The 288,358-nt window shown below is 38.6% G+C and overlaps 1 protein-coding gene across 1 annotated transcript; it reads right to left on the reverse strand.

The window, feature by feature from the left end:
* Window positions 1-67,852: 67,852 nt before the first annotated feature.
* Window positions 67,853-201,349, reverse strand: ST6GALNAC3 (ST6 N-acetylgalactosaminide alpha-2,6-sialyltransferase 3). The gene is made up of 5 exons (XM_059822174.1): window positions 201,259-201,349; window positions 185,677-185,873; window positions 140,057-140,466; window positions 69,649-69,756; window positions 67,853-68,039 (listed from the first exon to the last, which is right to left on the reverse strand). Exons 1-5 carry the CDS (start codon window positions 201,347-201,349, stop codon window positions 67,853-67,855), a joined length of 993 nt encoding a protein of 330 aa, XP_059678157.1.
* Between the last annotated feature and the right edge of the window lie 87,009 nt (window positions 201,350-288,358).

The following is a 288,358-nucleotide window of genomic DNA, read 5'->3' on the forward strand; positions in this document are numbered from 1 at the left end:
GGTCATAGACAGTATTCTTGGCAGTCAAATGCTCACTGAAACAAATACAGTAGTGTAATGTAAATCCTACGGAGGTTTTTATATCTAAGCATGGGAACTTTAGAAATCATCTGGAAAACAGCCCAGCTATTTAATTTAATTTCAAATTCATATGAATTAGTAGTTCTAGCTATCGAGAGGTTTGGTTTTTAACACTATCAGAATCTACATAGTTGTAGATATGCATCTGTATACGCAATAGTTAGACTTCCAAAGAGAAGAGCATAGGCTGAACTCATAAGCATCTTAAAGTCCATCTGACTTCCTGCTTCAACCAATTTATTTTCAATATGCAAGGGATACTGAACTGTCCATGCATTTGTATCCGCCCTTAGAGCTAGGGGTGAAGACAGATGAAAACATGAACAGTTGCTTTCCTTAGGCCAGGAGAAAAAGTGGCAGAGCTGTGGTTAGGTTTTTCAACAGTCGGACTGAGGAGAGCTTTTCATCTGCAGGGAAGGGACCGGATTGTCCCCTCTTCTCGCTTTCACCTTTCTGGTAGCTACAGGCCGACAAAACAGTCACATGAAATAAAAATCTGCTTGTGGCAGCTTGAGGGGGACCTAAGACACAAATGACAAAAATCCATGTGGAGTGAGAAATTCTTCTAAGAAGTAGTGATGCAGATAGAGACAAACTTCTCAAAACTGACAATGGACTTGGAGCGACAGAGCTCTTTCTTTCACTGATTCCTAAATAAAACTGCTCAAACAGCAACTTTCCCTGAGCTGTCTGCATGAATGAAATAACTATCTTTTCATAATGCATTTTAACCCAGGTTGTCTTTCAGAGATTTCCTTCTATAGATATAAACCACCCTTTAAAACTACAGTTGATTTCTCATGAAATATGTCTCATATAGAGACAACATAGCATAATCTACACCTTAATATAATGAACAATTATAAACACACTTTCCACATTATGGTTGGCCTGAAATGAGTACTTGAGTGGAGGAGTCTCTTACTCTTCATCTCTGCCAGTGCATCTTAGCAACTGGTAGCCAAAATATTCAGTGCAAGTCACGATGAGGGCAATGGCTAGTATTTCTGCTGATGACCGAGATGTTGTTTGCCAGGATGTTTTCCCTGCATGCACTGGCTACTACTACCTGTGTGACTCCAGGAAACCCTGCTCTAGACCTTGCTGTCCCTCCCTCCTCTCCACCATAACCAGAGGTAGGGTGTTTGTGCCTGCAGTCAGTACACAGAATGCCTCCCAACGAAGCTGCAGCTACTCTTCAGCCCTGTTGCCTCCTCAGAATGAAAGCCCACACAGTCGTAAATGTTTAATTATTTTGTGACTCATTGATGGCAGTGTGTCTCCTTTGCTGCAAAAAAGAGAATATTTTAGAGAACTGATTTAGATCTGTGCCCAGTTTTAAAGAGAGTAAGAAAATGAAGTTTTTGTTTGTCTACTACCCTTCACAAAAGAGTGAGAAGAAAATGGATCTGGTGTGATATAAGCAGTTAAACTCTAGGTGAGTTCTGCATGTTACTCTGCAGGAGTGCTGAAAGCACTTAAATACATTCCCATCACGCTATGTGTATGAAGATGTTTTTCAGAAAAATACTGGTGATAGAAGTGCTTAAAATAGATTGGAGGGGGGAGGTTAATTGTATCAGGACCACTTTGATATCCTTATGCCTTTGAAATGAAGAATCTGAGTTACTAAGATTCTATGTGGCTAAGCATGAGAAAATATTTGTTAAAAATATAATCTAAAAGTGACTCCTGTTGAAGTTGCATCATTTTGTCATTTCCATTATATTCTGTGGTCTGTGAAGCCTTGGATTTGTCTCCTCAAGAGTAAAATCCTGGCCCCACCAAAATTAGCTCCTATACATCTTTTATCCCTCTTTGCTTGCTGGGGCAAGGAGCTCGCTAGCAAGTATGAAGCTCGCACTTCTAGCTCTGCAGTCTCATGAGGCATGAGCTTAAACCATGATCACTAGCGTAGAACAGAATATTGCTTGTCCTGGGCCTCTAGCCAGTGACATTTGGGAGGATGGCTGGGAGTGCCACATTTCAGGGGGGAGAAGTAAGCATTTTTTGACTGACTAGCTAGAAAAATGAGACTAAAGGTGCCAAGGAGGTTGGAAAATGATTAAAGTTTGTGGGGATTGATGGACAGAGGGGCAGTTACAGGTATATAGGAAATGAAATACATCCCACTGATATCACCTCCACATGTTGTTTTATTATTTATGTATATATGAAATTTTAACCTCTTTTTCCTGAGAGAAAGGGCTGCATTTTTGCATCGCAAATACAACTAGCGGAAAACATTCAGCAGCCAGCAAAGTAATGAGATTACACTATAGATTTTTCAAACTGCCCAGTGATTCATGAAATGCTTTTCAAAACTGGAAATATGCATTGAGGATTGGTCAAAAAAGGTAGAAACAATATTATAGAACAGTCAATACTGTCTCTCCTTTATGAAAGCAGGCTGCTTTTGAACTTCTGACAGAAGCGAACAGTGATAGATGCATTAAAAAAAATGAAATATTGCATGGAAATAGAAGTGCAAATGAAAACAGAAGGGGGAAAATAGTGAGATAAGATCTGCTGAATCTGCTGGTTTTTTCTCTTCTATTTCTTAGTTTTCCCCCTGATCTGGGAAGCATAAATAAAGGTATTGGACATTTCAGAAACAATCTGTCTAGCTCAACTGAATGGAGTCATCTGCTTTAAGACCGTATGTGAAACACTGTGCTTCATTCTAATCACTTTTTTGGGGGGGAAAGTTAAACAAGGCACATCCTGGAATACACAGCATACTCAAAATTCCACATCTAAAGTCAGAAACTTTGAAGGTTAAGAAATTAGCCTGCAGGAGGCTGCAGGTGGAGGCTAGCCAGTACCACCTGTGGAAGCCAATAGGCATGACCAGAAACTGTTCTTCATGGCCTTTTGTTTTACTGTCCACCACCAAAACAAAAGAACACATACATACATAATCTCTATAAACAGAGCACAGATTTAACATATGGACTAAAGCAACTGAGGACATAATTACTACAATTTGGTAGGAGATTGGATACATTTGAATATTCTGGGGGTACCATTGCTGTAATATAAGAGATCTCCACAGGATCCTGAATGGCTCAGCTTTCTGTGTACATATGTTCCTTTGCAGAGAAAAACTACACCAACAGGAAGCCAAAGTGTTAGATGGAACAGAATTTCTAAACTTTTAAAAAAAATTACCAAGCAAATATCAGGCATGAAGCATTAGAGCAAAAAAGGAAGCAAAGAAGGATAAGTGCTCATTATGGATTAGTTTGCAGTTCTTTATGTATTATTAGAGAGTCGATAGAAAACTCTCCTGCTATTACTAACACAAACACAAACATCACTTATGATGACAGGCTGAACAACAACTATGGCAACAAGGGGATCCATTACCATCAAACTGAAAAGACACAGTCACAGAATCAAGTTAAGTCCTTCAGTGGCCAACCTATATATATCTTATTTTGGTAATAGGTACTGTTCTTATCTACAGGTTTATAGAAACCATCTTTGCTATTCACATAGTATATCACTATATAAGCATATATGCAAATTCAGAGCAATAAATCAGTTAATGTACAGTGTGAGACTAGCTGCCAGTGACTCCTGTCATAGCTCAGCAATTTCATGCTCATGTCCCGTGTGCTTCCAAAATTATGTAGTGGCTGCCTTTGTTATGTACGAATTTCTTCCATTTACCCAGCATACTCCAGACACAGTTACCTAAATAAAATCTTGGGGATTTGAGCTTACTGCTGAGAGGTCCTGAGTACTCTCGTTTCCCAGGGAAGTCGATGGGAATTGAAGGAGGGTCTCTGTATTCAAGTGAGCTGCCTGTTAAAGACAGTGTTGGTTCTAGCCATTTGCAGATTCAGATGGGGGTAGATGTCTACCAGGAGAAAGCAGAGAGCATGGGCCCAGGGTGCAGTCATTTTAAAGGTATGGAGATAGTGACCATGTTTATGTAGTTTGTTTAGTTAATTGCAATTGAACATGGAATCTGGATCTACAAGAGAATACAGAATGGCTATAAAATTATTTCCACCCTCAACAACTCTTCTAGCCAGAATGAATAAGCATTGTAGGAATTAGCCTGAAACAGTGGGAGAGTTTCTTCACTGCAATAGATACCTAACCGAATGCTTCAAACCAGCTGCTAAAACAGATGGATTTTCTTCCTTTGTGATGTGCTGTGTCCTTGTTTAAACATTTCTGCCATATTATTGGTATTTGCCACTCTTAAACAAATACAGAAAACAACTCTTCTCTGTTTCATACAGGATAGATATCTTGGGTGTCTACTGGCATCCTCAAATCATGGATTAGAGCAAATCCATGGCTATATACACTCATTTTTCTTTCTTACACTTCAGGGCAGAGGACCAAGTTCAGCTCAGCTGCAGAGCTGGATCCAACATTTCCTGCAGCAGCTGTACTCTCCTTTCTTTGAGCTGCTATTAATACTTGTTATCACATTCCCTAGCCTTTGTCACCACCACCTGCCTAATGCTTTTGATTCAAGTGACAGAATTTTAAAAAATCCTATACTTTTCCCATTCACAGTAAATATTTTATTCAAAGTGATGATTATATATCTATTCTTTCCCATAAACTACAGTGCCAGGAACATACTGACTCGAGTTTTTCCGCAGTACTTTTACTGCCTTCTGATGATTTCCTTGGTGGGAATTGCATTTGGCCTTTGGTTTTGCTGAATTTCTCCAGAGACCAAAGCATTCTAATCAAACACTCATATTTACCTAATTGCTTCATTTTTCCTTTTTATTTATGATTTATTTCAGTTTTGAAGGGCTTATTTTGATGCCTTCTTTCTCTACAATAGTTTTTGTTTGTATGGTAAGTATCTAATTTTGTTACCTAAAGCCTCAAAATTCTGTAAGGTCTGCTCAGTCTTTCTTGTGATCAGTACTTGAAATGGGAAGCTAAGCTCTGTAGGGCATGTGCTGTTTCTGTCCTGAGTTCAAATAAATGAGGCCTTAGGCCATTTATGGTTTAGACCATAAATTCAGATGTCAAAGGAACAGGTGGTAATGTGACACAAGCTGTTCTTGCTCATTGTATGAGTTTCCTCTGCGAAGTCTCCTACTGCTTCATCTCTGTCACAATCCCAAATCACTCTCCAACAATGGTTACTCCATTGTGGCAGATTCAGTTTTTGTCCATTGATAAATGCGAGCTTCTCTGCTTCTAAGCAATATCAGTCTGGAAAATGCGGAGCTTGGAATCCGAAAGCGTGTCTATACTGGCACATTAACTCAGGCACAGAACTGCATTACTGTGACTAAAGCCTTCTGGGATAAATCTGGCTCACGTCGCCCAGCTTGGAGCCTGTGCAGAGGAGCTCAGGTCCATCTGCGCATCAGCTCCGACTCACTAGCAGTCTGCTACGTTGAAGCACTGTGGGTTATGGTTCAAGAACTTGCGAATAGTAAGAAAGAACAAAAGCTTACCGGAGAAGTGAAAACAATGGGCGTGATGCATTAGTATAAAATAATATAATAGTTGCTCAATGTTTGTTCAGTCACTGATAATACTTTTTGTACATAATTTGATATCCTGCTGGTGAGCAAGTGTGGACAGTGTTGGACATTCTTCCTAAGTGAGGAGAGAAGGAATTATCTGCCAGTCTTGTTTGTGTAGCTGGTTCTATCATTTTAATGAAAGAAACTACTGACTTTGTCAATTTCTTTAGGATCCTAAAAAAAAATTTTTCTAAGCACTATTCATCTTCAAGCATTGTCTACACACTAACTAGTCCTCACAAAATCCACGTGGCTTCACCCCTATTGACAGAAGACAGTTGTGTAGTGAAGCTGAGGAATGCTGCTCACTCTACTCCAGCTGTCACCTTATAGCTATGAACATTTCATAGCTTGGGTATTGAAGCCCACAAAGCCTAAAGCTGGGCACTGAAAATTAGAAGCCCTTTTGGAAATCTGAACCTTCTTGACTTCTCAAAACCAAGAGTTCTTATTTCTCAGCATCACTTGAGGATTTCTGCAATAGCAACATCTCCCATCTCAGCTTGTAGTTAAAAAAGTTTCAAAGAGAATTGGGTGGAAAGTGACCTTACACAAACGCTGGCTTGGAACATTACTTGACTTTCTGATTCTACAGGTTTCTAGCTACCATAAGTTACAAAAGTGACTCTGTTACTACCATAAGTTATGAAGGAGACTCACAGTCTCTCCTGAATTACCATCAGCAGTTATCAAAAGCTGATGAGACACATTGGAGACTAATGGGTCATTGGAAAAAAAAGGTCTTTTCTTCACTCTTCCCTAAAAGGCAAAGATGCACTATGCACAGGATCATTTCATGAGAAACTGGGCCAGCCTCTATTAGCATATGTGCTATGGTCCAACTCTGGTTTTCAATTTCCTTTTCTCAGCTTCTGCAGGGGCTTCGCTCAGCCCTTTTTGCTTTGCATCACCTGTCCAGCCAGCAAGGCACAAGGACCTACGAGAAGCTGTGCAGAGCTGAGCCAGAAATGTCCAGGAGCCCATGATCACTGCAATACTTTCAAATTACCCTGTACTGATTGTCCCAACACATTACACCTGCAACTAACACCTGACACAAACCTTTCTCAAATCCCCACACCCTCATCTTCAACTAGAACCAACTGCACTAATTTTCTTTCCTTTTTTACTTTTTTTTTAAACTGTCCCTTGTTCAGTCATTGAGTAGCTAGACTGGGTACTCCCTTACTCCCTGGCTACTCTTCCCTGCCATCTACTCCACCATATACTTACCCAATCCATGCAGAGCTCCATGATGTAACTGGCTAGTGATGGGTCTTCTTGGCAAGTCACTTTTCAACAGAGTGCTGGGTGATTGCTAGCACAGCTACTTATCTGTAGCTATATTATTGCAGCATGTCTTTTTGATTAATTAGCAATGTAGCCCTGTAAGTTTTAGTTTCACAGTCTGGGTATTATTAAGTAACATGCAGAAGAAAGAGTGCCCTATTTGCAGCTTTACATATTTGAAGGTGAGAGTGGAAGGGGAAGGGATTAGAGTGGGGCAGAAAGAGTATATGCAGCAAATATGGATATGGTGCAGGGTGGGAAGCACTTTGAGGGATGTGTCAGGGATAAACAAGGTCTTAGACATCATCACAGACAGTCAAAAAGTCAAAGGGGATATTAAGAAAAGTATTAAGTCTGATCTGCACAGTTTCACTCACACAAACAGAAAAGAAAGCTTTGGGGCCTAAAGGCTGCCCTGGGCTGCTGACATTTCAAGACAGCTAATTAGGATTTAGCAAAGGAGGTAGAAGACGGTACACAGAGAAAGCATGGTATGCAATGGCTGCTCTCTGACCATACTAAATATAAGGGAAATATAATTTCTAAATCTTAATAAAGTAGTCGTGTAAAGGGAAATAACATCTCTGCCTCACCCTGCTTGGAGATCAAGATCCATGAAAAGGGAGACTATGTATTCAAATCTGGGTATATTCCTAAACCCAAACCTAAATATTTCTGTGTAAGGATGTTACTTCTCAGCATGCTGTGCTGTCTTGAAAATACAGCTCTGGATCTAAGCTGGATCTTCGTCTTATCTTTCATCTTACCCAAAGCTGCTTAGTCCTTGTGTACATGTGGACTGACCTTTCACTTTTCTAGTCTATTGCTATTGAATTGTTCATAAATCTTGTAATCATTAGACAAGGTTAGCTTTCACATTTCAAAAAGGGAACATCTTTTTTTCTGCAAGCCGATGTTGGCTGGCTTTTGCATCTTTGTAACACTAGATTTGCAGATAATTCTCAGACTGCAGGGTGCTGATGGTGGCAACGCTGAAACAGACTAAAACATATAGGAATATGGGTTACATAGATCCATTTTATTTCTAAATGCAGTTATTAACAAATTGGCAAAGTTATTGGCCAATTGACTCAAAGCATAGCATTAAAATAATTCATCCTGAACAATGCGTGGTTTTATTTTATGTTTAGTACAGTAGGCTCACCTGCACGAATGTGCTGTGCTTATTTAATATCGTCTTTAAGATGAAAAATTATGCCAGTCTTGTGGTAATAGCATCTTTTGACGCTGAGAAAGCATTTCACTGGATTGAATGGCAGTTTCTCTTTACTATGATGGAAATTTTAAAATTTCCTGTAAATGTATTGCATCAGTTACACTGTTCTGAGCAAGGATACATACTAATGTCACAATACCATCTCAATTTTGACTTTCGAGGGAGACTAGTCAAGGGTGCCCACTTTCAGTGCTATTTTTGCTAATGGAAGCAAACCAATCTTTAAAAGACTAGGGAGATTGGGTGGAGACTCTAAAATAGAATGCATTAGAGCTGAGAGCTTGTATTTGCAGAACTGCCCTTAAAATGGTGTCCCATTTTGTTATATATTATTAACCCTTTGGAGACCCTAAAACAGATTCTGCAGGGAGCTACATTCCTAGACAACTTCTCAGATATGCAGTGGATTAGGATTCAGCCAAAGATTTTGGAGCTGAATTGATGCTAACTGTGGAACTGCTGTGAGTCCTTCACTACTCATTAAACTGAAAACTCACAAGACTGACGACCTTCGCAGTGGCCTGCGTGGGGTACAGTGGGGCTTCAGATGAAAAAATGCTTTACTCCAGGCTTGGATTTTCACAGGATTTTCTGAAGGAAAATTCTTTAGAAGCATTATGGACTGTTCTCCCATGCTGTGATCACTGGAGTGATATAAGGAAGAAGTGTTTCCTCCCCTTGCAGTAAAAGATATCATCATGAAGAAAAAGGGAAAATCGTTATGAATTCTCAAGACACTATACAATTTCTTTATTGCTTTTCCTCAGTGTCCTGAAAGAGTCCAACAGAAGTATGCAAACAGTATTAGAATGAATAAGTCTTTGCCTCTACAAACAGAAAGAAAATATCTTCAGTCAAACCAGGCATCAGGTGAGCAACTGTGGTACAAGTTCTTCCTCCATTTCCTGGCTTCCTGCTTCCCCCACGTTAAATGTCAGAACCCTCTTCTATGATATTTTAGACTTTTCTTGTGCTGCTTTTCTGTATTATGTTCGCATTAATAATGCTGAGAGAACATCCTCCCACACTGGTGCTCTCCAGTACACATCAACCCTTACTTGAGTCTTTCCCATCCCTAGTTTCTGTTACTGTTCTCTCATGCACCAGATGAGCTTGGAGCTTCTTGCAGATAGGTTTTGGCACAGATCCTTCCACTGCCAGCTCACTTAGAGCTGTAACCTGTAACGTCCACACCAGTCTCAATGCTGCAGATTTGGGAAGCTAAAATTAGTCCCTATGGCAACAGAGAAATCAGCAAAGTACAGGTGAAATGTTGAGAGGTACCTGATGAAACTAACTAAACAGCTGGTTCCAATTTATCACAGGCTTCTGCAATTAAGTGTAATCAGATCATCATTCCCACTATGAAAAAGATTGCAGATAACACTGCTTGGCCAAGGAAATACATTTCTTGCGTGGAGTGTGATCCTTACAGGATGCAGGAGAATCACAGAAGGTGATGGAACATTTAGTTGGCCCTGAAATCAGCAATGTCTAGCTGTCACTAGTTCTTGGCAACCCTTGCCTTTCAGTAACATGGTAAACTGAGATATCTACAGAGGGAAAACCAATCTAATATCCTTAAATGCTAATTTTCCATTCTCACACCAGAAACAATGTCGCAAATGAAGGAACTTTTTGAAAATTCATTACTCTTATTCTCCTCTTAAGTTATTTGTATTTATGGACTTGTAACAGGTTTAAATATATGGTGATATAAATTAATGTAATGTAAATACACATCAATTCAAACATTTAGGAATAAAGCCCTCTAGTTACAAGAATTGAGATTTCACTAAGTGCTTAGAAGTTAAACACAAATCAGTAAATAAAGTTTAACAAAGGTAAATTGAAAGGCAAAATGAACTCACTCTGATGAGTTAATGTAATTCCCTTATGGAACGCTAGTTTCCCTACTATAATTAATTTTAAACACTAAACCAGTATGTCTGGTTTTTGATAATTATAAAAATGCATTCATCCATGTCCTTGCAAATTATTAATATTTATCATAAGGAATATCCTGTAGACATTAAGAATCAAGGGAGACAGAGTTTTCAGCAAATTCTTACACAGCTTTATTAAAACAATAACGGACTTTTAAATACCTATGACTCCAAACCAAAGAGACATATAGGGCTAAATCCTGAAGCCTCCCTCCTAGCATCTTCCTCACAAATCACTCAGGCAAAACTTGCACTGAAACTCAAAATCAAAGATTTCAGGACTGCAAGTGTGTGATACTGCCAAGCATCCGATGTGCCCACTTCATTCGTGTTCCACTCCTGGGACCCAAGAGTATCAAGTGTTCTAAAGGGATGAAGCCATAATGATGTTATAAAAAGATTATGAAAGCCCCTGTAGTTCTCTTCCATTTCAGGGATAACTTCAGTGATAAGGAAACTGCATCATGACACTTTTGAGTTACTTCTCTGACATTTCAGCAACACTGATTATCAGTAGTTCTGTTCATGGATATTTTTAAGCCTCTCAGCACATTTGGACATAAAGCTTCACTTTTGTAGGAACTCAAAGTCATCATCAGTAGCAATAAGAAGCTTCCCTTAAGTCAGCGGGAATCAATGGGGGTTTTGCTTGCATAGAAGCTGCTGGATGAGATGCATGCAGTCTAGTTATATGTTGGCTTACTGGTTATGATAAACCTGAAAAGCAGAAACTGGAACCAAGTATGAGGCATAGCATTTTGCAGTTTCAATAACTTAGGTTCCATCTAACTTCCAAACTCCATCAAACCCAAACCCCGCATATATCACTACTTTCTGAAATGCAGTTTGACCAGAATGTGCTTTCCTTCAAAATATAACCCAGTCCAGAGGCAGGAAACAGAGCAATTTCATAGAACAGCTGATTCTAACACACACACTAATGCGTGTGTAAATATATATGTGTGTGTGTGTATACACATGTGAGTATACACATTAAAACTTCCTTGGTTGATAGGTTAGCTCTTAAACTTTAGATAATTTGTTTAAATGAGGAAGCAGAAACTCACCCACAGTAGCAGCAAGGATTACAATAGCAATGATCAATAAAACACATTGCCCCCTTCCAAAATTACAGGCAAACATCAGTTTACATGTTCATGAATTAACGGACAACAAGGGTCATCTCCACAGATTAGGAAAAGGGAGCTGAACGTTGGTGGGAATATCAGGAAATCTTTGCAGCCTTTTTGTAGCTAGTTCTTGCAACAGGCTGAAGGAGCTGGGTTTTCAGAAGATACCCTGGGTTTTTCTTTTTTCATTTTGCTGAAGCAGAGCAGCTCAGTTCTGTTTGTGATGGGGAGTGTGAAAACACAAAGGAGCAGATGAGACAGAGCTAGATAAGAAAAGACAGAAGTGTATTCCTTGTCCTATCTCTACTCAGTAACTAAAGGAGGCAGGAGCCACAGCAATGTCAGTACAGGCAGATGTGCATTACTCCCTGCGCAGAGTGATGATGCAGCAACTTGTGCTCCTACAATGCAAATTAACTTACTGCTGTTTCATGTACCAATGGAAAGACTTAAACCAGCAAGTTAGCTAACATGCTAAATATACCTATAGGCTGAGAAAAGAAACTATTAGATTTAGACTAATCCAAAAGTATCAGAAGTATACAGGACAGCCGTCATGGTGTAAGACAAATGGAACAGCTAATGATGGTTTAAGGATGAATAGTTCTTGCCGCTGAAAGTGAAGAGTTTTAACTGGTTTGCATTCTCTTGCTTTGATCTGACATTCCCAATTTTTTTGACCTTGCTGACCACCAAGAGAGGAGTGAAAAGACTTAGAGTGTGTGATTGTAGGGGGCTATTTTTTATGTCAGCATTCTTCATTATTGAGTTGGCTGTTTATGCTGCTGATGTGTAATGTTGTGAAGCAGATGAGCTGGTAAAGTATGAAGGGTATTCTATAACCTTTGCTGTACTTTCAATTACCTTACAGTAACTTAGAATTCAGAAAGGCTGCTCTGAGCAAAATCATAATACAATAAGATAAACTCCATTAGGAACTGAAGCACTAGGGCTGTTGTTGAAGGAGGGCAAAATGGTCTAATTAATAGTTATTGCATTGAACTCATGCAGCAGTTGCAGTAATGACACTGATGATATTGATGGCATTGAAGATGGAGTTTAGTTCAGAATGGAAATGAGCAGAGTATTCATCTTCAACTGCGTATTGCTGTAGCAGTGGAAGGCCTCAGAGCTTCTTTGTTTTGTTGTTCTGTTGTTCAGCTGGTTTTCTTTGATAGTGCAGGTCCAAGCAATTAATATATATATATACACAAGATGGAGCACGTTCATTTCACTGGAGCCCCATGGCTGACACTTGGCTATACTGAAGAAGAAGAATTTATTGGTTTTTATTCCTGCTGTTTGGTTTTTCAGTGCCAGCTACATATAGGTGGATAGTTATCTAAGGGGGTCTCCCAACTTCTTTATAATTTTTATAAAACATTTCTCTTCTTTGGTTTGTGAAAGCTGTTGGCAGCAGGGAATGCCAACTCCTGCATCCTGAGATAAGGTTTCATTCTCATCAGTATTTGGTTTCCGTTCAGACTCCTGTTGATATGTTTTCTTTCTTTCACTTTACTGATGTATCTGTTTGGCTTGTGTTATTGTTCAGAAATAAACACATCACAAAGTCTTCCAGTAACCAAGCTGATTTATACAGATAGATGAGGCCTTCATCAAATGTCAGAGTCAGTAAAGCTCCTACCCACTCTGATATTAATGCCCACTGTCTCGCAAACACTCTTTATTAATATGAAATGTCCAATCCCAGAACTGGAAAAAAAAAAATCACCGAATAGGACCAAAACCTAACAAGGAAATTCAGAGCTTGGAATATACCTTGGGAATTCATCACAATAACTGATGCCCATAACAGTAGCACTTAGATTCTGAATGGGTCATGCCATACGACTAAGCTCAAGAGAGCCCTGTGATCAAAAGAAGGAGTCAGAGTTGCATATACTGGATAAAATCTTTTTCCAGTACCATTGAATTTGATGGTAAAATTACTCCTGACTTCAGCAGAGAGAAAGATTTATTTCCTTGCCTCAATCCAGACTTCGCTTACCTGCCATGTAAACTTCAAGGTTGCAAGTTCAATCCCAGGTGGGACAGAGGTGCAGCCAAGCGTCCTAGGAGGTTACGCATGTAAGCAGCTCTCAAATACCCAGATGGACAAAAAGTTTACCACACAAAGAGTGTGCCAGACCTCCAGATACATTGTACAAAACAGCTATAGCACCTGTTGAGCTAGACACCTGCAGATTCTGCTAATTAAAGAATAGTCCTCTGGTGAAGATCTGGTGTAACGGCTCTGAACTACCCACTTCAGAAGAACCTGTTAAGAAAATGGTATCCCCTTTAAATACCTCCCCGGCCTCAGGAATGTCCACTTGTGACAGAGGCCAGCCTTTGGATGTGTACCTTACTTTCTGCCTCCTTCAGCAGCAGTAAAATGTTGGGTTACTCGGTGTTGAAACTTCTCCAAGTGAGTCTTATCTGTTGCCTCAGGAGCAGACTTACTACTTGCTTTCTTTATGTTTTAATTCACTTTCCCTAAAGATAACACTTCAAAGCAGCAACTAATGTTTTGTAACCTATTTATTGGTCTGTCTTAACACCTGTTCATCCATTTACAAAGAGAAACTCTGTCCGTGGAGAAGGAAGAATGTAAATATAGGAAGTATTCTAGAAGCCTGGACATATTCCCAGACTTTACCGTTGATTTGTATGTTTAGTATTATGACCAACTGTAGGTTTCAGTCATCTTAAGCTGTGAATTTGTATGATGCCTTAAACAAGTTATACAATTTGTTCTTGATGTTGCACATCATAAAAACTCCGCAATCTTTTAGTCCAGACTTGCTGATAGCACAGCTAACTACTCCCTTTCACTAGGTATACATGCCACAAAGCCTGAAAATTCACCTTTCCCAGGACCTTCCTCTGCCATTCCCTGGCTTTTATAATGAAAACTTTTTCATGCATTTGCAAAGCTTGTCCAACCATTGGCCTAGATTGAAAGCTGATATGATTGTTGCTGAGAACATAACACACCAGTAGAAGCAGAAACGCTGAAAACTTTCATTTCCTAATAGCCATGATTTCCATGGTTGTCTTGGTTTGTAACCTCCAGTCCCAAATTACTGAGTACAGGAGAACCTCTATCCCAGATTCTCAGCAAATGTCAACCCACATAGGGCCATCAACTCCAGAAGAGCTACCAAAATGAACCTTAGAGAGGATTCTGCTCTTTGCTTTCCCCAGAATAGAGAAGGCTTGTTTTTCATCAGCATTTCTGCCAGTACCTCATCTCACAGTACATAGTCTTACACTGATATGTTAGTATGTGGTCATTTGTTCGTGATTTGAATTAGGAACGGCTGGCAGGTGTTCAGTCTGGATTCCCCCACTCCTAGTGAGAAAAAGTTATCAGCTTTGTTGTTCCACTAGATTTCGAGGATTACAGCTGAAATCAGACCTGGACCCAGGGAGTTTTATTGTATCTATCTGATAAGTAACTAATGAACAGGGCTAATGTTGTTCATGTAATGTGGGCACAGTATGTCCATATGATATGGGAACAGCATTCAAACAAGGAGTCCCAAACCTAGTTTGCTGGGAATTATCATTTACTAAGGGAAAACCAAACTAGGATTCAAGAGATTTCTGTTCAGGTCTTCAGCTCAACCAAACATTTAGTATCTGAGTGGGGACGAATCATCTCACCTGCCCTATATAAATGGGAATGATATTTTGCTTTGTACAGGATTTACAGAATAATAATACCTTATACTGGCTAAGACAAAGTTTATGAAAGCCAAAGAAATATTTTATAGAGAATGTTAGACCTTTAAAGATCTATGTTCTCCCTCAAGACCTGAGCAGAAGAGGTGCTGAAATCTGGCCTCCTGCCCTGACATGCTATGACTGAAGTAACCTCCAAACTCTCCAAAGCTTTTATGTGGGACACAGCAGAAGGGAAATATTCTTGCCTTTTTAACAGAGAGCTTCATTACACTAATTTTGTTAACTAGTTACTAAATAGCTTACCCTAACCCTTCCTTTCAGGTTTACATCTGCTGTCATTTATCACCATTTCTTAGTATTTTATACAGTATTTTCTTTCTGGGTTTTTTTTTTTTTTTTTAGTGTGTATCCAATGCACCTAAGGCTATTTTGCTATACACAGCCCTGCTTCACTGTTTTTTACCTTTCTGTGAACTACAGAACATTTGTTTGCAGAATAAGCTTCATGGGCAAATTGCTGCATTCAACAATATTTTTCCCCTCTCTCCTGCTACCTCATGCAGAGTGTCCATTCTGTCTGGCCAAAGTAAACGCAGCAAAGCCAAGGCTGCCAGCTAGCAATTTGTGTTTTGTTTGGCATTGCTGGAGCAAGTGGTGGTATGGCAGGCAGTATGTGCGTTATCTACATATTAAGAGCATCCTTCAGGGTAAGAAACTGGCCATTAGAAAGCAAGGATGAGTAAGAGTGCACAAAAGTTATCCCAAAGTCAAATACTTTCTAAAACTGCATCAGCTTTAATAAGAAATGGCAGCTCCAGGCGCCACACACATCTTTTTATACTGTCAAACATAAATGCACAGGAAGGTATAGTACAGGATTAGCAAGTGGAACCACTGGACCTGCCAAGAAATTTGTGCACGTTGCCAAATAAATGCCAGTCGGGTTAGGCAGTACAGACACTGACTCTGGTCTTGGCACTTCTGAGCGGTAAACCTTTGCCCTACTAATAAATGGTAGAGCACAATGGTATTTTGGTTTACCAACATATGGTCAGGAGCAGCAATATCTCAATCCTTGAAAAGAAGACTCACTCTTCTTTTTACTTCTCCATTCTTCTCCAATATTTTCCCTCAGTTTTTAAAAAAATAATTTCATGTTCTCCTCCCTGTCAAGCTAGTAGTATGCTCCTCTGTTACCAGTCATGAGCAATATTCTGTGCACTGGAGTGCATAACCCGTTTTAATGAGCTTTGGCAGAACATCAGATTCATTCCCCCTCCCCCTGTCTAATTACAGTGTGCCATTTGTGTCATTCTGGTTCAGGATCTATCAGCAGATCTATTAGAAACACCTATTTCTAGGGATTTATAAATAACCAATAATAATGAGGGTAAAAATGATTGAAGAATGGCATGCAGCTGCAATATTTTTGGATCCTTTTTACACTGTTTACACAGTTGGTTTAAGATGTTTTTGAGGTCTTACAGACCTGTGCAAAGAGCAAAGTTTCCTGCAATTAACATATGCTGTAAATTAATTCATTTTGGTACTTGAAGGTGTTTCATAAACTCTCGTAAAACAATTCAGTAACAAAACAATTCACAAAGCGTCACCCATAGTTCAAAGCCCTCATCCTGCAAGGACAAATACACATATTTTACTTTCTGTAAGTTAGCAGACAAGTTTATATCTAAAGGATGACTGATGTGCTTAGAGTCAAGCTTGGTGAAAGTCTTCAGCAGACCTAGATGTGCAGTAACAGGCTGAAGCTACTTTTGGCCCATATATATTGATAAATTACTTTAAAACAAAGAATTTGAAAATTACTTTTAGTTTTAGTCATTTGCCAACCTTGGTTTTCTCAGGACTCAGACCCTGGCAGAAAGATAAAGTATATATATATATGAGTTTTGCACGTGAACCAGCCAGGGACATAAATTGCTACAGTGAAATGTATGCTATTCTGATGATTAAGGACAGGACTTTGCCATCATTTCCCAATTTTTCTGAACCAAACAGGAATATTGCTTGAATAAAATCTGCATACGAGCTGGTCAACATGGTGCTCAAGTTGCTTTTGAATTTTCTAAAGTTTTATGGATTGAAATACATACAGAGGCACACATATGTGTGTACAAAAAAATGCTGGTTTGATTTTCTAAGCTGTCTTACTGCTCCCCAAGCCTTAGGCCTCTGTCTCTATTATAGCACTCTGTCTTGGCCATTCATTTTAGCTATTATCTTTTTTGTATTCTCAACCCTGAAGTTGTAATTCTAGACTGTAGTAATTCTAGACTGTAATCCAGGACAAAGTCAAAACATATCCTTCTTGCCTATAGAGATAGGTCCTGAAGTTTTTTACGGTTATAAAGCCATCAGCTTACACACTAATCAGATCTTACAATATTTACTGTCTGCTTAGTAGGATTGATTTAGGGTCTCCTCAAAAGATTTGGAAAATAAAGGTATCTATCTATCTTCACAGTTGTTATCTTGCTTTAATACGGGAATGAGTCCTCTACTTTGCTCATTCCTGTAGTAGGACACATGTTCAACTTTCCTATAAATCACAGTCACAACTTCACCTAGTGACTAAGCAGTCAGCTGCAGTATCTTTTTTATTAGCCCACTTCCTTAGCAATTCTGCAATCTGAGCCCCAGTCTGGAGCTCCCATCAGGCCCCAGGAATGAAACTCAGTTGTGAAGTATGACATCTAGCTTGGCTCCTTAGAAGCAAGTCACCGGGTGATCTGCAGAGTTCATGAGTTGTAGATCTGGAAAGAACAGGTACAACAAGGCCAAGTGCCGGGTCCTGCACTTTGGCCACAACAACCCCATGCAACACTACAGGCTTGGGGAAGAGTGGCTGGAAAGCTGCCCTGCAGAAAAGGACCTGGGGATTTTGATTGACAGGCAGCTGAATATGAGCCAGCAGTGTGCCCAGGTGGCCAAGAAGGCCAACGGCATCCTGGCCTGTATCAGAAATACTGTGGCCAGCAGGAGTAGGGAGGTGATCGTGCCCCTGTACTCGGCACTGGTGAGGCCGCACCTCGAATGCTGTGTTCAGTTTGGGGCCCCTCACTCCAAGAAGGACATTGAGGTGCTGGAGTGTGTCCAGAGAAGGGCGATGAAGCTGGTGAGGGGTCTGGAGCACAAGTCTTGTGAGGAGCGGCTGAGGGAACTGGGGTTGTTTAGCCTGGAGGAGGCTGAGGGGAGACCTTATCACTCTCTACAATTACCTGCAAGGGGGTTGCAGAGAGGTGGGTGCTGGTCTCTTCTCCCAAGTGACTAGTGACAGGACAAGAGGAAATGGCCTCAAGTTGCGCCAGGGGAGGTTCAGGCTGGATATTAGGAAAAATTTCTTTACTGAGAGAGCGGTGAAGCATTGGAACAGGCTGCCCTGGGAGATGGTGGATTCACCATCACTGGAGGTGTTCAAGGAACGTGTGGACGTGGCATTGTGGGACATGGTTTAATGGGCATGGTGGTGTTGGTTGATGGTTGGACTTGATGATCTTAGAGGTCTTTTCCAACCTTAGGGATTCTGTTATTCTGTGAAAGATAGCTGTGAGGATGGACAGAAAATGTCCCTCCCCAATCAGTTCCTTCACCCAATTTCATGACCCAGCTAAATGTAAGTTAATGTTTTCACAAATAATTTTTTTTCTGCCTGGGATCTCCTTACAGTGTGCTTAACAACTTCAGGGTTGAGAATACAAAAAAGATAATAGCTAAAATGAATGGCCAAGACAGAGTGCTGTAATAGAGACAGAGGCCTAAGGCTTGGGGAGCAGTAAGACAGGAATAGGAAAAAGGGAACTCCTTAAACCCAGATGTATAGCATTCCCTGTGACCATACTGAAACAATCCACATGTTATGTGACTGTGCTCCATCATTCCTGTGTAGCAGTCTGAGCATCTGAAAGACTCCATGGAAAGTGGCTCTATATCCCTTTACTCTTCCAATGCTAAACTCAGAGCGATCTCTGCACTAGCTCCCCATGTCATTGTACATGAAATAATTTTCATTTAAAAATAACAGGAACCCATGGGCTCTACGTTTAACCTTAGATTATTCTGCATTTGTAATATACTAAGAATTAATTCTCATCTGCAGGCACCTGAGATTTCAGTCATATGTGTGACTGAACGGGTAAAACATGTAAGATCTAATTCAGATCTACAATTCCCACTACCTGTTCATGTCTGGCTTGACTGAGTGGTCTATGTGTCATTGCAATGCAAAGAAAAATAAATACAATAGTTCATTTAAACATACCTGTTATTTCCTTCTGTTATACCAAGAGTATACAATAAAGACAGTAGTTTCTCTTTTTCTTTCTACATGCAGAATTATCAATACAGCAAAGCTGATAATCTGAAGAAAGAAGTGCTTTATAGAAGGTCACAAAGGCACAGCAATTTTTATTATTGCAAGTCCACCTCACCCCTATGACTATTTAATATGCTTTTTGCTTTGCTGCTTTATTCCATTTTCCATTCTCAGCTTTGCTCTCTGAACACTGAATGTCATGGCTCATGAGCTGACTTTGTCAGCCTTTGCCCACTATCTCCCGCTATCATCTACATAGCTCTTTCTGGTTGCATTATCTGTAATGTGTTTCTCAAGAGATAGTTTAAAAGTGGGTGATGAGGTATTACAGTCTTTGCTTCCCTTACCCAACACACATGGATCTTCCCGTAAGACAACACACAGGCAGTATCTGTCCTGTGTGCCAGTCTTTCTTTGCTTTTGTAAACCAAGAATGTAATACAGTTCATAGTTTTCCCCTTGTATGCCTATTTACATTTCTACAGCTTAATAACTTACATAAATCAAAAGGTTCAAGGGGCATTTTCAAGGCTGACAAGTTCAAAATGTGGCCACTGTCCTACAAGTGAAGGCTGCAACAGCTGTAAAATCCCAATTTCCAGAAGTACTACATGCGTTAACGTTTGCAGACAATGTTATAATGGTAGACACAAATGTGGTAAGAAGTGCATAAGAAGCTCTATTATTAAATTATTCTAAATTAGAAGTAGAGCAGCTCCATTTACCTGCATCTACCCATGGCTGCATCAGTACCTGATGACATACACATCTGCATCTTCCTGTTGCACCTTTCTTGCTGCCTGTCTTTTCATGGATCCCCAGGGCAAGTAAAAAGTTTACTCTCTAAACCACTTGGTCATGAACTTCTGTATCTACAGTCCCAACAAATTCTAGTTTTTATTAGCTGGGACTGCTTTGCCCTGTTTTCACAGAATCACAGAATCATTAAGGTTGGAAAAGACCTTTAAGATCATGAAGTCCAACCATCAACTCAACACCACCATGCCCACTAAACCATGTCCCTCAGTGCCACGTCTACACGGTTTTTGAACACCTCCAGTTTCTGCAGAACTGACTGACATTGTTTCATTAAAGGGACTGCAGGTGCTAAAAAGGTAGTGTTTCAAAACAAAGCTGAGGAGGACATTCAGAATCTGTTGGTTTTGTCAAGCTTCATTTTTCAGTTTCATTACAATTATCAGTAGAAGCCACCTGCTGCTTCATGTGGGGACAGAAGTAGGACGAACAGTGGCCACATCCAATTAAAATTTTTTGTTGTATTTAAAAGTTGTTTAATTTTATACCATCTTCAGGTATTTCAACTCTCAATAATCTGAAGTAACATAACATGTATTGGATATGTCATTGCCTTGTGACTGTCAGTTAGGGTTCCTATAGGCCTGGGACCGTAAAGCTTTATGACTTTAAGCATGACATTTACCTGGCACTCAATTTTCCTATTTAGAAAGCAATAACAGTGGCTTCATGGGAATGGTGCATGGATAGACAAATTTAATGGCCGTGAGACACTCCAGTACTGTTGAGGCGTGGCCACAGAAGAATTCAGGTAAAATCTGTAATACTAATGAAGTGATCCAGTGAGGGTTACAGTAAACATATACATAAACACTTCAAGCTGGCCAAACACATCTGGATGCAAATTGATGACCAGCCTTGGTTCTCCATTTTGTTCTCTGATTTCTGTTCATTTGAGAAACAGAGTGTGAAAAATGCAAAGAGGGGTTCACAGTTTCCCTGTTTGGTAGCTGTCTGGGGACTACTTCTTCATACTGCTTTAACTTGAATCCTATTACCCATGTCAACAGAAAAGTGACAGCTAAAATGAGCTGCAGTGTGGTTTTGGAATATGTCTCTCCTGACCTTCTCTATATACAGGTAATATTTTCTAGGACTTGGTTATAGTTCCTGAATATATATAGAAGGCTATATAAGGCCTAGATATAGCTCCTTTGTATTTGCTAGGTGGCAAAAATAATTAAAAAACTGGCCTCATGGATCTGAAAATTAAATTATATAAAAGACAATTTAATGAGTCATAAAAGTAAAGATTCTAGACAAAGAATGTTCATCATGGATCTAACTTTCATTACTACATTTTTTCATACTATGAACTGATTTTAAATAATAGGGATGCTCCCTGGTAGTGCCCATTAGTCCTTTGGTGCATGCTAAAGAATGGATTCACAGAGCAGTAGATATTGAAGTTCAAGGATGCTTTCTGACACAAAAATGCAAGAAGCCCTCAGTCTCCTGAAAGGCATCAGAATACAATATAATCCTGCTGATAAAGAAAGGAAAATGCCAAGCAGCCAGTACAGCTTCCCAAATGTCTATTCAAAGAATGGAGGGCAGCGAGAATGTTCTCGAAATGGAGAGAATTATATATAAATGAGCAGAGCTGTACAAAGATAAAAGCAACTGAATGTGCACTGAGGTAATTTTCATTAAAGAAGAAACAGTGAATAAAAGAATATTTGAAGACATCAAGATAATGAGAAATTAGACCAGGTAATAAATGATCAGGATTACCTTACTAATGATTCAAAAAATGACTGAGCTGCCTGCACTGTGGGTTTGTTTTGGTTTGGTTTTTTTTAAGTTTGGTCTGTAAAAAAGAGAAATAAGAAAAGGTGTCATGGACAGTTAAGTAGCAAAGAAAACCATTATCTCCATATGGCTGGCTCAGGAGCCCAAAGCTTTTACCACTGTTCCCTAGGGCAGACTCACCTGGAGGCAGGCATGTTTACCTCAGATCTCTACCTCCACTTCAGGGAAAGTTTGCTGAACCCAAAAAGTTTCAATAAACTGTTGTTATCAATGAAATTTGACTTCACTGTATTTCTACAACAAGCGACACTAACATTTGCAAAAGGGGTCCTGAGCCTGTCTGGGGCATAAAATAAGGAGTTTGCATCAAGTCAGACCTCTCTGACAGTTTGTATTGCTTTAATTCTGGGAAGTGGAAACAGCACTGTGCATAGAGAAATATGAAGATATGGAGCTAGACAAGGCCTTAGGAGGGGTTCTCCTTGCTCTTAGACAGAATCAGGAATAGTTAGCCTATTTTCCTTTTCCCAAAATCCTTTGGGAAAAGCTTGCAAAACTTCCAGAGGTAGCCTGCCCCAATCTTTTGTCCTATCAATCAAAAGGTTTTCATAACATCAGAACAACACTATGTGTTTCAAACAGGCCCATTTCTTCCTTTTATTCGAAGTAGACACAGACAAATAAAAACCCCATATCACTGTCCTCTTCATTACAACATTTCTCACAGGTGATTATTACATTCAGCTGCCTTCTTTAGCAATCAATTCTATCAACCTTTCATTTCTAAACCTTGTATTGTTCTTGCTGGCATTCTCTCAGCTTTCTCAGAATTGTGCACATGTTTAAATGTGAGGTTGCAAATGGAGTACAGTGGTCCTGGAGAGCCCCAGCAGTAGTAAAAATCATGGCATAATTAGATCACAGTCCTGTTCCACACTTCAGAATGGCATTTGCTTTTTTCATCCAGCATTACATTTGTGCAGTGACTCCTATTCAGTTTATGGCCAGATAATTATCTGCAGTGATTTTGCATAGCTAATCACAGCATGTTGGTGTTTCCATCTAGAGATCTATCTGTATCAGATGTCAGCTTACTGATTTCAGAATATTTTTCCAATTTATCATCACTATTTTCAGTTCTAATTTTCCCCTTGCAGATCCTCCCAACCTTTTGGTGTCATCTACTTTTTTTTTTTTTTTAGCCTCTGTTTCACAATCTCAATCAATAGTGAAATGCTTATACAACTGGACATCATAGGAAAGATCCTTGTGGGATTTCACTTGTTATGTCTTCAGATTTTGATGTACCAACAGACTTAGCAAAACACCTCTCACAAAATCTTATTAAAAATGTATTTAAATTATCTTGGATATGATCACTGTCTTAGCAACAGGATGCAAGCAAAACTTGCTATGAACAGGAGGCTAGCATGCTTTATCTACAACAATGACAATTTAAAGGAAGTACAAAATACATATTTCATATATCAGCATATAATTTCATTATAAATTTGGCACTTTTATATTCTAGTCAAAGACAGAGAAATCATACAAAAAACTCTTAGACATTAGAAATAAGAGTAAAAATAATAAGAATTAAATTCTTCCAAAAATCAAAGTCATGCTTTGTTATGCTGTGAAGCACTGCAATTCTATAGAAAGGACATACTGGGAAGTCCAAAGAGACAGCCAAGCATAGCAAATTAAAGCTTACAGTGAAGGGTTGAAGCAGCCAAAACAGCAACTAGACTCTGGGTTGTAGAAATACTGTGTCACAGCCCAAGGAGGTGATCATCTTTCTCCTTGCAGCTTTGGTGAGACTGCACATACATAGATTTCTGTACATAGCTTTTGGCACTCTAATACTGGAAAGATGTCAGTGAACTAGACATAATTCAGGAAAAAAAACTGAGAGATTAGGTGTAGATTAGAGATAATGCTTTTTAAGCAGGATTAAAATAACTAAGTTAAGATTTGCTAAGGAATGACTATAGGGAATAGAATAACATCTACAAATATTTGACAAGGAAGAAGTGAAATTTTTCAGAGTTATACAATGGATCATAATAATTAGTTAGATTACTGGGAATCATAGAAAGATCAGGGCCCCGCTCTTAGATGAATCCCACAGCTGCATTCATAGTAATGATCCTGCTTTTTAGATTTCACTGAGAATTTCTCTGAACTCCATCCTTCTTTAGGAGATTTCCTATTTTCAAAATGTCTTATTTATCTGGATCTACAGTTCATACTGTTAACAAGCATCCTGTGCCAGTGGAACTAAAACCTGCTGGAATTTCTACATACTGAATTATACATTTAGCTTGTGAAATATGCCACTCATTTGAGGCAAAAGCTGCAAATGGTACTTTCACCAGAAGAGAACTATGGTCATATTCACACCACGTGAGCTCAGCTGCTTCAACTTGAAATAAAGAACATCCTACCAAATAAATGAGAAATGGAATTTTAAAGCTATGCATTATACCCCCTTCCTTCATCCAAAAGTGATCCTGCCTTGTAAGTGAGATGGATGTCAACTGGTGCATGCCAGGTATTTTGATATCCATTATGTCTTTAATTATCGCACCCTAAGAGTGTCAGGTGCTTTGTAAACAAATAAGGGGACAAGGCCTGAGGAACTGACAATATAAATAGGTTACAAATGTAAACATGATCCCTAGCAAAGCAGCTCGAGGTGCTAAGTAGAGACATTGGCCACAGCTGGTACAACACAACAGAACCCAGTTTCTGCCACAGTGATTTTCAGAAGAGAAAGAATGAACTCTACATGAGCATGCAAATATTTGGTATCACTGTCATTTTAGTCTGGGTAACAGGGTGCAGTCTGTTGGACTGCTCTCACTAAGATTAAAAGATTTGCAAGTATTCCTTGCCGTCATGATTTGGCCTTTTGTGAAGAAGCAATGACTTAAGTAACTGATGCAGGGCTTAAATGGAGGCTCAGAGAATGTATATAAAATGGTTAAACAAGAGAAAAGACCTACCCTTTTAATTAATGCACATTAATCCTTTTTTCTATGAAAGAAATCACTTCCCAGTATTTCTATTGTTTTTACCACAACATGTTGTTTCAAAAATACTGTCTGAATCTGTTTTTAAAACCTAAATCAGACTATGAAAATGTGTATGTCTAAGTACTTTGCTGAACTGCAGTCCATATATATTTATTGATTTTTTTTTTAAAATCTTGTGAATTTTTTTTAAATAACCACCTTCAATCTTAGTTCTGTAGAAGTTCACACAACTTATTGGTGGACATTTTCCTGAAAAATCTATACATAGAGAAAGATTGGGTACATGTCTCTTTCTGGACTTCAACAACCACTGTCGATACAAAACAAGTGGAAACAAAACAGAGCTAAAGAATGGAAATTGTGTGTTTTGGCAGACAGATCTGCATTATCTTATATATTGTTATTAATATTCATATTGTGCCCTGGGGCAGTCACACAATGCATCAAGAAAAATTTAAAAGGCGTAATTTATCAGCCTCTTTTAATCTGTTTAAGAGATTTCATTGAGTTATATTAAATTGGCAATGGCAAAATCCAGAGACTGCTACCCTTCTCTGATGAAGTTATCAAAATCAGATGAAAGAAAGCTGTGCTACAATTGTTAGGCAGGAAGCCTGGCCAGGTTTTCTGCAATACTTGCTGATGAAACAAAAGCTATAGCTTGCAGAAAACAGTCGAATATTTCCATGTGTTATGGCAGTAATGGCTTTCCCTGTAGACAATTGTCTCTTTCTTCCAGCTAACAGCAATGCTAGCTACCTAAAATCTGACAAATGAACTGTGTTCAAAGTTGGCTAATTGGAATCTCAGTAGTGTGGACGTGACTTTTGTTGCTTAAAGCTATGACAGTTCACCTGTTCTCAATGGTAACTTAAATAGAAAGCACAGACTTCTTTTGTCATCCATTGCTATATAGTCACAAGTACTTGCTGTCACAATTATCAATATACTCTAAAGAGAATTATTGTGAAAATAGTTTCTATGTGTTCTTGAAGAATTCGAGCTCAAACATGAAGATAAAATATTATGCTAAAACAGCTTCTATGATATAATTCTTGAAGCCTAAAAAGAAGATAAAATTGAATCCAATTTTGGAAAGTTTAGGATTTGGGATTATCAGAAGTATGCAGCAATTTCAATTTATTTTTGGTTCTTAAAATAAATACCTTTCTGTAAAAGTACAAGTTGTAAGATATGGAGAAGCCACACTTAATTACTCCATTTAATAATATACTTACTCCTAAAATATGTGATAAATGTTGTCAATAAATGATTGTTTACATTGATTTTAGGCTGGGCTGAATGCTCACTCCCCTGACTGCTTTCAGATGGGAATGTAGAATGGCAAATTAGCAGACAGCACGCTCATCTGGATTATGCCTGTTGCACATGACAAGAAATCCTCATTAACATTTGGGAAAAGCATATTCACAGTCTTTACAGCCTAATAACACTGAAAAAACACCCCAGTAAGCTTGATTCTGTTCTCACTATTACTTCAATTAAGCAGTGTACTTAGATAGTGCATAGTTTAAACAGGAAAGTAAGCAACATCTTTGAAATAAGGGCTCCATTTGAATGCCTGCAGTTTGTTATTTGCTTACATCAGACTTAAAGCAAGAAGATGTAGGAAACAGCTGGAGGAATCATACAGATGACATTTGGACTTCAGATAGTCTGATCAGTAATAAACTAATGATATGAGATCATGGGTATGTATGTTTTCAGGATATGCATCTTTCTATTGGTTAACTCCATTGAAGTCAATAGAGTTGAAGCAACCACAGTGAAAATGTGAACTGGTATTTTCTTCTTGTAGCTTCAGTGGGTTTCTTTAGTAAATCTCAGATGTCATTCTGTTAAATTCAGAGTGTTCAGAAAATGGAAAAAATACCTCCAACCTTTTTTTAGATGTAATTTTTACAATGATTTTAAGTGTTCTACAAATTAGTTATAGCAGACTTCCTGAAACTTTGGAAGAAAATATGGGATAAACACAGCAAGAGACTCTTTACTGTCTATTGAAACTGAGCTCCCACTCAGAGACCTTACAAATCTTTTCCATAAATACATTTTTATCCAATGCTGTGGCAAATTATTGCTGAACGTATTAACAATTCCAGTAACTACTTACATATGCAAGTTCTTTTTCATGTGACTCATCACTATCAATATATCTCAAAAATGAAACAGAGAATAAAAAAGATTGAGTTGATTTGTAATTCATAAGTCAGTCAGAAATAACTTTTTTAAAAACAGATTGTGAAAGAGTAGAATTTGTCATAGACTCAAACCAAAAAGCCTTCACCTCGTTCTAAAAAGCATAAGTAAAATAAAAATAAAAAAATCATATTTTAAAGGAGTATCTTGGCAAGCAATGACTAAATAAAATAACCTATTTTTACTAAGTCTTCACTATTTCAAGGCAGTAATTTCCACTCTATGTTCAGCCACCTCTGACTGTAGGACTAGTCAAAAACAAATCAATCCAGGGTTTTGACAAAAAGAGTACAGCAGTATTTCCTCCAGTTTCTCTGAGCTAGCTTGCAGTAGTATGAACTACTATTGGGTCTGAATGTGACCTAATACATGGCAAGGCAGATCTCTCTTTATCATATGCCCTTATTCTCCTTGCACATCCAGATGAAACTAAGACTAAAGACTCAATTCACTTCTAGAGTAGTCCAACTTCCCTCAGCATGTCTCAAGAAGCCAAACCACTGGTGATAAAAAGGCCATATGAGGCAAAGCACTATACCTAAGCTGTTTGTGAGTGTGTTTGAGTCGCATGCTTGAGGAGCATTGCAAAAGTGAGCTGGCAAAACTGCTGAGGATTATCATAAACCTTGTGCATCTATGCTGATTAGATTCTGAAAGGTGCTCATGTTTGCGGAAGGCTCAGCCCTGTATGTATGTATGTAATGTGTGTGTGTACATATGTAGGGATTCATTCCAGAGATGACTGGCATATAAAATACAAGTTAATATTAATTATCCACTCTTTTATAATATGCATACCCATTTACACCTGCAATGCTAGGATCTAAAATAAAGGTACGTGAAAGTACTGGGTCTGATTCTAATTTGCACTAAGGTAACTGTACCTGCTTTTGACCATGTTATGGGGCTGTAAATGGGGGGTAAATCTAAGCTAAGCAGATCTTTTTAAAGACTCCTTTTCATTGCTCAACAGGTGTCCAAGACTTCATGCAAATTAGAATCAGGCCCCACCAAAAACCAGGACAGTACATATTCAGATGACTAATAACCATGGTTTCAAATGCATGTCAACATCCATATGGAGATAAATTCACAATGTAATTAAAACAGCTCAGAAATTCAGAAAGTGAAACACTGTGCAGTTTGATTCACAGAAAGCCAGATTAAATAGTGTTATTTTTCTCATCTCATAGAAAACCTTATTTATATTTTTTTGAGAAGTGTCTACATAAGCATCTTTTTGTATAGTTCATGAAAATAACAGAGCAGTAAGGCCATTTATTAACTGGAACCTGACAGCATGTACACATATGGTCTTATTTGCATAATAATTCAGTTTAACTTCTGTGGAACTACAGACATGAGCAAGTGGCTCATGTCTTTAAAAGTTCAACAGATCAACCTGTGTCTGTTTTCCTCCTTCAGTATTGTTAAATTTGGCCCAGTGGAACCACATGTGTGTACTGGGCTGCTTAAGTATAAATGAAGGGCTGATGCTCCTTCACGTACTGGTTTATACTGTAAAATAATCTTTCCTAACTTATAGAAATTCAAGAAAGAATGACGCTAGGTGTGATATTTTCATTACATTAAAAATCTGATAAAAAAAGAAACAAACCTGTTTTAAAAAAAAAGTAAGAATAGGTACACTCAGTTAAATGCCAGCATAGCAATTTGGCAACGTAGTGGAAAAAGCAGTGCTTCTCTTTGTAGAAGTTACTATTGTGCAAGTAATTTGTGCTATTTTTGCTATTTATTCTCTAGAATTTAGATTAGAAAATTTGCATTTTTATTCTTTTACACCATCCTAAAGAAAATCAGACATATGTGTCTCCTGCAATGGAGATATACACAATATACAGGACTTCTATTTTGCTTTTTTATTTAACTAGTACTATCACAGAAACATTTTAGCTTTGGATGAAAGATCACATCTCAATGACTTTACAGAATGTCAAGAACTGTTAGGTTAATATCACAGATTTTTAGCTGCTTGCTTTTATTCTCCTATGTATAGCTCTCACTACCCCTATTTTCCTTCATTTGATCATAACACTAGCAATAAAACTTCACTTCACCTTAATAAAATAGAGTCAAAGCACCTCATTTCGTATATTTCTGTTTTATTTTAAACAGACACTGATTACAGATCTGAAAACATACCATCCTATACTGTTGTACCTTTCTTCCTCATTTTCCCACTTACATCCATTGTTGACTGTGATGGAATTATACTAGCAAAACAATATGATCCCAGCCTTGAGAAGATGTCTGTCTGCTAGGTCAAACAATTTGCCATAATGAAAATTGCAAAAAAAAAAAGTGCATTCACCAAACAGTCAAGAACACTGGCCTTTCTTCTCCATGCCTCATGATAACAGATTGGCCTTGCCAACTTCCATCACAAAAACATTTTCATCTGTAGAAGATCTTATAATTCTTGTTTTGAGTGATTGCTTTTAGATGACACATAGCAATAAATAGGAACTTTATTTTATTTGGTGACCAATGCTTCTGAAAGACTGCAAGCCAACTAGAGCAGCAGAATATTGAATACATAAAACTGCTATTAAAGAAGATTAAGGCTGTGTCATAAACTATCTAAAATGTTATTATTATTTCAAGCTCAAGCTGATATGTTGGTGCACTGTTGGAAGAAAAGAAAAAGATACAGTAGCAGGAGTGAAAGCACAGTCACAGTCAGAAAAAGTCACTGTAATAATGACTTTGAGATTACTTCAATACAAACAAGAGCAGATCCACTGTGGGTTACACCATCTACACCAATGATACCATATCAAGGTCGTTCAACTCCCAAGTCACAGGAGATTTTTTTTTTTCAGCTAACAGTCTAGAAGATGCAAGGATTGGCCTCATTTGCAATGAACACAATGTGAACAAGAGCCATAATTTGGGAACTGAAAGTTAAACTACATTTCTTCTGTCTTTTCCGTCTCCACATCTCCATTACTAATGATTTTACAGCTGGAATGTAGTTGATGGTGTTCGTGCAGAAATGAAAGCAGAAAGGTCCTGTTAAGTCCACAGATACATAGTTCAGTTGTATTAACAAGTACGACTTGTTATACAACTTTACCATTCAACTAACATAATGCCTATGTACACATGCATGCCTCTCCCACTCCGCAGCAACGTGCTAAAGCACAGCCTTTTCAGGGTTCTTTGGCTCTTAAAGCCTTAAAAATGGTGTTGGCAACCATCAGTGTCATAGAAGCATGTTCCCAGACCACCTACCATGAAGGTAGGCTCATCTCTGCCTTTCAATACTGGCTTCAGCACTAGCTGGTAGGAAAATATGCATTGTTTACCTCTTCTACAAAGTCAAGGAGAAGCCTTTTCCACAGACAGAAACCTTCATACTTTCACAGAGATTGGCCAGAATAGAGCCTACCGTACACAATTTTTCTAGCGCATTTTAAAGACCGTGATATTCCAAATCCCCATCCAAGTCTCAAACCGCAAAGACACAGCACTCTGGTCCTCACCTTAGGTAGCACTTTGCCTTCACATTTAGCTTGTGAATGGTCTTACTCTTTCAGGGAAATTTGACCTATGAACTGTACACTCAAGCCTTAAACAACAGGAACGTTTTAATTCATGTGTAAAAAAATAGTGCAAAAGCCTTGCCATACTTTTCGGATTATGCTACAAAACTAATCCCCCAACCTCATAAGCCTACCTGCCACTTCTTTAGGTGTTAGGAAAAGCCTAAAGAGCATGGACAGGTTTATGGACTGCACAGCCAGCCAGGAGGAGTTTCAGGGTTTGCAGCCTCTTCTTGATAGCACTGCTGAGTTCAGCATACATCTGACTTTGTTGAGAGTTAAAAAAACAAACCAGGTAATTCCACACAGGATTGGGAAAGTGCTATCCCTATTTTGGAACATTTATAGCCATTACCTGATGGATAACATGGGAAGTTTGCTATTCTGAAAGGACATCAACAAGAGCTAAACTTTTAACCGCTAGACAGCTTTCTGGGCTTTCATTGAAGAGGAGGCACCATTCTAGGGTGGATATTTGGAAGAAAGAAACCTCAAATTTTGACCTTTAAGTAGAGTCAGATATAGCTGCACCCAGCTTTCTTGATCAGGAATCATATTCTAAGTCTGTTTGGTTTTCTGCTTTGCTCCAGCTTTTGATTTCAATTGCATTCCGTGTCACTTGTGAGGATGTCTGACAGTGAAACATAGCAAAAGAAAAGCCAATATCCAAAGGTTGGGTTTTCCAGAATGGATTACACTTGTAAAAAATCCAAAGAAATCAATTGGGTGACTGCAGTTAATATTACACAATTAATGAACACAACAATGAAGGCCTTCTGTACCAAGTTATTTAATCTATATCAGTTTTATGCAACCTTATGCTTACAGGGAGAGAAAATGTCTCCTTTTCCTTAGCTAGCTTTGGTCATGAATGTAACTTAAAACAATCTGTTGGGCTTTATTTAGTCACTTCATCAGCGTCTGGAGTCCAAGCAAAGTGAAGGTATTGCACTCAGAGTTCCTCCCTGGTGAGGTAGCTTCTATTTTTAGAAACCTCTCCAGGCAGCCAGAATACATAGCTGAACTCCTTGTCCACTGGACTTGGTAACGACCCTTCAGGAGCATTTGTGATTTAATTAGCCTTCTCCAGAAATCTCCACTGGAAGATGTCCACTCATCCAGTTTACAGAAAATTTACATGGTAACTATAACTCTCAAAGATTTTGCAAAACACTTCTGAAACCATTGTCTCTTTAATTTAACAGCATAAGAAATGTTCAGATTTGTGCTCAAAAATAGTATTGTATGCACTTCACTGTCTTTGTTTTCTCACCACTGGCTGGGATAAAGCCCAATGGAATAACCCATGGTCTTTCTATGGCTATGGAGCTTTTTCAGCCTGTCTTGCTTAGTAACCTTGGCTTGTCCTGCAGCTAAATCAGATCCTACTGTGACACCTCTGTTCTTCATCTCTCCAGACACCGTTTCCTGGATCTTCTTTTTAGACAAGTCTCCAAATTAGTAATTTATCCAGATTTTCTGTTTGGCAAATTTCCGTTGCTCCAAACTCAGAATCCTTCCTTGCAATCTATCCCTACCAAACAACTTTGTCAGCTACCTTGTTCCCAACAGCTTTCCACCTTAATAACCTTCTCATTAAGTGTTAACTAACATCAGCTACCTGTGTTAAGGGAAAAATATGCTAAAACCTGTTTTAGCAATTCGGTTTACTCCTTCATACTGCCAAATAAAATACTGCAATTTTATACCGTCACAGTATTTTTGAAATGACATAATTCTCCAACCAGTCATAGATAGAAGTTTCTCAGTTAATGTCAATGGACATTGGGTCAAACATTGAAAGATCACTGAAAGAATCAATCAAACTGCTGAACAGATGATTTCCTCACAGTAGTGCTATTCTAGCCATGATGGTTTGTAGTGTAAGAGAGAAGATGATGATACTTGTTAACTACTGTAATGAAAAATGTAAATGGGAATTATTTCTAGCCTGTGTGAAATACAAACTATATTTATTAACTAAGTTATATGGCCTGCAGAATGACTTATGATTTATATGTGCATTGTACATCTGGTTAAAATATCTAAAATTCACAGTCTGATAATCTGCTGACTGTGAAACTCTGTTTTGGCTTGGATTGCGAATAAAGAATATGTTTCATTTTCCTTCCACCCAATGCCCCAAAGAGCTGAAAACAGGGTAAAATTAATTAAATAAATATTTTCTGCTACCTATTTGCTTATGTTAACACTAATCTCATTGTAAAATATTTTTTTTCTTCCAGTTGGTGGATTTTTTTCTCTCTGCTTTTGTATCTCATTGAGTTTCACAAGCCAGGGATCCTGGAAAGGGAAGTCTGTTCTGTAGCTGACATTTACAGTAGAAATTTGCTACCTCTACTTTGCTCAAAAAGAACAGAACATCTGAATGGCATCTTCAACACCTTGGCATATCTAGTATAACTGTAATCTAGTGCCAGACACTGAAAGAATTAATTACCCAGTACCTCAGTACTGAAAACATGATTATAACAAGCAGATAAATGTCATGTACACAGACATGATGTGGTAACAACTTTCTACTTTGATAATGATGTAAATTTGAACCACAGTCTAGAAGCAGAGATCATGAGGGTTTTTCTTTGCCTTCCTCTGTGGAAAGTCTACCTCCATACAGAAAAAAACAAGCTCTTTTTTTTTGTTTTTTTGTGACCTCTTTCTGTTTCTATCGTCAGTATATGATGTTCTACAATATGGGAAGGAATTTGGATGAGGAAAATGTTTCTCTTTCTTTAAAAGAAGTACTTAAATAACAATTTCTATTTTCTGTAAATGGAATATATTTATCACTATACCATATTATTTTTGTTATGAGGTAGAAGATATGAAATATGGCATATACTGATTCAAAATGCTGCAATTTTAGGTTAATCACTGAAAAAAATTATAGCTTGATCATGAGGTTAAGAATGAAAATGTGGTATATAAAAAAACCTTATGTGATATACATTTCAAATGCAGTTTTAATCAACACCTTATGGAGGAGTGTGAAATCTAAGTAATAAAAATTACGTACTGCCTATAAGAGTTTTAAAGTGACATGAAGTTATATGCTAAAAAGAGGCTGGATAACCTCACAAATAGGGTTATTGGGCATGGGGTATCAACTTTCCCAGGAAATTCATTGGGGCTGACAATTGTTGGTACCAGTAATTTCCAAAACATCTCCTTCATGCTTGTCAGCAACATAAACTAATGCAAGTGTTAGTATAGGTGTCTCAAAACCATTTTTAGGTGTCACTTTTAAGTGTCATTATAAAAAGACTAATTGAGACCAGATAGCACACACAAACTATATAGATCATGAGTGTCTTATGAAAGAAAGAGGATTACTAATGATTATAGACAGAGTCATAATGGTAAGGACTTTTACTCATTTTTAATAAAGCTTACATATCAGGTCCAAATGTAACATTTCAAATCAACAAGTCCCTATCACACAAATAAGAAGTAAACCCTAGCACACTTATTAACTTATCTAGAAATGTCAAGTAATGAAGCAAGGAGCATTAAATAGATCATTTTATTACCGCGACTGTAGCTAACACTAGGGGCTAGGCTTCTTTTACAACAAAGAAAAAGCCCAACAAATTTAACATGACAAAAGATAAATCAGTGCTCTCGAAAAGCTATTAAGCCACAAGTGTTAATTTCCCTTAGTTAAATCTTTGCTCCATCACCTTGTTATATATGAATCATCTCATAAAAGTGAACAAATGGTGCTTTAGAAATATTAAAGTCACAGCTTTATGTCTTCCTGAATAGGTCAGGTTTTTAAACTTTCAGTAAAGGGTACCTAAATGCAGCTATCTTTGAAAAAGCTAAAAAAAGACGACACACATAGTGCAGTGGAGAGAATCTGTGAAAAATCAAGAATACAGACATATCTCAAATAGATCTCATTGACTTTTAGAAACACTTTGAACAACAGCTGTAGCCACTGGGGTGCTGTAATGACATACCCCATTATAAAATGTAACACTAAGTAAATGTAGGAGTGGAAATTTAACAATTGGACGTTTAATGGCTGCAATTATGGCAAAAGAATAATGAACCTATTAGACAGAAGAACTGGCAATTACTCTAAGGCTTATTGCAATACAGCTGTGAAAAAAAGTAATACAGAAGCATGCTTAAAAATGGTTATTAAAGGGGGATAATGCATTCTGTTTACCTTGACAGAAGCAATTTTTCTTCTGAAATGAAATGGAGCTTTTTGGCTATCAGACATGGGAGCTCAGATGTGATGGATCCCGCTATTTAAAGGTAATGTATTTTCAGATATGCTTTTCTAGGTATAAATGATGTCTACACTAAGACTAAAACGGCTAGATTTATCAGCCAACAAACAGACAGAGGAAGATGTTTAAGAACACACATAAATGAAAAATAAATAGCATGCAAAAATTTAAGGTATGTCTAAGTAGCTACTCTTCATGAATGGCAATGTTAAATGTTAGTCGCCTGCTATCAAGGCAGATTAGGTGCCAGACCCATTAGGCAGCTTACAAAATTCCCATGGTGTTGGGATTCAGATATAATTTATTTGGCTTGCTTAATTTTCATCTGTACACATCCCAGTGAGGGTATATGCGAAGGGAAAGAAGTAAAGTGCGGTACAGATGAAACAAGGAAGACTGTAGAAGAAAGCCTCAATTGTCTTGTATGGAAGTGTAATATTTGATTAAAGCAGTATATAATTTTTAAAATTTCAGTTTCCTTTAGATAGCCAGAGTCAACAACTAAGGGTATAAAGTCCATGCAAGTGGTAGTAAATGGTACTGAATGTGTTGCTTGTCCACATAATTAGCAGTCTGACAGAAATTCAGAGGATAGCCATGTCAACCTTGCCCACGTCAATGATTTAACTGGTGACTCTACGTTAAGCACTGTAGAAAGTTAAACATTCCACACCAAGTCACGGCAGCGTTCCTAAACCATACATCTCAAGGTTGACTAATGATCAATCTGTGTTCATCAGCTTTCTACCTAATTCAGTGATTCTTAAGGGATTTTTTTAAACACACTGCAGCACTCAGCCATACATTCCCATGGAAGAGCTCGACACTTGAATAAGGATCTAAATTTAGATGGCAGTGAGTGCAACTAAAGAAAGGGCCTCAGGGCCCATATCTTATCATTTCGTGCAGACAGTTGGAAAGAAATTAAGACTTGCCCTTAACAGGCAGTGAAAATAGCATTAACTAATTGCGAAATCGAGTCTTAGAATTCTGACACAAAACACAGTGCCTTATGAATGGCTTCATAAGGCCAGGAACCAAAGTAATCAAAAAGTTGTGCACTAGCAAAATTCTCATCAAGGACTTTGCCCTAAGCTTGCTTACATCACAGAAATGAGTATGTACAAAAATAGGTTTACTCTTGGCTTAAACAGCACAAGTAGCAATCTGTATTTGGTTCAGGTTCTGGGACTGACTTTGGCTGCTTTATGCAGCTGTGGCTGCTCAAAGCAGCTGGAAAACTGCTATAAGGGGCCACAAAAATGTTCCAGTTTGCTCTAAATTATTCAATAGGTCATTTAGGCCCAAGGCCAGTACGTGAACATGGGTACGGAAAAGTGGCTTTGAGCTATGGCTATCAGTTTCCCAGTATGGGAATTAATTTTGAGAATGAAAGGGATGATGTTGAAATTTGACCTACTGACTTAAAAAGGTTTCTGTTTAAGAGCAACATGAAATGAAAATCAAGCTATTCATAATGTGTATCAAATATCCACCTTGCACTGTCGTACTTTTTTGTTACATACTTTGGCTACTCTATAGAACTAACTCATGAGTATACCCTGCATACTTTCCTCTGAAAGTGTCAGTTCCTGAAAATAAGTCCCCAGATCACTGTGAGAGCAGAAGGGCTATCAGTCCAGAAGAAACACGCTTTTGAAGCTTAGGAGTAGGGACAATATAGGCTATGGAGAAGCATGTTACAGAGACAGCAGAGAAAACCGCTAAGGAGTTCTGAGGTAAACATAACTTTGTATTACTTGTCCAGAGTCCGAACTCCAATACTTTTGAAATGCAGGCTGTTTATTTATTCTTAAAATATATAAATATATTTATATATTTACAGATGACTTGTGGGTGCTATAGTGTGAAAATACAGTATCATAATACCTCTGAAAAAGATACTCTTTTTACTTTAAGGTATACCCTGAAGATAGTGACACTTACACCATCACTCCTTAAGTGTGCCTGCCAGACAAAATGTCATGATATTATAAATTATGTCTCTTTTCCCACATACACTTACTCCTTGTTTCCCCCATCTTCCCTCTGCCCAAGACACTGCGGCAGAGGTTTTAGATGATACTTACACTAGCAGTGTATTGTATCAGCATGCAAATTATACTTACATCTATCGATGTGCAAGTGGCTGGTCTACCAGTGTCTAAATTATTAGACTTCTGTTTAGACTGCAGTGTCTCAGTGGTGTCTCTGGCTGGAAAGGTAGTGTTTTCACACGTTCAACCCAAGCACGACTAAGAATGTAGCTTTAAAAGCATAGCCTGTTTGATTAGTGTTGATGCATGCATCAGAAACTAGTAACAAAAAGAAAATCCACGAAGGTGAGTATGAAGGAAAGGGGAAAAAAACATGCCATGAAAAACTGCCATTAAAGCAGGATGTTATCCGCAGTTGTCTTCTGCTGAGAATATATTTGATCACCAAGTAATAAACATATCCTCAGGTCCTCTGCTTTGAAATGATGCTACAGGAAAGCCCATTGCTACTATAATCAAGTTTAGGCTATCATTTAGTTTATGGCAAATAGATGGTATTAGTTAACTGTCTCTGGAAGGAATGATTCATTGCAGAAGGAGGATCAGTGTTTCGAAGACCTCTCTTCAAACTTCTCAGCTCCCCAGAGATGAAGCATATTACATGAGACTAGAGAAGGATAGAGACTGTCTTTGAAGAAGCATTAACATGCACTGCCATCTTTTAAATGTTTTAATTGCTGGTATTCAGCATTTGGATGAGTAAGACAGTCTGTTTATATGAAATTTCTCTTTCTTGTTAACTTCCTTGTTCCTCAGAAATTGCTGAGAGGTGTTTGTGCTTTTTATCTACAAGCTGTACATATTCATCTGGGTGCCCCTGTGCTCAGCCTCCTTCAGAGAGAAAGCCCTTGCTCGTGTACTTTCTGAAAGGTCTTACAATATGTGTGCTTTTTGCAGCATGGTTATCTTTCAAATATTACAGAAAGTCACTATTAAAAATATAGATACTATGCAGAAGGATAAAGCCAGACTGATTAATTTTGAATCTTCTTGAATGTGGTGATATAATTGATTTCCTGAATTCTAAAAATTTCCATTCAGATAGTCAATACACTAGGGACAGACACTTAGGGTAATGATTATCCTGTAAAGCTTCCCTTTTCTTTTTTCTTTTTCTTTTTTTTTTTTTTTTTTTTTTTTTGTTTTATTTTCATGCTATAGCAGATCTTTTTAAATGAGCTGTAGGTTGTCCTGGTTCATTTAGCTCCATCTGTCTGCTTCAAATACGGTTTTATTATATGGTAGACTGTCTACAAGTGCCTTCTTTCTACAGTAACCTTTTAAATTAAATACGTTAGCAGAGTATGAGAGCTTGCTAACCAAGGATTTACTCTGTTTTCCTGAGAGGTTCCTCTCAAAGGAAAATTCTCTTTTCACAAAAAAATTGCAGAAATTTGGCTTACCATATTGGGGCATGTCAACTCTGCAGTGAAATACAGGACAGGTCTCCATATTAGTGGCAATCCAAGGATGGTAGCAGCACCATATAGACGTAGTAGCTTGGGTCTGGAAGCAGAATAGTGTTGATCAAGTGGCCCTGTGACCAAGCTAAGAATCCCTGCAGTGATACTGAGGGGATGAGATTTTTTGGATCCAAGCTGCTTTGTGTACACCTACATAGGTGTTTCTAAGTTGTAAGACAGAAACTCTACAACGTAAGATACATCTGTTAACACAGCTAAGACTGCATCCAAAAGTGTATCTGTGAAGACCACAGTGCATAGTGAAGAATATCCACAGCATTCTTGCCATTTACTACTCAGTAACATGAGTGGGAGATAATAGCTCAAACAGTGCTGACTGTGTGACAGACACTCTCAGGTCTGGTCGTTAAGAAGTTAAACATTCCCTGACACCAGACTACAGCATCAAATCCTAACCGGAATAACTTACAAATGTCTGAATTATGACTACTTGGGGGAAATAAATATGAATAATTAGCTCACATATTTTTAATGATTGTCTGTTTTTTTGCAGACAGTAAAAGGTAACTCTTTAATGCACTGTTACATTTCTCGAGAGTGCAGCTAGGCTGTATTATTTGTAAGACAAGGACTTTACTTGCTTAGCTTTTGGAAATCTTCTGTGCTTTAGAACTGGAGTGGTATCTTCATAGTTAGCACTGAGATGTTGTTGTTTAAAAGAAAAAACAAATCATGCCTCCCAAAGACTCACAAACTTGAAGTGCATCTGCAAACATCAGAAAATGTTTAGAAAGTTTGGGTAAACTCAAATTTCATGAGAATTGTTCATCTCTAATTTGCATGCATGAGTCATGTAATTGTCAGTGAGTGATGAAATAGGGAAGCAGGTGGTAATGTCTGCACACTGGGTTATGAGTGGAGCGTTCTGAGGCAGGATGTGTTTCAGTCTGTAAGAGAGTTACTGGGAAATGTGACAGACCGAGTTCTTTTGGTTACTGGACAAACAGAATAGATCTGAAAAAGCAGTTTAACAGGCCAGGAAGATAAATGCTCTGACTATGTTAGAAAGTCTGTTATAAGAAAAGAAAGATGATTTCTCGGATGACAGATGTGAAAATATTGCAGGCTCAAAATATATAAAGCACTCTGAGGGCTCCTATTATAACTAGCTCATCCAAAGATAAGAGAATAAGGAAGATCAGAGAGATACATTTGCATTGAGGAAAAAAAAAAAGTCACACCTTTTTATTCTGCCCAATGGCCTCGTTAAAAAAAAAGCCACCTTGATATAAAATTGAGATCTACTGTCTGTGTTCTTCCACTCTAGCACAAGCTGTCATATTGCATGACATTTGCATATTCCCATTGAATTTATACTGCTTGCAGATCTTTCTAAGCAGCATTATACCATAAAAAGTAATGTAATAAATATCCAGTAATACAGCATCCTTTGGACTAAAGACAAGAAAGGGAAAGAAAAACAGGTATATATTCTTCAAAAATATTGTTTTGGAAACTGTTAGACTGCATAAATATGTTCTACTTCTGGAATGTTTCTAACCTTTTTACATGCTGCTATTTTGGCTGCTGAAAGAACAGAAAAAGCCAAGACCAATGAGGTGGAAGTTCAGCTTCTCCAGTTCAGCTCAGGATCTGCTCAGAAATTAACAGCAGCATGATAACCAGACATGGACACGCATATGATGTAGTTGTAAATCCTGGGAAAGCACTGCACCGTATTTACAGTGTAAAATTCTCCACCTGTCATAAAATAAGCGATCCTGTAGGCTCGTTGATAGCCTACGTTTCAGATTACAGTGGACAGAATTAAAGTTTCTTAATTGCTGGGTTACTAATGCAGACTAATGAAATTTAGTAGAAGCATTGCTAACTGCAAAAAACATTCAGAAGTACTCTGACATTGAGATCAGCGTTTCTGACTTGTCCATTTTGAAAGATGATAGCTCTGTACTGAAAGCTAAAGGCAAATGTTTTGTCATTGGCTTGTTGCGTTACAGGCTCCATTTAGGACTAAACCATCCGTACTGTGCCAAGAGATAGAAACCATGTAAACCACTACAAACTTGAGAGTCATTGTGGGATCTCAACTGTATACGTCTCTTTCTTACTGAAATACAGTTTCCTAATAGTAAAGCCTTTGAATGGACTCTGGAAAGAAACCTGCATGGGAAAGAAGTGAAATTCTCCAGTGGTTTGCTCTGAAAGCTGCAGTCTGTCTACCTGAACACGTAGCTTGAAGAGCTGGCTGAAAGGCGAAGGCCATTTTGTTGCAACTAGTAAGCAGAACTAGCTGGAAGAAGAAAAGGCAGGAGGTACCTGTTTGGACCAAGGGTGTTAAGCAGAATGAGAATCAAAGATTAAGCAAGATCTGTCAAAGAGAATTTTCTCATTTTCAGATTTTCAGTGCTCTAAGTTTCTGAGAGAAAATATCCCTAGGATTAAGAAATGCTTTGCCAAGCATGTTTTTGTCATTATTGCCTCAGTACCAACCCATGAACATACTGAAGTTGCCAGGCTCTCTGGTTCTGTCATGTCTTCCAGTGCATTAGCAGATCAGTGCAAAGCAAATTAATTAAGTCCTGTTCTTTGCTTTGTATGTTCTTATATCTGTTAATGAACAGGTTAACAAAGCTGATTCATATCCAACAAAGAACAGCCTAACAAATTCTAGCATTTGTGAAATGTCAAGTAAATTTTTGTTCTCACAGAATCCAGAGCGTATTTCTAGGCACTGTAATTCCTCCAGGCTTGGAAAATAAGTAGGATCACAACAGCAATAGGCTTTAGGCAAACAGATAGAAAACCCACGCTGCTGTGGTGGTTATAAATCTCCAGTACCATACCTGCCAACCTGAGTAGCATTCTTCTGCCACCGTTTGTTTAATTGATGCATACATTCATCTACGAAATATAAGCCTGACCTACAAATAATCTGGATGGCATGACAATTCATACAAAACACCAAATTACTAACCATCATTGTTCAATCTTCTGCTCTGATCCTTTATTTCCGATTTCTTCATGGATAGACTTCTGTGACCAACACAAATAAGTAAATGCTATTGTAACTGTGTCTGCAGAAAGAGCAGCACTTGGCAAATAAAACATTCCTTGAGACAAGGTGGTTGTAAAATTGCATACAGAACTCTGGTTTTCTGTTCTTCACTACTGCTTAGAAATAGTTCTCTTTGGCTAAATTAATTTCATAATGACAATCAATTATGATACTTGTTGCTGGTTTATATTACATTTTGCAGATTTCCAGTTTTGTGCCACTGAGAAGTAAACTTCCTGACCTTCAATACATTAAGCTAATGTACTCCCACAGTAATGTAATCAGATGATCACAGCACTTCCCACCATCTGCGTTTAACTTTTATAGTGATCGGTGCAGAAGCCATCACGTTTCAGTTGTGTTGTTCACTGTAATAACAATTTCCTTGCTATGTAATTTTTAGTTCATTATTATAGTGCAGTCACAATTTCCACAAAAAAAGCTGGTGGCTATGAGAAAATTTAACTTGCTGAATACAAAAGGAAAGTCAGCTTTTATGAAAAATGTAAATTTGACACATGAGAGAGGTGGTTTCTTTTATTATACAAACAAATACAGTATGGTCTGTTTGTTCTGCTTTGGGTGCGCAAGGCTTTCTTCAGGTGAGGGCTTTTTTCCTCTTAACAATTATAATAGCTATTGTAATAATGTATACAACTTTTTGTTGAAAACCTTGCCTTATCCATATTCTTAGACCACCATAGCAACAACGATTTTTTTGCTATATGTGTATACAAAGCTGAAACCCTAGGGATCTCAAAATTATTTGTATTTTTTCTGTATGTTGTAGTGTTTATGCACCTTTAAACCATAAACAGTTCCTGCATGGAGACATGGGTGTACAACACTGAAATTGCATCTCAAATATTTGGTACAGGAAATTAAGAAGCTTCCCTTGTTAGAACTAGTAGAAGGAATTAGGTTAGAATGCAATGATTTCAAGAACTGAAAACTTCCTATTTTTCCAAAACTATGCATGAGGTCACATAGGAGAGGAAATCCTAAAGAGGGCTCGGTGCATGTCAGCAGCTTGTTCAGTATTGTAGTAGAATCAAGTACTAACTCCAAGAGTCTTTAGGCATCTAGGCTTGATTTGGAGGCATGTGCTGCCTCCAGTAACGGAGGTGACAGAGCAATACAAACAGGAAATGCATAATAAATCTGCATACTTTGTAAAACTCATAAGCTTATCTTACAAGCTGGTTACATGATATATTCTCTTTGAAAATGTTATAGATAAACTTGTGCCAGCCACAGTCCATCAATTTTATGAAATTATATTTAATGAATGCAGCAGATTCCCATAGCATAGGAATAACTACAGAACCATCATGAATAATGAACGTAATGAAAGAAATATACCTCCAAGCACAGAACAAACTACTGACTGAATCATCAGATTAAAAAAAAGGGGTGACTTAAATAGTTATTTGCAAATATCATTCTGTAAACAAATTTGAATATAAAAGCCACACAGAGTTTGTTATTCTTCAAATCTGTATAAAGGATTTGTCATCTCTGAAATGACAATCCATTCAAAGTACAAAGGCAAATGTGCTGAAGGTGCCAGTTTGATTTACCAGAAATACCAGGAATTAGGGCAGAATACAGCTGAGCATAAATTCCTACCAAAAGTTATCCTCAAGTGAGTGATCACCAGGGAGTAAAATGCTTGTGCCTCCCCTTCATAGAGATATCGAGGAACAACAGTGCACTCATCACTAATCAGTACCATTGCCACTGTACTCCAGAAAATTGTATTTACAGAGGTTTATTGCTTCCTTTATTTTACTGTCCCCGAATATAAGACAGACTTGGATCAAAAACGGTCCTCACCTTTCCCCAAGCAGAAATAAAAATACACAAAAAATCCCCAAATCACTTGCCTCCCCATTCAGACAACAGTTTGAAAACAAAAAGAAATAGATTTTCCTTTGTTTTCCAGTGTACTGCACACCACATTCAGGCTAGTATCACGTATTGAAAGATTAGATAGCTGATAGCATGATCACCTGACAGAGTTGGCTCAAAGATAACTTTAAAGTCTGTACTTGCTGCCCAGCTCAGGTTGTCCCCCTTTAGCTGTGTTCAATCTGAGCCTAAGAAAGAGAGGGTCTGAGATTGAACCTGCCAGTGTTAAGCCTTCTTGGCAAAATGTAGATTTGTCTATCATCTTGCTGCATTTAACATCTTTCTGCCTGCATGGCTCATCATTAAAGGGGAAAGTGAACTCACCGCAAGGAGGAGGGAGAAACAAACATCCCAAATGGGATGACAGCTTTCAAAATATTTTACAGATAGGGAAGAGGCAGCTCCCACAGCAAAGACTGGGTGAGAATAACTCTTAAGCTCCACTCTGAAAGTTAGCTGTATAGCCCCACCTTTAGTGTCTGTGTAAATAACCACCAGGGCAGGACAGGTGAAAGGAATCTGGGTTTCTCTCCTCCATCTTCTGTACTAAACACTAAGATGTGCTTCACTGGGAATCTGGGGTAGGGAAGTTCCTCCCTGCTGTGTTATAGCACCATAAATAGCAATTTTTGTTATGTAAAGAATGGTAAACAAACCAGTAAAGACTTATCCTAAAAATGCTGGAACTAACTGTACTGCTATTTTTAAAGACAGTTAGTAAAAACTTGGCAAAAGCAGAAAAGGCACACTTATGGTCCTGTGTCTGGTATGAAGTTTAGATATCCAGAATCCAGACTTTTACAGAGGGTAGTTACATCTCGGTTAATGAGTCTCTTGCCTCAACTGATGCACGTATGCTCCTTAGTGCCAAACATACGCATACTTTGGATAGCGTAGCGTTACCTCCACTACAGACAGAAATGTTTTCAGGTGGTTATAGACATAGTAAAGAAAAAGAAACTGACTTTATTTATTTGGAAGCTACTGTCTCCTGAGCACAAGAAGTAGCAAGGAGAAGGTATGAACTTATGAGTGACACCAAGATAGAACGGAAAAATTGGCAGAGAAGTTGAAGGAATTTAAAGATCAAAGTTGGAAGCAAAGTACTACTAAATGAGTGATGCAGCTGTTAATTTGAATACAGAAATGTTGTTTACATTTTTAGGGTGACTAAGATATGTTTTAAGGGATCTCGGAATCAATCAGAGACTTATTCATGCAAAGCAGTGGTATGCATGGGGCCTAGTATCAGTAACTCTGCTTCTCACTGGCTTTTTTTTTAATGTTTCAGAAGCCAATTTAAAAAACCACAATTGTAAGCAATCTGGTTATGTCATTGCATTTCCCAGACAGTAAGTCTGTAAAATGATGCTTGGACTTTGTATAATCGGGCCCACAGATGTCTCCCAGAGGAACTATAATGTACGTAGAAAAGGTACATGAGTTTTTGTTTGGGTTCGTTTGGAATGAAAAGGCACAGCCCTACTGCAAAGCATATTTGTGAAGCTGGGGAAAAAAAAAGTGGTTGTTGCCATCTGGCTCTTCCAAAATGATCCTTACAGAGATCTGTCTCTGTCTATTTATACCGTATCCATTGTCATCATATCTGACCGTCCTGTGAGATGGCACTCTGGGCAAGAAACATGTAGGATGATAGTCTGCAAATTACAGCGATGATTCTCAGTGAAAATCAGCATAGCAAGATTAATGAATGAAGTTCTTAGTTTACATCAAATAAGAATCTGCCCTTATGAATGAATTGCCCATTGTTAAAAGATTTTAGAAATACACTTGTCATGGCTGTTCTTAGTGTGCTCATCCTGCCTCAGAGACTGGGTGTAAGATAAAATGGCTTTTTGTTTTCCTCTCCCAATGAGCATTTCTATGTACGTACAAATGTAGTCTCATTCACCCTAGTATTCATGGACCCTCTCTAAGTGTATTCACACACAAATACATATTATGTTAGAAAAGCTTATACATCCACCTATGACATTCTCTGTAAGTAAGTCTCTAGTACATTAATTTTTCTTCAGCATTTTGCTGTCAGTAACTCCTCTAGAGAAGCCTGGAAGCTGATTCTTTCCCTACCTTTCAGCCACCTCTTAGAAGGGCTTCTTCTACTTTCCACTCTTTAGGGATCACTTTTATATCTTTTCTTCTAATCACATCGAGCTTCTTTGCTGGAGGTTAATTTTTCTTTCACATTTTTTTCTTCAAGAAAAATATCATTTTTCCAACAACAACCTTTTGGTCCTTTCTCTTTAAGTCACACAACTATCATTCTGCAGCTCTCTCTAAAAAACCTTCTATTTTATATATCTACTCATAGATCAAAATAGCAGAGAACGTCATTCCGACTGTAGTTTTTTTAGAGTGTTTCTAATTACTATATAATTAGAAAAGGCTTTGCAGTATACTTCTCTTCTGTCCTAGCTGGATATTACTTGTATTTAGATTTTGACATAACAAGAGCTTGAAACTAATTTTCATGAATATTTGTTGTAAAAAGAGGACACATTTGAAATGGTAATATTTAGATTCTATTAAGGTGCAATCGACCAGCTTGCAGACAGCAGAACAGAGGCTCAGGAAGAAATTACCTAGGATCCCTGTAGGACTCAACATTCAGGGCCAGATCCTCCGTTTGGCTTCAATGGAGCAATGCTGATGTACTCCCACACACAATCTGGCCTTGTTCTCTGCAGTGCTATTGCACCCAATACTTTTTTGTAACAGGTTTGCCATTGTCTGATTCAAAGATTTTTTTAATATTCAAGCAACTTTATTAAAAAAACCTTCTGTGTTTAAAAGGTCTAAAATGCAACAATGAACTCTGTGTCAGCCTCTTGACTTGATAATTTTTGATTCAGTCTCCATGTGCAAACTTAAAAGACCTTCAATACCCATTTCCTTTCTGATGCATCTCCCACAGATGTACAATACCCCCTGGAAACTCTCCCAGAGATGAATGTGTTGAAATTTCACTGTGTAGGGGTAAAATATTATATTACATAATATCGAATTTCAGTCTCATATTAGAGATATTCATCTGGAGATATTACAGCTCCCAAAATGTAATATTCCAACTTCTGTACTCAAGCGTCAAGTATTTAACTGCCAAATAAATGTTCTGTCAGCTGGACCCATTGGGAACTCCAGTGATATCTGGAGCTCATCAGACAATTCTTAGAATTTTTTTTTTGCGGGAATTTCTTGTGGAAGTATCTCAAGCTAGACTGTGCCTATGTAAAAGCAGCAGTCCAAAAGTAAAACAGTGCTTGCATCCCACATGCCTAGATAAAACATCTTCATGGGTTTATTGTCCAACGTTCTGCAGTAACAGATATGAATGGCAGGCAAACCCCAGAAATTAATAAGAACCTTTCATGCATGTGTCTACAGGGAGTCTTCATTAATGTTAAAGTTGAACCTCTAAAGAGATGGCTAGACGTTTTGCATGGCACTCCTCCTGGCCCTTTACTTACAGTATTTTATTAGCATCGATACTGAGATATTACTTACGTAATAAGAGTTTATGACAGCACAAGTGCTTGTATGAGAGGACTTCACTTCATTAGAACATATTTTCTGACATCGTGTATTCTTCATTAACTTTTAAACATCTTACTAATTAGATTTCACTTTGTGCAATGGACACTAAATAGGATGGCTTTTATCCTGGCTCCTACTCAGTGAAAAATTATGGGATTGTGGGTAGCAAATGTTAATTGAATATACAGCGGTAGCTGAGTTCTGCTGCTGCCCTTCTCTTCCTGCTGCCCTTTTCGAGACTGAAGGCTGCCATTATTGTTTCATTCCTTTGACCTCTTATAAGGGCAGCACAGAAAGGTCAGGCTGCTCTTTTCTTTCCTCTCCTCCAGATCAGCCGTCAGTCCAGAGCTCTCCAAATCTCTTCCCATAGTTTTCTATTACACCACATCTCCCTGCACACCTTACTTCTATTCTTACCTCTGGTTTATTGTTCTAGTACTAATACATCAAAAATTGGGCCCCTCCAGCTCTCCACACACCTAGATAACCTCTTAAAAAACAAATTACTAACATTTGCCATATGATCAGATAGGAGCAAGAAAGACACCTAAAGCAAAACGTGATAAAACCCTCCAACAGTTTCACCAAAATCCTCTTGCTGCCTACTCTCAGCCCATCTATCTCTGTGATCAAAGGGGAAACAAGCAATCTGCCTTGCAACTGGTCCTGAAAGTTAACAAAGATGTCCATAGGAATGGTGAGTCACTGCCTCCTCCTTCCCACTTATTTTTGTTTAACCCTAATGTCCTAATCTAATCAAAGCTTATGTGATCACAGACACACTGCTCATTTGCACGCCTGTCTGCCTCCGCCTCGTAACTTTGGATTTCACTGTATAATTTAAAACTAATTTCACAGAAAAACAGAAGTCTCAAATACAGGCATGAGTTTCATGAAGCTCAGTAGCCAGCTAATAGGAGAGAGCTCCTACTAGTACTTTGAATGAAGGAAAGGCAGGAATGGTTTAAATTGTCTCTCTTTTGCTCAGTTTGCCCAGAGGCTGGGAGGAAGTAGCGAACAGGTGAGTCAGTACACATGTTAACTGCACCAGAAGTCTACACATAACTTTAAAATAGCCAGAGTATGTTTTCTCTTGACCACAAGACAGGGCAGAAGTTGGTAGAGAATATGGGAAGGAGATCTGAAGCCACCTTAACTTCAGAAGTTACTGCAGTAGAAAGTGCATCTGGGGACACAAGAAAGGGATGGGGCTATTGTGGAAAAAGACAGAGGACGTAGACATATTACAGAGTATGAAGATTTTTATGGGACATGGGGGAATCTGGAGGTAAATCAATGGAGAAATGCAGACTATTAAGGACAAATCCATTGCTAACCAGACTTCATTACTCCCAGAACTAGTAATAGGGCCATGGCCTATGTCCCTTCACTGGCAATAAGTACAGCAACCATATCAGACAGAGCTTCTTCTAAGAATTCACTCAGATTATTTAGTTTTCTAGATCAACGTCAACAGCTTCAAATGAATCTGGAAGACAATGGCATGACTGGACTTATGGCGTAACAAGAACCTTCAGCTTTTATTGATATCAGTGAAATGAGATCAATAAATGCAGTCACATAACCTTCAAAAGCTCAGGCAATTCTAGTTAATTCATTATGAGTGTATCAGCACTTGCTCTGTTCAGGTGTCAACATCTTTAGGTTGAGATAACATGCAGAATTTACTGGCAAAATTTTTACTGTGTTATCTTTCCAAACAGCCTGACTACAGTATTTGTGCTGTTCCCTGAAAGCACAGGGCTTCCAGAGGACCCTTGCCCAGGCCTAGTAAAGGCATTTGTAAAACTGACCATAGAAATCTCTGCATATGGAATCAGGCTGATCCTGGACAGCAATGGCAATGTCCTTATTAATTCAAACATTGTCTTATTAAAAGATTTTAGTACTCTCATTAACATTAATAGCATGAGAGCAATATCTTGTTAAGAGGAAATACAGTAGCGGAAGGAAGAATGCTCCAGAGAGGAAGATTTCATGAGGCTTAAAGATCCTTGGCACAGGATACAGATGAGAGTGACTTCTGTGTCTCAGAAAAGTTACCTTGCTTTGCCCACAGAAGAAACAGTGGGTTTCTTCTGAGTTCAACAGTGGGTTTCTGACTCTGAGTTCAATTAAATATTGCCCCCAGGCTTGATTTCCATAGCTGATGAGTTCAATGTTAACTATTCCTTATACATTACAAGTTATGAATGTACTGATTTTGTATAACTTGGATGTGGGTACCACTGCTTTGTAAAATCCAAAGCAAACATGTTGTATGGATTTCTCAAGTATCTGAATACAATTTGCAAACCTGTTCAATAGAAACAGATAAATCTGGAATAAAATTCAGGAAAAGATATAGACTGCTCAACTTGTTCATCTCCCAGTTCACATGCATTTTCAGGCAAAATATTATTGCATTAATTTACGCAAGTAAATTTGGATCACCAAAGTAAGAAGACAAGCTTAATCTATCCTGAAACATCTTTTTGTTTACAGAAGTTTTAAACCTTTAGTATTGGGAAAAATTATATTCAGCAATTTATATTGGGGCCTGATGCCATCTATTCTAGTGCCTGTTGTGCCCATACTGGTAATGGTGTTCTGAAACATGACTCTAGGCATACTCAAAGGTGTGGCATGGGAGGAATTAAACTGCTTCTTTCACGTCTTCATAGCTAATACCTTTTATCTAGTTATTATGTAGACTGATCAGAGGAAGAGAGTTTAAATACTTGGTAACTTGTCATACTGGGGCCTTCGACTGTTTGAAAGAGTAGATTGCTTTCAGACAGTTGCTGCTGTTCAATTATGCATTTTTGGTTTGTGATGCATATAATCAGTCACTGTATTCACAAATTCAAGGTTTCCCAGTGGGAAAAACTTTAAAGATAGGACTTCTATTGCTTTCATGCCTTATCAAAATGGAGGCAAGCAACACACGTTTTCAGCAACAAATACCTTGGGAAATATACTAAGGGCTCAATCCTGTCATTCTCAGAAATTTTAGCATTTACTGCTACCGGTAGAATGGTTAAGGCAGTATGCTAAGCCCAGATCTATTCTGCATTCCAGACAGAAAACTGTTTTGAGGGAAAAAACAGGGAGGCTATCAAATTCCAGACCAAAAGGGTAATGCACATGTCAAAAAATTTACTGAAAAGAATGAATGTTAGTTTCTTTGGTTTACACATTATCAACATTATCAACCATTTTTGTGACCAAAACAGGAACCTGTAACTAGTGCTAAAAACTCTCTTCCCAAGCACTAAAAGAACCTCTTCCCAATTAGGAGGAACTGACAATTTTGCAGCTGTCCTTTGCTGCATCTGCATATCCAAGCCTGTGACATAGCCCATCAGCACCAACTGCAGACACACAAAATGGTTGCGTACCTTCTCTGGGAAACAACTGACCTTGGTGCCTGCACACAGCTTCTTTTGCCCCTGACAAATCTTTTGCATTTTATATGAAGTAAAAAGGAGATCAAGTGCAGGAAACCCACCTAGATTTGCCCCATGCATTCCATCAGGAGCTTAGATTCTTTTGATATATTAAAAACTGAAATACATTAAGTCACTGACAGACTGAAACATAATTCTTGATATGGAGATGTACAGTGATATAACATCACTGAGGCCCAGACAGTTTTGAAATGCAAGTGCAAATCATAGGCCTCTTAGCTGGCTAGATGCAGTCAAAACAGTATCTAAGATTTCAAGCCTTACAAAACTTAAGCGAGAGGAACACCAAAATACAGATCCAAGCTTTGTCTAGTACACCCACCCCTATTAATACTGTATGGGAATATTCCCACAGGATGAGGAGAATGTCAAAGACAGACCAGCTTTGCTTATGCATCATTGCCTGGAAGAGAAGGATATCAACACAGTTTTTATATTTCAAATCGTTGTTTTGCTTAACATCAAAGTTATTTCCAGAGCCCCCCTGTGGGAATCAAGACATCATTACTCTGGGTGCTGAACAGACAGGTGGTGTATAGCCTGATTCTGGCCTGAAGATTTTTCCCTTCCCAGACAAGATATATGTAGCCAACGTTGACAACAACATTTCGTGCATTTCTTTTTGATTAGAAATGTGTTCAGAAAACAGTCCATTAAAACTGAATGAAAGGTCAAGTCTCCATTTGGGTAATTACGTTGTTTTCAAGAGTGATCAGAGAGAACTATGGCAACATATTGTGGATTAGTATCTGCCACCATATGGTACTTCAAAATGACAAATAGAAACAATTCATATATTTTGTTAAAGAGGCAAATTGTAAGCAATTTTAAAAACTGTTTTATAAAATCAACCCTTGGTATTAAATACAGGAAACCTGTAGGATATTTTGTTGGGTACATTGCTGTTCAGGGATAGAAATATCTGAAACCAGCGAGTCCTGGACGATTCTTTTTTTACTTCTGATTGTTTTAGACTTTTTCGTTTGTACTGTCATCTAAGAAACCTGTAAGGTATCTCTAGCCCTAAGGAAACATTTGAGTTGCTTAAATACATGCTTAAAAGGCAAAGCAAAGACACCCAAGTACAAAGGTTGAGTACTTAGTTCTATTAAGAACAACAGAAAAAAAAAAATCCTAGAAATTTAAATGGCACAGAATTTTCATATCAGTACTGCTGACAGAAAAAAACCCCAAATTGTTCCTCTTCCCCACTGCTTCTCCTTGCTGAAAATCACGAGATGGGCTTAAAAATTAAGAATACAAAAAGAAAAAAGGAGATTTTTTTTTTTACCTCTTTCTTGCTTTCAAACCACTGAAATGTACATGGATCAGTTCTGAGGTTTTTCTGCAAGATGAACTGCATTTTTTTTTCTTTTCAAAGAGCGTTCTCATATGAAGCAGGTTGTTAGGAAAAATCACAAAATCTTGTGAAAAATGACATCTTCAAGAGCTCAGAGTGGTGTGCAATGGTGGGCCTTGGCAGGTCTGGACAGCACCCACCTGGAAACTTTGCTCAATATCTTGCAGCAGCAGGAGCTCAGAGATGGTAGTGCTTTGGCACACAAGTTTGAAGAATGCATTTTACAAGGGTGCCGTTTTCCCGGCACCACCCTTCCCAGCTGTGCCCAGGCCAGGAAAGCTCTCCCAGGGGAACAGCGTGGGCCTTTGCCTGCAGCCACTCCACATGGAGCTCAGGGGTGGAAATGGCTGAGTAGAACTCTCCAGAGCAATCCCTGCTGCCCGGGGGCTGTAAACACACCCACAGCAGGTCCTGGGCACCACCTGGCCCATGTCGGCTGCCAGAGCTGGGTCAGAGCTGCCGCTGCCCTCGACCACCGCAGCCTCCATCTTGTCTGCCCTCCGCTGAGGGACCTGTTGCCTCTTTTGGAACCACTTCCTCCGATGAGAGGCCAGTGACGGACAACCAACCCTTTGCCCTTCTTGGAGAGGGACACTCCTCTTCTCCAATGAAAGCCCACCTCTCTGTCAGGCGGGGAATGTCCCACCCCAAAGCTGGCTGGCCTGCCTGAGCTGAGGTGGCTGCCTCACGCCTCAGCCTTTTGGCGGGAATGCATCTCCCTGCTTCGAGCGTCACCTCTAAGACTGGGATGAAGAGACTGAGACAGACAGAAACTTCCCCCAAACAAAACAAAACCAGAGCTGTTTCTATCAAAAACCTGTGGAAACAATCCATGCGACCAATCACATGGAAATCGTGCAGTCTGTCTCCTTCCTTATCATTCCAATTACATTCTCCTAATCTACAAAATTGAAAGGTAATGAGCAGTATTTTCTTAAACCACATTAAACAACACTGTCAAAATGCAAATTTATTCATTAAGTATAAATGAGTGTGTTAAATATTCATGAATTGTTGCTTGCAATATATAATTAATCCCATGGTCTGTGTGTCCAAAAGCATTTAGAAGATAAAGGGTTGAGAAAATGGTGCTGTAGAATGGTAACATTTAAAGCATGTTTTTAAAAGCAAAGGTCACCAGCCCTTTGGATCCTAAACTATTACCAGTGCTTATAATTCACTGTAATACCTCTTCAGCATGTACACATGCTTTCATGATTCAAGGTTTGTATCCTCAACCCTTGCTGTCTAATAATCTATTCAAGGAAAGAAATACTTCAGAGCGGAAGGTGCTATTAAATTATCCCATTCACTACCGATGCACTCAAATTAATACGGTACTTTCCACATTTTAAAATTCCCAAGGATTGCAAATCTGCCCTTGAAAAATTATGCAGTTTGACTCCCTGGCCCTTCTTTTTCTGAAAAAAGTGCATTCTGACAGTTACTTGAACTGTCACTAAGGCTGGTTGCCATTTCAAGTGTCATGAAAGATAAAACAATGGTTTCAGCACCAGAATAGGACTGGCCTCTTGTTTTCTGTGCTTTATAGCCAGTTGCAGATACGAAACACAAACCCCAAGTCCTGTACTAAGCTTTAAGTAGGTGCTCCCATTGATGCCAATGAGAAGTATGGCACATAAAGCGCTGGGATGTTACACGTAAATGTCCTTAGCTTAAACGTTCACTCTACTTTCTGCCTTTCTTAAGTTCCTGCTGCTTCCTTTCATGTAATTGGAAGCGCTTTCAGAAACTCTTTGTCAGTCTGCTTCATACTTTTTTGGGAAGAATCTTTGAGGTACTGATGAAAAGAATTGATTTTTTCAAGATAGCATGAAGAAATAACAAAAAATAAAATCATTATAGAGTTCATAGTAATTCTCTCCACAATCACTTGATGATCTCAAGTTGCTTACTGTATACAGCTTTCAGCTAGTTGTGCAAGTATAAACTCTGCAGTCTCCCTGTCCTTCCACAACACTTTCAGGGAAAAAAGTACACGGCAGTGACTTGATCTATGATGTTTTAGTGTATGAGATTTTGACCATGTCATTTTGTGTGTGTATGAATTAATAACACAATACCAAAAGTGATTCACAATTCCAAGTAAGTCAACCTGTTGTTCACAGCACAGCCCATAGAAACTAGGTATTGGGGCTGTGAGGCTGTGCTCTGTCACCATTTGTTACATGAAAAAAATTTATGTCATTTGTGTAGAGACATGTTTTGTTCATTCAGAGCCAGCAAGAGTATCTCTGCATGGCATGGGCCATGTGGACATATCCTGCAAAGTTAGGTGCTGGAAGATTTTCAGTTTCTATACAGTATCTTCAGGGGACATATTTGCATAGCTCTCTTCCTATTTCTGCAGAACTAATACAGAGGACAAGGAAGCAATCAGACTATTTGCTAGGTGACATCACCATACATCAAGTGTCTTTCATCAATCAAGTCACTAAGATGATGAAGCAATGCAACTTGTAGTGCGTTAGAACAGTGAACTGAACTTCTTTTCCAAAGTGCTGACAAAAAAAGAAAATGTGAGACCAAATGGATTTGATTAGCCTTACTTCAAGGCCTGAGCAGTAGTTCTTGATGAACTATAGGCACTATAAGAATAGTTTGAAGGCAAAGTTGGTCACAGAAAGCAAGATAATGTTTCATCGCATCTATTAAACAGGTAAGTCATCAAACCCCACGGCCAGGCAGCTGCAATCCAAACACTGTTGACACTCAGTTTACAAGACATTTGTGATAAGTGCTTTTGTTGTAATTAAAGAGCTGTGCAAGTCTACCCAGATGTGTTGTAACCAGTGCCTTATCTCCTCTGCCCAGATGAGGACAGACCTCACCTGTTAAAGACAATTAATTTAGATAGCTCTCCTCTGGACAGGAGAAGAGTTAAATCAGAAATTCTCTGGTAGAATGTTTTGCTTTTTCCAGTGAAGAATGATGGTCAGTTGTCATTTAAATCTCCCATAGAAAGATGTAGATTTTGATCAATCTTCTGACAAAACAAACCAGTTCTTAATCTGTTCCATTTTTTGACAGTTCCTCTGATCACTTTACATACTGTCTCAGAACCTAGACTCTGTAGTTCCCAAATTCTGCCGATCCAGAGGAGAGATGGGAGCTGCTAGCTCAGGGATTGGGCTGTCCATGGAGCTCTGGTTTCTCTGCGCAACAATAAAAAGAAGGGCCCAAGCAGATGCTTTAGAACAGCCTATGTTTTCATTTGAAAACAGATGGCTTTCCCCCATCTCCCACTCACCCCCACGCAAATTTCAGAATCCTCCAGAGGCAGAAGTGTTTTTTAATAAAGGACAGTTAGGGATCATATGTAGCCAAACCAATCTGGGGAAAAGGCTGGAGATGATACAAAGATGATTGGAAAGACTGTTTTGCAAAGGAAAAGTAGGTAACAGTACAGTGTTCCTGCACATCCTGGACTCAAGGTATGTCTTTAAGATTGAACAGACATCCAGTGTCAGAGAGCGAGGATCGTCAATGATTACACATTAAGCATCAGTGAGTCTGCTTCATAGGGGGTTGTCTCACAGATCTTAAACAAGTTCAGGGAACCTGAATGTTGCTGAAGGAAAAGAATGCCTGCCTATTCCTCTAGGATATTACCCTTGACTGGCAAATGAAGGAAGACAGGAAAAAAAGATTCTGAACATGGAGCATCTGTCTTTTGATGCAGGTGAAAGGATGGCACAGTTTGGGTGGTCTCCTGTTCAGTAGAAAGGCAAACAGCCTGCTGGGAAGAGGTGAAAATGAGTGATAAAAGGGGAATTGATGAAAAAAAAAACCAAACTGAACCAAACAAATCAACAAATGAGTCCTCATTCAGCATGAAATCAAGATGGCAAAACCAAAATTAATCAAGGATGTAAAAGTGATAGATTTTCTATAAACAAATACTAAAGAGTCTGGGTAGAAAGGGAAAGGAATCAGAATTAGCTATTTATAAATTCAGTGTAGCTGGTATTACTGATGCTAGATTGGAAGAACTGCATAACTGAAACATTAAAATAAATGGTTATAACCTATTTTGGAGAGATCAAGTATAGAGAAGAGGAAGAAGAGTGGAACTCTACAGTAAAAAAAGTCATAGTCTGTTTTCAGGACACTCGCAGCTCAGAAGCAAATGATCTTGAATGCAATGGGTCAATACTCTAACAGATAAAACACTAGATGGGCTAGTAGCTGGATGACTGGATGCCTTTGCACCTTCTGCAATGTGTAGGAGCAAAAAAGCTGCACTATCATCTGAGATTTCAGTCTGCCTGACATATGCTTAAAGTTTCATGATGCTGGTACTCAAACCTCTGCAGAATTTTTGAACATTATATACGAACATTTCTTAAACCAAAAAGGGAAACTCTCCAAAAATGAGAATTTTATGTGAGATCTCATCTCACAAATAATGAAAAGAGATCTGAGGACTTGATAAGAGAACTAAGTATTAATGGCTATGATGGTAGCTTATTTGCCTTTTATGGGCATAAAGACAATGAAGTCCAAACAGTAATATGGATGGTACAGTCACAGAATCACAGAATCATTAAGGTTGGAAAAGACCTGTAAGATCATCAAGTCCAACCATCAACCAACACCACCATGCCCATTAAACCATGTCCCACAATGCCACGTCCACACGTTCCTTGAACGCCTCTAGTGAGGGTGACTCCACCACCTCCCTGAGCAGCCTGTTCCAGTGTCTCACCACTCTCTCAGTGAAGAAATTTTTCCTAATATCCAGCCTAAACCTCCTCTGGTGCAACTTGAGGCCATTTCCTCTTGTCCTGTCACTAGTCACTTGGGAGAAGAGGCCAACACCCACCTCTCTGCAACCCCCTTTCAGGTAATTGTAGAGAGTGATAAGGTCTCCCCTCAGCCTCCTCTTCTCCAGGCTGAACAACCCCAGTTCCCTCAGCCGCTCCTCACAAGACTTGTGCTCCAGACCCCTCACCAGCTTCGTTGCCCTTCTCTGGACACGCTCCAGCACCTCAATGTCCTTCTTGTAGTGAGGGGCCCAAAACCGAACACAGCATTTGAGGTGCGGCCTCACCAGCACCGAGTACAGGGGCATGATCATGTCCCTACTCCTGCTGGCCACAGTATTTCTGATACAAGCCAGGATGCCATTGGCCTTCTTGGCCACCTGGGCACACTGCTGGCTCATATTCAGCCAGGTCCTTTTCTGCAGGGCAGCTTTCCAGCCACTCGTCCCCAAGCCTGTAGTGTTGCATGGGGTTGTTGTGACCAAATTGCAGGACCCGGCACTTGGCCTTGTTGAACCTCATACAGTTGGCCTGGGCCCATCGATCCAGCCTGTCCAGATCCCTCTGCAGAGCCTTCTGACCCTCGAGCAGACCAACACTCCCACCTAACTTGGTGTCGTCTGCAAACTTGCTGAGGGAGCACTCAATCCCCTCGTCCAGATCATCAATAAAGATATTAAACAAGACCGGTCCCAAAACTGAGCAGCCCTGGGGGGCTCTGCTTGTGACCGGCCGCCAACTGGATTTGACTCCATTCACCACAACTCTCTGGGCTCGGCTGTCCAGCCAGTTTTTTACCCAGCGAAGAGTGCACCTGTCTAAGCCACGAGCCGCCAGCTTCTCCAGGAGAATACTGTGGGAGACAGTGTTGAAGGCTTTACTAAAGTTCAGGTAGACAACATTGACAGCCTTTCCCTCACCCACTAGGTGGGTCACCTGGTCATAGAAGGAGATCAGGTTGGTCAAGCAGGACCTGCCTTACATGAACCCATGCTGGCTGGGCCTGATCCCTTAGTTGTCCTTCACATGCTCTGTGAGCGCCCTCAAGATGAACGTCTCCATAATTTTCCCCAGCACCGAGGTCAGGCTGACAGGCCTGTAGTTCCCTGGATCCTCCTTCCAGCCCTTCTTGTAGATGGGCGTCACGTCAGTCTTTTTACCAAACTGAAAATTATTGTAAAGGAGAATCAGCTAGGAGAGAGAACTGATCAATAATTGGAAAATACAAATATTTTATTTAATAGCTGCAAAATTAGGAAAGAAAGCTGTATGTGTTTAAAAAATATCTAGCTCAAAGGGTTAATGAAAGCCTCTACATAACTGTAAATTAATGAAATGAAGACAGAAAGTTGATAACACTGAATATAGAGCAGAAGTAAGGAATTTCATAAATAATTCCTCCAATAAGTGTAGCCAAGTTGTAAGGAGAAATTTATGGCCAGAGAATTAAGGACAAATGTATTTTTCAAATACATTAGGAATCCTGACAATGGTACCAGTTCTTTATCAGATTGAAATGGAAGATTTGTTAAGAGTAATGAAGACAAGAAAGGAGTGTTCAATAAGTATTTGTGTTCAGTATTTAAGGAAAAGACAGACAACTGGTGATGCTCTATGAGGATGACAACTACCAGGCAACAAAAAACCCCAAAGAAAAACATTGAACAGAAGCTACTGAAGCGAGAAATATTTGCATAGGAAACTTCAGATAACTTGTATCCAAGAGTTTTTAAAGAGCTGACAGAGGAATCTCTATTGTTATTACTGCTTTTTGCTAAGTCTTCGAACAATTGGGAAAGTTCCAGAAAGCTGGAAGAAAACTTATGTTGTGTTAATATTTTAAGAAGGATAAACTTAATGACCTAGATAATTACAGTCCTGTCAGTCTGAAATTGATCTGGAGCAAAGTAATGGAATGGCTGACAGGGGACTCAATTACTAACTAATTAAAGAGGAGAAATATGGTAAATGCCAATCTAAGTGCAATACGGAAAACAGATACTGTCAAACACATTTGCTGGCTTTTTTTCCAATTGTGACTACGAGCAAAACACAACACTGTTGATATACTTTGATTCTATATGACATTTGATGTAGTATTCATGACATTTGAGTTAAGAAACCATGATAATACAAAATTGACATGTCACATATTAAATGAATCAAAAAGTGGTTAACTGACATTTCAAAATGTGAATTTAAATGGGGAACAATCACAGAATAGGTATTCTGCTGGGATAGCTTCCTGGGCATACCCTAGTTAACATTTTTATCAACAATTTGGAAGAAACCCCAAAGGTTTGCAGAAGACTCAGTCATTAAGGGCGAAGTCAGTAATAAAAAGAAAAGATCACTGAGACCAGTTGACAAGGATTACTGGGTGATCTGGTGCAAACTAGTAAAATAAGATCCAAATGTAAAGCCACAGGAACAAAAACTTCAGGGGGATAGTCTGGCTATTCTAGAAGGGTTTGAAAAGGTCTAAGGGGGATAATTCAAGAATTAAACTTTTTTTTTACTTGAGTATCTGGTTCTATGACAAATAATGAAATAAATTCGCATTCACATCTCATGCCACTACTATTAAGTATGAATGTACTTCAACAGTAATATACAAACCCAACTGTCCTGCATGGAAAAAGGATTAAATGAATCCATATTACATCATGCTATTAATATGCATTCACAGCTCATGCTGTAATGGTTCTGATGGGAACATTATGGTACATTCAGAGAGTATGTCTGAAAAATAACACACAAATTCTTAACAAGCCCCTTGGCAGCATATCAAATTTGAAGAACCCTCAGAGCTGAGCATGTGAATGGCATTTCTTCCATTTATTCAGTTTTAGTCTTACCACAGAAATTCTTTTTTTCCTCCCCCTCATTACAGTGGCTGACAAAATAGCTCAGTTTGTAAAGGAAACAAATTTCTGTGCCATGAGTACCTGAGTACTGGAATCTGGTTCAAAATTAGATGGTGACAGTTGCTGTATTATATATGCCAGTGCTGACAGACACACCTGGAATCTCCAGTCCTTTCACAAACCCGGTTAGTCTATATGTGTTTAATTCAGCACATACAGACCAAGTTAAAATTTACACATTGAAGCCTGTTGCTTTTTAATCATGTTCTTAGCTGGGCAACAGAACAGGAAAATCAGAGGCTGGTTAGAGACTAGAAGAGTTCTAGTACCTTTCCTCTTAGCACCATGGGGTCCACTGCATGATGGAAGGGAAGTTATGTAGGTCCTCCTCATACTCTTGTCAACATTGTAGCTGCAAGTAGATGTTCGCACCTTTTCATGAGATACGATCTCTCCCACAGCCCCTCAGTCTTACACAACTCTCTCAAGCATGGGCTGAATGTCTGCTCCTAGGAGTTTCAGTGACTTGACTTCTGAGAGTGCTATGCTCTGAGAGAGTGCTTGAAGGATGTACCCTTTATGGATAGGATCCAGTGTACCTTTCCTACAAATCTCCACTTCTGTGTGCATGTGTGCACGCAACATGTGTTTTAACACACAGAAATAAACACGAGTTCTTCTAAGTGTAGGTTTTATGGCTGAGTTTACCCAACATTACTGGGTATGTTTAGGATAGATGCCTTAAAATGTCTTTTAAGTCAATTAAGAAATAATTTAGGCATAGTTCATGTTTGTGTGCAGCAGATTATGATACTTTCTAGAACACAGATCTTTGTTTCTTTGTGTTCAGTGAACTGTCACATATAATTATAATGGCATATACATAAACAAGAATAAAAGTGTTTAGCACAAAATCATGTATAAATTATGTATACATTTATTCATATTTTAAAATAACCCAGGCACAATTTTGCAAGTACATAGAAGCACATTCTCCAAATGGGAGCAAAATCTAAGTAGCGTATAGCAAGAAAACACATGGCAGAACATCTAAAATAAGTATAAATAGTATGAAAGTTTTCTAAGTCTACAGTGATATCTACTATGAACACACTTGTCAGCATTACAAAAAGGTAACCAAAGAATACGTGTAATAAATAGTGTAACATGAACTTTCTAAATAAGTTTATGTTAGCAGCATATAGTAGCAACCATCTAAGAACAGAGGAATACTTGTACACTGTATATACATGCACATATGCACACATATACAGATACAACTGGAAGGCCACAAGAACAAAAATACCCTGCGAAAACGATGAAGGGAATTTTTATGTGTGATGCAGTACATAAAAACAATGCATGCATAAGCAAGAATCCAGAATGTCCATGATAAAATCACATCGACAAGTGGAACCACAATTAATTGTTCATCAAACTAAGCACTTTCCATGCTGTACCCATGCTGGATTACTCTGTTCTATACCACATTTCTGACTTATGGAGCACATGTGGATGCTAATCTTAGTAGGAGCTGGGAGCCCTTGATTCTCACGATGTGACAGGAGGAATCAGATCTCAGATTTGAAAGAAAAATACCTATGCAAAAAAACCCAAACAAACCATGCAAAGCCGGGGGCAGGGACACACACACACACACGACACCAAAGGGCTTCTATTTAGCCAAAAGATGGGCTAACAGGAATTTCAGTTTCCTGTGGGGCAGTCCAGTATAGTGGCCTCACTTCAAAAGCTTTAGTTTTCATGATGGAGTGGTCCTGAGGATGTGAACTAGATTCCTTTTGGATAAAACTAAAAGATGTGTTCCAATTACTGGTGGCATTCAGCCCATGGCACCAAACTAGAGACTCTGCATGGTGTGGAGACCAGGTCCTTAGCACCAACAGTTTCAGGCTACAGATCTGATCCAGCTGAGCTAATTCCTCACTAATGTAGACATAGGCTTTGGAAATATACAGAATAAACATGAATCAACAAGTACTATAACCTATATTTACCATGTAAGAGATAAGTCTTATTTGCTCTTACTTGCCACTATCTGGAAAAAAAGGACTTTCCCTATAGACACTCTTTGTGATTGCAGATGTGCGTGCATGCGTCTGTGTATGAGGAGGGGGTAGGATGAACAACCAAAAGAGCAGTAAGCACATTTTTTTTCTCCAGTCATCCCCAGAAATACTATTTTCAGCAGCAACAATATGAAAAAACTACAAACATCTTAGCCAATCTTCCTACATGTGCAATTCCCATTAAAAAGATACCATAAATGTAATTTGTGATTGCTGCCCTGTCAACATCTTGACACTATCCATGTCAATAAAGTAATTCCTGATGTTACACTCAGATGTGAGATTTCCTTATAACAGAACACAGAATTGTGACTGTGAGCACTAGAGTAGGTTCACAAAAGCAAGTTTAACTATTTTGGATAATCCAGTGAAAAATGTCAAATTTAGTAAATATTTCCTGACCGGTTTCAACAATTTATTTGCTGCCAGTTGCTAATTGCACTTACGGAGCTCCAGCAAAGTGCTCTGGGCAACACATGATATGACAGAAAGAAAAAGCACTACTTCGGCTGCTTAAACTAAGTTTACACACAACTTACATTATTTATTATAGTGCGAGAATAAAAAGTGTAACATGCTATCATGCATAATACATGGTAAGAACATGCATTAGTTCAAGTTTACAGTCTCTTTATGGCCCGTAAATCAGAACAGCAGTGGCAGATGCTGACAGCTGCATATCTTGAAGAATTCCCAGAAAGAGCAGCAAGCAATGCAAAAAAGACGTGAAAACAGCTGTTTAAGAGACCCATAAAATGGTGACTCACTGTGAGTTAACCTTACAAACAATAACAAAACCCAGTGATAACATTCCCACCGCATTCAATGAAACTGAGTTCAGCACCTGAGGTGAGACTGTGACACAAGCAAGATCGTGCAACTGACTTGAGGGAGTGTCTCTGCTCTGACACCCATCACTCCTCACCCCCAAGTTAGCATCACTACTCCCCTGGCCTCACAGAAGGGGAGGACGGGGCAGACTTTGTGCAGCTCACAGGCTGCATAAGTCAGCTGGAGAATGCACTTCATCCAATGGGGCTGGAAAGGACCCAAAGCTGTGGCTGGGTGGGGAGCCCACGAAAGGTGGGGGAGCAGGCCCAGGGATGCCACACAGATTATTATGGCTTCCACAGAAGCCCTGTCTTTCAATGGGGAGAGACTGTCTCTTTCTCCTTCAGACCCTTTCTGTAGGGTTTGCCTTGGGGACTCCAATCCAGAACAGACACATGAGACTTCTGTAGATTATGCAATACAAGGTTTACAAAAAGCTTGCTTTTCTCTGTATCATTAGCTATACATCACAGCAAAATCCAGAAAAATATATATGAATCTGGTGGTTGGCTATTTACCATATCATTTTTCACTCCCCCATGATTAAGTCATATTCTTCTGCATCCTCTCAGGAAAGAAGGAACAGAATGAGACATGTCTGCTGAAAATGAAACACTTTCTCCTCAAAAGAACTACGCCTAGTCAGGAAAACCAGACCTTTTTTAGTAAATACATGACTCCCTGTTGTACACAGTATATCACAATGCCCACAGGCTGCTCCTGTGTGATCCTTTGGCAGTAACACAGAGTTTCACTCTTGTGGGTACCCTAAGGTTCATCATAAACAAACCCCAGACTTGCTCGAGCTAAACTAAAGACATACGCTATTTCCGAGATACATGCAGAAAAAAAATGTCAGCAAAATACAAGCATCAGTATGTAAAGTGCTTCTGATTTTCTACTTACTAAGGGCACCATCCAGTTATAGTTCATGAGTGATTACTTATTTAGTTCTTACTTACCTGGACATGTCCTCTGGTTAAGCATCTGTGCTCTGCTGCCAGCAATCTTTGTGTGGGGTTCTACTTTTGCCCAGCCCACAAGCAGGTGAATAAAGACCATCTGCATCAGCCCTCCAAGTGTTGGATGGGCTCCTCTTTATTAGCTATGCAATGCATTATGGGCACATGGCACAGACAAAACACTGCTTACCTTAGTATCCAGGAGTGCAAAGATTTTACTGGGATGGGTGCTGTGTTCATGAACTTGCCAAAGTGATTTCCATTAGTTTTGAATTGAGTCCTCAGAGATTCCTAAATCAGTAAGTCTTCAGATAATTTGTGTCAGGCTGACTTCTTCATCCCTGGTGTTGTTTACATAGAAATCTTTAACAACACAGAATTTGCCTCTACTTTTTTCTGTAAAGGACATATTTTCCCATTGCTGGTAATTTCTACTGGAGAGAGTAGGACAATAGTTCTACACAGGAGCTAAAGGCATTTGAAGAAACAGAACACTTTCAAAAAGTATTTCCAGGAGAGATCAATGGGTACTCCTCTCCTAAAGCACTTTAGGGGCATTTTTTAAGAAGTTGGAACACCATCTGCTCCTAAGTAGAACTCTTCATCAGTCCTTCCCACTTACTGATGTAACTGATAGGAGCAGGCTGCAGATGGAGCCTCCCAGCCCAGATGGAAAGGGAATTTGGCTGGATACATAGACTACTTTTTTCTTTCAGTGGAGAGGCCTTGGTATAAGCAGAGGCATGTGATCTGGACATCTAGTGGGTATGAGAAGGTTGAAATCATGTCTGCTGTGTCTGTTTGGAAAAACAAAAACCATTTTTTTTATGTTATTCAGTTAGTTACCTGTGAATTAGTAATTAGCCAGTCAAAAAGATTTTTTTTCCTGGGAAAATTTTTGCTCCTATTTAAAACTTATTTTTCCCTGAAAAAAATTTGAATCAGAAGGTAATGCAACATAAAACATAAAGTGTATTAAAAGGTAAATGTTCATTAAAACCAAGGCTACAGCAAGCCAAACAATAAATGCCTTTTTTTTTCTTCAGAAAGTGTATTTTAGTAAACTAAATAAATTATAAAACAAAATATTTGGTGACTAATGGCAAAAAAAAAAAGCGCCAAATCATTTGTGAGTATTCCTCTATTAGCAGCCATGTGAAGATCTATTTTGAAAACCTCAGGTAAACTCCCTGCTTGTTTTATACACATGAGTAGTTGATTAAAATAGGACTGCTTGAATGAATAAGCAATTAGGATCTGATTACATTCAGGTAAACTGTAGTAGGCTTTATTTTAAAGAATTAATAAATGATTCTCAGCTGATGTCTTAACTGCTCTCAGAAGGTGAATCATCAAGGTCTCTCACCACACAGCCAAGTACTGAGATTCTTTCTTCAGTACCACAGTGCTGATTTTTAACAGATTTCGATGAAGTAATTTCTTTGTAGAATCATCTTTAACACAGTGGTCACAGTTCCTTACTCATATAATAAAAATCATGCAAATATGTGTTTAGTTTACACTCAAGACAGGCTCATTTAAATAAGGGAACTGATGTTCATTTACTGTAGTGTGAGTGAAGCCTGCTGCAATGTTTCTAAAAGTGGATCTGCTCTTACTGCAAATCCAAGCAGAGAGCAACACTTTTACTTTGCTCTGTGACAACTGCACTCTAATGATGTTCTCAATTTTGCTGTACATTTAGCTGTTCCTAGACCTGTATTTTTCTTAGCTAGCCTTTGCGTGAGATACTGTTTCATACAGCATGCAAGCACTCTACAAAAAGCTTCAGTATGAAGCACGTGTTTTACAACAGATTTATGGCGATTTGGCAAGTCTTAATTATCTTAAAAACTTTCTCAGGCTTAAAAACTGCCTTGCATGTGAACACAACTCAGGCACAATCCTTATGCTGTGCTCACTGGGGAGAAAGACTATGCTTCATGAGGATGCTTCTCATGTAAGTCTGTCCAGCCCTTCCATGCACACTTCCATGTGCAGCACTTTCATAGTAACTTTCTATTAACCCAAAGATCTTCTAAATACAAGTTCAATTTGACTGATGTTCTCCTTTTCAGCTCTTCTTCCCACAAGGGAATTATAGGTATTCCCAGGCTGCCCTGTACAATATGTGTGGAACATTCTCCTTAGTTCTGCATGTCCTGCATTCTTAAAATCCTGCATTACAGTATTTTTATCACCGTTCTATCTATCCAGCCAACCATCTGAACTGAAAAGATGCGTATGTGTATGGCGATAAATCTAGCTCACTGTCTTTTGCTACTACAACTCTTCATCCATCCATGACCCTTCCCCCTCTTGATTTCATCCCATGCTATATTAGCTTACAATTGATTTTAAACTCCAGGGACAAGAAGCAGCCACTTTATTTTTATATTATAGCATTGCCTATAGCCTTCAGACACTTCGGGCACCTCTTCTGCAAGGCATTATACAAATACATTGCAAATGAGAATACCCGTCTGAAGAGCTTACAAGAAAGTCAGTCAAGACAGGGAGTAGGAAAATATTATTGTTCTCCTTTTCTAAACAGGAAGGTGAGACAACAAGTCACGCAGAAGTCTGGGACAGAGCCTGTGTTTGAAAATAGGTGTTTATCCAGGATCATAAGCATGGCCCCAGTCTTTGTCTGACAACCAGCACGAACACTTACAGCACTAAAGTAAGCAGTGAAAGCTGAGCTATATTAAAAATAAAATCAGAAAGCTGCATTTACAGTAGAAAATAGAAGGGGCAAGAGAGATGATACCCTGGCATCACCTACCAACAGGAACAAGAAACCAATGATCAGGAGGAGAAACACTGGTAAAGAGATTTCCTCCCCATCCTAAGAGTTGCAGCTGCTGTTGAGAGAATATATATGCCATGAATATATAAAATATAGATTTATATGTACAAATATACAATAGGAAAGAGTCAGTATACAAATACTTACTTACATGTAAAAATAGCTGTTTACTTTCCCCTTTTCATGATTTACAAAAGCATACAAAGTTTCCTGTTGGTTAATGTTTAAGCAGTGTGAGTAAACCCTGTGTGTCATGTTCCACACGTAATTCTTTCAAGTGTTCACAGTATTGGCTATTACAGTGTTGAATCTGACATTCCAGATGTTAAAATATTTGTAGGACACAGTCTAAAATTAAAGCATTAATTTAAATACAGCTTAAATAAAATTCACATGTGTAGTTGAATTATGGTCATATTACAAGTTAGTCTGCTGAAGTTGAAAACTTTCCATGAGAGTAAGCTTGGAAACACATATTTCAACTAGAGATGAGTATATTTTAAAATTCTTGAACTGCCTCTTGATGTGCAGATAATACTGCGAGGTGGTGAGTTCCTTCAACTCCATCTGAAGCAATGCAAGCTGAGAGAACTCAGTATTACAAATTATCCTCAGTAGGAAAGTGGATGCACAGAACAATTCGCCATCAGATCCAGACACTCTGTCACTTTCTTCAAATACCCAACAGACAAGAATAAATGACAGGTACCATTGTTACTGTGTTAAGAATAAATGCTCTGTAGCATTCTTCATCAGGAAAGTGCTTTATGGACTTAAATTAGCCCTCACAACTCCCTTGTGAGGTAGATAGATACTATCCCTGTTTTTAAAGATGGAGAAACTGGAGATTTAAAATAAATTATGATGGCTGCATGGGAAATACTGTCAAAATACAGGTATTTGGATGTTGGAGCAACTCAAAGGCACAACTGGAGTAAATGGAGATGTTCATGAGACAACTTTACACTAACCAGCTTGGGTACTGACAGCAGGCTTGGTACAACAGCCAAAGGTTCAGCATGGGCTGCAAAACACAGTCTTTGCTAAGTGCCATGCTGCTGGACCTAAACTGTTGGGCAACAGCCTCAAAAAGTACAAAACACATCATCCGAGATGGTGCAGCCTGACCAGGCTGGAAGGAAGCTGCATTTCAGAAGAATTAATCAGAAACCTTAAGTAAATAATACCTTCTCATGTGAGAGTTGTGTGCAGTTCAAGAACCGTGTTTAGCTCATCCCTAATTTTACCATATATGCAAGTGCTCACATATATCAATGTGTTCAGGTGTTTTTTAAAATTTACTCACTCATAGACCTTGGAGGTCTATATTTTTTGTCATATTTCTTTTGTGGAAAATTTCTACAAATACCACAAATGGAACTAGTGCTGCAGTACTGCAAATGAGCTACAAACATTAATTTTAATTAACTAAGGTGATGGACAAGTTTTAAAGGACCACCATACTCTCTGTGTGCACCTGTATGTACAGGAAATCTCACCTGTCTTTAACTGCTAACTGCCTTGAAGTAAAATCCAGTTAAAGTATAAAGTGCATTGTGTGGAGTAAAACCATAAGAAATAATGAACAATGTGCCTGCCTTCCACAGATCGATTAATTTTGCTTAACAGCTGAACCATCACCCTCTTTCTTTGTCTTCTAGTTTTTAGTTTGGTTTACCTAGGCTGAGAAAGGCCTGCCAGATGTAAGCAAAATTATTGTAAACTGAGAAATTTTTGTAATATGCTGTTAAAGGAGAGTTAAGAAAACCAGTATCAAGACACTGTCCAGTTGGGGTGTGTAAATACTATTGTGTGCTTCTTGGCCCATTTAGCAAATACTTTCTTTTCCGTGATAAACCTATGGCCTCCATATGGAGCATTTTCATGTAGAAAATATTCCTCACACTCATCTCGTCCTGGCTCGTAATAGTGGTAGGGAACTTTATGAAAGCCTTCTGACCTAGGGAAAAAAAAGATACACTTCAGTATTATTTCCAAGAAAAACATTAATATATACTGCACCTGAATTCACTAAAATCCTTTCCATGTGTCAGGACCTGAGTTCCTTTGCTAAATTGTGTAAGGGCTTTCATTACAGCAAGATTTTCCTGTAGAAAATGAAACTATGTGTATCTCAAAATACACTGATCTTATCAGTCAGTAAGAAGCTGATGGGCTGGTTCTTACCGGTACTGCACATTTTGTTTAACCTGGGAGAACTCAGTCCACAAGGCTCCATCCCTAAGCAAAGTCTTCTCATTGTATAGTCCCAACTCTTGAAACTGGTTCTTGAACTGGCTGAATAAGGCAGCTTTAAGAATAATATACATTGTAAGTAGGTAATGCAGTCAGAATTGCAGCTTCAAGGAAACCCATCCTTCTCTGCTGCCAACAGGCTGAAGTGCTATCATGCTGTTAACTGGTTTTACATCAGGGCTATGCAATGCCAGCTTGGCTGAACTCTGTGAGGACAGCTTTAGTCCTGTCACCCCTCATCTCAGGGCGCCTGCGTCTACTGTGTTTTCATAAACAAAGAGCAACATATGTTCGTTCCATCTGGATGACTCACTCACTCAGTGAGATCTGCAAGTTCTAAAAAGTCAGTCTCTAATGTTAAGATACCCTAATTAAACAGCTGTGACTCAAATTCTTTTTTTTTTTTTTTTTTTTTTTTTTTTTTAGTCTGCAAGGAATGAGTCCCACACTGGAGTAACATAGAATGTGGAGTGAGGGTCTGCACAAAGACTTTACTCTAGGAGCTGAGGACCCACTGGACCAGTTACATGCAAGACTTGAACCAGCCTGGGTACAGCAGAATAGATTTGTACTAGTATCATACATTGTTTATGACATTTCCTGCTTTTCTGAATGAGGAATAGTTTAATTTTATATTTTGCTACCACATACTGTAGATTAAAGCATTTAACTTGGACTTGTAAAAACTGTGTTTACAGTTACACTTCTGACAATAGGATTAATCCGTTGTCACTGTAAGACCGCAAACAGTAGTTGGTCGGAATTTATGTCAGTTTACTGTGATAAAGCTCGCAGGACTTGTTTTATTATCTAATTAGAAACCCCCCTACTACTCAAAACAAGCCATATATAACCTAGAAAGTCCAAGCAGGTTGCTCAATGGTGGTGAAATGTAATTTCAGGTAACTATCCTGGGCTAATCAGGTTCTTTCACTTTCAGGTGTATTTGGTATTCAGAGAACTAATACATTAGTATTTCCTCTTTAGATTTGTTTCAGCAGTGGAAGTTAGTACATTTTGTCAGAAGAGTATGAACATACTTTGTTTCCAGCTAATTCAGAAACTGCAAAAGATCTTTGATTAAAAATAGTTCCTTAGGACATCTGATGTTAGATTTTGTAAATGTTTTTATTTTATCAACAGCAAATGCCTTATCAGGACTAAATATGCTGACAATAGTGTCATATCAATGCAAAACACTGGGAAATGACTACCTGATCTATTTTTTGGATTTATGATATTAAAATCAGTTGTGAAATTTTGACAAGACATCAGAATTGTAGATGCATGAAAATAATTTCCTGTGATCTTACTTGCAGTAGGTGTCATTTATCATCCCATAGACGTGAATTCCATAGCAGGCATCCATAGCCAAAATTAAGGTAAACCAACCCGTACTGAGATATGAACCTGACTGGACTCTGTAAAAATACAACATACACAAAACAAATTGCAATGAGAAATTATCAACAGTTTATCAAAGAAGTATAATCTATTACCTGGGACAAAAGGCATTAAGCAACTTGACAATCTGTCAAAACCATACAATTATTTTGAATTATTTATAGATATGTTCTTATTCTTGCCAGCTTGGGGCCTCAAGCTATTGTCCACAGAAAAAATACCATGTTAAATATCTGAAGTCAAACAGTGCATCTCCCATAAGGCAGAAAATAATTTATTTTTACATCTGAAAGATAGCAATTAGTAGAGTGTGTAAAATGAGATAAAGTTCACTAAAAAGCAAACTACTGGCAGAGTTTGTGCTGTGTGCATGTGAGTATGCACCATCCTCTTCCACAAACAAAATCTTAATCTGCAGTGGGCTATCCTCAGCTTGAAAATTCACATAGTAATGAAACTTTTAAGGACATTTGGGTAGAATACCATCTTCTACAAGGCTTTGAAAAACAAAATTCTGTGCATATCCCTTTACGTAAGTTTGTGTTATCATTCTTTAAGATAAAACAGCAGAGAAAGAAATACAAGAGGACAGTGCCCAGATTGATAACCTTTGCTCAAATAACTAGTTGCATTAAATCAGTCCAAAAGTGTTACCGGCTTGAGCGAGAACAAATGACATGTAAGGATTTGGCTCACACATTGGCTATGTGAGCAAACGTGTGCATTGTTAATTGCATACCAAATCCTGTTCACTGTACTCATGCAAGTGTTACCAATGGGGGACTGGGATTCAACAGAGCTACCCGTGTGATCTGGGCAAGCAAGACTTACTGCTTTAAAACCTCGTAATAAGAACACACTTAGCCCTCATTGCTTACAAACTGCTTGAAGTCCAGCTTTGTGCATGTATTGCTTTCAGTTTGACTGAAATAAATGAAAATAATTACCTTAAAATTATAAATAACTTGTCAAATTTCCAAAGAAAGCTATCACAAAAGTCATAAATCCATCTTAATAGAGCTCCGACTTTGGCTCAGTTTGAGACAGTTGTGTGTGAGTGAGAGGGGGGACAACTTAGCTTTATGCCACATCTTTTAGCTCTTAGCTTTTGGGTACAGCAGGGAGCAGTCTGTTCTCCATCATAAGTTAAAGTAGCCTAAGATTTGCACACAATTAAGTTTTGCTGCAAAAGAACTCCCAAATATGACTATGTGCGAATCAGTTATCCCCATCAACAAAATCTTCTGAAAACATTTTCATCCTGGGGTAGGAATAAAGCTTTCATGTGGGAAAAAGAAAAATCATATAGCAACTTATACAGCCTATAAAACCCAAGTTTCCTGCGAGGCAGAAAAACCAACCTCAGGTGTTTCTTCCTGGTTCAGAGCAAGAACATACTACAGTCTCCTGCCTCCTGGGTAAATCTGCCAATCAGTGGCTTTTGGCTCAGATTCTTTGTTACTTCCTTGCTCTTTCTTGTTGAAGTTTGACTAAATACTAATTAAGATGATGGGTGAAAAAGTAGTTGTACAACCTTTATAATGACATTTACCTGACACATACAGGACTAAGATTCAAATTTCTTCTCTGATGACTACTTTATTATGGATAGTAGAAATGCTCCAAGAGCTTTACATTCATAAAGAAACTCCAGTTCACTCCAGTTTAAACAAATCTTACTTTTTTTAGTGAAAAACAATTACCTCAATTTCCAGAGAGTTTTATTGTACTCAAGAACACTCAAAGTAGTTTGGGCTACATCGTCTATTTCTTGCCCATGTCTATCATCCTTCATGGGTTAGCTGGTGTGAACTTCTATCCCTACCTTTCCTGAAATGTCCTTTTCCTTGGGGAAACTCCTAAGTATCTGTTTAGCTGCTTTTGTAAGGGACCATTCTGGAAACGATAAATAAAGGGTTAACTTAGCACTGAAGAATGACAAGTGGGAACAAAAAGCAGGGTGTCAAATAACCATATTTAGTTAGGTGGACACCAACTATAATTGTGCTTCTTTACTTGACACCTTTATAGCCACAAAACTGTACATCTGTTTATCTGTCCTGTTAGGATCTTCAGTTCTTCAAACAGAATGTTCTCTATTGTCTAGCAAAGAGAATTCCCAATCCGATTCATGTTATTTCAGAGTAACATTCTTTCATGATAATAAGCTGCATTGCTTCTAACTTGCTTTCTGCTCTTGCACCAGAAGAACACTAGCCTTGAACTTTTAAAGCCATTTGGAATCATAATAAGCATTTATAAGAACACTATGAAGATCAGGACTCTTCTGATAATGGAGGTTTATATTGGAGTACTATATTGACAGTAGCATCTGAAATTTGCTATAGTCAGGAGGAAAAAGGAATTTTAAAGAAGAATTAATCAATATTTCATGTCTTGTTTTAACACCATTGGACCTTAGTCCTCTCATCCATATACTACACTGGCAGAATAAATAAAAACAGTAGAGTGAATTCCCAGATACCTTCCCTAAGAGATGAAGTACATGACAGAATACAGACTAAATACTTTAAAACAAAGCACTTGCATTCCTCCCATTTTTTCCTCTGAAGATACATAGAGATACGAGGAAATATAGTTAAGCAGTGGGGATTCTGGATGATTTGGTAACACCTTAGAATGCAATCTGATACCGTAAACATACTTTCAACATTCTAATGAAAGCAATATTAGAAATGTGAAAACAATTTTAGCTGTCCCCAAAAAGTCATAAATCTCTGAGTACCTTTTAAAATATCATCCCATAAAACTGTAGGGCAAAGCAATGTCTCAGCCCTTGCTATTCTGCTAACACTGTGCACTCAATTTCTTTACCTACAGGAGAGTTTTACGTGTTTTTTGGCCACGGCTTTTTGAGAGTTAGAAAGAGTTCCTCTTGTTACTGTAATTGCATTCAAATTCCAAATTTTACACACTGAAAAGAAAAGAATCCTCCATTTATGTGTAGCACAAGGCTATGTTACTGCACAAATCCGAGGGAAGGAGGACATTAATCACAAAATGGGGAAAACAGGAGTTTGTTCAACATCATACGTAGAACTACTATAGGCAAATCTATTGTTACATATGTGTGTGCAGCAAATCCAAAATTGTTCCCTATGGCTCACAGTGACTTTTTCTTATATTCTAAAATTAATGGGGCATCAGATCTAGGCAGGAAATTGTCTCAACGGCTCAGGAGAAAATAATGCACTATTTTTCAAAAAATGCATTTAAAAAGAAGATGGTTTTGCTTTCAAGACATGATTTACAGCTGGATGCAGAAGTAAAAAGGCAATGCTCACAAAAAGGTACTTTGTCTGTTTGTCTTGAAAATGAAAGCTTATTTTGCATACTTCCTACATTATTAGGATTCTTAAAGAAATGTTAGTTATTGGAATGTAATTCATTCTGCTAAATACCATCCAGCATTTTAGAAAAGTACATAGGCATATGCTTAACATTAAACACATGAAAAGACCAATGGAATGAACTTAATTAAGATGCTTGAAACAAAGTATATGCTTGCCTATCTTGCTCTTGGTGAAGGTTTAAGTGCTTAAAATGTCATTATTTCATCTCAGAAAATAAAAGTAAGCTCCAAGATAATAATTATTTGCAAGTTTCAAGTACCAAAACATAGAATTTGCATTTTTAGTAATGCTTTCCATAAACTCCAGTAGAAAGAACTGACTATAGTTTCTCACAGCACCTTAAAAAGGAGACTTGCCTTCTATATTTAGAAGGAAATGGTAAAAAACATGTTTAGGATTGCTAGAATTGTAATGTGTGATACTTAAAGCTTTAATTAAAAATTAATTTAAAATAAAAGCAATTAGAGAGGGTTCTTTAGCCTTAGCTTTCCAATATTCTACAAAAAGCATAAGAAATTGATGTAAAGAAGATGGAATAGAGAGTGCCCCATAAAAATGTTGGTGACTGAAATTCATCTTCTTTGACATCTATAACCATGCTTTGATGTAGGCTAAATGAAGGAAATACTAGTTTCTTCTCTCATCAGGGGAAAATGGAGCAACATCAAATATTTTCTTAATGATCAAGGGCAGGTGAGTTCAAATCAAGTAAAAGTTTTGTTGTCACTTGAGTTCTGATTTTACCATAGAATTCCAGGAAGTTCTTTTCTTTGTTCAATTGTTCCAGGATTTTTTATGTGCACAATCAATTCTAGCTCTATGGTTCAATGGACTGTAATTTCCAGTGGAGACCTTAGCGGTAAAAAAATAAAAATGAAAAAAAGAGTTTGTTAAGGTGGAGATGATCTGTAGACAAGCAATTTCATGTCAATCTGATTGCAGAAAAGAATTTAGAAGCCTATTTTTTAATTCTTTACTGGAGGAAATTAGAGAGCATAAAAGGTCAATTAAGAGTGTTAATTAAGATGAAAAACGAAGAAATTTAGGACTTCAGGAAGCTATTAAGTAACAGAGAGCTTGCCAAAAGCATTAACTAGACACTTTTCGTTTTTTGCCTAATTTCAAAATATCGCAGTAAAACAAAATTCAACAATGACAGATTGAAATGACAAGATTCTTCAGGCCAATTAATTGATAAAAAAATTTATCTTTTCATAAAAATTTATCTTTTCATAAAGGCTGTTTGTAGACTCTAATCCTCAGATGACCCTTCTACCAAACTACTGAATCAGCAGCAGCTTTATTTGCAGCAGTTTGTCAGGCCCCTTGATTAATAAATAAGTATAAATAAGGGTATTGGTCTAAACAAACTAAGAGACCTGTAATCCACAGAGTGGAGGCTTCACAATGTGAGAAGTCCTTCCAATATGCTAAAAGATTTGTAAAAATGATTAAAAAAAAAAAGAAATATTTTCAAGAACTGTGTCAAGATTACCTTACACTGTGTTCAGGTAGACATGTCTCTAGTACTTATTTGTATCCACAGTGCATCAAGATACCGTTACTCTTCTGGGAGGGGGTCAGTATATTCCGGTTTTGCCTGGCTCTCTGCCACTCGCCCTCTGTCAGCCTTGTCTGTGACTGACCCTCGGGAATGAGGGTAGAAGGTACATGTCCCCCTCTGCACTCCTTTGTTAAAGACAACCAGCTCTTTTTCTCCCTGGGTTACTGTAGGTTTTTGCATTGCTGAATAATGGTATGTTTCCTTACAACTAAAAATATGGAAAATTTATCTATCAGCACAAACTGGTGATCCATTACTTAATTCCATACTAAACAAATTAATGCTATCATTGTACTTATGTTGACTGAGATTTCTCTTTTTTTCTGAGGAAGCATCTCTCAATATAGCTGCTGAACAACTCTTCTTTGCCAAATTAAATGCCCACGTTCTCCAAGTCACAGGTTTGGTCTATGCCTTCCTCTTCATATCAAAAGTAGACTTGTAAATGACAGATTGGAATGAGCTGGCAGAAAAATGCCCCCACCTCTGAGAAAACACCAAGGCTCATTTTCGTAGCACCTCTCCTTTGAGGAGCAGATACACTTAAGCCAAAAAGCTGTTTCCTTCAGAGGCAAAAAGGAAATACATTTGGTACAGGAGAAGGGTAAGGCTCTAAATGCTGAAGAGTATTAGCACCAGCCTAGATTTAATTCTGTTTCCTGTAAGACTCAGTGCATTGTTGCTAATAATTTCATTATATACTTTCTGCAGAAAAAATAGCACAAGAAAAGCAATGAAGACACAAGCACAGAGAATTGATTTCACCTGGTAAAAATTGTTGCTATTTCTGCATTATAAAGACACCAGTTAGGCAGTTGTTTATCATAATGATTCATTCTTTTGTACATGTGTGTGCATGCATGTGCTTGCTTTGCATTCCATAATGATGCAGGATGTGTGATAATAAACACCCATGCCCCTCTAGCAGTGAGCAGACTGTGTCACACATTCAAAGGCCCACATGGTGCTTCAGGTCATTCTGAAAAGTGAAACATTTCTATATGGACAGATGTTTTATTATCCATCATGTATGGTTTTACACAAAGCTTAAACAAGTGAAATGTGTTAAGAACAGCACAGATCACATTCCAGATTCAGATAGTGGCTGTGCCCACCAAGATATAACTAGGAATGGAGAAGTGATGCACTCCTGCCAGCCCAAACTCTTGGTAGATCATCCTTACTGTGAATCCTGAAAATAAACTGCAGTCAGGTGGCATACTGTCCAATTAATCTCCAGAAATATAAGTTTTCTATCTATATTAATACTGCATCAATGGAACACAGAGGACAAGAGTCCATTTCAGTTGAATTTGCTACAAACCTGCAGTAAAGGCTACTCCTAGGTCACAAACTAGCGCATGAGAATCTCCTCTCACAATCTGATTTAAAAAGAGATGTAACAATTAATAAATCCTATGTCAAAATGGCCTTTGAAAAAAGACAGGAAGGACACTTCTGAATGATCACCAAAGGAACAGAGAAATGATGGCTTTCTATTTAACTGCATCTAATTTTAAAAAAGCAAACAAAACAACTATTTGACTTTCTATTTACAATTTTTGGCAAGAAATGCAAAAATTATATTAGAAATAAGGAAGAATCTGTTACTGCAATTACTGAAATCCATGTGGTATCTGCTTGGGTATGTCATTTATGCATACAGTTCCAATCTTTGTGTTATGTACATATTTTTTTACTTCTTTCCTCTCTTTCTCTGCTCTATTCAATATATGCATGGAAACTTGAAACAAAGGGGGGGGGGGGGGGGAAAAGGCAGCTTAAAGAAATTGCCTTCTGCTGCCCAGGCTTCTGTAGTTTCCTTTTTTCTCATTCCTTGACCTGACTTTGATGCACCTCAGCTCAGTCGTGAACTCAAGCAACAAGAGAAGGAAATTATTTCATCCGGGCAGAGAGGGCTCCTTTAGCTGCCGGGCAGCTGAGCTCAGAGAAAAGGAGAATTCCTGTTTATCAAGAGTAATCATAGAGGTCCATCTTGCTTCAAAGCACACAGAAAAGAAACAAGACTAAAGAATTATAATTGTAAACCCTGACTTCCAGCCGATATATATATGTGTGTGTGTGTGTGTGTGTGTGTATTATTTTGAGGTGATTCTCATGCAGGAAAAGCTGTGCTAATCTTTTCAAGTTGAATGGCATCCCCATAGAGAACAAGAGTTGCTAGCTAAAGTTCTTAGAGCTGTTGGACTTCTGCAGCTTGCACTGACTCTTCAGATACAAATTGTGCTCTTGGTGCAAACTGTTTACAGAACAGTAAATCCCAATCCCAATCTTTTTTTCTTCCCCACTCTCTTCTCCAATCCTCCTGTTTCCAGAAATACATATTCTCTTGATTTCTCTTGAATCAAGAATTCTTTATTTCCCTTTCTTAAGTACAAATTGTGGTCTGAGGCGCAGCCCATGGTATTGCATGCACTAGTTGTTAGTAGATGCCTTTTGTAAGTGCCCTGGTTGCAGCTGCCACCTGGGATCTGAATTCAAGCAGTTTATGCATGATTACCAATAATCTTGACCCACTGGAGGTGTATTGTGCAGAAAGAGAAGTGTATGGCTCCACACATCTCCATTTGCACTTGGATTTCATTGATGAGCAATTGGATGTTTAAATCAGAAGAGGATCCACAGAAGTATGGACCATTACAACCATGCAATTATGTTTGGAACAAAGGGAAACTGAATTCACATAAGCAGATTTGAGGGCTAAGCTGTTGGCATCTTTACACAGCCATTTTTCTCTTCAAAAATCACCTGAGTAAAATTCACTCCACCCTTAGGAAGACTGAGCTTATCAGGAAATGCAACTCTTCTGGTCTATGCCAGCATAACACTTGCTCCACAGTACAATTACTTATGCTTGCAGTGGTTGAAACAAATGGGAGGTAATGCCAAATCTGCTTTCCCTGGACAGTACTCAAGCCTGCAAGTTAGTTGTGGCACCATGGTGTACTCCTATCCCACCGTTCTCCAGTTTCCATTGGCCTATGCTAGGTCGAAGACTTACTGCAACCCTTGATGGCTGTGACAAAGGGGGTGACAGCTGAAACCTTGACACAAGTTTCACGACTTGTGCCACGGGCCTCTATAGGGCAGCTTTATGTGCTCTTCACCAGTAGCTGCATCCAGTTTGCTGCTCACTGGTTCATTTTCCCACAGAATTAAAGGGAGTAGAGAAGGATTTAGATTTTCATCCCTGGTAACCAAAAATGAATCAAAACTCAAAAGTGTGCCAAGTGGAAATAAAAAAAGACAACAGTGACTTTTTCCTGTGTCTACATTTAAATCAATACGTGCTGTCTTGGATCTGCACATTTTTCTCCAGGAAGGATGTAAACTAAACAGAGCTGCAGTTAATCCAGGATCCCCGAAGAGAATTAATTAAGCAGGCTTTCCCATCCTTTTCTTTTGGTATTAAAGGACACTTACTACTCCTAGCTGCATATTTTAGTGAAATCTATTGTAGGTGAATACAGAAGAAATTTCTTGATTAGCTCTCACCTTGTCAAGACAAGATACTTGGAGCTCATTTAACTTCGGCTGAAAGCAGCTTACATTTTTCATAAAAACATTTTCTATTAGGTGGGGGTTTTATGTTTAAAGCAAAAAATATGAGACAACTTTCTAAAGGTGCACATTGTATGTCTGTGACGTTGGGATGTGAGCAGAGGCTTTTATAAAGGCATTTTGTTTTACTGCTATGGTTAAAATGAAAGAACAGCTAGCACGAGTCTGTACCCTAACTCTGTTCATTTGAGTGGGGAGAACACTGGACCAGATACTCAGCTGACAGAAACCACACTGATGTACATCAGCTGATAACCTTTTACTTTTTCTACAATCTGCAGTCATTGTGTTAATTCAATCACTACCTCTTTGATGTTAATGTGGAAGGGAAGGCAGTGTTACATTTTTCTCCATACATTTCACATTTATCTGAGAACTTTGCTTTTCACCAGGATGGATGCTCATCCAAAGAAAGCTTATGGAGGGCCAGCCATAATATTAATGGGAAGCTCCATTTCTGAAAGGAAAATATTCACTGAAAAAAGAGAACTCAAACCCCACAGATAAGGCCTTCATCGGTGCATATTCCCCTATCAACAACTTGTTTCTCCCCAGCTGTGGTATTCATAAGAGTGTTTCCAGGTATTCTAAAATTAATTCCTAATTTGTTGCTAAATTACTCACTGATTATTTACGTTATAGTAGCACTGCAAATCCTCGCTGTGTAAGGCATTATACATCCACATGTGACAGTCCTTGACCCAAAGAGCGTAACTATCACGTAATCAAGAGAAACAGACTCTTTGGAAACTGTTAGGGATATCCTTAACCCTAGTTCTCACAGGGAACTGATGCATACTGAGATTTCCTCCCTTACATTTAAGGCATGTGTATAAGTAGTAAATTAACATGCATGCAAAATTCTCTCCACCAAGTATATGTCGTGGTTTAAACCCAGCCTGACTCATCACCACACAGCTGCTCACTCACTCCCCTTCCTCAGCTGGACAGGAGAGAGAAAATATGAGGAAAAGGCTCATAGGTCGAGATAAGGACATAGGGAGATCACTCACTAACTACCATCATGGGCAAAATAGACTTGACCCCAGGCTGGAGCAGGGGAAGAGTGTGAGGAGGAAGGAGCGGCAGAAACAACGTGTGATGAACTGACCGCAACCCCCATTCCCCATCCCCCTGCGCCGCTCGGGGGGGAGAGGTAGAAAATCGGGAGTGAAGTTGAGCCCGGGAAGAAGGGAGGGGTGGGGGGAAGGTGTTGTTTTTTTATGATTTGGTTTTACTTCTCATTATCCTACTCTGATTTTGATTGGTAATAAATTAAACTAATTTCCCCAAGTCAAGTCTATTTTGCCCATGATGGTAGTTAGTGAGTGATCTCCCTATGTCCTTATCTCGACCTATGAGCCTTTTCCTCATATTTTCTCTCTCCTGTCCAGCTGAGGAAGGGGAGTGAGTGAGCAGCTGTGTGGTGATGAGTCAGGCTGGGTTTAAACCACGACAGTATAGCAGGTAGAATGGACTAAAATAAATACAAGACCTTCTAGTACTGTTCCATAGATACTTCCTACAATACTGCATTGTGTTATAAAGCCACATTCTCTGAAATTGAATCCAGAGCCACAGTGCTCTTCTCTGCACTGCCTACTTGCACAAACCAAAAGTTCCTTTTAGATTATGGAACATCAATATTTTTAGCAAAAATGAAATCTTAAATCCAGACAAATTATTCTAATGTGGAAAAAAGGAGGTAAAAATAGAACTTTTGTGGGTCTGAATTTTAATTCAAATGCAAAAGGCCATAATGTAACCCATCAGTCAAGCTTTGAAGATGAACTGCTAATTAACACAGATGTTGCCTTCCCTTTTACTACTGTAACTTTCTCCAGATTAACTTTTCCTTAAAGTAAAAAAGGAACAAAATATTTATCTTTCCTTTTCTTTATTTGACATACAATTTAATGAAACACACACACATATATAGGTATCATATTACTGTTTAGTACCAATATTATGGTCTTGCTTACTCTCTATATTCCATGCAAATGTCTCTAGTCTTTCACTGCTTTCTTAATGAACTCACTTCTGTCTGACTATCCAGAAAGAAGCAAATAACCCTAGCCTCTGAGCTATTGAAACTTCCCCTACCTTCTCCATTGCTCTGTTTACATAGTAGCTGGCTTTCTGATGGGCACTTCTCCCTGATACACATTGTGGACAGAAGAGGTTGAAGTCTAATTAAAGCCCTACTTGAAATATAGGGGCCCAAATCCTCAGGACATGCAAGATTAGCTTTTGCTTTCTCCTGTTCAGCAAGAGCCACTACATTTATGCAGCAGGGTCTTCTGGAGATGCCTACAGCCACTGACACAAATATTTACACTGAAGGCAGCCCCTTGATTGCAGACAGACATATTCAGCAGAATAGACAAAAAATGGTGTGGTTTTTTTGTCTCAGATAGCAGCCTTTAGAAAAAAGCGTGATACAGCAAACAATTTAGAAAAGCAGAAGACTGCCACAGAGAATCTCACAGGAAGACGAACTATGGATCAGAGCAGATTCCCTTCTGGCCCACTCAATGCACAGTACTTTCAACACTGGACAACTTCAGAGTATTTTCTTCCCATATTCATTGAATAGACTGCAGGAGGGTAATCGTACAAATGGAAGCTGGGAGAAAAATCTCCATACTTATTAGAATGGCAATGAAATGCTCTAAAAGAGAAAGTTTATGGCTTCCCTGCTGTCAACTGAAGTATCAAATTCGTTCATTTTCTGAGTCGTTCATAATCCAGCTTTTTGAGAATAGTAAACTCAAGAATTATCGGACTAATCATCTAGACAGCTCACTGTCAGTGTAAGCTAATGCCTAGTTATCAAGCATGGTGAAGAATTCACTTAGCTTCAGGGATTTGATATTTCCAGTGAACCAAAGTTATTAGAACACATTCACAAAGCAGGACAATGGTCCTTTGCTTTAGGAATAAATGCTCTGATTTCTCCTCCATATATTATATTGCTCTTAGCAACACCATCTTTTCAGTTATTCCCAGTATCAGCTAGTTAAGACTTGGATATGTTGCCGGTGAAGCTCTGCAGGCAAGCAGCTCTTTAGAAGGCCACACACCTGACAGCATATATCAGAGGAGACTGTTGCTGCTCCCTAGGCATCAAAGTTCAGGACTTCACAGTTAACTGAATTCTTATCTATAAGATTTGCATAACAAACATTAAAACAAGCTAATTCATTACAACTAGAAACTACAGTCCACTTGTTACAATATAGATGACTTAAGACTACATCTTTTTGGCACCAAATTGTAAAATTTAAAACTGCCAAAAATCTGTTATATAGTTACATTACGGAGAACCTCAGGTAACACTAGTAGCTACATTGCTGGAAGGAATACCTGATTAAAAATTAAAAGTTGAATCACACACAATACCCGAGATAGCATCACAATTAGCTTTACAAAACAACATCATTCTTTATGAGGCTTTTTCTTTGCCTCTTCATGCTATTTGCCTGATAAGCCCTTGCCAACAAAGATATTATACTAATTACAATTAGTTATACAAAGTGTGGGACAACTGAAATGATTTTTTGATTTTTCCTCACAAAATAAACCTTATGTTGAATTCCAAATATACAGTAAGAAAAATAAAGCAGAAGCCCCAGATGGCATGTTTACTCCAGACATGTATGAATGTAAGTATATATATAGAGACACTCAAACCCTTTAAAACTTTAATCTGACAGTAGTTGTTTAGAAAAATCAGAGTAGAGTAGGTTTTATGCAATTAATTTCCTTTTCCCTTGAGCAGAGACATTTAAGGTACAAAGCCAAGAGCTGAGCTGTTTTCAAAAAAACTTAGAACTAAGAGGATCTTCCAACAATAGTTAAAAAAAATAGTGTCCAGGCCAAGAAATAAAAGTATGCATGTTTGTCATGCAATATTAATGCAGCACTGGCTATGTTTGCATTTGATATAATCTATTATCTACATGCAATCTGAAGAGATGAAAGAATATGAAGCTGTGTTAAATATCAATCTGAGGTAACTACCACTTCATACCTAGGTATGGAAATAATGAAGGAATCAGTTTGCTTCAGTTCTTTGGGAACTCATTCTAAGCATTTCTACAAGACCTACCTTTGTTCTCCATCCTGCAACATCATGAATGTTCCTCAAATCATGCTGAGAATTTGCTCATCCTGTGAATATCCCCAGTGTTCAAATGTATTTCCATGAAGGATGTGCATGGACTGAAGTCTGAGCAGAATTCACCACTTGATCCTTCATGGGGACCTTCCTCACAAGTCTGTATCTTAAATTCCTTTGAAGTTCCAAAAAAATACCTAGACTTACTGAAAAATGAATAGTTGATCCAGTTTGATGTTCTCTCAGTCCTTTTTCTATGCTCCATCTCCAGAGTTCCAACTCACTCAAGGTCTTAGCTATAAACCGTCCGTAATACAAACAATATATACAAGCAAATAGGCTTAGATGCAACAGCCACACTCACAAACCAGCAGGTTTACTCCCTGATCTCTACAGTGCCTTTTGCCACTACACTAGGCATTTCGTTCTCAGTCTTGACAAGAGAAGGCATAGCACTTAGGCAAAATAAATTTCTTCTCTTTTTTCTGGTTTGCAAGTCAGCATTATCTGATTAGGTCTACTTCCTATGGCTTGTTCAGTCTTGCTTATCAGACACACTGGAAAATATTTCCAATAATAAGCCACCAGAAATCTGCCTTCATATCTGGTGTCAGGCTACATATAACAGAAATCTTTTCATTTTAGTTTTAAAGTATTGCTTCATTCAACAAGCCGACTGCTGGCTGACACACAATCTAACCTAAAGGCTATGGATCAGCAGGTAAATGCAGAAATTCTATTAGTTTTCAGACCTGAGGTTTATGCCTTTCATTTCAAATAAAATCAAAATCCTACACATGAATAGGTAAAGCACAGAGTAAAGATCCTTTCTTAAAACCATCCATTACCTATTACACGAGTGCAAGGAAGAAAGCAGTTTCTGCATCTCGTAGATACTGAATTTCTTGTGCTCAATGACTCTGGCAAGGATGGTAAATAGCAGACATAAAAGAGATCCATTCTGAGGAAAAATTAAAACCATGACGAACATTATATTAGGCAATGTGAAATCCTGCAAAGGTACAAAGACAGGCATATTTAGATACGCTTGGTATTAACAAAACCTCTCCAAGCTTGTGTAAATTTGACTTCCTTACCTAAATCCGAATTTAATAGTCATAGGCAAACTTGTCTATGCTTTAGGGGTTTTGGAAATGAGCATCCTCACTTAGCACCAGAGGAAGGAAATAGTGCAAAAGTGCCTATTACAAAGTATCCAGAATGCTTATGAAAATATTTCTTTTTCCAAACTGAAAGAAAAAAACATCAACAGAGAGAGATTTCATTCCTTTGTTCCGTCTGTAAGTGTACATACTTTTGCTATGTAATCAGATTTCCTACTCAGCTTCATATATAAATACAAGAGATTTATGAATGATTGACACCTGACTTCATTTTACCATTTGCTCTAAAGAGATATGCTCACTGGAAGTTCTCAGAGCACATGTGTCAGCATTTTGACACAGTATACAAACTGAATCCTCAAATTAACAGCAGCGAGCATAATTCACTTCTGGTGAGGTCAGGCAGAACTTCACTAATGGCAGTGGAACCACTTCTGCCAGAATTGAATTTCTCTGTGAGACTGCTATATTGTCCCGTATACAGGCAGAAGTACCTTTTGGAGATAAGGCCCCCTAACATGGGGCCCACCCTAAACCTGTGGAAAGAACACATCTAGATTCTAGCTTTGTGGCTCAGAGATTCCTTTATTATATACACAGCTCCTGTATAATTATGCCACACACTGTTTTCCTTCAAAATGGTGGATGATGATTGTCTTAGAGCAAGAAAATCAATTGTGATTACCTAATCACAATTATGATCACACTAATAGTGTTTTTTTGCTGCATGTCTCGTTCTGTGCATTCAGTTAAGGAAATTGTTCCATGGTTTTGCTATTTATTCAGGAAAAAATAGAGAAGAAAATCATGACTCTTTCTTCTTTGAAAAATTTGCTGTAATATTTGTCTTTGGAGTATGGCATTAAACAGTAAAGAAGCTACTCAGCTTGTTGGGCTCCCTCTTTCTCATTATACAAGCCTACTCATATCTTTCATTTGTATTTTGTGTTTATTTGTATTTAATCTGTATTTTCCTCTGGCAATAGGTTTGATAGCCTCTTGTTTCATTTTGCGCTGATGCTATCTTATAGCTTGATGATTATAAGTGAGTTGGTATTCTTTCTCAGAGCTCTTAGCTATTACAATATTCAGTCCTCACGTATGGATTTCCCGTACATTTTCTCCAAGAAAGGTAGAATTGTAGCTGTTACACAAAACTGAGAAGAAACAGAAGTCTACACAGTGTAGGATTTCACCTTACATGCTCAGTTGGATCAAGAAATGTTACATCAACTAGCTTAGAGTAAAAGCAAATGGAAATCTCAGAATGCAATGTCCAGGTCCAGCTCTCAGTTAAATTCAATAAGCCAATTAAATCACAGCTTACAAAGGAATAAAAAAATAGCCATGATCATTCTGTTTTAGCTCACAGAAGATGGTAACAGAAATGCTGGTTTATCCTGTCCTTCTGACAGATATATGCCAGCACTTCTCTGGACTCTGCATAAGAACTTTCAACAAAGAAACAGTGCTCTGTACTCTCCAGTCAAAGGCTGACCTAAATGGTGTTTCAGAATTGACATTCTGTTGGGATATACTAAAATCGGGGTTCCAGAAAGCTAATATAAAATATAGCGTCTGAGTTGGCACCATTGCTTGTGTAGTACCTTCATCCCAACAAGTTCTTGGTAGACTACATACACACCGACAAATGCAGTCACTTGTGGCGGAATGTGGAAGGTGTTTAACAGCATGGCAATGCTGTTTAATTTAGGACGAGGATGAAGAACCATGTATCAAGTAAACTCCTCAACAGCATGGGAGATGCTTGTTCAATGCTGGCAAGAGAGGAATACTGATTTGGAACAGTTTCCTAATGCATTCTTGAATTACCTTGGAAATCGCTTATCTGAGTATTGACCAGTTCTGACTACGTTTAACTTGTTTGATCTGATGAGATCAGGTTATATAACTGCAAGTTTGTGATAAGAAGCCAGTGCTAGAAATAAACTGCAGATCTCAGAAAAGCAAAGCAAGAAAACCCACAACCCTAAACCATTCACATGGAAATTATTCAATATAAACAGGTAATTTCTTCTTGAACTGCTCATATAATAGTTTATATCCATCTATCATTATGAAAACTACATGGATACACAGATTATTACCATATGAAACAATGCAGACATCTTATGTCTCCTCATAGGTTTACTAGCATTGCTCAGGGCTTTGCTATTTTAGAGAAATGTCATTATCCTTTATCTTTATGCTGGGTAGTATTGTCCTCCATTGTGCAGTGTTCATTATTACACACTTTGTTATGCACTACCTTTGCAGATGTATATAATATGCACAGACTAAGCCAACCAATTTACTGATACCATAGACATACATTGCACTTAGATCTATCACAGGTATTCCTTATGCTTACAAGGCAAAGCAAATGAGTTATCTTTTATATACTAGAAGATCACTCTTTGTAAATGTTGAATGACTTTAGTGGTGACATTACGACTTTGTTTTCCTTCAATTTGTTCCTAAGAGGATGTAAGAAATAAAAATTTACTGGTAGGGGGAAGGAATATAAATTAAACTATTTTATGAAGATCATTCCTTAAAATGACTCAGACAATAAATTTCAGCAATTGTTCAAGAGCAAAAGCTTTTGTAAGTATCTGAGAACAACAATACAGGTGGAGGAAGAAGAGAGAACATCTTCAACTGAGATCATTCAAGTTTGCCATTGACTTGTACAAGCATAACCAGAGCGCTGCTCTTCAAATAGGGAACTGTCACTTCTCCTCTGCACCTTGAGTAATGCTTTGCTTCTGTTCTACCTTTGTATTTTTATTTGGTTTCTTTAAGTGCATGCAGAGGATTAGTTTGAAATGATGTTTGTTTTCACACACTGTGGAATGAGTTGCCCATTTCTAACTTGCAAACTACGATGTAGACTAGAGAGCCTCCATAACATTTAAACAGAGTTTACAGAGGTTGTAAGAAGCAGCTGGAGTGGAAGCAATTTTTACAGAGCAGCGTTTGAAAAAATGCTAGATATTATCTCCCTGAGTCCTCAAATACCACAGTAAATGAACACGTAAGACAAACCTCATTTCTTCCAGGAAAGGGGTTTTTAACTTACTTTCCTAGAGATTTCTGGACTTTTCCTTTACAAAGAGAGTCTAGGATGAGGGCATAACAAATACAAAATTATCTCCTCTTGAAAATTATTTTACTAGTGCATAAATTGCATGACATGCAATTTTGTATTGCATGAATGCATGAAAATTAACCACAGGAAAAATGCATTTTACAATGCAATCCAGAACTGAAATATACATTGCCAACATGGTCCTTTCTAAGCAGTTTAATACTGTAAATAAACGAGACCTCACAGCGTTATGCAAGGTATGCAAGGACAAATATTACCAACAAGCAGAAAAGCTAAGACTCAGGTGGACAAAGCTACGTCTATCCAGCTCAGTTAAATCTATGCTGAGCTTATGTACCATCCTCACTCATGCTCAGCAGCCTGTCAGACACTGCCTGAATCTAGCTGTGTGGTAGATGATGTTACAGCCTGTCAGACACTGCCTGAATCAAGCTGTGTGTTAGATGATGTTACTGCTCCAACTGTTTATCACCACCAAACAACTGGAGGTTACTGATCCCACAGTTCTGGCAGCACATGATGCAGGTCTCTAACCCGCTTCAAGCAAAATAACCAGACTAGACCAACTCACGTTCATTGGAAGCACCACAGAAGATAGCTGACTTTGCACTGGGCAGTTAGGAAGTGGCTGTGTCTTAAAGCAGACCAGCCAGGAATATGTATCTTGACCCTCCGGGAATGTGCATTCATGAGCCCTGATAGATCAGCTTCCTAGAGTTTTCTATTAGTAGGAAACTGGGAAAATTAACGCATCTGAGGAGATCAAAATATCATATTTTGATTATGAACAAGTAAATAGCTTCAAAAAGACTTTGTGCCTATAAAAACAATTATTGGAACCACACCTTTTTCAAGCCTGGGTTGAAGCATGCCTAGTATCCACATACAAAGATCACTGTTGTAATGGTAATTGCTTTGCCACTCCAGCAGTCCACTCCAGGAGACTGAGTAGCAGACATAGCTATGATTAAATATAATTCAATTCATCTCTTTGTGCCTTTTACCTGGCACCACATTGTTATTTACCCAAACAGTGGTTATAAACAGCCACAATTCAAATATTATACAATGCAACAGAATATTGCCAACTTGAGACAAGACCACTAGTAAAGCACTCCTCCCTAAGCAAATAATGGTGAGAGCTTTTCAGTACTTTGCCTTAGTGCTTAACTTTGTTCAAAAATAATCATGAGGAGAGGCAGAAAAGATATTTGACAGAGTGGTTAGGTGGAGGCTTACATTACTATGGATTTTCATTCAGTAGCAGCAGGTAGAAGATGAGTTCAATGCACCTTCTAGAAAATTATCTATCCTTTTCTTTCCTCCTATTTGTTAAAAAAAAAGTTTCAATCCAAATTAATTTTTTCCAAAATGCTGTAAAAATGAAGATGTAAAATTATTTGTGTTCTTGGTGATCTTTTTTGGGTTTTGGTCTGACATTACACTGTATTGTGCTCATATCCAAATGACTTTGGGGATAGCGGGCCTCAGCTGTCCAAGTGCTAAGAATTAGCATTTGCACAAAGTTGTACTGAATTATTAAGTTGCCTTCACATTTTGGAGTGCTCCAAAATAAATAGCAATCTTTCGTGTTCTGTTCAAAGCACTTCCTGAAAGCAAAATGAGTTAAACTATTAGCACACCTGTAAATTAAGTAGGCATTCCTACTTATTAACTGAAGCACACAGAAGCTATGTAACATATCCAAACGGCTTGCTCTTGCTCCCAGTGAAAGCACCAGCAGTACTCTCATTGTCTTCAGAGTCATAGGATTAAGCCCAGAGTAAGCAGCAAATCGACAAAAGATAAATCTAATTCTCAATCAGTTGCATTAACAATACATAGTAGGCTATAGGACAACAGGAAGACAATGTGCTCCGCAAACACAAGCTGCACAAAGCAACAGCTAATACGGCATATCCCACAGGGGTATGCAAGCATTTGCAACATGATGACCTGTAAACAATTTGTCCCAGCAGTTTTTGAATGTCTCCCTTACAGGTTGGCAATGTGCCAGTAATCATGCAATTGTGATGGAAAAGCAATTGGAGGCCCATTTAAAAAGTGAAAATCTCTTGTTTCTGCCCCTGAATCTCAAGCAGACCTGATAAACCTGATGACTCCCCATTAGGAAAACGGTATTCCACAAATTATCATAAATAAGTAAGTGGGATGTATGCTTAGTTTTTGCATGCAAAGAAAAACCTTCATCCTGGCCTGGCATGGAGAACTTTTCAAAGTACAGAATTTCAAACAACAGTCAACCCCAATAGATCCTTTTTCATCATGCCTCGCTGTGCAGACTGTCCTTTCACTGAACACAAGTTTGAAATATGGGGGAGCTGATTTCCCAGAGTGCCAGCCTTCATTGGCTCAAATTCTCACAGAGGTTTGTTTTCTCAGCCAACCCCACACATTCCTGCCACTAAAGAGTGCAACTGTACTACAAAACAGACGTCAGAATGACTGCTATGCCACAGAATCCAGGCTGCTACAAACAAGAAATAGAAAAGAGCCAGATATTGTTCAACCCCATCTCCCAAAATGGTGCAGAATACCCATCAATAAATTGACCTGGTGTTCCTAGTGGTTTTGCATTTCTTGTTCTCCATCTTTTCCAAAATGTCCTTTTCAATAAAGTTTGAATAAATCTTCAAAAATCTAAATGAACTGCTCTGGAAAGGGCAAGCAATCAACTTTGAAGCCAAACGAAAATAACCATTTTTCATTACAGAATTTATATATCATTCAGAAACAGCATCTTAATTTTAACCTATATGGCATAAACAAATGTGCTTGAGCCTCACATGAAGTAAAAAAAAATCTTGCTAAAAGAAAAAAATGTACCAATAGCCTTTTTCCAAGTTCTAACAAAAGACTGGAATTATTTAGAAGAAAAACAGTGCAAGTATTGTAAATATTGCAAAAATTTTTTTTGGTATGATGCAGAAATTATTTTATAGCTTTCCTACAAGGAACTGTGAAAACCATTTTCTTTTCCTGCAAAGAGAAGTAAAAATCTTCTAAAAGTCTGGAACTATTATACTCTAAAATATGTATTAGGCACAGAGATAAACTCTCCTAAGAAAACAGTAAGAAAAAATATAGTCAAAAGTTTCTAATCATGAAACTGTACAACATTACCCTTCTGCTTTCTTCTGGAATAAAAATGAGTATCACAGTGATTAAAAGGATGAAACCCAGCAATTAATTAATTAATTTGTAAGGACAGAGGAATAAAATCCTTAAAATTCCAGATGTATTCCCATGGGTTTTGCTGAGCCATTTTACACCTTCTGAGGCATCTGCCAAGAAAAGGTCAGTTGAACTAATCCGTGCTTACACCTTGGCATCTCCATTGAAACATGTCATCTCTCCACTGTAGAGTTATTACTTGCTGCCTATGACACTAAGTCTCAGAAACATGCTAGACTTGATCCTGAATGGAGGTGTGACTGATGTTTCTTTCATAAGCCAAAGAAATCTATACACTGGGTATCTCAGGAGACTAATAGTCCAACTTCCTTTGGAATATTTTCCTCTTCTGTCTGGCTTTTGGGGCACTCCTCTTCCCAATACAGTAACTACAGAGAGGAAAAGGAACCATCAATAAAAATTAAACATAAAACAATTAACTTTGTGGGACAAAACTCAAAGGGAAGTCAAATGTATTTGCTTATGTTCATTTACCAGAAAACCAGGGCTTAAACATTCACTACTAGTTGTGCATTCATCTTCTCTAACTGTGAAACCACAGTTTCCGTGGTTGGTCTCACAGGCTTTTCCCACACAAAGCCATCTCTTCATAAACTGGGACTCCTAAAATCTCACAGTGAATGCCTGGCAACAAACAAACAAATGAAACAAGACATCACAGAACAAAAGCAGCCATAAAAAACCCCTCATGTACAAAAATTACTTGTCAGATAGCTGACAACTCCGTTCTGTCTTCCTGTAGCTTGTAATACCCAGGAAACGACCCCTTCACATTTATCACTATTTACCAATACCACTCTCTCAGGTCTCAGAGCTTGGACCAGCTACAATTGCCACCCACTCCATATTCATAGAATCCATCTCCTTCTCATGCCATCTGTTCTTTGTCCTGGACTAATCATGATATATAGGGCAATATGATTGCTACCTGCTCTGAATGCTGCTCCTAGTATCTTACCATAGATTTCAGCAGAATCACAACTGTGAGGCTATGATGTGTATCGTCTCTAAACCTCTGGTGTAAAACCACTGGGGCAGAGAGGTAAGTTTTAGGACTAGTACTACCTTCTTACGCTGTTATCACTCCTTGTTCAGTGTTGGAAGAGAGATTCTCTCTGATTTCTTACCACTGTTATCCTTCAAAGCTACATTTGGTGCAAACAAATCTAGTTGATAATGGCCTCTGTTGGATAACACACGATCATGTTTTGAAATTGGACTTCGAAAGGACTCTAAGATTTACCTCTGAAAATTAGGCTTTGATTGGTCTATCTGGGAGTAAGGCTGGTTATCAGTGATAACACGTGCATTTAGACTCTTAAAGAAACCTGACAGGTGCCAGACATAAGAAATGATCATTTTCCTCTGTGAGTCTGGCTCCATTACACACATGCTCAGAACCCATTTTTGTTAGCCAAAGCCCTGTTTAAAAAATAATTTTACAGGTTTTAAGAAGCCTGTAGTCATTTATTCACACTTTTTCCTTTTTATTTCAGTCAGATATTAATAGAACAACAAAGAAGAATGTTCCCATGGTTTAAAGAACACATTTTTCTCTGTATCTGCCTCTGCTTACAGGCAAGGGGGAAAAGGCTCTGATAATCTACAGTACAAGCAGGAAAAGCGAACAGGGAAAACTTATCTTTTAAATGCTTTCCTGTTTTACTTCAGGTGAAACAGGCAGTTAATATGCTAGAGGCTGTTTTCTCTGCAGCCTGGAACACTAAAGAGAAGCAGCATGTTAAATATCATATATAGAGCCCGCATCATAACACAGCAGCTTAGTTACTATAGGAAAATCTGTGACAACTTGAGATGGACGGACAGGAATAAAAGTTTAACCAGTTTTGAAGTAAAAACTTAAATACCAACGAGAATGTTTCTTACTATTTGCCCAATCTTAAGAACAAAAAATAATTTGAAAAACTACAGCAAGGGTAATATATGCAGCAAATCACACAAGACTTTACCCTTGCAAATAAAGTTCAGGAGCATTTTTGCTCACAGGAAAAGCATCTTAGTTTGAATTCGTATGATAGGTAAATATTCCCACTTCTCTGCTGGTTTGGAAGAGAGGTTAATAGAGGTGAAACATTCAACCAACATCTCTAACATACACATTTTTCTGTGCAAGAAATCGTTATTATTCCCGCTTCATGATTTTATCAGCCTGGATGTAAGATCTGCAAAATGGAGAAAGGTTTACAAAATGTAAAAACGACTTTTAGAGCAAAATAGAATTACATATTTATGGTTCTGGTCAGAAAGTAAACTAGGGCAGTCATTTCATTGAATAAACAAAGACCAAGTCATAACCTCTCTCTTTGCTGTGGTCAAAGTCAGGATTTGCAGATCTCATCCACTGAGATTTGGATCTTCAGACCTATCCAGGCTGGTAAGATTCAATCCAAGCAGTAGTAACATTTAAGTGGATTCTATTTCTGTTCTGCTTGAATTAACTGTCTGAAAGATTCATTACTTACATAGTTCAAGGCTCTGAGCAAATCTGAATTAACTTCAGTGGTTCATTTTCATAGGACAGAGTTAGTTTGTACACAAGTGCAATCTGAATTTTATCAGTGACTTTGGTTGGTTTGATATGCACAGGACAAAAAAACCCTAAGGTACTTAAGTACGTTAGAACCTGATTTCCTCAATTCACATTAAAACCAAGTGTATAGAGTATTGTAGTTTAAAAAATCTTTGAAGTTAATAGCACAAGTGATAAAATATGGGTCTAATCAAAATGACTCAGTATTGCACATTAAACCCTGCAGTACTCAATTACTCATTGCTGTTTCTGGTGAGAAATGTGATATTCAAGGGTATAACCTAACCTGCAGCCATAAATAACACATATATTAAAAAGAACAGGTTGATAGCAGGGCTACTAAATGCTGTTCTTTTACTGCGTGATCTTAGTTTTGAATTCATTGGTAGCAGTAGTACAGTAGTCACATGGTACAATTTTATTTAAAAGCAATCAGGTCCACAGACTCAGCAAAATCAAAAAGTGGTTGTGCCTGTCAGAAAGCAACATTAATAAGCTTGGGCTTGGTATGGGGATGATCTTCCTTTAAAAAAAGGGCTCACGTGTTTTGTTTTGAACTTGCCATTTTGATTTGTCTGGGAGTCTCCTCTTGATTTGCCTTGAAAAACCTTATGAAGGACAAAGAGAGACCTTTTTGGGATGTCTTGTCACATGAAAAGGCTTTATCTTACTGTCCACCCAGTTTGCTAAATAAGGAATCTGTCATGCTTGTATTAATTCACTCATGCCAAAGCTGAAATTCATTTCGAAGCTTGTATTTCAGCATTTTTCTTCTTGAATCTATTGAGCTTGTTGTGTACAAATACAAAGCTGTCTGTCATAGAAAGGGAAAACAACTAAAAAAAAAGAAAAAAACCCTGTGTCATATGCTTTGGGTTGGTTTTTTCCCCCCCTTTCAGTTCAAACAAGTGTCTGTTTTGTGCTGCAGAGACTGGTACAACATCTCATCCATTTCAAAAGACAGATTGCTTTATGAACTCATGGAAAACGGTTATTTTATACAGCAACTTGCAGATATGATCCTCTGACAAGCAGCGCTCATTAAAAGAGCATCAGCAGGCTCAAGCAGTAGTTTTGGTTGTTATTGAAGTAAGTCAGACCCTTGGGGATTTTAACGCCATTTGTACAACAAACAGTCTCATTCTGTCCAGCTGTAAAAAAAAAAAAAAAAAATCCAATTTAAAAATAAATCTTTTGTAATGGGCTCAAGGAAATGTACGGTATGGGAGGATTGAGAAGTTATCTATTATACAGGCATTCTGTTCACATCCAGGATGATTCTGCCTTGATAAACGAACAGTGACACTATTGGCAAACCTGGGATTTGAAGTAATGGTTCATTAATGCAACTGCACACTAAGTAATGTACTTGGGTGTCAGCATTCTGCTGGGTTTTATTCCTCATCGTAATGCTCTTTTTCCTCCTGGATATGCTTAAAAAATATCCTGGTACTCCTGTCAATATATTAGTTTGAAAAATGTCACCATGGGCCTGGAACTGTTGTGTGTATATGTAACTGTGCATTGACACATGCATTGGCTTGATGCATTCTGGTGACACGAGTTCAGTCTCCTGTAGAGATCCAAATTATGATACGATTGCGCTGAGCTTACAGACTTCTCTCATGCTGGGATGGAGATGGTGTGAGGAACTAAATTCACAAAAGAGAGCAACGTGCTCATACTGCATTGTTTGAATAGCTCTTCCAGCTGCACGCAGTGCACATCTTGCTTTTCTTTAGAGGAGTGTGGAGATTAGATGTGGCTGAGCTGGGGATGTGAGGCATCCAGTTCTTCCCCTTCACTAACACGATCCTTCTCCTTCTGATCCGAGCTTCCAACATTCCTTCCTTCCCTCTTCTTTTTTTTAATCATATTCAACAGTTCCCACATCTACCTGTCAGGGACCAAATGTCTAATACAATGGTTTGTATAGCCCATGGCTCTGTTCCAACGGGGTGAGTGCTCAAAGGCTCTGGCCAGAATGTTTTAATGTGTCATTTAGGATTTGGGATCTATTTGAAAAAGAAAGTTGGAATCGGTACTGTAGGTAAGGCAAGGTTTTAAAGTACACATAGAGTAGGGGAGGATTCAATATCAAGGGGAATGACATCCAAAAGGGACAGACTTAGTAATTCTTTCCATCTATCACCTATACATGTCAGAAAGTTGATTAAGCCATCTTTGTGCGATCAGAGGGAAAAACCACATTTTCAGCACAATTCCGTAGCATCATGTTTAACTATTTTCATATTTGTCAGCAAGAATTGCTAGTCATTGGATGGCTTATATAAATTTATTGTGTGAAGAACTCAAAGAAAAGGTGTGTGTAATTGTTTCAAACATGTTTCATTAGATTTTAATTTGTAGACTAATGTGACTGGTCCAGAATAAAGTGACCTCATGCTTCCTGCCCCAGGAAATTCTTGGAAGACAGATATTTCAACTCAGTGGGATTCACATTGCAATGTATTTTAAATTATAAGAACTGAGTCTTTTGCTTGCTGTTGTCCATCTGCATTATAGTCTTTGATTTACTCCTATACACAGAATGTATAGATTTCTTCTTATCTACATAGCCTAGGGCATCTTACACAGAAAAATCAGGAAGGAAATCTCAAAGGCAGTTATGTTGGAATTAAACAGCTGCAAGGAATCGTCAAATGCATTCTGGCCAGACCCAGCGGGAGTGTTTGAAATAGTTTGAATTCATGTGAAAACTCGCCTCACACGGACTTTTTGAAGGAAGATACATGTGTCTGGTCAGGATTTTTTGAAATTTTACAGAATTGCTCAGTTTTCCCTAGCCCTGTGAAGCCGTTACTAACAGTCAGCAGAGCTCTCTTTTGCTAGTGGTTACTGATTGTAATCCCTTTCCCCTGCCCCCACAGGTAGAGAATGTGAACAAATATCCACTGCAGTTAATGGGATCATCTTAAATCCTTCAGAGGCAACTATCCTCCTCCATTAACCCACCGGGGACTGGTTGTAACAGAGGCTAGTGTGGTTCAATTCCTAACCTATCTCAATTGCCACAATATTTCTTATGGCGCCATTTACGAATGCATCTTTGCACACAAATGAGACTGAATGCACTGAACCAACGAAGATTACCTACTGTTCAAACTTGAAAGCACATCAAGGAGCATGCCTAACTAATTCCACCACTGGGCTAAGATCATGCTGTATATTTGACAGTAAGCACAGTCTTTCCAGCTTGCCCAAGGGAACCTCCACTCTTATCATTTTGGCTTTTGATGTGCAGCACCTACAGAACAAAAGTACTTCGCAAGTTGCAAATATTAAGGGTGCACTTGAAAACTTCTTGTTCCAAGCCCAGATATCTGACACTGAACGTGCCTGTTGGCACATTCCAAGCAAGAGTAATTTTAAAAACTAAACCTAACCTACTATTATTGATCTGATTTTGTCTGCTGTGCAAGGTGCAGCCTTTCCCCCTGAGGTACCTATGCAGTTCACATGGCTGAAGGCCACTGAACTAGAGAACAAGCTGATAGATTTCCGACTTGTGTCCAACAGCACTTTAGTGGCATTAAATATTATTTAATGGCACTGACTACCTTTTAATGAATTTATCAAAAAAACCTCAACCAAAAATAACACCAACCACCTCTCCCCTAACCGGTAGCATTGTTCTATTTCTGAAGCGAGCTCGCTGCCTGGTTGCATTGGAGGGTCACATCTTGATTAAGCAGAGTGTCAAGAGTATTGATAGCATCTTTTCAGTATTCTGGGGAGCAGCCATCAATAAAACACTAACAGAGTACAACGACTTTTACTCTCCTTTTATTAATCATGAAAATATATTTACAGTTGGAGCAGAAGTGCACTGTACAGAAGCATCAGTCCTCTCTGCTCACATACACATTGCAATCCCCTTTCATTTTATAGGAATTGAAGTCTAAAATGGAAGTCAGTTCACATGAATCTTCCTGTTGCAAACAATTATTGTTACCAGAAATCCTCATGGAAAATCAAAATGAAGCTCACAGGCAAATCAAAATGACAAGTTCAAAACAAAAGCACATTAAAGCTTAAAGAAAAAAAATAGATCTGTTTCTTTTACCAACTCTGACTTAATAAAGAAGATTCTGACAAGCCCAGTCCTGTTGTATATACAGCTGCCTGAGTCTACGTTCCTGATTGTTTTATATGAAACGGTGTCAAGAAACTACCCTTTCAATAGTACTAAATGGAAACATTTCAAGTGTATTTACTTTAAAAATCAAATGCAGGTGAGCAGGACACTAGTTTAATTTCTTTTTTACGGTAAGCTGTCAGTTTGTTTGCAGATTGTTTGACTTGTTCAGAGGATGCAGAATGTGGACAGAATCTCAAACTTTCAGGAGAGAGCAGAAGGGAGAAGTTTTTTCCTGCAGATCAGCAGTATGTAGCATGGGTCAGATAGGCAAGTTTGCCTGTTCATGAAAACCATGCAAATAAAAATCTTTCCCCTCACTATACAGAGAAAATCTTTCTGAAAAGAATTCACTGCAACCACTCACTGCCTGATCTCCGAGTTACTTGTTTTACCAATCCCAAGAGGTGCAAATCATCTCCTGGGATATGTCAAACTGCTCATGTCCCGCTAGCGTATGCAGCTCCTCATGGGACATATTCAGCATCTCACGTGATTTAGCCCTTAACACACAGAGGAAAAAAAAGAAGAATAAAAAAACTAAAATAAAATACTTGCATGGTTCATGAAACTTGCATGTGCATGAAACAAGGAATCCTCCTGAACACATACTGCAGAGGGTGAACAGCTAGTGAAGTGGAGCTCCTACCTAGAAAGGGAAAAAACGTTCTATTTCCTATGTCAATCCCATGGCAAATATTTGCAACGACTAAGCAAGCATACTTAATTGGCTACTCTTTTTGTAAGCAGAAGCCACAGAAGATGTTTATCTTCAAATCCGATTTCATACCTTAGCTGTCACTGAGGAAATTAAACATTCAGCAAGTCACTCTCTCTGTCAAATATGGAGACAGTTGGCAAATGTAGGCCATAAAGGTAGAGACTAATTACTGGCTGTATGAATTGTTGCTGGTTTCCTCTGTCAATTACGCCATGGTTAATCATGGAGTGAACTCCTGAGAGTTTTGTAACATTCCTCCCTGCATTTTTCACAAATAAAAAGTAAACAAATGTAAACAGAGGTCATTCTAAGTTCTCTCTATCCACTGAAAGGAAAAAGTTCTGGGAGTTGCAGCATATCTCTCCATGAAGATAAATTTAAATGTTTTCATTTCACAAGATGATTTAAAACTAACAGATCAAGACGTGTCATGATTTATTTTATGAATTTTAGTAATATTTATGCACACATTTACTTCTGGTAAAAGATTTTCTGGTTACTATTTGTAGGCGTTTCTTGCTCTTTCGGGCTCGGAATCTTTTACATTGGGTTACATAAGACTTGTCATAAATGGTCCAGAGCAAAGAGAAAGTAAAAGAGAAGAATGGAAGGAACGCATATATTGTAGGTCAGTCTTCTTAGTCACAATTATTGAGCAAAACATTTCTCCCTATGAGGCCATTCTGGACTGGGTTTCCACCAGAAGGATCAGCTATATCACATAAAAGCTAACTTTCATAAAAAGGTAGAAATACGATTTACTGCTAAAAAAGGCAATATATCTGCCTATGTTGGGCAGCCAGCAGCATATCAGTATTCCTCTAGCACTTTAGAAAAGACAAGCATTCCAGTTTGCTCCACAGGTTTTTTTTTAGAAAATGTGTTATTACAGTTGAATACATTAAATAAACCTAGATATCAATGTTAGCCAATATCTACACAGAATTGCCCACAGGAGAGTAGATGAAAAGAATATTGTAAAAGTGTCATTAAGGTATGTGGATAGGTGAAGGAATGAAACATTCACAAATACTAATGTAGGACACTAGAAGCATATTTTGAGGTAAGTTTGCCTTGGATCGCAAGGACAGTCTAATCCAATTCCCATATGAGTTAAGGAGTGTCCTTCCATCAACTTTGACACATAGGACTAAATCCACCAGAAGCAGAGAGAGAAGGAAACTATTCACACCTGTTAGTGTTACCCATCAGTTCTTTCCTCCCTACAGATAGTTATGGTCACACTGTAACTAGCACAATGTCTATCAATACTCCTGAAAGGACTCTGCAAGAGCAAGCATTATTCTCACTTCTGCCTTACAGATCCATAAATACCTTTACAGAAGTATTTTCTTTCTTTCAACTGACACTGAGGAATAGTAAGTTAAAATAACCTGCTCTGGATGGGTTCATGAAAGGCAGGTCCTGCTTGACCAACCTGATCTCCTATGACCAGGTGACCCACCTAGTGGGTGAGGGAAAGGCTGTCAATGTTGTCTACGTCAGTAAGACTGTGTCAGTAAAGCCTTCGACACTGTCTCCCACAGTATTCTCCTGGAGAAGCTGGCGGCTCGTGGCTTAGACAGGTGCACTCTTCGCTGGGTAAAAAACTGGCTGGATGGCCGAGCCCAGAGAGTTGTGGTGAATGGAGTCAAATCCAGTTGGTGACCGGTCACAAGCGGAGTCCCCCAGGGCTCAGTTTTGGGGCCGGTCTTGTTTAATATATTTATTGATGATCTGGACGAGGGGATTGAGTGCTCCCTCAGCAAGTTTGCAGATGACACCAAGTTGTGCGGGAGTGTTGATCTGCTCGAGGGTAGGAAGGCTCTGCAGAGGGATCTGGACAGGCTGGATCGATGGGCCCAGGCCAATTGTATGAGGTTCAACAAGGCCAAGTGCCGGGTCCTGCACTTGGGTCACAACAACCCCATGCAACGCTACAGGCTTGGGGACGAGTGGCTGGAAAGCTTCCCTGCAGAAAAGGACCTGGGGGTGTTGGTTGACAGCTGGCTGAGTATGAGCCAGCAGTGTGCCCAGGTGGCCAAGAAGGCCAACGGCATCCTGGCTTGTATCAGAAATACTGTGGCCAGCAGGAGTAGGGACATGATCATGCCCCTGTACTCGGTGCTGGTGAGGCCGCACCTCAAATGCTGTGTTCGGTTTTGGGCCCCTCACTACAAGAAGGACATGGAGGTGCTGGAGCGTGTCCAGAGAAGGGCGACGAAGCTGGTGAGGGGTCTGGAGCACAAGTCTTATGAGGAGCAGCTGAGGGAACTGGGGTTGTTCAGTCTGGAGAAGAGGAGGCTGAGGGGAGACCTTATCGTTCTCTACATTTACCTGCAAGGGGGTTGCAGAGAGCTGGGTGTTGGTCTCTTCTCCCAAGTGACTAGTGACAGGACAAGAGGAAATGGCCTCAAGTTGTGCCAGGGGAGGTTTAGGCTGGATATTAGGAAAAATTTCTTTACTGAGAGAGTGGTGAAACACTGGAACAGGCTGCCCAGGGAAGTGGTGGAGTCACCCTCACTGGAGGTGTTCAAGGAATGTGCGGATGAGGCGTTGTGGGACATGGTTTAGTGGGCATGGTGGTGTTGGTTGATGGTTGGACTTGATGATCTTACAGGTCTTTTCCAACCTTAGTGATTCTGTGATTCTGTGGATCAAACGACAACTCCTGCTGACAGAACTGAAGAAAGACATCAATAATTTTGATTTCAAATACAGGAAAGCCCTATGTACTGCACTTCACTTTAAAAATTGTTAAGATTGTGCATAAGAAAAAACATATGAGCAACTGCATCTCATTACATGACCAAAATTTTCTTTATATGGGGGAGTTGGTTATGGTTTTGCACTTGGCACTGCTCAGTGACATAGCATGGGTATAAGACAGTAGTCTTCACACAGTTCTGTGTCAGAATAAGTAATTTGTGTAATTTGAATCATTTGAATTGACTAAGATAACAGCATCTCAGTCTTATACTGGGAAGAGTGGCAATGGGTGAGATAAACAAGACGTGCTGCTCCAATAAAGAATAAAAACTAGCAATTATTAAGGGGTTGTCATTTCAGTTTGCTAGACATAGAGCTGATTAAGAGCATCACATCTTTCTTTTCTGCATCATAGAAGCTGACTGGTGTAAGATCTCTGTTTTTTCTTGCCTACTGATCCAGGGATATTTTATTTCCAAACAGTTGTGGGAATAGAGGCCAGCAAATACATTTGCCTTCATCTGGAAGGTGAATGTAGTGGAATATGCTAAACATGTAAGGCTGTTACAGAAGCTGTGCCAGTTGTGCTGCGGGGAGGAAGAGGTTATAGGAAAGAGGGGACTTTCTTTGTGTAAACATATAGAAGAAAAAGGCTCAAAAAGTAACAAAATATTTGCTAAGTTTAGATACAGATTTACCATAGTACACAAAAGCCATATGTTTTGCTACCTATGTTTCAGCAGTTCAGCTCCCTATTACCTAGCTAGCAAGCTCCACTGCCCTGTGTGGGATTCAGCAAGATTATTGTTCTGGCACTTGTTTTCACTGAAGGGAATTGTGATCTGACGTGAACCTCTTTTTCATACCTACTTTCTTTATATGATTACAATTAGATCTAAACCTCCCTGCAGCTGTTTTAGAAATTCAAACCTTAGCATAGGTATTCAAAACTTAAACATAAACTTTTGCTAAAGACTGTAATTCCTGCCTACATAGAGATTGATAACCTCAATTTATAGGTACATACATTTTAAAGAACATAGTTCATTTAATTCTTCACTAGAGCTAGTGACAACTAAACAAATAATGGGTAATAGTGCATTTGGAGTGAAGAGGCTGTATTCTGGGCTGTGAGGGATATAATGAAACCCATCCACTCCTGTGAACCGCATATCTCCAGTTTGGCATGGCAGGAAGTAAGTGTCGTTCAGGCTACAACCAAATGAAGACTGGAGTATTCCTGTGCATGCTGTTATGACCGTAAAAATAATTAATTGCTTATTAACCTACAAAGGATTATCTTGAACCAATAAGATTCTGCTTTTTGGATTTGAGCAATTTGATTACATACTACTTCTGTTTACAGGGAATTGGGGACTACTGCTACTCACCCTATCAGTCATTATGAGAAAATTACTTTTTCCAATCAAACTATTATGGTTAAATGGTTTTACCTTTTCTATTTCCTGATAGCATGAATTACTGTAATATTGACATAAATAAAATAGATATGTGTCTTATTTTAACAATTGGGCAGCTTTCAGGTTTGGTCATAGGGCTGTTAAAATTAACTGCAATGTGACAATAGATGTCATGGAATCTAGAACAAGACCAAAAGCAAAATACAGTAATATCGGGTAATAAGTCTGAATTATTGTAGTGGTAAATTTCTATCACATACAATCTGAAAGTGATACCTGGCGGGTTACATTCCTGACAGGCTTATGCATAACAAATCTTTAGTCCATGGTGGAGAGAGGTACACTGGTTATTCCTAGTTCATTTCTAATTCTGAACCAGATCCATGCAATTATTTGAAAACTGTGTCTGCAATAAGCTGGTTGTTTCAGCACCTATTTCTTATACAGCAAAAAAGGGGTGAAAAAAGAAAAAAAGAAACAACATAGAAGTGACAGTTTGATGGGATTGCGAGCTTACTCAGCCATCACTGGGATGCCTGAAAGGCCAGGCACTTGGCTTTCCTTAGTACAGATTAATTAGCCAGCTGTGACTCCTAGATCTCTATTTTTAAGTAATAACTTGCATAAATCTCTGAAGACAAGAATTTACCACTGCTACATTACACACGACCATGGCTGCAAGATATTACTACTAGTGGAAATTCAAGTTTGCAGGAAACTGATGTAAGGTTTTTCCACGAAGAGTAAGAAAATTAACCCTGACACCTACATAATTCCACTTGGGCTCACCTCCATTTCTGATATAACACTACAGCAAATTGCATCCTCATACTTCTTATACAACCATGGAACTGGTAATATTAAAAAATCTGTTAAGGTGCCTGTGTCTTAGCTAGAATTAATACTTGGGAAAAGGGAAAAGCTTGGGAAATGTAGCAGTAAGCAATGGCAGGTGAATTTGTCCCAAGGCTCATGAAAACTACATTACATACATTCATACATGGATACCTGTAACGTCAATGAAGGTAAGCAGAACTATTTTGCCATTTTTCAGACTGTTTTTTGTATACTTGTGCTTATTACCATTGGGCTCACAACTCTCATGCTGAGCAGATGCACTGAAGAAGGCTTAACTACCTGCAGGTTTCAGATAAGAGTTGTTCCTTTTTCCAACTCAGGTTTGAATTCCCTCAATTCATGTAAAATTTCTGTCTGCAGTCATGGTAAAGACAAAGTGCAGGATGAAAGGAATAGCTGCCTGCAGAGTGATCCTCAATAACTGCATACCACAGGATATTGTCGCCAGCTGGCAGAGCATTCAGGATTCAGGTGTCATTCATAAATGTGATTTTTAACAAAATGGAAGTCAATAGAATTATCATAACATTACAGTGGGGAGAGGGAGAAGATATGAAACACTCCAGAACTCATCTATGCTGCAATATTAAGTGAATTACCAACATTTTGCAGTAGGTTTGTCTCAAGGAATACAAAAATAACTCAGCTTTGAAACATCCCAGTAGTTATTTAATAGGCGCAGAAGATCAACAGATAATTACAGTGTATTTTGGTAATTACAGTGGATATGATTTATGGTATATTTTAATTACCACAGAGAGCCTAGCATGAAGGATGAACACTTAAAAGTCAAGATAAATATATGAATACATCGCCTATAAAAAGAAAACCATTAAGTAACATGTACTTCACTGATATTTGCAAGAAACTGCAAAGCTACATAAGAATAGCCCTTTTCCATTTGTTATGTAAACGGCTGATGAGTTACAGGACCATCTCTCATTACTTGCCAGATTCAGTAAGTCATGTTCCCCATCATGAGCATATACCTTTAAGAAGTCCAAAGGAAAGAAAACACCTAGTGCTTCAGTTTAAATAGGTGACACCAAATGCTATTTTCTTAGCGTTACTTCAGCCTTACGCTAATGAATTCCAACACTGTTGTAGGTGAGTCTCTCCTCAATTATGCAAACTTTCGTCTTTAGTATAGAGGTCATTATGTGACACATAAAAATTGTATAGTAATGAGGTTATTCACATTCTGTTACAGTGCATAAGAATTGAAAACCAAAAGTGAAATTAACTTCCTTCCTGGTCTGTTTTGTCTTCATAGATTTAGGCTAATAACACAGTGGTATGATATGACTGGGATACGAATATTTAGAAAACAGCATCATACCAATATCACAAAGCAAATATCACAGTGGGGAGTATTGCATTAACATCCCTCTTCTGAGCTCTAGGAGATGAATTTCATATATAATACAGTGTGATGTTTACCAATTCATTACAATGACCTGGCTTGCTACTTCCTCAGAAAACTGCAAAAATTAAAATGTCACACATATTTGCATTCAGGAAGTTACTGTGTATCACTGCACACTTCTCATGCTGTCTAAACAAAAGTTCGTTTTCTGCTGTCAGTCTAATGGCTCAGTTGCTAGCCCAATCTGAACTGCCTTTGGAAGGCATCAGGGGACTCTACATACTGGTAGCTTGAGGCATGAAGATGAGGCACTTGTTCCCTAAAGAAAGAGAAAAGCTACTGTCAGGACAGCCCGTTTTCCACAGGATCTTCTTCTGGAAGTTATTGGAATAGGCTGGAAGTGTGACTACAAGCAAGGAGACATGGCAGAGGATGGCTGGCGTGGGAAGCTGGAACTAGCTTGTGCGTAGGAAAGGGGTTTGAATGGATGAGAACAGGATTTCAGATTAGGAAGTTGCCTTAGCTCAAGCTGATCCAAAGTACATTTTCAAGGACAAAAGACGGCATTTGGTCCATGCATGGATAAGGACATCCACATGTTGGTATCTTAGCTTAAAATCTCTCTGTTTCAACTCACTATTTTGTTGGATCTTTTTATACCTAAAAGAATAACTTTATAAAATATGTGTATAACATACGGTCCTAGTGTCTTTAAAACACATCTTACTCTGTAGCTACCACAGTAGCTGGATTAGGACAAAAATAGGTTTGGGGGTTTTCCCCCCTAAATGTTCATTAAAAATCTGCTGAAATCTACAAAGCCAAGCAAAGACCGTAACTCTACTTCAGAGTGACGTTCCTGCCTGGACAAGGCAAACTGCACAGCACCCTAATTTGGTGGAATACTGACAGTGATGTAGAACACTTAGTTCCCAGAAGAAAGAGAAGAGCTATGGTCAGGCCAGCTCATATCCCATGAGGTGTCTTTCTGGGAGTGATGAGGATGTGATGGAACAAAAAGACAGGGCCAGAACTTGATTTCCATTTTGTGGGAGTTTTTGACAGTCCAAAATTAAATTTCACTGCAAACTAATAAAGATAATTTCCAAAGCAGAACTCTACAAGCTGTGTCATCAGTCATTTTTTATCCTTACATTTCCATTTCAAAATGAATTTTGAATTTTCACTTACTCTTTTTCAAGTAAAACAGCAGTAATCTCTGTTATGCATTATTTTGAGTGTACTGCAAATATGATCTATAAGAATCATGCTATATTCAGAAAATGGATACGGCTCTGATTAATACTCAGTATTCCTTTGCTTTTCTGAATGAAGGCTACACCTGTGTAGCACAAAGCAGTGCAATGCAAAATATAGATATTAAACTTTAGCTAGAGGAGTGAAGTGCAAACAAGTTCCATGTCTCCTGTCCACATAGTAATAAAACAGTGCAAGAAATGTCTATCCAAGTGGCCTGACATTTCTAAAGTAATGAATACCCAACAGCTACCAGTGAAGTTGCTGTACCTCACAATTCATTTAAACTAAAGCTATTTATTAAGATGAAGATTTTCAGAAGGAAAACATGCAGTTATGGGAACAGAAATGCCAGGGGTACCTTGGGAAATCTCATCACTGTCAAACTCTGGAGTGAACATCTAACTTTTGGTACCTAAGTGTGCAAATCTTAATTATATTTTCACTGTGTTTTATACACAATGGCTGACAAATGAAAAGTAATTATTAACTTGTGGTTACACTTAGTAACTCTTTTGGGCAATGCTGAAGTCAGAACTTCTAATCCAGCATTTATTCTCTCCCCGGTTCTCCCTCTTTTCCTCTTGCAGGAGATCTGTCACCCTGCCAGTATGTGCAAAAAAACTTCATGACATAATCCTGTTACATAAAGTGTTCTTTAAAAATTAGTTCTTCCAAAACAATCTCTTTTGTGACTTTCTGGGAGTCACAAGGAGAAGAATCCTATCATGTCTTAATGCACCTTCCAGAATTTCTCACCTTTTGGGAGATAATAGATGTTCTCTGACTCTTTTGTGTGAAACACCAACATATTTATTATGAGATCCAGGGTCTGAGGTTGGAGTATTATTACAAAAGCAGTGAAGTAGCAACAAGTTCTAAATGAAATTTTCTGTGAGACAGAAGGACATTCTGTTCCATGTTTACATTCAATGATCTTTACATGCTGAATGCAATACCATTATCACATCTATTTGGATTATTTTTTTGCTATGGCACAAAAGAAATAATTCTTAATCACACAGCCAGCTTAGACTTGCAAATCATTAGGAAACCAAAGTTTCCTTCCAAGCTGAAAGGGCTGCATCATGAGAGATGCGGAGGTGAAGGAGAGCTATTGTTTAGCTGCAGGACAAATCCTGTACTCTACACACTGCAGATTGGCAGAGTGCCCAGCACGGGGCTGCTCCGCTCACACAATCAGTTCAATAAAGCTTCAACCTGAAAGAATTACTCTGGATCCAGAAAAAGAAACTTCTTGTTAAGACTGTGCCAGTTGTTTAGCATCTTGCCAATGGTGCTGAATGTGCCACTAGTGAGTACTTGAGGTCTGGAGCAACAGTGTATGAATGAGGATACAAAATTAGTTGTCTCACTTGACTGTATTCTTTACCTTTACTTGGCCCAGGCAGGTTAGAGGAGGAGTCTACCTGTTGTATTTGCAAGAAAGGATCAGTTTCCATGAAGAAATAATGTCTGAGATCAGCAAACCTGTTTTCTCAAGTGCAGGTGCAGCTGAAATTTGGAAATGAGAGAATGTGTTGTAATTGCATCCAACACCGAGGGAGGGTCTTCCAGGGAAACCTCTGCATGTGCTCCTCCTTCCAGGGTGCAAAGCAGCGGAGATTACAGCCAGTGATTCTCATTGCTTCGTCCCTGAGGATTTTTGTGCAGGAGTCTGAGAAGGGATAAGGTCTCTGTTCCACACAGAGAAGCAAACTTAGCTTCACTACGACAAAATCCTGGTATAAACATGCTCTGCTGTAAAAAGTAACTTGGATCAATGTGGCTTTCTGTACTGTCCAATACCAGCAGTACTGCATCGCACCATTTTCTCTGGGTGATCCAGCACAGGCCAGATGCTATTTCAGTACTACTAGAGGTAGAACTAAAGCTAATGGGCCATACTGGTATTGTGGAGAGAGGTGAAACAGTAGGAACAGGGACGTCCCATAATGAGTGGCTTCAGAGCTTCTGGACCTAAATGATCCTTTCCCTGAATCCATGGGACTGGAAGGTGCAAAACTCATCTATTCAGAAATTAAGGTACCTTCCTCATCACAGAACCAAGTTATATATTATGTATTTAGTGACTTCTCAGCTGCCTTCCATCAAAGATACTTCCATTCCCTGTACCTAGTGCTAAAGCTTCAGTCTTATGTTTTCCTTAATGTCTTTAATTACAGTTTTTGGATGAATGGGCTTAGTAGCTCCCAAGCCTAAAAAATTCTTAGTTCAAACCATGTCCCAGACTTTCCTAATCATTCACTTTATCACTCCAATACACATAAACACATCTATGTGTATGTAATGTGAAACATTTCTTCTGCAAATGACTGTGATGACATTTCCAGTATCTTCATTACAGTTAAAGAAGCTTTAACTTATTCCACCACAGAAGAAGGGAAAGACTCTACACTCCAAACATTCACCCTCTTTTTTCAAGATCATGCTTGTGGGGCAGTTTCACTACATGGTTGTAAGAGTGCAATCTTGAAACCTCTGAGAAGAACTCTTTCCCATCAATTCTGAATTCTACCCCACTAGTGGCATTAACATGCAAAAAATCTGCTAGAACATGCAATTTTTATCACAACTGTTAATGAAATGCAACATCATAAACAATAAAGTTTAATAATTAGTAACTAAAGTGTCTACGGCAATTAAATAAGAAGGAAGTGTTCTGGAACACAGCAGGATGGATTACACTTTGAGTCATTTACATTGCAAATGGATTTTAAAGACGTTATTGATGGAAGTTTGGGGGAAATTAAGATTTTTAGAAAATAAGACATTGAGTCTATGACACTCAAATGTGTAACTTGGCTTAACATGAACTCGGTAACTGGAACTGCAGGTGTAACTAATGGGAGCAGCTAATAATATAGAGTGCACTGAAGAAACATTAAAAAAAAGCTTAAGAGAATCTAGCGCAATGACATGACTCATTAGTGTCAGGCCAAAATAGCACTTAAAATTAAAGAATACATGTTCAGTTATACAGTAAGGAAAAAATGTTAATGTATTTCATGCCTAAGTATTTGAAACTGAACACAGCTGCTTACTATATAGTCATAACTCTACCTGAAACACTGTAATCATTTAAGATTCAGAGCAAAGGTCCTATCTCAAGACAATTTGTGAATAACTTAAGTGGACAAGTGGTGGAACACTGTCTACTTATTTCAACTCACAGTTCATTCCACCTGAATTATTCAACCTACAACAGCAAAGCTGGATAATCGTCAGGAGAAGACTGGGTAAGAACAAAAATAAAGAGGAAAAGAGCCAGGCAGCTGTGACTTCCGGCCAAGATTTCTTCTCTGCAATAGGAAGGTAAAGAAAGCATTAGTGTTCACTCTTTTGCAGAAAAAGTAAGTGAAAGCTAGATGGGGAAAGAATTATCACTGGCTGATTCAATAGGAAAGTGAGTTTTCAGTTTTGCACAGGCTGCCCTGAAAGCAAGTGAATCCTTCTGGGTTTGCAAGAGGAGAGGTCACCTCCAAACCAGGCTTGTCCTCATGCACCTCATTACCCAGTCGGCATCAAGACTCACTAACTCTGTGATCCCCCTGGGAATGGGCCCTCAAGCATGCTGAAACATTGCTGGTCTTGGTACAGTGACTGTGACTGTGAGAACTGGACCTGCAAGCCTCACAGCGGCTATCCAGCTTTTGAGCTATCTATATGGATATATTTAGGAAGAGGCAATTTTGGGTTCTTCATCTGCAGGGTACAGGAATTTGAACTGTTCCCACTGACAGTAGCTATAATATGGGCAGTTGAGATTCATTTTTATAATAGTAAGAATGGAAAAATACTAGCTTTTGATTCTTTCATTTCACAGGTTTCCATGATCTTGAAGTATTTAACTTTTCAGACCAATCTAATCCTTAAAACACTGTCTGCCATCTCTAATTGTCCTTGTGTTCAGGGTTTTTTTCTGTTTTCTCATGTCTCCTCCACTGTCCCATGCTCAGCGTATCAATCTTAGTGAAATTTAAGAGACAAAATTGTAGGCTTTGGTGATATATTAGAATTTCAGTTGGTTTCTTAAAGATTCTTGGCATTATCTACTTTATCCTTGAGGGAAGAGGTGAGTCAACAGAGCAAAAGGTATTTGTCAATAGCTTCATAAATAAAATCCCTTGACACTTCTACTCTTACTCTCATCCCTCTTTGTCTGCATATTTACAAACATCCCAGCATCAAAAGATAAGATTTTGAAAAGCATTCAGGTGAGTGTTTACTTTGCTGCTAGGGCAACAGGAGGTAGAAGTGCCCCTTACTTAATGGGAGCCCTGATAAGCCTTTGCTGATAGTGAATCCCATCTCCAAGGTTTTTCTTCCCAAGAATGTAGGTGGAGTAAGCACCATAAGAAGCTCATATCTTAGCCATGGGGATGTCTGCTCTGCAGGATAGATTCTCCCTGGAATATCTGCTGCTCTCCAGTGAACGACAGAGAGGGTCATTTCTGCTACACAGCCTTGGCAGGTGACAAACCTCTCTCTCTTGCTCTTCAGTATTACAAGGAGACACTGCCAGTAGCTTTCTTCTGTTCTGAGGTACAGTGGGCAAAGTCAATAGCCACATATGCTTCTGAGAACTGCAACATGAAAGCAGTGCAAAGGTGTAAAAACAGTGAAAGGAAAAAATTGAAATGTGTTATTCAAAAGCTTGAAGTTTTTGCTTTATGCTCTTCTAATAGCTCTGAAATGAAATGACACTAGATCTTTTTAACTGCGTGCAGAAAATCTGATCTTGCAAGTGCTGGCTGCTCCCCTCTGGTGCTGAGCGCTTCTATTGCTTTAGAACTCTGGCGCTCAATGCATGTGCTTCATACCTCCGGGACCAATCTCATAATTTATATTTTTACTCTTTCAAGGTGAAAGAAAAAATGGAACTCTCAGAGTTTGTATTGTTAACGTGTGGAGTGGCCACGGAGCTGACTTCTGGAGCAAAGCTTAGCAACTGGGGGGCACATGCAAATGTCTGCACACTAAGTGGCTGAGAGCTTGTTTTTCCTTTAACTCAAACTTCAGTCAAATGACATGACATATGGAAATGGCTCCTTCAGGATTGGCTCATTAGTGCTCTTAAGACCTCTGATTCACCTACCATTTTAAATGCAAAAGCTTCCACAAGTTTTGTAAATATTAAACAAAATAATTGTGTGCGCACAAATGTACGGGCAGGTTTTCAGACAGCTTGGGAAAAAAGCACTCTGTGTTTGTTGCCACAAAAAGGCACCTTTTTTTCCTCTGTGAATGTCAACTTGTTATCGGTGGTGGTCAACTCTGACAACCAGAGACCAGTATATACTTATTCAGCCCTGTGTGGATGAGGAAAGACAGCAATGTATGAGATCTAAACCGGGAAACGTTCACATTTTACAAAGGGTCTTGGATCTTTAAAATGAGCCAAATCTAAATCCCGACTCTGAAAAACATTTACCTTTGAGATATTTGTTAACAGGTAGGCTCAGATCAGAGGTCTAGAATTTGAATTTTTTTGTTCCCTGATACCTGTGTTTCTTCCCTATGCATAACAATGCAACAAATAGGGAAGAAAGGCTTCCTTATAATTAGAGCACAAGACACAGCATGGGGAGAGAGAATATTCACACAGCTTAATTGCAACACTTTTCCCCAGGCTTTTTACAGCCATTGAAGAAAGAGAACTTCAGAAGGCAACTCAGGGCCCCTAAGTAGGCCTCTATTTTTAACCATCTCTGACGACTCTCAAAAGGACTCCAATAGCTGTGAAAAGAGGCTTTCTCTCCAATGAATACAGAAGGAGCAAGAAAGCCAAATGTAGGTTTCTGAGTAGGAGTTTAAATTTCTTCAGTTCTGTTTTTGCTTATTGCACAAGACTCTGTGCCTGACAAAAAGCAGGTGCCTCAGTTTTCTCATCTGCAAAATGGGAGACCTGGTGCCCCTTCCATCCACCAGCTCCAGAGCTGTGAGGCTAATGTTGAGGCTTGTAAAGCACTGAGGCTGTGCAGCGGGAGTACAAGAGGCAGAACAGACAGGATGTGATGCTTCACATCGCAGAACACTGGATTCCATCTCTAACAACGGATCTCTACAGATAATCTAACTAGAAGGAAGGCAGTGCTACCAGCCCTTAACTGCTACATACAGAAAGTGGAATATGAAGAGAGGTGCTGATATAAATGCTGTGCGTTGTATTGAGAGGCGGTTTTCCTGACAGTAGTGCTACCCTGGATGTAGCGTAACTATTTTAAAATGTTTTATGATTTTAAAGCATCACAAAGGTCAAAGTTTAATAACTGTGGCATATAATTCCCTCTACCTTTAGCTCTGCTTCTAGTGTTATTAACTCATCCACAGTCTAGACATAATATGCAGTGCAGCAGTTCGAGCAACACTCTGCCAAGCTGACAGGATCAGCTTCTCAAGGGATGTAAGGGTAATTCACCCTCCAACTTTATTGAATCCTCTTTGGACCAAAACCTGCTAGTTGAACAAAAGTTGCCACGATGTGTCATATGCTACAGCATATGAGAGATGTGAGATGTGGCGAACATTTGTAATTGAAAACACAGTTGAGTGCAAGAGGAAGCTAGCTGTATTTCAGAAAATGAATGGGATGGCTCCACATGTACAAATAGCAGTTTTCACTGGCGGTATCCAGCTCCTAAGAATAAAAGGTTTGCTTTTGCTTCCACTGGAAGCAGATTCAGGCTCTAAATTGATTAGGGTAGCCACTTTTCCTGGATTACTGTAAGAGCAAAACATGGCCCAAGTCAAATGTGTCACTGTGGAGGAATCCACATTCTCACAGCATCAACACAATCAGTCCCCCAAATTCAATTAAAATAACAATTTATTCAATTAACTTGGTCTTTTTTCCTGGATTTTCTCAACTGCATCCATGAGGAGACTGATCTAAAACACACCCAAGCCAATGAATGACTACCGCTGGCTTCAATAGTTTCAGATCAGCATCTGTTTAAATGAACTTGGATAGCCTTTTGCTCTAAGAATCTACCACAAACATTTAGTAATAAAATGTCCAGCATTTTAAAGTCGTTATGTAACAAAAGTGATTTTTCACATAGGTCAGAGAAACTTGTGTCTGGCCCACAAGTAGGTGAGCGTTAAAATGAATTTTTGCGTTTTCAAACTTAAAACTCTGTTCCTACAAAAACTCATCCATGAAATATGGAAATTTACTTTCTGCAAATGTTTATACCAGATGTGATTGCTTGACTGTTTGCAGAGTTAATATGAGAGTGTGAAATAAATTAATTTAAAAATTAAAATGAATATTCATAGAAGTTTTTAGTTCACATTATTCATCCAGCTTTGTTTAATACAGAGGCCAAGGAACAAATGTGCATGGAAGCAAGAACATAATACCAGTCTCCTTTGTTTTACCCCAATCTTTTACACTTTCTGGGCATAGTCTGCTACTTTCCAGTTCTGGCAGTTAGCAAACTTTCATTAGTAATAACATTTATATCAAAAAAGAAAGAAAATAACTTCATTTTGCTCATCCCAAGACACAAATGTGGAAAAAGATGTGGCATTTCTTAGCTGTAGAAACATTTTACTGGGGATAACCTCTCTTCCTGTGCTTGAGTCTATCTTCAGAATTAGTATTAATGCCGTGACACCACGCAACAGGCATATGGAAGTGTTATTTGTTTCTCATTTACCAAACAGATAAGAATATGGAAATAGTTTCAGTCCATTTGTTTGATGAGCTTCCTAAGCCAGTAATAAACAAATCAATACAATTAGTTTTGGCTCATCATCATTAGAAACCTTCACTACTGGGATACAATTTAATTATACCTCTTGTTCCACAGCAAAGGAAAGCCTTTGAAAATGGACTACTTTGCCAACTATTGAACCAGGAGGGAGGAGCGAGAGGATTCATCAGTGATGGAGAAGTTATTATCTAAGCAGGGTGTACAACATATAAAGCATATTGTGCAATACAATTTCCCTGATTGCAAGTCTAAAATATTCCTGCCATTAAGTGCTTATGAGCAACCCAATGTGAAATCCAGCTGTAAAATGACTGTGTATATGACATGCTTCATGTGAATGTTGCAATTAATACGGCATGCATCAATCACTCTTGGACCTGATTACAAACTGCACTAATCCTAATTGATTAATTAAGCTGCAAAGTTACATACAGTAATGTAGGTTAAAAAATCCTCACCATATGTGCACTAATGTCCAAAAATACATTTTCATTGCGGAGATTAATACTGTTGCTTTGCTCTTGGTGGTGCATCTAGAGTCTAACAAGAAGGGCTGCACTAAACATGGATATCCCCAAAAATAGAAATTCTTCAGTACAGGAATGCAGCTAGCTATAACAGAGGTAAGGGAAATAAACATCCACATTCAAATCCTCAGAAAAACTTCTGAGAGGAAAGAAGGTAAGGGCTAAAATCTAAATCTGACTTTCCTGAAGAACTCCTGAACCATAATTCTACTGTGGCTTGCTGCAGAACAGTCCTCACCTCGGGAGCTACAAGAGAAAATCTTGAGTTTTAGGTGCACTGAATGCACATTTAGAGTGGCAACTCTCCAACACCGTCAATCAATGCCTCAAGACTTTAATTGGTATTTGCACACCATCTCTTTGCACCACAGTTGCAGTCAATCATCTTCTCTAATCCATGTCTGACAGGCTTGAAAGCAAAGATTACTTCAGAGAGGGGGCAGCTGGGGTAGAACGGTGCCAATCTGCACAGGGAGAGGGGCCCAGATCACCTGTAGCTGGAGATGAAAGAGCTACACAGGAGAGGAAAGAAACCTCTAGCCATCTACCCATCGTGTCACCTTATCAAAGGCTAGGTTTGCCAGGCGTTTATTTGCCATGATTTCAATCCTCCAGGGAAAATATCTTTATGAAATCTAAGGTGACTTGATGATACATAAATAATGCAATTGGGATCACTCAAAAGACATTACATTCACTGCATATCCAGTGCAAAGCTCACTATTGTATTTACAACAATACATCTTTGGATGACACATCTTAGATCAACTTGTATGAACTTTTTACACAATCAATAAATGTTACCTCCAAACTAATTGCTTGGATGTTTAAAAGTGCATTTCTGCTCAGTACCCAGCACCAGGCACTGGTAATCAATGCGTTCTACTGTATAATTGTTGTCCTAATTTTCACCTTATTTTTGAACGACGCTAAAAGGAAAAAAAATCGTGTTTTTAAAATACAGGAACTGCTGCATGTGCACTTTTAAAAACTGGGGTATATTTTAGGTTTCTATATGGACACTTAAAATGCTAACTTCAGACAGCCTTTTTTAGGTATCGTGCTGTAAACAGACACATAAAAATTATAGTAGGTTGTCTTAGCTGGATTCAAGTGTCATAATAACAATATGAGCACTGTAAGCTACTGAGATGTAGTCCATCTAAGGCTCTGCTTTCAAAGAGTGTGAGACTGGTTTTCAGTTTCAGCTGGTCTCCAGTGTCATCATCAAAGGACGAATTCATCCTGGAAGGTAGGTATGAAAGGAAAAGTATGCAAAGCTTCCCCAGTAATGCCAAAGCAACACTGCCAATTCAGTATCGCAGCAGTATAGTCCCAGAGTGAGCATCTGAAGATTTCCAGAAAATAACAGGATTTTTTAAAAGCTTCTTATACAGGTCTCTACATTTTGTTTGGCAAAGTCTGTGAAAAATAATATGGTCTATTTCATGTTTGTTTATGGTTACTTTTGTCATCAGGATGTGATGCAGTAATGTATTTCATACATGTATGCATTTGCCCTTCCTATGGTTTAACACTTTAGCTTCTCTTTCATCAGGTCCCTGGATCATAATCCAAAAGTAATGGTCTAGCATCACTTAAATTGTCATCTGAGTACAAAGCTATTAAACACAGCTGAGCTGATAAAAGGAAGGAAGCTACTACTGGTGAAATGTATTGATGACTGAGCTCTGTAACAAATTTATCAGTCTCTTCTATAATGTATTATCACCAGTAACTGGTGTGGCATAGTGGAGAGGGCACCGTGTTGTTGGAGCTATTAAAAGCCCATTTTTTCTGAGGAAGTTTGCACTGCTCAGATTGAAGTGTTCCATTTCGCCGTATTCTCTTTGTAACACCTTCCTCAGCCTCACAGGACATGACATTGGCTGCAAGCCAATAAAGCAAATCGTACAAGAGGCTACAGTTAAGATGAAAGGGATGTGAGCTTGGGGGAGGAAATGCAAATTTATTAGCATAGTCATGCCTGAAGAGCACGGGGAGTTGAACCTTTGGCACAGTTCAAGGATCTCTCAACAGGCCTGTGCCTGCCTTACTCATTGCCTCTGCTGGGAGTCCAGGGGAAAAGCCAGCAGTAACCTTAAGTCAAATGACTCTACAGTGAAAAAGGAAAGTTAACCAAATACAGGCTGTCACGTTAAAAATGTAGCAAGACCATTTTCCAGGATGTCTTATCCTCTACAGTGCAGTAAACCTTCCACATAAATATAGGAAAATTTGATCCAAACATCTTTCGCTTCAATGGCAAGAACCTAGGGCTGTGACATTTCACAATTTTACTGTAAATTTTACAATATCTATCATTCTTTGAGCCTCGCTTTTTGGAATCAAGTGACTAGATGGGAGGTGCCACTTTTGCTAAAACAGAAGAAATTTTCTAGCCATCATGATTTCAGAGAACAGCTGGAAAACAAACTCTGGAAGCCCAAGAACAAGAAGACAAATTAATAGAATTCCATGCTTAACCTTCTGAAATCTCATCATCTTGGGAGGCTCAGCTCCAGCCGTGAACACCTGGGAATGATGGCATTAAGACACTTACTGACACCTCAAACAAGCTCCTGGCCCAGAATCTACACAGAGACTCAGAGGAGAAGCTGCACAGTACGTGTCAATGCAGATGTGATGACGAGCACACGTGCCATTTCCAGAGAGACACCTTCTTGCAGCATCTGGTGTTTTTCCCAACAGTACTGTTTCACTACACCAAAGAACCAAAGTTCAAAAAGCAAGAAAACCAACACAGTTTGGGAGTTGAAGGTAAGACAGCTGACTGAAGCTGTGACCTTGCATGCCAGTGAAAAAATGTAAGGCTTGTTACTACATGTCTAGAAACCCTTTCTGAAAAGAAAACACAAGTGCATTTATTTCAGTGGGCATTCATTCAAAAGAGTGCACACATTTTGTGCTTTTATCTCAACATCTGGTGATACACATGCAAAACAATATTTGATTCTGTCATCAAGTGGATAATGTTGTTGTTTTATTGTTTCTTTTAAAACAGATGATAGCTGCAAACAGTGCAAAATCAGAGTAAAAGCTTTAAATACACAAAAGCTTACCTATGCATTTTCTATGGTGCATCACTATCTGACAGCTCTTCACTGATCAGGTCATTTAGATCCACAGTTACAATGTCCATTAGGATCTTGCAGTGAATTCTACTGTCTGATTATTCTAACAGTTCTAAGAGGATAAAGCAGTATGGCCAAATTCTCTACTTCTAGAATGTAGTTATAATAATAGGCCCATAACTCCTACAGCAACCCCTTAGTAATATTCAAATGTGTAAAACACATTAGATGTGAAATCTAACAGTCGTAACTTTGAGACCCCTCAAAATTGCTCTGCTTTCCAAGATTTAGTTAAGCTTATCTGGGAAATTTATGCCAATGGGAATCATACATGTTCATCTGCAGATGCTAGTTCAAAGGACAAGTCTTATAATTTCAGAATATATTCTTCCATTTTAATTGAACCCAGGATGTTGAAAGCATGCTGTAAAACTCATTCCTTTTCCAGTGTCATTATTTCCTCCAAAACTGAGTGGTTTGAGTGGTTGATTGTTATGGAAATGAATGAAAAATGTCAAGAGATTCTGAATTTTGAGTGTTCTGCTCCTGATATCAGATCAGAATGTATTGTAATATGTAATTAATGGTGTATCTGCCCAGTGTACTCAATTACATTGTTTTTATAAACTGAAATAAGTATTTCTTGTATGTATACACCCACATAGTTGACTTACATTAGCTGTATGACCTGTAACTTTGAATATCTTTATATGCAGTTAAAAATCTCAAGCATACTGTTCCATCACCATAGTTTCTTGAATTTAGTATGATCTTAATTCAGCAAGTCACTTAAAAAGCATTTGAGATGAGATAAAACAAACAGTAAGAATTTCACCTGATCTGAAGATCCAGTAACAAGGGAAAGCTCTGGTTTTATAATCTGCTACAGAAGAGAATGTCTTTCACATAACCACTCAAAATTTTAATTTCTCTGCACAGAATGAAATTCCAAATGTTTTTTGACAGTCGTAACTCTTATGCAAACCTATTTCATTTTAGTAGCTGAACATCACTTCATACCATAATGAAAAGCAAATCTTCAAAGTTGTCTCTCCCTCTCTCTTCCCTAGCATTTAATACAAATCGATGACACAACGTGACCACTATCAGAACATCTCTCCTTGCAGATTATTTTCTTAGTTAGCTTCACACATTTAATCAATGATGCTAAGATACTAAAATCACTTTGTTGCCTTTTTTTCAATTTATCAAGACTCAAACTCCCTCCAACTTTCAGTCAGCATGTATGTTAAATAATACTGGTTGAATGTGGATAGTTATATGTGGAATAACATATATTGTATCTAAAGTTAGTGATCTACTTTAAGGAGAGGAATTTTTGAGTACATGTACCACAGATGGCGCAGTAGTTTATCTTTCAATAGGTCTCCTGTTATAAACTGTAAACTTCACTCAACAAGCTCAGTAAAACATTTTATATATATAAACTGACTCCTAATTGTGTGCTGACATTTGTAATAGTGCAACAATCCAACGGATCTTTCTATTTTATTTGGCAAATTGCTCTTTACAGTATCATTTGCTCTCTTTCTCTCTTGAGATGTATAAAGGTTTAACTGGAGCTCCAGGATACACCGCACACGGTCAGAGAATTCATCAACAGCCAGCAACCTCTTTATGACTCCTTCATTCCCTGGGTTTATGAAAAAGGCTGTTAATTCAGTAAGCAGCACCCTTACCTCTGTCTCGGTGCTGCTGGAGTGATGGCCCTGATTCCTTCTGCAATTGCACTGTTCTAAGTCTGCAATAACTCCAGTGAAATCTTCAGTAAAACTGGTCTTTCTGAGAGGAAAATGAAGCCCTTTATCTTTCAGAGAGTAAGTGTTCTTTCTTAACATAAAGTAAGTGCTTTTTCTGTATTAAAGCTATTTAAAAAGTCAGAATGCATCTTGCAAGGCCTGAGACATTTTACTTTTATGACCAAATTCCAGTTTGAATAATTACAAGAGCCAGTTAAAAATACGTTTTCAACAAAAAGGGGCAACATTTTAATGAAAACCTTTTCCTTCCATGCTGCATTTTCCACACTGTGTCAAATGCACATTTGTTCTTTCCTTTCATTCTTAAACGTCTGTATGCTGTTTAGTAGCCATTGCATTTCATCCCAGAGGTGGCTGCATTTCACAGTGGATAAAAGAGACTCTTTTATAAATAGTAAAGTTAATTATTTCATCTTATTTCTTCATTTCCACCAAGATTAGCTGTTATAAATAAATACATTTACAGTCATCAAATACTACTGCCTAATTTCCCATTAGATTCATTCTCTACACTTCTTTTCCATAAAATCAGACTCAGCTTTTTTATACAAAGAGGTACATGATTTTTAATTCCACTAGGATTATGTCTTTGGGTCAAAGCATAATTGCCTACAATAAATAGAAGTATAAAAGAGTGACTTGGAAATGGAGAGACAATATGCTGGACCTGTTTAAAAGACATCTGGTGCCCCAATTCACTGATAGCAATGCTGAAAGGCATTTGTTTTCCCCTGCTATGTGAAAATTCAATTTCCTTTGAACTAGGGGGAAATCATATTTTTATCGATTAAAGGGAATGAAAAAAAGCAGACAGATACCCAGTTTTGTGGGTATCATACAGAGCATCTCTGGCCTTGCACGCGGTGTCCTACTGCTTTAAATAAAATACTATTGGTCTTAATTTCTTTAGACAGCAGCCAGATCTAGGGAGCCAAGTGTGCACCTGTGGGAAGACCAATGGAAAAAAAATCCCGAATCTTTACATTTAGAGTTAGCCTCAGGCTCTAAATATTTTTCAGCAGAGCAGCTTGGCAAGGAAGGTATATAATGTTTTGTAAAGTAAGAAAGGGTCTCCATTTCCCACCCTGGCACCAGATGGAACTAATGAACTACAATTAAAGTAACGTTTGCTCCATTCACAGATGAACTGACAGACTAAAAACTACAGGTAATATATGCTCAGTATTTCTCTGGAAAGGAGGTGCAAACAGAGCTTTTAAAATCCTAATAGTTGTCTGCTAGGTAACCTCTGCGCCCCTCCCACCAGCTCTAAATTCTCCTGAGTTGCTGCAGCTCTGTGCCAGTCCCTAAAACACCACCAAGAAGCTCTTCTTAATGTCAGCATCCTCGCAGTGGACACTCGCTCCTGGACACATATCTGGCACTGACTGTATGTGCTTTGCACAATTGACTTTCTGATCCCTCAAGGTTATTCACATGAGGGGAGTAAATGCCTTTTCAATCAGCTGTAGAACAGCTGTGAACAGCTCAAAAAACGAAAGACAGCCTGCTAGGGCTGGATCCACTCCATTCAACTATCCTACCACTGTGGCAACACCTGAAGCTCCCAAAAGCATGGGAAGGTGATGGAGATTCAAGTATCCCAAACTACCATGGGGCAGCTGCCATCCGCTGAGCTGCTACAACCCAGCAATGGCTCTACATTGTGAGGAGGTGGGTGGTGGGGGGTCCTGGGCCCACATGCAGAGAAGGCAGCAATGTCACAAGGATTTATTGCAAGGCTTTCCTGAAGCCCCAGCCTGGCCAGTGGGCACACTCTTGTTAACAGCTTTAGCGCTGGTGAGCAGCAGGAAACATTTGGAATAGTAACATTCAGGGCTGTAATCTGCTCACGACAGATGGGAAAGTTAATTCACTCTGGACGGCAGACGCCACAAAAGGTTAGTCACAGAGACATAGGTCTGAACAGGCACTGTAAATACAGTTGAGCATCAGCTTAAGGTATTTTACTCCTTTGTGAAGAGAGTTCCTTTTCTATCATTCCCTCCAGTGGGTTCACTGCTCTGCCCTTGGTCCCACATCCCACGGGGGAACAGGTAACAATGTTAAGTGTTAGGCAGAGCCACACGACAGTCTACAGACAAGTCTGACCCAGCTACAGCTCTATAGGTCCCACAGGGTAAGATTACAAGGTCAGGAGAGACTGTGCTACAGAGAAAGCAAGCTCTGTCCACACTCATGTTGCCAAATTATCAACCTACTGGTGTACTAAAGGCTTACAATGTGAGTTCCTAAACAAATACGCACCTCTCAGTGCAGATACGTCAGTCTACCTATTACAAAGAAAAGGCATTCCCCCAAAGAGCCACAATTAGCTTTTCCCCCTTCTCTTAAAAAAGAAAATGCAAATTTAGTCAAAAATAGTCTGTGTCCAACCAATGCTCTAAGAACTGAAAAGACCAAATGTTATTGCGCCAATGGGAGGAATGAATTTCAGAAGAAAAGGCAGTCAACTAAAACTGCCAACCATACTCACATACTTAAGCCCACAGTACTGTTGGCCTCAATGTCCCAGCTGAGTTTAGTCACTACCGAACTAGAACAAAGCAATTTCAGCCATTTCTAAACTCAATTTTTGTACTGGAAGGATTCCAGATAACTTTGGACAGTAATCTCACTGCAATGAGATATGTCAAGACTTTTCTATATCCAAGTGAACTCTAATACACCTAGGATGTTTGTAGGATTTCTGTATAACAATTAAAAGCTTCCTGATATTGTTCACTATAACCACTTCCATGGAAAAATACTTAACAGTTATTATTCTTGCACTTGGAAAAGGCACTCCAGCTGTCTGGCCAAACTTCTGTGGTTTTTTTGGTACCTCTCTCACTCGCTTTTTCACGTCATTCATTTTCAGACCCAGTTTTATGTTGCCAGAAATAAGTAATTCTCAAGAACCAGGATGGCAACCAGACTGAAAGAGTATGGTATAGCAGACAAACTTTCTGCTGTACTAAGAGCATGAAAGACACCACCTCTGTCATGCCTTTACCAAAACCTCAAACTAAGTACAACAGCATGCTAAATAACTGCACATACCTATTAGAAGATATAACACATAAACAGAAGACACTTAACCACAATTTACCTCACCTTCCTTTGCTAATGAAGAGTTAAGTGCCTAGGTCAGGCACCTAGACTCTCTTTAGTCAACAGAGAAGGGGCAGAAAATTTGCTTCACCTATCTTTAGACAACTCTTTCAGGAAAATACTCTTCAGAGATGCTTACTGAAAACTGCCTGAAGGGAGGTGAGGGAACTACCTAACCAAATGCCTATCCTCCACACTGCCAAAGCGACCCACTGAAAGTCTACCTGCATTAGGGATTTTACATCTCAACCTTATGTCATTTCAATGAAGTTCTCTATATTTTATATTTAATATGTTAAGAATACAAATTCAGTCAGTTAACTATGTTTAATGCAAGCCTTTGGTTTTCACTGGGTTCGGAGCTCTTGCCTGCAGTAGCTGTCTCCTTTTACATTAGCATTCTGTGTCAAGAAGCTGCACCCTGTGACATTAAGGGTCTAAAACTTTTATGACTGTATACTGTAACACTAAAATAAAAGAATCTAAATCAATGCTACAGATCACAGAATGCATCATTGGGAGTTTCTCACCATTAAAAAAACATGTCTCATGATCTATGTTGTAAATACACACTCAATCAATTTTTAAAACATATATTGCTCTGAGTGTGTAGTGATGGTAATGGGAATGGCAAGGATGTCACTGAGATATTCCTGCCCAAATACCTCCCCTGAGTGGAAGATGTTTTATTGAACTGATATGTGAAACTATCAAGACAGTCATTACAAATACAGATACAGACAGTTTGTTAGTTACAGCCAGACTCTTTTGTAGAACTGACGACTAAAGTTAATAGCCACTAATAATGCTATAAGCCATAACAGTGTGGATCACATGATGAGATACAACTTATCTTCATATAATCTTCCACACAGAGGCTTATAAATACATTTTCCTCTGGTAGATAAGGTAATGGTCCAGCAGAATTCTAACTTTTTTCTGAAAATTTATTCAAATGATGAAAATCAGGCTATTGTATTAGCCTTAATATTACATGGGTGATTACAGGTGATTTTTTTAGGAATCAGACAAAAAAGCAGAAAAGAAAAACCAACTCATAAGCCAGTCTGAATGAAAGCAAACCATACCATTTTGAAGTCTCCTGTTCTGCTGCCACTCATAGGAATGTAAGAAATGAAAGCACCTATTAAGTACAAGGTGGGAAAGGCTGCTGATCAGACTACTTAGCATCCAAAGGGCACGAAACAAAGAAGTGAAAAGGGTCTAAACTTTCTGAGTGCATCTGCAGCCCACTTGGTACCGCTCAGTGCTAGGCTGATAGGACTTCTTAAACTGTAACGTTGTAAAGGTAATTTGGAGTTCAATTGTACTTTAAATAGAGGGCTCCCCTAGGAATTAGAAGAATCAATTACTGCATATTAGACACAGCAGACATAACTTTTGTGTGAGCCTTTAATTTGAAACCAATAGGTTTGGTCCTCAGTAGAAAAGCATGCACTTTGTAACTTGGACTTTAAACAGTATTTTCTCAGCAGTTTTTCAACTGAGATTCTCTGTATCACATTGCCTTCCTACCCACTCCTTTCCATTCATTGCTTTTGCACATCAGAGACTGAGCTACTCTTTGGAGTCTTTCACTTTTAAAGCAATGACTGCACTGTGTACATTGCTACTGCAGATTTCTTCAAAATGTTTAAAAATATTACTAAACAATAAACCTCTACATTGGTTTATTATCCCAGTCTTTTATCCTGGATACTTAAGGTCAAATCTAGATTAGACAAACTGGTGTAACCTCAGTTTCCCCAGTCCAGGGTAGTGCTTAATGTACATAGTAAAAGACCAGTTTACATTAGTTGGACCAGCAATCTTTGCTCAGGACAGAAGCCAAAGCCTGGGATAGCAGCATTACAGTGAACTGGGTCTGACGCAAACTCACAGACCTGGAAACATTTTACCAGGTTCTGGTGTGTGACATTAGTCTGTTACTTCTATGGGCACTCAAATTTTTCAAGCTATTTACACATAAACTGAGATTTTCAGAGGGTAAGAAGGATACAACTTGCCGAAGCAGATCAGGAATCTAATCCCAGTTTACAGGGACAGAAAGTCATTATTAATAGATGGCCGATTGCATGCAAGATGAACTGTTGTCTGTAGTCGCAGAAAGCAGGGAATGTTCATATCACAAAATTATCATGCCTCTCAAAGTACACTTTCTGATAGCCTGAAGAGGAATGAATGGGCAGAGACCAAGATATTAGAAACAATGTTTTCTGCTTAAAATATAGTATCTAGATATTTAAATGCATCTTCTGCTGTGATATTTGAGTACATTACTTTTTGACATAGACAGGATATACTGCAAAACCTCAATCTTCAGTATATTCCCAGCATATCCATCTTTTATTTACTACTACTAGCATTTTATAATACTAAGATAACTACTGGCATTTTGTAAGACTAAGATACCTGCAATACAAGCAATCACACAGAACTTCATGTTTAGGAAAAACAGCAGAAGAGCTTTAGACAAATGCTATTAGAAAATCTCCGCTTCTTCAACTAATGAAAGCATCCTACAGTAGCGTTCCCAATTCTGCTTCCTAGATATTTCATGGGAATTCCAGATACTTCAGCAGAAAAAAAAAAAAATTCAAGATGCCTAAATTACTCAAGAAACTGTTTAATTTTCAGATGTAATACAGGCTATTTGGACACGGAGTTGGTGTGGAAAATGTTTTTCCCTATATTTGTGCCATGCCCACTGATTATAAATGGTTACTGATGATCAAGAAATTTAAACAGGAATAAAACACTGGCAAAACTTAGCTGCCAGCTCTCAAATTTCCTAGAACTAACTGAAACATCTTCCTCACTTTGAAGAGGGAAACCAGCTCCTGATGCAGCATCCCATGGAGCAATCCTGTCTGTGAACAAAAGTGCAACACAGCGTCTGACCTCCTGACTTTGGTGGGGGGTGTGCATGTTGAAAACCATATTAAAGATCTGCTGTTCAGACCAGGCTTGGATTTACAGGGATTTGTTGGCAGTGAGGAGAGGGGAAGAAGGTGGTAATGGCTGGCTGAGAAAGCTGTAACATTGTTCAATTCACAGTGCAGGTGAAAAGAAATCTGCAGCACACAGCAAGCATGGCTTTTCCACCTTTCCTGAAATGAAAGTTTGCATCAGGTTCTGTTAATGCTATCTGGATGCCACTGCCAAGGCATCTGAGCTCACAGTTTACCATGTTGAGTAAGAAGAATAGTAGCATATTGTGGACTATTTTCATAAGGTTTTCTTCAGTTAATTTCATTCCTCCCATGCTGTAAGATCACTCATGGCAGCTCAGAAATGCCTAATGAAAAGAGAAATAGTGTATCTGATTCCAGTCGTGCTGTTCTAAGGGAATTAATCGGAGTCATCATTACCTTAAACACTTCCATTCAGAGGGGGTTTTATGATGAGCTCAAGAAAAGTAAATGCTGTTTCAAATAGGTACCTCTATATATTAAATCAAATAAATGAATGATAAAGTGCCGGTGCTTTTTGGCTGTAATCCTGTTATTGCTTACAGCCATTTCTAATGCAAATGAAGAACGATGTAGCAGAGCTATTTAGCAATTTTCTTTGATGGGCAGTGCTGACTGCTGGAAAGTGGCAGGAATGCAACTGCTCAGACGTGGAGTGCTCTAACATGTCTTGTAAGACTCCTTCCCAAATCTAATGATCACCCCATCCTCCTGCAAAGTGTGATCTTTAAACAAGGCTCAGCTGAGCAATAGAAGCCTATGTTTGCACAGAGGCCAAGACACAAGTGCTGGGTCTCGCCATACAGAATTTTAGGAAACGTGCAATTTCTAGTGAATTCACTTAGGAAGTTCCACTTCTGCCTGTTTATAAAAATGCATGCACTTGATATGGATTTGATCATTGCTTGGTCATCCAGGACTCCCTCCTAGGTAAGCATGAACTTTCACAGGCAAGAATACACTCTTGTGCTTTCTGAATGTCAGGGTAGTGCATCAGGGGCCACTTGGGAACCCTGACTGAAGGATATCTTCGTAGCTCTGCCATAGACTTGCAGGATGATACCTGTGCACAACTTGACAAATGACTCCCTGCATGAGTTTTACAATCAGGAAAATGGGGAAATTAAAGCTGATTTAACATCCTGCAGTGCTTTAAGGTCTGTGGATTATATGCATTATGAAATGCTAGATATTATGCATTATGAAATGCTAAATATTATCAGTGAAATCTAACTGGAGGAAGAATACTAGCTTCATTCTTGGGAAGGAAGATGGGCTTGGGAACTGTCCCTCTATTTAATAAAACATTGCATAAGGCCAGTAGGAGGTTGTCATCAAGTAAGAGCATACATATGAAATGTGGTAGATCATATGTCTACTGTAAATTCAAGCACAGAAAACTTCTTCAGAGACTGCAAACTATCTGGAAAATGTGAAATGGTGCATAAACATCAGCTTTACAATGGAATAGCACAGGCTCTCTTCAGGATATATATGGGAAAAGAATAAGTCACAGCTAACCTCAATTTCTTGAGCTGCTTTGATGTTTGTGTTTCATGAATGTGGGATGTGGCACTGAAGGGAAATCCCAAGCTACCAAGATGCAACACTGCTGGCTGCAGCTCTGATCCCAGCCCTTCGGACCCAATAACACAACATCAGAAGAGGCAGTGTGTTACAAAGAGGTAGTGAGGAAGAAAGACCAGACACCCACGTCTGCGCTAGCCACCCCAAAACACAGAACAGCCATCCTGCTAACAATGTCAACAAAGCAGACGTAGTCCTTCATAGAGTGTGCGGCTGGGGGCACTCAGAGAGAGACCCAACGTACCTTCCCCAGCCCTTAGCACACACTGCTACACGCTTAGGGGGAGCAAAGCTATTTATACTGCTGCATCCTAGGGAGAAGTGAGACATGGTATTCCGAAGTGAATGAAAGCATCAATAAACCCACTGCCACTAGGCTAGCAGAAGGTCTGGAAAACTGGGCAGACCTTACTGAAGAAAATAGCCAGGAAAAAAACCCTCAGAAAGTTGTTTTCCAGTCAAACTGACCAGGTTTGAAGGATGCTAACGAGCATTTTTGCAACAATATTTCACTGCTTTTTTGCTCAGACTTTTCCACCTGAGGAATAACTTCGGAAATAGAGAAGCAGGGCTTGCTGAGATCCATATGTTGTGGTGAGAAGAGATGTAACTCTGAGCTTTTTCCACAAGACTGGGCAGGGCAATCTGTCCTCAAAGGGCATATTTACAGGAAATCATCAAAGATAAATCTGTGGTTTCCACTTTCCTGATTGGGGCGGATGGTACTGTATGATTGCTATTCCAGGTCCTCAGGTTTCCTGCTGTTTTCAATACTTTGCACTTTAAACTGTCTTACAACTGACTTTGGTCTCTTTTTTTTTTTATTAGTAGTAAAAAACACTTCCATCCATTTAACTAGTTAATGCTTTCATAGCCCTTTGAAGTTGTAAAGCACTGCAAATTTAGAAACTGTTCTTAATAATCATTTGGACAAATGGATCCAGAAAATTGCATATTGATGGAAGGAGTTTATGTTCTTTGCAGTCAAATATTTCCTTGTTCGTCTCATGCAAAATTGCTTGGCCAAACAGATTTTCCCAAGGCTCTCTCAATATTGAATGTAACTTTTTTTGTTTCTGGCTCTTCTCCGAACCCATCAGGAAAGGGTAAAGCATAATGACATAGGTCTGTTGTCTCCTGTAACCCTCTGGGACTGTTTTCTCTAATGTGATTGTTTGAAAATCAGCAGTTTTCTGCCAGGAAATAAAACAAGCCATTTTCCTTCCACTGAAAAAATCTGAATGCCACAGAGCCTGCTCACTCATGCAACATTAATTTTTAAAAGAATCAATTTTGTAATCTTTCAATTATGGTTTATTATAATGATAATAATCACTGAGAAATCAGGGTTTTTTCCACTGCTAGTGCTGGTGGCTGTCATCAAACCACTTTCAGCGATGCTGAAAACACCTGGACTAATAAACCAGGCATTATTTATTTATACTTTAGTTTTACTTATTTAGAAACATATTAAACATCAATTCCCTTAGCAGTTGGTGATGTTACAAAAACTAAAAGCAAATAAATTATTTCTGTAGCACATAAAGACCTAAAAGTCACTGCCAGTCTGGCTGTCTTGTACTGTCATAATTGGAAAGTACTTACAAAAAGCCAAAACAAACCACGTGGATCTCGCTCATTGCTAACACCATGGAACACATGAAATCAGTCTCTGTGTGAACACCTCTTGCTGTCCCAGCTCCAGTTGGGCAGCCACATACCAGATCCCTTTGCTTTTCACACTGAAATCATTGTGCTGGGTGTTTGGTACACTGGAGCACAGACATGAAGCATTTGTGATATCTCATATACATACATATGTGTAACAGCTCCAAGCCTTCAACACTGCTTGCATATAGAGAGCTACATACTCATGTAACAGGATACATACATTGTTTATACGGCAGGTCATGCAGACCTTAGCATTTAACAGCATGAGCACAATGGGTTTATATTATGTTCTCATTTTACAATAAAAAGTGTACAGAAAAATCACTTGGTTTCTAATCAAAATCTGAGCTCCCTGCTGTTTTAATTCCTATAACCAACAATCATCAATAAATAATCATGCACAGCTTTTACATCCCACTGTGATATTTTGTTTTTAGTACCGGATGTACTGAGTTGGGACTCAGACTTTCAGGTGTTCTGCTCCAGGATTCAAGTGAAAGAGCAAGCACAAGGGCAAAGGCAAGGGCACAGAGGGGAGAGCTGTTCTTCATCAGATACCTTGCGGGTCTGTGAGCTGTTTTAAAAGAGATTGTGCTGAAAACAGGAGGTGTATTCGAGACAGTATGTTTCACAATAAAAGGACAAAAGGCTGAAAGAAGAAAGCTATATAGATGACATAATTGCAAACAATAAGGCAGGGAATCAAAGAGGAAAAAATGTGGAAAATATCAGTAAAGTAATGATAGAGAAGGAAAAAATTGTTTGAAGGAAAGCAAGAAACATGCCAAATGGAAACAAGTATCCCATTAAAGAGAAACATGAACAAGGAAGAGTTTGTGACCAAACTACAGTGACAACATTACAGCCTGCGATCTGAGTTAGCTAACCCCAATGGAAGAGTCTGAGATGAGCATAAGGAGAAGGCACAAAACTTGAAATGCTTCAGGAATTGCTTGGGGCCAGGCCTCAGGCCCTCAGGCCTCACAGACAACGTAAGCCTTAGTATGTACAGAGCTCTCCCAGCATCCAAACAAAGGCTCAGACAGTAACCAGGCCCTGAACACCACCTTACAACCATGTACACTGTGGCTCACAAATTCAACCCACTATTTAGCTCACTGGAACAGAAAATTAAACCCTGCCTTTGCAAGTACACAAGACCTGTTGCCTTCAAGGAGACAGTCCTGTAGGTGGATGCACCAAATAACTCAGCTGGCCTCTGGCCTCACTCTCTTCTGTAGCACTCCCACCCCGGCAGCCTGGAGACACCTTAGCTTTCCCATCGGCTATGGGCAAGAGCAGCAGGGAATGCGGTAGAAAGGTGGAAGTCCACAATCCCGTCCCCTCGACGGGAACGGCTTCTCTACCTCCTTGGCGGGGAGGCCAGGCTGCCGTGGACTTCTGGCAGTGGTGAGGCTGCCAGCTGTATCTGTGGCTCTCCTCACCTCCTTCTATCACCATCTTTACCTCCCAGTCGGGTCTAGAGCACTCCCTGGGTATATAAGGGATAGGACACTGGCCGTGGAGGAATGGCAGAAGGCCAAGTCATTCATTCATTCATTGAATAAAGAAATCAAGCCATTTGTTTCTGAAATGTAGGCAATTAGCATAAACTAATTAAATATCACACTGTTATACCAAAGGCATTTTCTATTGATGTCATTTGGTATAATACCTAGAAAAATAAATGCAATTATATTTTTAATGCCTAGTTCATAACTGCTTAATTCATATCTCTTAATTCTGTTTTGGTGTGAAATGGATTAGATTATATAATTCCCACTTCCACGAGTTTGGAATTTGAAGGTAACATTTAACCATTATGTTTAGAAAATATGCAAAGTACTGAAAACTGGGGGACAACCTTACTGCATATTTAAAAATCAGTGCAGTCTGATCTCGGTATGCAAATACTAAAATGTCTTAATTCTAATTAATGTTCTTGCCATCAGGATAATTTGGGAGCTCTATCTATGCACTCCTGAACTAAGCACTTTTAACTTTGCTCTCAATATCCCAACATACAAAACGAGAGGCTTCTCTATCCTTGTCAAAGCACTGTTTTTCTATTTGTTCATGCAGGTTCCACCTCTGGATACAATAGAAAAGGAACTTGCTCACGTGACTGACAATACTACTCAGTAGTAGACAATACTGAAGCAAAATTGCCACAGATGATAATGCATACATTTAACATTTCTCATTCACCTAAAGAAAGACAGTATTCTACTGACTGATTCATTGTCAAGCTACCTTCATTATTCTAACACATCAAACCTGAAGGACATAAAATTATTTTAAAATTTTTGTTCAATGCAGCCATGTTGCAAGATTTGACTACCTCTGATAACTTAATTTCAAAAATGTTCTTTGTGAAGACTACATGTAGCATTTGATAAAAAAGAAATGGTAACCATTCATTTTAAAATAGTCATATTTTGAAGTACATAGAGAGTGGATACAAACTTCACTGAAGCATGCAAATCCACAATTCTGTGCAAAATGTTCACTTTACAGGAAGTGCAACAGTATTGTAAAATGTAATTAGATATAATCTTCCCTGTTTTCATTAGCTATTAACATTATGTAAAGATAAACTAAAGCATAATGAGTCTTTTCATTATCACATAATTGTTATTTTAATGGTTACATTACAAGCAGTGCAATACTATACATACTTCCACCTCTCCTATTAGTGGGCAATTATTTTGAAACTTTCTGTTATAATCTGCCCACAGAGACCAATGTATTAATGCCACCAGTTTAGTATAATGATGACCATGGTTTTGAAATCAATATGATAGCCTCAGCGAAAAATTTAAAGTAATAATGAAGAAAATATTTATATTATATGCCAGTCTCAGTCCTGGTACACAGAAGAAGTTTAAGGAAAACATGTGAAGCTGCTGTTGCTACTGCTACCCTGAAACTGGTCAAAGACATATGAAATCAGTGGTTATTATTTCAAAAGCAGAGGAAAACTTTTAAGTGATCCATAATTAAAAGCTTGAAAGTGAAACTGGAATAAGCCTTCCCTGAATATATCATCTCTGAGTACCATCCTAAACCATATCCAGAAATATTGCCTGAAATACTCTATTTCCCTCTGATAAAAAATGAACTGGCCTTAGTTACTCATCCATTCACTGCCTTTCTCCTAACCAAGCAAAGCTGTGTAGCTTGGCAGGAAGCCACTGGTGCTTAGACAGGTCTAAGCAGTACATAAAACTTGAGGGTATCCTGAGGATATCCTATATAAAGTTAAATGAAGTTTCATATCCACAAGGCACTCCATGAATGGGACCCAAAATACCTCTAGGAGTAAGAAGACTCTGGGATGCCACTGCAGCTGAGTCCCTGGCAGGATCTGTACAGTGGAGCTGAAATCCAATTCTGTTGAACACTGTGCTTTCTCGGAAGAGGAGGTAAAGGCAATTTAAGACCATGAAATAAGCCTGGAGGAGTTAAGGACCACTGCTTTCTTCTACTCCAAATACGAAACATATTTCAACAGTGTCATCACTAATATAAAATCAGAGCAGCACAGACAGAGAGCACAAATAAACCCAAAAAACCACTAAGCTCCAGCAAAGACACAATTCTCCCTTGATAAAAGAAAAAGCTACACACAACAAATGCTAGTCACATTTCTTAATGGATGGCAGGAAGGTGTGGAGACAATGCTAAGATGGATGGACACAGGACAGGAAAACAAATAAAATGTGAACAAACTGAAACCAAAATTCTTCTTTTAGAGGAATACGGCTTTGCAAATACTCTTCAGATTATTTTCTTTCCCTAATATTTTGATTGACTGTAAAATGTCAAGAGACTACAGCTAATTTTACATGGAAGGAAGTGCCAGAACATGACCGTGTTTGGCTGAAAACAGGGTATAGAGCAGCAGAAATTGATTCCATTTTGCAGCTCCAACCCAAAATTAGCACCGTAAGCGATTGAAATGCCTTCATGGTAAGCATACAACATTCAAAGAGCCCTATGGGCATGAAATCCTGCACAGCAACAGCTCCTGCTTTCCCCCACTCTCCTTTACTCAGTGAAGTCAGGTTGTAAAAAGGGGATAAATACTCTTTACCTCACAAAGGCATTTTGAGGCTTCAGTGATATTTGCAGTATTTTCGGAAATGCTCTCACAGAAAATGTTTGGGATGCTCTTTGGAGACAGGAGCACTAGCATCTCTAATGAATGTACTTCAAGGAAAACTGAAAGAACATATGGAGAGCAAACTGAACACAGAGCACATATTTCTGACGTTTATCTTTGTTTTTGTTGTTAACATAAAAGCATGCTGTTTGTTTCTTAGGATTTCATCTGCTATCGCTTTCTTTCCTTTCTCTGTGTCTTATTCTACACTAGTGACATCATCTGCAGCAATTTTTAAAGTTTTGCAGCAAATCTTGTGCTTTGGAAGTTTTAATGGGTCATGTAGAGAATGTTACTAGACAGGGAGTTCATGCCTCCTTTCTGTAACCAGTATGACTACAGCAGAGAAGATATGCTTGCTGGGACAACTGACTTTTTAAAACGTAAAAACAAAGAAAAAGAAGTCTCCAAAGACCAGGATGGGATAGTAACGGCAAACTTGCAAAGAACAAATATGGGCATTTAGAAACCTTTTCCTCTATTGCAGTTGCATGTTTACTGACTACTAAGGTACTGGTTAGGGTTGCTCAGGTTCTGAGATGAGTGGTGTCTCTGGTATGCAGTCCCAATTGTACTGAATGCTACTACAAACAAGAATTGCTTACGAAATCTTGAAAATAGAATGGCTGAATCTTTGAACATCTGCATCAAAAAGTATTCCCCTTCACACCCAAACTAAGCTAGATGCTGATCAATATTCAAGACATCAGACAAACTGTTCTGAGGACACTCCTCAAGATCCATAATAAATCCCCAAAGTTGTAGCTGTTTTTCCGAACTGTCATAGCTTCCAAAACCTGCTGAAGATGTGAATGCCTGAGAAAAAATGTACATGCTGCTCTTGTGCGTGTTACTCTTTAAATGCATAGCTGCCTCACTGTTAAAAGCTCAGAGAATTAGAGTATCACAGGAACTGTATAGGATGCAGTCAGTGATTGTTTCCTAAACGCAGGTTGTAGCATATCCCAATAGCACATCAAGTTCTCCAAGAAGTGTGGTTGTGAATCCAGTGTTACCTTCAAAGACATGCGCTATAAATCCATGTGCACACATATATATCTGTACCGTTTCACTGTTCTGAAATTGCAGCTTGAATTCTTTATATGAGATACATGATAACAGACATATAAATAAAACAGTGTAGAACATCTGTTTTGTTTTTATATGGATAAAAATACACATTGAAGATGTGCATAAGCAAGTGTCCAGTTAACACTGAGTTCTAAATTAATTTAATGAGACACAAAATGTCACCATTTTCCCCCTGTTTTCCTCCCATCTATGTGTATGAGGTGTCACACAGGCTTGATTTCTTACCAATTAAATTTTCAGTGCAGTTTTTGTTTACTAATCTTTCTACATTTTAAGGTAAAATACTGCAACATCAGTTCAGGCTAAACTGCTTCTACTTTTAAACAGTTTTTCTTTTGCTGTGTTGCCTACTTGTTCAAAGCTTTGAGAAGATAATCTTTTCTAGACATCATTCAGTGAGATATTTGAAATTAGTTCTCATACACCTTTTCTTAGAAAAGTCTTTTCTAGTAAGTTTTACTAGCTAGTGGGTGGACAGATGTACAGAAACTCTTCTCTATCTGAAGCAACAAATCACTGTAGTGTTTTACTCCCTACCTCCTAAAGTTGCTATCCTCACTTGAGCAGCAACTCTATAACACAAAATCTCCCAGTGCATCTCATGCAGTTTGATTGTAGTACGTTGTCTTTTGCTAAACACTGTAAATATGGCTCAGTGCATTTTAGGGAGCTTCCATTAGAAAATCCACAGTTATCAGTAACCAACAGGTATCATACTAAAGTAATAGCAACATTGCATTTATTTTCTAATCTATTTAATATATCTTACAAAAGTATTACTGTGTGACAACTGGCGGTAAGTATAGACCTCAATGGTAATCACTCTGTTTTTAAAGACAATTATTTCAGCTGGCAGCAAGGCTGAGTTAAAAAATAGATTAATGTCTTGATTTTTAAAAAATTATTCCTGTTCCTTTAAAACTTTAAGCTCCTTTAGGAAAATCAAGGTCTATTTTAAATGCAGTGACGTGAAAAATCAAAAACGTTGAACTATGGAAGATGATCCAGTGAAGCTTCATTCCAGTTGAAGTTCTTCCAGCAAAGAACACCAACAAAAGCTTCATTCAAAATCTATGCCTTTGGTCATTTTTCTCTCCAAGACTTCTGCCTTTGCAACCATAAAATACCTTCACCACCAGCAGCAAAACTGGAACCACTGCAATCCACAGTGCTTCCAGGATTGCTAGCGTATGAATGACTGATTTACATAATCCTTTCAAAAGATGTATGTTCATGGGATGTGAGAAAAGTCGAAGCGGAATCTCATCTACAGAGTTGCAATCCCAGTGTTGCTCATGAGAGATGTCAGCAATACTCTCATGACCATAAAAGCTGCCGAATATTTAAAGGACAGGATGGAAAAGGTGTGCATGTAATTAGGACAATACCAAATACTGTATAAAGATTTAACATACAGCTTGTCAAGAGCAGAAAACAGATTCAGTGGCACTTAAAGAAGATGTGATAAATTAAAAGCAATAGATGTTGGATTAATTCAAAGAACATGTAAGAATGCACAAAGATAAAGTAGATCCTGATTATGTATTTCTTGACTTAAATCATTAGGTAAAAAGAAATAACTCCATGGCTAAATTCAGCAACCACCACAAAATCAATAGGTCTCTGAGCCCACACCAATCTATATGCAGCCACAGTTTTATCACAAAATATTAGCTAATATTGATATTTTTAAATAGTTTCACTTTACGGTGTAATTAGTGTAATGTAGTAGGAGCTGTGTTTCTTAACAAAAGTGATGGCGCTTTGTACAGCATTTACTGGCATGTTAATAAAAAACGGACTTCTTCTATTGAGTTCCATCTGCCTAATAAAGAAAAATGTTCATCTTAATTAGGAAAATCTTCATAAAGAAATATAAATGTAGTTACTAATGGGCTGCAGGGAATAAATCTAGCACACTCAGGAAGAACTGGTGTTTTACCAGGAAATGGAAGAGTGAATATAAACCCCAAAACAGTTGTTAGCTGTCCGGTGATTGACCACAAATAACAATAGATGTCAAGGTTTAAAGTGTTTTATAATGAAAAATCTATTTATTTCATTAAGGTTTTATGCTTTAGACCCTTGTTTTTTCAGGTAATAAAGCAGTCTTAGCTGACAATGAAACTATTTAAACCCTCTACGAATTAAGATGGACAAATCCATTAGCATTTTTTGAAGGAATTACTTTATAAAAAGAAAGAACAGAGTGCCAAGCAATGGTTCAAGAAAGATCCACCGTCAAGCACTTGAAAATGGTCACTATATCAAACACATATTTTGGGGTTGCTGTGATGCTCACAGGCAGTTGAGAACTTTTTGCTGACTTCATTGGTGCAGCAGCAGACGCTATATCATCATGATAAAGACTATATCAAAATGTAAACTACAATGATTTTTTGTCCTTAAAAATGTTTCAACAGGCATTATACATTTACTCTGTCAGTCTGAATCAGGTTTTCCGCCATTTTCTTCCAAGAGTTTTGTAATTTAAAGATGCTGATGTTCCCTAACTCTGTTCATTTTCCTTTCAAAATGAAATTAATTTTTACCTATCTTCCAGAATTTTTTTTTTTTAGAAAAAGCATGTTAATACAAAGCACAGGTGGGAAGTACTTCCCAAATCCCAAAATCTAACTCTCTGAGCCAGATTCAGTGCCAATGTTCACAGCTCCCCAGTGAAAAACTGCTTTCTGCAAATATTACCTAACACTAGCTAAGATTTTATATTTTCTCTGAATGGCCTTGATAGGCAAACTAATACATATAGGTAAGCATGTGCAAAACTGGAAATAGCATTACCGTAATATTTCATTCAAGCCAACAACCAGAAGTATGGCATAAAACTCTGACATTCTGGCCACTGAAGCTCTACTTCCTTAATTCACAGAGAATATCACCACACAATAGGAGTTGCAGCTACTTGAGCCTCAGAGAACGTAATTTCATTTATTCATTTCAATGACATTTTTACTAGACTACAGCTTCATGTAGATTAGTCAGACACATCAAAAACCACATATTAGCTGAGGTGAAGCTGTGATGACTGCAGTTGTCTAACAGCATCAATCCAAACTTTAGATGAATATAATTTGTTAGCTCTAAATGACAGAGATATAATATAGATCTCGTATATTGGCAAAGTAATGAATAATTAGTGAGCAGAACTGAGTAAAATAGCAGGTTGAGCACACCTCCAAATTTTGAATCTTGATGCAGAAGTCAGAGATCAGAATGATCCATCCTTCTGCCTCGAATGATAAAACAGCTTTCTCACAACCTAACACATAGCATCATCCTGCATGAACAGAGGAAACTAAGAACTGTTAGAAGCACAACAGCAATTTAGTTTCTTTGGAATTGTCCAAAACATTAACAAAAATCCTTCAGAAATAGCCATCTGACTGCAGATGTGGTCAGTGAACCTGCCTCCTGTAGAGATGGCTTGTATGGCTAATAATCTCAATAAAATTTTGTTGAGTTGAACTGAAATGTTTGGGTATGGGATGGGTGTTGTCAGAGTTAAGACAGAGTGTGTGGAAAGTCAATTGTCTACCAAGCTGGATGGGTTTCAGAACATTATCTCATGTGACTTAACTGGAATTTTAGGAGCTCAGAATACATAACTTCAGCAAAGCTCAGCAGGCTCTTTTCGGTAGTTATTTATAGGAAGTGTGACTAGAAACACCGTGTTAAGCTGTGCTTTGGGTGGTATCAGCACATGCTTTATTGGCTGTTTGCTGGGCCTCAATGTCCTCCACATGCAGTGGGACAGGAGCAGTCTGATCACACCGTCAGCCCTGAGAGGGGATGTGGACCTGTGCCATCAGAGGCACTCCTTGGACATACTGTGCTGAGCGGTTAGTCTGAGATGTTTGTAGTATAAACACAAATGGAGTCTGCAGTCTGGATAACATTGGACTGTTTCACTGATAATAGCACAGATTTATTTTACCATTGCTTTTTGAAAGTGACTTTTAACGCAGACTGTTTTCTAAATGATCCTTAAAAGACACTCCTTTCTTCCTCATCACCTTCACCTAAGGCAATAACATCCAGTAGCATTGATCTATTTGCTGCTAGTTTTCATTAATTTTACCCTCCCTAAGGGTGGTGCAGATTTGGTGCCAGCTAATTAAAACCTATTTAGGGCTGTTCAGTGCACTTTATCAGACCAGAATTAGCTCTGCTGCTTTAATGAAGACTACAGTTTTCTCTGTTATTACCAATTAAATGTTGTTATGTCATATTGCATTATATTTCTAATGCATGGCAAAGATACAGATGGCTTTAGAACCACTTACCCGGATTGAGGTACATACAAAGATGCCACATTTAGTAATTACCTAATGTTTCTTTAAATCCTTTCACTTGACTCAATACATATAATATACCAAAACATTAGTGAAATACTGGAAGAAGCTGCCAGCTTTAGGCTCCCTCTAGGGAAGTACCAAGTAAAATGCATTAATGAAAAATTGTGAACGTCTGGTAATGAATATTATTTATGTACAACAATTATTCAAAGTGGATGAGCATTCACCGCCTTGAACTCAAATGCTTCACTAATGAAGACTCTCAGAAAGAACATATGTCCCCGAGATTCATAACACCGCATGCAAGGTTAATTCTCCAGCGTGGATAGCCCGTATCAGAGGGTATTTTTTACTGTTGTAGAATTAAAAAATGCTTCATTGTGAAATAAACAAACTTGTTTGTTGCACGTTATTTAGAGGCAATTCTTGTTTCTTCCATGAACCAATAATAAGCCATTTGTCAATACCAAAGCAGGTATACCAAACCAGGTTTTGAACCTGCACTCAGTGAAGTCAGGGATGAAGCTCCCATGTCAGTGGTGCAGGACCAGAGCTTTTCTGCAGTAGAGAAGTGACTGCAGCACATAACTGTTAGCTGCTTCTCATAACATCCTTTAAAACTTGAGCACCACTAGGATGAAACTACTGAAAAGTCCCACTAAATACCTAAAAAGATGGTACATCAAAGAGTAGAAACAGAAAGCTCATTAAAGGCTTGACAGACTAGAAATCTGTTGCAATCTTAGCATGCATTAGTAGCATACACTGTACATAAGGACAGCATTTTAGGATTAAACTAAAATAGATGTGGTTACAATCCACTCAGTACATTTTAAAATATGAGTTGAACTTGGTTTCCTTCCAGAATTTTTGCTGGGAACATGTTGAAACAGACCTCTGTTCAATCTAATATTGCAAGCAAGAGTTGATGTTTCTCTGAGGAACTGAAGGAATATTTGGCTGAGGAACCTGAGTCTATCTCAGCATCATAATAGTCTGGCACGATACGTGAAACTATTTTCATCACCCACAAATCTCTTGTGCTCTGCCTTTAATGCTTCCACAAATGCCACATACCTCTAACAACCTCATGACCCTCCCTAGAAACAGCACAGGGGTCCTGCAAATTGAAGATGTTACAGAAAATGAAACAGTTTCCAAAGTGAGGTCCCCTGATTAGTAGAGAACTGCAGGATGTTTTCTTGTGATACAGAAGGTGTTGACTGGTGACACTTCGATTGTTTCCCTTGTTTCTAGCTGACAAGCACACTAAATGATGTTAAAAGCATCACTTAGTATTTGATGTGGAAAAGTAGGACTAAAAATGAAAGCTGCAGTAGAAACAAGGATGTTATCCGATTGCCACTGTGAGAAGCAGAGGGGGTTTTTTCAGTGTTAGAGGCAGGCACATGCAAACGCAATGTGATGTGGGTCATGATGCAGGCTCTTTACAATTTTCCCCTGTTTGCAATGTGAAACATTTAGTTGTTGTAATGGATTAAGGAAAAAGAAATTTGGCCACTTTGACATCAGACTGCTTAAGAACTTTGTTCATAAGCCCTGGGAGAGCAGAAGTTCAATCTGCCTTTGACATGGAAAGAAGCATTTGTATTGTGTTAACTGTGTAATAATAAAACCTTGAGGTGTGTTAGTATGTTGAAGAGGAACGGATTAGGCTGGAGATGAGGATACTTTGACATCGGATTATGAGATTTTTTGATAGGACATACTAGGGTCTGGTCTCCCAATAAAGATTTTGATAAAGTATTGTAAAGTCACTGTGACCTGACTGACTGTTAAAATGGAAGAGTCATAAAAATAAACAAATGTATGTTTAGCAACGCAATAATACACCCATGATCATATTTAGCTTGATTAATATGTAAACCAGATGACTTGGGTTATTAGAGGGCATTTTTGAAGAATGGATGTTGTGTATTTTCTCTATTAGCCTCTGTTCATAACCTTGTTCAGTTAAACTAAAGAAGCCATGATAACCTTGACACCTTTATGACATATAGGAGCTCCCTCCAACTCCAGAATCGCAGCAGCAACATGTGCACATGGTGAACAAGCTGAGGGGCAGGTTCTTCCCTACGTTTCAATAGTTTTTAAAAAAAGGAAAAATCAACTCTAACCAAGTTTTGACAGTTTAATAACAAAGTGAATCAAGGAAGTTTGAGAGAACAAGCTCTTCTACTTCAAAAGCTAAGTCAAAAGTTCAGACTAAGTTAAACTGTTTGTGAATATCTGTATTTTTAATTTGGTCAGAACAGCTACAGTCCTTCACAACTACAAATTCATGATGTGCAAATTCAAAAATTCATACTAAGGCATAGCAGTGATCTGGAAACTCCTTCCTAGTTAGCTCCAGTGAGCATGCATGACAGGTGCTCTTCCATGCCAAAACACAGATGATCAGAATTTTTGTAGCTCGGTTACAAAATCCTATAATTTGTGGACTTAATTCCACAAATCCAATTTCTGCTCTGAACATGCTAGCCAAAACAGTGGCCCTCACACTTTCATCTCCTTACAGCCCCCACTTGAGCAGCGTAAACACACATTCTCAGGCATGGAAAACAGAATTGCAGCATAATTCTGGAAAAAACCTACGTCTATTACAGTATCACTGATAATCCATTTTCACCAAGAAATAGAAATAATGCATAACCCTGAGGTTTGTGTTTGAAGAAAAGCTACAGTGAATCTCAACAGAGAAAAAAATACAATATTCAGAGTTATCCTGAGGTTGTGCATTTGGAAATGATGTTTGTGCAGAATTACCCTCTTCAAATAAAATGTCAATTTAATCAATAGTAAATTGAGCTGAAAACAACACACAGCTTTGAAAACGTTTCAGGAAGACATCCAATATTTTTGGGACTCAAGCCAACAGAAATTGCAAGAACAGAAGGTAGCGTAGGTGGGGTAAATGGGGCCTAGCTGCTGCCTCATCAAGTGCTTATAACAGTCAAAACCATATAACAATCCATTAAAAACATATCTGGGGACTCACTTAGTAGCTGACATCCGGCATGGACTTCTCTCATGTATCTTTTGTCAAACATTATAATCGTTCTTCACATTTAGGACTTACCGGTCTTTTCCTGTCTCCTTCTTAAATACTGCATCACAGTAACTCATGCGCTTTTCTGTTGTCACATAGATTTTGGCAGTTGGGTAGCTGTCAACAGTTTTCTTCAGCATGTTGTACACAATGCCATTTCCATCCTTCCTCATGTTTCGAAAAGGTCCCCAGATCACGTAAACAGTGTTGTTGGTTTCTTTGAAAAAGTACTCGGGATTCTTGAGTAGGAGAGGCACACTTGTGTGAGAAACCACTCTGATGGTTGTCCTCTTCCCAACATCTTCCTCATAGCCCTTTGTGGGAGCATTGTTCATCCTCCATATGCAGGAGGACTTGTCTATCTCGGCTCCCACCTTCTGCCCAGCCATTTGTCCTGAGTTTGAAACAATGGCACAGAGGTCACAGTCAAGTTTTAGAGGCTGGAAGAAAGAAAACAAAAATATTGGCAATTCTTTCTCTGTAAAAGATGAAGACTGAAAATTCAGTTAAAAGCAAGATGGGCACAGTCCAACAAATTGATAGCAATGCTTCTCTTTAAAAAAACCTAACAATCTCCACGTGGTAGAGCTGGTAGAAAACCCTACCACTACAGTGCTCTGAAAGCAATCCTTTTTAGTGAAATAGGTGGCAGTTCCAAACTTTTTCATTGTTCTCCACCTTGCAAAGTCAACTAGAAAAATAATCAACCCTTTTTTTTGTCCAAATGTTACTCTTTTCACTAGAAAACAATGAAAGAAAGAAGCAGCAGAAAACAATATTTAGATCAATGCCTTTTTCTCTTTTAACAAGGTGTTGTCAGCAATAGGAAAAAAGTGCAGAAAAAGTAATGCTTGAAATTTAACTATACACTGTGTTTATGTGTCTGAATGAATATCTCCCAAATTTGTGACAGAAGTCAAACATGAGATGTAACTCTAAAAAGCAATCTAGTAGCATGAAAATCCTGCAGTTGAAAAGGAGTTGTAGACAGAGGAATACATTGTTCTCTCCAGAGAACGGTTATGAACCATGAAAAATGAGAGGCAGATGGACTTGTGACATGTGAACTAGGAGGAACTTAATCCTGGGCAAACTGAAGTCAAAGACAGTATTTCCTGAGCATGTTCTAGGGTATTATTTCTCCAGTATGAATTGAAAATAGGAACAGTTACCTGTCTAACAAATGTAGGGACCTATCTGATGTTCCATTTGTCAGAGTATAAATAGTAAACATCTTTTGGTTCTTTTCTACCAACAGACTAAAAGGAAATGCCCTGTATTTAAGTTGGATTGTATGAAAAGTTTGGCTAGAAATCTAAATCAAATGAAAACTAGGTCCATCAAAAAAACCTACAGAAGATGGTCCATCTGAAGAGAGCCAAATTATAACAGCTAAAATATCTCATCTTTGGGTGACAAATATTATACAGAACTAAGGTGCATCCTGCAAGACTTCTGCAATAAATCTCACAATTGCAAAGGTTTGATTTCTCTATTGTGATTGGTTTGATTTCATTAGGAATTAAAGATGCCTGACTGCATGCAAAAGGATTGGCAATGTTTCCTTTACAGAACACCATGGGTTTTTTTTAGCTGTTGTAGTTTTAGAGAGCTGTCCTGCACAGCTCTCTGACAGCAGGGATGAAATCCCAGGAGATACAGCTGAACACAACAGCCTTTCTGTTTACCACTTTTAGTTACAGAAATCCTCTCTAAGATACATTATGAGGACATGGCTGTGTGACCTAAACAAATCCATAAGCATAACTCACATCCTAACATGAAGTGAATTGTTAAACTCCCAGTAGATTAATTTATAGCTTTCAGGGTGAACTTTCAAACTAACAAATGCTGAATATGAAACTGCTAGATAGGGAAAGCCAATTTGGTCAAGAATCTGGTCCCATTCAAATTTGTCTCAACCTTGGTGTTGTTTTTTGGTGTGTTTTGTTTTTTTTTTTTTTCTAAAGTATTCTTCCTTCGCCATTAAAATGGAGCTGCTCTGTTAAATTTGGAATTGTTTGATTTTCTGACCTTAGTTAGAAATGCATTGCACATTTTCTATTCACTGAGTGTAACTGTTCTGCTCGAATAAACTAAGTACACTCACTCCTGCAATTGTGTCCCCCGGTTTTCTAGGTCTTTTGTTGTGATTCATTTATCTTATTCCAATTTATAAAGCGCTTTCATAATACTGAATGCCTGCACTAGGTCAACATATAATCTGCTCTTCTTCAATAGAGGCAGAGGCTTAACCCCTCCCAGCCCTATCTCAGAATAAATATTTTTTACAATGCAGAGAAATTTCACATGTCCTAATATGCATATTTGCTAACAGAGATCCCAGAGAAAGTTAGGAGACTGACTGACACCCATGACAGACATTCCACTAACTCCAGAATCACCCACTGACTTCAGCATCTTTTTACATCATATCTTCCTCAACGTATGAGAAAACACACATCCATATTTATTTGTTGAACCCCCATATGGAGACAGGCTGGTAGCTTGCGGTGTTGGTTTATAAGTGTCACAGACAAAAGGGGCAGTTTCAGTAATCCACATACAACAGCTTTCTCATTTTCCTCATGTAACATGACATTCCTGTTTGTTATTACACCCTAGCTCAGGTATGGCTGTCCCATCACTTTAAGACTCAAAAGCTGCTCAAATGTAGCTCCTCTGCCAGGTGGCTCCCACAGGAGCTATTCAGGCACAGGGGTTTGGGTGCCTGAGGGGCCGGAATTGGGAAGTACCTGGGTAACTGTGGCTGCTACTTCTGCTACTGAACTAGGACACAGCTGACAGCTCCCTATGACCCTGGAGGATTTGGAGCGATGTGCTGTTGTCCACCCCCACCTCCTACTCTGGGGTCCTACATCGCTCACACCCTTTTCCCATATGCAGATTTTTGACTGCAAGTTTGCCCACGATAGCCCTAACCTATATGAGAAACTATCACTTTTCCATTTAACTTGTTGTATTGTTTGTATTAAGGATGAACAGAAGCGGAGAGACAATTCTTACACACAGAAACCAGAATACAGAGAGATGAAAACTGAAGAATTAGAGAAAATGTGCCTTCTTGGTGATCTGTTTTGCAGTTAACAGTAACTGTTCACAGGTGTCCACATCAGAAACACCAGGACAGCAGTTAAACACTAACTCATCAGCAGCCTTATCACAGAAACCAAAAATGGTTCTGGCAGGCAGTCCAGGCTGCCCTCTCATCTGTAGAGATGGTCCAGCAGCAATGGGATTGATATAGATTGGCAGGACCATACAGAAACCTATGCTGTTACTGTTTATGCTCTCTGGACCGAGAACATCAATTAAGGGGTTACCTGTACCTTTCACAAGATCTTCATTCACTTGCATTGTAGATAGAAAAAAACATAGAGGATCATTGGGCCCCTCACTACAAGAAGGACATTGAGGTGCTGGAGCGTCTCCAGAGAAGGGCGACGAAGCTGGTGAGGGGTCTGGAGCACAAGTCTTATGAGGAGCGGCTGAGGGAACTGGGGTTGTTCAGTCTGGAGAAGAGGAGGCTGAGGGGAGACCTTATCGCTCTCTACAATTACCTGAAAGGGGGTTGCAGAGAGGTGGGTGTTGGTCTCTTCTCCCAATGACTAGCGACAGGACAAGAGGAAATGGCCTCAAGTTGTGCCAGGGGAGGTTTAGGCTGGATATTAGGAAAAATTTCTTTACTGAGAGAGTGGTGAAACATTGGAACAGGCTGCCCAGGGAGGTGGTGGAGTCACCCTCACTGGAGGTATTCAAGGAGCGTGTGGATGTGGCATTGTGGGATGTGGCTTGATGGGCATGGTGCTGTGTGGTGTGGGTGGGTTGTTTTGGTGTGGGTTGTGGTGTGTTTTTGTGGTTTGTGGGTGGTTTTGGTTTGTTTTTTTTTTTTTTTTTATGGTTGGACTTGATGATCTTACAGGTCTTTTCCAACCTTAGTGATTCTGTGATTCTGTGATTCACCTATTCTTCTCTTTTCATGTATTTAGACACATGTTTCACCTCTACACACCACGGGGGCTGAGCCATTATTGCTTCTAGAAAATTATTCATTTTGTTGCTGACCAGAAGGATGTAGAAGTCCTCAACAGAGCAGCTGGGCATGATTCTGACAAATTGTCCCATCTTTTTCCTGAATGATACATTGTAACTGTTGAGGAGCACTTATATTTTAATCAGTTAAGAAAATGAAATGTCTGACCTTTCCAGTTCCTGTGCAAGCTTACAGACAATAGAAAAGATAATTAAAACTGTGAATTAAAACTTGCAAAACAGTGCCGATTCTCTAGCAAAGAGAAATAGCTATGTAATAAAGGTCACTTATCAAACAGTTCTAGTTATTAAATCTTTGCATTTAGCACTGAAGTGGCTTCACAGAATCAAAGGTCAAATCATTAAATAACAAAACCAGCCAGAATTAGAAAAGGTCACAAGCAAATCTAACTAGAAGTAGGTCACAAAACATTATTCTCTTCCACAGAGTATTTCGATATTTGGAAAATTGGCTACTTTCCAATTTGAAACAACTCCCCCACCATTTCAAATGTCTCCACCAAGAGACTGAAATTCCAGCTACAGGACTGTTTGTATGGGTTGGTTTCCCAGTGGCACAGATCCTGGATCACCAAGTTTCCCAGACATGGACCTGTAGGTCTGCTGAAGCCCCAAGCAGGGATGATCTCAGGCCAGGTTTCAACCTCTTGGTCAAAACTTCAGCACAAGTCAGCAGAGTCCAACAAAACAATGTCTTGATAGACCAGTCCCATGCCAAGCTCCCATCTGAGCAGACACTGCCAGATTCAGTCTTCAGTTGGACCAAATCTAGCTCAGGACGTATGCAGATGTAATTTACACTAATGAAAAGCTGAATTTCTCTTGTGACTTCTTAGCACTACAGGCTGGTGGTGCGCTGGAGAGCTCACTCCAACCACCAGCTCTGCTTCACTCTGTGAATCCCACAACTAATCATACAGATAGTTAGGAAATTCAGATTAAACTTTCCCAATTGTTACTTTAACAATATGATTGTAATTTTGTAAATTGGACGCAATGCCCATTCACTACATAATGAGGCAATTATTAGCAGTTCGCCACATATTAATTTGCTCCTTTAATGTTGAAACAAATGAGATCTTTTCTTATAATCATCCTATTTGAGTGAATTCTAACAAAGCCGATTGAACAAAGCTCCAGAGAGACTTTCTTTATTTCAATGCCATTTATTCTTCCACTCTTCTTGGATGTCTTTAGAGTTTTAGAGGATACAACATCTATAATGATGCCAATAGGGAATAGATTTTGCCTTTATTCTTCCTGATGTTCTTTTGAGGTCTTTGAAATGAAAGGTACAAGAGAGGCATTAACCGTCTGGCATTGTTTTTATTGCTTTTCTCTACTTCACAAGCAAAAAATGTATTTTAATTTTTCCTGTGCTTCAGTGATGATTAACCAAGCTGGTTTTATCCACACTTACTCAGTTTCTTCAGACCTCTGACTGGGAGGAAAGACTTGCCAGGCTTCTCTAAGGCAAAATTCAGCACATTTAAAGAAAAGATAGATAGTTCTTGTGTGTTCACCCAGCAAGAGCTATCAATTTAATACAGCACTCAGAAGCACTGTATATAAATCACAGTATATAACTAACATCAAGCAATAAAAATAAAAATGATAAAAAACCACAGGTCTGATTACCCTGAGTTTGTGGTTGTACTCTCTTCCCTCCTGTGGTAGGGTCATGGTTTTTTAATCTTCAGCAGTTGATTTTGGTCCTAGCCCCTGGCATCACATCCCAGCAAACGTCTCTGCCTTCATAAAATTTAATGTTAAGATTTCATAAAGATTTTAACATTTTGACATTATTTTGAAATAAGCCCTATGTCAACATGCATCCCATTTCCAAATAAATAGAATATGATCTGCCTTTTCATAAGACTGTTCCTGAGACTGAAGTGCCTGGGATATTTTATTTAGATGACTGTCACTGACACGTACATAAGTGCTAGCAGAAAGTTTTTCTTTAAATTGAATGAATTGGAAGGGAATGCATATGAGCCACATAATGGGACTAATCTTGCAGTAAAAGACTGAATAAATAACCATCACTGAAATTCTTTCTATATGCACTGACCCAGTTGTTACAGAACTGCTATTCTTTGATTTGCAGTTCATGTTACAGCTCCTTAAAAGGGCTGTATCAGCCCTTTGCTTGAATAGGTATGTGGATTGCTGATGTTAGTGGTAAAGAGATAGAAAAGAGAAGGAAGCTCAGACTTTGCGCAGAGGTTGAAACTTGCTTGCCAGAGTCTCCAGCACCACCTAAACTTTCATTTGGCAAGTTTAATTTTGAAACATTTTAACTTCCTTTCTTTTGAAAAGGAAAAAAATAACACCACAAACCCCAACCTTCCGAACATGAACCACAGTGCAAAGTGATGCAGTGTCATCTTTCTCACTTTCAAGACAGCTCCAGTTACTCCATGCCAGCTCTTACCTCCTTCAAGATATAGCAGAGCAAATGCTCACCAGAATGTTGTTGATTTTGCTGCTGCTATTGGGAAAAATATAGATAGCTTTGAAACAAGGCAAGAATCAAGTACATCTCATGATACTGAGAGCTGAAAAATAAATGCCTCAAATATATGTGAGAAAACTCTGAGTAGCAAAAAAGTATATGACCTATAAAGAAGAAAACAGAAAAATAGGTCTTTTTATGTATTTTCCTCTACTTTAATAGAAAGCAAAAATTGAAAAGTAAAAGATAATACCCCTCTTGATAATTCTATAAAATAAAATTTGAGTAAAAACAGGTCCAGCTTGATCAAAATATTTTTTCTCTTTTTTAAAAATCATATTTAAATAGTTTTCTAAAATGGAATTAATATGCTCCTTCAATTAAACATTTTTCTGTATTATGAAAAGCTTAAAGCATGGTAGTTTACATTAACAGAACAGTCCCTTTCATTTTTTTCCTTTCCTCCTGATTTCCAGCTGAAATGTCACTGAAGCTGACACCTTTTAAATAAGCCTACACTAGAATTTTCTTCTGGAATAATAAACTATTGAAAGATTCCTGATAGCTTTATTGGTAAAAAAGACTCAAAAATAGAAAGGTGGTGGAGAGTAAATAAAGAACAGGAGAAGTTGTTCTGTGTCTACATGGAGGGTTAATGAAGGAAGGAAGCTGCCAGATTCAGTGTTTCAAGTACAACAGAAAGACCAGCAGAGGCAGAGCACCGGAGGACTGATGGTCAACAGTCCTGTGGGACTTTGAGCACGGAGAGAGAGGCAGGTGAAGAAAGTTTTGCCTGAAGGCACTGCCTGAAGGGTGTGTGAGGACCTGTCCTGTGCGTGCACTCTCAGTCAGTTGAAGTCGCATTTTAATTTGCGTCTCCTCTCCCAATGTCTGATGGCAGAAGGGACGTGCTCTTATCAACATGAATGAATATGTTACAAAAAAGGGGAAGGAAATAAATGGAAGCAGGATACCAAAAGAGAAGAGAGGACAGCAAAATTCAGAGAACCGAAACAGGGTATGAAAAGGTAGAATATAGTTTAGTTTTTAAAAGAGAAACATGTAAGGCGAAAGAGGATTTGAGAAAAAGTACAAAACTGATATATAGCCAGTAAGATAAACCATGATGTTTGGGAATGAATTCTAGCAAAAAAGAAGAACCAAAACACCTAAAGATATTTGTTGAGGTATAAACTAACTGTTGCGAAGAAAACTTTATCAGACATGTCAATCAAATAACTCAGCATTAGGCAGGGAGAATAGCTTTTTTCCTTAAAACTGCAACTGCCCAAGTAGAAAACAGATAGAAACAGATATATTCACTCCAGCATATAGTACTGCAGCTTGTAGATAACCAGAAACCCTGACATCTGTAGACGCACAGATGTCTACAGTTCCAGATCCACCTAATTAACACCTCTGAATTGGGGGGGCAGGGGGAGAAAGAAAACCAGAATCTTCTTTGGCATATAAAATATCAAAATGAAAATACAAATATGTCCAAGAACATATGTGGAAATGTTCATGTCAAACACAGTTGAGGATTGAATGCCTAATTGTTATGGGAAGAAGGCAAACTCCATCATGCACACCCTATACAGCAAGTTCACAATGTAGGCACTAAAATAACATTCATTCTGAAAAAAAGCCTATGAAAAAATTAATTTTCCTGTTGCTCAAAAAGGAAAACCAAACAAACTACATTAGTTCTAGAGCACCCCTAACTTCATCCCAGTGGTTTAGCTGATGACCATAAATAACCAGAATGTTTGTGACACTCCATCTATCACTCATTTGCAAATATACAGCCTTTGAAATATCATGGCTTTGTAATAGTTCAAAAGCCATGAATTCTTCCAATGAAATGCTGCTTGCTCAATCCAGTAAGTCATTTAACATCCACGGCATTAGTCACTTGCCCTTGTTAGCATGTGATGACTCTTAAATTTTGTGCACAAAAGTTACTGGAGAAACACAATTTAAACCAGACACTGTCCATCAAACTTCATAAACAACTCCAAACACATCACAATCAGAGCACCTCTTTTGTCACTCTACGGTAAAACTGTATTTGCAATAGTATATTTGTCACCAGCAAAAAACATCATCACTTGATCCAGCAAGTTATTGGTATCATAATATTTAGGCTTACTTTATCTTCTGCAATTCTCTTGTTTATATTGCATTTTTTTTCTGTTTTTTGTATGTAGCAATAAGGAAGATGATAAAATTTGTTTCTTCTCTATACAGGCATATTTGCTCGGCAAACAATACAAAACACAAGGAGGTAAAATGTCACTTACAACTCAAGGAGACATAAAAGGGGGGAACGTACTGTTAGCACATGGACTGAATAGCGAATGAGTCGCAGTACAAAAGGACAAAAACAATTTCTCACATCCAATACCGTGTATAGCAGTAGAGCACAGGTAACATACAACACAAAAATCACCTCATTGTGGGAGAGGAATCACCTCCCTCGACCTGCTGGTCACGCTTCCTCGGCTGCATGGAAAGACGCATGACCAGCAGGTCGAGGGAGGTGATTCTCCCCCTCTACTCTGCTCTCATAAGACCCCACCTGGAGTACTGCGTTCAGCTCTGGGGCCCCCAACATAAGAAGGACATGGACCTGTTGGAGCGAGTCCAGAGGAGGGCCACAAAGATGATCAGAGGGCTGGAGCACCTCTCCTATGAAGACAGGCTGAGAGAGTTGGAGCTGTTCAGCCTGGAGAAGAGAAGGCGCTGGGGAGACCATACAGCAGCCTTCCAGTACCTGAAGGGGCCTACAAGAAAGCTGGAGAGGGACTTTTTACAAGGGCATGTAGTGATAGGACAAGGGGTAATGGCTTTAAGCCAAAAGAGGGTAGATTTAGATTAGATATGAGGAAGAAATTCTTCACCATGAGGGTTGTGAGGCACTGGAAAAGGTTGCCCAGAGAAGTTGTGGATGCCCCATCCCTGGAAGTGTTCAAGGCCAGGCTGGACGGGGCTTTGAGCAGCCTTATCTAGTGGAAGGTGTCCCTGCCAATGGCAAGGGGGTAGGAACAAGATGATCTTTAAGGTCCCTTCCAACCCAAACCATTGTATGATTCTTTGAAAATCCTTCCTTACAGAGTGGACTTTAGAACGACGTCCTTCAAAGCAACCAAGGCCAAAAGGACTCTCCAAGAAAGTCGGTTGTTCTTTGCAAATAATAGTAAGTATCTGTGCAAAAAAAATTAACAAGAATTCTTCACTATGAAGTTGCCTACTATAAGACTATTTCTAACGAATTCTTTGTCACATATGCAAAACATTGGTTACTCTGTAACTGCTGACTTTAATTTGTATTTATTATAAATACCCACAGATGGCGGTAAAGTATATCATGTATACAGCAGATTTGTTCCAAGTTTGCTTTCTCTAATAACCTTCTATTATCAGCACTCACCATTAATCATGGGCCATTATCTAGGAACTTATTTGGCTGAATCACAGATGCAGGAATGCCTGTTACGCCTCTAATTGAAACACATTTGAAAAAATTACACTCACAAATAAATTATGGGACTTCTAATATGAAGTTCACATCTTATTTCAGGTCAATTTATTTGGGATCTGATATGGGGAAATGATATCGAGCTAAGCAGCAAAAACTGTCAGAAAAACTACCTTATACTCCCTTTTTTGTTTTTCATGAAAATCCACCTACCAGGCTGGAAGTCTAATTTATTACGGTTCCATGATGTCTAGACCTATCACTTAATTTTGTCTCTCTTGGTGGTCTATCTATCAAATCATTTGTATGCACGGAAGGAAAGTGATAAGCTAAAATGCTAATTATCCATTTTTCTGAAATAAGAAAAAATAATATCCATGCCAGGAATAACAATAAGTTTTGTTAGAATAGCATTAAAACCAGTAGCATTTTTCATTTGAGAAAATAAGCCTTAAGAAGCTTTCCAAGTCCAGTGTTTTTAATTGCAGGATGCCTTATCTAAAAGAGAATACATACTTGCTTCTAGCCACATTCATTTCTTTTCCCCTCATTGGTATCTTGGGAATATTTGCTGTACCACTTTACGACCATCAGCTTTACAAATGTTTAAAATCTTCTGTAAAAATGTCATTTCAGGTTAAAACTTCACTTTCAAGGTCCTAGTCCAAAAATTCAATTGTTTTCAATATCTTTTATTTTAAGATATTTAAATCATTTCAGTTGCAGAAAGATAGAAGGTTAAATCACCATTTTTCTTATATCTGAACTTTCAAACACTATGGCACTGGGAACTAGGACAGAAATTTACACTGGATTGGAGAGTTCTGCTTAAATAATTAGGAAGATTTATTTTAAGGTCTTTTAAGTCATTAATGGAAGCTGTTGAAGCATAGCTGCATATTTTAAAACTCTGAAGCTAAAGGTCTCTTTCAAATGAAAAAATCATTGCACATATACTCTCTTCTGATTGCTTTTACATCATTGCCTCAGTGCATATGTCCACTAACTAAATTTTCATCAGTGTAGGTTTCATTGCAGGCACTAGTTTGTATCATGTGCTAACATTACCTGCAATAACTTTGTACGCACCCTCAAGGGGAACTACTGGGTTAAATTATTTGTAAATAATTCAAAGATCATTCTGGATTGGTTCTCCTTCCTTATGGAGCTTGACAGTGTAGTTTCTGCTACTACCAGATCCCACACCAGCTCAATTTCCCCCTGACTTAAAAGCCTTTGCTGAAGAAAAGCCCCTGAGCAGAGTGGCCTCTGCCAAATCGTGCTGAAGTCAACAGGGCCTCGTGCAGGTCAGTGCACCATCACTACAGAGCTCAGAACAAGGCCTGAGGAGATGCTGAATAACACACACACAAATAAGATGGTAAGTTATGAGGTGAAGCATGCTAGAAGCAACTGCAAAACAAAATCTTATTAAAAAATGAAAATAATAAACCCTATCAATCTTTTCTCTGCTATATATTCTGGCCTGACGATGATCTAGTTGCAAGATATAAACAACACTACCTCCAAAATGGGTAGTTATAATCACATAGCTCTTCTACCTGTAATTTAAATTTTTAAGAGAGAAATTAATTTTTAGTCCTTCACATATCTTAAGGAAAAAAATACCACTGTAATGTACCTATACACTGACTTTCTAGGAAAATCTATGGCACACTCATAGCCTCCATTACAGTCAAAAGCAAAACTCCCACTGACATCATTGGAGCCATGATTTCACCTATGTCTGAATTTTGGAAAGAGAAATTTGGATTCTCAGTTCATAGATGGAAAAGCTTTCTATCTGTAAACAGACTCAGGTCAGTGGCAAGAGAAACAGCAAGGAAACTTCTCATGTGACATGTCCAGCTTGGGGTGAGAATCTGTGCAGGGCTAGGCTCAACCAGACATACTCTACTCTGAAGAATAAATTTAGACATGGGACTGTAAAATTAAATAGCTCAGAAAAAAATGTTCTGTGCGATTACAAGATCATGGTGCTGCTCCTTTGCCTGGGCAGCAGCAGAGGCCTCTCAGCTACGATTCTGCTTCAACCTGTGAAAAGGATGCAGGGTATTTTCTTGACATAAGCTATCTTGTCACAAAGCCAGATGACAGTCTTCCTTCTTTGTATGTGAACATGCACAGATGTTCTGTGATATATAGACTTACCTGGTGACTATTGAAACTATTTCCCCCTCCGAGTCTATTCCTGGGATGGAGACCTAGGATGCCATCTTAACTTCCTGCTCTTGCTGGCATCAAATGGGTTAAGCCAGATTCTACATTTCAAACCTGTCTGTGAGTGCACAGGGTTTGTGTAGGTTTGTTTTGTTGGGTTTTTTTAAACCTGTTGACTTTAATGAAGCTTGTAATTCTTTATGTTTCCAAGGACTGTAATGAGAGCTGGATCTTTATTGTTTGACAACCTGAAAAGCAATCTTAAAGGTCAACACCAAAGTTCATCAGCTGCTTTGTAACTTCAGTTGATACAGCAATGACAATAGTGGTTCTGACAAAACAGGTTCTTGGGGATGGCAATAAGGAGGCAAAGTTGGTGCCCTCTGATAGCATCTGCCTGCTGACCGCTTTGGCTTGCTGGCACTATGAATATAGTAAAATACATGTCAACTGATGGCCTAGCAAGGGAAGAGATAATGGAAGACTGATAACTGCCTCCTACAGCAAACAGGTTGTGCCTCTCCTTTCTTCCTCCTTCCAGAACAATGCTGCTTGATGCTACAGGCTCTGTTGCGCCTCTAGCTCCCAACGGCTCACAACCGCACATTGTGAACTGGAGAGGCTAAGTTCTACCTCACTGCCACAAAGAAGGTCTGAGGGACTATAGTATGCAGCTAAGTAAAAAAACAATGAAAATATTCCACTGAAGTCATCAACTAATTATAAAATAATCATCCAAAAGAAATGTCCACCCAGGTTACATCTGATGTTGAGGGAAAAGCCCAGAGGACAGCACTGCACCTCGGCTTGCATAGAAATAGCATTTCTTCATTTCCATGGGCAGTATATATTGGAAAGCTTTTCTAAAGTCATGTTAGTTCTATGTTCTCTTGTCTGCTTAGTGACTTAAAAAAAAGTGCATATATATATATACACATGTATTAACAAAACTCAAAGAAGCAAGAGAGGTCTATATCAAGAGTTTAGATAATGTATTAATTTCATTGTAAGAAAATATTTACAAAGCAAATGTGAAAGCTTTGGCATCTCCTCTCTCTGAGTCATACTACTACAGAGTTATAGATGCAGTATGAAGAAAAATGTGTGTGTGTGCATGTTCAGCTACCTCATCATACACGGTCTCAGACATGCACAGGTTTTTTTGGCTAAAAAGGACCAAGGGAGATGAGCTGAGAAAGGAATACTGATGGGCTACATATGTCCCATAAAAGAAGACCCCTTTTTTTAGGGAATGCACCTTTGTAACAGAGGGAAATTAAGCTTTGGAACAGGTGCCCAGAAGATTCTGGATTTTCCATCCCTAGAGATTTCCAAAGTTTGACGAGGCACAGACCTGACCTAACCTTGATGTTAGTCCTATTTAGAGACGATCTTGGACAAGATGGACTCCAGAGCTTCTTTCCAACCTATTTTTTTCAATAACTCTATAATTCTATCACTTTAAGAGCCAAAAGGTGTTGGATGAATTTTAATGAAAAAGACGACACATATTTTTAGTAGTGAGGACTATTCATCACTGGGGAAAAAAACAAAAATAAAAACAAAAACCAAAAAAAGATTGAAAGTCAAATATTTAGTGAATTTTTTTTTTTTCTTGTCTGTTCTTGGTTCTTTCTACTGCCTGTCACACACGAAATCGCATGTAAAATACAGCAGGAGAGAGAAACATTCATAAAATGAAAATGGCATAAGATTTGATCTGCATGTCATATCACAATTCTGCACAGAACCTACACCTAATAAATCTTATTCCTGATAAAACATTACTAGGCACAGTTACAAGACTGGAATTCCAAATTGACCTAAGATCATAACCACAAGTGCACTTCAGCCACTGTAGCACAGGGTATGGGCTGGCAACACAGTGCAATTTCGTTCCTGGCATATGTGAACTAGCTCCAGGACTGCTAAACTGGCTGTTTCAAACAGTTTAGGTTCATTACTTCATAGGATATTTGCAGATACTGTAAATTTTAGTTGAGTCCTCCTCATAGGTTTTCTTTCTAAGGCCTGTTAGCAGTGAATACAAGGTGATACAGATCACGGCATGCCTGGAGAATGATGCTGTGAGTTCTTGTTACTACTTTTAGCTCCACTAACAGTGATGCCTCCACCAGTACTAGAACGTAGCTGAGATGCAGAAGTGGTAGCTCTAATGGACTCCGGGGTTAGGAGAGGGGTAAAAAGAAAGAAAAAAACCCACTGATCCAGAATGAATAAATCTTTTCCAAAACAGAAGTCAGGACTGCTGTCATGTGCTAATGACCACTGAGCAGTAAGCTGTAGTTTCACAGCCAGAGGGCTGTGGAGATTGTAAAGTCCAGGCTGGGACAGAGGGGAGAAGGAGAAGAGATATGTTGCAAGAAATAAAATGCACATTGCATTCTAGAAAAATGGGGAAAATTCTCATACAATCAGAGCTGCAATGTTCCAACTATAATACAGCAGAATTATAGTGGCTACGAAATGTAGGATGATGAAAATCAGTTCTGAAAAAGTGTATCACAAGTGAATACTGTACTTATCCCCTCCCCTTGGAATAACCCCACTGTAGCAGCAAAACCATTGCTAGTTCTGTGACAAGGTCCTTGCAAAAATCCTGCAGACCCTGTTTTTCAAAAGAGCAATAATGAAAAAATAAAGTCCTGTGGTGCTTTTCCTCTATCAGCCCTGTTTATGAATTCATAGCACAGCATGAAGGTTATTAAAATCCCATATGTGAGAACCACACACAGCACAAGGAGATATGAATTGGCATTCCACAGAGATAATGCTATCTAATGGGCAAAACAAGTAGCATAGTTTCATTCTTATTCAGAGTACATTTGGAAAGGGCAAAGCATCTGGCTGCTGCTCATGGATAGCTGACCAGACGCAAACCATTTCTTCTTCTTACCTGTTGATTAATAAGTAAATCTAAAGAGCAAGGCTGTTATCTTGCTGGGCCTTGATATTCCCAGGACACCCTTTTACCCACAAACCATTCGACGTGGGGTAGATTAAATGCTATTTGGGCGACCCAGATACAGTAACTATTAAAAACATTGCTGTTTACTCCCACATACACACATTTCAAATCAAAATGTAATTAACTGTGGAGATAACAAATACACCTCACAAATTAATTCCAGAGTCCCTCCTATCTAATAATTTAATTATTTTCCAAAATAATTCATTTATTTCCCATTTTATTTTTGAAACAAACCAGTTAATGCTGTGCTTTATTTTCCTGCCAAAAATGTTTTGATCCCAAGTAGCACAGAACAGTTTTGAACACTATCAGCAGCTGGAAAAACTTCAAGGAAAAAAAAAACTGTTTTGGAAAAAAGGTTTATGAAGAAAAACCCAAACTAACAAAGCATAGAAATGCACAAAAAGTTTCCCCAGTGTTCAAATACTCCGAAACTTTTATTAGAGAGAAAGCAACCTCCAGTCCATGATTCTAAAAACCTTGACAAGAATTGAATTTAATGCCTAAAACATACTCTACTTAAGGACAACAATCAAAGGTTTGCAAAGCTATTTCTCTGTCTTGCATGTGTGATCAATCAGCCATCACAGTGAGACCAGAGGTGTCTGATGGTAGTCATCACTAATGACAGAGATGGAAAGCACTCCAAAATAGGAGAGGCAGGATCTGCCGTGAAGCAACATGAGACAAAACCATCTTCTGGCAGGATTAAAATCCATGTACTTGCTTGGTGCTCTGCTATATTACTGAGGAAGGGTTTCTTTCTCATCCATATCTCTATGATCACACACTGCTGCTCAGTCTCCCCCACTTGAAAAATCACTGCTGAAATTCAGAACCAGGATGATGCTGTGAAGTTTGTGTTCAGATCTGAACCTTCTCTAATTTCAGGAGTGTTCAGACTCAAGATTCTCATTTATACCAAATTATACACTCTTTCAGCTGCACCTTCCAACCTTGTCACTGTGTGATAGGCCCCATCACAATATTACACCATCTGTTTCAGCTGTTGGATACTACTTAAATGCTACAACCAACTTCACTGTCAGAAGTTATAATCTATATCAATATTTTACAGAGGCAAAGGAGGGAAGACAGTGAAAAGAAATTAAGTTTCATAACTAAAATGAAAAATCCTTTCCCTCTAATGACTCCTGCCTTCCAAACTGTCTTTCTTTAAGCATGAGACAATTTGACTTGGGATTTGCTACCTGACTAGGATTAGCTACATACTTTGGAACAGGAGCCCCACAATGAGAAATACATAAAACATAACAATAATTTTCTGTAGCATGCCATTCCAAATAGAGATGGTTATCCTTCCTATCACCCTCACAACTAAAGCTACAGTCAGGTATTTAATACTGTTCCACAAACGAGCTCTTTGGCTTGTATTCAGCATGCAAACATGAGACTACTGGCTTTTTCAGGGTCTTTGTTAGCAGCCAATTCCTTCTGGGTTTTGGTGTTGGTTTTTTTTCAAAGAGTGGGGAGTAACAGTTCTCAGGCAAAAGCTAGATAACATTTTGGTTGGCACTTGAACGTCATGAGCTTTGTAGATGCCTTCATGATCTCATCAGCATTGCCTCATCATCTCACAAATGTTGATATATCTAAGGCTAAACCTGAAAAGAAATGTAGGTGATCTTTAGGTGACAAATCAAAAAATGCAAACCCTTACGATCCTCACTACTTAGCACACCTTCAGTCTTTGGCTTACAAGGTGTCTTCCTTTTTAGACTGAAACTTTTCTTTGGTAGCTGAAGTTCCACATGATGCCCAGGCTAGGATCTTCCTGTGGCACCAGTCCGAAACCTCCATCCCACTGACATCCAGGAACGAGACTGCGTTGTAAAAAAATTGAATCCAGCAGATAAATCAGAGAAGGGCTATCAGAGATCCTTTGGATCTTACTTCTGCCTTCCTGCCACCAAGTGAAATTTGACCATTTGTCCTTAGTTTTTATTTCCTATCACATTACCAGCTAACTTGCAAGATAAACTTCCCTGTGATGCTGAGACATTTCATTTTCTTCAAAATTTTTAGAATTCTTGAATGAAAAATCTTCTGATTGTTTTGAACATTTATTTTTGATTCATCAGTTTGTTTTAAATTACTTCTGATATTGCTTTCTTTGGAGGGTTGGGGTTTTTTGCGTTTTTTTTGGTAGACTAGATTATGACTGTTCTGAGCCTCTGATGTGGATACTGATTCATATTTAGAGCACTGTCTGGAGTAACAGCTGACATATACAAACACAGAAGGCCTGCTGATATTGGAGCTCACAAGCACAGTTCCATGGGCATTTCCAAGTCTTACAGAAGCATTCAAAATGCAAAGTGGATTCCTTGCCACATTGCCTGATGAATGAGACATCTAGTTTGACTTTGGTGTCAAAGGAAAACATGTTTATATCTGTAAATATGTCAACCTGAATTTCAGTCTTGCTGCATTTTTAATGTGGACACCAGAACTTCACTGTTCAACACAGAAGCTTATGTATACTTGCACCTTTAGGACAGGTTTCTTTATTTCTTTATTTCTTTATTTATTTCTACTATTCCCACCTTGTAACAGACTGCATGTTTTTCTTACCATGAAGTATTCTGTGGTTTCTCTAGTGACAGCTCATTGGCTATGATATAGGGGAACTCAGAGCCCAAATGATGGGACTTTGTATTCTTACAAAGTAGTCAGGAACACAGAGCTAAATCTTCAACTGTCTTGAAGGGAGTAGAAAACAGGGGAAACCAACTACTCCTAATCCTGGCTGCAGCTAAAGAATGGCCAAACTTCACCTGGAAATTTGAACCGCTCAACAGAAGGTTAATTTCTGAAGATTTCTGGTAGGGGAATCAATTAGTGACGGCTGTCTGGAGTGCTTGGCCTAGGAAAATACATGCAATGCATTTATTCCATAGGGATGCCAAAATTTTATTGCCTGAACATGAAGTGAAAAGGCTGGTAATAGTATGTCATTTTTTTCCAGATTCATGAAGGAATGACTTGTGGTTTTGAAAAGGCACAGCTACAGTGTAACTGCATTGTACAATGACAGTCCCTGCACTTTGGAGGAGGTGGAAGGTTAGGTCACCTTCTAGAATAGTGCAAACAACCCTTTTTAAAGTAGTAGATGAAGAAACATGTTCTTCAGGGTTGAGGACATTTTCTATATGCAGTTACCTTCAGGTTTGAGTTCAGCGCTGAGGCCACTCTGTCTCTGCACAATACTTTCGGGTGATCCCACAGCAAGTCATGTCAGTTTAAGGTTCTGATGCTGCAAAATGCTTAAGGTCAGCTGTTCTTTTTCTTATACTATTAGAAAATTTTTTGCTTTAATCACAAGCTCACAGTTTTGTTCTATGCTGAAAATAAGAGCCCACCCTTGTATCTTTTTCACTGCCACTACCATAACAAAACATGAGTAAAATAACTCCATTTTACTTTTACCTTAGCACCTAAAAAGAAGCCTTACTGCATCATCTCTATCAAATCAGAAGAAAAAAGAAACAAAAAAAAAACTAGGAGAAAACCTGACTTTTGTTCTCCTGACCTTGGGAAATAAAAATTTCACTGGAGCTTCCCTTCATCTTCCCATTTCATTTCTGCCAAGTCATGGAACAAAATAAACATCCAATGAAAAAAAAATCTTCTATCAGTCTTTTGAATACTTCTGGGACAGAAATCACTTAGAAGTGATGTGTCAGGGCACCTTGTCTGTTTCTTCCTCTCCCTTTCCCAGTCTAAGGATGGTACTGAAAAAGCAAAAGCACTTCGAAGTGCTGTTTGGGGCATAAAATCTCCTGCCATTCATCTCTCACTAGGACAAATTTTGAAAAGAAAAGCACTTAGAAGTCTCTTTTTGTCTCCATCTACATTATTCCTTTTCTCAGATGTGTTTTGAAATAAAAATAGAAATGAAATGCTATTTTCACTGTTTTGATGTTCAGATCAGGAATGTCTCCTCTAATTTCCTCCTTTTGCATTCGCTCTCTAATAAATACCATTTTGGTGTACACTTGATTTTGTTTCTCTCTCTTTTTAATCTCAACATCCCCCTCCCCCTCCCAATTCAAGTAATGGGGTTATGATTCTATAATCTTATTCTGAGCATGACCTTTGATTTCTATGGATTTCTATTCAAAAAAAGATACATCTGTTCTGCTGGCCAGATGACAGCAATATAAACATTTAGCTAATTTGATTGATGTGTTAACTTTCTGAAGTGGGGGAACCTTCACTGACAATGACAGTCATCTCCTGAGCTACAAGTCACAAATGTGTGCTCAGTGGCAGCAAAATCATCAATACAGTTTTTAATAACTAAAAAAGCAAACCTAATCCTGAGACATACACAAAGGGTTATGAAATTATCTTTTCACTCTATTCAGCAGCAATGATAGTAAATTCAGTCTAGGCATTTGACTTCAGCACAGATTTGGATCAGCTGCTGAAAGGCCAGAAAAAGCAAAAAGAATAATCCACGCCCTAGAAAACTTATCCAGCAATGGAAGAACTAGGTTAGTACAGAGAAGAGAAAAGAAAATGGAGGAGATGTGATAAATGTTTCCAAATATGTAAAACATGCTGCAAAGGGTTCTCCATGTCTGTTCTACATGAGCCGGGTGGTAGCAAGAGAGATTTGGGTTAGGCTTTAAGCAGCTTTCTAGCAAGTGATACACTGAAACAGTTATAAACAATCTTGCCAGGGCCACAAGTATGAACTAGATAACTCCTGAGGTCCTTTCTTATCCTATTTTCTGTGATTCAGTGAGTTTTAGTAGGCTCAGAAGAGTTGCAGTCAACCTTTCTTTCCACTAAATCTATTCAAACGTTACCTGAAGTATTTCTAGCAAACCCCTGCTTCTTGACAACAGTAGATATAAAGCTGTCTTTGAATAAAAGCTGTATTTCTTCTTAGTTTATGATAGCTTTAGACTTGATATCCTTTTTTTTTTCTTTCAGTAGAAAGAATAGGAGTAATTGTGGAATAAAGCACCACTCATTGTGAGTAAGGATGTCAAATTCTGTTCTATTGTAAGCTCTGTCAAATGATAAGCAATTAGACCCTGCTTTCAAGGTCGCTTAAATAAATAACACTTTGTATGAGTTACTTTTCAAAAACTGTCTAATGTACATACCACAGTCTGGAATAGTGATAAGTCTACACTGACTGTGGTGTTAAATGCATATTTCAAGTATAAGAATTTCTATCTGTGAAAAAAAATGTTGTATTTAAAGTCAGTCTAAGGGTGTGCATTTTCACATGTTTCTGATCCACTCTTCACTGCCGCTTTTCCAAAATCTTTGCCATATTGTCAGCATGGTCTTCATATCTGCCAGTGGAAAATGGATCAGACGCTACAAATTGCTCAAGGGCAATGAAGCCTTGAAGGAACCTTCTGCAGAAAGTTTCTGAACACAGAGCCTAAGCCTGCTGTGCCCTGAATTTCCTTGGTGGGATTCTCCCGTGAAGGCAAACATACGTTTGTTTACTGCAGAGGCAGCATACGTGTCCTATGGTAAAGAATGCTAGTTTGTGGCTACTACGTTCAATAATTTATTCAAGAAAAATATAGTTATGAATGCTTTAAAAACATTGCTAGGTGACTGAGCCTGCTGACCTACAAAACACAGATTAAATCTGCATTTCATGTGTTGCTGTGTTCCAAGCTCTTGCAAGCTTACATGCTAACCAAGTAACTGTAAAGTTACTTGCTAACAAAGTAACCCTTGATAAAACATGAGTGTATTGTGTGTAATCTCTGATGCTCCCTGCATCAGAGAGGTATTGTGAATCAGTGACATTCAGTTTACCACCAAAGAAAACACATCACTTATGGACACGCACATGTAGAGATTCTGCTGCAGTAGATTTCCACATCCATCACTACAGCTGAACTTGTCCAGTGAACTACAGACTGGCCTCAATATATGCAAATCAGTTTAAGTACTGAACAACTTTCTCTGACAGAGATCAGTCTGTCTACCCCATTTCCCGTATGGCAAGCAAATACTGCAGTCACACAGAGCTCACTGGAAACAGAACCACTTACATATGGCTACAGAGAGGAGGGGCTCTGCTATAATAGGAAGAAGAGGTTGTAAGGCAAAATAAATACTACAAGCTTGGGAAAGACAGACTGTAAAAGCTGATATGCTTTAAGTATTGGCACTAGCATGTGAGAGTCAGATTCCTAAGATTTTTTTGTGCTATCTTTGACTTTACACTTGTAAATATTAAATGTAATAGGACAACAAGGTCACTCTATTCAGCACAATGATGCTGAGATTTTCTCTGAGATGCAACTTTTGGACCACTATTCTATTTATTTATTTATTGCTTCAGCAGGATTACTCATATGGCCAGAAAGAGCTAGATTTATACCAATAATAATTAAAAAAACCCAAAACAAACAACTACTTTGTACAAGTCTGCTAATGCACATGATTTCGTTGCAGGGAAAAGGAACAGAGGACCTCATTCTCCTTTCACACTAACATAAACCTGAAATCCTGCGTAAGCCATTTATGCCAGTGGCGGAAATAAGAAACCTGCCTTGTGAATTGTAAACCCCTATAGAGAGATCTAAACAAAGGAAGGTAAAAAGACTGCACAAGTTTCTGCTGAAAAACTGCTGTGCTGAGGGAAGATACTGCTTCTGGTTTATAATTGTACTTTTTACTTTTTTTTTTGTTGCTGAACACAAAAAATACCAATTCTGTTCCCCAAAAGCATGATACATGAGAAATAATAATGAATACAGATATCCTTTAAATGAAGATCAACTTGTTTAAAAGACCTTTGTGTGTGTAACAATAGGTGCTATTGTTAAAGGGGTATGTAAGAGTACAGATGAAGGGTAATTAGGAGGGTAATGAAACAACCCCTGTGAAGAAGCAATAGCCAGCACGGAGTGGAAAAGTTTCAGTCTGTCTGTGGGTGCATTTTCAAATTTAGGAGTCTGAACTTTGGCAGCCATATCCACTTCTGAACTTCTAAATTGGTGAAGTGGCCATCAGGGCTCTCAAAGAAATACACATTTTTCTAGTCTTGGAGCAAATGCCTAACAAATGGCGTGTGACTCACGCTCCCTTGGACTCTAAGCCTGACAGTGTCACCTTAAGTAGCACTTCCTTCCGAACAGCATTATTCCTGGAGTGAGCTATTGCTTATGTTCACCAGACCCCAGAATACTGCAGTTTGAGACAACATTCATTTTTATGCAGTCTTGTTTGTGCTGTGTAACATTTTCTCCCTCCTATGGGGAGACTCCAGAAACAGATGCGGGGAGGAAGAAATGGGAACAGAAGTTTAACAAGGCAGAAGGCAGGCAGGGACAGCAAAGCCCATATGGAGCCAAAGTCTAAAAGACAGTTCATAATATATACCTTGTGGATCCTGGCCCAGGGGAGCAAATCTGAACTGACAGCCTGTTCAAGGATCTGGTATAACTACTTGACTGGGGTGGGTGAGAGTTAAGAAGATGGAACCAGACTTTTCTCAGTGGTGCCCAGTGACAGGACAAGATACAATGGGCATGAACAGAAATACAGGAAATTCTGTTCAAACATATAAAAAACTTTCATATTGTGAGGGTGGATGAACACTGGAACAAGTTGCCCAGAGATGCTGTGGAGATATTCAAACACAACGGGACAAAGCCTTGAGCAACCTGCTTTAGCTGACCCTGCTTTGAGGAGGGAGGTTGGACTAGACGATCTCCAGAGTTTCCAAACCCAGAGGCAAATTTCTTGATCAACCCCAACTGAGCTATGTTTATGGGAAAGATCAGTCACAAGAGATTTTTTTTTTTTTTTTTAAAAAAAAAAGGAAGGCTGTGTGTAAAAAAACCTGCTCGAAATCCTCTCACTGTTCAGCAAAGAAAAAGGTGTAAGGCTGAACATATTTTTTCTGGATCTCAAAAAAATTATTTGATACTGCTTCACCCAACAGATTGATTTCTACAGTGGGAAAGCATGGCATTGAGAAAGACAGAAAACGGAGCAGGTTATAAATCTTTCCATAAAGAAAACAAGGATGTCTATAAAAGGAACATTTCAAGGTTTTAGTGTAGAGCGTGTGTAATGCCATACGGGTACCTACTAGAACCACTTAAACTTTTTTAATAATATTTGTCGTCATTACAAAGAAAATTAATCAGGGCATCTAATGTAAGTCAAACATAAAGCTAGAAAAGGATAGTAAAAATTTTATGCTAAGGAGAAACAAATAAACTGCAACCTGCTGTGCTAGCCAGTGGGCCTTTTTTAGACATAGTGGGGTAATTTCCAGTCTAACACATAGTTTCTTCTGTCAATGATCAGCAATATGTATCTTAGATATGCAAATAGCATATAGATTATAAAAAAATTGTTCACTACATATTACAGTTTCTGCTAAATGTATTTTTTTGCTTTTTATTGTTTGCATAGAACTAGCAATAAGCTGTGTCCGTACAGAAAGTTGCAGAGGAAGATTCAGGTCCACAGGAGCTGATCTGAGTTGTCTGCTTTTAAATGCAAGACTGCAGAGAACTGAAATCATCATTGGGACAAAATATCAGTAAGCTTTATGCAATCACTAGGCAACACTGGCAAAGTACTATAGTCCCCAAACCCAAATAGTATCATTTTGTGTATATCCACAGTGCAGATAATTACACCAAAACAATGAAGAATGAGGGGTAACAGTTTATACAGTATGACTTCTATTATTTTGTTCAGTTGGGGGGGGGGTTTAATTTACAATTATGTATAGGTATCAACCATGTTCTGGGCAACTATCCCAGGAATGAATATATGCAAAGACCACACATACCCAGGTTCATTTTGACAGATTAAATCCATGTTTTACAAAGGGGTTCAGAAAGAATGGTACAGTGAACTGTGAGCTCCTGAGGTGGAATGGTAATAAAAATCATATAAACTAAATCATAAAAGCAAGGAATGAACAGTACAACACCCAGAACAAGGTAAGGATTTGGAGGTGATGATAAATTATACACTAAGCCACCTGTGCAGTATATTTTCAATTGATGTCACTTTCCGAAACAGTCAGAGAGTAGGACCACATTAGAAATACTTTAGTAAGCAGTCTGAGATATGTTATTTGCAAGAAGGAAGTTTACTGTGGTTGAAAAATACAGCAGGAAATCAACCAAAATAATCAACCAAAATAATGGGTTTCTGTGGTAGAAGCAAGCTGCTTTAAAAAAAAAAAAAAAAAAAAAAAAAAGGAAAGAGAATTGAGGGAATATCCTCATGTAGTATTATCCTTATGTAGTATAAATGTCTCTTAGCTTCACTGCCTTCACTGTACACCCATTGACTATCTCCCTTTAAAATTTTATCTATTACAAATTGGAGGTAATTCAGCCAATACAGAATTTAGCATGTGCTTAAATGCTTTGGGATCCATTCCAAAACACATGAAAAATCAATGTCTTCATCTGGTTTTGGATGAGGCCCCTGCTAAATATATCTGGTGCTAAGCATGAGCTGAAGTGTTTTGCTAAAAAAGTATCAGAGAGAAATAAAGATCTCGCAGAGCTCATTTCTGTCTGTATATAAGCACTTAAATGCTACTAGTCTATCTGAGATACCAAGTTTTAAACAATGTAAGGTGAAAGCATTTGGACACTTCAAGAACAGCTTCTTGAAGGAGCCTAAATATAGCAGCAGAAGATATTATAAGTTCTGGATAAGTACTGAGTTTTGCATGTCCTCTGTCTTGACCTGTCATCCTTATTTGTTATCATCTAATCATCTATGTTCTCCATGTTTCTGATTTTAATTCACATGAACAGGGTGTTACAGGAAAATGTGACTCTAAAAATCTTTAACTAGAAAAGTGAAAAATGTGTCACAAAATTCAGAGATGGAGCTCAAGATAACAAAAGATCTGAAAAGCTTCTGTAATTTACATGTAATCCAAGGCTGTCAGAGCCTGTACCAACCTAAGTCTTAAAAAAAGATTCCAAAGGACTTCACAACATGAGATAAAACAATCATTTTAGGCTATGCTATAACATAATGCATTGCAAAATTATTTCCGTACAGTTTCTAAAAGAGAGAGCTTTATAAGAATAGAAAGCTTTGTCAAAGTCTGGTAAAATTGATATAAAAAATGCAATAAAAGGGTCAATATAATTTCAGAGTTAGCCATCTATTTTCACTACTACTTTAGGTATTTTGTGAAAGGCTTTCACAGTCTTAGAGATTTTTTTTAATGCACCATTCCTGAATGCTAAACAATCAAAAGAAAAAGATGCAACTAAAGACAATTCCAATGGAAAACTAAAATAAATATTTAAGTACTAAGTGCAATAAAAGGTCACTTGCAGCTTATTTTCTGTCATAAAAAAAAGTTATACTATGCTTCTTTTGTTCCATTACCCTACTGAAATTCATTTCCTTAAAGGAGAAAAAAAAAAATCCTTTCATTCCTGTGCATCAATGTTTAATTATAGCACATTTGACTCTAAGTGCAAGAACTACTGGTTCTGGAAAAAAAATACAAATTGTGCTTTGAAGGTGATGTCTGCATGGCTTGATACATAATGTAGACACCTCCATTCATGATTTCTTGTCCCCATGATGACAGCTTTTTATTTCAGGTAAAATCTTAGAAAAGGGAAGGAAAATAATTGAGTTATGAGTTTGTGGAGAGAGCAAGATGAAAAAAGGCTGAGTTTTTCAGGCTTTTTAATCCTGAACCTATCACCTGGGTTTATATTTTGATAGTATTACTAATGCTGAAGATTACCTAACAACACCAGCTGTCCCTTTGGTATAATGATATATTTAGCATGAGTTAGAATAAAAGAACGTAGTTTTACAAGGAAATGAGACTGCTTTAACTCTGCAAGCTCTTAGGGACAGATTGTGAAGGTCAACATGTACTGGAGCAAAGAAGGTGCCTTTAGGAATGCACGCTGGCAAAGGTGACTCTAACTCAGACGGCCTTACATTCCAATATCCCCCCTTTCACCCCTTTGCTCTGACAGGTAGGTAAAGGGGATCTGGCCTCTGACAACAGCAATTTAGACATCCAGGCATCTCACCTCAACCAGGAAACATAGGGAACAAAGCCCTTGCTCAACCCTTGGCGATATTCGTATTCAAGCGAGGGCGTATTTCAGAATAACGGCATCCTACCTCAAGTAGACCACTTACAGTGCAATTGTAGAGGCACAGCTCAGGACAGCAGCATCACTGAAGAATTGAAACAATTTATTTGCATGCACAAGACAAAAAGTCTGGATAAACCTTCTTTACTTTCTGGACTTTTACTGTCCATCGTTCTCCTGTCCCAGTCTCTCCATTTTTCCAATTTTATGCTTATTGTTCTTCACTGATATTCTGAAAAGTTCCAAAACACACAGGCAGAAAATGCCAATTAGAAAGCTGCACTTTAGAACCAAAATATCTGGCTCCAGATAATATTTTTCCAAAAGGAGAAATTGATGAAATAAAATTATCTTCTAAAATGAGGGCCATAGCTAAAGACTGCTCACACTCAAGGGAGAAGAGTCTTAGGAACACAATTCTCATTAAAATGATGTTTCATCCACATCATCATCAACAAGCTGTGAAGAATAAATGTAGAAGCAGAACTAGAAATAATGTAACATAGTGTGTAAGAAGAGACTGCACTGAAAACATAACTAACTACTTAAAAATAATTAAACAAAGAAAACAAATTCATCATCACTGATGTACACCCTTCAAAGCTCTGACAGCCTGAAGTTTCTTGCTCTGCAGCTTGATATCCAAGGTTCATTGCAACCCCCTGTTTATCCAACTAACTGCATTTCTCAGTAGTTCTACCTAATTAACAGTTTGGCAATGAAGGAGGCAATGGGGAGCATATATATGTAAATACACCAAAAATATGCTAGGGAACATTAAATGTGTAAAATCAAGCACTGAAAATTTAGGGAAGTGTCAGAATTAAGGTTGCTGTGCAGCCCTAATTGGGCAACCTTGTGTGCACGCATTATGATACTGTCTTTAATTACCCGACCACCTACTATTTTTTCCACTGGACCCCTGCCTGCACCGACTGACATAATGAGCAGCTACTCAATGCCTTTGTTTTCTTGTTATTAGTCAATGTGTCCCCATGCCTCATTTATTGAGCACTATTCACACCCTGCTCTGAGACTTATTAATTTCTGCCTGGGCTGTCATACAGTACTTATATTCTAGTAGCTCCTCACTTCTCAAATACCATTCTAAAGAGAGACAGGAAAAGATTGCATTAGCCCTCTTCAGCAGAAGGTGTCTGAGAAACTAAGGTGAAAGTTATAAATTAAATTAAGAAGCATACACTCACTGACACACAGAACCTGGAGCAATTAGAATTCTTTGGCGATTTGCATATTCAAATAATTTTCATTGACTTGAGCTATCTCTGTGAAACATCAGTGCTTCATAAATCAGACCCAAGGGTCTCAAACTAAGTATTCAGAAAGTAAACAACACACAATTAGTAAAAACATGGCTTGATTAGATTGGAATCACACAGAGATTCTGTAACAGAGGCAAGAATAGAATCTAGCAGCTAGCATTAATGCTTAACCATGACAGCCTTGCCTTCCATTCCTGTAACGTCCTGACTCCTCAACACCTTGCCATTTCTTCAGCAAATGAAGCAGCAGTCCTGGCCACCTTCTTCATATGTTTCCAGCTGGCACCAGAAATAGTAAAATCTGGACAATGAATGAGGCTGAAGTTGTCCCACTCTGCACAGCCATGAATACATCAAAGAAGTCTGAATCAAAAGTAGACAAGTGATTTCAATCATGGCATTTCCCAGTCTCTGAACCTTGACTTTGCAACCCGACTAGTATTATGTCAGCTTCAAAGGTACACCTATGTGGCCCATGGCAGGGCCTTCCTATCCACCACACAGGTTTCAGTTAGTTGAAGTAACATAGCAATAGTGGCAGTAGCAGAATACCACCCTCTACTTCAGTAGCCACACTATTTTTCTTTTTTAATTGTAACGTCATGATTGTTATTGGCAAAATATTTTTCCAACCAGCTGTAGTGAAAATAATATATATTCCCCTGACTAACAAATATGTCATTAAGAAATAAAAAATTCATATTAAAGAAGCATCCAAAATTTTGAGGCTAACAGGCAGCCATAATGCAAAATTCATTATGTAAACTAATTAGGAGGTATTTAACAAGACTATGTTCTAAATTGCTTTTCGTGTCTTTTACCCACCTGTTCTCCTTTCGGGAATACAAATTATTCACTGGACATACAAGCCCACTGCCCCACAAGCATAGCGAAATAAAAGTCTAGAGGTCAGAACAGTGGCCTTGGACTCAGGAAGCCTGAGCTGTGATCTGGCCTGCTACTGACCTGCTTTGTGGTATCAGGTAAACGACAACCTCAAGGTCTCACCTTCCCAATGTGCAAAATGGGGTTGATACTTGGTCTCAAAAAGAACTGCATGGACTTGTTATATTACTGTTACTGAAACAAACCCTCCCGACCTCAAACCTCTCCACATGTAAAACTGTGTGAAGGTGAAGTATTTAGCATGGTCCATCTAGAGAATTATCATGTATCCTGCAAAAGCCCCATTTGCTTCCTGCACATGAAGATCAGTGGAGTTACGCCTCCAACCTTCCAGGCATCACCCTGCAGGGACTGAGGGACTGGAGAACAAACAGGCAGATCAGTTCCAGGGAAGCACATCAGGGAAAACCTGAGGCACAGGCATGCACTCCATCAGTCAAATTTAAAGTGAACTAAAATTTCTTTTTGCAAAGTCCTCTTAACTTGATGTGGATTTAGCTACCGGTCAACTCTAGACATGATGCAAGCAAATGCAAGGATCCTACAATGGAATGATGGATAAAGCATTTCTCAGGTGCTCACTTCCTGTGCACAGCAGGTGCTCAGATACTAGAACTGAAAAAATAAAATAGTAAAATCTAAAAATCTATGTAAATATATGTTCTAGAGGAAAGATTTCAACTGACTATTCAGAAGTATAAAGAGGTCATCTCACTGCTAGTAAAACATAATTAGCAGAGTGACATAGCTTTTACTTATTAATTATATTTCTTTTGTACCAACACTACAGGAACTGCAGCAAAAAAAAAATATAATCAGCAAAAATCTTTTCTGATGACAGGGGTTTTTTGCCTATTAGCTCTGCAAAACATATTAATCCTGAAAGAATGATATTTCCTTTCAGTTTTGCACAGCAGCATGTACAAATAAAAATGTTAACTGCCAGGACATAATTTTCAGTATGCTTGTCTTACTTCAGATGTGTGTTTTCTGTTTGGAGCACAGCTGTTCATATTTCCCAACATGAGCTTCAGTGCTGTAAATATCTTCTCTATTAAGGGCTACATTCCCAAAGTACTGCACAGGGGCCACATGTACGAACTGTGTCAGTGCTAATGTAAGCTGTGTGCATGCAAATCCATTCACAGCACTTAGAAAATGCAGACCACAGACCTTGACCCCACCACTTTGCCACTGAACCAGCATTGCTCTATTTAATGCTGTGACTGTGACATAAATCAGGTTTTTCAAAAAGCTTTTATTCAGCTAAAAGAACTCGTTCTGGGATAAAATTTAAATAGATCATGCTGCAGAACTGCATTAATGAAGCAAATTACTCCCAGCAACCTGGAAAACAAAATAATTTGGAAACTGAAGGTAAGATTGTCCGGGGTTTACTGCCACATTTTTTTCAACAGTAGAAGTCTGTGTTGTGTTTAGCTCCATTTCTTTACTTCTGGATTTCAGAAACAAGTCCTTTGCCTGTCAGCATAACACAGCTGGCAGCACTATTGCCTCTACACTAGAAGGTCAGAGATGCACATCTCTGACTGAGACATGGGCTTGTATCCAATGCTGACGCTGCAACAGAGCGTTTGGGGGATGTCACTGCACAGTTAGAACTGCCTGCCTTCAGATGAGACATTAAATCAAGGTCATTTCTGCCCATCAGTGGGGACCACCTGGGTGAAAGGTAACAATCCCATGGCAATTTTCACAACAGTAGGACATAAGCACAATGTTCTTAACAATATTTGCTCCTAACAAATAGCTTCTGGTATCTGAGATTCTCTGGAAGCAATTGTTAAGCAAAATAATAGAAATCCATGGGACTATCCAAACCATGTCAACTCTATTGCCCTCCTTATTTTGCAAAGCTTTCTCTGTTTAGGAGGAAGGGTAGACTACTTCTAAGCACAGTAAGAGCACCGAGTCCAAATACACAATGGTAGATTTTGTATAGATGTAGCATATACTTGTAAATTTTTAGAAACACGGATTCATGAATTTCCAGTTTCCTGAAGGCAAATTTGCAGCAATAAGTGTCAAATTAAGTTAGCATCACTCAGTCAGTCTGCTGCTTTAGGAAGAGGGAAAAATGCACGAAACATAAGAGTATGGGCAATAAAAGCTATTTCTGCACCTTTTCCTCTGAGCCCAGCAGTCAAGTTTATTCTACAGCTGGTGACAGAAGTGGTGGTTGGTGGCCATCTACCCTCTCTGCGTCCTGGCTTTGTGACGACAGGGAGAGAATCTGATGAACAGACATGGGCATTTTTTAGCTTTCATCAGATCAATCTATACTGTAAGACCAAGAGCAGAAAGAAAGAATGGTACAACTACCAACGGCTCTCAGGCTGTTGCTCTGAAAGTGGTGAAACATCGCATCTTTAATAACATGTAATGATACAGAGATAATGTAACAGGGTGGCATGAAAGCATGGTGTACTGCACTCAGGGAACTTGGGCACTTGCAGAAATCTCCCATTCTGATCAAGAATTTCACCTATTCTTCATGGACTACAATCAAGCAAGATTTCTTTTCTTTTTTCTTTTTTTTTTTTTTTTAATCAGGCACAGTCTGAACCAAAGATGAGGGGGAATCACCAGCCTATACAGAAACCTTTGGGTACAGCAAGAGATATGATGGAAAAAAAAAAAAAAGGAATCTGAATTGATTTGCAGGCAAGAAATTATAAAGCATGTTTTTCTTTCCAAGGAAGCCCTCAAAAGGAAATTGAGAGGACTTGCATTATTTCAGGTATTGATAAAATAAGGCTCTTCATTGTGTTAATTTGAGAAATCCTAGGCAGGATTTCCTCGCAAGGAAGGAAGTATGTTGCTTTATTCATTCATGTGACAGGGGAAATAAGAATGGAAGAATATCAGATAAAAGGCAAAATGGACTAAAGATATCTTTGATCGCAACTGAAAACGAGAAGCAAGACCTAATATCTACATAGCAGAGAGTGAAATAAAACTAAGCATACAAATAAAAACACTGCTTCTATAAAAACAAGAAATAAGCATATACTTAAAATCCATCATGGGAAAAAGTTCCCAACAGTGAAGTTACAATTCGATTTTGAGACTAATTTCAGTAGCAACCTATTTCATTTCTAGAACACTATAATGATTTCATCAGGAACAACTTCTCTAGGTAGTATCACACTGGAAGGTTTAAGGATGGCACCATTAAATAGCATCCATAATTGTTACAATCAACTGCATATTACACAAAAGGGTGCATTCATGGATGACTGTTAAATGTACCAATTTGCCAGATCAGCATTTTGCTGAAAGTAACACTCCGAGCCTTCAAGAACCTATTACCTATGGACCAAAGCTCATGTCAAGTCCATTTTCTGCTGCAAAATGAAACTGGGCATCCTTTCACAGCAGAATTTATATTACAGCCACAAATACTACTGATTACCATAAACAGTGTAGTTACAATGGGGCAAAACATGGGTTTTCAAAATGCCACTGAGCATAGGGCTGAGTATAACAGCTGTTGATATGTGGATGTTTCTTCACCTTGTTTCGGTCTCCTTTGCTCTTAAACTATTGCAGGAAGCTGTGACCAGTGCTTTGCAAAGGGTGACAGAATTTGGGCTGTGAACCTGACAAAACACCAGATCCATTTAACAGGAAGGGAGGGTTGCAGACCTACACACAGGTTCCACAAAGCATAAGAACCCAAGGTTTCATTCACAGTGACACCGGGAGCAAACCTAAACAAGCAATCTAGAAACACATTTGCCCTCCAAAATCCTCTAGATCATTAAATAATAGACACCACCTCTGTGTAGAAATCACTTTTTAAAGTGATTTAAAGTGACTTTAAAAATAAGTTTTTAAAGATTATCCTATCTCAAATACAAAAAAATAGTAGAAATCTAGGACATTCTTAGGTAGAAAAATACTTCATTGCATCCAGAAATAACTAATGTTTATATATAGAGATACTCATATTGGAAAGAAACAAAAATGCTACATTCATGAATCCTCTGGCAATTTAAAAATTCAAACAGATTTTAAAATATAGTATGCAATAATATCTACTTACTCACATCTAAAATAGAAATACCTGTTAGTGATATGCAGTTGCTAAAATTATGTTTATAAAGATCTTGTCAGACAAACTAGATTTTTCAAAGAAAAATGACATGCTTAGTGAGTGAAGGGCATTTTTGCATTTAGTAAAGACTGATAAAAAGACTGGTTTTCAGGAATTCACAATGCAACTTCCTAGATAATTGGACAATTAATCTGAATGTACAAGAATTACAAATGTATATACAAATCAGGTGTTTTGAATGTAAAATGAACCACTAATTTCTTAACAGCTCTGGCACATTCCCTTACGAAAGCTGTTCCTCTAATGAACAAACACATTTAAACTGCAAGAACGCTACTGCAGACTGACTGGAAAAAATGATGGCCAAAAATCCTATTTCCAAGAGTAACTCAAACCACTGTAAGATTTCTCACATGGACTGAAACAAACAAACAAAAACAACCCAAAACCAAACAACAACAAAAAAATCACTTTGCATTTTAGTTCTAAACCTTTTGTAATTGGCGTCATACAACACACATCTTTGTGATCTTTTCCTCATTAAATCTGCCTTTTCTTTCAAACAATATTCAGGAGAAAATAAATGGTATTTGCAGAAAGAGCAGAAAAGTATAAGGAAAGTAACAAGCCGGGCATCATCTTGGGAAACCATGAAGCGATTTATCTAATGAAAAAACACCCAAGATATTTTAGGAAAAAAAAATCCCAGGTAATTTGATATCTAGAAGCAGAGGTAACATGTTATGTCATCTCCTCTCTTCCATTACTGTTGAATCCCATGCCGAATTCCAGGAAACAGACAGTAAAAAGTGAGGAGGGGGTGGGCTTTTGCTATGGATGAATTAGGAAAAACAAGGAAGAGTTTTGCTTGATAACATGGTGATATGCTCAGTTTTGGGACCGGTTTAGTTTAATATCTTTATCAATTATCTGGATGAGGGGATCGAGTGCACCTTCAGTAAGTTTGCAGACAACACCAAGTTGTGTGGGAATGTTGATCTGCTTGAGGGTAGGAAGGCTTTTCAGAGGGAACTGGACAGGCTGGATCGATGGGCCCAGGCCAATTGTATGAGGTTCAACAAGGCCAAATGTTGAGTCCTACACTTGGGTCACAACAACGCTATGGAACGATATAGGCTTGGGGATGAGTGACCGGAAAGCTCCCCTGCAGAAAAGGACCTGGGGGTGCTGGTTGACAGCCGGCTGAATACGAGCCAGCAGTGTGCCCAGGTGGCCAAGAAGACCAACGGCATCCTGGCCTGTATCAGAAACAGTGTGGCCAGCAGGAGTAGGGAGGTGATCGTGCCCCTGTACTCGGTGCTGGTGAGGCCGCACCTCGAATCCTGTGTTCAGTTTGGGGCCCCTCACTACAAGAAGGACATGGAGGTGCTGGAGCATGTCCAGAGAACGGCGACGAAGCTGGTGAGGGGTCTGGAACACAAGTCTTATGAGGAGCGGTTGAGAGAGCTGGGGTTGTTCAGCCTGGAGAAGAGGAGGCTGAGGGGAGACCTTATTTGCTCTCTACAGCTACCTGAAAGGAGGTTGCAGAGAGGTGGGTGCTGGTCTCTTCTCCCAAGTGACAAGTCATAGGACAAGAGGAAATGGCCTCAAGTTGCGCCAGGAGAGATTTAGACTGGATATTGGGAAAAACTTCTTCACTGAAAGGGTTGTCAGACACTGGAACAGGCTGCCCAGGGAAGTGAGTCACCATCCCTGGAGGTATTTAAAAGAAAGACATGTGGATGTGGCGCTTAGGGACATGGTTTAGTGGTGGGCTTAGCAGGGTTAGGTTTACGGTTGGACTTGATGATCTTAAAGGTCTCTTCCAACCTAAACGATTCTATGATTCGATAGAGGTGGAACTGCAAGTGTCTGTATACACTGGAAGAAAGAAGACAATGAGAAGTGGAAATATTTAAGATCTTTAAAGAAGCAGGAAATAAAGAGATATAAACAGCTGTAATATTTTCCAGATCTCAGTCTGAGGAAAAACTGAAGTGGTGAATTATTAGTCCACCACATGATCTTCCAAGGGATGTGGGCAAAGGCCCAAGAATTGTAAATATAAAAGCAGACAGGTTAAAACCTGAGTTAATGTGGAATATGGGTCAATCACATACTTGCAGGGAGATAAGCAGCCAATTGGTTTTTTTCAGCTCTAGATTTTATTTTTATTTTTTGCATATGCAACTATTTAGCACACACTGAAACTAGCAGAAAAATATATGCATTATTCACGCTATTCGTGGTAGACATGCACTGTAGTTTCAGTGAACAGGACTGGAAGTAATACCAGAGGAAATACAGGCCTTAAAGAAAGACACTAATCTCAGAAACCTCAGAGTGTCACTGCAATTTTTTTCTAAGAATTCTGTTATGATAATAGTTAGGTTTGCAGAAAATGATTTCTGCGCTATTCAGATAAACGACCTCACAGAAGGCCATTTCTTCCCCAGGAAATGAAGAGTGGATAACATCCACCAGAATGGGAGCAAGCCATTTAAGAGCAAGTGGAAAGAGCTCCACAATGCTGGTTCCTATGTGATTATCAGCAGCCTGAACATAACAAATGTTTTAAATTTCACGACAGAATTTACCTCGCGTTGTGGCCAGCAGAGGTGGCAACTCATTTTAAACAGGAAACAATATCACCCCCATCCATTGCTTGAAAATGACTTCTCATCTACAATTATTTGTCAGTTCTGCCTTCTCAGTTTCAGTTATCACCAGCCTCCATACCTACAAAAGTCCATTTCTCCTTGATTCTTGTGCTCAGCTCCAAAATAATTTATTAGAAGTTACACATGCTTACCAAAGAGCAACAGAATTCATGCAGAAATTAATGGCAGTCTATGGAAGTTGTTATATATCATTATACAATATGTGCCAACACTGCTGTCACAGTACCTGGATTGCCTCGTCCTTTGTCAATCAAAGTAAAGCATTAGTGTAGTGCAAACATTATTTTTGTTGTTCTGACAATAAAGTTCTGGCTGTAATACAAGGGTAAAAAGTGATAATCTATCAGGGACAGTAGATCCCCAATCATTTTATGACAGTCAATCTGACTGCCCCCATTTTACTTTTTGAATATGACCAGAACTGACTTGATCCAAAAATGTTAATTGCTCTTTATAAACATGAACCCTTTGCAAACATGATGAATCTGAAGCAGTGAAGAGTGCCTCCAGGGCACTCTATTGTGGGACTCCCTGAAGGTCTGCCATTGAGAGGATTAATGGAGAACCACCATCTACTATGTACTTGAGAAAATTACATTTCTCTGGCTTCTAACTAGAGAGCCTGTTTAGCCTCAGAAACACTGAAAAGTGCCTGTACTCAGCCTTTGGGAGATACTGGCATGGCTGCAAATAAACTTTTTAGGGACTCACTCAATTGAGAAAGAAGTTCTGCTTGTAAAGGACATCAGAAAGAAACTTAAAAATGTACATGAGCTCTGACCTGAAACACAATTTTGCCATAGGTTCTTCTGGTTTGAAATCTATTCCCAGTTGCTTTTCCAAAGCCTGTCACTTGAAGACTGGCTCAATATAATGCATTCATCTTGGGGCTACATCTTGAATCCATTCAGGAACCAAACCTTGTGCAGAATGCAGCAGTAGCTGGCTTAAGAACAGCCTTTCACCTCCTAAATCTCCAAGCTATGCCTTCGAAGCTGTCCTACATGGTAGTATATTTTTGGAGAAGAGGCAATCTGATGGTCTAGTGAAAGAAATTTTGGACAGTGAAGGGCAAGCCAAGTCAGAGAAGACAGAGGCTGAAGAAAGAAATCAGCAGTTTTGGACAACATGCACTGGATATAAAAAGGAAGAGCTAGCAGGAAATAGGATAGACATTACAAATCTTTTACATGCTAGAAATAAGGTGACATGAGAAACTGTATTGTAAGCTAGAAAATGTTAATAAATCAATAAAATTAATTACATAAAAAACACCTGAGAACAAAATTGTCAGTCATTGATCAATTCCATAATATACTGTATGTCATCAAATACAGGATTATTGTTTTTACCTAAAGGCCAAAATTTATCCTTCACCTTGGTGTTTAATTTCTATTGTAGGATATTTGCCAGTGCTGATCTAAGCTTTCAGTGTACTGCCCTGGAACTGCTTTGAGGTGACGTATGTGCATGCAGTCAGGCATTTCACAGGAATCTGAAGGCACATGAAGAAAAGCTTAGAAAAATTCTTTTTCAACCTGATGTACTCCAGAAATTACATTTTCTCTTTACAAACATGAATCCTAGGCACCAATACTCAAAAAGGCAGAAGGGAGGGAGGGTGGTTAGCATCACTGAACTAAAACCAGGGAAATCAACCCAAACCAACTTGCACTTTGGCTGGTGTAATATTAATACAGGCCCTTGAGCATTCTTTGCAGCCCCTAACTGGAACAAGCAGGTTCCAACCCCTGGAGAAATACTGATCCAAGTCCTGTGGCATTTCCATCAATTTAAAATCCAAAACTCTGAGTCCTAACTAGAAGAGACTCTTAAAGACAAATTCAAGAAGCTGTACTTCGAAAAATGATGGTATTACTTGCGGAAAAGAGGACTTGACTGGTATGAACAAGGTAAAGCAGTAATGTGCATCCCTGGGGTTGGGGACAAAAATGGAGGATGAATTGTTGTTATTAAGTGGACAATCCCAAAATCACTCAAGTAATTTCTCTGCACTTGTCTTGGGAATTTCATTTAACACTATTTATTCATCTAATGGGCATGCCAACTGCTTTTCTGAGTGACAGGAAACAACAGATTACTGTAATCTCTGACTAGCTGAATATAAAAAATATATCAAACGTGGAAGAGGAAGAATAAAGATGGAGGAATGAAATACTGCAAATAACACAGAAGTTCATTTTCTCCCCACCTCTCCCCAGACTGAATTGGTTTTCATTTTAAGGTGCAGCCCCATGGACACAATTTACCATGAACTTTTCATTGTTAGTGGTAATATCACTTATTGGTTTAGAAGTAGTGAAAAAATTATTTATAATGAGTAGATAAGATTTACAGCTACTCACACAGAAAATGTAGCTCCTTGTTACAGATACTGTAACTCTATCAAGTAGAGCTCTAAGATGCACACAGTGCCAGCATAGTAATGCCAGTAAGGGGTACGAGGTTTTTGATATGCCAGTCGTACAGGTTCTCTTACAGACCAAATAACACGTATTTGGTAGTATGGATTAATGTATTCAGCCAGACAAGAGAGACTATCCCAAGAAAAGCAATTATTGTTGGTGCAATCTGCATGTGCTCTAAGACGGTCTCTGAGCTCATTTCTCTCTATACAGCAGTTACACCAGTCCACCTGCTCCAGCCCGATCTGCGAGCAGATAGCACAGATTAACAGTTCAAAAACGCATTTAAGGTTCACATTTTAATCTAACAAAAAGCCTAAGAGAAAAGGCTCACATGGTAAAAACTTTCCACCAATTCAGAGAACAATAAAAAAGACAAAACTATGTATTCAAACCACAGAGCCTTGCAGCAGAACCTGAAGCTGCCAAACGCAGGCTATGACAGATGGCCATGGGAGCAAACTTGGAAAGCAAAGGCTTTCAAGGAAGAAAGCTATGGCTTTAAAACTAGGCAATAATTGGCATGTCAGTTTTAGGAGTCTGTCTCTTGAGCAAGTTCTAGCTGCTGTGTTTATGTGCGCACCCGTGCACGTATGTGTGATTGTGTGTGGCTGGCACGTTGCTTCCCTGCAGGGGAGTATTAATAGCCTCGGGTCAGCTCAGTGCTGCACACCTCTGCCAGAATAGCTATGCTGAGCTCAAAGAGCTAAAATCGCCAATTGCCATAGCCAGCAGACACCCCTTGTGTAGGAATAATTATATGAGCAAAATTCCATTTTCACTGGCCCTTTTTACTCTCTGGTGTACTCTATACACCAGTACAAAGTGTACTGTAGTCGTCATCACTGCATCCAAAACTAGCAACACTTTGCTGCAAAGGATACCTTGAATCTCTATGAGAAGTAGACTCCAGGTATAAACTCAGAAGGGTGACACTGAACTTCTTATGATGGAGGCATCCTCATTTTTAAACAGCAGTAGTGGGAGGATATTCAGTGAGTAAATGATAGGGCACTGTTCTCCCAGCTGATGAAATGGAACAATAAGAAGACACCTTGCTTGCTGTTAATGCAAACCAGCCCATCCTTCATTTAGCAACTACTATTGACAAAAGCTGAAATCACATCATGGTAACAGAATTCAGTTCTCATCCAGAGTAAGAGCAGTAAGTTCCTCTTTCCTCTCCTTGACCACTAGCCTCATCCTCATCTGCTCATTACACTAGCGAGACCACCTTTCCTATCTTCCCCAGTGGTTTGGTCTCATTCAAGAAGCTATTACACCAAACCTCTCTGCTCTTTTCTTTACCAGTTCAAAGAATACTCCATTCACTTTGTCGGGTCCATCTGCCATTTAACAAAACTTTACTGGTAGGGGTTTGTTTATAAAGCTGGCTAACTGCAAAACTTAGGTTTGTCTCTGTTTTCTGCATGGTCTCAAGTCAATTTTCAGTGTCATGTCTCTCATTTGGAGAGGCTTTGTTCACACTTCTCACATGGAAAACACAACTGGCACCTTCTTGTACGGAGTCTGACATTATCTAATATAAACCTCCTCTTCGCTAGCAGTAAAAAAATCCCCAAGAAGGTGGGAGAAATCTCTGGAAATTGCATATAACCAAGGTGGATAGCAAATCTATGACACCAGGCATCTTTTCCGGTATAACCTGTAAGCTCCGTTCAACAGATCAATCCAGCCCATGACTGTGCATCGTAGACATTTATTTCTACCAGCCCAGATTCTTTAGGGATTGACTTTTGATGGCACAGCTCACTGGCTGATAGTAATCTCTTCTCAAGTCCCTTACTCTTTTTTTTTTTTTTTTAAAAGCAGAGCTGCCACACAGGCAGCACTACTTGACTCATCACATTCAGGCTCTGTGTGGAGCAGATTTAATTCCTTTCTATAGAATACTCAAATGTATTTATCCTGGTACTTGACTTTTCCCCATGAGACACCATCAGAGTTGTGGCAGCTTTAAAAATTTAAGCTAATTCCATATACACAGAAGGAAAAAGGCTGAGCTGGCAGGATTTACTCTACTGAGGACACATATCATCTGTGCTCCCTTCTCTCCTGTGGGTTCATAACAGCCTGAATGGTTTCAAGTGGACCTTGCAGCTTATTCTGACAGTTCTCTCTTCTCCCAGGCAAAAAAGGGGTTGGAAAGAGGAAGAGGGCAGTGGGGACTCTGGTGATAATTTGTATAGTGAGGTCTGTTTATATAGATGTGCTCCTGGAGTTGCTCATTTCACGATTAAAGTCTTTGGCAGGAATTTTATTTTCAAGTCTGTGCCTATGGCTCCCAGAGACAGGAGTGGGAGCTCTGGTATAGTTAGCAAACACAGAGGGGTGGGGGGATGGGAACAAACAACCCACCATACAAATCTCTCTCAGAAGTGTAACAAGCAATGTGATTGTCATTAAAAATGTTATGTAGCCAATCCTTCTGTAATACCTCTAAGAAAAGTTGTTCCTGAAAATGTATATAGCAGAAGCAGAAAAATATCCAGAAGAATATGTGGCATGTTTAGTTTTACTTCCATTATTATTACATGATTAGTAACGCTGAAATGATGTAACTGAGCAACTGATATTGTGTCTTAGAAGGGATATAAATGATAAATGACTATGAAACAGATGACCTTTTCTTAACAAAATATCCTATGAATTCTTAAGCTGTAACAACGAATAAGATCCCAAAGGAAAAGACAGGATGGAAGTCATGAATTTGTCAGAAATTAAATACTAAAGCAACTTTCTGTCACAGTGAGTTCAGGTTATGTAGCTTTTTAGGAGCCAGTTCTTCCCAGCAAGAGTATGAAACAATCTCTGGAGTTAGCTGAGTACACCATGCAAGTTCACAGCCTGGTACCTTCTGTTTTGACATGAAGCCCAGTGCTATTCTTCAAGTTTCTCTTCATAGTAAGTGTCATTCTGCATCCATCACTAACAGAGGCAAAACTTAAACCTTCCCAGGTTGATCACTAGATTTACTTATTTTTAGTATTTCATATAAAAATTTCAGTCCTTTTTTAATTTTTTCTTACTTCCCATTATCTGGAAAGAAACTAATATTAAAACATCTATCACATTCTTTGCTTTCTTTGTGTGTTTTTTAATTTAGTTATTCAAGTTTTATAAGAACATGGTCTCTCCTGATTGATATGGGTCCTTCCTGTGATTACTCCTAACATGTTTGACAACCATGCTTTTGCTATTGTTGAAATGATATGTGCCTTATCCTATGGTCAGATAGCACATCACATAGCCTGTATTTCTGCGTGTTGTCTTTGTTTTCCAGTGTACTTCAAGTGCTGTTGTTTTTTAATGCAATTATTTTATTCTGTTAAAAAAAAAGGACTACACAAATATGTATAAGGTCTGTAGCCTCCTCCTATTTTTATTTGTATCTGGGATATTTCATTTGTGGAAACCTCTACTCATTTCAGCTGACTTCTACCACAAAACTTCTGGCAAACAGAAAAAAAAGAAACTAGACTTAGGCTGTATGTTCACACATGTATGTGCCTGTGTGTGCCACAACTGGCAAGCAATTAACACTTATATACTAGTTTGTTCAGGTTATGGGACAAAATGGTATGTGATAATATGATCCAAATCTATTTCTTCAGTATCAACATAGTACTGATGTTTAATTTTTCAGTTACAATAGGATTTAAAAAAAAAAATCTTAACTGCTACAATGCGTGTGCCTTTTTTCTAGTGCTCATCACTACACTGTGAGATTCTTCAATGCTCATGACACAAAGGCTCTACTCTCCCTCAGAATTCATTTTAGATGAAACCATTAGATCTCACAGTTGCAGTTTAATGTAGGGATTTTAGGTCATCTCAGAACTTACCCTTTTCCAAGAACAGTTTTAATCTTTGTATAGTACTTGAATATACTTCTTATAATTATGTTTCAAGTGTTATTGCAGCTATATTTCAGATTTTACGTATGTAAGAAAATGCTATATTATTTTAATACTGACGGAAGAGTAAAAATCTATTCAATATTCACCTTTCAGGAAGCACAATCAAATATCCAAGAACACTATTAGACTTGCCTAGCATCGAGTTTCAAACTGCTAATGGGTTTTAAATTGATGTCATAATGCTGCAATTTAAATACATGATGTTCATTAATTTTGCCAGAACTCTTTGTAGAGCAGGAGTGGTACGAAAGAAGGAGAAAGGTTATATTTTCTATGCCTGCTTCTTTTTACCTGCTTGCCCATTTTTGATACACAAGAAGAATCATTACATCAGCTTGGCGTGGGGGATGGAGTTTACTCAAATGACAATAGGTTTCAATTAGGTAGCCACTGTGGAGTTGTATCAAAGAAATATTTTCTATGAAAAAATACCAGGAATAGGATAAAAGTAACACATTTTAGGCGCGACATTTCTTAAAGTTGGATTTCTTGGGACCTATCACCAAAAATCCATAGGTACAAAGTAGATGAAATAAGGGACAGAAAGGTCACCTTTTCACTGAAAGGTCAAAATTCATGTACTTGAGCAAGACAGCAATATTGCAAAACAGGCAGCCATGGTTTCTTGCAAATCTCAGGGAGTCCCGTCAGATGTGGACATTGAAAAGGTAAAAAAGCTCACATTGTGGAGGACTACTAAGGGATCCTGTTCTCTTGAGGGAGGGTGGACACTGGATACAAATTTTCTAGGTGAAGAATCATCTATTTCAGAAATATCTCAGAAGTCAAACTAAAATGTGTGTAGGCATAATAGGCCAGTATAGTACAACACTTCACATGTATTTATATTTCAAATATAGTATGTTTACTGTACATAAAGTCAGTTTTTCCAAAGCTGTTGCTATAGCTACAAGTCAAGGAAACCATAGCAACAATCCTGTATTATATACAGCCTTAATTAGGGATTAAGTTATGTCTCTCTTTGCATTTTATATTAAATACTCCCATACAATCTAGTTATAGTAATCTTAAAATTTTTTTCAGACTTTTTAATAATAAAAATTCCATAATATTATACTGTCGAGTCAAGTACACAACACCCTTGAAATATGTCTTTACTGCATTATTCTGATCATACCTAATAATATACATGTCACTGTTTTCTATTTGAGATAAACACAGATGTTCATATCACCATATTTCCTGATCATCTTTAATACAAATAATTGATCACTTCAGCCCTAACCACCAATTAACTGATTTTCCATCATCTCATAAGGTTTTCAAGTCTCCTCCCACTCGGCCTTACCCCAAAAGAAATCAGCTCCTCCTAACTTCAACTTTTTTTCCTGTGAATTAAAGTCTCGGGGTTTGGGGTTTTTCCCCCTTTTTCCTCAGAAAGTAAGTATGTGAGGGAGGGACAGGAAAGGTAGAGTTGTAGTTCATCCAGATTTTCTAGCTTCCCTGCCAGGTCACATGACTTGACTGGGTCAGTGGTAAATTACTCTAATCACTCCGTTTTGTCGACCTTGTATAGGTACTATTTAAGTACACTGAGAAGCTGGGATTAGAGAGCCCTGGCATGTTGCATGCAGCTTAGAGTGGAGCCTGAGAGGAACAGGCAAAGGAGAACAGAGAACAAATGTGCAGAAAAGGAGAAGGATGTTGGAAGTGGCTTAGGAATAAGAGGGAGTGCTATTGAACAGCAGGAGACACGTAGGACCCAGTGGGGTGACAGGCTTCAAAGGACACCCTAGAAGACTATGAACACATTCAGCAGGTGTGCATGGTTTCTCAACAAAAGAGAAAAGAGAAAGCCAAAATCATGTCTTTAAAAGCCTTCTCTCCTATCTTCCCTTCCATCACATAATTTTCTGATAATTCATTATGGTATAGTTTCCTCACCTTTTGGTCCTTGCCCATTGATGAGATGGCATGTGTCCCATTTTGCAAAAACCTTGGTCACATTTGTTTAGGGCATTAGCTGCACTCACAGCCTGGACCTTCTACTTATCTGACATACCATAGCAGCATAAAAAACTAGAAAAGAATATCTCAATTGCATGAAATGAACAGAAATTCAGAAATGAGAGACCTGTAGTTTTAATCTCTATGAACAATTGAGAATTGCTGGCTATTTTAATACAAATAGTATACAAATGCATATTTTATAAAGCAATCCGTGTCATAAAAATTGTAGTCTGAGAAAGCTATGAGTGTGAGTTTGGAACATAAGCCATGTAAAAACTTTTCACATGGGCAGCACGATAAAACTTCCCTTGCACAGGGAATAATTAAGTCAGAAGATAGTGCATTCACAATTAGCAAGGCATGTTCAGTTTCTTCATTATAATTTTAATTAGCAAATATTAATGTAATTTGCAAATACAAGGGGGAAAACAATTAAAATTACTAAGTTTAAGGAGTCCTTCATGACCTAAGCTAAATTGAGACAAATGTCTTACTAATCGATACTGGTCACCAACTTTCAGGACATTCATTTCCATTTACTATTAGAACTTCCAAGCGTGTTATCAAATTTAAGAATGAATTAAGGCTCCCACAAGCTACATCTAACCTCTGATGAAGGCACTGGTGAATAAAAATGGATTAGCATGCTCCTCTCCTCTCCAGTTATCAGTTCAGACTGATAGTGATCAAGTGACCGTGGCAGCTCTACCTCATTCAGATTCCACACCTGCTGCTGTGGCAATAACCCAGGGACATGCCGAACACACTATCCTCTCATTTTCAGTGGGTTCCTGGTCTTTCTGTATTTAAGATATGCTGGATGGAGTCTCAGCCCTGTTGAACTCAAGAGCAGCTCCCATTCATTTCACTGGGACTAGAATTCACACCCTGACTCAAACAGATTTCCTTTCGGGTGCTTGTCCTTTTTCTGCTCTGTAGATAACGTACTTTGGCCTCCAATATACTCAGTGCTGCATCTTACATGGACAACAATTAAAAGATAGACAAGTTTAAAAGAAGCTGCCTCCTAAAAACTGTAACCCTCTCTCATTCTGATTTTCATATTTAACACTCTAAAGGCAAAATAATAACTAACTTGTCCAACACACTTACAGGACTGAATATCATGAAGTGGTAAAGTATTTTCATGCTCTATAAAAGCTGTTATGTGAATTAATTTTATTCATTCATATAATAATTGCAATTTTACAAAGAAAAATAAGTGGAAGTCTGATAGCATTTCTTATGACTGACAGTGCTATAACTGATCAGAAACAACTTTTAGAAAGAGTTAATTTTTTTATGTTAGCTTCTTTTGTGAGTTTGCATCTGTTATAAATAGTACAGAGAGAGAGGAAGAGTCTGGGGAAAAAGCACCACCAAAACCCAACAATGTCATTAGATATTTTGCCAACTAAGACAGTTTAAAGCAGGAGTCCCTGTAAGATATAATTTTATCACACAGCAAGTATTTCCAGTCTGTATTGTAAAATGCTTTGGCCTGTATCTGTTTTACAAAATACTTGCTACCAAGTGTTATGTAATAGTTTCAGAAAAATCCAGTAAACCTCTAGTTCTGTAACTTTTCTACACCCACATGTGTTCATTTCACAAATCATTCCCTTTTCCTCTTCCGTACACATACAAACACAAATAAACTACTTCTTCTTTGTGTATCCCAGGCAAAATTAAACATTTTTAGGACATTACAACCACACACAAGAACATTTCCTTTTGAGTTAAAGGGACTGAAGGCTTGAAATTAATCTGAAAAATTCTCTTGCTTGTATAAATATCAGTTTTCACTGCAACCAAGCATGATTTTGAGGCCAGTTCACTGCTGTCTCCACTGCAGACATGACAGAAATTAAGAACATTCAATGGTCATTTAAATGGTAGCACACATTTAAAAGACACTTTGCTCAGAAACATTGCTTGCTTTAGTTTTTACACTGGCCAGGTTGGTAGAAAAGCAGTTATGCGGGATCAGAGAAAGAGAAGCCTACGGGTCCATTTTGCAGTGCTCTTGACACCAGGTCTTACCTCTTGTGTTTTCACATTTATATATCCATAATGAGTTCTCAGGGGCTGCCTTTGGCCATTAGAAAATGGTATCCATTTGACACTGGTTTGTCCAAAGCAATTTAGGATCAAAGGGAAAGTTACTTCATTTGTGAGACGAACGATGATCAGACAGAGGAATGCTGCAATGAAACTCACAGCAACAATGGACTTTCTCTGTAATGAAAAGACGAAAGAAAATAAATTACTAAAATTAAGAATTGGTTTTAAGAAAAAATGCCTATCTTCTATTGTAGGATGAGGAAAAACCACTTTAGAAAGCTTCATGTGCAATGGTAGTCACCTTGCTGCAGGAGCACAAGGAGACAGGTGACTGGATCATTTTGTTTCAATAAATTTGCATTTCAGAGGTTTTGAGAGTTTCTTTTAGAACTGGTTTAAATTTTATTTGTATTTGGAATTAAGATTTTTATGTAAACATCCACACCGAAGTCTCCATTGAAAATCATCAGGACTCTAGACAATATTGTGAAGATGATCACTACAAATTGTATTTATTGTGCATTAATTTTAGATCATTCCTGTGCAACAGAACTCATACTCTAACCTTAAATATTTTAGAATAAATGTGATGTCAGCACAGTGTTCTGCCTTATTCCAGGTTCACGAATTTACAAAGTGAGGCATTATTGTCTTGGACAAGGTGACCTCCATTATTAATAATGTAACAGATCTGAAACCTGTATCTAATTGACCTCTGCTTTCCACTTCTAACCTGTCCAGTTGGTTGGACTGGTTAATGTAACCATAGAACGATACCAACTTTTTCCCTGGGTAACTACCCAGTCTGCAGGAGAAAAAGCTTATAAGAAATATGATGTTCCCCTCATTTTTAGCTATTTTTTAAATACAGTAGTCAATTACTTCTAGACAAATTAGTTAAGAACAAAACATGTTAGTTGGCATATGTAAAGATTCTAGGTATGATACTCTATTGTAAAGGTTATTTTTAAATTTTCCCTGAGAGAATGGAACAATGATTATTTACATGTGTTTTTACTGTACTTTAATTACATTCTAGCTTTACCTAATTTGCCACAGTTTAATCACCCTACTGAATGTAATTCTATCCCTTTAAACAATAATATATACAGAAAATAGAGGGGGGAAAAAATTATTTGCCTAAGGGCCTACATAAGTATATAGTAACACTTAATGCTGGATGGCAGAATCTGATCACCCCAATTCCTGTCTACAAATACCACAAACTAACAGGAACCAGCAGAGTACATGTTTAAGACAGCTTTTGTACATGATGGCAATAAGATCACACATGCTGCAATGGCGATGGAGGGGTGAAAGGCGGGCTCTGATTGCAACCATGTAAGATGAATCTGTTCTTTGCCTGAAGGTTCATTTGACAGTCTGCAGAAACTAAAATTCAAAACATTGAGCAGAAGGAACAACAAGATTTACACAGCAAACATACTGGGAAAGACGTAGACAAAGTTTTACTGAACACAAGCACACAAGGCCTATGTGCCCATGCACAAGGCCTGTAGGCACTGCTGCCATGCTTTGCTTCAGTTTCTGGACACAGAAAACAGCGAGAATCACAAAGAGCACACAGCAAATTTGAAGCTATTACTGTATTCCCACACACTAGAGTTAACAAAACAGTACATTATGGGGGTCGATTGCATGGCTCTATCTGTTTTGATGTATTAGGAGGCTGTGATTTATAAAATAAAAGCAACGAAGGACTGAGGTGGAAAACTTGGGTGAATGAAGTCACTGTAAGGAGAAAGCGAAGAAGGTGATGAAGAGGTAACGTATTGTGGCAATGCGATTCTGTGAGGAATCTTAGTCAGCTAATGGCTGTGCAATGTAAAATTAAACCCGGCAAATCTTCAGAGGGCAGTGCAGCAGCCACAACCCAATCACAGCTTTCAGAATTCATGGAAGCTACTGCACTTTTCATCAGCTGCATTATAACAGATTTACATTAAATTGCAATAAACTGGCTGGGGACCACTTCTGTGTCACTTCTCTTTGTACCAGATGGAGTCAGAAATGTTTAGCTATATATCAGGGCCTTGTAAGTGTTAAGAGCAGCCAAGATGTGCAGTGCAAGTGGTAATCATAAAGCAATGAGAAGGAGCGTGGATTAGTCATATTATTCATTGCAAATCAGAATTAAAATATTGCAAATATTTAAAGGGCAAGCTAGAGTCTCATTCCACTACACAAGCATGCTTCAATCAAAATGTCTGCAGCAGGAAGCAGCAATACTCCCCCATATGATGCCACTACTTGATTTCCACATATTCTGTCTTCCTGGTTTGTTGAATACAATTTTTTACTTCCTTTATTTTGTGCAGATACATTCTGAACTTGAAAACATTGCAGTCAGCTTTGTATGCTTCTCACAGGGAGCTGTTCTAAAGAGCCTCTATCCTGAGAAGAATTCAGATTGTGTAGCTAGATTTCTTGGCCTTCATTAGGATGCCATCTGATTTTTATACTCATCTCTTTAAATACACAGTACTACAGGAGGAAAGAAAAAAGTGTGTCCTTCTTTTGTTTTCTTATGTAAGAAGATATTGTTTGAAAAAGAAAACAGCAAAGATTTTTCTGTGTGTTGCTTAGCCAGAAAGAACCTGCACTAACTAAAACAGTGCAATGAGAGAAAGGAATTTTTACAACAAAAAGGAATCAAGGCATCTGTTGTAATTGTTTTGGAAAAAAAATCCAGCTATATGTAAACACAATGTCTGCATATCAACTTGTACAAAGGAAGCTTGTGTTAAGGATTCAGTTCCCCTGTAATTTTTGTTAAAGGCATGAGATTCAACAATATGCATTCTCTGAGGGAAAGACTATTGCAAATTGGAATTTCAGTGGCTCTATAAATTTCAATGTAAAAATACTGAAAAACTACAAAGCACCTACTTATCATAATGTTAGCCTTCTTAAGCGTCAAGTAAGGCAGTCTGCTCAGTGGCCAGGAGTATTCTAAAGAGCACCTCTGAAAGTAATTTGTTCCCCTTAAGGTCCTCCCTCCTTTACCTGCTCAAGAAAAAAAAAAATACAGGCGCTATTTGTCAGTAAGTGCTTCTTGTAAAATCTCCCTTTCTGCAGATAAATGGATTTTGTTATCTTTACTCTGATAAAATTTAGCATTGGAGACTCCAGGAATTCTACATGACTTTAGGATATGACAGAGAAGTATGAAGCTATATACAGGGCCAAATACCAGACTCTAATTTGTCTCAAAATTTGTCTGCATCAACATTTTAAATACTTACACATCCTACCATTTGGGAGAGCTAAACCAACATTAATTAGCAAGTCTGCACAGAAACAAATCTTATTCCTTCTTAATCTTCAGTTCTCATGAATACAAATGGTCTCTTAACAAAAGAAATGTTTCTCTAACATGGAAACATCCCCCATATAAATCTCAATCAACCTTTATATTTTTCTAGCTAACTTAATGTAGATATTTTGATGTTGCCAACATTTAAATAAAAAATATATATTGTTATAAACATTTTTTATACATATTCAGTGAGGAGTAAACAATAAGACATATTTTAAATGGTTTCTTAGCTGGACAACTTGCACGGTATATTAGCTTTTGTAACGTTTTATTTCATTCACTATAGTACATGACCAGTCTAGATGACAGTTGCAAGAAGAAAATTACCACACTTATGAATACAGGATCCTATAGCAGAAGAGTGATGGAGTTTATTATTTGTTAATGACACTAAGTCTAAGTAGCTGCTCATTCATGGTTAAAAAAAAAAAAAAAAGGGTAAAAGTGGACACACTTCAGATCAGAGTACATGTAGTGCAATACCTGGGACCCCGCTGGGCAGAAAGCACACACTAGAACTAAACAGTTTCTTCTCAACTCTTTTTACTCAATCCCCACAATAATATAATGCCAGTTTCGGTTTCAGTTATTTCTCAGACAGCAGGCTCATTCTGTCTAGTGTGTATATCAAAATCAATAAGCAGTAGGCATGATTCACACTTCTAAGGCTTCAATTTATATTTACGTTGTTAAAGTAGAATTGAAATAAAAATAGGAGTGTCATACTACTATGCTGGTTAGGATTTCATGAAAAACTTCATGGAAATAAAACAACAACAACAGTACTTTCATGGGGGGGGGGGTGTGGGTGTGTGTGTATATATATATATTTGGCAACAATGTCCTTAACACTATTTATAACCTTCATATGATCTAGTTTTGGCTATTTACCAGTGCCAGGGTGATTCATTAGCTTCCATTTGGCAAGAACTTGACAGTCTGAACAAGTTTGAGTCATTTTTCTTTCATAATCTGTTAAGAAGTGTGAGATGACAAGAACATTTTTTATAGTTCAATAATGCCTGATAGAACAATAAGACACAAACATTTTTTGTGTTCTATGCAGTTGTCTAGGAGAGAGGAAGAAAGGAAATATTTTCAGCATAAGAAGACAATTTAATAAATTGTAAATTTTACTGAGGTATGTTCTAAGTATATTTATTCTACTTTCTAGCCCAAGAGCAACACCCTGCCACTTAGAATGTATTATATGGCAGAGACTATCAAACCACTTTACAAGCAGTAATAAAACCCCATCCTAGTGAAATTAACTGTAAAACCCATTTCACAGATGCATAATCGGAGGCTGAAAGCAACTTTCCTAAGATCACGAAGAAATCAACAGAAGCTACTCCTAAACTTTTATTCTAGAATTATGCTGTTTCTCAGGTTTATTGTTTCTATTACAACTAACTGCCTGAATTTGTTAAGTGCCAAAGTTGAATATGATATTATGGAAGACCCTAGGAAAGAACCCTTGGAACCAGTAAAGTTCCATGCCCCAAAGAGTGATTGAAAATAAACCTTTTTTCAGAAATTGATTTTTTTTTCCGTATTCGTTTTTTCTGTTATTTTCATGGATACATGATAACACTGTGCTTGGAAGGACAAATCAAAGGTAAAGACTTAGATGAGGGCTTTGAGTCTCTTAGATGACACAATATGCAGTAATATTGTATTAGTTTCACTATACCTACCTTTACGAGCATACTGAATGACTCAATCACTTTTTTAATATCTCTGCACATTATACTGCTTTTATTATAAGACTGATGCAGGGTTTCAGGTTTTTTACTCAAGTATAATACCAATTGAAAACAATAATGGCTACACTTACTGATTTGCTTCATTTTGTAGACCACTATATGTAAAAAATAGTTTTATTTAATTTTCTCTTTTATAGTCTTGAGCATCCTCTTCAAATGCTGCTTTCTGTTACAGCAGAGCATAAAATGAAATTCTTTCAGCACACTAGTTCAATATACCTTACTGATTTCACTGGTATTGGGAATAAATATGCCTTCCAGCTATATCTTCTGTCCTGAACCTCCCTCTAACAGAGCTGCTGGAGGGATACTCAGGCAGGGGTCCTAGAGGTTTTCAAAAAGGGAGCAAGACTGCATAGCAAACAACCTTTTAGAAATAGACATGTGTCAAACAACATTTCCACAAAAATTGGTAGTTGAAGATTTACTTTCTTCTCCTCCAGAAGTTAACCTGAATATATTCAAAGGCTCCACAGGAGATGGGTGTCAATGCTTCTCTCTCAGGAGAAGAGAACAGAGCAGGTAAGGGGTTAGATCACAAGTAAGATCTGGTTTGGGTTCCAAAACCAGTAACATTAAGATTAAAGCAAATTACTTTGTTTTTTTCTGGAAAAGGGCACCTTTGCTAAACTGGAATGTAAGCAGCCAGGAAGCTGAGGAGTAAGAGCAGAAATAAGTTCAGTGATGGAAAAGCAAGGCAAGATAATGCAGCATACATAAAAATAGATAGAAGAGATACAATGAAAGAAACATATGAATTTTAGCCTTCTGTATGGCCTGGAAAGTATTTCTTCTAAGAATGTACCCTGAATCAGGACTGTGTTCATAGTTTATGATGTTTGAGAAGGCATGAATAGAAGACACATTACTTCTTGCATGCCTCCTCTGTAGGAGCTCTGGCCTTTTTTATAGCTAAGGCAGCTGAAAAACTCTCAAGAACACAGCACATTGTACCTCTTATTGTTGTCAGTTGCTGAAAACTTGTTACAGAATTAAGTTTTCCCCATGATTCACAATGCAGTCCCATACGAAGGGTGGTGTATCTAGGTTCATAACAGCTCGACATAATATTTTTCACAACAAAATAAAACATATTCAAACATTACAACCCAAACCATTCTATGATTCTATGATTATGACCTCCTTTATTAAAGCCAAAAATCTGCAGAGTTCTCAGGCACCCTGGGGTAAGACCTGAGCAATGAACAAAACCAGGAATCAGCACAGTATTGTCCAAACAATTGATGTAGCAGCAGAAGTCTATATTAAGAGACTTCATTGCTTACATATAGGAGTATTATCGCTATTGACATCTAGTCTCATGTAACTTTATTACATACAGCATTCCCATCAGACATAGCACACGTATTTGGGTAATAATATGAAATTATGTAAGGAGAAGAACGTCAAAGTTTCAAGGAGTAACTGTTGAAGTATTTTGAAGGTCTCCCATATGTTATCATGCATAAGAAGTTACTACATTTGTAAAGTCCCAGTGATTCTGAGACCTTCAAATTCCAAAGTGTTGCCAGATTTCAGGAATTAATCTGCGTCACTATTCCGTTTTGCCCTAAACTCAAAGCCTGCTAAGAAGGAGTATTTTTTTGTCTGGAGATATTCTTATCCCTGAAAGTGATTTCAGGCTTTCCAGCACTTTGAGTTCTCCATTTCCTACAGTGACTTTTTCTCCCATTCCTTTCCTGCTTACTCAAAGCTGAATTTGTATTTCCTTCAGCAATCTACTTCTGGCTTAGGGTTCCCTATGCAAACAGCCTCTACTCCCAACAAGGCACAAATACATCATTGGCACAGCTCCAATCTTCACAAACCACAAAGTCACAGTACCACCAAGGCAACCTAAACTTCTGAGCAAGGTATGCCTTCAGCCAGTCTGCTACTTCATTTTATACTCTAACGGAAAGCTGTCCAGCAGCTTTAAAGATCTAGCCCATTAAAATGCCCATGGCAGAGAATCACACTTTAAATAAGGTTGTTGACTTTTCATTCTGTAAGATTTGTTAAGAATATTTAATCTAAAACTCCTGTTACTGATTCACTGTTGTCCTTCACAACTGGGGTGAACTTCATCAGTAGTTGTAGATGCATATTATATAAATACTAATGTAGTCTCTGCATGAAAAAGTAGTATTAAAAAGGAAAAAAAGCCTCTGCAGTACAGCTCTCAAATGGTGCTTTTTTTTTTTTTTGCCTTTTTTTTTTTACTCTGGATTATTGCCCAGCTCTTCGTATCAATAGCTTGGCAAGCTTTCAGACACACACACAGGCTGACGTACACTTCCCCATAATAGAACTGCTGGTACAAGAAATTGTGATCTTTCAACCTGGCAGTTGGTTGTTACTACTTATTGAAGTACCATCTGATTGTAGCTATTTTTCACCTGCTGAGAAAAGTTCAAAGAAAAAAACACCCTTATGTGAGTATTAACTCTTACCCTGCCCGATATACCTCACATAGATGACCTCTCTCTCTCTCCTCTGTAGAAATATATGAAGATCCATCATAGGCAACATCATAAGAATGAATCCTAACAATGAATCCCTAATTGAGCAGTTTTCACAAGCATTCTGAAAGACACCCTATAGCTGCCAACATTTTAATGAAAAATCCCTTTCCGAAAGTTGATTCTTTCAACCAGAAATAGACTCAAATATGCATAAACCAGAAGAAAAGCAACAACAAAAAGCCCAACAGATGCATCAAGAAAGATTCTTAGAAAACAATAAAATACCAGCAGACCTCTGGTCTGCAAATCTCTGTATGTGAAAAAAGATGCAGTTATTAAAAGCCTATTGCATTTCTTTGTTATTTTGTAAGAAATACCAGAAATACTCCATTTCTTGTTTCAAAAACTCACATGAAACGGAATGTGATGGCTTCTAAAGTGAAAGTGAGATAAACTCAATTTCTGCTCCTAGCAGTAAAATCATCAGTGTGTTTGGTACGCAACAAGAGGAATGGATGTTAAACACATACCTATATGTTTAGCAAACACCACACTTGGATGTAACCTCCGGAAATACTAACTTCTAGATAAGGAAAAAAAATAAAAGAAATCAAACAAATAAAATTAAACATATAACAGCAGCCCAGGGTCAGAAGAAATGAAAGTAAATAAGATGTTGTAACAACCCCGTATTCTCAGCATTCTCAGGGGACATATCTGTGAAGAAAATGCCTTTTGCTGGAAACCTTCACTTGCCTGCAGATCACTTCTACCTGCGAGGGAAATTTTATGCTACAGAGGAAAAACTGCATAACCATGCTACAGAGGAAAAACTGCATAACCAGAAATTCACACAAGTGAAATGTAGTTGCCTATCACCATCTGGACAAGCCCAGACTTCCTGCATTGAATTTTCCTCTGTAAAGATCCCCGACTGCCATGCTGGACTTGAAGCTAACAAAAATTGGCCCCATGCCTCAGTTTACTTCTAAAGGCCAGATAACACTGGCAGACAAAAGAGATCTTGCCCAGTCTGTCACTTGGCAGGACTCTTGCTCTGGCCCTTCACACCAGCTTCATCCCTTACTGTTCTTTGGGAGGTCAGCACTTTTGGAAAGTTGCTCTGGATGCTCTCTCTGCCACAGTGTATGCAGCACACCTGGTACTCAGAAGCATGAAAAGGAAAACAGAAGCAGGTGGTCATTATTCATTTTAGTCTTGTGCTAGGGACCCTCAGACAGCCAGTGCACCCTAATACAATGCAGATTAATGTCATGTTCCAGTGGCAGGGATGCAAACACAGTTTAGTGTGAGGAGGCACATGGGCTCTTTCAAGGTCTGGCTGAATGGTTGTCTCTGCTCTGAAATATAATAAGATACAAGTACGAAATATAAGGGTTAGAGACCTCCTCCACAGCCACCAGGCAAAGGTCCAAATTCAGAGAGCAGAAAACCAAGCTTTTTCAAACTGGTCTTCCCAAAAATAAGGAGGACCACTGTGAATTAGGAAGTAGCTATTCTTAAGCAGAGATTATGCTCTTCAGCCAGCCTGCAGGAGGTCTTTTGTTCCTTGAGTTGTGTAGTTTCTTTCTTTCTTTTTTTTTTTTTTTTTTTTTTGCTTTTGACCAAGAGACTCTCCAGCACAGCTATAGCCATGTTGTCCTGGGTTGGCAGGAGGCAAGAGCAGCCTCCATGGATGGCCTTTTACATAAATCCAGTAAACCAGGCTCTAAATTGTTATGGCAAGGCCCTTTCCCTTCATAAGGCACAGAAATCTCCCTGTTTTCTTTGGATAAACCTGCTCTAGGCTACATCATCCATACATACTTGCCACATATGTCATCAGAAAAGTAAAATGTATTATTCAATGCCTCCAAGCATTGTCTGCTTCTGGCACATGGAGTAACATTTCAATAGGCATAATCATTTATAGTCGATAAAAAGCAAGACCTAATTACAGAGAAGTCTAGGCTGAGACCAGCTATTTCATAACAGGAGTTCTAAATTTTCTGCCATATAGCTGGGAACATACTACTTTTAGTGAGGAAAACACACTTTCCTTGCTTAATTCTTGTTCTTTATTCTGTTTTCTCTATTGGAAGCTTAGAAAAAGGGGCGGGGGGGGGTGGGGGTGGGGGGGGTGGGCATGGGGGGCAGAATCAAAAAAGGATTGATAAAGAAGCTAGACACCAGCACTGCAGTGTCATCTCTGAAGAGACCTTCAAAGCCAATATTTATATGTAGATGTTAAACTACTTCTGTGGCATCCAACCTTTCAGGGCAGCAAACTTTTGAGCAAACAGAGGCACGTGAAGGATGTGGCATTTGCTGGGATGGTCACATTAGGGTTCATTTTATCTGATGAGTTCATTTTCCAGTGCAAGAGCAACATGACATCTGTAGGATATACATTAAATTCATTTCTAGGGTGGTGTTTTTAGGGGGTTGTTTTTGGATGAAGGTATGAAAAACCCAGCAAGGCACTTTTTATAGTATACATTAACAATCATATTATTATCACAGCACTACAGCATAGAGCTTTCTATCTGGGATGCAGATCAACTGTGTTAAATGCACATAGCAGCAGACCCAACAATGTTATGATCCAAATGAAAAATAGAGGGCAGGCCTCCATTTTAAATCTTATTTGTAGGAGGGGCTGCACTGAGCAATGCAGCATCTGTATTGACACAGAGGGGCAAACGGCGTGATGCGACCCCACTTTACTTGCTTCTACTGATACAATCACATGAAAATGTTGCAAACCAGCAGGAACTTAAAATTTCTTGCCCGCTGAGTACAATTGTATTCCTTCTACATGTAGGATTTTGTTCATTATTCATCCTTGGGTAACATGAGCAAGAGGGTATCAGAAGTTGCCGCAAGGAAGACTCTCCCAAAAGCAAAGAATATGCAGCATTATAGTTACAGAACATAATGACTGCTCACATACTGCTCAAGAACTTGATGACATATCCCTCAGTTGACTGGAGAACTCCTTAAATAAGGGCACTGAAACTCAATAAAAGCACTGATCAAGGCAGTGGCGTTAATTTAATTATGAGCTTTATTGATCATGTCTTCTCTTTATAAAAAAAAAAAAAGAAAGAAAAAAAAGAAGAAGAAAAAGGTCTTCACAAAGCACTGAGTTTGTGGCAACAGACTCCTTGGCTGTTTTGACAAATCCATGGTGGACAATTTTTGCCTTTTGTATTGACCTCTCACTTCTAGGAATTAGGAAAATAATTTTATGTGAACTAGTTTTCATCAGAAGAAAGCAAAATACAATTTCACATTTACAATAAAATCCATGATCTGAGACCTATTTTGTGAATACATACAGTTGAATAGTATACCTGCAGTGGAATAGCACCCAAAAGCCACAATCAGGAGCCAATCTCCATTGTACTAAAAGCTATAAATTCTTTAGATTCATTATTTCTGCAGAGCATCTCAATAGGAGCTAGAGGAAATCATAAAAATTGATAGTTTTCCAAAAGAAATTCTTCCAAGCAATAAAGTTTAATCTCTCACTGATCTGTTATCCTGATAGAATAGTACAGGGACGGTAACATATATATCCTACCCAAACACACATTCTATCATCATATCACACTCCTCTCACGCTGGGTGAGCTAACTGAATTGAACTTGACCTTCAAAGCCCTTGGAATGCAACAAAATATCTCTGTTTTCTGACATTTATGGGTGGATTTTCTGCATGGCTGCTTTTATTGCCTAGAAAATAATGGTGAAAGCTGTGTGTACAAACCTACTATAAACACTGACAAATCACATGAAAGGAAGACAGATTTATTCAGTGTAGATTACTCCAGAACTAATCTAATCAAATCCAAGATTTACATTTTTAAAGCAGATCAAAAATTCATAGAGTTAGCATTTCGATACAATAGATATATATTACAGTTTTATTTTAATCTGCAAGTGTAATTGAACTGATTTGGATTTTCTGTACTTTTATTTTTGCTTAAAAAGGCTTTATGTGTTTCATATGAAAATGCATTATTGAACTAGCACATGCACAAGGAAAATCCTATGGAAAATTCATACAGAAGATTATCAATCTCTGTCTAATAAAGCTTAGATAAAATTACATTTAGACATGAATTTATATTAAAAACTAGAAGTACTAGATGTGAAAAGGCAAATATATCCTATTTGTGGCTTTCTTAAACCTAAAAGAAGCCACTCCTAGCCACTCTACCAGAGCTGATCCAGCACATTTTGATGGAAGTGTGACAAAAATGTGGACCTAGCACAGTTTTCCATCCTTTAGTCCATGAAATATAGAGGGACTGTCAGGTGTCAGAAATTATTCCAAACCCCTGTTCCCTTCATGCACATTTTACTTATTTGCATGCAAGAAACAAACAAAAGTAGCAAAGAAAACAAAAACATTCAAATTGAGCTTAATTTTTGTATGGTTGTAAATGAAAATTACAGTGGCAACGCTGCCTCATACAGTCTGTAGACTATTCTCTAGAAGACAGGATGGGCTTACAATACAAAGGATGCACCTCTACTATGGGACAGACACAGCTGGCTCTTCTTGTTCTGCTGCCTGACCTTGGGCAAGTCACTGCTGCTCTGCTCTTCATTTTCATTGTCTGAGAAAGTACCCTAATATCCACCAGCGCATATTGTTTCCAAACAACAGCAAAGCTTGACCCAATTAGAAACAAGTATTTTCACCAAGTGTTTTAGTCAAAGACATAATCTACTGTCTGGATACTCAGTTCTTTGCCAGCATATCTAGCTACTTGAACTGAGCAAAAACAGCTGTTGAATCCTGTTCTGCCTTCGTTTAACGATATGTCTAATTGATTTAAAAGAGAGCAAGAGAAAGCCAGAAGCACAATTAAATTTGAAAAGGAAGAGTAAGAAAAACATCATTATAAAATTTTATTTTTATTCCTTCCCAGTGCCTTTGCCTATCAGTTACTCAATTTGCAAACTAAAGATAACTCAGCTCCCACTTGACTCAAATCTGGCGTCACCAAACCCAGCTCCTGAATGCTCTTGTTGAGGTCTGTGGATCCGAATACTGTGTCTTTGTAGCTTACAGTCATAAGGAAACTTCCTTAATTGCCAACTGTGCAAGCCTTGACACGGATATGAAAAACAAGTTCTCATCTTCAGTTTTGCTCCTGATGCAGGAAGCAGATTCTGCCCACAAGCTTTCTGTAGGATATAAATGTCTCCCACACACTAACAGCCCAGAGGCTGTTTAATTTCAATTCTCTTTAACACCACTCTGGTTTAAAGCAGTAGAAGGCGGCCATTCAGACCCTAGTGAACTCATTGCAATGTCCCAGAGGTTACAAAAGGGTGTTTTCCTTTCCATCAGGGAGGCCGCGAGAGACACCAGTGAGAATAAATAATGTGCCCCAAGACCCTTTGGAGCACTAGGCAAAGCTGAGTTTTCCTAAAGTTCATTTAGAACCAGAACCACACTCAGTTATTTCTAGAAAACAAGCCTTATTTTTAATGTTGGCGTGTCTAGGATCTGTGATATTCAAAAAGCATGTATAATGAATGCAGTATTGGGTTTGCATGGCAAGGTTTTGGTAGCAGGGGGGCTACAGGTGTGGCTTCTGTGAGAAGCTGCTAGAAGCTTCCCCTATGTCCAACAGAGCCAGTGCCAGCCAGCTCCAAGATGGACCTGCTGCTGGCCAAGGCTGAGCCAATCAGCGATGGTGGTAGTGCCTCTGGGATAACAGAGTTAAGGGGGGAAAAAAACCCAAACCACCTGTACAATTGCAGCTGGAGACAGGAGTGAGATGTGAGAGAAACAACTCTGCAGACACTCAGGTCAGTGAAGAAGGAGGGGGAGGAGGTGCTCCAGGCACCAGAGCAGAATCACAGAATCACAGAATCTTTAAGGTTGGAAAAGACCATAAGATCATCAAGTCCAACCATCAACCAAAAAAAACCACCACCATGCCCATTAAGCCATGTCACAGAATCACAGAATCACAGAATCCCTAAGGTTGGAAAAGACCTGTAAGATCATCAAGTCCAACCATCGATGAGCAAGCACCACCATGCCCACTAAACCATGTCCCACAATGCCACGTCCACATGTTCCTTGAACACCTCCAGTGAGGGTGACTCCACCACCTCCCTGGGCAGCTTATTCCAGTGTTTCACCACTCTCTCAGTAAAGAAATTTTTCCTAATATCCAGCCTAAACCTCCCCTGGCACAACTTGAGGCCATTTCCTCTTGTCCTGTCACTAGTCACTTGGGAAAAGAGGCCAACACCCAGCTCTCTGCAACCCCCTTGCAGGTAATTGTAGAGAGCAATGAGGTCTGCCCTCAGCCTCCTCTTCTCCAGGCTCAACAACCCCAGTTCCCTCAACCGCTCCTCACAAGACTTGTGCTCCAGACCCCTCACCAGCTTCGTCGCCCTTCTCTGGACACGTTCCAGTACCTCAATGTCCTTCTTGGAGTGAGGGGCCCAAAACTGTATTCGAGGTGCGGCCTCACCAGCACCAAGAACAGGGGCACAATCACCTCCCTACTCCTGCTGGCCACAGTATTTCTGATACAGGCCAGGATGCCGTTGGCCTTCTTGGCCACCTGGGCACACTGCTGGCTCATACTCAGCCGGCTGTCAACCAGCACCCCCAGGTCCTTTTCTGCAGGGCAGCTTTCCAGGCACTCTTCCCCAAGCTTGTAGCGTTGCATGGGGTTGTTGTGACCCAAGTGCAGGACCCGGCACTTGGCCTTGTTGAACCTCATACAATTGGCCTCGGCCCATCGATCCAGCCTGTCCAGATCCCTCTGCAGAGCCTTCTGACCCTCGAGCAGACCAACACTCCCGCCTAACTTGGTGTCATCTGCAAACTTGCTGAGGGAGCACTCAATCCCCTCGTCCAGATCATCAATAAATAAATTAATCAAGACCGGTCCCAAAACTGAGCCCTGGGGGAGTCCGATTGTGACTGGCTGACAACTGGATTTTGCTCCATTCACCATGACTCTCTCTGGGCTCAGCTATCCAGCCAGTTTTTTACCCAGCGAAGAGTGCACCTGTCTCAGCCACGATTCACCAGCTTCTCCAGGAGAATACTGTGGGAGACAGTGTCGAAGGCTTCCCTTGCAGTCCGTGGTGAAGACCATGGCGAGGCAGGCTGTCCCCCTGCAGCCCATGGAGGTCCACGGTGGAGCAGATATCTACCTGCAGCCTGTGGAAGACCCCACGCCAGACCAGGTGGATGCCCAAAGGAGGCTGTGACCCTGTGGGAAGCCTGCACTGGAGCAAGCTCCTAGCAGGACCTGTGGACCCATGGAGAGAGGAGCCCAGGATGGAGGAGGTTTGCTGGCAGGACTTGTGACCCCGCGGGGGACCCACGCTGGAGCATTTTCTTCCTGAAGGACTGCACCCCATGGAAGGGACCCACGCTAGAGCAGTTCGAGAACTGCAGCCTGTGGGAAGGAATCACATTGGAGAAGTTTTTGGAGGACTGTCTCCCGTGGAAGGGACCCCACGCTGGAGCAGGGGAAGAGTGTGAGGAGTCCTCCCTCTGAGGAGGAAGGAGCGGCAGAGACAACGTGTGATGAACTGACCGCAATCCCCACTCCCCATCTCCTTGCACCGCTGGAGGGGGAGGAGGTAGAGAAAATCGTGAGTGAAGTTGAGCCCAGGAAGAAGGGGGGAGGGCAAGGTGTTTTAAGTTCATTTTTAGTTTTCATTATCCTACTCTGATTTGATTGGTAATGAATTAATTTTACCCAAGTCGAGTCTGTTTTGCCTGTGACGGTAATTGCTGAATGATCTCTCCCTGTCCTTATCTTGACCCATGAGCTTTTTGTTATATTTTCTCTCCCCTGTCCAGCTGAGGAGGGGAGTGACAGAGTGGCTTTGGAGGCCATGTGGCATCCATCCAGGGTCAACCCACCTCAGTTGCTCTTACATTTACTGTTTCATCTGTTTTCAATATTTTCCAGAGTTATCAGATTTTATCTCTAGCTTTACCCCAGTGCTGCTTAAACAACAGTTACCAATAAAAGAATTAATCTGGACAGGACAGAGTACCCCACTGTCCTGTGGCCACATGTGACTGACCACCTTTCATGGTGCCCACGTTCTCTGCCAGAATATTTGGGTTTGTAGTAGTTTGTACAGTCATTTCAAGTTATGAGAGTTTATGATCTGTTCCAATCACTACAAGTCATAAAAATAATCCCAGTGCTCTGAAAAAAGCAGAACAAGATTTTCTCAGTGAACCTCTAAGTCTTTTAGCCATAAACCTTAACAAATAATGCTGTTTGTTTAATTTAAACACTGCTATACAGATTTATGAGACAAGTTGTCCACTAGTCAGGAGAGGAACACAAAGATCCATCCTAACTTACTTCATTTCCAGGTTTAGTCATTGTAAGTGTTATATAACGTGACATTCACACATTACTGAAGAAGTTAAAAGAACAAAATGCACATCACTAATCAGCTGATCATTTTTCATTTGATTTTAGATGCCAAAATTAATGATGCCCTTCCTTTTTCATTAGATCTCTTTTTTTATACTTTGTTTCATTAAATCAGAAACAGAGTACGTAAGCAATCAGAATATTTCTATGCAATTTCCATGCTTCTGCACATGTAACTAACCCCACAGTGCTAGAAAATAGATTTAATCGGTTTAACCCTTGGTCTGTTGGGACTCCAGCAACTTTTTTGGCTAGAAGATGCAACTTCAGATGTTAATGTTCCAAGACATTAAATACTGGTATTTTCTATTTCTCATTCTTAGTTATTCAGCATTCACCACAAATGTCACCAGTCAAGTTTCAGCTGGTTTTACTCCATTTCCTCTTGCCTGAAAGTATATTACCTCATTGAGTGCCACAACATCTAATTTTATACCCTCTGACCATTCTTACATACTCTAATCCTCCAAAAAGTCACACAGTACTCCCCATTTTGCTGTGCTGGGTGGTGCCTCTGCTTCAGCAACTCCTTGCTACCCAACGATACTGTTTTCAAATTCTCCTCTTCTATTGACCTTAAGGAATTGCCATCTTTAATCCCACAGTTTTTCTGCAGTTATGCCCCAGCTTCCCGTTTAAGTCTTAAACCTTCCTGCCAGTTTCTCCTTTCATAATTGTTTTTAAGAATCTTGTACTTAACTATTCTTCAGTTATATATACTCCTCTGTCTAGCTGACTAATTCCATCCTAAATTCCCTCTCAGAACATCATCTTTCATCTCATATTAATTCTTCTTTTTACCATATTAAATATCCTTTCTCTTTCTGGAAACAGATTCGCTTTCCCTCTGCAGACCAGTAGATGTGTCCCTTTTTCCTGTAGTTGTTTGGCTTCTGTTTTTCTGTTATGATACCACATGATACACATGTGGTTGCTGTAATGGTCATGGGCTGCTGTATTTCAGCCCGTTAATATTTTTAAGCCTTTGTTACTGAGATCCAGATATTTTGATTGGTGCTGCATGAAGAAAAAAGGTGCTGTATTAAGAAAAAGAAAGTACTGTTCCACTTAGGCCCCACGAAGCACCCTCTATGGCAAAAAGTACGCAGTTGGAAGTATATAACACTATAGGGAAAGAACGTGCTTTGGGGGATTACTGGTGGCACCATCTTTCCATAATGAATTTGCCTAGAAAGTATTAATCTAATTGAAAGGGCAGTAGACTAGAAGCAGTTTTCTAAACAACAGACTGCATTTAACTTACCTAATTAGTCCTATTCTAGTGTGCATGTATCAACCTTAAAACTTTGCTGAACTAAGGTGTTCCACGGTTCAATTTCATTCAGATTCCTGATCAACTTGTGAGTGATCAGCATACCCATAATAAGTCCTATGTCATTTGTTTCCAGCTGATGAGCTGCTGGTATATCAAGCACAGCGGCTGCTTGATTCCTTTGTTTTTTTAGGGCTTGTCTAATTGATTTTTTTTTTTTTTTTTTTTTTTTTACATTGCAGAACATCCCTGGAGTCTTCTGTAACTATAGCTTTGGTATTAACTGTAGGAGCCAAACGAGGCCTAGAAAGCTTTTACAAAAAGAGTTTCAGAAAACCTCAGGTCTCAGTAATGCCAGGCCAGACAGAAGAGGCTGCAGCAACTATAATAACAGGAGCTGTTTGGTTTAGGGTCAGATTTTTGGAAAGCACTCTCCCCTTTCTGGCAGAGAAGTTACAGAAATGGGTCTTGAAAACAGCATCTCACGCTATTTTTAAGTCTTTAGACACTACTTCAAAAACAGTTTTCAATGGCCAGCCTTAACTCACATTACTTAGGAAGTATTTCAAGGAAACACATTGTGCACAGGCTGTACCATGACAGAAAACCTACCACAGTCAGGTCACTTTACATAAGAATATTCACCGTGCTTTTAAACAGAGTTAAGAGGAATTTTCACACTAAATTATTTAGCCTCTGAAATTTCGACCAAGATTATACCAAGGAATGTCATATGTTGTCCACTGAACGGTAAAAGTGTACAAAGCATTAGAGGATGAAGTAAACTACTAGGGTTACGCACATTTCATTTCATCCTTCTGCCTTCTTTTTAATTGAGCACCACAGTTGTCATATCCTAAAAGCCTCATACTGTCACCTCAAAGAGACAGCAGCTGACACATCCCTTTAAAGTGAAAGGAAAAAGAGATTTTGTGACATCATAAAGCTGGGCATGATAAAATCAGTTTAAATAACAGTAAGTACAGAAAGACATTTGCTGCTCATCTTTCACTTTTGTCTCTTCTTGTTATTGGATGCTCACAGAAATGGAGAAGTAATGCAGCTTCCTCTCTTGCACCCAAAGTATTTCACCTTGGTGATCCAAAGACTACTGAAATCTGTAGGAAAGCTCTGCATTGGTTAAAAATCTCAGAGTTTTCTCTGTCTTCCCTGATCACATGATAGAATGCCTACGTGATATTTATACATTGAAAACTCATGGATAAATTACTGGACAATAGTCCAGTACTACTCAAGTTACTGCAGAGAGACCTAGGAGAAAGGAGAATCAGAGAGGTTTTGACAAATCAACTATGCAGCAAATAAAACATAGAACAACTAAACCAGTCCTGATACACAAGCTCAGTTAGAGAATCCCCTCTGCACCATGAAAAAAATAAAGACCTTAAAAGACACCTTTTGCCACCTGCAGCAAAAGTATGCCACAGCAGGCTATGCTACTGACTAGGGTGAAATGTTGTTTTTCTATTGTATAGGGGTAAATGGTTTGCTCTTGTTTTAACCACATTGTAAGCCCAATGCAAGTGCAAACAAAGCTGCTTTAAAGAATCAACACGGTCAATAAGCTGAACTAAAAGCCCTTTAAAAATTGCATCAGAGAGAAATAAAAGATACAATAATAGTCCATTAAGGCACAAATTCAAAAACAATCATCTGATCAAAATGCAAAGCAGTTCAAAATTTGGCAGTTACTCTAACTATCTAAGAAAGTAAAATTTTATTTTTTTAATTATGCTATTGTCGGCTAATGAATAAATTAGGTTTGATTCATTTTACTCTCTCCTCGTATGCAGTACTATTACAACAGTACTGGAATGAGATTTTTTTAAAAATTACCATTTCATCAAAGGTTTTTAATACCCATCTATGATTTAATTTGATTGCTAAATTTGATCTATAATGATATTAATAGATAGAAAAATCCATAGTAGAGTCCATTATTGTTGAACTTTATCATCTTTTTATAAAGTCCAATAGTAAAATTATCTATTAATTAGATTAATTTCAAGGAAGTGTAAATCATCCTGACCCATGATATTTGCTTGCAAAGCTATTGTGAGAGAATAATTAATGGGCAATAGTCCAGGAATATTATTCTGACCAGATGCGAACCTTGAACTTCCAGTCACTAGACTTAAATTCTAACTAAGAACACATTATCTATGGAAACTCCAACATCCTGGAGTGCTGCAAGAAGGAAGAGAAGAAAAAATCTAAGTAGATTGTTGTTGTTATATATAGTCTGTATTACTGCTTAACATGACCACAAATTAAAAGTGGGTATAAGTAAAAATCTCTGAATTTTAGAACTTCAAGGTGATAAGGACTGTACCACTCAAATAATAGATCCCCATATAAAGAACATGTCTTACAAATAATTTCATTTGTAACCTATCCTGCTGCCAAACTGTATGGCCTTGGGCAAGTATTTAACCCTGGCAGTAAATACACACAGTAAGGAAGACAAATAAAACACTTAAGTATAGGTTTGCAAGTTTTCCTCACCTCTTCATCACATGAAATCAATTTCTACAGATTCTGGATTAGATCTGTCCCAAGCATATATCTGATTCCTAGGAACTAGGTTTAAAAATTTAATTGTAAGGTCTTTATGGCAGCAATAGCATCCACTAAACAATGAATGGGAAGTAATCAAGACTAGAATCTTGTATTCACATGTAAATTTTCAACAGAAAATTAGTCACTCTGTTTTCTGATGAGCTATATATCACATTGCACTGTCTAATAAATTGTAAAATGTTTTCAGCTGTGACGGATAGAGCTCTTATCTGTAAAACCTCTTTATAATATACTGAGAGGCTACCAAAATGTTCTGTTTCAAGAGCTGAAGAGAGGACAGAATTGTTTTCATGCACACACAGACTCCCAGGGAGACCCTGTAAGCACAGACGGGTGGAAAGTGCCATTCTGCTCTACGACAGCATTCCCCCCGCGTGATGATTCCCGTACCACGTTTTATAACATCTAGGCTCTTAATACAGACACTGTGCAGAACAACAGTAGATTACTGAACTGAGAAAAACCTAGAATCTTGCACCCCAAGACCAGTAAAGACCAAACTGAATGGATGTACATTTAGAATATTGTGACTAAACAAGAAAAGGGTGGACGGAAGACCGAGAAAGAACCTTCTTCCCACCCTTTGAATCACCAGTTAGTTTTAACTCCTATGTAGTGCAACATATTGAGTAACAGAACATGATAAACACAATTGCTTTAGCTATAATTTTATAACAGCTTATAGCACCAAGCAAGAACACTTTTTCTTGGGGAAAAACTGCATGTTTCTGACAGACTATTTAGCAGATGCTAAATGTGAATTCAAATGAAATGTGTGCACCAGAGGGTCAGTGGAGGAAGGACCTTGCAGTACGGCCCTTGATTCCCAGTCAGAAGTATTTGGCGTGGCATTCAGTAAGGTCTGGAGTACTTTTATAGCAAAGTTTCAAGAATAAACTCCACCAAAAACACCACCCGTACTTCTGCCATCTCTCTGGGAAATCTGGTGAAGTGAAACTGATTTTCCTTTTTTATTAGCGAGGCTATTAAGCGTGAGGCACCAAGAGATGAATGGAAAGCAAGCCACATAAAGAGATAGAAGCATCTGAAAATACCTTTTATTTGTTGCACAGTTGCTCTTTGAGAAGAAACACCTGCATGGGTGGAAGATCAGTCTCTGTCCAGACTCCACTGGCAACACATACAGTGACTCCAAGAGCCAGCATGCATCCAGAAATCTGCAGGTACAGTAAGTGGCCACTACAGAAATCTGATCCTAAATTTGTCAAAAGAACAAGGACATTTCTCCTAACTTCTGAGGGACATCCTAGCTCACTAGAGACTGTTCCAGTAAAAGCCACATATTGCTGATAGCCCACTTTGACTGTTCAGTATAAAGAAATTTGAAACAGGCTTGCAGATGAGGTTAAGAAACTCATTATCCACACCTCCCCCTGTCCACCATTTTCTTTTAAACTCACGTCCTCATTGCTTTTTCTTTGATTTTCTCCTGCTTTGATCATCCGGAGCCGACTATACGGATTTGTTCCCTAAGTCATCTTTCAACAGAAGGTGGTAGGAGAGCTGGAAACCAGACCTAAAAGGTGATGGATAGCAGCACGCGCTGCTGTAAAACAACGGGCCCTTACTCTGATCTTGTTTCCTCCTCATGCACTGGTTTCCTGGCTGGTCTTTTAGACAGTGTGATAAAAATATTGTAGGCATAACGTTTCATTTTCTGGTAGTAGAACAGTTTGGCATACAGTGACAAAGAGAAGAAAGGAGGATACTCCCCCGAACACATGCACAGTTTAAGATGCACTTATGGTCCTGTGAGAGCAGAATGAATTCCTACAAGCAGAATTAATAGGAGAGCTTATTTTTTAACATCTGAAGAAGGCAGAAGTAAAAGAAAAATGAAACTTAAAGTGTCTTTTATTTCAAACAAAAGGAGGATATTGAAACAGGCGAGTCACATGGGAAAGATTTCGTATCACTACAAACAGTGCACTTGTTCAGAATATAACGGCAATGATTACATTACTAATGGAAGAAAGATGTCCTGTCAATTTTCATGTGGATTGTAAATTAGAAAAACAAGTACCAGAGCTAAGATATCCATGTATGCATGTGCACGTGCATGCACACATACACCGCTCACTCTTTGCAATTACTTAATTGTAATGTCACATCAAAGATAGAGTACAGATGGATGATTTCTCATCTGCATCTAGCTGTGGACTTTCTGTTTGTCATTGGGCCTGGGCGATAGCACGAAGCAATATTATACACATTAGTCCCTGCAGGTTTCTGCAGTTTATGATCAGACAGAGATGAGTTTTCCATCTTCCCACTGCCTGTATATCATTTAGCATTACAAGATGTTCCATGAATAATGGAAATAATGAAACTCCGTCCTCTAAGACACTCTCCCCAGGCCAGAGACAGCATACACTGTAGTTATTAACAAATTATATATGTGTTGATTAACTGGCAGCTGCCACCGAGCAGAGTTTGTATTACAGCTCAGCTTTGCCTGCCTTTCCTTCACCTGGAACCTTATTTTGGATTCCTCTTCTAAAACGTCAGTAATGTTCACAAAACTTTTAGGAATGTAAGTAGCTCTGAGATGATCAGGAAATGCAAAAGTTATTTGGAGAAGAGGACTGGACAGACAGAAGAACAGGCAGATAAGCACCATGGCTGTATAAGCGTTATTTCCAATAAAACTTAAATAGTGACTGTTCTTCTAGTTATTCCCTTACTTGCACATCTTGCACATCACAATTTTAAAATAAATAATAAGTCAAGACAGACTGAACAACTTTTAATGTATGGATTTTTCTCATTTATCTACAAACTTGAGGACAAGAAAGAACGTCAATGCTCTACCCGTTCTTCACAAGCATTTATGAGCATTGCTTGGCAGTCTTCATTTCTTAGGAACAGTAAGACACGATCCAACTTACTGCGTGTTGAATAAATTTTTTTGTAGTACTTAAGTACACTGTAACAGCAAAGGCCCTTAGAGACTTATTTAGTAAAGTAGGCTGGAATATGCTAATTCTGGATCCATGCTGGCTTTAGTAAATTCTATAACAAATCCAGGGCCATGCAGGAATTCACAGTTGTAACTATACTGAGCAGCATGGCCAGAAAAACACTTTAAAGCAACTAAGATGGAATTTAGTCCTCCCAAGCCAAAAAGTATTATTCTTGAATTGTTGCCAAAAACAAGTGCATATTACACAATGTTAATTCCATTTGTTGGAAGTATACAAGCATAAACTAGTTCACTGTTACACGAAAAGTAAGATCTACAGGAAGTAAACACCTTTAATATTAAAGAACTCACAGCTGAAAACATGCTAACAATGGTTTTTTTGGGTGGGGTTTTTTTGTTCGTGTTTGGGTTTTTTTGTTAATAACTTGAATGTGACTTATGTCTGCTATCCCTCCTTTCTGCCCCTAGTAACTTAGGTATGCATTTGCAAATTTCAACAAAATCAGAAAGCGTGCTGGGCTGGTTTCTTATCTCAGAGGTAACTAAATTCCCAAGAGAAAAAACAGCAGCTGATCAGATCAGCACCCACACTTGCAGTCAGATAGGCACAACTCAGCTATTCAATGTTTTTGCTTGACATTTTGCTGGCTGACCAGCATATGTACATAGCTCCAGACCTGACAGATTGTTTGCCATCTTGCATGCTGAAGAGTACCGCAAAAGCGAGCAGGTGAGCAGGAGTGTACAAGGAGGATAAAGGGCACATTAGATCACCACTCATGGAGAAAAACTTGCTTACTCAAATATCACTGATCTTGTGAAGAAGTTCTAAAACTCTCTCAGTATCTCATCAGGCATGACTAGCTGAAGTTAGAAAAACCCTATGTGCCATTATACATGCGTACCTCAAATTTACTTCAGAAGATGCTTTAATGCAACAAAGCTGGAAAAATGCAAATATTTGTTAAACCACGTAAGACAAATAGTTCCACAATCACACTGCACTGACAGAGCCTGATTTTCTTTTCATACACACCATGTGATGTATTACAATTCATGCCAATTGAACTATTCCTGATTTCCATCAGAGTAAAATGAATTCAGTTCAAGATTAAGCAATAATTAAGTTTTTAAAATCCTAAGAACTAAATGAGAGGCTGAAAGATGCATATGAAAGATGCTTTAGTAAGTCATTGATCTTTATTGGACTGTGTTACCTTTTATATCAATGGTAAAAGTTACAAACTGATAAATAGACAAAAATACATTGTTAGACAATCATGCTATTCTGGCATCTCACTAGAGTTGAAGGTCAAAATACATTGCGTGAGGTTTGGGTGCATGGGAGGCTTATACAAAAATCCAGGGATGGGGTGGAGGTGAGCAAAAGAAAAAAAAAAATCCTGAAATTTGCAGATATACAATGCATGTGGATAGAACTACACAGCTTCTATTCCCAGGGATGCACTTAAATACATCCTCAAGGCAGCAATGTGATTACAAGGAATTGGTGCATTGAAATGTTCTGAGAATGGAAGCTGATCCAGTTCAAACAAGTGAGAAACGAGGATGCTACAGTGTTGAATATTTAATTAACGAAAGAAAAACAGAGAAGATTCACTAGAGACAACTATTCCGCATTCCCAGGCTTTGGCTGGCTGGCTTGAGAAACATTTCAATTGTTAAACTCAATTTAAAGAAATAAAAAGAGATAGAGGCATGCAAACGTCTGATATTGTTCAATTAACATTTTGGTTTAAGATTTTAACAATAGCATCTTGAAAAAGCCCATTTAATGTGGAGGAAAATGTCTGCTCCCAATTGGTTTGGCATGTTCTGGAAATGCTGTCTGATTATACCTCAGCCCAGAAGATTGAGAAAACTGTCTTAAAGGATTACAACCTACAGCCTTACATTTCTGATTTGTACAAATGCTGGAGGGCATCATTGAGTGAAAGCATTTTGTGAGGCTGTCGTACAGAATGTGCATCTCAAGTGTTTTACACACATGAATTCAGCAAACCTGCCTTCCTGGACAGCAGTAAATCAAAGACCCAAGCATCTTAGGAAGGAAAAGGAGAAAGTAATACATTATATAATTTTTCTCTATCTTGTCCTGTGAACACACTCTTCTGATAGTGCAGAGGTCTGTTTGATAAAGCAATTTGATTGATAACAACTGTGCCATTCCTCTGAAGAGTCCACATGAGTATCACAGATGGTGAGATAACTTGCTGTAATTTCCTCAAAGAACACTGAATCAGGCTTTCAGCCTACATAGCAGTCAATAATTTCCAATAAAATTCACTGAAGGACTTTTTTTTTTTTTTGGAGGTAGGGAAAGAATTTTGAACTTGCACTTCTCAGATTTCTATTATCCCAGCATCCATGTCTCTGCCGCGATACTGAAACGTGTTCTACATTCAGCATGTTGAATACTTCTGACCTAGTGATTCTGAATGCACATGTAAGCTAATGTCAGATTTTGACAGTGATAAAGAAGTGAAAATATGGGAAAGCAAAAGGGGAAAAAACAGGCATAAATAATACTGAACTACAAGTGACTTTGAAATGCCTGGAAGACTATAGAACCGAGGGTCTATTCTAGTAATCACTTTGTAATATCTTTACATTATACTGTACTCGCTGGGTAATGCAGTGTCATTGTGTCCTGCTACTCAAAGCCTAACTAGAATAACTGGACTCAATTACATTTGAGTGGATTCGTGGGGTGAGGCATCTAAATCTACAAATAAACCAACTATATTTCACTATACCAAAGGATTAAATAAATTGAAAAAAATCAAGTATAGCATTTCTGTGATCCAAGCTACTCAACTGCAGCTATCCCTTAATGTTTTAAAGAGTTTTTACCAAATACACTGACCACAGAATGGACAAGCACAGAGAAGACTCTCAATTTGCAGGTACACTGTGGACTGTAAGGATGTACAGGAGTGTCCTGTAACATCTAACTAGAAACGCTGACAATTATGGGCCTTCAAAATACATACCACTCTGGACCTCAGACAGCCTTCTGCAAACTGAAAAAATAAGCCTTCTGCTTTAAGAAGATTTTATTCCTAGTTCTCTAATAAGCAGCCCTTCCTGTTTCATCAATAATATCCAACATAAGGCAAGGTTACATCAAGCCAACCTTCTATTTCCAGTGACTCTTCACATTTTCTAAACCATCAACAGGCGACATCACTGTCTAACCACTGACTCAAGAAACAGCATACTTGGATTCTAAAATCTCACTGGACTTGGGTACTTACTGTGGTGAGGAAACACTGTACCAACATGCATAGCTAGCCTGGGTTTGTTACTTGGGAGGTAAGTAAGAAACATAACTCAGTTCTTATAACTAAAATGCAGTAGTAACCTTGCTTCCATGAATCTTTTAGTTTCCCTGGACCACACAAAACTTGGGAGGGCCAGAGTCTGCCTGCCAGTGTTTGTCTCGCAGATGTATTGCTCTGCTGCCTCCTCAGGCTTTCCACATGCTCCCTCTTCACACAGAACCATAAAAGCATTTCCACTGGCAGCATTCTTGGAATATGCACAAAACTGGCTGCTTGTCTGCAAGCCTCCTTCCTCTGCCATTGCGTCAGCAACGTCTGAAGAGCCTGCTTTAATTGCAACTCTCACACCTTTCATTTACTGGCATTTAGTTCCATTCTCAAAGGCTTGCCTCTGGAAAGTTCTTTCCCTCGGGAAGAAATGCCGCAACTTCATTGATCGGCCCATGGTCTGTATATAGCAATTTCACATGAGTAGACTATATTGCTTGAACTCCATGGCACAATTTCCATTGTTTTGCAACAGCTTTAAGGCTCTCAAAATGGTGTCATCAGTAACACGATTATCTGTTTAAAACGCTGCACTGCTCTTTGAGTGCTGTCATTCAGTAAGACCACCTGCACTGAGTGGAATAGCATCCTTGTTGGAAGTCTAGATCACATTTTTGGTCTTCAAAAACAAACAATGCTTCAAGTCAAATATAGAGCTCCAACTAAACTGCCAAGGAATCTTTTTAGCCCTTGCTGCTTTTGATTGTAACGGATAAAATGCCAGCTACATATTTTTCCCAGTAATACAGCCTGGGAATTGGCTTCTACTTTGTAGCAGAAACTGTTTTGAACTTGCCAACTAACTCCTGCACAGAATCTTATTCAAACTAAGACAACTAGTTTTCTTGACTGTTTCCTATGCAAATCTCACTTTCAATTTTATGAAACAAATTAAAAAAATATGTTCTTTGGGTAAGGAATTGTCAATCTATAATTTTAAAATCCTGAAAGATTCTGTTCCCAAGAGTGGGAATATCCAATCTTTCACAGAAGCTCGGCTTTTAATTTCCTTCTTGCTTTCCCGCAGTTGTATTTCAGACACCTTTTTCATAACACTGTTTCTGAATTGTCTGTTTTTTACTTGTGTGAAGTGAATCTACTCGTTACTTTAGCACTCTTGTGCAAAATACACGTGTTTGAACTCCAACAGTACACAGTCACCTCAGCTTCTACCACTGAAAAAGAATACTCTATTCTTCATTTTCTTTTCATAGTCAAATAGTGTTTTGCTGTGAAGTGCCTAGAATTTGTTCCTCAGCTTTTCTGCCATTATCACTCTTCAGATAGAGCAGAAATCCTTCTCTCACCAAATGAAAGCCTTTAGTCCTTTCCTAGCCATAGCACTTGCAAAACTGAATCTTCCATGGCAGTTGCAGTCAGCTATAGCCTATAGGTAGATTTGTGGGAAGGTCCCATCTTCACACTTAGCCTTTTCTGCCTGTTGTTTTTTGTTTTGTGGTACATTGTGTTACAAGGGTTACACTCCCATGCCAGGAAAGAAATATTTTAAAGTTAGTATCCAAAATAACCAAATGACAATAATAGCTGTTTGCAAGGGAATGCGCAGAGGTAAATGACTTTGTATTTCAACAGAAATTACACTCACCAACTTGACATTATCTAAATGAGCAACACATAGTGGGCCACTCCCAACATTTCTGGTTTTTCAGTTACAGTAAATTTCAGTGACAGAAAAATTTTGATTAACACTGGTAGAAAATTGGCCAGCTGTGCTTTGAACCATTTCAGCAAAAGGGAAGCTTAGGGCATTTTTATAAATTCATGAACAAAGAGTTAAACTTTGACCTCTTGACATCAAGAGGGATAAAATATACAAGCAATTAACATTAACCGTTAACTGGATCAGCAGCAGCGTCTGTCCATAATTGTATTCACTGTATTAGATGTAGCTGTATGTGAACAGCAAAAGTATAGCCTGACTGGAGCAGCAATACAAGCAATCTGCAGGCTTGCCTTTCTGCCCAACCATTCGTGTGTTACCCAACCACAGAAACGCACACTCCTTAAGGATTGGAGGGATCCATCTGCCTCAGCTCTCTGGCATGGCAGAATCGTCTCCGTCCTATGGAGCATCGATTAAAGGCAGACTGAAAGAATAGAATTTGATAGCAATGTGCACATGAAATGAGTGAATTGCAGATTTTAGCAAGCACTTCATCCATTTCATCGAGCAGGCAGACCCTTGCTCAACACTGTGCAAGTACAGTCCCAGTATGTCTTATGAGGATCTTGGGGACCTTTCAGAGAATATTACAGCACCATTGACACATATCACATATCTGTTCCCCAGTTGCAGAGTGTTAAAGTTTTGTCACATCAGTCTGGGAAGGCAAGAGACACCATTTAGCAACTTCAATCTGGTTAATAAAGTTTTCTCCCATTAAAGTCGAGTGTTTTTGTTTCTAAGACAAAATATTTCTCGTAAGAGTTAGCAACCATGCATGCAACTGTGCTGAGGAGGTAGTTAATTGACCACCTGTTCAAGCATTCCTCATCCCAAACAAAATGGTTTGGGTACACTGGTAGCATGTCTGTTTAAGTCCTACACAGAAGCACAGGGCTTCCCCAGAGGCTTGTCCACATGGTGAATGAAAAAAGACCTTATATCCCCTGAGAAGGGCACTGACTAGACTCGGACACTAGGGAAGGGATGCCTGGCTTTTACATACCTGTAAGTGCCTGTCTCCTGATGCTACCTACGCGATGATCCAGTTTGTTATAGTTTTCTAAATCCTAGCCAACAGTTCTATCTCTGCAGATATAGAGGAAAGGGGTTCTTAAGAAATGTACTTATTAAAAAGTCAGAAATTGTGCTACCAAAGTCTGTGTGTGTCTGAGTGCAGAAACATCATCCATCATGCAAGCTCAAGTTTTTCCCTGGTTACTCATTAGGAGCACAAAATAATTCTATTTCATATTTCTACATAGAAGCTCCAGACTTTGAGCCCAGTTCTTGTTGCTAACAATAATGGCTGACAGGTACATAGAGGTTATAATGGCTCCATTATAAAGGAAACCCAAAAGGATACAGAGTTAAAGGTTTCACAGCTCGCCAACTCTGTCACTGCTTGATGTTTCGGCTTTTGAATTCTTGCCTTTGCATCTTCCTTTTAACATTTTTATAGGACTTTCTAGCTGGACTACCTATTCAAGCAGCTGTGTTATTTGCCGGATAAAAATCTAATAAAAGAGCTCCCTCTTTAAAACAAAAATAAATGCAACAAATGTGTAGTTCTACTCTTACCCTATCAATTTCAAATCCCACGGGAGTTTCACAATTGTATTATCATTTACATGATAACTCAGGATAGAAATTGCTCAGTGAAATGCACTGAGGTTCACCTTGGGACCTGACCTTGGTAGGGTTCCATCCTCCTGCATTTTCATTTTGCCTTCAAGTTGAGCATTCGTTTTTAAACCGCACTAAAGTGTACATATGGCTCACGACAAAATTCTCAAGAGGAGGCCCACTAGTTTTAGGAACAACAGTGGAAAGAATACGAATGGAGCAGTGTGAAAAGAAATCTCAGCAAGGCTCTGCCTGACTGAAGTCTCTTCTGCATTCAACATTTGAATTTTCTACATTATTTATTGCCACCATCAAAAGTTTAATCCTTAAGGCATCATTCTGCATGCAGTTGCCTTATAAGCACATGAAACCCAAGGTAGCTTAATATCAATACAGTTATATAAATTATTAACCTCATCTCCAAATATGATGTGCATTTCATCTGAGGAATTGTCGGCGATCCAGAACTTTAGCGTGGAGACCAAATTTCTTATATTCAAGCTCATTTTCAAAAGCTCTGTTAAATTATCTTTTACTTGAAGACTATACTGTAGACAAGAGCCATTTTGTAAACTGCAAGTAGGACCAAGAAAGTATCTCCAAACCCAAACCTTTACCTAATGGAATCATATTTTCAACCTACATTTCTGAATTTTTCTCTCTAGCTGAACAGACAAGCATTCTGAACACTTCTCCCCCCATCCCACTAAAAACTCCAGGCAGATTAACTTCCAGTTGTGGCTTATTGTAAGGTACCTTGAGGTAACTTACTACTTTGAGTGCATCAAAAATGGTAACTTAGGACATGACAAATCTCACAAGAGAAAACTCTCTGCAAGCACCACTTCTATTATTCATTCCCTGCTGTCACCCTGAGTGTTCTCAGAACTGTTCTCCAGTTGTCACCTTCCCATTAACTTTCACATAGCTACATACATGTGGCTAGAAATACTGTTTCAAGTGTATCCCAGTGTAAACGTTCAGTTTCCACATACACAGAAAATGCATTAGTTTCTTCTAAAGAGGAAAAAAAAAAAGGGAAAAGAAAAAAAAAAACCAAACCACATGTTGTGTCCACAGAGTCAGTACATCCTTCTATGCTATCCTCAAAACTAAAAGTAGATAGAATGAATAAAGTTATTTTTAACATCACTAGAACTCCAGAGAGCTTCCTCCAAGGGTCACTGAAGTACACAGGAAGGCATGGGTTGACATCTTTCCGCAGCGGTCCTGACCTTATGTTCAGTCCATGACTGCCTGCTCAGATTGCCTATATTAGTGATTCAGTTGTTATTTCTATTATTTCCCTCCAAAATTCATATCTGAGAAATAGCAACACTTCGTGCAAATATCTATATTCTTGTAACTGAGGAAATATGTATATTCTTTGTTAATATTAGTTTTTATTTCTACTTGAGAGTTTTAGCCATCTAGCTAAGAAAAAGAAACAAGATAAAATAAGCAGCTATCAAGCGGAATGCTAGACATCAAGCAAGGGACTGTTTGGCTAAACTACTGGTAAGTACCACTAATAAATCAGCATAGACCAAAATTCACCGTTTGCCCAAAATGGGAAGAAAAAGCTTTGTGTTTTGAACAAGTGAAAGAAAGCAACTACAACGTATATGTATCTTCTGTAAATATCCTCAGATCTCTTAAGCGGAAAGAGAGAAAGCATTCTAAGATTCGAGAATGAAAATGCTGATAACATCTCAGCTGAACCCATTTTAGGGTCTGATCCAAAACTCAGTAAGTATAGACATGGTGAGTTTCCATAGGGCATTAAGCTGTTGTTTCCACAGGCAATCACCAATAACGTGGCTGCTAGTAAGTAAGAAGTGGTTGTGAAGCACGCAGTACATATCCAGAAACTGCACTGCCAATATGTGCATTTAATTTTTTATTGTATAATACACTTTGGACAAAAGGAGTTTTGAGAATCCCAACATTACAAGCATTTTAAGTGGACTTCTGGGTTTCTTGAGCTAGCTATTAAAGCAGTAGTCTTTCTTTCAAATCCCAGATCCCTTGAAGTCAATGAGTTTATTCTGTCGTAGTAAAAATGGTCCACTTCCTCCAGATTTCTTTTCACCTTTGTCTTCAGAGAAAGGCTCAGATTCTCTCAGTAGCTTCCACTGTCAAGATCTTTACTACATTTAAAAGTAGGTAAAAAATGCTTTCTGCAATCAAAGCCTTTATGAACATTTTTAATTCTGTTCCATTCCAGTCTTAGTGATATATATGTATATATTACAATCCGTACTTTGAAATGAGGGAAACTAATGCAGATAGGTTAAGTAATCCAGATAAAGGTGGATGTCTGAGCACACCAGATTCAGCACAAAAATCACAAGATCCATTACAGTTTATTAGCTCAACTGCTTTCAGCACGGCCTTAGCTAGAAGACTGTCTTCTTGTAAAAGTAATACAAACACCACTGATTCCTCTTGCATACTTTCTTATTTAAAAAAAAATAAAAATACCTTTTTCCTTACAGCATAAAAGAAACATGCTGCTTAGAGTTTGCTTTTCATTAGAAATCAGGAGTAGTATCAACTTTGGAGGCCACATCTGGTTAGTTTAATTCTTCAAAGATTGCCTTACTCTGTCTCCTTGGCTCTTTTTTCTGTGTCATACATTGGCTTGTTTTATGTCTGACACTTCTTTTATTTCCAGACTTAATTTTGAATCCGATTTCCCCCCTGTCTCATTACTTCTGTCTTGCTCTCTGTTTGTTCTCTTTTTCTTTTCCTGTCTGACAATTCTCTTATTAGTGGATTTGGTTTTGCTTTTGTTTCATGTTTTCTGGTTTTATTCTCTTGTGTCTTATTTTTGCTTTTTTACCTATTCTTCTCCTGTCAAGGCCTCCTTTTCTTTCTGCCCATTCTCTCCAAAGGTATATACTTAACTTCTGTTTAAGCTTACCAGATATCAACAAGTTGTGGAGTTAGTTTATCCTTAGATATTGCCATGCAGAAGGTACCAGGTTTAAATCTTAGTCCCTTCAGCAGTTTGGTCTAAGAGCACAATCACTAATCTAAGTATCAACCTATTACATAGCCATTAGCTCTGCTTCTCAGCTACTACAACATGCCTTAGATCTAAACTTACTGGGTTAAGAGCAAGGACATTGCTTTTAAATTCATTACTTTCTCCCACCATTCTCCATAAGCCATTAAGTTCCCTCCAATTAGTACAGAGAAAAGGTGACACACAAGCCATGCCTTCGCTCTGCTCCTCTCAAGTTCTCCTAACACGTTCACTACAGTAAATGAATACTCTCCTGAAGCACATTAACAGGCACAACCAATGTTACTTGCGTCTCAGCTCCTCCCCAGGGAAACAGTTGTGTGTGCACATCATGCAGTCTTGCTGTAAGACATTTCAGAGGGAAAATGAGAGCTTTTGTGTGCTTCATTGGGGAAAAGGTGGAAATGCTGCTATCAGTGAGCTTCATCCAGCTGGTCTCTTAATCCTTTAAAGAACTCACTGTACCACCAGGATTGCATGTGCCCTAGGGGCTAGCAAGTGCCCACTGGAGCATAGTGACCATTTCCAAGCACTCAGGTCCCTGAGTGAAATCCAGGGAGACCTCACTTATTTGCCACCTGCATCACTAGTTTGCTTCAGGTGCCAGAACTTGAGGCAAGACCAAGAAAGCCCTACTGGGACAGGGAGCTGATCTGCAAGGAGATGCTTGGCCTATACTGATACTTGGGGATCCACTTATCAATGGGATATTTATTTTTATGGGAGTAGAAAACACAGTTGGGCGAACTTGCTGCCATTGACTGCAATGAGGAGGAGAATATTGTCTCTCTGCCCCTTCACATTGTTGTTCTGGTGTTTTTCAAATGAAAAGGGAAGGATTACAGTCATAAATTTTCTCCTCCATGCTTATGGATGCCTGCTTCCAAAGGCACCAAGGAAAGGAGCTTTACTAGATTTCTGGGCGAGAGCTCAAACTGGTGAATTATTTGTCAAGAGACACATTAAATAAACTTGGCCTTTTTTGTTGTCGTCAGCTGTCTGAAAGACGAGCTACAAGCATTAGAGTTTCTTTTAATGGCACAGCACTTATGTTAGAGAAAGCACAGTTGAAGCATCTTATATTTGGAAGGAAGATGTGATGTCAGGGATGAGTATTACTTGCTGGGGCTGTTTGTTCCTCAGTGGGGGACTGGTTCCTGTGCAGTGTCTCCTGTACATGTTTACACTAGGGGTAAACAAAGTAGTAAATTGTCTTTGGCAAATTAAAATTTGGTGTATCAATAGGAGGATGAAGTGCCATGTCATTTTCATAACCTATAAAGAGGATCTCTATGAAGTGACTCAGCATTCCTTTAAAAGTCATTATTGCCCAAGTGCACAAGAGCATACCTCCATTCAGTTTTTTTCAGAACACAGCCTCTCTATTGCCACCAAAGAAATTGTTGACAGGTCACAGGACTTTCTCAACGTTTCTGGTTCTCTGGACTTAAAAATCAAAAGCAGTACTCTATTCAAACAGCAGTGCAGACTATCAAGACAATGATTTCTGCTTAAGCTTCTGGAAACTAAAGAAAAAGCACATCATGTGTCATGCACTGTGGGCTAGGCGTACTAGCACCCTGTTCCATTTGCTAATGGAAAGAAATCAAAAGTATATAATGCATACAATGATATGGAGCAGTGCAACATAAAATGTAAAGGCATGCAACCATGTAGCATTATTTGCTGTATTTCAATCCTGTGGACATACTAAAAACTGCAGTGAACCATATACAAACCCTTCCTTGCTATGCACAAATTCTGTATTCTTGGACCAGTATCAGACTCAAACTGAATCCAGGATAACAAAAAGAAAGAAAATAAAGAAAATGCTCAGAAACATACTGTTGGTGGGGCAGGCTTTTTTTTTTTTTTTGTCCTTTAAACAGATGCATCTGCACCAATTTCTCAGACTAAATGATATTAATCACATTCCCAAAGTAAGTCCCACAGCAAGTCCCACAGCAAAGATGATTCATCTGATCTGCTGATACAGAAGGCCATCTCCATTCCTGCAAACCCTACTCTTCTCCACATCACTTAGTCTCCTATCTTGTGATTTAAATAGAATTGGGACTAGATTGCACACCCTTGATACAGAAGACCCGCTAACGTTTCAATAACTGTTCACCACTATGTATAAAAGCTCCTATTAGTGGTCTTTGAGTGCTGCTGAACCTGACATAGCACTAAACTGCAGCAAGCAGCCTGGGATTAGAAATTTCAAAGCCATTTAGATGCCTTAAAGATGCACTGTCATAATCTGCCTTTGGGAATGATCTGCCCTCATAGCAAAAGCTAGCATCTTAACAACATACTCCGATTCCCACAGGCTCTCCTGCAGCCTAGTTATAGCTACTATAAGCCCTGTTTCAGCATTCTTCACTGTCTATTCTGGATTTAATCACAATAAGCACCCCATGCACCCTTTCCAGGACAGCCAGAATCAGCTACTTGTAGACACATGCTGCTTTTAAACTAAAACTATATGGCAGAGCTTCCCTTTTTTCCAGCATCTCAAGAAAAGGAGCAGTCAAAAGACAAATAATAAATTTCCTAAAGTCAAACCTGCACCCCATAGAAATTAGGGACTGATCTCCATTCAAACGCAAGACAAACTCTGTAGGCCAGCCCATAACTCTACTGTACCTGTTAGTCTCGTACTCCAAACTGAGACTGGCAAGAAACACCAAAATTTGTCTCTGCACTGCAATTGTTAGCAGAATCCAAACAATCTCAAATGGAAGATGCATAAGGGATCCTGGGTCCTCATTTTCTCAACCTTTGTGGCTTGAATTCAGGCCAAAGCAGTGACTGTTTTGAACATGGATGCTGATCTGGTGTCACAAACTGCTCCTAAGTTTCTGCCTAGAGCCCATCTATACCACATTCAGAGTAAGTGCACATGCCAGAACCATCACGGACCCTGCACACTTCTGCCAAAACTCTATCCACTTCACTGGAACTTAATTTGGCCCAGAGTCTGAAATTACTTAATTCAAACAGCATCTTGTTATAAATTTGCTGGGAATTATCCCCCAGTTGTTTATCAGCAGGAAGACAAAAATTTAAAATACAGTTTATATTTTCCAAGGCCAAGAATTGCTGGCTTTATAGTTACACTATTGACTTGTAAATAAACAGTAGCAATGAGGGTAAAAATCTATCATGCAGGATAATATCCCTCCAATAAATACTCAGAGTATATCCACCTAGCAAATAGAAAGCAAGCAAGGCTTCTGAACACTTAACACTTCAACTGTTCAGAGGAACCCTTGGATATTGTTAGCAGATAAAAGATAACAAGTTGTGAAATGAATATCCTTTCATTCCCCTTTCACTTACTTCACGTTACTTGAGATAACAGTAAATTATCTCAAATGCATCCCTTATCAAAAAAACAAGGATACGTTTCCATACCCTTAAAACATTTGTATTTTCAGTTCACGTTTCCTCCCTTCAACTTTTGTCAAGGATGCACATAGTACCAGTATTTTCCCTCGTTTCCCGTCCTCAAGAAAAGCCTATGGAATACAGAAAGCAAGTGTCAAACAAGGAAAAGGTTTGGGCCAAATCTACATATCTTGATATTTCACCATCTACTTGATCATAGTTTTCCCAGAGTTCAGAAGTATTTAGATGCAAGCGTCCAGTTAATGCACATGAACAGAATACTTCAAGCAAAAAGGAAAGCAACCTATGGGTAAAACACAGTATCAAAATGTCTACATATTTCAGACCATACTGCAGGAAAGCTCTCCCTCATAAAAGCTTGAGTTTGTCAGTAAAAAAGGCATCCAGCAAGTAAGAAAACCCAACTATTTCAGAAGCCAAAGACCAACTCACTGCCAATTTCATAGCCTTGTAACTCCCAACCAGGAACCCTCATGACTGAAATACTTTGTTAATTGATAGTGAGTATTTTTCTACTATAGAAACACTTCATCTATACAAACATGAGGCGAGCACAGTAGGCTGACTCTGAAAATGTCACCCTTAAATTAGTTGACGTAGGTAGGCGTCCCTTTCAACTTCACAACACGGCTTTTCATCATAGAATCACAGAATGACAGGGGTTGGAAGGGACCTCTGGAGATCATCTAGTCCAACCCCCCCGCCAGAGCAGGTTCACCTAGAGCAGATTGGACAGGAATGCATCCAGGCGAGTTTTGAATATCTCCAGAGAAGAGACTCCACAACCTCTCTGGGCAGCTTGTTCCAGTGCTCTACCACCCTCAAAGTAAAGAAATTCCTCCTCATGTTTAGATGGAGCTCCCTATGACCAAGTTTGAGCCCGTTACCTCTTGTCCTGTCACTGGGCACCTCTGAAAAAAGACTGGCCCCATTCTCCTGGCACCCACCCCTTAAGTATTTTTAAGCATTAATAAGATCCCCACTCAGTCTTCTTTTCTCCAGACTAAAAAGACCCAAGTCCCTCAGCCTTTCGTCATAAGAAAGATGTTCCAGTCCCCTATTCATCTTCATAGCCCTTTGCTGTACTCTCTCCAGCAGCTCCCTGTCCTTCCTGAACCAGGGAGTCCAGAACCGGACACAGTACTCCAGATGTGGCCTCACCAGAGCAGAGTAGAGGGGGAGGATAACCTCCCTCAACCTGCTAGCCACACTCTTTTTGATGCACCCCGGGATGCCATTGGCCTTCTTGGCCACAAGGGCACATTGCTGGCTCATGGTCATCCTGTTGTCCACGTGGACTCCCAGGTCCCTTTCCACAGAGCTGCTCTCCAGCAGGTCAGCCCCTAACCTGTACCAATGCACAGGGTTATTCCGCCCCAGGTGCAGTGCCCTACACTTGCCTTTGTTGAATTTTATAAGGTTCCTCTTTCCCCAGCTCTCCAGCCTGTCCAGGCCATGCTGAATGGCAGCGCAGCCTTCCGGTGTGTCCGTCACTCCTCCCAGTTTTGTGTCACCAGCAAACTTGCTGAGGGCACACTCTATCCCTTCATCCAGGTCATTGATGAATATATTGAACAGGACTGGACCCAGTACTGACCCCTGGGGAACACCACTTGTTACAGACCTCCAACTAGACTGTGCCACTAATCACAACCCTCTGAGCTCTATCAGCCAGTTTTCAATCCACGCCACTGTCCATTCATCTAACCCACACTTCCTAAAGCTTGCCTATGAGGATCATGTGGGAGACAGTGTCGAAAGCCTTGCTGAAGTCAAGGCAGACAACATCTACTGCCCTCCCCTCATCTATCCATCCAGTCATGCCATTGTAGAAGGCATTGGTCAGATGACTTCCCCTTGGTGAATCCATGTTGACTACTTCTGATAACCTTCTTTTACTCCAGATGCTTTGAGATGACGCCCAGAATGAGCTGTTCCATCATCTTTCCAGGGATGGAGATGGGGCTGACTGGCCTGTAGTTTCCTGGGTCTTCCTTCTTGCCCTTTTTGAAGACTGGAGTGACACTGGCTTTCCTCCAGTCCTCAGGCACTTTGCCTGTTTTCCAGGACCTTTCAAAGATGATGGAGAGTGGCCCAGCAATGACTTCTGCCAGCTCCCTCAGCACTTGTGGGTGCATCCCATCAGGACCCATGGACTTATGCATGTCCAGTTTACTTAATTGGTCTCTAACTTGATCCTCCTCAACCAAGGGAAAGTCTTCCTTCTTCCAGACTTTCTCTGTTACCTCCAAAGTCTGAGACTCCTGAGGGCTCGCTGGAGCAGTAAAGACTGAAGCAAAGAAGACATTCAGTAACTCCGCCTTCTCTACATCATCTGTCATCATGGCACCTGTCTCATTCAACAGCGGGCCCACATTTTCTCTAGTTTTCCTTTTGCCTCTGATGTACTTGAAGAAACCCTTCCTGTTGACCTTGACATCCCTTGCCAGGTTTAATTCCAAGGAGGCCTTAGCTTTCCTCGTTTCATCCCTGCATACTCTGACAGCTTTCTTGTAATCTTCCCAAGTGGTCAGTCCCTTCTTCCACATACTGTAAACTTCCTTCTTCCACTTGAGATTTTTCAGAAAGTCCTTGCTCAACCATGCAGGTCTCCTGCTTCCCTTGCCTGATTTCTTGCTCTTAGGGATACACCGATCCTTAGCTTGGAGGAAGTGGGACTTGAATATCACCCAGCTCTCTTGAGCCCCACTATGCTGTAGAGCCCTAACCCATAGGATTTCTCTAAGCAGTTTCTTGAAGAGATCAAAGTTAGCCCTCCTGAAGTTCAAGGTTGCAATCCTACTTGTTGTTTTGTGCATACTGCACATGATCCTAAACTCTATCTTCTCATGGTAGCTACAGCCAAGGCTGCCCCCAACCTAAATGTCCTCCACCAGTCCCTCTTGTGAGCTATCCTACCACGTCTCAGTAATTGCAATGAGATCATGGCCCTGCAACCGCACACAGATCTCTAATTCTTCCTGTTTATTCCCCATGCTGCGTGCATTGGTGTATAAGCATTTCAGGGAGGGAGTTGTGCATGTAATTTTCACCCTTGAGGGGTGGTAGGCCTTCTGGTTCTCAAAAATACTAGCATGCTGCTCTGCAAGTGCTGAGCTACTACACCCAGGCACCTCTCTAGCAAGGCCAGTTACCTCCCTGTCCCCCTTCGAATCTAGTTTAAACCTCTCTCAATGAGCCCTGCTAACTCTTGTCCTAGAACCCTCTTCCGCCTGTGAGATAGGCTTTTCCCATCTGTTACCAGCAGGCCTGGTGTCTGATAAATCAAGCCATGGTCAAAGAACCCAAAGTCCTGCTACTAGCACCAGGCTCGGAGACAGGCATTGATCTGCTGGCTCTTCCTGTTTACCCCCTCACCATTCCATGCAACTGGGCAATCAACTAATTCAACTAATCAACTAAACAACTAATCATTGTTATTTTAAAAGTTGTTCCAAAACTTAAATGGTTTAAAAATAGGTAATAAGAGACAGAAATGGCAAAGGAAGTGGGAAAGGCTATACTATTCCTATAAGGCAAGATAAACTGAAGAAAAAACTATGCTCCAACTTTGTTTGTATTCTTACCATTTTCAAACAAAAACCTCTGTTTTGTGGAAGATAATTTCTGATCAATTGATTCTAATCAATTGTTTCAAAACCAATGACTGAATTTTGTACAAACCACAGGAACATTGCCAGTGAAGTCAACGCCTCACCCATAGTAAGGCTGTTTTATGAGCTGTCATATTCTGCAAATCTCATCTAAAACTGAGCTCTGCCTCTGAACTATATAACAATTAGATGAAATGTTTTGCTACAGTTTCACTGTACAGTTTCACTGCTACATTTTCACTGTAATTCAATTGAGAGGAGAGTTTAAGTGAAACAAAACTTCAAAATGCCACTCTATTTATACCCATCCTTATATTGCTTAAAATACCCAAGACCACTTCCAGCAAAAACTTCAACTGCTGCAAAAACTTAATGGGCCTGAACATTTCCTATACCACAGAAACAAACATGGGCAGACAAGCTACAGGTTGATGTTATTTAGAATACCGTAGGACACCAAAAGAGCACTCCAGGGTAAAAAGCTCCCTGCCACTAATGGTCTGTGTTTGAGCTGACAGCAGTGACAAACATATACAGAGTGAGAATTCCTGGGGGCAAAGTCATGATACAAATGAAACACTGTCTTCAGAAGGGGGAGGCCCAGATTCACTGGTAATGTCTATTGTGAATTTGCACACGTACACGCAAATAAAAAAAAGCTTAAAAAGCAAATTAGGCTGACAGTTAGCTTCAGGAATAAAGAAGCTGGAGTATGAATTTAGGATACCATCAGAAAACAGAGAAATAAATACATGCATGCAGTGGGGAGAAGGAAGGGATACCCAGAAAGAAAGACAACCATTACTTGGCCAATTGGTGGATGTGTCATCATATTCACACTTGACCTTGTTGCCTAAATATAAAGACAACTCATGAGTCCTACCTAGCCCTGCTCTTTCTATGAAACCATCAGTTACAAAAACAGGTCTGCCACTACAACCTTGACTAGTACAGAAGGCACTTCATATCTGCATGAAACAAACAGGAACTGATTGACCCTGCACTAACACATGAGATTCAGCTGATGGGCCATTAGAAATGGTGAGCAGCATCCCATTATTTTTCCAGCATCTTCCCTCTCATTTGTTATTTTCAGCTTGCTGTTCTAAGAGAAGAAGTCACAGATTACTATATCCTGCCTGTCCATCACCACATTCAATAATCATATTTCCTTACATGTTTTGTGAGAATCTGCTTCACAGGGTATACTCAAAGGTTATCCACACTCACTGCGCTTCTGGTCCATACCAATACACGCAGACTAGCCAGCTACCCGGAACTCCGGTAGCTCAGGATCTGTCATAGCATTGATTTCAGAGAGCCCTGCTACCGAGGAAAAGAGCTAGACAACACAGGAAAAAAAATCAGAGGTACTGCAAGGCCTGTCACAAGCGAGTCCCCCAGGGCTCAGTTTTGGGGCCAGCCTTGTTTAATATCTTTATCGATGATCTGGATGAGGGGATTGAGTGCTCCCTCAGCAAGTTTGCAGGTGACACCAAGTTGGGTGGGAGTGTTGATCTGCTCGAGGGTAGGAAGGCTCTGCAGAGGGATCTGGACAGGCTGGATCGATGGGCCCAGGCCAATTGTATGAGGTTCAACAAGGCCAAGTGCCGGGTCCTGCACTTGGGTCACAACAACCCCATGCAATGCTCCAGGCTTGAGGACGAGTGGCTGGAAAGCTGCCCCACAGAAAAGGACCTGGGGGTGCTGGTTGACAGCCAGCTGAATATGAGCCAGCAGTGTGCCCAGGTGGCCAAGGCCAACAGCATCCTGGCCTGTATCAGAAACAGTGTGGCTAGCGGGAGTAGGGAAGTGATTGTGCCCCTGTATTCTGCGCTGGTGAGGACGCACCTCGAACTGTGGTGTTCAGTTTGGGGCCTCTTGCTACAAGGACGACATTGAGGTACTGGAACGTGTCCAGAGAAGGGCGACGAAGCTGGTGAAGTGTCTGGAGCACAAGTCTTGTGAGGAGCGGCTGAGGGAGCTGGGGTTGTTCAGCCTGGAGAAGAGGAGGCTGAGGGGAGACCTCATCGCTCTCTACAATTACCTGCAAGGGGGTCGCAGAGAGGTGGGTGTTGGTCTCTTCTCCCAATGACTAGCAACAGGACAAGAGGAAATGGCCTCAAGTTGCGCCAGGGGAGGTTTAGGCTGGATATTAGGAAAAAATTCTTTACTGAGAGAGCGGTGAAGCATTGGAACAGGCTGCCCAGGGAGGTGGTGGAGTCACCATCCCTGGAGGTGTTCAAGGAACGTGTGGACGTGGCATTGTGGGACATGGTTTAGTGGGCATGGTGGTGTTGGGTTGATGGTTGGACTTGATGATCTTACAGGTCTTTTCCAACCTTAGTGATTCTGAGATGCCATTTCATAAAGACTGAGGGGAAGCAGCCAGAAAAGCAAGAGATACTGTGAGGTGGAAGGAGGGAGGGAAACATACAATGACATAAGATCCCCATCCTGAGGCAACCAGGTTGTATGAATTCCACTACTGATGGAATGACTTTTTACTCATTAAGAAACTCACTTTAGATAGTTTGTTGGTGTCTGTTCTGATTGTTTCCAGGATGGAGAGATTCATTAAGAGGGTCAGATAACGATAAGTCCATAAGACAAATGAGTCAATGTAAAGGTGTTTCAATGCCTGCATAAGGTCACAAGTAAAGCGCTCAGACTTCTATTAGCAGTTCAACATAGCTGTTCAACATTGGCTACCATAAAGCAAGTTCCAGTGGAACCATATGCATACAGCAGCCAAGTTCAGGGCTTATCATGGCCTAGCACAAATCAGAAGAGATTACTAGGGCTTGAACATAAATACATTAACTCTTACCTATTAACAGGAAACAAAATGTTTCCATGGAGAAAGTGTAAGATTTTTGCTTACAGCAACTCTAAGACATGAGAGCAAATTCACAGAACTCGTATTTCTGGTAATCCTTTTTGACAGAATTCATTAGCCAATTCAGGAGTTCGACAGTTTATTTTGATTAGGGTGAGACATTTATGATAAAACCAAGCATCTCATGCAATTCTGTCTGCTGACCAAAAAATAAAAAAACCCAAAACAAAAAACCTCCAAAAAAATAGAAATTAAGGTAAAAGAAGGTATTTTCTTTATTCACACAGTGCCAAACTTCGTTCTAGCTGACATTCAATCCAGAAGGATTTTTTGGCTTTTTGTCTCGACTAGACTGCCAAGGATTTTGAGACTCCATCCAATGCTTTAAATACAGCCCTCTCTCACTGCTCTAGTACTCTTTCTACCTTCTCCCACCCATACATCCAAGGCTTCGTAAAATCATATGCAATGAAACCTTCTGCCCACATGCATCCTGTGCTTGCTCATGTTTGACATGGAAGCTGCTATCACTCTGCCATCTGTTCTATAAAAGAGCATCTCTGTTTCATACAGTTTTCCCAGATGAAGGGCAACTACTGTTTCCTCATAGGTAGCAATAGTTTTAGTCCAATTCAGAACAATATCTAGTAGCAAAAATACAGGGCAAAAATACTGCATTACAACCTAAAAAGAAAAAAAATGTTTTTTAATAAAGTTCTTTGGAGAGCAACTCAGAAGACTCTGAAGAAGCTAAGGAGAGACAGTAACATTACACTTGAGTGTGTGGGTCTGCCCTGTTTTAAACCCTTGAAATGGAACGTTTTTGATGCTAAAGAAAAGCGATAGCATGAAAGTGTTTATGGTAAAAGGCCAGCTTAAAATGCCCTTGGCTCAAAAGCCATCCAAGGCCACCTGTCTTTGCCTTTTTTAAACATAAATCTCCACACTTTGTTCATTTCTTTTCAAAGTGTAACTGGAAGTGCAACCCAGTTGTGCTAATCTGGGAATAAATTTCATTTTAAGAAAGTGTTTCAATTTTAAGTATCTGATCCTACAACTTTAGTCCTGTATCAAACAATCAATTAAGGCAGCCGTATTTTTTTTTTCCCCTGCAAAAAAATGCTCTTCAGTGCACTGTTGTGGTGTTTCATGCCCATATGGCCATTCTTCTCTCTTCTTCAGGCCAATATCTCTGTTTAGCCTCAGTGGCTTTCCTCTCTCATCCATGAGCAGATATTATGGATTCCTTGCATTGTGTGTTTGTATTCTTTGGTCCCTAGCTATAGACATTGGATTTTTTCTTTTTAAAATTTTCTTTGAAAAATTCTGATTTGCTGTCCATTTTTAAGGTAAGGTTTACCAAACATGCACACCCTATCTGTGCTTGATATAGCTTGTTAAATATTTTATTTTATTTGTGTTTTTATTAGTTGGATACAGCCCTCTGGGGCACTTTTATGAAGGATATTTTTGAAATGTAAATGTGATTGATCTGATATTACAGCTTATATTATTCTACTTGCACAGTGCCTTTGGGAACAAGAGAATGGAGTTTCTCTTTTTACTGATGAAAACTTCCTATGGTAGGTATTTTCCTCTTTTCTACACACAAACACTAAGAGCCTACTAATTTCTAAAAAAAGTTAGCAGTGTTCATATGCTCATGCCAACCAACTTCTAGTGTTTCTTCCATTTTCTGAAATGTTTTGGATAATAAAAACAATAAATTTGATAACTCCCATTTAAAAGGCAAGGTAAAATTTACATGTGATGCAGACACAGCTCCACCTTTAATGGACTGAACAGTACAAGCCATACCATTCTTATCACAGTATGCACAGAAGTGCATAAAGCAGTACAGCTAAGTGGTCTAGAACATGCTGCTGTGTTTGCCATTGCAAGAGAAAAGGTATAAGAGCTAAAGAAAAGTTTGCAAAATGCTGTGATTACTTACTTGTGTTGTGAGAATGATTTTACTACTTTTAAAAAGTAGTTTAAAAAATGGTCAATTCCTTTATGTAACACCAAGTCCTTTAAGAAGAATGTATTCAAGGAGAATATTCAAACATCTGGAAATGATGGGCTAACGCACTCCCATTTGAAACACTGTGTTCCACTTCGCCCTGCCCCCAAGGGAGTGTAACGGACATAGCAAATATATTTCACTGTAGTTCTGCAATGAAATCTTCTTCCAGTTTCAAAGGAAGCATATTTGCATGACTTCTACAACCTATCAAATCCCAGCAATTTAGCAGAAATACTTTTGACTGCAATAAACAATGGAAACTGTTTCAAAATAGTGATGTATTGTCTGGGGAGATATTAAAAGTAAAGCAGGTAACTAAGAAGCTATCTGCATTTCATACACACACTATTAAAATACACCCACAAGAACAAAAGGCATCTGTGTAAAATTTAAGCAATATTAAGTGTGCAGTTTTTCCAGTGAATTGGTAAAGCTCAGAAGATGTAACTAATTAGAACAGAAGGCTGCAACAGTTAGACTATTACAGAAAGAATAGTTAAGGTACGTTGCCATATGGTTCTGAAAACTCATTTAATGCAATCCAGATAGAAGAACATGTGCATATACCCCTGTGAGTTGCCCAAGCATTAATACCACCTTTTAACTCAGCCATTTACTACAGGCACAACTGTTACTGAGCTGCATGACTTTAGACAGTGAAGGTAAAATTAAATCGGGAAAATATTACAAAAGCTGTGAAAACAGCTTAAATCAAAACAAATTGCATATTCACCTGTGTGTTATATGACATATGATTTTCCATTCTGCTGAAAGAGATAGCAATATATAGCAATAAACTTTATAACTTCAAAGGAGCAACCATATCTTTTCACAAACTCACACAGTGGTTAGGATAGCGTGGTCATGCAGCAAATCCTGAGGTAACAGACATAATCTATATAATATTTAAATTGCAAAGCTACATGCTCAAAATACAGAAAGAGCCACGGCTAAAAATCACTTATAGAAAAGGCCCTCGTGTTTGAAAGTATCAGGTGCCATCTGTTCCTATTCAAGTGTGCTCCTTGAAAAAAAAATGAAGACGAAAATTTTTGAGTTTAACAAAGATTCATAAATGTCATGCCAACCTCTAAGAAAGAAGTAGAGTTAGAAGTTGAGATGATAACATTTAAGACCTTGACCAACAAAATTTGGCTGTCATTCACTTCTGTGAAAACGCAAACTCTTTTTTACTAATGAAGAAGCAGCACTGTTGAAAGTTAGTCTCGCCTTTAACTATGATGTTGCACTATTGATATTGATCCAGAAATAACACCAAAACCAGAACTTTGGCTCTTTCTCTGTCAAACTTTGAGAAAGTCTGGACCTCATTTAAATACCGAGGCTTAGTTCCCACCCTGAAGAAAAATAAATCCACATTAATACAAGAATGAGTAGTTTGAAAACCGTATTCTCTCTTTTCCTGCGGGAGCTATTCGTACCCACTGTGTCAAGATGAATCATTGTGTAAACTCTTTGACTGCTATTTATTTTTACCATTGCACTTAGCATGTTTTGGGCATCAAATAATACACAAAATAAGCCCTTTTATTGAATCCAAAAGAAGAATGGAAGACTACTGTTTAACGCATGAAACTGTCTCATGTCCATGTTCCCTGGCTCATCCCTTAGGAGGCAGAATATAATCACCTGGGAGGCTTCAATAAAAATGGAACTGTGCTCCAGTTCTGTAACTGGTAATTGCCTTCCATAAGCTCTGTGCTGACGCAAGGACATTGCACACAGGAATAGCTGTTCTGCTCACACCATCAGTGATAGGATAATGGCCCTGTATTCATACCTGTTCCAGTTCCTGACTCTCAATCACCTGGGGGCTGAAGACACTCCCTTAATTGCGTACATTTTATAACCGGTCAATGCAAAATTAATTACTAACTCTCCCAGTCCTCCAAAAGACATTTTAAAAGATTTTTAGACCTATACATTTTTAAAAAGCATCCTCCATTGATTTATGTCTCTGCCATAGATCCGTGTACTGCTTTCTGTTCTCTTCAATCCGAGTATTGAAAACAAGGTACATTTTCTGAATCCCAATGCCTAAATGCATTCATTGACATTTAGTAGTATGTTTTACTACTCTGGCCTTTGAGTACATTGTATTGCAACTGCCTGGTCATCCCATAGTTTCCCCACAGGTCAACGACACTTCTAAGGAAGGAATAAGCAAAATGCTATTTGAGCTGATGGTATCACTTCCTTATTGGGATGCCTTTGAATTAAAGGTTGTGAATAACAATAACAACACAAGGCAGCTCTTTGCTTTTGGTGTCAGCTCCCTTCACAAACTACCTTATTGCTACCAACGAGGCCACACTCAAAACAATGGGCTCCAGAAGAAAGTTGCATTGCCATTGCTTTAAAGGAGACAATAGATTTTGCAGAAAGCTAATTCTGAAAATAATGTGGTTGTAAACAAGATTTTCTGAAAGCGCTTATTGTGAAGAAATCTATATGAGACAGAATACACAGGGAAACTGCAAAGAGCATTAGCTTAAGAATCATTCTTTTATGTCGCTTCTCTGACTGGTAACATATAGCTAGTGTGAAAAATAGCTATTTAAAAACCCATACTTAAATGTGTAAGACAGATATTCAGATATTTTCATTATCCTCAACATTGAAGATTCTTACTAGTAGGACTTTGCATCATTGAGCAGCCTTCCAAGAGAACAACATAAATATTATAGATGAATTTATGATTTATTTATCTTTACCCCAACTGCTTTAGAGACTATATTCTTCACAGAATCACAGAATCATTAAGGTTGGAAAAGACCTGTAAGATCATCAAGTCCAACCATCAACCCAACACCACCATGCCCACTAAACCATGTCCCGCAATGCCACCTCCACACGTTCCTTGAACACCTCCAGGGATGGTGACTCCACCACCTCCCTGGGCAGCCTGTTCCAATGTTTGACCACTCTCTTAGTAAAGAAATTTTTCCTAATATCCAGTCTATCCAGTCTTACAGCATGTTGAAATCCAGCCATCTCTGTAACAGAGAAACTAGCTGTCCAGTGCCCAAACCCAGCACACTTGGGGAGAAAGAAGACAGAAAAGGTGCCAGAACAAACATTATCTGAAAAAAAAAAAAAAAAAAGGTGTCATAGGAATGTCAATTCTATAAAGAGAAAGATAGACTTAGAAAGGTCTCATCTGAAAGCCTCCAGTTTTATAGTAACAGAGTCAAGGAAAATATGCCATGAGGGCACACATGTTAGAGCAAGGGACAGACTTCTTAATTCTAGGTAGGTAGTTCATATATATATAGTGATCAAAGCTTTCTTCCTTGAAATCAGCAGGACAACTCCTATTGATTTCCATAAGGACTGCATTTTCTATCCCATAGATATGTTTCAATAGGAGAGACCTTAAGGAAAAGTGAATAAAAAACTGCTTCTAAGACCAAAATGCCTCTTTTGAAAATAATTTTTAAAGGCCCTTCTTTGTCCTTATACCCTTTTCTTTCCCCCTCCACAGAAAAAAAATATATCAAAATCTGTTTTTCATCTTCTCAGATCAGTATTGTGTGTTGTTACAACTGTACCAAAGCTGACTGATTAGCTTTGATTTTTCAGTCAGCTATTTCTCATTAAGAATCTATGATATTTGTTCTGACAAATACTCTATAGACAAATTAGCTGGACATCAGCTACCTAAACACACGTGTCTACCACCATTTTACAAGCCTTAGTCTCTAGCTGACTTTCCAGTAAGGCTGTGTCATACCTACCAGTTGAGTGTGCATGCTTTTGTTGTCCCAGGACATGTGAAATAGCATTAGACACCTATGTTGAAGCAACTGAATCCCATTGTTCAGTATAGACCTTCCCAAAGCAGGAAATATTCTATCAGTCTGATAAGACCTATTCGAAATTCAGCACCTGGGTCAGGACAGACAAAAAGGAACCTCAGAGCTTTAGGTACTTTGTATACAGTTTAATTCCACTGTTGCCTTTAAACGACAGATTCTGCAAAGACCATATTGAGCTTATAGATTTAAGAGTGGTGTATCCTATAAATTCACTGTACACTTGGGTTTACATATTAGTCACTGATATTTTGTAACAGTAGATGGTTATAATAATAGTATTTCATGTTGTTTCACAGTTAGGGAAGATAGAATAATCATTTGGGAATCCACAGGGGGCCAGTGAAACCAAGCAAATATGTTTTGCTATTCAAATTGTGGTGTGAAAGCAAAATTTTTCATCAAAAGTGCTGGTACAGATTTTTAAAAATCTCTTTAAATACCTTTCCTACAAATCCTGTCATAATAAATAATAATGTTTTCTCCTGACTCCCAATCATGAAATAAATCACTGAATTACCTAATAATTTCTCAGAAATCTTCATGATGTTTAGCGCATTCTTTCTACACCTGATTTGCCTTTGTGTTTTATAAGCAAGTGATTGCAAGGAAATATTTAAAAATATGCATTACTTAAGAAAACATCTTTGATAAGAGTAACAAGTGATTGCTTTCTGCTGGCAGGAAAACACTGCAACAAGTTACAATAGTTTGACTGAAAGTTGAAGTGAAGTTTAGATGACAATATTCAGAGTTAGGCAGAAGAAAGCTGGGTGAATTAGAAAAGAAGGGAGCACAAAATGTCTGGGAAGAAGTCAGGGAGTTTCTTAATCTCCTGTTCAGAAGTAAACTCAGTAGCTCCTTGAAATTTGAATGTACATTTACACTAAACACCAAGTTGCAATTTGTCACGTGTGTTTTGGGACCAAAAAACTCCAGCAAATTCTTCTAGAAGAGAAGTGTGTTAAATAATTTTTCAAAATATTTCAAAACCTCTGTTCTCTTAGACTAGGGAGACCCTGGTGCTTTGTACTACTAGTTTTGGTGCAACTGATTTACTTCCACAGAAATCATTCATCTATCAGCATGGAAAACATAAATGTCAAAGCAGCTATAATATATGTACACCAATAAAGTCATCTGTCATGCTTTTCTTTTTTCTTTTCTTTTTTAAGCCAAGCAAACAGGAAAAGAATTTGTTAACCTTCACTAGACTTAAACATGGATTTTTTTTAAACAAAAGATCACTAGGTCACTTCTACCCAGGAGTCCTTCAGAGGGGACAATGAGCCTAAGCCGCAGACCAGTAGCCAGAAACTGCCAATGCCTTTCCTGGCCTTAGCAGTATCATTTAAACTTCCTTGCCTCAGTTTCTTAATGTGCGATCATAAATAACAATGTCATAATACTGATGATCTATGAGGTCAACTTATTCCCATAGCTAATTTTGTCAGTATTTTTAGCTATAAAGTAGTTCAAAAGGGATTACATGTGTGAAGAAACACATACACACATATATCCTGAGAACAGACAATCCACAAACAAGCACAAGTCACTCACTTATTCCATGTTTTCTCCCAAATCCTACATCACTTTATTCAACTTGTTCAACCATCTCCAATTCATTTTCCCTTTAGCTAGTTTGACTGGATTAAAACAATCAAAAAAACCCAAAGCACCACACACCACACAAAGTCTCTGCTCAAGGTTTTTGTGTCTCTGAAAAGCAAAAAAAAAAAGGGGGGGGGGGGGGGGGGGCATAAAAAGAGAGAAAAAAAAGTAAGAAAAAGTAAAAAAGAACATTCCCCAAATGGAGTAGCTCTGTGTGTTGAGTTGATAGATGAAGTTAGAAGGCAATAAAGAAATCCAAACTCATCAACAACATCACAAGAATATGGGTCTAGTGAGGGCTCATCAACAATGTTCCGCATCATTAGGTGTTCCAGTAACAGCCACATGCTGAAAGGTAGGAAATTTGGAAAAGAAAAACAGTACTATCTGACCATTTCTGAGAGCGATGTGATTTAAAAGTACCTGAGAGCAATGGAAGTTCATGTTCCTTCGGGAGAGACCCCCATCCACCCACTCTTGTTCACAGACTGCACACATGAAGCACGTCTTTGTTAGAATGTTAAGTGATACCACAGGCCTAGTGCAAGCCCTCAGCAGAACCCCCTGAGGAGGGCCTGTAGGATTACGTCCTATGTTTTAGGTCTTGTTCACCAACAGAAAACAAAAGACAACAAAAGATGGACCAAAAGATGAGGCACATAGTAGGAATGCAAGACTAATAACATTTTATAAGTGATCTAGAATTGAAAATTTCGGGGAAAAAAAAATAATTAAAATCCATTGTTTGAATGAGGAACCTTTATCAATGTTTGCTCTGACGTTCAAACGTAAAAAATAATAAAACACTACATACACTGCAAGTGCATAGCGAAGAAAAGGACCCCACCCCACAAAAATATTTTAATATCAAAGTTCCATTTATGTCTGTGCAAGTTAGACAACTTCATATTTTTGGTCCAAAATGTTTGCTATTAAACAATGTGGTAATCACAATTTAATCTCTTCTAGGATCAGTGGTGCTTGTAAATTCTTAGTTGGTGGGGATCGCAAATTTTGTAGTAGACATGCACGTATGTGTAATACAAAAGATGTTAAAGATAACAAATTCATACAGAACAGGTATAGCAGAGGCCAGAATATTTATATGCTGCAAAATAAAAAACAAAACAAAACAAAAATCCATTATTTTGCAGAAGACATTGCAACTTTCTCCTACACATCCCTTCTTGGTGCTCAGACCAAGAGGCTGCATGTCCAGCCCAGGGACCCTGGCGACAGAATGTGAAATCCCTACTGCAGGCTAGGGAGAAGGAGCACATAGGCATCAGAGATCCGTAGTATGAACATTAAACATCACAACAAGTTGTTATGTGGAATTTATTTGACGCTATCATACTGTTCTTTTTAATTTTCACTCCATTATGCCACCATGGCACCTTACTGTAGATGCAGAATGCCCAGGAAGTACTTTTGCCACTTTTGTAAAGTTTTGGTGGGGATAAGACCCGACTAACTCCAAGGTAAAAGCCACCCCTGTCTGGGACACTCAGTATAAAAAAAAGGGCAAGTTTAAATACATCTTTCACAAGTGAAAATAGATTTTTAAACAGTTTCAACAAATATGTTGAAGTTCACTCAGGCTAATCCTGTTCCAACCTAATTTAGTATTCAAAATCCACTTACTTTAGCAGTTTAAGAACTAGTGTCTTTTTCAATGCTACCAGTTCTTTCTGGTATGCAGCTTCGGGAAAGCTCCATTGCATCCCACAGGATCATACCAAAAAGCTGACTTGTGGCTGACTTGACAGCCACATATACAAGAAGATGCAAGGCATAACATAACAAGGTGTTTTAAATATCTAATTTTTTCCTCAAACAATCTACTCAGAATATAGTTTCTACTCTGGAATACCATACATCCAGTGCAACACATTATGGCTGTCTGGGATTGATACAATATCGGGGAGGGTTTTTTTCTTTTATTGTCTCAAACCAAACCCAACAAATGCTAGCAGGAATAGTCTGTGTTATGGACCTCTTCACTGCTGACAAAGAGAACAGGTCCAAGCCACGGTAAAGTTAATCTTTCCTAAGAGCTCTCTCTCATCCCTACAAAGGCTGCATTAAACACCTTCCAAATGACAAAACAAACAGGTAAAGCAAAAACAACAAAAAAAGAAAGACATGAAAAATATGGGTTCTTCCTTTAAAACACTGAGAACATGAATTTGAATTTTGTATCTAATGCCTACACATTGTGGCTTACAGAAACGTTAAAAATGTGTAAACAGAATCTGAAATAGCTTGAAGAACCACGGAACAACACATCTGTTAACCAAATGGAAAGTATCTAAAAAATTAAAGAGGTTGTGGAAATTATTTGTTTTATTCTTTTGCATTGCACACAATCATTATGTGTTCTTCTCTTCTAATTGAGTCCTCTAAGCTATAGGAGTTTAAATAAACACAAGTGTTCAGCCATAATGTCTGTTTATATCAGTCTTTGATCAAGGCTAACTGCAACAAATTAGGAAGAGTCTTTAAGTAGTAATTAGCAGCATTATTACAAAAAAGGAACAAAATACTTGCATAACATACTTCTCTCAGACCAAAGCTACCAGCAGTAGTAAAGGAAGATAGTCAAACTGCTTTTGAAGACCTCACAGTATATAAGAGCATGAATTGACTTACGTAAGTACCAGGATAAGAGAAGATACAACATGCTAAGACTCACACTAAAATAAACCCTTTTGGAAGATTAAGGTGTTCTTCATGTAGCATTTCCTAACGTATTGTGAGGAGGAGAGAAGGACAGGCATGAGGTCAGCAAGAAAAGATTGACTGAGTGTAACCAGAAAGGGAATATAGCAGGAGGGCAACGTCTTCAGCATAAGTGGACTGCCTTTAACTTGCATTAATTACATGCATAACACTATTCTACTGCCCCTCCCAGGAAAAAAAAAAACAAAAACAAACAAACCACCCACACACAACACCAAACCCAACAAACCAAAAACAAAATCAAAACCCAATATACATTGCAACCACATTTTACTGTTTGCATAGGCTCCATTTTGAGGTTTTCAAGAAACTGAAAGAATCCACAAGAAAATTAATGTGATACAGCAAACCAATGAGAAAGGCATATTTTTCTTCTATGTCTTGTTCTACTTCATTAGCCAGCAGGAGTAAAGTCTTGGAGCGTGCAACTGAGCAATTTGTCTGTTGTCTTAGAAACATACCAAAGCATATTTGATATGCTGGGGGGGGGGGGGGGGGGGTAAAAACAACAAACCTCTCTCCTTGACTTCCTTATTATTAATACGCACCTGAGAAGTCATGCAGTTTTTATGCATCTGTACCCAAACAGCCAAGGAAAGTGAGAAAACTAGATGTCTACGTCCTTCCGTGATATAACAAAGTCTTTCCATCATTAAAAAAAAATAATTTAAAAAATCTAGAAACAGGGCCATGTATCAAGGAAAAGATAACAAGTCTTTTCTATAGCACATTACCATCTCAGAACTAAGGCTGAGAAAGACACTACCACTTCATAAAAGAGCAAATAATTAATTTCACTACCACCAGAAATGCTCTTTCTAGAAAGAGATCTATTTTTACTTCTTCAATACCATTAAAATATGTCTACAGCCAATCCTTATTCAGAGCTAAAGGCAGTTTTTAAATTACCAGTTATGATGTTAATTCTTTGCTAACAAGATTTGTGATTTATATAGCAAGCACAGCTTAATGTAACTATAATTTGCCCTCCTGCTGCTAACTGATGACAAAGCACTACATATTTTTTTAAACTTTAAAGAAAAATTAAACATAATTTTCCAGTGCATTATTGACCTTTATTGTATGCAAATTGCTTGAAATAATAATGTTATGATGATCTCCAATCCAGTTCTAGATTACCTTTAACTTCCATACCCTGAATACCTCTGTTACATACCATCAACCAATTAATATAATCTCTTTCTTTGCAATGTGAGTATTAGTGGAGGATAATGGAAGGGTAATAAAATGTACATCCAGAATAATGTGGGTTTGAACACATTTTCCAATTTAGAGACTTTGTTATTTGTAATTTTGGAAAAAATTATGCTGCCACACAGGCATATTTAATAAATATAAAACAAGCCTTATTTTAAAAAAAATCAATTTCCTTTTAGTTAGTTTACAGAGATTTCCACTTCCCTTAAAGCACTGCTTCTTATTTTAGCTAGCAGAAATTCTGGCAGAGGTAGCCAATGTTTGTTCCCTGACATTTCTGCTGAGAAGAAAAATAACGATTTGCTCATCTCACTCTCTGAATCCACAGTACATGTGTGAGAAATAATCAATGGATCTCGGTTAATACTGAAGAATAATTCTGCAAATAATCACTGCAGTTGTAATACTCGGTCCCATAGTCAAGGGGTCATGTTTGACTCTTCCCTCTCAAGAAAGTTTTTCAGGGTCCAGGGAATATTCTTTAGTAGGCATGAACTGATTTTTTTCTTTATCAAGCCAAAAAAAAAAAAAAAACCACCAACAAAACAACACCAAAAAACAGAGTAGTAAATATATAACGGAGTTCCTCCTCTTTGGAAAATATTTTTCATAGAAGCCCAACATTTGTATACCTGTGAAGAGAACTTTGCTAAGAAATTCATATTGTGACTTTACAGTTTACATCCATTTTTTAATGGACATATGTATATAAAGTTTGCTGTTAAGGTCCCTGGAACAAGCACTGCACTGCTTGTTCTTTATTTGCTCTTTATTTGAAGACCAACTTGAACAAGAAGTTTTTGGCCTTAATTAAGCTTCTTAAGCCTCTAGAGTAAAACGTAATTTTTACCACCACCTCAGTTTAGATGGATAAAGACTTAGCATAATGAAATTACTAGAGAACTTCATCCTACAATCCAGAATATATAGATAATATCTTTAAAATATAATACTTCACGTAGTACATGTAGTAGGAGAAATCCAGAAAATTATGAATGACATTTACATGCTTGCAACTATGTGCAAATTTTGCAGCCACAATCAATTAGGCTTTTTAACTAAAACATCTTTACAAAACACAGGTACTTATTTAACAAGGTAAGGTTAAAGCAAATGTCTTCAGTGAGAAAGACGACAATCCCAGTTTATTTCTAACATGCTATTGAAGATATTATTTAAAATTAGGGGGATACCTATCTAGAAGGCACTAAGTCATTATACCCAGATCACTCATACAATTCAGAAGAGAGGTTTTTTATGAACAGGCTCAAGCCAAGGAAGACTCCTAGAGTTAGTGACAAGTGTAATCCTATCACACAAGCTTATGTATATGCCCTAGGGAGCCACAGAGTTTAGACAAACTCGAATTAAGGGAAAGTGCTCTCTTAAGATCAAAAAGAAGAACAACGAAATTGAATTTGCTTGATTAAAACAAATTTGATCTATTTCCACAAGGAAAAAAAAGCTTGTCTCTGATCAATTGAGATTCTTTGAGGATACCACCAAGATTAAAATCACAGCATAACTCAACCTATTTGTTTTTTAACAAAAAAAAAAGGAAAAGGAAACACAACTCTCAGGTGAGCTCTAAGGTAAGAGCTTGATTACAAGGATAGGAATCTTTAGGAATAACTAACTTTAGAATTTGAAGAATGGCCAAAGGTTACAAAGTAAGCAAGCTTTTAGGAAAAACAGCATCTCTTCCTTTCCCATTTCTGCCCATGACCACAAGTGGAAGAGGACCTATATAGACTCAGTGGGAAACAACGGGGATCAGGCAGCCAAGTAAGGTTTAGTACAGGAAAGTAAAGACACAGTATCCTCTCCCCACCTGCTGCACTATGATCAGGGCCTCTGCACATGGAACACATGCTTTGGACCATATCCTCCAGCAAAAGCTGTCTTCCATTGTATGTTGCAGTTGTCATGAAAGATGTCTTGTCCTCATTCAGCAGGGCACAAGGACCCTTGAAGAAAAGCTTCTGTAATCCATAGGGTCACCTCGGCCTTCAATCCAAGGAAGAGCTGAAGCTGAAATCGGTGAGAGCTCTGGGTGGAGCACAGAGAAGGCATAGTGCCTGGGAACTACTGACTACAGGGGACAGGGCAGAGGACAGCCTACAGGCAGGACCCTGCTACAGATCCTGGGGCCCAGCCAAGAGAAGTAGACACAGACACCAGAAAAGACTCCAACTTTACACTCAGGTAAATCACTGGGGAAACCTTGGACCTTTCTGGAGATTAGCCTATGCACAACACGATCCAGCAGTTCTGTGCAATTAGGATCAATACTGTCAAGTGGGATACCAGTGTTAGATAGATACAGGTAGACGTAGAAGAAGATTTTACTTTTAAAATACTCAGTGGTCATAAATAAGTGAGCACTGAAAATTATATCAAATGCAAAAGAAGGCAGATAATTTAAGAGCAGGTGCACAGGCTAACAGATAGTAAAGTAGTTCAATACTGATAAGCTTCAACCAATATATCTTACAGCAAAAGGAGAAGAAATTCTAGCAAAAATCTGTCCACAAACAGATGATAAAGGAAAGAGGCAGGAATGTACCTCTAACATCCCTAGGCCAGTGGATGGTGGATGCTGGGGATTACAAGGGAGTGCTGCTGCTGTTGGAACAGAGCAATGGGCTACATGGACCATTGGTCTAACCGAGAAACGTATTTATGTTCTTTAAAAAAAAATGCAAGCTGTTGAGACTGTGGTGTGCAGAGAAGAAAATGCTCAAGTACAGGCAAGGAGAGGAAATGGCTTAGTGTGCAGCTGCAATAATAAAGCTGAGTGTGAACGAAGACAGCCATCACTGCCACCAATTTTGCAGTTCAATCAAGTTTTTCATTCACAAGTCTCCAAGGATTATACAAATGTTCATTAATGACATAACCAATCTCTTTCCAGCTCATTTTCAGATGAGTTAACTAAAATTAAAAAAAAAAAAGATAATAAAAGCTAGCTTCCCAAGCTTGCTGTTTTACGATTATACTGCTACCCAACAGGAGGTTTTATGGCATATTCACATATAAAGCAACATCTAGAGAGCTCTGCATTTAAAAAGTGCTTGATGAGATGGGATAATACACAAACAGAAAGGAAAAAAGCTCAAGTGTTAGGCTCCTTGGCTCCATCTCCTTTTATTCTCCTGCAGTGAACTCGGTGACAGAAAGGAATTAGCTCCTTCAGATACCTGATATCAGAAGCTAAGAATACTGAATCTCCCTCTTGCACACACGCACAAAGAGCAAACAATGGTCATGGCAATGTACCAGAGTCCTGTCCCTAAGCAGACAGACAAAAAAATAATATAGTTAGAAATTGGAAATCCTTCTGATCGTAATGAAAAATTGCAGTGAAGCTAGATAACTAGAAAAAGAGCAGCCACATTATCATCTGTAATGGGCAACGGCTGCCACAGACTACAAACAGCATCTGGATTTTTCAGCATAAACCAGGAGGATCTATATAAAATTTTAGAAGCATTTTCAATCCACAATGTCCATCATATGCCAACAAAGTGTAATCATGAATTTGGTGAAAAAGCAGATTGGTACATTGCCAGTCTGCATGAAATGGCCAAGTCATGCTATTGTGAAATCTTAAAAAGATGAACTAATTTGCAAGAGATTAATAAGGGGAAATAAAAATATACGAAACAAATAAGAATACTCAGGAACTCTATTAATAAAGACCTACAGATACCTGCCAAGCTAGTGAGCAAGGCCACATCCAAACAGAGGTGATGTGTGGTACTGGCTTAGAGTCCATTCATCCAGCACCTCAGAAGATAAGAAAGCAAGCAAAAAGCAAATGCACAAGTTCAAAACACAGGTGAGCTTAATACAAAGATGTGTGGGAATGGGGAAGAAAAATACCCAAGATAGTAAAGCAGTGTTTTGTATAACAGGTCATGTGCACTAACTGTGGTAAAGGAAATAATTATGTCACAGCTTCCAGGCAAGAAAATAATGCACCATATTGAAGTAGGGAGCAACAGGGATCAGTGACTTGGAAGATAACATTTTGCATCTATTTTTGCATCTGTCTTTGCAAAGCAAAGACAGCACTAGGTGTAGAGAAAGAGACAACGTACACGAAGTCCAAACAATTAAATGCAATATGAACATTAGTCCATGTACTACACCACGCAAATTTCCTCAGAGTTACACAAGAAAATAATGCAAAGCTACTGTCAGACAAACCGAATTAAATAATTATGAAACCAAAAGAAGTACACAGGTTACAATTACATACAAAACCACCAAAGAATAAATATACACACTGAAGTTTCAGAACATAAGCAATCACTGCCTTCAGTTAAAACAAGTGAATGGGTGCTCCTAGCAATGGTAAAACAAGTAAAGTATTCCTACGAGAGGTGCAGCAGATGCAAAATAAAGATGTAGCCTAAATATGTCTCTCTCAAGTTGATACAGCCATCAGAGGTAGCATGGAGCTTATTACCAATCATCCCACCTTGAAGCACTACATGAATGAAAAGACAATCACACAATGTGATGCCAGTGAGATGGGGCTTGAAGGATCATTCCTATAAAAGGGACAGTCAGTACCTTGTGTGTGAAGGTCACTATCACCAGAGGAAAAATATACACCTGATTGAAAAGAAATGTCTTGCAGTAATGTTTGCATGTTGAAAGTTTGGTTCAAGGACAGGAAACCATTCTAGTGGAAAGAGATCATAAATCACCAGAGAGCAGCTTTTTTTAAAAAAAATAAGAAAGTAATGACAAGAAAAGAAGACTGATATATATAACTGACTTCCCATCCAGTCCAACCTTGCAGCATCAAAATATGGCAGCTCAACAGTAATATTAAACTCTTCAGTTTGACAGACTCAGCTGAAACAGTTTTATGCCCATATCAAGGGAGATGCTAGAATGAATCAAAGAAATCATGAAGAACAAAAGCTTACTCAGTCTTAGGTCCAGCATCTTTGCAGGATGATGCTCCTTCCCAATAATACAAGTTCCCAAGAACAGAAGGACAATCCTTCCCTGCACACCAGAGCTATGAGGTAAGCGTACAAGGCACAATTAGATGTGGTGGTAGCTGAATCTCAATGAGAAATTATCACTGAGAAAATAAATTCTCTAAATATTAATTCACACACCTTTTGTAATACAAATGATGGATGCTACACAGACCTCCGGCATGACAAAAGACACCTGAGCCCAGTGAACAGCAATAACTCATATAATGGTGTCCAGTCTAAGCAGAAGGAAAGATATTAGCACAGTGTAGGAAGAGCCCTACAGATTGCTGGCTAAATGGTCAGACATTGTAAAATTACTCCATACTGAGCAAGCAGCAAAACCAAAACCAGCAGTCAAAAATTATAACAAAAACATGTATCTTTTACATTCCTCTATTTAAAGTCATTATATTGACTGTCATCCCTTAACAGAGAAGGCCTAACTTCAATCACCTTTGAAGACAGAGTCAGTCATTCAAGGTGAATTACACAGCAGCAAAGCTACATCTGTTCAACAGACACTAACTTATTCCTAAACAAATTGTAGGGGACTGGGATATATTTCACAAAAAACAAGTAAACTTACTCATGACAAACCAAGTCATAACTGAGATCGCTGAAGAGGACAAAATACACTCTTGAGACTTGATCAGCAGACCACAAAAGAAAATGGCAAAGTTTTCTAAACTCCTATTCTATCAAGAATTTCTTCTTGTCTGAAAGGACAGATTCAGACTTGCTTAAAAAAAAAGTTAAAAAAAAAAATTTGAGTCACTAGCAGTTCCCAACACAAATTATACTGTGAAAGATTAACACATTCAAAATCAGATAGGTTTCCAGACATTAAAACACTAACTTGTCTTGCCTTCCCTTGACTTGCATTTCTTATATAAATATACACATAAATTTTAAAAGTGTAATTAAGATAAAATGCATGATGCATTTTTTTCAGCACTGCCATTTCAGATGAAACAGAAGGGTAGGACAGGTTCCCAAGAGAGGGTGTTGTAGTAGGATAGTATGGCTACATTCATGGTAGGGTTCAGGGCTCCAACTCCAGACAGGGTTCAATGATGGGAAAGCATAAAACCTGACTAGTACATGGTCTTGCCAATCGGTGTATCACCACTGTAGGCTGTGAATCACAGGTGCCACCACACCTCTCTTTGCAGCACAGGTCTCAAGTGCAGTTCCATCCTCTGCTGTTGGCAAGAGCTCATGATAATAGCTCGCTGCTGCTAGAGGAACTCCTCTTTTGCTTGAATTACATAGACTGTGCTTTGGGTTCCAGAGGTCCCACTTCAGTTCCTGCTGACTCATATCGTGTATTTTCTTTAAGCAGCTATGGTTCATTACTGATCAGTCTGCAGGGTTCCTCTGTTCACACCTCTGACTAACTATTAAAGCACACTAATATGGAAGATTTACAAGAAAATGGACTTCACTGCCTTGGATAAAAACAGTATTAATCATGCAAAGATCAGCTCTGTACATTTGTAAATGTTGTGGGGAAGCCAGTAATTCTGGCTGTGTCCCAAGAATGTGCTTATAGCACTAGAGCCATCTAGTTTAAAATCTCATTTTCTAAGTACTAGATTAAATAAATACTGCAGCCCACAAGTGGAGAAATTTGAAGTCTTTTCAAAAGCTCTTTTATAATATTAAAATGTCATTTGTTATGCAAGAAACCTTGAGTCTGCGGAAGGCCAAGTAAAGAAAAAAATCACCTTGCCATACTTCCCAAATGTACCCAAATAAAACAGTTCAGGCAGAAGAACGAATTGGAACAGACGTAGCTTCCAGTAATTCCTCCAGCTTCTGCATGCAGCACAACTGCAAGAGAGGACTAGGTTTGATAGTTTAAACATAGCAGAAGCTGCAACTATCATGTTTCCTATCCCTTCAATATTATTACAGTGTTAGAGGATCCTCCTCCTTCTGAAGCAATTTGGTTCTTATCCATTCAAAATTGCTTCTGCAGTGCTGGAAGAAAGGAAAGTCCAACTTCAGAAGCAATGTGAATGCTTTCATATGACTAAGACATGATTTTCTATTTGAAAAACTTAAATAGCTTTCTCAGCCTCTTTAGTTGCTAATTTAATCCCTCTGTTGGCAGATTTTTGGTTAAGTTGCTGGAAGAGTTGTTCTGCTTTACAGTCAGGTGGAAAACAATAATTCTTGGAAGACATCTCAGTCTGGAGAAAACACAGGCAAAACATTAACTTTGTCCTTGGAATCATGATAAAGATTGGACACAAGGGGCTACTTGAGAGAGACTAATTCTAATTTCAGCTACCTGAATGCTGAGAGTCAGACTTGTAAAACGTTAAATTCTTTTTGCATAGCAAGGCACACATCTTAGTTGGCCAGGGCAAAGCAGATCCTGTCTGACCTCCATGTCATACACATCTATGTTTCACCCAAATAACCTATATCAAGCTGAAACACTTGAGATGCATTTTAATTTAGGAGTGAAATACTTAGCCTACTGTAACTACAGAAAAGAAAAAGCCAAAGCACCAATGTTACACAAAGCCTTTACAATGGCCAGGAACTAATGAGCAGAAGGAAGTCCAGAGAGTTCCAAAAGCCAAACCACACCTCAGCAGCACAAAGTTGAAACACTCCCAGAGTTCCTGCCAGGCTAAGCCAGAGGGAAAACCTGAACATTCACAGGCCTGCAAGCAAACCACTGCCAAGACACGCAAGGGAATTCTCTGCACCAGCTTCCTGGAGATTACACTGACATGACCTACTTATTATCCAGGTGCCAGCTATGACCTGTTTTTGATGCTCACAAGGAACCCTGCACTTTTACCACAGTTGAAATATGTAAGGGGAACGGACAGAGTGCAGAAGAGGAATTCATTCCTGGCAGGCAATTAGCAGAAACCCTGATAAAAGAAATATAATCATCATATTAACACAGAGTTCTATGTAATAAAAGCTACCCCTAATTTCTTTCAGGGTTCACTGAAGGAAAGAAACAGGCCAAGGAACCTTTAATTCCACACCTCCAGTACATACAGATTAAACAGCATCTCCCAAAACTGGAGCAAAGCAGGTATTTCAAGAAAAGTAGCCAATTTCTCCTTAAATACTTATGGTGATGCAAGTCAACTGTCTCCCTAGGGCACTGTTCCAACGCTCCATCCCTTGAGTGCAGTAAAAACTAACAAGAGTCACTAATGACATGTTTGCTACAAAGGCTAGGTCTGTTCTTGATAATATTACTAGACTTATTAGCAGCATTTGTTACTGTTCAGTAGATCCTGCTGCATTGCTGACTAGCGGTGATCAGTTATGTACGGATAATTCTGTTCAGAATTGGCTGCAGTCTTGCTTTTAGTTGGTGAAAGTGAATTCATTCTCTCACTTTGCTGGGTTTATGCACATAGCTCACTTCTCCCCACACTGATTTTAAGGCCTCAGGGCAGGACATATTTCTTTTATGACTTTTATTTGTTTTACATGAATTCATATGCATACTTGTAAAGTGCATCTGAGATGAATATATAAACACATTATCTAGTAAACTATGTGAGTGCTAGCAAACTACGAGCAACCCAACTGAAAAGTGGCAGCTGTGACAAGTATAAGATACATATGACACAACTTTCCCAAAGTCGTGTCTCATTTAGTTTTCCATCTCTGCTTTCCTACTTTTATTCTGCCACTAAATTGCCACACTTCAACTCCCACTCTCCTCTAGCTCTTTCTCCTCCTCTCTCAGACTCAACAAAAAGGCCACCTACCTAACTCGTGTAGTGGGCTCACAGCCTTATATTGCCTTTTACATTTCTGCTGCATCAGTTACCGCTCAATCTCTACAAGGATAAACAGTGCCAAAAGCACCAGTGTGAAGCAGCTAAAGTGAGAAAATGGGACACACAAAAAAAAAACCCACAACCCTGACCAAAAAAACAGGGGGAAAAAAAAAAAAAGGATGATATAACAGCCCCTGTTTTTGTGTGAAACATAAAGCAGTTAAACTCAGCACTGTGACGTAAAATAGTACTGACATCTGCACTTTCAGAATGTGTGGTCTAATCTCCGTTGGAATCCCTAGTGCTTAATCTATCAGTCACCACACACAGATTTAGTATTTACTGCCAGGTATTTGTTCTCAACTGTTTCAAGCATGAAAATCTCCAGGATTGGACAATAGAGCTAAGAAAACATGTTTTTTTATCAACTCTTTTCACAGAAATGTCCTACCTTGTTTTAATCAATAAAAAAGCGATCCTAATTGTCTAAAAATTTAATCTTACCGAGGTATTTTGCCACTGTGACCACAGAAATATCGCTGAACCAGACTCAAATATGAGGCTAAATTACCATTAAGAACAAAACCAAAATAAACCTCACACAGTGGCAGATTAGAACTAAATCTCCTTTACTGTAAGTGGCAAAGGACTTTGGCAGGGAAATTTCTGGGAAGGTTTTTCACCTCTGGACCATCCATCTTCTCTAGTTCAGAACAGCCTTGAATTTTTACCCCCTGGGTTCCTTTGATTACTCTGGATGTCGACCATAAGTTGTAACAAGAGAGTGCGCTCCTTAGCCATATCATGCAGGTATCCATTCACCCCAAGCATTTGCAAAACAAAGGTTGTTTCTCTTTCCTTCCCACTGTTCTTTTCCTTTTAGAAAGTGGAAGAGTAAGTAAAATAGAGGGCTGTACAAAGGAAAATGCAGGGAACGATTATTCCCTTTAGGAAGGACAGGAAACAGTTCATCCGAAACAAATGTAAATAATTACCTCCAGTCTCCAGTTCCTACAAGATCTAAATTGCATACAGTCCAAACAGTTTATTTGCTTTACTGTTAGTAGTGTCATACAAATATTGGGCCAGAGGCCCCATTCCTCCACTGCACTAATGAAGCATCAACTGTATTGAGAATGTGATGCACTGAGCACAGCTCACTGGAGCCCACGTGCAAGAACCCAAGCTGAAGAGAGTAGCACTTTGGTAAAAATACTGGCAGCCCATGATTGTGTGGCTGATAGTGAGAGAAATAAAATTCCAGGTCCATCACCATATTCAGATCTCCTAACTTCCAGGATGGCTTTCCGTAGTATTGTCCTGAACTATTCATAGCATATTTTGAATATGCTATATGGCCTCACTATACTGGCATTTCAGGACAAGAGTTTTGAAACTTCCATAAAGTAACTCATAAAAGTAACATTATTTTATGGCTGCATCACTCATTAGACAATTTAGCACCAATTGCCATTGGTCATCAAATTCCTTCCCCCTTCACATTTTCAAGGCAGAGGCCACAAGGAGTTACATCCCAGAATATGTCAGTTCCTTCATTGACTAAGGCAGTCTCATATTTTAGTGTACTAAAGTCAAATCTCTTCTCTACCTTCTCATTTCAAAAGATACAAACAGACAACAAGCATTTTCCAGCCAATTCTTGGCAGAGCTCCTTTAAACACTACAAAGTCATCCTGCTTGCCAACTCATCTACCAAATACTTCCTTTTGAATTGGAATGACCCTCACTGCAGTAAATTTTTAAATGTAAATGTAGTCGACAGACTGCCTATATTTGCCAAACTAAGAGCTATACATTTATGAATACTTCCATTCAAGTAAGCAGAGAATGCAAGATAAGGTGTTTATTTTATTTTTGTTGACAATAATGTTTCTGTCTTAGGGAAGGCTAAAAGCTTAAATAAAAAGCCTCCTTGAAGTGAAGGTCAGCACAATCAGATACTTAGGACTCAAGGTTTAATTCGCTATATGAAGGTTAGTAAAGGAAACCATCAGAGACTACTTTGCATCATGTTACTAATGCAGAAAGGCTTGCATACTAATTGCGGCAACAGATTTTTATATAGGGTTGCTGAAACATTTAGAACATCAACATAGGATAAATTTAACTGTCCAGCGTCCGAACAATTATCAAGAGCAACCCTGAGCAAGCCTGCTTGCTAACTGTGAGCTAACACAGAACCTCAGCGCTGGATCCAGGCAAACAGACCTTTATTATCACTAGAGAAACAAGAAAGTGTTGTAATCTTGGTACCTACTGAGGAAATATTTTCCTTGTGCTAGACTGGTATTTAAAAACAAATGCATTTTTAAAAAATTATAAAATACAAATGAAATGACTGCATAAGAACTACAAGCATGAGCTCAGTAAACACTATATTGAAAGGTTTCCTTCAAACACCCTATACTTTCCAATAAAATTAAAAAGTTATGTGTTCAATTCTGCTCTGAAAATATTCCAAAATCATTATCAACCGTATGCAAGCCAGATTTTCACAAACTCTGGCTAGTGCTGTACATAACCAGTGGATTTTTGCCTGGAAGAGCAAAGATAAATAACAATGCTGTGCTTCAAGATGTCCCAGGACTTAGTTACAAATTAAATAATACATCACCTTCTTCAAGGAGAAATCATGTAGCTAGAACTCCATGAATTGTTTGATCTAGCTACAGACTAACTGCAGACAGACATCTCCACAGTGTTATTGTTATTGACAAAACTTCCACAACAGGGACACAACCTAATAAACCAGAAGGATCAATTATTTCTGCACTACATTCTTTACCATCTCAGTTCTCCAAGCCCTTTAAGTAATTTCCTTAGGAGTAATTCAAAGCAATGGCAAAGAGTCCTTGGAAGAGTGTGTTGAACTTTATCAGACTTCTGGAGACTTCTGTGAGCTAAGATCTGGTATTTATTAGCATATTCTATAGTCTGTATAGCACATGCTTACATTAAGTACCAGTTTCTTTTCCCAGCAATTCTTCTATGAAAACACTTTTCTTTTGCTGACATGAGATCATTTCAGCATCCCAGGAGAACAGCATCCCCTTCTCCCCCACATCCTCCCCCCTGCTGATGTCCTCAGAAGCTGGCTCCAGCAGGAACAGCCCCAGTGCAGCCCATGCATCGAGTGGTAGGAACAATCCGTCCCAGATTCAACTGCTTCAGCCAGCCACTGTGCCTACATCTGCATGCAGATGCATTACATCATTGAGAGCTCCTTCAAAAGCAAAGCACTGATAAAATACCAGCAATGTGTCATTAAATACCTGTCTTCACAAAGGTATCTGATCCTACATATATAAAATGCTGACGTTTTGCCCCAGCATGTACTGGTTACTCCAAACACTTCATTAGAAATACGAAGATATTTGAAAAAAATTTTGTTTACAAATCCTTTCTTGCACAGTGGCCAATTAAGATCACAGTTCTCTTAAGCATCTTTTATCAGTGCACTAACTTTATGCCTTTTTTAACCAATGAAATATGGAGGCCTTCTAGACACCGTGCTTTCACGGGCTCTCACAGAAGACAGAACAATAGACAAAATTTTCTGGTTTATTGCCAGTTGATCTGAAATTAATGTGAATTTGGTCAACATACCAATGACAGTAGAGCTGCTTGGAGCAGACCACCTCCCACGCTTCATATCTGATCCCTGGAACATCTACCCAGCACATACAGCAAAACAGCATAGTTGGAAAGACTGGAATCAGGAAGCAAGTTGAACAACACATGCGCAATGGAAGCCTGCAGACACCCTTCTGGATGGCGTGAAACTGCAGCAACACTGTTTCTGATCTTTGTGAAGCCTGGAGGGAGAATCCCATACCAAAGCATATTAATTAAAACCTTAGTTGAGCCTTTCTTTAATAGAGGCATCCAATTTGCATTTTCTTTACCAGTAAGCCAAAGTGGGTATCTAGTGATGAAAGTGTTAGGTATTTGATACTCCTCAGAATTACAAGCTTAGATCCTATCAGCAATCTAGTAAATACGTTCAACTTCTTGAAATTTTCTACAAGAAATCTTTCAACAGAATCAAGAAAATAAAAAAGGGATGGGCACCAAGAAAGTAGTTATAGAAGGTAACAAAGTATGTTTGCCAAATTTTACCCAGCTTAAACCACCATTCTACTCACATTGATATATAAATGACTTAAATAATTGATCATCTTCCTAACAGTGCCCAAGAATTACATTGATTGTGCCATTTAAAGAGACAAAAAAAAGCCATCTTAATTCTTACAGTGAACATAAAGAAAGAGTAATTACAGAACTACTGGATGGAAAACAATCACAGTATTTTAGTTAAAGATGCTGACACTAAGTAATATAATGTACTCATCTGTTGTCTGTCATAATGAAGGCAGTAATTTGTTCCAATACCATTTAAGTATCTTAAATCATTTGGAATGCATGGTAAACTTCACAACAGCATTGCAAACATTTAAAAAGCTATAATTTTGTTGGGAATCTGAGTTCAGGATCAGGGTAGCAACAACAGGGTATGATTAAAGTGAGACACTTCACTTTCAAAATTTCCAGGAAGGGTTCAGGGGCAGGAAAGGGAATGCTGTTTCCTTGGAAACTAGTCTGAATGTATAGTTGCAGTGTTTAATATGGATTAGATGACATAGTTACTACGAAGCAAATATAATTATTTCTTCTTTAAACTGAACAAATCTTGAATACCAAAATTTCCAATCTCTAAGAAACGTAAAAGGACGCTCAACAGGAAAGATCAAACAGTAAGGGTGCACAAACAGAGCAGAAGACAACAGTCACCAGTGTCCAGGCTGTAAAAGTAATAATGAGAATAAATTCCACGTGTGTCCTCCTTTGTGATGAATGACTGCCAGAAGCACAGTTCAATCTTTCATTTGTTTGTTCTCCCTACAGTCATTATCGGTAGGAAACACCTCACTTGGCATAGGTCTTGGAAACAGACTGCATTTCAGGAGAGCAAACTCATTTAAAGACATTTTTGTTAACAAATACATCTTTTATAAGGGCCACATGCAAGATATTTACCAAGAAGCAAACTTTCAGGGAGGGAAAAAAAAGTATATATAAAATATTGGCCAATCATCCTTGGTTTTAGCTTAGCTAATATTTTACGTGTATTCTGGAAGCCCAAAGCCCTCTGCACTTAAGTGATCAGCTAGGCAGGATTGCTCATGTGATAATTTTCAAGTGGTTTTTAGACAGAATTTCCTAACTGAGTGGCCATAAGAACTTCCATAAGATACAGCTACACAAGGTGTATGGCTTTAACTGGATATATCTTAGCCCCCAGAAACGTCTGCTCCTGACCTGGAACACACTTATGAACGCCCTTGATGTTACGATCACTAGGGGTCTCTAATGTCAGCAGAAGTACTGCAGCAGTCACTTGCCCTGCAGACATCCATGCACATGGTTAAGTCTTTGAATATGTGGAGATTGTGCTTGAGCACAAAGAACACTAGTGGAAATCAGCTGAAACTAAAGGCTATACCTAAAGGCAAAAAAAAAAATCTCATACAGTTTACACTGAAGTCAACCATTAAAAAAATTTTAAAAGTGTCTGCACAGTTTTCATAATTTCACCTGCACTGTTGAATTACAGGAACCAAAAAAAAGATTAAGAGAAAGAGAATATTTAAATCACTGTGGTTTTTTAAGCACTTGAAACTATTACACATCCATGCAAAAAAATGATAGAAGGATAAAGCTGTTTAGGCTTTAAGTCAGAGACAGATCAAAGTCAGCCCTGGCTTGAAAGTCTATTTAAATCAGTTCTTGAGACAATAAATTAAATTTTCAGATACAGAATGCAAAAACCCAATAGAAAAATTGATCTACAAAAACAGATCTGTTGCATGAAACATTCCCTGATTACTAGGCACCTAAATAGCTGTCAACTCTAACAACTCCATGTTAAAAGACACATGCTTATGACAGAACAAAACAAGTTAAATCCAAGTTATAGGTCTGTATGCAATTAGTGGCTTGCCATTCCCCTTCCTTTTTGAAGACATACAGCTATTTAGTAGAAGGTGTTTGATAAGGAAATACTTAATAAGCACTGCAAGCAAATTGCTAGTGAGAGCTTGTTCACATTTTAAAGTGAATTTAAATTTCAATGTGGGGTGAGGGTTTTTGTTTCCACTAATCACCAAAGTACTGCATTTTAGTGCACTACATTAATGGTGCCAAATGTCATTAGACTCTGAAATTCAAAACCTACCTCTCCTTATGCAAAAGACAACATGAAAGAATATAAGCAGTATACCTCATGATTTGGAAAATATTTTCAACAGTCTACAAAAAAAAAAAAAAAACAGTTTCCTATAACAAGTAAAAAAAAAAAAGAAAACCAAAACCAAAACTACAACCTTTATTAAAAGAGTCTGCTGACACAAAAATAGATTACTAATTTAAAATTAATTCTCTATAATCACAGGATTCATTAGTAAACATTTAGATGTACTTTTAAAAATTGCTAGCTTTTAAGTATATTAAATACTAAAATCTAAATGTAGCCAGGTAAATGTTACAGACTTGCATAATATTAAGAATCTTTGGCAACATTTAAAGCTGCTGTCTGGGCATAGGGGCACATCAGCATGAAAACTATATTTTAAACACAATCTATATAGGGTTGTTGTCCAGTTTATTTATTACTGTTACCATGATACACAGTAGCATGACGATTGTCCTAGTCACAATGGAGTTGTGTCATACTACTAAAGAAAAACAAAATGTATAATAAGCACACATTTCTCATTTTTAGCAGTGATCTAGGACAAAGTCTTACTAGAGTATAATTCTTGGAAAATACAGCACTGTTCATGTCAAAATCTAATGCAAAAATTTCCAATGATTTAAACTTAGTCTCAGATGGCAGTGAGTAAAGAGCTCTAAATCAACTGAACACTCCTCTTAAATATCTATCACTTAAAGAACAAGATCACAAAGAGAAGGAAAAAACCCAAGATTTATCAAAGGTAAATGGGCTTCAGATAGATTCGGTACTCTTTGTGCTAGAAAGATACCACCGAGTTGGAGATGTCATATATAAAAACAGAGTTATTTATAGTTGCTCCTTCTCTAAATTTAATGCTCAGCCTTCCAATGCAGAGTTGTGATTTTTCGTCTTGTATGGAGACTCAAAAGGATAAAAAAATGAACCTGCACTGAACATGTGCCTTTAACAGTCCTGTTCCTTTGACATGCCCACTGGTTACATCTCTACACCAAAACAACAGCTGACATCTCCGCTGCTGGAACAATAGCTGCACTTAAACAGCAATTTATTTATTCCATATATAGATCATCTAATTATCCCTCAGGATAATTAGCAAAATTCAACAGGCATTTTTAAAATTAAAGTGACAAAGACAGTAAATCTGAGCAAGACATCACTTGATATAGTAAATTAGTAGAAAAGACAGTATTTCTGGCAATAAATGGCAAAGCCCTTCAAAAGGACCATGTAAGCTCAACTTTCATTTCCTCCTCATTCTTAAAACATTTCTGTTTTCCGAGAACAAACTGGAGAAGGTAGAACAGAAGTTACTAGGGATGTATATAACCCATTACAAATGGATTTGTCAGCCACAATTAAGCATTTATCATTTACACATAGGTAGATATAAAAAGAAAAATTCAAATCTATGAAATTGTTCTGTCTTAGGTTTCAAAACTTCTTGAAGCATTGCCTACTAGTTTGGTTTAGCATATTACCACACCCCTCATTGTGTATCGGTCTGTAATAAAGTCATTCTGCTGATTCAAATGTAGTAGTAGTAAAACTATGCAAGAAGTCTACTAAATTAAAGCAATTATTAAAAATAAAGGTAACTAAAACACGATAATTTATAGGTACACAATGAATACAGAGTAACATACTACCCGCAAAAAAACCAAACAACTAATCTATCAGTCAATAGTAATCAATCAGGTTTGCTCTCTAGGGTTTTTGGTACTGTCAAAAGCATTTAGGAAAAAATCCACTGATGTAGCCAGAGGAAACCCTTCCAACTTGTCTGTCTAGTGAATACGTCTGAAGTAGTGGCAACCAAAAACTTGCACAGACAGTTTATTTTGAGACCAAAAAAGCACATAAAGTAGTAGTCAAACAATGGACAGAGAAGGACAACAAACAGAACAACAATCACTTGGATGATGTTCCTTATACCTTACTAGCTCATGTTGAAAAGAGCAGCTTTTTCTGGCTGCTGGGAGCAGGACATGAAGAACCAGAGGGCCCCTAAATAAAGCCTAATAGAGATGGAAGTCATATTTTTTGTTTGTTTGCAACTTCATGTTTTCTTTAGATACCTTGTCTCTAGTTCAAATATTTATGGGCTTTCACTTTATTAAATTGGAAGAAAATTTCTAAATGAGGACATTTCAAAAATAAAAAGATTCTTGTAAAATTTGACTTTTTGTGGTACTTTTTAATGCTGTCTCCCCTCCCATCTCCCATTTCACCACCCCAAGTCCATTTGGGAAAACACATACAAGCTCATGAGTTATTTCACTGTCATTAAATCTGTAGTTTTCAATGAAAAGTTAGCTTTTGACAAAAACATGCCCTAAAGGGAGCTACAGTTGCAGGGAGCTCTGGATGTGCAGAGAAATCCCTGCTCTTCCAATCTTTGTCCGTAAGCAAGGCAGGTTCATCACTGGTGCCAGGGAATACAAAATGCTTCACCTTATGATGCCTGGAGTAATATTTGAGGTCATGCCTCTGCTTATGCTTCTTCACTGTTCTTACTTCAGCAAACCTCCCACTGGAGTCAATTAGAATTTTGCTTGAGTAAGCACTGCAGGGTATGGCCTGTTGGCATTAAATAAGTCATCATTTTTAATTGGCATTTTAAGTTACATCAAGCTACAGACTATACCTCACACTGCCTTAGTAAATGTTTGCACAGGGTAACAATTTGGACCATGTTAATATTCAACAGTGATCCAAATATACACTGTACAAATACCGAGGTTAGGTGAGTTATTTCAGGACAAAAGATAACTAGATCTATTCTTCTTAAATTAGTATGGATTTTGAAAGGCATAAGACAGCCCAAAGTTATTTATTTTAGGGCATGCACATATTTCTTTCAGATCATTTGGTCCAATGCCAGTAAGTACTGTGTATACCGAAGACCTTATAAAAGCTTGTTTCATCAGTAAATTTACCGTAAGCCTCTTTTTAAGTGTAACATTATTCATCTTGAAAAGGCTGTAATGGCATGCTCACCACTTTTCATGATTACACCAGCTGCTATCAAAACACCCCAAAATCTCTCATTATTGGGATTTCTTGTGGGGAATTTCTCCCCAGTATCACTCCTACTCCCCCGTCAAAAAGGGCATTAAAACGAGCTTTTGGATTGTTGTGTTAGCTGTATCTTACACTCAGGACGTCTACACTTTGAAGCACTTCGAGGTTCATACAAATTCCAGTCCCAACAGATGTTGTAGAACATAAGATCAGATTTTTAATTTTTTTTTAGGATCCTAAACCACTTAGAATAATATCATTCTGGATATGTGAAGGACAAACTTCACACTGATGAACGGCTTATCTCACAATTCCTAGTCACACAAGTGCTTCTGTTAGCTTCTGTGGAAATACACGTAGGACCCTAAGTTACTCTAACCTTCAGAACCTAGTTTTTCCCCCAGTTTCTTCAAACAAAGAAACACAGATACTTTACTGAGTCTTATGACATATATTTCAATACAGAAAGTGTTGGGGTTTTTTTCCCTGTCCTGTTAACCCTTTTGCAAGCCTAAATCATACTTTTGTTTGTTTGTCTTCCCCAAAGGAAGTCCCCATTTCTTGGAGTGCCAATCTATTTCAAACATCCCCATGCTCAATTCCTGATGCATCTTCAGGATTAATGACAGCTAAAAGACAGGAAATATTGAGCTTGTGTAAGATTAAGTCATGCTTACAGAGAGTGGGTAACTTAGAAACTCAGAGGAACACAAGAGCTTATGTACACTATGCTTATATACAGGCAGAACAAAAAGTAAGAGAAAACGCTTTAAGAGCCAAATCAAGTGGATCGTTTCTGTAGCATCTCTAGAGTTAAAAGGTAAATTACAATCAGTCCCTCAGTAAAATTGAATTTGACACCTCTTTTCTATTGAGATTAGGAATTATCATCTTGCAAACCTGCACTTTGGAGCATCAGTGTCAACCTGTCTGGAATGTAATTTAGATTTTTTAGTAACATAAAATGCCTACTCTTCTGTAGTCATTAGTGGCTGGCATAAACAGTCTGACAGTATTATAACTGAAGACCCCGACAGTTTGCAACACTAATCCAATATTTTGCCAGTAGCTCTAGAGCTCTCCGAGAGGTGGGAAAAAAATGCACCTCTTCAATCAGAATCCCTTTTTTTTTATTCTTGTACCGATGTTTTTTTGTGGGACCAACCTGATTTCTGTTGAAGAGCTAGAAAAAAAACAGTGGAGTTAAGAATTACAAACATTTATGCACATCCTTAATGTTCTTATCATAAAAAAAGATGAGCTAACATAGATTAGCAGTTATTTCTTAGAGATGAATCTAAAACTAATGAGAAAAAAAAAAAGTTTCTTTTGAAATGGAAACAGCCTGGGATCTCTCATTCCCTCTAGTGGCCACTGGAGCTTAGACACCGGATTGAAGAATGTATGTGAACTGCATCCTTTCATTTGATATATCTAACTAGACTGAGCTCTGCCGTGATGTCGCATTTTAAGTGGAAGTCCCTGAAGAAATCAATGGCGAATTCTGCTGAAAAACCAGTGGCATATTATGGCCTATAGTAGCCTAAGGAAGATTTCTTCCCAGCAGGGACAAAAATGAAGGTCATTCTCTAGGAAGCGAGAGCACTAGGGCTGGACTTAAAGTAATTTAAAATTACATCAACATTTTGATTGTTTCTCATGTATTGTGCTTGCCTGAGCCTCAGATCAGAAAATATAAAATAAAGATTTAGGAAAAGTGAAACAGGAGAGAACTGGTGCAATTCATGGTGAAAAGCAAGTAATGTAAAACAAAGAGGAAAAGGCAAGCTGCTTTTTAACAAGACCCACTTATCAATCAAGAAGTTGCAAAACCTTCTGTCTCCTACTCCTTAAAAAAAAAAAAATTATGTTTTGTGCTTATTGCTATGTTTAAAACTCCATTGAAAAGGGAAGAACACTAGTCCAAGTAAAGTGTAGAGCAGCAATATGTGAATATAGCATCTAATTATTTAGGTTAAGCAATGAAGATGGATAGGTACTACAGAAATTTCAATCCCAAACTCAATAGTCCTGATCAAGATGGAGGGAAATTTTGAGGAATGTAATTCAGACAGAAAGGAGTAATTCAAAGTATTATTGCTAGCTTCCAGGTTAACTACAAGCACTGATGGCAAAAAAACAAAACAAAATCCTGGATTTTACAGTTCCTGTTCACGGTGGCTTAACAATTGAAGATAAATACAATGATCGATTTACATTGTACAAGGAGTGGCAACTACTGAAAGTATTGAGATGCTATTAAACTGACAGCAAACGGTACAAAGTCAGTTCTGATATCCCCATTTTAGAACAAATAGAACTGGATTTCTATGATGGGAGCACATATTGAGAAATTTGGATTAGCTCATTTATAAAGGAAACTTAAGACTGGACTCATCAGGCTTTGATTAAGAGCATGAAAATAGCAAAACAGAAATATACTTCTGTTAAAGACCCAAAGATTACTTTAGAATTTAAAATGCCTCTGCTTGCTTTGAAAAAAAGGAAGGAAAAACAAAAAGGGATAAACATCATATAGCATGTCTATACAGAAGTACCTGCAAAACTTTTGTTCTACTGCAAGATGATAAAATATCAGTGAAAATATCATTCTCACTTCCGAGCATCACACATCCAAAAAATGGAAATGAAACGGGGAATCCGGAGAATAATCAGACCACAGTTTTTTAAAAAATATGAGGAAAGGCTAGGGTAAATACTTTCATTGATTCAAAGAAGAGGTGACAAGGTGATATGCTTCAAATACATAAGAGGCTACTGTTCTTGGTGCCTGTTGGACAGTACAAGTAGTAAAGGGATTAAGTTTCAGCAAGACCGATAAGGACAACATTTTCAAACAGTAATGAAATACAGTAGTTTAGCCTGCTAAGTCTGCCTTACTGAAGGTGTTAAGAAGTAGTTAGACAATCATCCATCCAAAAGGACCAATATTGCTGATTTTGCCTTAGGGCAAGATCACAGAGGTGATCACGGAGGTCCTTTCCAGACCTCTAAGTCTATAAACAGGGGAAGAACAAGAACAGTCACTGGATCTGAAAGACAGATGATAAGAAGCAAAACAAGTGAATTAACAGCAACTACTCTTTAACACATTAGCTTACTAGGCCACAGAACTCATTACCAGGGAAAAATAGAGTTTGAATGTTAAATACCTTACTAAAAGTAATCATTCATTTTTATAGACACTGAAAAATATCCTCAGACTTACCAGGACTGTGCAGCTATAGCACTAGCAATGTGATTATTTATGGCTGTTCACATGGTCATTTTGCAATACAAAGAATAGTTCACTCAGAAGGTGAGGATGAGACCGACTCCCTCCATAATTTCCTGTCCTAAAAGACAAGGCACCAATCTGCATGACCAGATATTAAGAGAAAAATATTGCCTGTCTCAATACTCACAAGAAGCCCAGAATAATACTTCATTCCAAAGCTAATGCATTAACATCTGTTTTGCTATGGTTTGCACTCTGCTTAGCAAGTGTTCTCCCTTTAAAAACAGTGTAGGCAGGAGGTAAGAAACTCATGGGAAAGCATTTGCATTTCTGGAGAAGTGGAAGAACCTGCTGCCATAAGCTCCAAAATGCCAGAACCAGATTTAATACACTTGTCTTCCCTGAAAGTTGGCTTTATCTCACCAACATTTAACATTTTTTATCATGGAAACTGGATATCAGAGGGTGATGCTAATGACCTACACTGCCTTTCATTTTCATGTCATCCAGTTCGAACTGTAACCAGGCTAGCGAGCATTCAAAAATCATCATACCTAAGTGACAGCAGATGAGATGAACTCAATAGAAAATGGAATTTCCACCTTTCACACATATATCACCATACTTTATTAGTGCATTGCAAGTTCTTCAACTACAGGCCAGATCTCCTACCCTGTTTTGACTGTACACAAGACAGTGATCTCAGCTGAACACACTTCTTCAGTGTGTAAAAAAACCAAAAAACAAAAAAACCCAACCCTTACAGAACAACCCTCCCGCTGTGATTTTCTGTGGAGATTCTGGTTTTTCTTTTTTTTTTTTCCCCCTACATTAGCCTAAAAGCAGATGCTTTTCTCAAGATACTAGAAATGTACTAATTCTTTCCCAATACAAGGATTTGCTTTGTCAGTAAACTAAAACTAGGTCATATTTCTGACTGACAGTATTCAAATATTACATCTTACACAAGAATGATCACCCACTATTTACATAGCTGTTACCAAAAATCTGCATGGTTATGCTGTTCAACCCTTCTCACTGAGTGGATTTAGTGCTTAGAAGTTGTAAAATGAATAGTTATTTGTATTAATCATTGTGAAGGTAAATATAGAAGGGAGACACCACTTTCTAAGGGTCTGAGACAGAACCTTAGTGAATCATGATAGCTTTGAAAATGGCATATTAAAATATACACGCATGTTGAGAAAGGCCCTAATAGAGCCTAATATTTCTTTTAAAATTCCAAGAGCGCCCTCTTGTGTGAAAACTGACAGCGATTACGCTGTATGCAATGGTGAAGCACATAAGATGATGTTTTGAAGTCTGCAACAACATAATTACATTCCCTCTTATCACCTCATAATTTTGCCTATTTCTGACATGTAATTTTTTTTCTTCCTACCTGTTTCCCTGGATTTCTATTCTCACGGACACATGAGCAGGCAAAGTCAAAGCCAAATCAGTGCAAAATAATCTATTCCTTATCTTGTCTCATAAATACAGTTTCCTCCAGTGTTTCCCTACTCAGCTCTGCAGGAGTGATACTTCCTCCAGGCTGCAACACTGACATGTACCAGACCCTAATAAAAATAATAAGAAAATGTCATCCAATACTTTCAAGCTGATAGGAGAAAACTGAAAAAACATAACTAGAACCACGAGAGGTGAGTGAAGAGGGGACTCAGCTTGCTTTTCGTTGCCCATCTTCAAATCAGACAGTTTGCAATGGAAATTTCCATAAAATAATGGCCTATTTACACAGGAATGTCAGTAGGAAAGCATCATTTGGCACAGAGGAAGATGAAAACTGAAAGGCATCACAGACTCTTGCCCGGAGGTAACATATTGACTGATGCCACAGATTTCAAATTGACAGGTGCTCATTAAAAGCCACAAATGTAAGCAGCCAGAGTGAAGTCATATTTACTAGGGAAAATGCACATATTGCCTGTTAAAGCTGCCATAATTACCAAAAGTAGAGCAGACTCAGAGCTACTGAGGAAGAGTGGGTAAAAGCCAATAGGGAGAGAGGCAGATGGAAAGACCTAAAGCAAAGGTAGAAAGAAGAAAGGGAGAGGAAAGGAGTTTACAAGTTGAATCCATATAGAACATGAAACCCTCATCACTTGTGTTACTCATTCTTTTAATTTTGTGCTTGCCTTCCCCTAGCAATTAAGCTGAACATCCTTGACAGTCTGTCTTCTGTAGCAGCACAGAACTGAAACTAGGCATCAGCTTCAGCCCTTTATGGTCCCCATAGTATTTTAATTTTCTAAATTGGAGATTTATGGAAATTCTGACATTCATCTCTGGATTAAAATGCTAGCATGTTGCTTACAAACACAGACTTTTACTCCTTTTAGCTAGAAGGTTGACAAGAAAGGCTTAGCTGCTTTCTAATCATTATCCTGCATATGATGGGCTGTGAATTTTATGAGCTTTATCATCTCACTGCTTACATCTCTAAAAGCTCTGGCCACAGACATGCTTTTGCTCTCTGTATTCTTTACACAACAGTGGTAATAATTAGCAACTGTGAGCAGCCTGATTATCATATGAATGGAGAAACAATTGAAAATGCAGCAGAATTATGACCCAGCAAACATCCAGGTCTTCAAAATTACGGCAACAGATATCATTCAAAAGTTTACCTGCCACCACACCATTACATTAAATACTATTAACAGTAGGCTCTAAATTGCACCACAAGACTTCAGGATTGATTGAAGTGACTTCATAGCATTGATGACCTCTTTCCCTATGTAGACATATAATAAGGGGACCTGAAATCAGGTTAGTATGTTTCCAGCAGACTTATTTATTATTATTTATAAAAATATATGCTTTTTGTCTCTTCTCAGGTATCAGAAAGTAAATCTTCATGTCATTAGTTCTGCATATATGTTGACAAAATACCTAAAAGAAAACTTGATGTGATTGAGAATCTACTGTTATTAGAAATGTTACCATCCATTAAAAGTGAAAGAGCGGTAACATCAATCATTCCTTGTATCTTAAAGAAAATTCTTAAGCCACATGAACTAGAATGCTAAGCTGTCCTACTGAATGGCAGCTACCTTTATTTCTGCCTTGTGCTTCAATGAGCTCCTACAGGAGAAAGTTTTAAAAGAAGCAAAACTGTACATAAAGCCAAATATGAAACATCAGTACTTTAACTCCACTTTAATTATACTCAGAGTTAAATGGCCAGTCATGCTGCAGAACAGTGGTAAAGAGTTAAGAAAGGCTAAAAGAAAATGGAAGTTCTGTGATTGTTGACATTCACCTTTGTAAAAAGGCAATGAAACCAGACCAAGAAACAAAATTACTGCACAGACACCCTTTCATGCAAGAGGCTAACCATGAAAATTAGGTGGAAGACAACTGCAACTGAGTATGGGCTCCTCTACATCAAAATCAACATGCAGAATAACAATCAGCTATAGCCAACAATGTACATAGACTGGATCTAATGAAAAATAATGCACAACTGTCCCAGAACATGTTGTGATATAGGCATGTCTGTCACCAGTGGGATTCCCAGAGAGAAAACACTGCACGTAAACACCAGGGTGTGTTAAGAGCTATTTATAACAAAGCATGTCATGTATTTTACAAGTGTCTCCATATGCCACACCCATGCAGTGCCTTTCCAGAGTCATACTTTAATAACATGAAATTTCATTAAATCTTCTGATAACTGCTGGCCATAAGCCAAGGCACTAAGACATTCTTCCCATCCTGCAAAGGAACGAATCCTGATGGAGCATGTGTGCAATTGTTAACCCATCAACAGTCTTTTCTCTGTACCCACATCCTCAGCATTGTAAATAAGCCAGAAGTGGGCTGGGATCAGTCGAAGTATTTACCTACCTTTCTCTCATACACATATCCTTCCTCCTTTACTACATGCTTCTCTTCCAGACCATGGTAATACTTACATTTAGTGTTCCCTATATGAACACTGAGAGGCAGATAACAGCATATGTAAACTATTTCTGACAGAAACAGTAAAACTTCATTTTTTATTAGTGAAACTATCATCTTGCTTTTTTCCATAAGGCAGAAATTAAATCAATTTACCAAACTGCAAATCATGTCCTCAGAACTTTCAAATTTTATTTGCAGAGGTATTTAGTCACCTGAGAGCCACAGCAATATTTTAATACACCTCTGAAAATGGCTTCCTGCTTTTGCTCACAGCTTGAGACAAAAGACAAAAAAACAAAGAAGAAAAAAAAAGAAAAACACTCTAAAAAAAAAAGGGGGGGGCAAAAAAGAAAGAAATGCAATCAATCGTTTCCCATATATGATAGTTTGTGACTGTTAGTTTCAGCTGCTGAGTGTTCCCTTCCCCTCACAGCTTCAGCAGTAAGAAAAAAGCTGGGGGGGGGGAGTGCGCGGGGACAGGGGACAAAACGACCTCTTCATCACACAGCACTTCTGGAATGTCTCCAAATCCACAATAACATTCCTCCAGGACTTCAGAGATTGACAGACAGCACACTGAAAGCAGCACCACTGCTTTTTCCTCTAACATTTTTAAAGCCCAGCAGCACCACTGTCACCCGTTAACATCCCAGTTGCCTGAAGAACAATTTCCCTAGCCTTGGGTCTCCTCAGCACAAGTCACAGAGCTGTCACATCTCTTGTAGGTTTGCTGCCTCAGCAAATTCAATTTATGATTTTATTTGTTTATTTTCTAAGTGAATTCCAAGCTGGATCACTTCCCCAGGAATGAAAACTGATGTTAAAAAACACCTGAATTTGTCTCTCCCGACAATACTCTAAACAAGGAGTTAAGAAATAATTTTCCCCTTATAAAAAGGAGGGAATTTAAGGCTTTAGTAGACAGCAGCTTAGATCATCCCAGCAATCAATCCCAACCAGCAAAATCTAGGTCAGTGAAACTGAATGGAAGTCAGAAGGCCCCAAAGAATGAAACATTCGATTGTAAGAATTACGGAAAAAGCTTAAGATCTGGTTAGGACAAAGGTTGTATTAAAGCTGCCAAGTGGAAATACAGAAGTTATCTGGAAAATAACCTCCTTCCAAATGCTACATGCAACAAACTAGTTAGAGAGTTTGTCTTGAAACAATAAAAATAAGACTTTACAGGGAAAATAAATAAATAAATAAATGCAGCCATCTTGGAGCTATAAGTAAGTATTTATTGCAGTGATGGCAGGCTTCACCAAGACATTCTCTGACATTATCTCAAGATTAGTAGAATTAGAACCCGTATTTTACAGAGTTATGAAATTTCTCTTAGGACAGAAAATACCTGCTGTTACAGACAGGTCTCCCCTGGCCTTACAAATGGCTAGAAGCAATGTATGACTTTCATTTACTGTAATGTGTCTTAACTTGTAAGTAATACACAATACTTCTTTTTCCTTCCTGCTGGAGCAGAAACATAAAACCTTTCAATTCTGTCTCACATAAAGGATTACAGACCACTCTGTGGAACTGCTCTGAACAGTCTCTGCTCAACTTCTCTGAAAGCAAAGCTCCAGCTGACCTACAAATCCGCGTGGATATTGCATATCTCACACTGATCACAACTTCAGAAATCAGAGCTGCTAATAGGACTGTTGACAGAACGTCAGCTGCTGGAATTTTGTTAGTGCTGAGTACCTTTAAGGATTCCCTGTCCTGGAAGGTGAACTGAATGAGGTAATTGAATATCCCAATTATTTAGTAATGTCCTAACTGGTCCCTACAGCCCTTTAACAATTCATGAGCACGATATGGAAACAATGCCACACCCACCACTCCCCCACCCCCCAGTTAAACCTACAAGTTACAGTTAATTGCTTATGTGTGCTTTTGAGGGGGGACACCCATCTACAACTATCTTTAAGTTTTTCTGGTGGAAAAATGATACCTCAAAAAGCACCCCTCGCAACAGGACCAAAGAAAAGCTCTGAACCCCCAGCACAATATGTACAAAGGCTCCTGGATTGTCAGCATGGAGTTTGCTCTACTTCCCATGTGAAAGCAAAACAATAAAGCCTGTTGTGCTCCTTGTGTTTCTTTACAATACAAAACAGAATCCTGCTGACCATTCCTCATCAGAAGACCTATGACACCTCCAGAACTCCTCCAAAAGGGATCTGCATTGCAAGGACAGCTTTAAGGGCAGCTTTTCTTCAACCCTCATTTTATGTGGCACGGAGAATAGCATCAGAGTAGGAAAGAAGTGAGAAATCTAGGTCACACCTTGCAATGAAAAGTTTAGACATTTAAGGGATAGAAAGACTTTGATGTGTTCCATACTGTTTTAAAACACGCCGCTCTGTACGGACTCCTGTGAAAAAGATCTTCAGCCTGCTCACAAGCAAGAAGGGAAGAAGCTATTACTTTGCACTGATCTTGTGCTATTCTCTCAAAACTTCTCAGACATTTGTTTGGGGTTTGGTTTTTTGGGGTATTTTATGTTGGTTTTGTGGGTTTGGATTTTTTTTTTTTCAGTTCAGCATTGCCTTCTGGTAAGGACAGAAGATAAAAATTTTGAGACCAAGAAAGGCCAGGTCACTTGACACCAACCACAGAGATGGGAACGGAGGATCCCTCTCCTTGGTCTAGAGCTATATTTTAATAAACCTAAACTTGTCATGGCATTAAAATAAATGCACAGCTATACAGTGCTATTGAACTGGAATGGAGAACATTTGTTGTAGACAAGGGAGCTTCAAAAACGGTATAGATAGATCTGGTCAGTTAACCACAGTGCTTCTGCATTATTTCAAAGACACTTGCATCATCCTTGTTTCTGGACTGTATTTCTCATCAACAAAACTCTTTTGCCAGGGACGTGATCCAATACTAGTGGGTATAGTACTAAAGATTGATTTCACAGCAGAAGAGTTTAATTTTCCTTATATGCCCAATAATGTGTATGTGCTGTCTGAAAAGCTTAAGGTCTTGGAATGCTTAGAAAAAGATCAGAAAGTCAGACTTTAAGGGGTGAGAAAATATAAATATATTTTCTAGACAACAGGAGGCTATGAGACACTGCTCACAAGCAACAGATATTGATGTTTATCTCTTTATTTATTCCGTCCAGCACTGAAGCATCTAAACCATTAGATGCCACAATTTCATCTTCCCAACCAAAATGGGACTTGAAGAGACAGCTTGAATGTTGCAGACACTACTTGCAAAAGTGTTCAACAGAATAGTACCTTTTAAAGTATTCACTAATATTTAAATGTAATATACTGCCTTTGCAGTGCTCTACTATTTACTACAAGGTTTTCTTAATGCAGGCACACATGCAAATAGTTCAACATCAGTATTATCAAAAATACTAACATTTAAAAATAAACAAAAAAATTAGCAATAGCAAAATTACTTAAGGAATGCTCTTACATGTTTACAAAATGCTGGCTAGTTGATTCTCATGGTAAAAGAGAATATTCTTCCTTAAACAGTATTTTAATTTTTTTTAAAGCGAGAAAAGTGAATACAAGCACATTGGCTCCCATTTGGAAAAACAACCTGAATAAGGATTAAAATGAAGGAATTCCTGTCTCCCAGCCTAATGCTCAGGTAATCAGAATACAGGTTACTAACACAGCAACAAATTTCACGTCTCTAATGGCCATATTTGTGGCTTTAAAGAGCAAGAACCTCTTTAAACATAGCAGATCTACATCTAGAGATGTTATCCAGATGAGTGCCATATTTAATCATACAGAACGCTACAGTACTGTTTTCCACACTCAAAGTTTCCAAACTACTATGTCTTTTACCAAAAGAGGAGCTTCACTTCGTTTAATGGTAGGCTTCTCTAGACTGTGCTGAGAGACTGTGCTGAATATCTTCCTTCCCCAAGTAGCCGGGGAAATAGTATTTGGAGTGGTATGGAGAGGCTAAGGAGGGGTAATTTTTCATTGTCCCTTTCAAGGAAAGGAATAGGGGGCATCAAGTGAAGTTAAAGGTGTTTTCTGTGCATGTGGCTTATTTAAGCTGTGGCACTCGTGCCACAGTACACAATAAAACTATGTGGGCTCATGAGAAGACTGCACAAGTTCCTGGAAGAAGTTTGTTAAGGGTTACGGAGTAAACAGAAACCACGGCTGGCTCAGGAGACCTCCCCTCCCAAATTGTTGGGAGCTGGGAGAGAGCAGGGGAAGCACTGTCTGATGCTTGCTCTGGTCTTTTACTTCTGCTAAGTAGGCCTTTGGTCTCACCTTTCACAGCCAGTCTTACACGTGTATTAGTATAATTTACATTCTTATTATTACAATTATATTCAAAAGTCCTCATGAAGATTGGAGCATCATGCTAGATGAGCACAGGACTAGAACTGCTTACTATATGAAAGGGATCAATACCTTGCTCGTAGCCCTAAAGCACCTGCACAGAAGTGGGCATGGGAGGGCTCAGATCTCCATGTCTCACTGCTCAGAGCACCCCACACAGCAGCTGTAAAATGCTTCATCATATCTACAAGCGCCTGTTTAAACTATCTCCTTGAAAATAAACACCACTTCAGGTAAGATACTTGAAAAGCAACTCAGAGGCCTTGGGATCCTTACAAAGTAACACACAGACTCCTATGACCTAAATTCTCACTGATACCAAAGAAACAGAAACCAGGCACCAAGTATACTTATTGTGTGCCTAAGTGCTTAAACTGCTTTTCAAAAACGAGACTGAGTCCCAGCAATCCTGCAAGAATTTTTTAAATCCCAAGCATGACAAGCTTTTGAAATGTTACCCTTTGGGCCAACATGATGCCATCTCCAATATTTTATGCCTAGCCTTATCAGTCCTGTCAGAGACCCGGCTTCACAGCTTGAAAAATCTGTGCAGAGACAAACATCTGGCACCAATCTGGATGTGGCTTCTCTTCAGCTGCCTGATTAACAGCGCACACTGGGTTTGGATAGCCACTATCTCAGACACCTCCTTATGCCTCTAACCAGAGTCCCTGGGAAAGGACAGGAGCAAACCACAAAAAACATATCCATAGAGCAGTCTCTGGAACCGATCAGTCTTTTTGGTCAATATTCTTCATTTGTAAGATTCAGGGCCTGGATTCCAGTTCTTCTGACAGCAACAGATGTGTGACTGGCAGAAGAAGGTTCACAAAGAAAGAAAAAACCCAAATCTGTTCCCCCTGCTCTCCCCGCAACTCCTTCCATCCATTATCTGGTATCAAGACTTTCTGGCAAAAGTGGCTGACAGATGACTTGAGAAGAAAAAAAAAAAAAAAAAGAAAAAACAGACATTGCAGTTGCTATGAGATGTGTCCTACATAACCCAAAAAGACTCTGACACCACTGCCAGCTGTATTCCGGGCCAGTCCATAGCAGAAAGGAAACTATTGTGACAGTGACATATCCACCAGAAACTGGACAGATGGGAACAATACAGATTTTACCATTTTACTGTACAGAACAGGACCCAAGAGCTTTTATGTGATGGATGTCACCAAGTTCCTGTGTGGTCTCTGCCATCAGGAATCAAAGAGCCTTTTCTCAAAGTCATCACCAACTTGGTTAATTCCCACACTGTAAAAAAGCAGGATTCATGGAGGGGAGTGAGGGGTTTTTGGCTTTTTTTCTGTTTTTGATAGAAACATGGTGAGCAACAGACAAACCAGATCCAGGGAAAAGAGCAAGGGGGCTGAAAAAACAATTTGAAAGTGAGAACAGCTGCAAGAGAGAGAGGTCTGTAGCAAATAGAAATCTTATTGTAACATCTGTCAATACCACACAGTCATAAAAAAAGGGAGAAAGCAAGGCAGGAGCATAAAACAAGGGTCAGAGGCTTCTAAGATGGATGCAAATAAATTAATCTAACGCACAAGGTTAAATCCAACTCAAAGCATCCCAAATAATGTCAATGCATTGAGAAGAATGGTGTACACACAGTAGTGTTGACACTGTAGTAGTGTGCTGATAACACGAGCTGACAAATCTCCTAATATATTAGGCACAAATATTTTTCCATGCAATATCAGACATGCATGACTTCTTATGCCATTTATTTAATTCCCTTTTCTGCTAGCAAAAGGATTGAGTTAAGATCCAGTCCAGTCAATGAGCTTCTTTCCATTGACTTTTGTGAGCTCTGGCTCAAGCCCATACTAGTCATGGCCAATGCACTGTTTACAGTATTTGCCTTGTCACTGTCCAAAGAGAAAATTATTTCAGTGTTTTGCATATCCATTTGCTAAATGAGAGAGAAAACAGATTTTGCTAACAGCAGTAGAAAATAGCTGGGAGGAAAAGAGACAGAATTAATTTTGAACCTTAACAAGCCAAATTACTGGGCTATTCAGTCAGTAATTGACATGTTGGAATATAATAAGGGGTCCTAAAGACTCTGAATGCACCCAAGTCACCTACACAGCCTTTACGTTCCAGCAGGAGGGGCAGGGGGAAGGGAGTCAGGACAGAACAAGCCAACCTTGCATATGCATAACCAGACTTGGTATCAGACTCTCTTTAAGTCTCAACATTATGTTTTAGTGTACCAGGAGTGGAACAGGATGTCATGGATTAATTCAAATTATGACTAACACAAACAAACAGCAGCTCTAATAATTCCCCTTGTGCTTACAGAGCCACAAAGAGAGCAGACATCATGGTGCAGCTAAACTAGAATTCAGAGGTCTGCGCAAAAGAGAGTATTTCTCTTCCATGCTTGAGCTAACTCATTAACTTAGAAGAGGAATCCAGCCTTTAACAATGTTATTGTACTTAAAACACTTTTCTGTACGTACATTTCAAGACATCACAGTCTACAGTTTAACAAAGGGTGCAGAAAATTTGTACTAGCAACACTGTACAGCAACTGTTTACTTGTGGGAAATGCAAAAAAGAAGGCAAATCAAAAGGAGAGCAAAAGCTACTGAAGAAGCTTCTACACAGTGATTAGTTGATGCAGTTATGAGGGGGGTTGGTTGGTTGTTTTTGGAGCTTTTTTAGAAACCACAGGATGGAGGCAAAAATCTCTAATACTTAGTTTCAGCTTAAATTTTTGAACACCAAATGGTGTTCAGAAATGTATTTGTCTTGCCCACCTGTGCTTTGTATTCTAACATAACCTACCAATACAAGCATCTTCACTTTTATCTGGTTGACTGTGAAGGAGTGAGCAACCTCCTGCTCTTCCACACTCTTTCTCAGTAATGATAACACTACAACACATGATGCTTCCAACACTATCACTGTCTGCTGCTTCCCTCTTCTTCCACGGCACAGTTAAAATGTTTTTCATGTTTACTCTTATTTCTTCTGTCATGCACACAGTATGGCATCTTACACTTCCAATTTTGTACGTTCTCTCCAGATATAGTGCTCCAGAAAAATATTTTTACTTTATGTTTCCATACTACAACTCTAAATGAATTTCATCATATTTTTTGTTTTTTAAAAACAAAACCAAAGCAAAAAAGACAACCAGGGGGACAATCCATATGCAGCTGCACATTTTAAACGTACTTTCAGCTAAGCTTTCCAATTATATTAACTATTTATGTGTCATATATCACCGTTTTGCAGAACAACAATCAAAATAGAAGTGTGATTTTTTTTTTTTCTATTTTATAGGCTGCTTAAAAATATCTATACTTAGCTCTGTAGTCCCTTATCCTTGCCTCAGTCAAAGCCTTTCAGAGGGTTTTATAGTGTCCACAAAAATGCTTTTTGCATCCACAGTATGCTTAAAAGCTCTGTTTCAGATGCCAGCCCCACATACAAAATCCATTCACGGAGCTTTAATCAGACCCAGTTAGCCTCCACAGTGAGCTAAGGGCACACTGGCATGGTGATGAGACCACCTGCCTAAGAACCAAAATAATTTGAGGGTCAGCCAAGGAAAGCAAAAATTGAACATGTTAATTCATGACACTGCTGGAAAAGGAAACAAAAAAAACCCATGAGTGCTAGAAAGGAATAAGGACCTTGGCCCAAAGCAGTCACCAGGCAGCTCCTAGTCCCATTTTCTCCTTGTGTTTCTGACTGTCTATAGGTGGTTCCTCTGCTCCAGGTTCTTGTTTTCTTCACCAGTGTAACTCTGCCAAACAAACCCGCTCTTTCAGATATTCACAGCCCAGCTACCAGTAATATTAGCAACAACCACAAAGATTAGCTTTAATGTAGGAAATTGCCCTATTTATTCTTTCTCTAACTAAAGACTGCTCCAGCCACTAAAGCAGAAAAGCTGTCGTCTTTGCTGACAAGCATGCTATACAAAAAAAGAAAAGGAAATGATCATCAGAGAAAAGTAGCAACCCACCTCCAAATCACAGTCTTAAAAAATATCAAGGAACCATCTTGGAATATAAGGTAGGATAACTTTCAAAATGTCAGTGACACATGAGGTTTTTTCCTAGATGGATAGTTCCTATGAAGTAGGTTTTAGTCACCTTTTCCACATGCAATATTTAATTCATTGTTGCTGCCTAAGAATACTACAGTATATGGGACAAATCCCCAAACTGCTTTTACCTGTAAGCGTCAACTACAGAAAGCACCATATGCTACAGACTGAACATAATGTTTTAAAAGTCATCTATGATGATTTCTAAGCAGCTGTGCATAAATAAGCATTTTCTGATGATGTTTCAGTAACTTACAAACACTGCTCAAACAATTTACAATACCAAGCCCTACTAGCAATTCATTCATTTTAAGAGACAGAACATAGCTTACTCAACTGGTTTACATATGTTCAATAAAGCATTTATAACAAACTGTGAAACCCTTAGAAAAAATAAATACAATAAATTAAGTTCATTTGGTAAATGCAGCTATTGACTAGCTATTTAATAAAGCACTCATAACAGACCATATGAAGCATCTGTCTATAGCACCACATGCTCACTAAACTAGTCACCACTGAAATAAGCAACCTTTAATAAAAAAACCCACTACATTTCATTCTGAAGATTATTGACTTGTTCTAGTTGTTAAATACATCATTCATAACACATTTAAGAAAACATTTATTCCGAGTTACGCAGCCCTCAAAACAAACACGTTTTCACAGCTGTTGACATAGCACCAGTCTTCTATGCAGTAAGTACTTCATAGATTATGATTAATGTATTAACAATTTCATAAGCTATCCTGAGTTAAGACAGAAAACATTAGAGAGGACTTGCAGTTGGATATCTAGCAAAACTGAACAGCAGGGGCAGAGAAACACCACGAGAGCACCATGCCCTTGGGGACTTCCAGAGTAAAATCCCTGCTTTCTTTGGTCCTGGAAGGATCCTCTAAAACACGGGGCTGTGTCTTACATGTCTTTGAACTTTTACAACTCCCTTAAGACTTGCTAGTTTCACTTGCAGATTTTCAAAGCTTACCTTCTGTTTCTACAAGTATTTATGCCCTAGTAGTGAGCAGTGTTTTAGACTCAAGGTGGGAAAGGGAGTTGGTGCAGTACCTTTGAATAGGACACTTACATTACAGTTAAAGGATCAAGATCCCAGCACTTTCAAGCAGCTTAAAAAGTTAACCAGGAAAAACACTTTTCTCCATCAAGTAAGGCAGAATTAAACACCTTTTTCCTGTTTTGTAAAATTATGATTTGCAGGTAATAATTTGATTCTTCAAATGTCATGCATGTCCCAAAACAAAAGATGCAGGTGCAACCACTGCTAAATTTCCTGACTACTAATCACCACCCACCTTGGCCTTGGGATGTAGCTTTATCACTACATCTGATTTCAATTAAGCTATGTTTTTTTCTTGGAAACGCTGTGCAAAGCATTAGCTTGTTACTTTGCAGCTTCAATAATGGCAGAAGCTCTGCAGAATTCAATTCTGTTCTTTCTTACTCCAGTGAACCCTTGCTGATGTTAATGAAGTTGTGCCACTTTACCAAGAAATCTGGTTATTGGTAGCAGATAAAATACGTAAAGCAACAAAGTTTATCATCTTCTACATTTTTAAGGAGCTCTGTGCTGTATCATTTATACCATGGAAATGTGTTCTGGCTTATAGAAGCTCCCAAGACTGTTTGCAACACCTCTGCAGGGTGACTCAGTACTGCTTAAAATACGTGCTGTATTTATTTCTCTGTCACAGCACCATTCTCTCCATTCTTTTCCTATTTAAAAAAAAAAAAAATCCACTCTGTCATCTGGAGAACACAGTTTACTTCAAAAGCAACACAACAACATAAAATGGCTTCAAACTCCTGTATGGCTAGAAAAATGGTTAAGGCAAACCAAATTCCCTACAACAGGACCACCAGTAGTCTCATTACTGAAACTAAAGAATCCTTCATATATCTGCCCTGGGAAGTCATTGCTACAGTAAGACAATCCTGATGATTCAACAATTTTGAGTAAGAGTTATCAGAGCAGCAATTTTGTAAACTTTTTTTAAAAAAAAAAAAAAAAAACATATAACACTGCCCTGTTATGATACTCCTGTAAAAAGAAGTGCTTAAGAAAGAAGTAAGATCCTTTCTTCCAGGCAGTATAGGTCAAGCTTCACAGAAAGCAGACTAATTAATCCCATCTGAGTGCAGTCAGAGCTGACCTTGCACAAGTTTCATAGAAATATGCAAAAGCCTAAACAAGAAAAATTCAAATTAATAGAAGAGACTAAGACTTCAAATTCTTGTGGCTGATCAGAAGTTTCTGTTGTTGTTAAATCATTTACAGTGAAAATATACCTTCTTCCGTTAGAAAAAAAGAATGTAAATAAAATATCTGCAGTCTCCTATTTTCCTAGATTCTAAATTTAACTAGATGGCTCAGAAAGCTGCAGATTATTCAAAAAGACCCTTCTGAGATACTGTCCTTCACAGCCAAGTTAGACTTGCACTTAATACAACCATACAACATTAATTGGCAAATTACACCAAACTGTTGTTTTGCCTAGATAAAAACCAAACAAGAGACAATAAACTGGATTTAAGACAGGACATTATTCTGACTTATGTCCAGTCTCTGCTTATTATTTTGTCATTTATTTTTTTTAGTAATTATCCCTTAAATACCAGAGGGTGCTGAAAGAGACAACAGTATTGTTCAATCCAGATGTAAGTTAATAAAAGCAACAGAACTGTTTCAGTTGTCCTTTAGTTTATATCCTTCACTAAAAGGATACATTAAAAGATTCTGGAGAGAGGAAAAACAGTATCTCTGTCTGTAACTCCAGAAGAGAGAACCCAACTGGGAGTTTTGCTTTAAGCCAGAGCAGAAAACAATTTGAACCACTAAGCACAGTAACAGCAAGTAAACCAACAAACTGAGAGAAAGAACTGTTTATTTACAGCTTCTGTAAGTTGGAATGCAGACCTTTCAGTTGAAAAAGCTGGAATATTTTGTTGCTTTTGAATATGGAGGTCTGAACTGCTGAAAATGAAGCTTTATTCTAGGCACGCATAGTAATTGATCTATGGCCTCCAGTCTATCAAACTTAGAAAATATTAAAAATATTGTGTCCATATCAGACAATGTCTAAGAAAGAAAATTCAGGAACTGGAGAAAGTATTGAAAAGCCAGAAACTACATCCAGAAAGACAGAGGATCTGAGATACAACGTCAGTAGCTACATTTGTCCTTACCCTCTGTCCGCCAGAACGTGGACATGCATGCAAACACACACGTTCTAGGCCAGTCTTGCAAACAGCAATCTATTTAAAATTGTGCAGACTTGCAACTGATAGTGGGCCTGCAATAATATTCCCTGTAATAAAATAGATCCTGGGGCTGTGGGATGCTTGCCGTAAGCTCTAGAATTTGTGTGTTTGTTTTCTGTCTTTGTACCAAAGCAAAAATATGTAATTCAGGAATCAGAAGATCCAAAGCATACGACATCCACTGTTTACACAGTTTGGCTGAAAACCTAGACTAAGTTTAGCCTTGAATCCAAAAAGATGAAACATGGCAGCGTATTAGACGTAGGATGGTCATTTGAACCTTTTCAGATGACAAATAAGTACTGCTAGCAGGAGGGCCAAAACCACACTGCAGTAGACAATTATGACCATAATGTTAGAATGAATTCACTTTACAGGCACCAGTGGATTGACCTTTGTTTCCTACAAACATTCTAGAATAACTTTACCAGTAAGCGTTTTAGCAAACAGTTGATTTTAAGCTATAGTGAACAACCGGCAAATAGAAAGAAAAAAAATAGTTTGACAATACATTTGTATCATAATCCTCAAGAAAAATGTAAGAGAAGAACAAAGCAAAGCACTTCTCCAACTCCTCTGAAACCTGTAAGACTAGGTTTGGGCATATCTAGCAGACGTTGTCCAGGAACAACATTGTACATTTTGCCATTCCATTACAAATAATGTGAAATGCGAATGGCACGGCCTTAACCATGCATGGTTTGGGTGAACAGAACTCAAAGTTTACTGTGCCTGCACTACAACCCTTGAGAAACAAGGAAAGGTGTGGATTTCAGCAGAAACAGACAGCTGGAATAAATAATTCCTGTTCATCATACTTAGCTCTATTAAAGGCATATGTATCAAACATTCCCTTACTTACCCTTAATACCAAAAAAACCCCATGAATTTTCACACCAGTAGCAAGCTAGAAACTTCATTCCAGGTAGTCTCTCTTGTATAATTACATAAAGCTTACTTTCTTGGTGAAAAAGTTAATAACCCTGAATATAGGTTTTACATAGGGCCTTTGGTAAAAACAGGGAAAGATGAGTCAGTGAGCTGCAGAAAGAAGAGCTGAAAAGAGATGGACTGAGATGGACTTGCTCTCTCACAACCCATCAATTTCCTAGAGGCTTATTGGTTTAGCTAGATTTTCCTGTCTAGTTGAATGCAGGCAGAAAAAGAAGAGTTACATTCCACCACTGCAGAAAATTCTCAACTGAGTGCATTATGCATGAACAAATTAAATTTAGGCTCTAGGACAAAAACACCCTGCCACAGTAAAGTTTTCTGCCAAATACAATCCTTCAAGCTTTTTTAAGAGTGTTGCAAACTGTAATTCCTTTCAAGAGAAGCCTACACTTAATTGCAGAGACCTTAACAAAGGATCAAGAATGCTAAATTCAGGATAACCAGTCAGTAATTTATTCATGCCCTAAGCCAATTGGTAAGGGGTTCCTCTACTTCATGACTGAAGGGCCACCATTTCCAGCTCTACAATCTACTCCTCTACATGTAAAATAACTGAACTTCCAATGTTTTTTACCTTCTGGAGGTAACACTATTCCACCTCAGCAAGATTAAAGAGAGAACGAAAAACGCTTGACTTGCCCATAGGTGAGGATGATTCTGTTAACACAGCTATTTCACATAAGACACATTTCAACAAACCTGCTACGTATGGTGTACTACAATTAACATTATGAATAGCAGCAGCAGCATTGTAGAAATCATACAACCACAGAATAATTAAGACTGGGAGACCTCTAGAGATCACCTAGTCAAACCTCCTGCCTAAAGTCGCATGAGGTTGCTCAGGGTCTTGTCCTGTTGAGTTCTGAATATTTCCAAGGCTGTATATGGCAAGCCTCAGTGCTAGTATTATTCCAGGCTTAGTGTAAATTTTTTCCTTTCCATCTGCTTTGTCACACTTCAGAATTACTCTTGGCCTGTGGCAGGAAAAGAACAGGGACAAGCCCTGATCTCCACTGGGTGCCTACATTTACCAGCGAAGAGACAAGCTTTAAAAATCCATACAGTAGTTAAAGACCTCTCTTTTGAAGAGAGGCCTTAATTAAGCCAGATGACAGGCTGTCATTACAAGAAATGCCTTCAGGCACCTCACTTATTCAGCCAGCCCAGGTGTAATCCATTGTTGGCTTTCAGAGAGGCAGCAGTACCCCCATGGTCCTGCTCCCATGGCAAAGGAGCGCTACTGCACGCAGATCCCTTAGCATGCGCACAGCTTGGGAGGCAATCATTTGATGTCAACACACCCAGCTCTCCCACAACTGGCTTTCATGGAACAATGTTTCTCTCTCAGCAGAACAAGAAACAACAACAAAAAACTGTTTGTATCCTTTTTTTTGTCAACCAACACACATAAAAAAAAATAATCTAGTGTTATAACACAGAAAGGAGGAGCCAACTTTTCCTTCCTCTCACAAGGAAAAGAGATCAGAAACACCTGGTGATGCAGCCTACTGCATTATGCATACATTGCCATAAAATCCCCACCTGTGGCCTGAATTACCAACAGTCTAAGATATAAATTAACCCCAAGAAAACATTCAAAGTGCAGTCCCTCTCACAGTTCTGCAGTAAATCTTACTCAACTTACCCACACTTGTTTAGTGCTTCAGTAGCAACAACGAAATTAAAACAAAGCCCAGACTACCATTCTGTTATTTCTTTCTAATGGTAGACATCTTCCAGTTTGTATATGGCTAATCACGTTTTACCACTTCAGTGCTGGAGAAGTCTATCTCCCCATCTGTATGCAGCCAAGGCCAGCTCCTGCTTTCTTCTCGGTTCCTACCACCATTCAGCCCATCAGCACTTGAACCATCAGCCAAATTCAGAGAGGGCCAGTTGACTTTCACAGCTCTTGCTCCTGTATTTTTCCCCCCATTGTGGGTCTGGGAAGGAATGGATGTACTCACACCTAGCTAACTTTGGAGTCTGACAGAGCAGTTAGCCAGTTGAGATATCTGACATCTTTTTTTACTTAGAATCATTGTGTGGGTGGAAAGAAATTAACAGTTCTGAAGCACTAAAGAGTAAGAAATCAAAATTTCAGATTTTTGTTTAAGGTTCTCCTGTTTGCATCAGTTCTGCAAAGAAATAAAGCATGTGTGCTGTAAAAACTAACTTTATCTTACCTGGGTTTTTATGAAAATTTCATATTCAGTCTCCTACACAAAAGCAACCCATATGTTTTCTGGTTTATTGCAGAAATAAGCCTAATTGAAGCTCCTGATGTAAAACTGACTGGGCCTTTAAAATCCATAAGAATATTACAGTACAAAGATACAAGAAATTTTATACATTGGATTTAGAAATGTTACTTGAGAAGGTCATTTGATTTCAGAATTATTAATGTAGGTTTTCCTGTAATTTCCAACTGAGGGCTTATTACAGCTGATGGTGAAGTTGCCATCATAGAATACCTTCAGGGATAGCCCTGGCTAATTCCCAGTTCTACTGCAGTTGTTTGATAAGATGTGGACAGCATTTCTAGGATTTCATTTCTGACTGGCAGAGTGTAATAAATTAGGAAACAGAAGTGACATCCCTTATCAAAACTTAACCCAAGAGTCTAATAATAGACCTGATCTCCAGACGCAGGTTTCAGAAGACAGTTTCATATAACTTTATTTAAATAAACAGTAATACTTATCTGTTTGCAGGTTAGCATTTCAAAGCATGCATTGCCTAAATCTGCTTTGAATTAGTCCTTTGCATCCGCTATTATACTTCAAAGAAATTACTTCAATTAAGTTTAATTACTTCCTTACACAGCTTTGGATACAGCCCTTATTATATTTCATTACCTTTCCTCATGGACTGCATGGCAAATAGATGACTAATACAAGTACAAAACCAAAGAAACTACTAAGCAAGTACATAACATATACATAACAATACTGTACATGTATCACACTAATTAGGTTATTATCATAGTCTGCAATCACATAAATGGAATATTAAGAGGGAACTTTTCACACAAGATCAGCAAAACCTGGCTCATTCTCTGAAGTTTTTAATACCTTTCTTACCTGATTTATAAACAGCTTTAAATTCCTGAAAGGAAACAAGCCTATTAAAGGACAAAAATAGTTTATACTTCTTACTCAAGAATATATTAAAGAACATCATCTAGGCAGCGAGTCGGTTACCAATTACATTCCTCTGTATCCTACTTGTCTAGTAGTTACAAAAGCGTGCAAAATAGCTCTATCCTTTCCAGTCGTCTCAAATACCATACTCATGATTCAATACAAATCCTATAATCTCACTTTTTTCCCAACTATAGATGGTAGGAAAGAAGAGGTAAAGCAACGGTAGTGCTATTGAGTAAAGCAATTCTTCCCATTTCATTTGGATGAGGTCTCAAGTATTGACTTGAAAAACAAAGCATAACTCATTTATATAAAATTCTTAATGACTTTTTTGAACCACGGTTAAAACAATCCTATGTCCACTAAAGGAAAATACTAGATCAACGTTATCATGCCATTTCTGGTCCAAGCAATGAGATAACCTTTAAAGGTCCCTTCCAACCCAAACCATTCTATGATTCTATGAAAACAGCATTTTTTTGTTGTTGTTAGTAATAAAATACTGATAAACAATAAATAAAGTACACAGCTGTTTATGGAACTCTTTACTGAGTGAAGAAACATATGCCTAACCATCACACATCTGAGGATGCTAGAGCCGTAGATCTTGAAGACTGAACAACAATCTCAAAACTCATTTTCATTTGGGTACAAGAAAATAAGCATGTATCCTCCCAGTAAATAATTTTTAAATCAATTGGATGCTCAGGTTTTTAATACATTTTAGTTCCACACATACACACACCCCAACTAGACTTCCTGCAGTTTTATCTAAACTACTCATATGAGTTTTCCATTTTCCTTCTTACAAGGATGTTTATTTCCATAAATGGATTAGATTTTCCCATAAATTCCTTTGGAGCACTTTCATGCAATGCTTCACAAGACACTTTACAAATACAACAACAGTGGCTTAATAGTGCCATTAGCAAATCATGACAAGCCATGGTACCTTGCCTTGAGGCCCAGAAGGAAATTCAACTCTCTGGCCTTACTCACAAGTGGCTGAGGACTTCCCTTTGAGAGCAAGATTCGGCAAACAGACAAAACTAAAAAGGAGCAAGTCTGTCAAATTAAATTTTCTTTTCAGTGTCACTGACAATATTTTCCTGCAGATTTTGAAGCTAAAAAAGCAGGTACAATTCATTTCCACATGTCGGTGACCTGCATGATATCTGCCTTTTGGGGGATGCACTTTTCACTGTACAATTGTTCCTCATTGCATTGGCCTCAGGCAGATTTGAAACTGATGATCATGAAGTAGAAAGTAAAATAGGAGTCTGCAGCTCTAACAGCTCTTGCAGTTTGCATTCAGAAAAAGTATACCAAAGTCAGCTTCTCCCACTGAAGTCAATGAATGGCGAGTAGTAATAAGGTCTCATGCAAGACCTCAGTGGGGAAAAAAGCACAGTCAATCTTCTGGTTAATTCGTAAGTGCCATCACATGTAACATTAGCTTTAGCAAATACTGAAAGCTGAATTTTCAGAAACATTCATTTTCTAACTCTCACCTGAAATACCACACACACCAACAGGCACAGAAAGCTATGCAAGAAAAGCTTTAACAAAATGCCAGCTGAGCTTCATCTCACGTACCTCAAAAGCACAAGCACCCCCGGGAGACAGCAGATGAACTAACACACTGCCTTCTAGACCGTGCTCAAACTTGGAATACCAATGGCATTTAGTAAAACAACAGGAAACAAAATCTCTTCAGAGGCCAGCAAGATGCAAGACCACAATTATGGGTAATCATTCTTTTAATTAAAAAAATTCGGCTGTAGGACACAATGACAGAAATAAAAGCTATGATCTGTAGAAATAGGAAGCAGAAAAGAACCAAAAACATTTAGGGATATAGCTATATATACACTCATATGCTGAATAAGAGACCACATCTGAAGAAATAAAGGCCTAAAAGCATAAATCCAACAGACATAATCACTAACTGTCTATTAGGCTGTTTGACTACAATTACTATCTAAAAGTGCTATTAGAATACAGTACTGCTTTCTAAATAATTCAGACATATACAGTCAAATGTAGAAGTTAAGCAATGCCAATATTTTGTGGTACCTGGAGTTTGTGTAGGATTGCAGGCAAGGAGGTGGTGGCAGGTAAAGACAGGGAGATGGCCCAGCGGTATTGTTCAAAGGTAGCAAAGCTAGATAGCATGCAGCCAGCTCAGAGGATCATAGCTGGAAAAGGTTACAAAGGCATCTACAAGTCCAGGACAAACAATGATCTCCGTCAGGACTAAAAGAAGCAGGGAACAACTCCCTTTTTCCATTCTAGGCACACTAAAACCATATTCCAGTGCTCGGAAGGCGCCAATTTATGAGACTGGACAAGGGAACTTGACCCCTCTGTAACTCAGGGCCAAGGGGCACACACATAATAGAGCTGCATTTCTGCTACAGAACTTCCCATATAGCTTCTCTTCCCATTTAAACGGTGGCTAGATCCAAACTAGGCTTATTGCCTATACATTGGCAAGCAGTGTCCTACTGAAGGGCAGACAATTAACAGAACGGGATGCTACTACAGCAGGAGTTTTTTTGGTAGTAGTACCCACACAAAGATTTCCTGACCCCTTGTAGAGTACTCTCTCTCATGCTTCCACCACCTCCTCAGCTGGGCCCAATGCAATCTCTGCAATACTCAGAAAGATAGTTAGTCTTAAAAATGACCCTCTGGAAAGCAAAGAGAGTTATTCTGATCCAGTTCCATTTTCTGCTTATGTCACCACAGCCCCACATACAGCTACACTGGCACAACAGTGGGGAAGGTGAGTAGCTGTAGGTGGCTCGACAGTCTCTGAAGCCAGAGCTACACTGAGGAAAGGGTGAGAGGCACTGCTCCCTAGGACAGCGACCACACGTTGACACTCTGGCTCTTGGGTTATGCATTTGGCTCTGGGACCCAGGTCTGTTCTCCTGGTTAAGGCAGCGGTTACAGACAAGGAGCCTGAGTCTCTATATTTAGTATTCTCAAGAGGAAGTGTGGTTAGATGGGGGGAAGCTTCTATGGCATTTCAAGATCCTTGGTTCTCTGGTTTCATATGAAGTGACCTGGTAAAACCACTAAGATACCTTAACTGGTTTAATGAAATATGAGTGGGCAAGTAGCAGCAAACATGAAGGAAAAACATAGTGTGAATTGCATTTCATAATAAGAGCTGTGAACTGCAGAGACAGACTGCCAGGTCTCGGTAACAAGTACAGAGCAGTGAGTGCTGGCTGAGAGAACATGCACACTAAAGAAAGGATACAGTTCAAGAAGTGTTCCTAAAGATGCCATTTCTTTTATCTTGTTTGGAATGTTCAATGGCTCTTTTCTCTTCCCATTTCCCTACTCAAGAAAAACATTTAGTAGGGTAAAACTAATTTTTCTGTAAAAATATTTTTATGCCTTGTGGAAGGAAATGAAAAGAAGATAGAAGAGGGCTAGAGACACATGCAGAGACAGCTGTCTGAAATTCTCTCATTAATCATACGGGAGAAAAGTTACAAAAGTTTTTCTTTTGGCAAAACTTCCATATCCCAATTACAAAAATGTGTCTTCAACCAGGTTTTTTCCCCACGTTACACATTCCACAGCTCCTAAGGATCCCACAGGAGAATGAGTCAGTCTCGTTCTCCATTCTGGTTTTTAACAATGCAAAGGCCTTTTTTTTTTTTTGTTGTCGCCACTTAAGAAGCACTAATAGGAAGCTCTCCTCTGTTAACAGGTAATTATTACCTGACTAGCGTGACACAGATGAATGCAAACACAGGAAAATTACAATAGATCAGCTGACATATAGTAACTTGTAAATAACTTACTCACATGGCTGAGAGGGATAAGCTAGAAAAGTTTAATAAAACTGTAATAAATTTTAATAATCACATAAGACCCAGTGTGGACACACGTAAACTGGAATTCAAATCTTTATCCCTCTGCCAAATCAGAACAAACAAAATCGTATAGGAACTTTATTCCAGTGTAACTGCATCCCACAGCAGAACACATCACATTAAAACATGAAAGTCTTCTAGCCTTTTTGGATTAATCCAAAAAATAAAGTGACTTGCGCTCATGAAGAAGGGCCAGATCTTAGGAATTTAGAGGAGTACATACATAAACCACAAGCACATAATTTCATAATCTAATGTAAAATAATATAATAATAATTATTCAAAGTATATCAGGTGGTGTTCTACTGGCCTCAATGGGTTTGTAATAATACCAATATGTATATTAATGAGCGAATAAATACACATTGTTATTTCTTAAATGTAATACCATCCCATCGTTCTAAGAAGAAAATTATGTTCAAATCTGAGTAAACAATAGATTTGGAAGAAACTAAAAACTGCTGATTAACAAAAGGTTGTGAAACTTGCAAGAAAAAAAAAAAAACGTGGTATTTGGTTTCTGGCTTTTCCTATTCAGAATTAAAACACCAAACTTCATGGACTGGTGTCTCCTGGTGTTACATGCTCAGGAAGGCATTCCCTTTGCCAAAGACCTGGCAAACTTTTGCTACAAGTGAGATTATATATAATTCTAAGGAAAATAATTTTAGAGAGAGACAGAAGATACCTAATCCTACACCAAACCAACATGCAAGGAATACAATATTAGAAGAGACAGGATCTATAAATAATTCATTCTGCATTTCTTCTGCACAAATTGCTATTCCCATGAAATAAACATGTTTTTCTGACTACTTCCAACTGCTCCACACTTGCATCTTACCTGCCTAGACCAGCATTCCACTGGCTATTGTTAATGCAAATTGCTGCAAAATGTACCTTTCATAAGAAGCTACTGCTTCAATTAATTAGCAAATGTGGTGCTCCCATCTCAATTTTAAAATGTCACACATGCTATACAGACATACAAGAACTGCTTAATAGGACTGCCTTTAGATAACACAAGCCATTACTCCTGAACAGCATCACTTACAAGGTTTCATCTCCCAAACTCTTCCATTTCAGTTCTTGCCTCACCTTTGTTCTTCTCAATAGTAAAGATGAACAAGAATATCCAGCATGGTATTTTATCCAATTTCAAATACATAAACAGAGAATTATCATGTTTTCCAAGTGCTTCTGCTAAAATAATCAGAAGCAAAATAACTGTCATTATTCTAAATACAAACCCTATTTCTATAAATTTTGTACTGATAACATAATTTCAGTTGGTTGACTGATTTAAAAAAAAAAATAAAGAAAAATAGTATACCTGTACAGCTCCTGAAAAGCATATGAATGCACTAGTATATCTTACTCAATAAAACTTGTGAACTACTATCAAGATCATATTTGTAACACTGTAAAGGCAATATTTGCATAAACATTGGGTGTTGTTGAAGGGGCAGGGGGGGAGTGCAGAGAATATTCAGTTTAATATTTAATATTTTCTGAGATGACATACAGCAACTCACACCTTATCCAGCCATGTTTTATTCTGTCCTCAGACTCAGGAACGTGACATGCATTACAGTCACGCATTGTCCTTTTTTAGTCCAAGTTCCCATCCTGCAGAAAGCAATGAACCCACTGGAAAAGTGTTGGTCTTTCCTATCTCAGCAGTGCATGGGTTATTTATAAGAACCACCGCACAAAATGCAGTAGATGCAGTTTTTCCTCCAACACAAATAGCAAATTCATCCCACATGAACATTTGATGCTGACTGCTCCCTCAGCTTTAAGAGATGACAGGGCCCAAGGCAGAGTTTTGCCTTATTTCTTGGGAATACATCCAATAAATAGAGCCGCCTTTACCCACCTTGTTTACGGATCCCCACAAAGATCAATTCTTCCTAGCTCCTAGAGAGAGGTCTCAGAGACATCTCAAATACTAGCAAGGTAAAGTACACTTCCGCCTCTTCTTTGTTATACATGTGCACAGTTCTAACCTTCTGTGCTACAAATCAGACCGTGGAAGGAGACTCCATCCATGCAGAAGAAAGTATCAGCAAAGTGTCATGGATAACAACCACAAAATAAATTACCAGTTTGGTTCATAGGCTGGCTTTGTTCTTGGGGACAACCAGCTTGCCACACAGCAGCACCTAGCTGCAGCAATTAAGGGACCAAACAGCAGTAGCCAAACCAAGGCCTCCCACTCTTCCCATAGGCTTCCCACAGAATTTCCAATCCTCTTCACAGTGTCAGCCATTTATTTGTAAGTGGCTGCATGTCCCAGGCCCATAATATCTGAAAGTCAAACTAAAAATCTAACATAAATTTACAATGAATAATTTCATTTTTCTTGCACAAAATAGCTCTTTATTTTATGGTGAAAGCCACTCTGGGAAGGCGATTGGTCCAAAAATTATATTCATCCAATAACTATGAGGAAGATAAAGAAATTCGCCTTCCATTCCATGTGCGAGAATTTGACCTTTCCTTTCCTAACAAATATACCGCAACCTTTTTTTTTTTTTCTTCTTTCCTTTAAGCCATACACACAAAAAATCCCTCTTAAAAAAGTCAATCTGCTGCACACATATTGCTTCCTTGGGAAAAGACGAAAGAACAAACCCTGGACAGAGCACCATGTCTAGTACTACACTTCTGGAAGATGCGCAGATACTGCTGGAATGAAACATGGCAAAAGAGCAGAAAAAATGCTGAAAGCTCTGCCTTTTCAAATTAACTGAGCAGATGTGACAGTTGTGACTAAAACCTAAAAAGCAAAAGAAAAAACGGGATCTTTTAAGCTGCATTTCAGACCCCCTTAAATTAATCACGAATGTTTATCTACTGTCACAAAACAAAGTCCATTTTCCTTTTGGCTACCATCTCACTAGAAATAAGTAAGGGCACATCTGTTCTATATTTCAAGGGGTTTCATATGTTACATCAAAGTATAAGAATTTGCTGCTTCCTATGACTTTTATGTCATACTATGACATACCAAGTTATCTGGCATTCATGACATGTCAAAATGAAAATTTTAAAAAAGAACCACTGAAGCTCACACACAAGTCTATAAAGAGGCTGAATTTTGAGAAGACTACTCTATATGCGATTCCATACGCGTGATAATGCACACAACAACTGTGTATCCCTGGTGGGGGAGAAGCCTAAAACACCTAGATGACACATGCTTTATTCCTTAAAGATGAACTGCAAAACAAAAACCTTTCCCCCATTACTGCTTTATCACATAACTACTTAAATGTAAAACTCTAAGTATGAGATGGCTCCTAATTTCATGCTGGTTTTGTGGTTTTAGTTTTTACACCTCTAATGAATTCAGACAGGAAACTCCAGTTTTAAACCAACTGAAGTATGGTTACACTGGAGATTGTCTTGGTTTAGCTACATGGGCATCAAAATCAAATTCATTCAACCAAAGCAAGACCTCTTGTAGGACTAGACTGCCGTCTCCTTCTGCTTGGGAGGAGGCTAATATATGTTCTTTAAAGTAGAATTAGTTTAAGATCATTGCAAGCGAGAATGAAAAGCGGTTTTATACTTCTTAGAATTTAATTTTCCTTAAATTTTCAAGAAGCCAACATAATAAAGAAACACATTACAAAATTCCGTGTCCTACACTCCATAACATCTTACATGGTAATTAAGCACCACTGGACCATGATACAGCAAATCCTAGCCCTGAACATTGCCAGATTCATTAATGCAGCTTCATGCACTTTGGAGCAATTTATAGGTAAACAATGTAGAGCAACAAAAAAAAAAAAGAAGTCTTTTAGTTAGAAACAGAATAATGTTAAGAAATGTATTTAAAATAGAAATATCCAATGTAGAAGGACCATCAGAAATAATTAACTATGG

This window comes from Gavia stellata, chromosome 10 (genome assembly GCF_030936135.1).
Source record: "Gavia stellata isolate bGavSte3 chromosome 10, bGavSte3.hap2, whole genome shotgun sequence".
Classification (NCBI taxonomy): Eukaryota; Metazoa; Chordata; class Aves; order Gaviiformes; family Gaviidae; genus Gavia; species Gavia stellata.

Bases quoted from the DNA above. Each gene is read 5' to 3' on its own strand.
- ST6GALNAC3 (XM_059822174.1), bottom strand. From the start codon at position 201,349: ATGTGGCCACAGGACAGTGGGGTACTCTGTCCTGTCCAGATTAATTCT. The intron at 185,874-201,258 runs AGATAAAATCTG...TCTTTTCATTAC, and splicing joins CAGCACTGGGGTAAAGCTAG to AGAGAAAGTCCATTGTTGCT. The intron at 140,467-185,676 runs GTAAGACCTGGT...TCTTTCTTCCAG, and splicing joins TAAATGTGAAAACACAAGAG to CCTCTAAAACTTGACTGTGA.